The following is a 212,992-nucleotide window of genomic DNA, read 5'->3' on the forward strand; positions in this document are numbered from 1 at the left end:
TCCTCAACTGGATACCATACAAGCAATATCAACCATTGTAACTAGGACAATTATAGTTCCTGAGCTTCACCTCTAAAGGGCTTGTCAACCAGGTGGTGGTCTCGACTACAGCAAGGCCTTACTACAGGACAAGCCCAAATATTGACCTAGAGAAATAAAGCAAATAGCAATGGGCATCACTTCCTAAATTGGCAACATTGGAGCCCATGATTTCAACCCTTTCCAAATAAAGAATAGCACTGGTAATGTAAATGAAGTTAGAGATTTTCCAATTCCAAAATACAGATTGTATGTAAAGGAAGTGTTGGGTACACACAGACCCCTGCTCCCTTTTTCACAAGAGAAAAGTGGAACACCTCTATTCCCCATCGACCCCAGCCAACAAATGGGCCACAGTTTGACTTTCTCCATATACACATGGATCAAGATGAATATACAGGAGTATCCCAAGCAAGACACAACTCATTGCCTGTCCCTTACTGTCCTTGTGCAGCCTTCTGCTGTTCATGATCCTTTGTGTTCGAGTGAGGCACAACAGCTCATTTGTCCTCTCCCAGCTCCTGGGTCTCCTGCATAATTGGCCAATTGTACTTCGCACATGTGAGTTCCATTACTCGTGGAAGGTGCAGGAGGTGGTAAAATCTTGTGAGATTTTGCAGGAAGAGCTGTAATTTTGTGGAGGTTTAGAGCAAGAAGATGAGACCATGCAAAACTTCATAAAAGTTCTGTATAAACTGCATATGTGTGACTGCCTTTGCATGGTTTTGGTCCCTCACTATTCAAGGACCTACAGCTTTTCCACTTTGGGCAACTATTTAATCCCTGGCACAAAAACCCTGAATTGTGATCTGGAGTTCTGGAGGGGATGAGAGGTAAGATTATAGAATGCGTCCCCCTTTCTACAGTAATCTCCAGAACAATGAATCCTATACAGTTAGCTTTACTTCTTGTAAATACTACAGGAAAGACCATGAGGAGAGTAAAACTAAACCCACGTCATTTGGACAACAAACATGGTTAGTTAAACACTCACATACCCTATTGATGTCATGCTTCTTCATGGGGTCTCATCCTGGTCCCTAAAAACCAGGATGGGCTTGACCATATTCCAGGAAGCACTTAGGCTAATTTTCCTGCCGGGATCTTAAGATAAAAATACCTCGAAACACCAAGTTATCCCTTTTTTCGGTGTGTTCTGGTATGATTAAAGTGATACTCCTGGGTGTCTATGGAGTAATGGTCCTACACCCTATGTGTAAAGGTCGACTTGTTTCAGCCCTAAGTCAAAGTGGCCATAGAGTCCAGGGCTTTCATCAGGTCTTGGAAAAAACACCCCAGAATATTATTATAATTTTAGTCAAACCTAACTCAATTGGTCAGGCCAGCACAATATCACTGTAGGAAGTTGGCTCTGTATGTGCTATTTCAAAGTAAGGAATAGCATGCACAGAGTCCAAGGGTTCCCCTTAGAGGTAAAATAGTGGTAAAAATAGATAATACTAATGCTCTATTTTGTGGTAGTGTGGTCGAGCAGTAGGCTTATCCAAGGAGTAGTGTTAAGCATTTGTTGTACATACACATAGACAATAAATGAGGTACACACACTCAGAGACAAATCCAGCCAATAGGTTTTTATATAGAAAAATATCTTTTCTTAGTTTATTTTAAGAACCACAGGTTCAAATTCTACATGTAATATCTCATTCGAAAGGTATTGCAGGTAAGTACTTTAGGAACTTCAAATCATCAAAATTGCATGTATACTTTTCAAGTTATTCACAAATAGCTGTTTTAAAAGTGGACACTTAGTGCAATTTTCACAGTTCCTAGGGGAGGTAAGTATTTGTTAGGTTAACCAGGTAAGTAAGACACTTACAGGGCTTAGTTCTTGGTCCAAGGTAGCCCACCGTTGGGGGTTCAGAGCAACCCCAAAGTCACCACACCAGCAGCTCGGGGCCGGTCAGGTGCAGAGTTCAAAGTGGTGCCCAAAACACATAGGCTAGAATGGAGAGAAGGGGGTGCCCCGGTTCCGGTCTGCTTGCAGGTAAGTACCTGCGTCTTCGGAGGGCAGACCAGGGGGGTTTTGTAGGGCACCGGGGGGGACACAAGCCCACACAGAAATTTCACCCTCAGCAGCGCGGGGGCGGCCGGGTGCAGTGTAGAAACAAGCGTCGGGTTTGTAATGGAAGTAAATGGGAGATCTAGGGATCTCTTCAGCGCTGCAGGCAGGCAAGGGGGGGGGTTCCTCGGGGAAACCTCCACTTGGGCAAGGGAGAGGGACTCCTGGGGGTCACTTCTCCAGTGAAAGTCCGGTCCTTCAGGTCCTGGGGGCTGCGGGTGCAGGGTCTCTCCCAGGCGTCGGGACTTTGGATTCAAAGAGTCGCGGTCAGGGGAAGCCTCGGGATTCCCTCTGCAGGCGGCGCTGTGGGGGCTCAGGGGGGACAGGTTTTGGTACTCACAGTATCAGAGTAGTCCTGGGGTCCCTCCTGAGGTGTTGGATCTCCACCAGCCGAGTCGGGGTCGCCGGGTGCAGTGTTGCAAGTCTCACGCTTCTTGCGGGGAGCTTGCAGGGTTCTTTAAAGCTGCTGGAAACAAAGTTGCAGCTTTTCTTGGAGCAGGTCCGCTGTCCTCGGGAGTTTCTTGTCTTTTCGAAGCAGGGGCAGTCCTCAGAGGATGTCGAGGTCGCTGGTCCCTTTGGAAGGCGTCGCTGGAGCAGGATCTTTGGAAGGCAGGAGACAGGCCGGTGAGTTTCTGGAGCCAAGGCAGTTGTCGTCTTCTGGTCTTCCGCTGCAGGGGTTTTCAGCTAGGCAGTCCTTCTTCTTGTAGTTGCAGGAATCTAATTTTCTAGGGTTCAGGGTAGCCCTTAAATACTAAATTTAAGGGCGTGTTTAGGTCTGGGGGGTTAGTAGCCAATGGCTACTAGCCCTGAGGGTGGGTACACCCTCTTTGTGCCTCCTCCCAAGGGGAGGGGGTCACAATCCTAACCCTATTGGGGGAATCCTCCATCTGCAAGATGGAGGATTTCTAAAAGTTAGAGTCACTTCAGCTCAGGACACCTTAGGGGCTGTCCTGACTGGTCAGTGACTCCTTGTTTTTCTCATTATTTTCTCCGGCCTTGCCGCCAAAAAGTGGGGCCTGGCCGGAGGGGGCGGGCAACTCCACTAGCTGGAGTGTCCTGCTGGGTTGGCACAAAGGAGGTGAGCCTTTGAGGCTCACCGCCAGGTGTGACAATTCCTGCCTGGGGGAGGTGTTAGCATCTCCACCCAGTGCAGGCTTTGTTACTGGCCTCAGAGTGACAAAGGCACTCTCCCCATGGGGCCAGCAACATGTCTCGGTTTGTGGCCGGCTGCTAAAACTAGTCAGCCTACACAGATAGTCGGTTAAGTTTCAGGGGGCACCTCTAAGGTGCCCTCTGGGGTGTATTTTACAATAAAATGTACACTGGCATCAGTGTGCATTTATTGTGCTGAGAAGTTTGATACCAAACTTCCCAGTTTTCAGTGTAGCCATTATGGTGCTGTGGAGTTCGTGTTTGACAGACTCCCAGACCATATACTCTTATGGCTACCCTGCACTTACAATGTCTAAGGTTTTGTTTAGACACTGTAGGGGTACCCTGCTCAGGCACTGGTACCCTCACCTATGGTATAGTGCACCCTGCCTTAGGGCTGTAAGGCCTGCTAGAGGGGTGTCTTACCTATACTGCATAGGCAGTGAGAGGCTGGCATGGCACCCTGAGGGGAGTGCCATGTCGACTTACTCGTTTTGTCCTCACTAGCACACACAAGCTGGCAAGCAGTGTGTCTGTGCTGAGTGAGAGGTCTCCAGGGTGGCATAAGACATGCTGCAGCCCTTAGAGACCTTCCTTGGCATCAGGGCCCTTGGTACTAGAAGTACCAGTTACAAGGGACTTATCTGGATGCCAGGGTCTGCCAATTGTGGATACAAAAGTACAGGTTAGGGAAAGAACACTGGTGCTGGGGCCTGGTTAGCAGGCCTCAGCACACTTTCAATTGTAAACATAGCATCAGCAAAGGCAAAAAGTCAGGGGGCAACCATGCCAAGGAGGCATTTCCTTACAATCACGCAACATAAAACTGGAATGCGAAAGGACAAAAGTGTCCTTTTCCTGGTCATGTTCCCTTCTTGGGTCCTGTAAGAAAAAATACAATAACTACACATAGTTTGCCTATGTTTGTGTAGTTGCATGCTTCACATGCATTGGTGCCGTACACTTTTAACACCATCCCATCAAATCGGTGTGCCAAACAGCACCTCGTAGGAAAACAAGCGTTGTAGTGGTTGTTGTGCATAAGACTCAAAATTAAGTATTTTTCATGACATAGAGGTATAAGCGCACAAATCACATGCTTAGAGTACATAGAGACGCAACACTTGTGGTAAACTGTAAATCGTGAAGAGGTTTTACCTACCCTCCGGGGTACAGCCAGATAAACGAAGCATCGGGGAGGGAGAGCGATAAATAAGCAGAATCATTAGAGTGAGTAATTTCCCTTTTAGAAGAGTTATACACTCATGTTGGCTGGAGTCATTTTATCAAGGGTAACATTTCTCCATCCACACCTACTTGGTCTGCTTTTGACTACTTCATAGAGCCCCCAATACCACCTTATAAGATTGTATTCTTGTTCCTTCAGCAGCTTGCAGCACAGTTCTAAAGCCCGTGAGGCCTTAGGTAAGCACCAAGAGACTCACAGGATGTTAGGCCAAAGCCACCAGCAGGGTCACAGTCTAGGTATAGTTGCTACTGGTCAGCTTGGTGATTGCGCAAAAGGACTTTTGTAGCTTATTGTATCCCTGTGGCTTGAACAGGAGGGCAGCCTCATGACACTAGGAGTCTGCTTCTTTGTCCTGGGTACAAGAGGGAGCAGGTCCAGTATTTTAAGGCTCCTCTTAGGTCACAGACCGCAAGCGCAGACCTCTTCTGTTCTTATTCCAGTCCAGCAGTGTTCAGAAGTGGGTGCCTGGAGATACCACATTTATGATAATCTAAAGGGTGTGAAGCTCCTCTCTAGAGAAGTCGAAAAAAATGCATGAGGTCGGTGCAGGACTGAGACATCAGATTGGGGGATCTGATTGCTCAGGAGCAATTGCCCTCACACACCCGAATGGGTGTCATGCTTCATCATAGGGCATCTCCTTGTTAGGCTGGTGCTGCAATGCTTCAGGTGCCCCTCAAGGGAGCTGTTTGCCAGATGTTCTTTGATTTAGATGCTGTATGTGAATTATGAGTGGCAGTGGTCTAAGTGTGAATCAGTGTAGATTGTTGTAGCTTGGCCTGGAAATGTACAAGGGACTGGTTAGTCCTGATTATCAATACAACCACAAGCTTTTCAGAAGCTTTGATAATCAGGATCAATATAGCAGGAAACGTTTCGAAAACAGGGATTTTGATTTCCACATACAAGTCCAAACTAGCAGAGATCAATAACGACATTACAGAAAACAAAGACTACTCGATGAAACAAACATTGCAAAACTTCAAAAAGACATTAAGAAGACTAAGATGAAAGTATTTCCTAATGTAGGACAAATGCCTTCTTCAGCAGTAATTCGAGTAATGGCAACTGGGGTAGTAATAACAGTAAACAGGGTCCACCTCCTCCACTATTTGGGTATAACACTTATCAGGGACTGCCACCAATGTGGCCTTAGCTCTAGCCCATGATCCCCCCCTAGGGCCCACATCAGGAATTCCCACAACCCTTTAACCCCACTTTTTAGGCAGAAGTTGGGGTAGAGGCAGAGGAAAAAAGAGAGGCCAAAAAAACGAGTGCAATGGCAGGAAATGCCATCACGCATGCAAACAAGGAGCCAAACCAAGAAAAACTAACAGTCCAGTCTATCATTGTTTTCAAAGGGTAATAAGGGGACTGACCTAATAAAATTTGTCTTGGTACCCTTTAGTTAATCTTAATTCACACTACACCATTCTAACACTGATTTACACTTAAAAACACTACCACTTGTACTTCACATACAGCATCTAAATCAAAAGATCTCTGCAGAGAGTCATTGGCCACTCTAAACTCTTGCTGTGTGTGTGTGTAGGGTATACAATTGTAATCCAAGTCTCCTCCTACATTGAACACTAAAATTTAGTTCGAAGAAGCTCCCTTACCCACAATAAACCCAAAGACGGATGTCTGGTAGAACAAAAGCAGGGTTCCTCAGCAACTGGACAGTGGAAACACCAGAAATGTCATGGCACCCTGTTCTCTCCCTTTCAAGCTTTACATTTGGCTCAGCAGATCTGTCAAGCAGAATTTGATACCATGCTGTCAAAAGGAAGTTCACAGCCTCACCCTTTCATATTCTGATGAGCTGATAGGAGTCATCTCTGTCCATTCAGGTCTGCCTGTTTGCTCCTGGGAGGGAGTTTACACCTATTTAATGGGTATTTACGGGGTGGGGCTGGCAGAGGATTAAGCTTAGTTTTCTGGCTGTTCAGATAATGGGTAACTGTCTAAAAGATACTTTTCTTTAATATTCATTAACAGCCTGACTTCACCACTGAATTGAACTTTTAATGACTATTAAAATAGTGGTTTAGTTATTTTTTAAGCTAGTCCTGGCGTTGAGATACAGTATTATGATTTTGAACTGTGATTTTCTACAGAGGATAGCTTGGCCTGCCACTTTGAAAAGCAGCTTTTGGGAGCTAGCCACTGTAAGGACATGTTAAAATAACATTTCTACATGCTCTACTTTTAAATACCAGAAACAATATCTTGTGGTCTGTTTTGGTGTGTCACATGGGTTACTTTAGACTGGTTGATTTGCAGTTTATCTGCCATGATTACTATGCCACTGTAGTGGACAGCACAATAGGTGCTGCAGTAAACTAGTGGCATTCATCTTCTAGGCCCTAGTTACACTCTGTACCATATACTATGGACTTATAGATAAGTTAAATATACAAAATAGGAGTATGCTAATTCTGCCATGCTTAAAAGAGAGCACAGGTGTTTTACTACAAATTAGAAGTGGTAAAATGCAGAGTACTAAAGCCAACAAAAAGATAGGGTCCAGCAGAAGGCGAAAAATCCTGGGTGGCATGCAGAAAAGCAGAATTTCGTACAATTTCAATTTTTTTTTCTTCCTGTGAAAGGTATAGCCCAGGGGTTGCCAGCCTCTTTTATATGAATGACTTATCATCGAGCTATCAATATCCTTGGTTTTTCAGTAGTTGTCAGACCAGATAAGATTACAACCAGTGATGAATTACAAATAGTGGTCACTCCTGCACACCGTGCATTACCATCAGTATTGTCATAAACAAATCCTCAAAACAAAGGCTTGTCTTTTTCTAGAAAAAAGCACTTTTCTGGCAGCAAAATGAAAATTTTTTAATACATGCATACTAGTTATTCAGATATCAGGTTGTCATTTTAATTGATTATTCACATATGCAACTACCTCACCTATAGATATATTTGTGCAATACAGCCACATGACAGGGATAGTCTTACATTAGGGATATCCACATTTTACAACCGATTACCACTGTTATGCTACCAATACCATTATGCCAAGGCTGCACACCATAACGCTGACAATAGTTCAAGAACTGACATTATTATACGAGTGAAGGCCACCATCCTTGTGTGAGAGTGTCATGATTAGCAACAATGCCCACCATTATGACAGACCGCCATTCCTTACAGCAGGAGTGGCAATGATTAGGTCAAGGGTGCTAACAAAATTCCAATAGTAGCAGTACTGGACACCATAAAGCCAGATGTCAGAATATGACGAGTATGGACATAATTTAGCCAGGAGCAGCCACCATTATGCCACAGAGAAGACAGCGTTAATTACTTATGTAAGGGATGCAAATAGAAGGGTCACCATTATGCAGTATCACTGATAGCCAACTGGCTGCCAACTTTATGTTATGAATTACCATTATTTTGCCAGAGTTAAAGATTGTGTATCCTACGGTCACCTAATGCCAACGTTGGTGGTTGAAGCTGGAAGTTTCGAACATGGAGCACACGGTCTGCTAGAAGGGGTCCTCCCACTAGTCTCAAACACACACATGCAAGCCTATGGGAATCAAAAACCAACAAACAAACACACACACACACCACGCCGTCTCCATAGTGCATTCCAAGGTTTTATTTCTAACAGCTAGGTCATCCAGCTTTTGTTTTTAGGGAAGTACATGCCACTTGAATCTCATTTTAATTTTCTTTTTTTGGAGATCTCAAATGTACTCCACAATTAAAATGTGACGCTACATTTGGTCAATCGCTTTGTTCCCCCCAGGGGTCAAATAACCTGACGGTTTCTTGCATGGCTTCTCCACTTCTCAGATGGACCTAGTAAACCCCTTCATAATGTTGAGGTTTACCGAACCTTAGTGGTCTTCTTGAGAAAGATTGTTGGTCATGTATAAGGCCAGGCCCTCAGGCCTAGTAGCAGTTGACATTTCAAAAGTCACGTTTTCTTCTACTCCTTGATTTGTTCGATCTTCTCAGACTTCATAGGCAAGAGTTCTTTATTTAGAACTCTATTCATTAGTGAACATTTAATACATTTCCTATCTCCTCCTACAAGTTCCAGGGGAAGCACCGCAGGGTGCTTCAGAGCACCCTGTGGTGCTCTGAAGCAAACAACTGAAGCTGCTGAGGAAGTTGAAATATTCAATACATCATTAGTTGAGATAGGACCATCCATCTCTCTGCTCACTCGGTCTTTTGAATCTAAAGTGGAGGTAACTTTTTTCAGTGCTACTACCAAATGCGTGCCCTGTTACTCTTTTAACTTCTCCTTGACATTCCTGTGCTTCCTATTTAGAAAGTAGCAAGCAGTCTCCTCCGATAGTTCTGGTTTTTTGCCACAGAACTGCTCTTTTTATTTCAAACCTCTCTTCTAATTTTTGGAAAGCTCTGTAGGAAGCACCCTTATCGCTTTAAAAACCTTAGTACGGAGCAGGTGCCTACATGACACAACCCCAAGAGAAGCTATATTTGTCTGTTGAGTTATCCTCAACAAAGATAGTGCTACTTTTTATCTTTGAAAATGGAGGAAATGCCCGCTTACTGTTTTTCCATCAAAAGGGGATGCTACAGGACCATTGAACTGTCTTACCACTTCAAGAGAGTACCTCATATCTATTCAACTACTTCCCCATGCTATTTTTCCCAGTTTCCAGGTCAAACATCAGCTAACTGGCTGGAGACAATGGACCTTTTTCATTTAGATGCATGTGAAGCCCTTACCGCCAGCATGTGCTTTCTCTAACAGCCTTGACCTCTACATTCTGTCAAAAAGAGATACTGAACTGCTTCCTCACTACACTGCAGAGATATTGTAGCTATTCACCAGCTGCACAGAAGGCATGTGAAATGAAAGCCTCTGCAAACTCCCATTAGAGGAAAACTATTTAAATCTATGGAAAACAGCAATCACAGGTACAGATCTGGGAGGCCAGAAACAAAAATTGGTGTTAGGACAAAATATCAATTAAAAAAATCTTGAATTCGAAAAATGTTGAGTTTTGTAAATCGTGGCACAGAAGTATTGTGTACAATAATATCTTTAACAGAAATATCGGTGTTTTAAGGTAAGAAATATCATTTATTAAGTTTCTTTATGTGTTTAAATGATATTTTAGTTGTCTTTGTTCTATGTTGTTTGTGTAATTGTTAATGTTTTAAAAATAGTTTGTAATTTTAAGTTATTTATATTTTTTGTTTAATTGAAAAATAGTATTTTATAGTGTTACGGTTTTGAGGTTTGTAGAGGTACAAGGTGGAAAGTTAATTATTTATAATTTATATATTTGTAAATTAATATTATTTTATTAAGTATATAAATTGTGTAAATCACATTTTTCTAATTTATATTTTAGATGAAGGTTGTTGGTGTATCAGGTGGGAAGTTAATAAAATAATAAATTATGAATTATGAATAAATGATTAGTTAATTGTCAATTATGTACATTGTGTGTTTGATATTTTCTTAATTTATATTGTATTTGTGGGTTTTTGGATTTGTAGGGGCATATGTGGTAAGTTAAGTAATGAATAAATTATTTATAAATTGTTAATTTTGTAAATTGTTTAAATATATATATTTTTTAACTTAGATATATTTAACCTCCGACTATAGTTTGGGGATTTAAGGAAATAATTATTGAATAACATTTTTTTCTTACATTAATTAAACAATGTATAATTATTTAAATTTTCTAATTGTTTTTAATGCATATATTTAATTTGATGTTAATAGTTTTATAATTTTATGAAATATTTATATGATTAAAATAAGGTAGGTGTATGAAGTGAAGTACATTCCCTACTGTTGCACAGACTGGAGTGGGAATAGATAAGTTTACCTCTTCTGAGACCAATGTTTTCCCTACTGTTCCACAGACTGAAGTGGGAATAGTTCATTTTACCCCTTCTGAGTCCAACGATTTCCCTCCTGTTGCTGAGACTGGAGTGGGACTAGTAAATGTTGACCCCCCCGGAGCCAGCACTTTCCCTACTGTTGCACTGACTGAAGCGGGAGTAGTAAATGTTACTTCTCCTGAGTTCAACACTTTTGGAAATGGTGCTTTTTGCAGGGTTATCCCAAGGTTTTTTCCTCTGACCTCCTGTTTTTTACCTTGTTCTGCATTTCGTTTTTGCTATCTTTAGGACTCTAGGCACTTTATCACTGCTGACCAGTGCTAAAGTGCAAGGGCTCCCTGTCTAAATTGTATCGGTGATTGGTTTATCCTTGATTGGCCTATTTGATTTACAAGTATGTCCCTAGTATAGTGTAGCATGTGTTCCCAGGGTCGGTCATTGCAACACCACAAAGTCGATGCCTTGCGTCTTGACCTGCTAGATTCATCAACCCCAACAGATTGTAAGGTACCGATCCCGCATTACCTTCCCTGCAACCACAGGGCACCAATGCCTCATCTCCCATGCCCAGCAGTAAGGAACCAATGCCTCACCTCCCTGGTAGCACTTAGGAACCAACGCAGCACTGGCTCCAGCGATGCCTCACCTCCACGACTCTGTGCAACTTCTTTGTTTCCTTGTTTTCCAAGGTACTGTGCCTGGGGACAGTGCAGCTCCGTTAACGTGCCCACACTCCTTCACAAGTGGCGTTGGACTGTTGGGAACGACTCTGTCAAGACGTCGTGATAGTCCTGGTTTGAACTATTATGTTTCTAAGCGCTATACTAAGATTTAATCTTTCAAAATTAGTATCTTTACTTGTGTATGTTGGATTTTTGTCGTTTTTGTCTTGCTCAGGTAAATATTGGCTATTTTTCTAAACTGGTGTGGAGTACTTTTGTGATGTTTTCACTGGTTTACTGTGTGTGTGTGTGTGTGTGTATAACCACTTTACACATTGCCTCTGAGATAAGCCTGACTGCTTGAGCCAAGCTACCAAGGGGGTGAGCAGGGATTATCTTAGCTGTGTGACTCCCTACCCTTACTAGAATGAGGGTCCCTACTTGGACAGGATGCAATCAGTGCCAACTAGAGACCCCATTTCTAACAAACACTTTTCCTACTGTTGCACAGACTGCAGTGGGAATAGTAAATCTTACCCCTCTCGAGTCCAATGCTTCCCCTACTGTTGCACTGCCTGGAGTGAGAATCGTAAATGTTACTGATCCTGAGCCTAATGCTTTCCCTATTCTTGTACCAACTGGAGGGGGAATAGTACATTTTATCCCTCCTGAGTCCAATGCTTTCCTTAGTGGTGCACCGACTGGAGTGGGAACAATACATTTTGCCACTCCTGAGTCCAACGCTTTCCTTACTGTTGCACAGACTGGAGTGGGAATAGTAGATTTTACCCCTTGAGAGTCCAACGCTTTCCCGACAGTTGCAGTGGAGTGGGAATGTTATATGTATTATTACTAGAAATTTATAGTTTTGTTTGTATTGTTTAAAGTTATATTATTACTGTTTCTAATATGTAATATATTTTATAAGTCGTTTTTTAATATTGTTTACTTTTTTATGTGTAATTTAACTAGTATGTTTAAAAAAAATAATTCCTGTGTGTGGTGGTTTTTTGTGTGTGTGTATGCATATATATATCCAAATATATATGTTTGTGTAAATAAACACAGATATACATATGTGTTTTAACAACTCTATATTTACATATATTTTTTGTTTAAATATATTTAATATAGTTAAAATGTAAAATTTATTTAACTCATGTTAATATTTTTATTATTGTTAAATATTAAAAAAAACAATATTTTTGTCTATATTTTTCGATATTAGTATAAAACATTTAAAAAAAATATTTCTGTATTTACTCAGGAAGAGTCTACGAGCCCCTCACCTGGTTATCAGTGTTAAAGAAAAGATATATTTTAGCTGTGGCTGTTTTGGTGTAGTCTGTGGGTGACGGTGGCTCAAACATTGGAACAAGATGGAACCTGCATCACTTCAAGAAGGCATAAAGTTGCACAGTTTGAGTAAAGTTTTGATAGACACCTGGAACAATTATCAGATTAACTCTCCACACGTTGGGGGGGGTTATTCCTACTTCATTGACTACCTGATGAAACATCTGTCAATAAGGATTTCATAAAAACAGCTTCAAGTAAAAAGCAGCCGTGAACTGTGGTGTGTTAAAGCAGGTGGAAGATCCTGCAAAAGATAATTGTGCTAGGTCTATAAAGATAAGGTACAAAGCTGCAGCTCAAGGCAATTTACAGTCTTGGCATGTCCACTTCAGTGAGATATAATACTCGTGAATGTTCACACAATCCAGCTTCTACCAATGGAAAGATATCTTGATATATACAGCAAGCACATTACCATTGCAGACAAATGTGTGCCCACAAGAAAAGCAGTATATGTCAATGCAAAAGACTTGAGTAAATTATACAGGAGTGCAAAACCATCTCAAATGCTGGCATTTGCACTTCATTGGATGTAGATGAAACATCCAGTTGTCAACACAGCACCAGTTGCTGTTACATTCTAATGCTTGGCTCATAGTCTCAGAAGTCTAAATACATTTGCAGTCTGCCTTTTTGGTGGGGGCTGTTTGGACAATAGGTAGAAGAGGTTATAAAGAAGATAAAGATAAAGACTGCTTGACCGATGGGGACACTACCTCAGTCCCGTCCTTATATTTGGAGGCTACATGGGAAACCTACTGCATCATATAAAAACCACAATGCAAGGGCACCACACCTTTAGAGACAAATATAATAACAGTGTCAATAGGCCTCAAAATACCGCAGAAGTAATTTTCCGGATAACACTTGTTTTCAAACGTGGATTTTAAGAAGTTTGTCTTCCACTAGTCAGTAACTCTGCTACCCTTCTCCCAGGGTCAGAGGTGGGTATTATGGACAATCACAGAAGATGACTGCTTCTAATTCAGCCAGCATCTATGGTGTTAGAGAAATAGGGTCTCTAGTTGGCAGTCAGATTGAACCCTGTTCAAGTAGGAACCCTCACTGTAGTCAGAATAAGGGAGATCCCAGCTCAGATAACCCCTGTTCACCCCCCTTGGTAGCTTGGCACGAGTAGCAATGTGTAAAGCATTTACACACAACACAAAGTATTACAGAGAAAACACGAAAAAAGGACACCACCCCAGTTTTAGAAAAATAGCAAATATTTATCTGTGTAAAACAAGACCAAAATGATAAAAATCCAACTTACAGTGCTAAAGATATGGATTTTGTAGGATTTAACCTAAAAATACAGTTCCTTCAAGTCGATAGCTCCACCTGGAGCTATCATGGTGTCATGATCAACAAAACCAACAGTTCAGGCCGGCTGCGTCGTCGCTGGCCAGCTACGGTGTTGGGAAGACCTGCAAACAGTAACTTGGATTTGCAGGGCGTTGTGATCCTCACGGTGATCTCTGGAGAGTGGCGTTGCTGGTGTCTGTTCCAGAGTCGGTGCGGGGGTCGTCGGGCCCTTGAAGTCACACGCGTTGCGGATCGGACTCCAGGCTGATGAAGTCAGGAGCACTGGCGTGGATGGCGTCGGGGCTGCGGTGCGAAGTGGGATGATGAGTCATGTGGTGCCCACAGGTCACAGTGCAGGCAGCGGCTCGGTGACGGCATCCAGCGGCGCTGGTGAGACCAGGGCTGTGTTGTGAAGTGGCAGTGCGATTCTGTGCGGCATCAGCAGTGGTTTTTCTTCTTCTACATCCCAGAACACACAGTTCCCAGTGCTGCAGATCGACGAAACTGAAGTCTTTGGTGTCCCTGAGACTTCCAACAGGACGCAAGCTCTACTCAAGCCCTTGGAGAACTTTCTCAAACAGGATACACAGCAAAGTTCACCCTTTGCTCTCTTTTAAGGTTGAAGCAGCAACTGCAGGACAATCCAGAAAAGTAACACAGCAAAGGGACAGTATTCCTCCTTCAATTCTTCAGCTCTTCTCCTTGGCAGAAGTTCCTCTTGATTCCAGAAAGATTCTAAAAGTCTGGGGTTTTGGGTCCAATACTTATACCCCTTTCTGCCTTTGAAGTGGTCAGACTTCAAAGCAAAGTCTCAAGTGTTTGCAAGACCCTTCTTTGTCCAGGCCAGGCCCCAGACACACAAGCAGAGAGTTGGAGACTGCATTGTGTGAGGACAGGCACAGTCCTTTCAGGTTTAAGTGACACTCCTCCCTCCCCTCTAGCTCAGATGGCTCATCAGGATATGCAGGTTACACCCCAGCCCCCTTTGTGTCACTGTCTAGAGCATGGGTACTCACAAACTTTTTCTCGGGGGCCAAAATTGCAGTATGGTTTGCGGCCGAGGGCCGCACTGAAATGACAGCGGGGGGCGGGGCTTAGAGGGGGCGGGGCTTAGAGGGGGAACAACCACCCCACCCCCTTTTTCAAAACAATGCCCCTACCCCAGTAACACACACAGCGCGCACACATACAGCGCCATCTGCTCTCACCCCTACCCCAGTAACACACACAGCGCGCACACATACAGCGCCATCTGCTCTCACCCTTACCCCAGTAACACACACAGTGCCATCTGCACACAGCGCCATCTGCTCCCACCCCTACCCCAGTAACACACACTGCGCCATCTGCACACAGCGCAATCTGCTCCCACCCCTACCCCAGTAACACACACAGCGCCATCTGCACACAGCGCCATCTGCTCTCACCCCTACCCCAGTAACACACACTGCACCATCTGCACACAGCACCATCTGCTCCCACCCCTACCCCAGTAACACACACAGCGCCATCTGCTCTCACCCCTACCCCAGTAACACACACTGCGCCATCTGCACACAGCGCCATCTGCTCCCACCCCTACCCCAGTAACACACACTGCGCCATCTGCACACAGCGCCATCTGCTCTCACCCCTACCCCAGTAACACACACTGCGCCATCTGCACACAGCGCCATCTGCTCCCACCCCTACCCCAGTAACACACACAGCGCCATCTGCTCCCACCCCTACCCCAGTAACACACACAGCGCCATCTGCTCTCACCCCTACCCCAGTAACACACACAGCGCCATCTGCTCTCACCCCTACCCCAGTAACACACACTGCGCCATCTGCACACAGCGCCATCTGCTCTCACCCCACCCCAGTAACACACACAGCGCACACACACAGCGCCATCTGCTCTCACCCCTACCCCAGTAACACACAGCGCGCGCACACACAGCGCCATCTGCTCTCACCCCTACCCCAGTAACACACACACACAGCGCACACACACAGCGCAATCTGCTCTCACGCCTACCCCAGTAACACACACACACAGCGCACACACACAGCGCAATCTGCTCTCACGCCTACCCCAGTAACACACACTACATTAAAAACAAATAAATAAATAACCAAAGAGCCTTACCTGACAAAACACTGTAAAGATGCCACAAATGTGGAACAGCAGGCAGGCAGGCGGGCAGCAGACGTGGAGCCGGTGACAGGAAGCAGACGACCAAAGCCCCATAAAAGTTAGCTGCAAGCGCTGACTTTTATGGGGCTTTGGCTTCCAGGATCGTCAGGGCAACGCCATAAACAATGGCCGCCGTATGTAAACATAGAGGAGGGCCGCGGGAGCATGCTCCCGCGGCCCTCTTCTATGTTTACATACTGCTGCCATTATGATGTGGCGTTTGGTGTGCGTCTCGCGGGCCGCCAAGCTAGGTCCGTGGGGCCGCTGGCGGCCCGCGGGCCATACTTTGAGTACCGTTGGTCTAGAGAGAGGTGCAAACAGCCCAACTATCAAACTGACCCAGACAGGGAATCCACAAACAGGAAGAGTCACAGAATGGTTTAAGCAAAACAATGCCTACTTTCTAAAAGTGACATTTTCAAACACACAATTTAAAAAACAACTTCACTAAAAGATGTATTTTTTAAATTGTGAGTGCAGAGATCCTAAACTCCAAATTTCTATCTGCTCTCAAAGGGAATCTGCACTTTTATAATATTTAAAGGCAGCCCCTATGTTATCCAATGGGAGAGATGAGCCTTGCAACAGTGAAAGCTGAGTTTAGCAGTATTTCACTGTTAGGACATTTAAAACACACCAGTAAATGTCCCACCTTTAATATACACTGCACCCTGCCCATGTGGCTACATAGGGCCTAACCTAGGGGTGCTTTACATGTAGAAAAAGGGAAGATCTGGGTCTGGCAGGTGGGTAAACTTGCCAGGTCGAATTGGCAGTTTAAAACTGCACACACTGACACTGCAGAGGCAGGTTTGAGTCATGTTTACAGGGCTACCAATGTGGGTGGCACAACCAGTGCTGCAGGCCCAATAGTAGCATTTGATTTACAGGCCCTGGGCACTTCTAGTGCACCTTACTAGGTACTTACCAGTAAATCAAATATGCCAATCATGGATAACCCAATCAACAGTACAATTTCTATGGGGAGCACTTGCATTTTAGCACTGATTAGCAGTGTTAAAGTGCGCAGAGAATAAACCAGCAAAAACAGAGTCCAGTACGTCATAAAAACAGGAGGTCAGGTGGCAAAAAGACAGGGGAGACGCGCCAAAAAGCTGCCAGGTCTAACACATGTCCTCTCCAGCTGAGAGTAGGGGGAACTACCCAACCCCTGGGGAGTCGTCCTCAATAAGGCGGAAGGACCTGGACAGACATCAGCGTTGGCGTGTTCTGTCCCAGGACGGTTTTTCACCATAAAGTTCATTCCTGTAGGGAAGTGGACCACCTCAACAGTTTTGGGTTCTCACCCCTCATCTCCATTAACCATCTGAGGTGCCTGTGGCTGGTCTGAACCCAGAAGTGAGACCAAAACAAGTAGGATCTTAACTTCTTCAGCTCACGGACCACAGCAAAAGCTTCCCTTTCAAATGCACTTCACCTCTGTTCCCAGGGGAGTGGTCTCCTGCTAAGAAAGACTACAGACTTGTCTAGGTCCTCTTTATTCAGCTGTGAAAGTACTGCTCCCACACCATGCTCTGAACATCTGTTTGTACCACAGAATCCTTGGAGAAGTCTGGTGCCAGCAGCACGGGCACCGTGCACGTGATCTCCTTCAGGGTGTCAAACACAGTCTGGCACTTCTCAGTCCAGATGACCTGTCTAGGCTGCTTCTTAGAAGTCAGCTCTGTCAAGGGGGCAACAATGGTGCCATACCCTTTGGCAAATCTCCTGTAGTACCCGGTGAGGTCAAAGAAGGCTTTCACCTCTGTCAATGTCTTGGGGGGGGGGGTACCCAAGCCCGAATGGCATCCATTTTGGGTTGTTTGGGTGCCACCCAGCTGCTCCCTTCCTGGTGTCCCAAGTACACCACTGACTCCTGCCCTATGTGGCACTTACTGGCCTTGATAGTGAGGCCTGCAGCTTGCAGCGTCTTGGACACTTCCCTGAGGTGGTGCAAGTGGTCCTCCCAACTGGACCTGAACACAGCAATTTGGTCAAGGTAGGCAGCACTGAAGTTTTCAAGCCCAGCCAGGGCCTGATTACCCAACCTCTGGAAGGTGGCAGGGGCATTCTTCAACCCAAAGGGCATGACCTGAACTGGAAGTGCCCGTCTGGTGTTGAGAACACTGACCTCTCCTTGGCCCCTCGGTTAAGGCAATCTGCCAGTAGCCAGACATTAAATCAAACGTGCTGAGGAACTTGGCTGCCCCAAACCAATCTATGAGCTTATCCGCTCTGGGTATTGGGTGGGCATCTATTTTGGTGACGGCATTGAGCCCTCGGTAGTCCACACAGAACAGAAGTTCTGGTGTGGCACCAGATGCAGCAAACCTGGGTACCAAAACCACTGGGCTGGACTAAGGGCTGCTGGAGTGCTCAATGATCCCAAAGCCAACATCTTGGAGACCTCATCCTTGATGCTGGCCTTAACTCTGTCAGCCAACCTGTAAACCTTGTTTTTCACAGGCAGGCTGTCCCCAGTGTCCACATCATGCATGCATAGATCAGTGACACCTGGAGTGAGTGAGAACAGAGTGGCAAAGTGTCCCAGTATCTGGTGACACTCACTCTCCTGTTCTAGAGTCAGGGAAGGGGAGAGGACTACGCCTTCTACTGACCCATCCTGCTCCTTGGTAAACAGGAGGTCAGGCAGAAGTTCACTCTCCTCTTCCGCTTCATCATCTGTAGCCAGAAGCACGGTCAACTCAGACCTCTCAAAGTGGGATTTGAGGTGGTTCACATGTAGAACCCTCGAGGGATTGCTTGGAGTCTGCAAGTTCACCAAGTAAGTGACGTCCCTCTTGCACTCCTTCACCTTAAATGGCCCTGACCACCTGTCCTGTTGAGCCCAAGGCTCTACTGGGGCCATGACCCACACTTTCTGGCCAGGCTGAAACTCAACCAGAGTGGTATTCTGGTCATACCAGCGTTTCATGTCCTCCTGGCTGGCTCTAGGTTATCTTGTGTGAGCTTCCTGAAGCGTACTGGTTTATGAAGGCCAGCATTTATCTAAATACATCCTGGGGTGGCTTCCTAGGTTCTCGCTCCAAGCCTTCTTTCACCAGACTCAGAGGTACTCTGACCAGGTGTCCATACAACAGCTCAAAGAGGCTAAAGCCAACCCCTTTCTGTGGTACTTCTCGGTAGGCGAAGAGAAGGCATGGTAAGAGGACATCCCACTTGCGCCTCATGGAGTCTGACAGACCCCCAATCATGCCTTTCAGGGTTCGGTTGAATCTCTCAACCAACCCGTTACTTTGGGGGTGGTAAGGACTGGTGAATTTTTAGTTCACTCCACATTCCTTCCACATGGCCTTTATGTACATGGACATAAAGTTGGTACCCTGGTCGGATACCTCCTCCTTGGGGAAACCCACTCGGGTAAAGATCCCTATCAGTGCCCGGGCCACAACGGGGGCCGTCACTGTCCCTAGAGGGATAGCTTCAGGGTACCGGGTGGCATGGTCCCCAAGACCAGGATGAACCAGTTGCAGAGGGCTGTCTTGGGGTCCAGAGACCCCACTGTGTCAATGCACACCCACTCTAAAGAGGTGCTCACGACAGGAAATGGTTGGAGGGGAGCCTAATATTTCCCTCCACTTTTGCCACTTGCTTGACAAGTCTGACAGGATCTGCAGAACGCATCAGAATGTTTTCTCATTTGGGACCAATAGATGTGGGTGACAAGCCTGTCAAAGTTCTTGCCCTGCTCCAGATATCCTGCCAGAGGCACATCATGGACCAAACCCAGTAGGAAGGCTCTGAAGTGCTGGGGTACCCCCAGCACACAGGCTTCCCCAGGCTCAGCAGCCTTAGGCTCACCATACAGGAAAACATTCTCCCAGTAAATCAGGTGATTCTTGGGCTTAGCACCAGCTGCCTGGTCCTCGGCCTGCTGCCTAAGACCCACAAGAGTAGGGCACACCTTCTACTCTGCGCAGAACTCCTCCCTGGTGGGACCCCCTTCTTGCTGCCAATGGGTCAGCTCAGGTAGTTTTCACAGTTCAGCAACTTGTTCCCCTGTAGGTGCCAGGGCGTCCCCCTCGAGGTCAGTCTCCTCTCAGACTGTGGGAACATCTGGGGCGGGTTTCCCATGCCTCTTGCCCTTTCTCTTGGCAGTCACCTGGGCCACTGTTTCAGGCTCCAGGTCTGTCTGATCACTCTGGCTGCCATGGACCGAGGGGTCACGCACGCCCACTCTGGCAACCCCAACGTCCCCAAGTACGACCTGAGCTCCACCTCCTTCCAGGCGGAAGTCTCCAGGTCGTTGTCTCGCAGACAGCCAACTGGTATGGTGGGACTCACAGCTACCCTCAAGGAACCTGAAGACCCCCCTCCCCACCCCGACTCAAAGGGGCTCCGAGTTGCCCACTGCAACTACTTGGTAGAATACACCAGTGACTATGTGGTCTTTAGACACCAGGTGACACCGGACCGTGGCCACCCTGGCTCCAGTATCTCTTGGAGCCTCTACCCTCTGCCCATTGATGGTCACCCACTACCTGTATTTCTTGGTGTTATCAGGCATTCGGTTCTCTGGACCATCTCACCATCCCCTAGTCAGACAAGGGTCATCTCTGTGGGATCCCCACACCCACCTGGGACCAGCTTCTCCCCAAGTGCTATACTGGCCAACCCCTTTGTCTGCCCACCGCTGGGTGGCGGTGTCCACTCTGAACATTTGGGATCCCCATCCATGTGACCCTTCTGGTCACAAGCAAAGGACTTACAGTGCCCTGCCGCTGCAGGCTTTCCTGAAGAGGCCTATGGTTTCTTATCTCCTTGGGGGTGGGAATTCTCACCCTGGTTACTAGATTGGGGCCGTACTCTGCTGCTGGTAACCCTGCCCACCTTTGGCAGGATCTCCCCCATATACCTTTTTGTGGATTCTGGTACTCACCAAGTGATCCGCCTCCATAGCAAGCTTCCTGGGGTCATTCAGCTTACTATCAGTCAAGTGCTGGCGCAGCTCTGCAAAACACAGACTAGAGAAGTGCTCCCACACAATTAAGTTGTACAGCCCCTGAAAATCTGGCACATTACTGCCCTTCACCCAACCATCCAGTGCTCTTGTTTTGCTTCATTAATGACTGAGCTGAAACACTTATGCACTGACAATCTCTGGAATGCGCTTTTTAGTCTAAAGAAGATATTTATTAATTCACTTCGCAAGGTTCGTAAAGGAGATTACCATGCTGAAAGTACACATTTAAAAATGGTCACAGCAATGAAATGAAAACATGTACAAATGATTCTCCACTGCAATATACACAGTAAATATATGTATCTATATTACAATGCAAAGCAAATAATGAATTAAAAAATGCATCACCATTAGGCAAGGGCAAATCTACTTCATCGCCCTCCTAATCAGCATCAGATCGCCAGATCCCAGAATCGATCGTGGAGAGAAATCAATTATGCTCACAGGAAGGATGACACACCTCAGCCTCTTGAGCATGTCCGAGATCTGAGTCACTCCCAGGTCTATCTGGTCTCGGCCTCTAACACTTTGAACAAACAAAAGAGGAGAATTCTAGAAACTCCTTCCCACTGTATAAATTTATTATTCACAAAATGCTGGTTACTTTAGGTCAGCTTTGAAAAGAACACGTCAGGAATTGGCCATAATCCAGAGGTGCCCTCTATCAAAACAAAACCGTTTCCTGCTGTCCTAGTACATTCTTATCAGCCTAAGCCCTTGGTGAGAAAGAACACACAAACATGCAGAATAAAAACATGAGAACAATGTATAACATGGAAAAAAGCTTGCAGCTTTTAACATGGCAGTGGCTAATGCTAAAATAAAGTCAATAGGAAAAATTAGGTTGGCGGTCACTATTGTGACGTTGTGCTGCTAGGGTAATTGCAACGTGGAGTCAGTGGTCAAAAAACAAATATCATTACAGCTCTGCAAAAATAATCTACACATTCTAACCAGGTCTGGGAATCCCTTACCCAAAGCTAGCAAAGTGTCCCTCCCCTCCTCTGTGAAGTGCTTCCACAATCTTGCCCCTCAGTTCTTCTCAGAGACCCTCATTCATATGGATGGATGCCTCATATCCCTGGAACCACTTATGTATGTTGTCTCTCTTCTTGTGCTCTCTCCCTACGTTTTCAGGGATGTGAACAATTCTGTCTGACTGCACTGAGGTATTGCTGCCACCATCCTGGCTGGATCTGCTCCTCACATCCAGCTCTTTTACTTTGAGCTCATGGTCTAAAAGCCTCTTCCTCTCTTCCATGGCTCGCTGCTCCCTTTGAGCCTCCATTTTTTAATTTCTCCAACTCAATCTGGTGCCTCCTGGTTTCTCTCCTGCCCTTCAGCTCCTCTGGAGTCAGGCCTTTTGATCCACCACTCCTGCTTGGCCCGGAGGGTACCCCTTCTCTAGCAGCCCCTGCACCCCCAGGACATCTTCCCTTGGATTCGGCTCCACGGTCTCCCCAGTTGGATCCTCAGAGATGTAACTTATGATGCTCTTGACTGAGACGTGATGTAGTATGAAGTTCAACTTGAACTCAAGACCAAAAATAGATCAAAGAAAAATCCAAAAACAAAAACCTGTATGTGCTACGTGGTGGTCTGCTATATGCTAGTAGTGTACACAAATCACTGCAGGTCAAGTGCATATGCAAGTCCTATCCTCACCGCTCACCATATAATAGAAATGGGGTCGCTAGTTGGCAGGCGGTTTGCACCCTGTCCAAGTAGGGAGCCTCACTCTAGTGAGGATAAGGGAGATACCCAGCTCAGTTAACCCCCTGCTAATCCCCTTGGTAGCTTGGCACAAGCAGTCAGGCATATCTCAGAAGGAATGTGTAAAGCATTTGCACATAACACACAGTAACACAGTGAAAACACTACTAAAAAGGATACCACACCAGTTTTAGAAGAATAGCTAAAACTTTTCCGTGTAAAACAACACCAAAATGAGAAATATCCAACATGCAGTGATAAAGATATACATTTTGCAAGAATTAACTTAAAAATACAGTTCCCTGAAGTTGATAGCGCCGTCTGGGGCTACCACGGCATCATGAACAACAAATCCAACAGTTCAAGCCGGCCGCAGCATCGTTGGGCCAGCTACGTTGTCGGGAACACCCGCAAACAGTATCTTGGAAATGTAGGGCATTGTGATCCTTGCGATGAGATCCAAAGTGCGGCATTGCGGGTGTCCGTTCCGGAAGGCGTGGATGGCGTCGGGGCTGTGGTACGAAGCAGGATGATACAACATACGGTGCCCACAGGTCACAGTGCAGCTCGATGACAGCATCTTGTGGCGTCGGTGAGACTAGGGCTGTGTTGTGAAGCAGGCCAGTGCGACGTGCGGTGTCTCAGGGTCATGGTGCAGGCAGCGTCGTTGCAGAAGTGCTGTCGTCGGTAGGCCCAAGGCGGCGCTGTGGGGTGGGCTTCGGGCTGCGCCCACGTGTTGCGGTGCAAACAGGGGCATCTATTGACGACACTGGAGTCGGTGGCGCTGGCATCAGTGGGCCGGGGCTGTGGTGCGGGAGCAGATGGTGTGTCGTGTACCTCCTCAGGCCACAGTACAGGCAGCAGCGTTGGAGTCAGCGTGGAGCGGCGTCATCGGGGATGCCAAGGCTGCGGTGTAAGCAAGGTGATGTGGAGTGAGGGGCCCACAGGTCACGGTGCAAGCAGTGGCTCTGTGACGGCACCAGGCGGCGGTGAGACCAGAGTTGTGGTGTGATGTGGGGCACGCTCCGTGTGGCGTCATCAGGTCATGGTGCAGTTGCCCGCATCGCAGTGGTTTCTCTTCTGTTGCAGCACAAAACACAGTTTCCAGTGCTGTAGGCAGATGAAATTGAAGTCTTTGATATCCCTGAGACTTCCAACAGGAGACAAGCTCTACTCCAAGCTCTTGGAGAAACTTCACAAGCAGGATACACAGCAAAGTCCAGTCTTTGCCTTGCTTAAGACAGAAGCACAACTGCAGGCCAACCAAGCAAAGCACACACATCAAAGGGGCAGTTCTCCTCCTCCAGCTCTTCAGCTCTTCTCCTTGGCAGAGGTTCCTCTTGATCCAGAAGTGTTCTAAGAGTCTGGAGTTGTGGGCCCACTACTTATTCCCCTTTCTGCCTTTGAAGTTGGCAAACTTCAAAGGAAAGTCTCTTTTGTTCACAAGATCCTGCCTCTCCCAGGCCGGGCTCCAAACTCGCATCAGGGGGTTGGAGACTGCATTGTGTGAGGGCCATGGACAGCCCTTTCAGGTGTAAGTGACCACTCCTCCCTTCACTCTAGCCCAGGTGGCCCATCAGGATATGCAGCCTACACTCCGGCTCCCTTTGTGTCACTGCCTAGAGGGAATTCACAAGAGCCCAACTGTCAGTCTGACCCTGACGTGGAATACACAAGCAGGCAGAGGAACAGAATGGTTAAGCAAGAAAATGTCCACTTTCTAAAAGTGGCGTTTTCAAACTGATAATCTAAAAAACAACTTTAACAAAAGATGTATTTATAAATTGTGAGTTTAGAGACCCCAAACTCCAAATCTCTATCTGCTCCCAATGGGAAACTACACTTAAAATATATTTAAAGGCACTCCCCATATTAACCTATGAGAGAGATAGGCCTTGCAACAGTGAAAAACGAATTTGGAAGTATTTCACTGCTAGGACATGAAAAACTCATCCGTACATGTCCTACCTTCAACATATACCGCACCCTGCCCATGGGGCTACCTAGGGCCTACATTAGGGGTGCCTTACATGTAGTAAAAGGGAAGGTGTCTGGCAAGTGGCTACACTTGCAAGGTCGAATTGGCAGTGCAAGACTGCACACACAGACACTGCAGTGGCAGGTTTGAGACATGTTTACAGGGCTACTCGTGTGAGTGGCACAATCAGAGCTGGAGGCCCACTAGTAGTAGTTGATTTAAAGGCCTTGGGCACACATATTGCACTTTACTAGAGACTTGCTGGTAAATCAAATATGTCAATCATGGATAATCCAATTATCAATACAATTTGCATAGTGAGCACTTGCACTTCAGCACTGGTCAGCAGTGGTAAAGTGCTCAGAGACAATAAACCAGCGAAACAGAGTCCAACATACCATCAAAACAGGAGGTCAGAAAGCAAAAAGACAAGGAAAACATGCCAAAAGATGCCAGGTCTAACACCCTACTATGCACAGCCTTACCCAGTACATAGGTCTTCATGAATAGGCCAGTTGCTTAACAGACCCAGACTCCATTATGTGGAGATGCTATTAATATGCTCATCTTTCATGCTGTAGATATCTCTTCTCAGTGTCCAGTCCCTCACCCTGGTTAGCTTCAGTACCTGGACAAGCCCATACCACGCTCAGTCTTTGCTCTGTACAGAGGTCTTCACAGATTTGCCAGCCCGTTTCCGCAACTAAGCCCCATTACATGGGCAAGAAACTGCTACACACAGCCTTTGCCCTGTAAAGAACTATTCACAGGGTTGCTATTTCCTCACCACACACAAGGCTGATTTCAAAGGCAAGCTCCTACTATGCACTACCTTTGCTTTGTACATAGCTCTTTGTGGAGGGGCCAGTTTCTCACCAATTTGAAGAGTCAATTCTTTCTTCTGTAAAGCCACTCAAGACCTGGCTGTTTGATTGAGCAGATCACCTTGAAGCAGTTAGCAACTCCAGCGACTTGAGACCCTTATGGGTGAATTGTCATGATTCACAAATTGATTGATTGATCGATCGATCCTTTAAGGATATTTCCTCTCAGTACATGTATTGTAGAATGTAGTACATGTGCAAAGAGGGAACACAAAGAGAACATAGGTGGTCATTACAACCTCGGCGGTCTTTTAAGAAGACCGCCGTGCGGAAGACCGCCAGTAGTGGCGGTTTGCCGCTCGGCGTATTATGACTGTTGGCTGCCCACCGTCGTTTTTCCGACGGAGAGCCGCCAACAGCCATACTTGCGGGCGGCGGGGAAGTGGAGGTTGCTCCACCTCCACGCCAACAGAACACCGCCCAGCTAATCATGTCCTGTGATTCTGCGCGGCGGTGTTCTGTTGGCGGTGTGGTGTCGGCGGAGCTGCCCCCATGGCTCCCGTCCCCTCCCAGCGGATCGACGGAACAGGTAAATTGATCGTCAGTTAGGGGAGAGGGGTGGTGGGGTGTTGTGTGTTGTGTGGGTGCATGGGGGTGTGCGTCTGTGTATGTAGGAGGGGTGTGAGTGCGTGTATGTTTGCAGGGGTGTTGCATGTTTTGGGAATGAGTGTGTGTATGTCTGCAGGTATGTCTGTGTGGATGTGAGCGTGAATGTGGGTGTACGTGTCTGACTGTGTGTATGGATGCTGGCATGTATGTGGGTGTGTGTGCATGTATGTGTGCTGGTGGTGCCTGCGTGCGTGTCGGGTGTGTATGTGTAAGGTAATGTTGGGGGTCGGGGTGGGGAGGGGGGCCCTGCCACCTTTGGGGGGTGGCAGGGGGTGGTGGGGGGTGTAGGGGAGGGAGTCGGGTGGGGGTGGGGGGTGGTGAAGACCCCTATCAGTGCCAGGGAAGGAATTCCCTGGCACTGATAGTGCTTACCGCCATGGATTTCATGGCGGTTCCTACCGCTGGAAATCCACAGCGGTAAGCCGAGTCAAAATACCAGCGGCGGTATTGTCACGGCCGCCGGGCTGGAGACCCAGGTCTCCAGCCCAGCGGTCGTCTCCGCCCTGGCGGGCGGAACGGAGAAGCGGCGGATGACCACGGCGGTAACCGCCATGGTCATAATACTCAAAAAAAGACCGCCAGCCTGTTGGCGGTCTTACCGCCACTTTAACACCGTCCGCCAGGGTTGTAATGACCCCCATAATCTCTTTGTTGTGCCAGCCGCCAAAAAGGTGAAGGACTTTGGTAGAAATCTATGTCTACAAATGACTGTAGATATGAGCCATAGGTGGATGCATGGCAATCTCCGTACAGAACTCAAGGGAACACCCCCTAGAAGGAAAGTAATGCAAGGGAGTGCATGCCTCCATTCCACTACATTGAATTACTATTTATTATAAAGCAACAGAAAAAATGATTATGGTTACTTTATAAGTAAAAATACAAATGTTGTATCAGGTCTGTATTGAAAAACTAATGCAGACCTAATTGAAAATATTTATAAATTGAAGACAAATCTAAGTTTTTTGGTTATATTTCCACTTATTACAAAAGACTTCCTTTTTATTATTAAGAATAGCGTGCCTCAGACTATTATGATATACCAACATGAAGACATAAGAATTACAAATATTTGTTTAATTTTTAAACCAGTAAATGTGGTTCTGAAAAGAATATTAGTTTTTTACATTTTCTAACAACTTAAAATTTTTGTTTTGTACTTGTCTTTTTTTATTCGGCTTAGGAGTCAAAAAAAGAAAAAAACAGAAACAATACATAAAAACTTGAAATAAGAGCAAAAGGAAATGCTTATTTTTGGTGCGCATCTGCTCCTTCATAAATTTATCATGACTAGAGGTTCTCTGCTATCCACCATAAACATCCTTGGACCACCTCCAACAGAAGGTTGTCATGTTTACATATGCAGGTCACCGTGCCCTTTACAAACTCTTGTGGAAGTGGAGGCCTCAGCATCATTCTGCTCTTGTTCCTCACAAGCCAGGAGAAATTGATGCATATATCTCATGTGCCTTCACATCCACATGGCACCATACCTATATATTTTTTCACTGCCCCTGGAAAATGTTTGGTTGCAATTGTTTCAGATGACAAACCTACCTGGAGGATAAAGCCTTCATTCCCTCGCTAATTTTAGTTGTAAAGAATATTGTTTTTCAATTTTATTTTTACTGTGCTTTAGTTCATATAATAATTGTATGTGTTACTATGGTTTGTATAATTATTTAAATATAGTTTCAATTATAAGTGATTTAGAATGTGTATGTAATTGCTAATAATTTAAAGTGTTGTAAGGGATTGTAGCGATAAGGTAGGAAGTTAAGTAATTCTCGACTATTTATTAATTTTTTATTTAATTAATGGGAAGTTAAGTAATAAAAAATTAATAATTGAGCTATAATTACATATTTAATTGATTAATATATAAAGTGGGTCATAATTATATATTTGCATACATTTTAGGTGTGGGGAGCTGGGTTTCCAGGGTTGTAGGGTGGGAAGTTAATCAGATAATAACTAAAAACTATTATTAATTAATTTTAAATTACGAAAATTGTTCTAGTCATTTATTTTAGTTAAATGTTAGGTGTGGGTTGCTAGGTACATAGGGATATAGGGTCGCAAGTTAATTTTCTTTTTTTTTAATATATCTTTTATTGCTTTTAACAAAGGATTATGTTGCATTACAAATATAGATACTGGATTAGTCCCAACTGAATATTCTAACCCCCCTCCCCCTCTCGCATTTAGTCCGTCATCTGTTATTCTTATTGCAACTTTCCATTGCTGCCAGGAGATTAGTCGGTGTTTGTTAGTGTATCTTATGACATAGCAGTTGTTGTTTGTACGGAGCCAGATTCTGAGTCAGAGGTATTGTCCTCTGAAGTAGAGGCATCCATTGTCTTAAGATTGACAAGCAGTGCATCCCAGTGTTTGGCGTTGTCTTTAGGTCTTTGACCCTGTAGTGCTTCCTTCAGAAGTGCTGTGCTTTCGATTTCGGCCCATTTCACTAGAGCATTGTACCATCTGTCCACTATGGGACCTCCCGGGTCTTTCCAGTGGGAAGTTATTTCTCTTTTTGCAAGTAGTAGCGCCAGATCTATGAATCTATTGGATATTTTTTGTGCTGAAGGTCGAGGGAAATCTCCTAGTATTGTTGCTATAGGGGTGGGCGAGATTGTTCTTTCTGTGCTGGAGGTGATTTTTCTGAGCACTTCAGTCGAGTACAAGTTAATTTTCGGGCAGTTCCAAAGCATGTGCAGAAAGTCTGCTGATAGTTCTTCGCATCTTGGGCATTTAGAATTATTTGTATTGTAAAGCTTGGTTAATAATTGTGGGGTCAAGTAAGGTCTATGGTAAATATATAAATTTATCAATTTGAACCTTGCGTTCATGGATACGGAGTAAACTTGGGAGGTGATTCTGGTCTATTGGGTGTCCTCGAGGTTCGTGTCTAGGTCGGACTGCTACTTGGATCTAAGTTTATTCAGTGGTAGGCAGGTGGCACTTTGTAGAGATTTATATATTCTCGATATTACCCCTCTCTGGCCTCCCATTGTGCAGAGGAGGTGGCAGCCTTCATGTGTGTCTGGTTCATTTTATTTTGCGCCCCATAGCTTTTGAACAGTGTTGACTAAGGTAGTGTGAGTGAGGAACAAGCCCGACGGGAGATTGAACCGCTCATGTAGTTCCCTGTAATCATAGAGTTTACCATTGTTGAACAGATCTCCCAGTTTCGTGATGTTATATTTTATCATTCTGCTAGTATGAGCTGCGATGTGGCCCCTTGGGATAAGGTTTAGAGCTATTAGGGGGATCTCGGGTGAGTAGGGGGGTTCTAGTGCGCGTGCGTTTTAAGAATTGGTCCCAGCAATGTCTAGGCGTTTCCCATTCTAGTGGGAGCTGTTGTGTTGGTTTTTTCGGGTTCAGTAAAGTATTTAAAATGTTTTCTAGAGGACAGTCGCAAGTTAATTAATATTTAAGTAACCATTATTTGTAATTGAAAATTAATTATTCAATTGTTTTTTAATTTAAAAAATTGGTTAATATTTTGTTATATATATATATTTATATTTATATGTTAAATAAGGTGTATATGTAGAGTTTTATATTTGTTTTCAATTAAACCTGTGATTCCAATATGTAATGCGAATGAGGTGAAGTAGTTTACCTTGTTTTGCTTAGACTAAAGTGGGAATAATAAATGTAACCACCTGGAAGTCCAACACTTTCCCTATTGTTTATTAGACTGGAGTGGGAATAGTAAATGTAACCCCTCTGAAGTCCAACTCTTTCCCTACTGTTGCACAGGCTGGAGTCATAATAGTAAATGTAACCTCTCCAAAGTCCAACACTTTTCCCTGCTGTTGCACAGACCGGCATGGGAATAGTAAATCTTACCTCTCTGAAGTCCAATAATTTCCCTGTTTTTGCACAGACTGGAGTGGAAATAGTAAATCTTACCCCTCCGAAATTAATTGCTTTCTCTACTTTTGCGCTGTTTGGGGTGGGAATGTTATAATTAACCACTCCAAAGTTTTACACTTTCTTTGCTGCTGCGTAATCTGGAGTGTATATATTATTCCCAGTTTCCGCTACTTTAGAATTGTTATATATATATATATATATATTTATTTTAAACTCGTGCCCTCGCCATGCACATGTTTCTCATCAGTAATTTTACTGCAAATGTTCCAGTGATATTATCACTGATGTCAAAGAAGATGCCGAGTGATGTAATAGCTCAAGTAATTAGCAGAGCATGGCGAGGGGGTGAGTTATAGTTAACTTAGGCATGAGTTATAGTTACTTAAAAAAAACTCTAACTATAACAGCTGAATTTACATGGTTTTGTGCGTGTAAAATATGAACCTTACTATAATGTCCCTGTAACCTTTTTTTTTTTTTGTGTGAACTTCTAAGGTTTTTAAAAAAAATTCCATTTCCTAACTATAACATCCCTGTAACCTTTGTTTTCTTTTTGTTTTTTCTTAACCTTAGGTAAGATGCCCATTGCAATGCATGGTAGGGGGAGGGTTGGATGCAGTATCTGGCTCTCCTTATCTATCTTCAGTAGAAAATCCTTTCAGTTTTCCACTTCGATTCCATCAAGATGGCATTCAGATCTGGCACACTTATGGCATGAATTCAGAATGTTAGCACTCAAGAGTTGCTCATGAGAACACAGTAAGCTGCTGATCACTAGGGAGTGAACTGGCAGTCTGCTGCTGGTGTTGAAAGTGCATGTTGCAGTCCGCATATCAGAATGTTTTAATGAAAGAGAAGAGAAATATATTTGATAACTCACTTTTCACAAACATTTGCTAACTTTCTTTGTACAGCACAAACCATAGCTTCTATGACGAAAAGAACCCTCTCATTTTGTTAATTTCTAAAGTAAATATTTTAGGGTTTACCAGTTTAATTCAATCAAGATGGCTTCAGGTGTGCCACACTTATGTCATAAGTAAGACTGTTGGCACTCTAGTTGTTCTTTAGAACACTCCAGGGGGCTGCAGTAGACCGCAAGGGAATCAACTACCAACCTCCTCCTAGTGGAGGAACAACTGGAAAATATTTTAGATCTCACTTAAAATATGTCCTAATTTTTCTTTCTACTGCACTAATAATAATTTCCATGACAAAATGAACCACCTCCTTTTGTTCCTTTCTAAATTAAATATTTGAAGTTTTACCCATTTGGTTCAATAAAGATGGGTTCAATTGTGCCACACTTTTGTCATAAGTAAGACTGTCAGCTCTCTAGTTGTTCTTTAGAACACTCTGGAAGGTTGCAGTAGAACACAGGGTAATCAACTGACAGGCTTGTGTTTGGAGTACATGTTTTACTGAAAATGTTGGTCTTCCTTCTCATAGGGCTGAGAAAGATAGTGTTAATTTACAGAAAATATTCTCTCATTTTAGCTTTTGGAGCACCTTCCATAACCATTATGGGAAAATCCTGAGAAAACAGTTTACTCTTAAACGTGATTCATGAAATTGCAGCAGAGGAAATCACCCTAGAACCCCCATAGTTCCTAAAATTTGTATGGTGCCATCAACAAATTGTTTCTGTTGTAACTAAAATTTGTTATCACCCTTATTACTTTCTCCTTTTTTGTGCCCCTCAAAACCTGCCATTCACAACAATGCATTTCAGTGGGGGTGCTATCATGTATTTTGTGCCGAAGGTGGCCGCCATCACTTTTCCGATTAAAGTGCCAACAGCCAATCAGATTTCATCATGAGATCTGTGTTTATGCTCCACCCAGATTAACAAATTTATTTTTCCTTTAAGTTCTCAAACTGCTGAATGCATTTAAACCAAGTAACAAAAGTACTGTTTCTGGACCAAGAGCTACCCTCCTGACAACTTTCGTGAAAGCAGTTTGGGCTGTAGCCGTGTAAAAAAATCTCTATGGAAATTAAAACAGGAACTACGCTTTTTTGACCCACCCCTTTTTTCTTGGTCCCAGCATGACAGATCGTCCTGAAACTTTCCATGTGCAACAGGATTCTTGGACATACTTTTTCTGGGAAATTTTGTTAAGATTTGTCAAATGATGCCAAAGACAAGTCAAAAAACACTTTTTAATGGAAACTAGGTCCTAATTATAACTACCTATTGCCAGCAGGTTAAATATATATATATAAAATAACTTCAATCTTTCCGGACTGAGATCTAGCTTTCACCTAAATTTGGTGTTATTTCATCTAGCGGTTTGGGCTGTAGTCATGTCTAAAATTCTTATGGGACTTTCCATGAGGAAAACACGTTTTTAGCCCTCTCCCTTTTCTTGGCCCCCACTTGACGTATCTCCCCGAAACTTTCCAAACAGCAGCTGAAACGACTGACAAACTAGTTTGACAATTTCAGAAACATTTGTCAAGCTGCGCCAAAGTTCTGTGCAAAATAAAAAACACTTTTCCTATGGAAACTAGGTCCTAACTATACCTATTGGTGACCAGCAGTCGATAATATTTAAACGCACATATATGTAGATGTATGTGTGTTTACATAAGTATATATTTATATGTAGTATTAGATATTAGTGTGATTTATTTAATTAACATTATCATAATGGTGTGTATTAAAACATTTAAAATTTACAACTTATATTATATGTTTCTTAAACATATATAGTAAGAAGCTATATTTTTGTATATCTTTAATGATACTGATGTGAAACAATATTTTGGTAAACAATATTTTTGACAAAATATTTGTGTTACACAATATTATTTATTCCAATATTGTGTCAATGATCCGAATTACCACAGCAGGGATTCTTTTGATTCCTGGCAGGAGTTCTCCTCTTCTTCCTCTTTTTGGAACTCCTCCTTCCTCTCATCCCTATATCATGTTGAACCACAGAATTAAAAAAGAGCAAGCACAGCAGTAGGCCAACACAGGATGTAGCCACATGAATGTGCATAACTAAAATGAAGTTGAAAGGATGGGAACTTCCTATAAATGAAGCAAGACATTGATTTCAACCAATCGGATATCGTTCACATATGTGACATCACTCCTACAGGACTCTCCCAAGCCTCCTGTGGGAGCGTGAAAGTTAAAATGAAGAGATATCTACACAATAAGAGACACTCCTTAACTGACCTAGCTAGAAAACCACAAGGCTCAAACCATTCTTTCTAAATACAACGTTTCCTAAATGTAAGCCCTCTCATTAGACTCCGTGCCAGACAGGAAGTCAGAGTTCCCTCAGTGGCCTTACATTGGCTGAGATACTCCAGCAAGTATCCGGTGAGCGCATGGAAAAAATGATAAAAGTAAATAGACTAATATATACAAATGTATTATTAGTTTTAAAGGCTAGTCTTGAAAATGTATTTCAAAATCTAAAAGCAACATTATTAGTAAAGATTACTTTGCTAATTTAATTTATTATATTGTGTTTTATATTACAAAATAAAGTTAGAAAATCACTAAAATAGACAAAGGTAAGGTCATAGTTAGGAATACAAAACAGATTTTAACTTGTATTTAAAAAAAAAAAAAAACAGACTTTCACTGGAAAAAGCAAAGGTTAAAGTGACGTTATATTTAGATGTGGCAATATTATCAACATTTACCCAAAAAAACGTCCTGTAGAAATTCACTGAATAAAAACAAAGGTTAAAGTGATTGTTAGAAATTGAGTTTCTGTTTGGCAGAGGTATGCACCATGTCCAAGCAGGAACCACAATCCTAGTCGGGGTAAGTCAGATGCACACTATAAATTAACCTGTGCTCACCCTCTGGTAGCTTGAAACAGAGCAGTCAGGTTTAACTTGGGAGGAAACATGTAAAGTATTCGCGCAACACTTTAAACAGTAAAACAGTGATCCCACCACAGAAAAAGATACCACACCTGGTTAAAAATAGAGCCGAATTTAATGAACAAAACAAGACCAAAACGAAAAAAATAATCCAATATGTAGAAGTCAACATATGAATTTTTAAAGACTAAAATGCAGTATAGTGCTTAAAAGCATAACGCGGCAACTGGGTCTATCTAGTCTCTGTAGACTGGGACAAAGTCCAAACTTCAGGCCGCCTGCGCTGGGGCACAGGCCCCATGCAGGACCCACACAGAACCCACTGAGCAACAGTACCTAATCCTTGTTGCAGCATAAGATGCATCCATGATCCCCATACAGTTGCGGTGTCACACAGGATTTCTCCATGCAACTGCAGCGCTGGTTCCAAGTGTGATGTGCCAGTGAGTTTCTCCACGCAGTGGCAGCGATGTGTTAGTTACAAAGCAGTGGTTCCTGATGCGGTACGGTGGTTCCGAGTGCTATGTGACGGTCTGGTCCCTGCAATAGTGGTGATGCGTCGATCCTTATCTCTCAGTATTGGTGCACCAGCATCAGTGTGCAGGTTCTGCAAGATGCAGCACTTTATGCTCACTTTAAAGGGCCCTAGATGGGGTTAGCACCACTTGGCACAGCAAGAATTGTGGCAAGCAAAGTCCAGGTGCTGTATGTACATGGAAAAAACATCTTTGATGTGCATGAAACTTTCGAACAGGAGGCAAGCCTGCCAGCCCTTGGAGTCACTTTGGTTCTGGGGATGTACAGATGCAGGTCCAGTCCTTTTCACTCCCAGGCAAGGACGGCAGCAGGCAGCAGGGCAGACACAGCAGAGCAGCAAAGTCTGGCAGAGTCTAGCAGAGTGGCAGTCTTTTCTGCAGCACAGCAATCCTTCCTGGCAGAATGTCCTCCTGTCCCGATGTGTACTGATTTGGTGGAGTCAGAAGTCCAGTTCTTATACCTAGTGGTGCCTTTGAAGTGGGGGAGACTTCAAAAAGAGGCATTTGAACTGCACAGAGTCCCTGCTCTGGCTCCAGCTACATTACAGGGGGATTTGCAGCCCTTTGTGTGGGACCAGTACACAACCTATCCAGGAGTAAGTGCCAGCTTCTCCCTCCCATCCTGCCGAGGGTGGGCCATTTGGATGCTGATGGTCCATCAGTCACCTAATGCGCCCTTTTTGTGTGGCTTTCTGGAGGGAATGCACAAGATTCAAGATGCTTATTCAGTGATAGGCAGAAGGCACTAGATAATTTAAGGCAAGAAAATGCCAACCTTCTAATAGTGGCTTTTTCAGAATTACAATTTAAAATCAGACTTCACCATCAGTTGTAGTTTTAAACTGTGATTCCTGAGGCATTAAGCTTGGGGGTCTCATCTCTTCCCAATTTTAAATTACACGTATAACCTGCAATAAGGCAATCCCAATGTTAACCTATTGTAGAGATAGGCCTTGTAGTATTGAAAGACTAGATTAAGGGTTTTTCACTACCTGAACATGTAAAACTTAAAAGTACATGCCCAACTTATTAAATACACTGCACCCTGCCCTTGGGGCTGTCCAGGACCTACCTTAGGGGTAACATATGTATTAAAAGGAAGGTTTGGTACTTCCAGGAGGGTTAACTTGTCAGGGCGATATGGCAGTTTAAAACTGCACACACAGGTCCTGCAGTGGCAAGTCTTAAGTCGTGTTTAAAGGGCTGCTGAAGTGGGTGGCACAATCAGAGCTACAGGCCCACCAGTAGCATTTAATTTACAGGACCTGGGCACAGATAGTGCACTTTACTAGAGACTTATAAGTAAATTAATTATCCCAATTGTGGTTAAGCCAAAGTTATTATGTTTTAAGCAAGAAGCACCTGCACCCTAGCACTGGTTGGTAGTGGTAAAGTGATCAGAGTCCTAAAGCCAACAAAAACGAGGTCAGCAAAACAGGAGGTCAGAGAGCAAATGTTAGGGGAAATCATGCCAAGTATGCCAGGTCTAACAGTGATGTTATATTTGGGTGAACATGTCAGTCACAATGTGATATTTGAAACCCAAAAACTGAAAATCCCCAGCTATAGTATACTAAGCTAACTATAACTTGCACCCCTACCACAAACTCCAGAGGCGCTACCAACCCTCCTGGTTTTGAAGGGCATCAACAGGCTTACAGATTGCGGGGCTAAATATATTTCGTCCTCCTAGTTCCTCTTGTAAATTTGGTCTACTGTGAGAATATCTTTGCCAGCTTCAGTGTCAAAGATTTTGGCTTATCCACTTTATGCTGTTCGGCACTACCCTGTTTCCCTATTGTTCATTTCTGATTTCTAATGATGAATAAACACCTCAATCTATTTGCGTTGGGTAGGTTGTGAGGCTTTATCTATGTTGCTGGGAGATCGTTGAATCACTATTGGGTTGGATGTCCTTTCTCTTATCTTTTTAGATGGCAGGATTTGTCCTTTGCAATCTTTAGATGTGGTCTTTAGTCTGCTTTATTGTTCGCCTTGTCCTGGAATTCTATTGCTAAGTTTTCACAGCACTGTGGACTTGGATCCTGAAAGTATGTTTTTTACCCTTGAACATCTGCATATGTTTTCCAGGGCTGTGAGTGGTGTGTGCAGGTCTTAGTGTATGTCCTTTGATTCCACATTCCATGTTTTAATCTAATGGGACTTTGAGGTCAATCCTCTATGTTACGTAGCCACATGGGTCTTTGTACATGTTCTAGAAGTTAGTGTCTTCATTTTCATTTGTTCTTGTGTCATCTTTATTCATGGCAGCTGAAATTAGGTTGTCTTCCCTTGTACTCGTAATTGTGTTTGCCATTCTGAACATTTTTACTGCATGTCCGATTGAGGATGGTTACTTGGCACATGCTTTCCCTTTGGACTGCCTTACTTATCTTCTATTCTGAATGTGGATGCTTGAAATCTTCTCTCGTGTTTGTAAGAAATGAGACAAATTGGTGACACCATAACCTTTGCCATCTAGTAGTCTTCACTGGAGAAAGTATGGATGGAGAATGCCAGTTTTTACTGACATGATCAGGAGATGATGTGTCTGAGGTTGTTAGATCCATGCAGTGGGTTCTTCCGGTTTCATTTCTGAATTAAAGGTTTCTGGAGATTTAGGCTGTTTATTTGTCCTCTGAGACCTGACTATGATTCAACATATCATATCAGCATAGTCACAGCTCATGTTTAGCATTCTGAAGCTGTCAAATGATGTCATCAGTTATGTCATCAATGGTGTAATTTAAAATGTCATGAATGGTCTAATCTGTGAGGTTATACAAGGGTGCAAGTAATAGCTCAGTAAACTATAACTGGCGAATTTAATTGCTTTTTGTTTTTTAAACATTAGTTTATATCTCATTTTAGTGCCTACCCGCAACTTCACGATAACCTTTGTTTTTTACCAGTGATTTTCCTATTTTTCTTTAACATAGTGTAAGTTCTTATTATTATAACTAGCTATAACAAAACTTTAACATTTTTTTTTTATTTTCAGAGAAATTCTTTTTTTTTATATTTTTTATATTCAAACCTGAGCATACACTCAATCCGACTGGGCAACCTGCAGCCAATATTCCTGCATTGCACGGCCTTTGGCAGTGTGAAGTGGGGGTGAGAGTGTTGGCTGCAGGGCCTGGATATTAGCCAAACCCTACTGTGGTCATCAAACCCTCGCTACGCACAGCCTTTAACTTCCGGCAAGCCCTGCAACCAACCCTGCTGCAGCCATCCAACACCAGCTGTGCTTCAGCCTTGCACAGCAGAGGGCTGGTCGTGGTACCATGTAGTGGAAGTTTGTATAGCAGATCCTGCCCAAGTAACACGATTCCTCATGGGAGGGCTGTGCTGGGTCCCACTGGAGTACCAACCACACAAAGATTTTTTTTTTTTTTTTTTTATGGGGCCACTAATAAGTCACAGTGTCCCTGCCCAGCCTTTCATGCCCTTTTAAAAAAAAACATTTTGAGGACATGGGGATCGAATCTGTAATGGTGTCTGTAGCATTTTCTTCAGTGTTCCTGCCAATCAGAATCCCCGGTCTCAAGGGACTGGGTCCTGTAGTATCGAAATGGCCGACAGGAGAAAAATTCATCAAGGTATACCTAACCTTTTTACTCATTCATGTCCACCCTGATCACCTCTTTAAACGCAAATTTTTCGAAAACGGCTGAACAGAATTACACAAAACGACATAAAGCATAGTTTGTGAGTAAAGTTTTGATTTTCTGCCATATTTGGTGTAAATCTGTTCAGTTGTTTTTTCTGTATCATATAGCAATTTTCCCATGGGAATTAGCCACTCCCCCCCTTTCCCTTTCATTGCTTTTGCTCGATGGATCAGTTTAAAACTTTCCAAGAAGGGACCAAGGTGGATGTGTCTAGATGCTAGTGGCTAAGCTAAATTTTGGCAGGCTGGTTTCTTACCATTCAGTGAGCACAACCCCTGAACCCTGTGACCTCCAAGTGACATTTCTGACTCCCAAATACAATGTTTTCTTTAACCTGCTGTCAGTATTAGGCCTAAGCAGAAAATTTTATTTCAGAGAATGCAAATGTGGGAGGTACTGATGAGTGGCAGGGGTATTGTTACTGCAGTGACCAAACATCTGAAGATTAGAATCGAGTGACAAGCCAATAGAGGTGTGGTGGCTTGAGAAACATTGATGATGGATTAACACAAAGTCAAACTGTTTTAATTTCTTGCATTGCTTGGCTAAACAACATAACTTACATAGCTGCACCACGTGTCCTAGAAGTAGGGCAGAAAACTGGAAATCTCGCAAATAATAAAGAAGGAGGTGGTGTGGATGGTCAAAAAGAAGGCATTACCATATCCTACAGATTGAGATGTACATGATGCATTTAAATAAAAGAGAAAGCACACCTTTTTTCTAAAATTATTCTGTCCCTGCTCTATGTGATCTTCTGCATGGAAAGGTGCATTTCACGAAACATGCATCATAAATATGCAAAATTGATGGACAGTAACTACTCAAAGTTATCCTTGTGGCTCAGCTTTTGTGAACTTGGGATTGGAAGGGGCCCTTCCTTCTAATCAACAATGGTGTTGAAATACGTTGGTGTTACAATATTGATTTTGAAACACTGAATGGTTTCTAATTATGTTTTGAAGGAATCGCTATGAAGATTGCAATATTGGAGGTGCAATGATTTCTGCATTTCCTGTTTATTTGATTTATAACCAATCTTGTATTCAGCATATGAATTCTCCTTATTATTCAAATCTTGAATAACTTGAAAACCTAGGACAAGGACATGTCAAGGGAATTCTGAAAGAGTAAGAGGTGTTCCTGCTTATTCACAAATCATAGGATGTTTTTATTGCAAACTGTGTAGCAGTTCATACTGGGATATGTCTGTCACAGAAAGCAATTCTCCAATGACAACAGCACTATCAAACAACACTCAACTGTTTAAAAACCCAGGAACTGATTAACAAAGTTAACCTACTCTTTTGAGTAATTTACACTTTTGCGTAAATTTACTACTTTATGCCTATTCACAAACTCGGAGTTTGAATTTGTTTCAAAAGTGTAACTTACATGTCTCCACCAATTTGAATTTCCTGGGGCCTACTCACAATCATCAGAAGCTATTCACACAGATAATTTATACTTTTGAGTAATTTACATGTGTAATCAGGTTTACAGCATTGGTCACTGGTTTCTCACTATAAGCAACTCAGGACTACAGTATTGAGCATAAAATGTGCAAGACAAGCACTCTTTCTTTTAGCAGTAGTACATAACCTCTGTCCAACTCCAGTAGAGAGAAGAAGCAACATGTGGGGATTTTAAGTCCTTTCAGTAGTGCTTCTTAAAGCTCTTTTTCTGTTGATTACATACGGTCTGGTGACAGATGTGCTATTAATCCACACCTAAAATGTGTCTGCAATGTGAGGGCATAAGCTGATCATGCTGGTCATGCATTGATTTCAGCAGCAAGCACTTAACACACTGAGCTTTCTTAAAAAGCCATCTGAAATCATTAATTATTATTCAGATATTCACATTAGCAGGTAAGGCATACCTAAGTGCAGTATAAGTTGTTCTGTTCAATTACCATGTAGAAGATTTTTCTAAATGTGCAGTTTTGGTAACAAGTCATTTTTCAATACTAATGATTTCATGATGAATATAGCTGCACCCAATGAATTATTAATATTGCACTTGAAACGATATATTGATTAGACATTAGGAAGTGTGTTTATTAATGTAACGTAGTTAGGCTACATTTTGCAGACACATCATTTAATTAAAATGGATTCTGTTTTGTTGGTAATTTCATTGTGCTCCTGCAAATTACCCTTTACAATCAATGTCCCTTTGAATTCTTCTCTCACCACAGACTTCTCAAAGCACAGGACAGTGTGACATAACTGGTTATGCATGTGTTGTGTAGTGCATGTGTTGTGAAAAGTCTTTTCTGTGTGTACTGAAAGTATCACTTTTGCAAGGTCCTTCCGCTGGAGGTTCCAATGTATTCTATTAGCATGTACTGGTTTATGGGTCTTTGTTTGAAAATGTTTCATATCGTTCACCTCTGCAGGTGGAACGATGGGGTGCATTAGAATATTGTGGTTTGGCTCTCAATGCCACTGGTGCATCGTACCAAATTATTTGTATGCCTGGCTAGTCCTTCACAACTTTTGTACGTTGCACTCTATTATATATGATTTCGGACTGTTAATAGATGTCTTGTTTTTTACACAAACAAAAGATGTGCCCTGATGGTGGTAGGTGGGATGACAATCACATGAAATGCATTATTCCAAACAATCCAGCCACTCCTCTTACCCTACCGCCTTCAAGATGAGATGATTTTCTGAGTGGTGAAGCTTTATGTTTAATAAAGATGCTCCTAAAGATTATCTTTCTAGGCTAGCTACGTTGACTGAAATGCATTCTGTGATCGCTTATGGTGGCTTTAAACTGCTATGGGATCATTGTCCCTCTTCATTTTTCATATTGATCCCAAGTATGTAATTGCTTTAGAACTATTTACCACTTCCTGGTCTGTGAGATTGATTTTCTTTAATTGCTGCTGGGAACGCTTTGCATCATATTATGCAGAAAGATATATAGATTATATAAGACTGCATCCTTTTAATGCCAGATTTACTCATGTTTTCTATGGCTATCATCAGGGTCACACTGTGTGATGTGGGTAAAAGGAGCTCTGAGATTCAGAAAGTATCTGGGGATAACGATTAGAGAGTCGTCAAAATTGCCCTTGTTCATTTGGCTGAGTCTCTAAATAAAATAATGGATTATGATAGATTGGCAGCAATAATTGTGGTTGTTTGTGGGCGAGGAGATTAACACCCAGCGTCCTAACAGTCATACATGTTTTATGTGGCTTACAAGTGTTTTTCAATAATGTCTTGGGACAACTCAAATCATGAATGATGAATGCTTCAATAGAAAACACATATTTATTCAAAAGAATACATGCTTATGAATAACATTTATTTTGAAAAATACAAAACTGCGGAGCAGAAAAAAACAAGTCATTATTTACGTGAGTGTTTCTCTAGGTAGAGGGGTATACACTTGTTAGTTCAAGCAGCATATATTAATATGTTTATTGGCATAAGGCAAATATGTGATCTACTCTTGCAAGAAATGATTAGCATATCAGTTATCCATTTTCTGACTGCATAGTTTGTAGATGTTGGAGAACAACAAGAAGTGGAACAAACAACTTTAAACTACCTAATGAATTTGGATCTTGGATTTTACACAAATGTATTTTAGGTATATGTAATTTACTCCCCCTGCCACAGCATAGAAGCACAGGCTTCCGGTGTGCTTAAGTACTTAAGAATTATACCCCTCTGATCAACTCTATCAAACACTTTATACCGCCACATGTGAATCTTTCAGATCGTTTGCAAGAAAACGGGGTCAGCAATATTTACCATATGCATTCTGTCATGAAGATGGTCTCATTTATTAACAAAGAGGCCAAAAAAGCGCTTGTTCCGCATCTTGTTATTTTACAAAAGAAGAGCACAATCATTATATTATTAGTGGAGATTTGTCTTGATGCTGGCAATCATGGTGTGGGTTTGCTAGATGCTCCATTCTTCAGTGTCCGGGGGGATTGTTGTGGACCGGATGGCAAGCTCAGTGGCTGCTAGTAGTGAGGTAGCTTTATGAAGCAACACATATGGATTCAGAGAGAGAGAGAGACACACAGATCCTAGGCCCCCTTGTTCAGCCACCATCTGATCACTGTTTTCTCCACAGGAGTCTCTTAGAGTCTTTGGGTGCAACATCTTACATACAAAAAAATCTGTCAAACTTTCAGGAAGGTAGGCCACCCAAGCAAGGCAAGCCCAAGAGAGGGACTTGCCAAACATCAGGTATAAGAGGTTTGTAGAACTGCCACAAGTGCTATTCTGTCCCAGTATATTAATCCTATCAGGCAGGGCCTGTCTCTACAAACTGATTTTCATAAAAAGGAAGAAGGAACTGAAACGGAATGTTCACCTCTTCTGCTTTTTGCTTTTGACAGATGCCCCAGACTCATTGATAAGAAATGTGCAATAGCCAAGAGGTTCCCAGACTTGTATTTTACAGCGCTACCGAAGCCCATACAAATGGAAAATGTACCCACAACAAAGTGTGTCCCTGGTGTGTGTCCTCCTGCTTGCACAACAACAGGCTTTCAGCACCAAGAAATCACAAAATGTTCAGAAAAGTTTTTTTTCTGTTGCTCCTGGCTTGTGCATGTAACACACCAAGAATTCATGGCCTATAGAAAGAGAACAGCTGAAAGTAATAGGCAAGAGAGTGTTCAAGCTATTGAGCATCTTTTGAAAATATATCTAGATGCAGGAAGAATGATCTATAATACTAAGGTAATCACTCTAGAGCTTCAGAGAATTAATGCCCAAATTCAACAGAAAATTCCTAAATTGTAGGGTGCCAAAGTTAAGGACAGGGACCTCCTAATTAATAAGATCACCTGCTGGCATGGATATATTGGGGCTGCATCAATACTGTAAGAGACAATATAATACAAGAAAAGCACGTAAATGACCTCGGCCCTAACTGGGAGTCAGACATCAGACTCTCATTGCTACCAATTTAAATTATTACCCATGTTTGATTATGAATCTCAGATAGTAGATTATGCTCTACATAATCGTCAATTTAAGTAGGAAACTGGAAGGATGCTGATAGACCTAGCAGTTGAAAGCGTGCCCGTGTTGGCCCTGCTATGGAAGTCTAATATGATAAACGACCTGATGGTGGATTCCCAATATGGAAACCATCCTTTCACTTTGATAGAGTTGTTACTTGGCAAGATTGCTAAGCATGGCGGGGTAAATTTGTCTTTTAACAGTTCATTGGTAGAGCCACAGTTATGTGTATACAATAAATCTGGACCATCGAACCCTTGTATGAACAGGGTTTTACAGGCTTTCAGATTGCAGAGTTTGGCCTTCAGAAGAGCTTTACATATGGATTTGCGTGAATGCTCGATGTGAAAAATTGCTCTAGACTCACATGACATAGTCATTTTAATGCTGATAAAGCATCAAGGTGAAAACCTTCTCCTCTTCAATATCTGCAATATCTATACCAGCCACTTTGACACCACTGATCTGCTCCCCGCCTCGTTTGTAGTTAATCTTGGCAGGGAGATAGGAAACAGTAATTCTACTCTTCAGAGATGAGACCTTCAACTGTAATGAATTTCGGATGACCCTCCGATGGTTGCCAGAAGGTTAGAAAACAAGCTACCAGGTGTTACCCGCAAACTAATATATTCCAATCTTGCCTAGCCTATTTGTCATACTTTTGAAAGCTGAGAGGAAAACACTACTTTGACCATTTGCAGCTTTTACTTGGCATTAAAGTTTGAATAGGGGTTGAACCCAATCATGATTTCTTGGTCCGCTTTCGTAGACATCCCTTACAAACGGGGATGAAAATAATCCTTCTACCTTCTACATTTGAGCAAATGATAAAGCAATCAAAAGGGCTAATGTATATCTGAATAAGTATGCCCCAAGACTCTTTAAAGAACACAACATGTAAATTTGAAAGTATCTTGGGGTATCAGGCTCTGGACAATGACATTCTAGTATTAAACAGATAATTACCCCATGTTTGATGTGGTTATAAAAGCCTAACTCATGGAAGAAACTTCTGCCCACCAACTGGTCAATCACTGCTACGATCGAAAATGCAGAAAATATAAGGCAAATTTAGTGATGGTCTTTGAGACTATTTATTTCTCAGAGATCTTTGAACTAAGGGCCACTTATAAAGCCATAATTAAATTCAAGCAAACAATACTTGCATATTACAGATAAAATAATAGGCTTCAGTTTTTGTTGGGAATGGCCCTTTTTCAGGGTTATCCCCAGATTTTTTGTCTTCTACCTCCTATTTTTTTAGATCTGTTTTGCTGGTTTATTGTCTCTGCGCACTTTACCACTGCTAACCAGTGCTAAAGTGCAAGTGCTGCCTGTGTAAATTGTATTGGCGATTGTGCTTTAACCATGATTGGTATATTTGATTTACTAGTAAGTCCCTAGTAAACTGCACAATGTGTGCCCAGGGCCTGTAAATCAAATTCTACTACTGGGCCTGCAGCACTGATTGTGCCACTCACATGTGCAGCCTGTAAACAGTTCTCAGACCTGCCACTGCAGTGTCTTCGTGTGCAGTTTTAAACTGCCAATTCGACCTAGCAGGTGCACCCACATCCCAGGCCCCAACCATCCCTTTTACCACATGTAAGTCACCCCCTAAGGTAGACCTTAGGTAGCCCAATGGGCAGGGTGCAGTATATTTAAAAGGTAGGACACATACTGTTCAGGGGTGACTCCTCCGCTATGGCAGAGGAGCGTCACCCCCGTCCCCACCCCAGCAGGAGCTGCAATCCTTTAAAAATAAAATGACAATAAGCAATGTTGTTTATCGTTCTATTTTTAATGGGGGGCCATGAGGGTGACGAGCAGTGAGGGGGGTGCACAGAACACTTCCCTCAGTGTCTATCTGTTTGGCCGGCCGTATTGGGCCAGTCAAACACACATGCACACAAGGGCTCTCTCCAACCCGGCACTGTGTTGGGGAGTTGGAGAGAGCAAGCCCAGGCTCCCAGTCTGCATTGGACCACCACGCCAGGGCATTCCAGCCAATCATAACGCTGCTCTGAGCAGCATCATGTTTGGCCGCAGAGCAGGCTGTGCCTGCAGCGTGGCAGAGAGCAGAGGTGCGGCCATGTGGAGAAGGTACGTTTTAAAAAAATCTTTAAAAAAAATAAATATATAATTTATTTTTGTTCTCCCATGCCACGCCACCTTTCCCAGTCGGCAGCGACGACTGGTAGTGTTGTGTTTTACATGTCCTGGTAGTGAAATACTGCCAAATTTGTTTTTTCACTATTGCAATGCCTATCTCTCCTGTAGATTAACATAGGGACTGCCTTTAAATATAATTTAAGTGCAGTTTCCCATTGGGAGCAGATAGAAATGTGGAGTTTGGGGGTTTCTGAACTCACAATTTAAAAATGCGTATTTTGGTAGAGTTGATTTTTAGATCGTCTGTTTGAAAATGCCACTATTCGAAAGTGGCCATTATCTTGCTTAAACCATTCTCTGCCTCTGCCTGTTTGTGTATTCCACGTCAGAGTCAGACTGACAGTTGGGCTGTTGTGAATGCCCTATAGACAGTGACACAAAGGGAGCTGCGGTGTAGCCTGCATATCCTGATGAGTCTCCTGGGCTAGAGTGGGAAGGGAGGCACTGACACTTACACCTGAAAGGGCTGTGCCTGTCCTCACACAGTGCAGTCTCTGACCTCCTGGAGTATGTCTGAGGCCAGGCCTGGGCAAGGCAGGATGTTGTGAACAACAGAGACTTTCCTTTGAAGTTTGCCTACTTAAAGGCAGAAATTAGTATAAGTAGTGGACCCAAACCCCAGACTTTTAGAAACACTTTTGGATCAAGAGGAACCTCCAGTGCTGAGGTGCAAGTGCTCCCTATGCAAATTGTATTGGTAATTGGATTATCCGTGATTGGCATAGTTGATTTACCGGCAAGTCTCTAGTAAAGTGCAATATGTGTTCCCAAGGCCTGTAAATCAACTACTACTAGTGGGCCTCCAGCTCTGATTGTGCCACTCACACGAGTAGCCCTGTAAACATGTCTCAGACTTGCCACTGCAGTGTCTGTGTGTGCAGTCTTGCACTGCCAATTCAACCTTGCAAGTGTACCCACTTGCCAGACCCACACCTTCTCTTTTACTACATGTAAGGCACCCCTAATGTAGGCCCTAGGTAGCCCCATGGGCAGGGTGCAGTATATGGTGAAGGTAGGACATGTACAGATGAGATTTTCATGTCCTAGCAGTGAAATACTTCCCAATTCGGTTTTTACTGTTGCAAGGCCTATCTCTCATAGGTTAACATGGGGACTGCCATTAAATATATTTAAAGTGCAGTTTCCCATTGGGAGAAGATAGAGATTTGGAGTTTAGGGTCTCTAAACTCACAATTCAATAATACATCTTTTGTTAAAGTTGTTTTTAAGATTGTCAGTTTGAAAATGCCACTTTTAGAAAGTGGACATTTTCTTCCTTAGCCATTCTGTACCTCTGCCTGCTTGTGTATTCCACGTCAGGGTCAGACTGACAGTTGGGCTGTTGTGAATTCCCTCTAGGTAGTGGCACAAAGGGAGCCGGAGGCCATCTGGGCTAGAGTGGAGGTAGGAGTGGTCACTTACTCCTGAAAGGGCTGTGCATGCCCTCACACAATGCAGTCTCCAAAACCCTAGTGCGAGTCTGGAGCCAGGCCTGGGAAAGGCAGGATCTTGTGAACAAAAGAGACTTTCCTTTGAAGTTTGCCAACTTCAAAGGCAGAAAGGGGTATAAGTAGTGGACCCAACACTCCAGACTCTTGAAACACTTCTGGATCAAGAGGAACCTCTGCCAAGTTGAAGAGCTGGAGGAGGAGTACTACGCCTTTGCTGTGTGTTTTGCTGGGTTCGCCTGCAGTTACTGCTTCTGCCTTAAAGAGGACAAAGACTGGACTTTGCTGTGTATCCTGCTTGTGAAACCAAGGGCTTGAAGTAGCGCTTGCCTCCTGTGGGCCGTCTCAGGGTTATCAAAGACTTCAGGTTCATCTGCCTACAGCACTGGGAAATGTGTGTTTTGTTCTGCCACAGAAGAAAAACCACCACATGCCATTAATGACGCCACTACCTGCACCGTCACCTGACGACGCACAGAGTCGTGCCCCACTTTGCATGCCAACCTCGTTCTCATCAATGCCATTGCCTGACGTTGTCTCCCGGCAGCTGCTTGCACCGTGACCTTTGATCCCTCCACTCTGCATCGCCTTGCACACACCGCAGCCTTGACATCCCTGATGACGGCACTCCAGACTGACACCGACGCCTCTGCCTGCATCGTGGCCTGTGGACACCCCTCGTGAGGTACACAAAGCACCGTCCCACACCGCAGCCCCGTTCCACCAACGCAAGCGCCATCGACTCCAGCATTGTCAACTGACACCCTTGTCTGCACTGCGTCCCATGGGTGCCGCAAGGAGCCTGTCCCGGGTTGTACCGCCGCCTTGGGCCTACTGACGACAGCACTTCAGCAACGAATTACCAAGAGACCTGCACCATGACCTGGGGACACCGCACGTCGCACCAACCCACTTCACACCATAGCCCTGGTTTCACCAATGCTGCAGGACGCCGTCACCGAGCCACTGCTTGCATCATGACATGATGGCACCGCACACCACATCATCCCGTTTCGCACCGCAGCCCCGATCCCATGAATGCCAGCACTCCTGACTTTGTCATCAGCCTAAGTTCGATCTGCAACGTGTGTGCCTGACGACCCCTGCACTGACCTCCGGAACTGACACCAGCGATGCTGCACTTCGGATCTCATCACGAGGATCACGATGCCCTGCATTACCAAGGTACTGTTTGCGCATCTTCCCAACACCGTACCTGGCCCATGACGGTGTGGTTGGTCTGATTTGTTGTTCACGAGCCATGGTAGCCCCAGACAGAGTTATTGACTTCAAGGAACTGTATTTTTAAGTTACTTCTTGCAAAATTCATATCTTTATTACTGTATGTTGGAATTTTCTTGTTTTCGTCTCTTTTTAAACAGATAAATATTGGCTATTTTTCTAAAACTGGTGTGGTGTCCTTATGTAGTGTTTTCACTGTATTACTTTATGGTATGTGCAAATGCTTTACACGTTGCTTCTGCAATAAGCCTGACTGCTCGTGCCAAGCTACCAAGGGAGTGAGCAGGGGTTATCCGAGCAGGATCTCACCCTTATCCTGACTAGAGTGAGGGTCCCTACTTGGACAGGGTGCAACGACTGCCAACTAGGGACCCCATTTCTAACAGTATTCAATTATAGTACAAGACAAATCATCACTTCTAGGACATCCAATGATAATCTCCCTCACCGCTAACGGTTATGTCAGAATACAGATGGGCAAATGCATTTTCAATGTTCACAGATTTCCATATCTGATCTCAAGGCCGACTTAGATGTAGTACATAACTTGATATGCTCAATACACTAGTTGATGGGCCCCACATTCCTCATCATCTTTATTAACAATATGTTTGAGGCTCTCTTGTAAATTTGAGCTGATGTTGTGGTGGCCAGGAGTTTGCTTTGCTCATTTATGGAGCTGATGCTGTGGCAAAATTCAGGAAGTAAAACAGCCTAAACTAATTCTTGTAAAGTGTGAAGTATATTACAGCTGTGAGGGATTTTTCATTAATCTACACAATTGTGGCAATCAGTAGTAACTAGAGGCTGAGTACCACTTTAGGTTAGGTACTGTAAAATATCAACAGGTTTATTACTTTACTTATTAAATGATCAGCTTCCTGACTAGTGGAGTTTAGGTAAGCCAGGTGGCAAAGAGCGAGGGCATGCTGTTTTTTCTTCATCCACAGTTAGGCGCTATAGCAATATATTTGCTGGATATCGACTTATTACACCAGTAGAAGCCTAAAGTTATTTAAGTACTTTTGTTTTGAGAATAATAAATAGGACCTGACAGAAAGCCACTTTGTAGTACTGAGCTATACACTAACAGGCTAATGCACCAATACGCTGAAGTGTATTGCTAGTGCTTTTCATGCGGCGGAACTACGGGGCTATTGCAACTTGTCATACTTGAGGCTTGTTGAAAATGTTCTTCAGGTCACTTCTTAACCTCCTCCAGTGAAATGTGGGAAGAACCATGGTGAATGACATTGAGAAACGTGCAGCCTTAAAGCCATTATTGGTCTTGACCATGGTTCAGTCCAGAACACAAAGGTAATTACTATGAAACCCTTGAAAACTCCATCCTAGAGCTGGAACTACTAGAGCCACATTGAAGAAACAGATTAGAGTGATGCTTAGTAAACGTGAGCTTGAACACTTATAGTTGGTTTCAAAGATAATGAATATGATCCATGTATGTCTCGTTATGCCACAATAATGTGAGTAGGCATTATATGAGTTACTAGCTACAGGCAGCACTGGTCATTGGCCTATTTTGCTTCAAGTATATGTGAACTATATATGGACCCTGTCTTCAGTTAAGTTCTCTAATTCATCTACTGCCAATTTAAGGTCAATGTGATTTTTTTGTGGAAGTGTACAAAGATTTGGAAGGGGTATTGTGTGAGTGGGAAATATCGTCGTTCTTCAATATTGTAGCCAAAATATAGAGGAAAAATATTGACAGGTATTTATGTATAGATTTTCTATACATAACTCCACATATATGTATCTTGATGATATATACATATATCGTCAAGTATGACCCTTTGGAAGGTTGAGTCTGACGTTAGCCATTTATATTTATTTATTAATACAACAACTCTGTCTGTCCTATCTGTTGTATGTTTTGTTTTAGCACATAGAGGTGGTGGTGTATTCCATTGTTGTGGTTGTAAGGAAACAGGTTTTTTACCAGGTGACCTCAATTTGTCACCCCCATTATCACTACCAGGTACTGGTGTAATTGCTCAGAAATCCCTGAGCCCTGCTAAACAGGACTCACTGCATACTGTCTGACCATTAAACTGGTGCATGTTTAATTTGCTTGCCCCAATTGGCATAACCTAACTTACTTGTAAATCCTTAGTATATGATACCAGTGGTAGCCAGGGCCTGTAAGCTACAGTGTCCCCCTGGAACTGCAGCACTTGTTGTGCCACCCTGAGTAGGATAATAAAATGTAAAACATAGCTCCCGGTCTGCCACTTCAGACTAGAAGGACAGTTTTGAACTCATTTAAGGTAATGGCAAAGTTCAAAACTCCCTTTTTAATATACGTGTTGCTTCTAACGTACGCCTAATGATCCCTAAGGTAAGGTCCTGTATGTTAAAAAGTGGAACATCTACCTTTACATGTTCCAACAGTAAAATACCAAATGTTGTTTTTACTGTTGAAAGGCTAGTAGCTCCCTTGGCAAGTACTGAGTTACAGGCTGGCACAGCCCTGCTAATTTCTGAATGGGACTACTAAAGGTGGTATGGTATGGTATGGTATGGTATCATATGGTATCAAAAGAATTCATGCATTAAATCCGATGTAATGGTTAAAGCGGATTTAATGTCACTGGTGGGCAAAGTTCAACTTTATAAGTTGTAACTTTAATTGCTAAAGGTTTCCAGTGCCTGTTTACTTTTGTACTCTGGGTCTGTCCTACAGACAGCTTTCTGCCCACCTGGGAGACATGCTAATGACTACCAGGAAATAAAAGGCCTGCCACTGGAGGAGGTGTTACCTCTCCCAGGCAGGAAGTCACTTGGGTGTTAGCCCTAAAGGCGTGTGAGCCTTTGAATGGCAAATGGGAAACAATTGGGAGAGGGGCTGCTCTATTGTTTAGGTAGACAGGCTGGCAGTAGAAACAGGGAAGGGTAAGCCAGTTGTCAAACTGGTTTTCCATAGGTGTGTAGCCCCCTTGGAAGCCACACCTCTGGACTGTGTAAGGGAGCAAAGGATTCCTACAGGAGGAGTTCTGCCAGCTTGGGAGAGGGCAGATTGGTGCATCTTGGGATAGCCAGATTCCACACTTTCCAGGAAGTGGTCATCAGAAGGGAGGGAATCCGGTAGCCCATTGGCTAACAACCACATCCTACCCTGAGGGGATTTTCTGTACATAAATAGGGCACCCAAAACTGAGTTTCACGACTGTATTGGGAGAAGAACCAAAGATGGACTGCCCTGCTACACCATAGATTCAGCAAGAGAGGCTGCACCGGTGTAGACTGCACCTGCTGACCCTGGTGGCTAGTAAAGGACTGTGCTTGCTTTGTCCTGCTTGGGGAGACGTCGTGTGCAGAGTCCACCCGAAGCCAAGAGACTCCAAGGCTCAGTGAGCTGGCCTCCTGTTCACCGCACAGGAGCACAACAGCTGAGAAGCCTGCTAGGGCAAGTTGGTAGCCTAAAGTCTTCAACCTGCTTCAGTGCAGCACCAGGGACCAGGACCTGATAGGCAAAGCTGCACCTGACCCAGGAACGATTGGCCAGTGACCGCGATACTGGGTGATTGGGATTCTGCCAGCACTGAGAGGGCTTCGAGAGACGTCAACCCTGTGACCAGGACCGCCTCACCCCCTTTGTGGACCGAGGAGTAGTCACAGCAAGACCCCCATCGACAGCATTACATCCACAGCATCCTTTTAACATCTTCAGCATCCTTCATCCCTTGCATCAGGCCACTTCCATAGGAAAATCCTGCAATGGATAAAAGTGCTTGGAACTGATTCAAGAGTGCTTCACCTGTTGCAGTAAATGTTTATGAGGACCCAGCTGGTTCCCCTGACTGGCTCCCCATTGCAGTTGGTGACCTAAAGTGACTTCAAGTGACTGCATTACATTTAGCTCAAACTTTTTAGTGGAAAAGGTTCTCAGTGTCACATTAGTTGAATTTGCTAGTGTTTTTTCATGGTTGAGTTAAGCCTTGATTTAATACATCTTGTAAATTCTATATATCACCAGAATCCTCCAGTATCCTGCAAGCAGCGCTCCCCTTGGGATTATGACCTCGTTCTCCGCCAGCCTTTTCATGGCGGTAGCACTACTATGAAAAGGCTGGCAGAGAACATCTGCAGGGGGGCCACAGGGAGGCCCCTGCACTGCCCATGCGCTTGGCGTTCCTCTGCCCTTGTCCTGGGATTCCTCACTAGGGTCAGTAGCCATGACAGGTTGGGGTAACCAGAGTCACCTGCATATGGCGAGGGACAACTGTTAGACACACACTAACCTGGAGGGATATCCCCAGACCCACACAACCATTCCCACTGACTAGCTTCCAGGTGCTCACCTAATAGCCACACACAGTGCCTCTGGAGTTGACCCATCACATAAGGGATGCTGCTATTCTGCAGGATGTAGGCGTCATGCACTGAGCCAGGGAACATGGCATTCACATGGGAGATGTACTGGTCTGCCAAACATACCATCTGTACATTCATCGAATGATAACTCTTCCGGTTTCTGTACACCTGTTCACTCCTGTGGGGGGGGGTACCGAAGCCACATGTGTCCCATCAATGGCACCTATGATGTTGGGGATATGTCCCAGGGCATAGCAATCACCTTTCACTGTAGGCAAATTCTCCACCTGAGGGAAAACGATGTCGCTCCGCATGTGTTTCAGCAGGGCAGACAACGCTCTGGACAACACGCTGGAAAACATAGGCTGGGACATCCATGATGCTATGGCCACTGTTGTTTGAAATGACCCACTTGCAAGGAAATGGAGAACTGACAGCACCTGCACTTGAGGGGGGATTCCTGTGGGATGGCGGCTAGCTGACATCAGGTCTGGCTCCAACTGGGTACACAGTTCTTGGATTGTGGCACGGTCAAGCCCGTATGTGATTATCACATGTCTTTCCTCCATTGTCGACAGGTCCACCAACGGTCGTACACCGGAGGATGCCGCCATCTCCTCACATGTCCCAGCGGATGGTGCCTATGAAGGACAACAGCGAGCACAGAGTCAAACAAATCAGAGGTACGTTCCCACAGAACACCATTCATAATCTAAAAAGTGGGCTGTATGTGTGTTGAGTCTAGGCCTAGGTATGTGTGACGCAGTTGAAATTGTAGGCATGTGAGCCCCTGAAATGACGGCTGCCTGACCTGTAAAGTGGGACAATGGGATGTGAGGTAACTGCGCTGGCGTTGTACACCGTCGCGGTAGGTGGTCGAAGACCGCGGCGCAATGCTGCATTGGTTAACAATGGACCCTATGGGTCCCAGGAGCCAATGACGATGTACGCCGGCGGTGACGGTACGCACCGCCGCATGACGTGACCGCCATTTTCTATCTGTTCAATCACTCGATACCTGATCTTCGACAGGAGAGGACCTACACTGCAAGTGCTGCTGTGACCTCGGTCTGGAAGAGACAATGGCTCGAGTGTCTGGGGAAAGGGCCGCTGTCTTCACATCGGAGGAGTTGGAGAAACTCGTGGACGGGGTCCTCCCCCAGTGCACGCTACTCTACGGTCCTCCAGACAAACAGGTAAGTACACGGGGAGCATGCGGTATGGGATATGCCTGTACGGAGAGGGGTGGATGTAAGAAGGAAGGGGGGAGAGTGCGGCGTGCATGAAACGACGGTGAGTGTGCCACATGGCAAGGGTAGGGATGGGGGCCAATCACTTTGACGGTGCAGTTGGTAATAACTTTCTCTCCCCCCTGTACAAATCATGTAGGTCAGCGCCCACCAGAAAAAACATATTTGGCGTGCCATCGCCAAGGACGTCCGGACCCTGGGGGGTCTACCGCAGACGAAGCACCCACTGCCGGAAAAGATGGGAGGACATTCGCCGCTGGAGCAAGAAGACGTGCCCGTCGCACCATGACCCCCCTGATGTTCAGAATCCTGGCGGTGGCGTACTCGTAGTTGGATGGGCGCTTGAGGGCATCACAGCAGCCACAAGGGGGTGACTACAGTCGCATTCTGCTGATTTTGCACGCAGTGGAGGTGTCTGGGTGGGGGAGGTGGGCTGTGGGTTTCCCTAGGCCAGAGCGAGTTCCGTAGGCAAGGTCCGTCCGTAAGGCAGGCCATGTGGCACACCACTGCACTTCTGTAGAGTGTCAACTAAACTTAGTCATACCCCTGTGTCATCCATGTGTGCAGATGTCGTCCATAGCCTAGTAGGCCATTTCCCAGGAATTGAACAGTGGAGCCCAAGAGCGTGGCGTAGTGCAGGGGGCTTCTGTGTCTGTTGTGTCCGCCAACGGTAGCGGCAATGCATGCACTCTTTCTTCTGTCGTCGTCCCCTTTTTGTGGTCTCCCTGTTCTTGTGTGCATTAGCATCACCCGTCGGAGGAGCAGTGGCACCGGAGCACGAAGGGGCTGCATCCCACATGGCCATGGAGGGCCACACAACGGACTCGGACTTCACCAGTGGGACGGAGGGCAAGGGGAGTTCCACAGCGGGCACAGGAGCTGAGACCAGTGACACGGACTCTTCCTCTGATGGGAGCTCCCTTGTGGTGGTGGCAACATCTGTGCCCCCCCCATCTACAGGTACAGCCGCCACCCCCCCCTTCCAGCACCGCCCTCCCAGCAGCCCCTCAGCCTTCACCCCGTGCCCACTCACCCGGGAGGGTGGGCATCACCTTCACCCCAGAGACCTCAGGCCCTGCCCCAGTCACCCCTGCTGCCCTCAGTGAGGAGGCCATTGACCTCCTCAGGTCCCTCACTGTTGGGCAGTCTACCATTTTGAATGCCATCCAGGGTGTGAAAGGCAGTTGCAACAAACTTTTCAGACTCTGACCTCAGCACTGATGGCAGCCATTGTCCCTGTGTCTAGCCTCCCCCCTCCAACTTCCTCCACCCAGACCCAATCCCCTGTACCTCAGCCTATCCCAAGCACACCTACAGACCAGCATGCACACACGTCAACACACAAGAGAAGCTCAGGCAAACATAAGCACCACACATCCCACAATGCACTCACTCAAGCATCACACACGTGCAGACACAACAACATCCACTGCCTCCACTGTGTCCCCCTCCTCGTCGTCTCCCTCCTCCCTCCCTGTCTCGTCTACACTCACACCTGCTTGCACTACCTCTACAGCCACTACTACCATCACCAGCACACCCACCACCACACCCCGTTCACGTGCAGTCACCACCCCCACTACCATTCACACATCCCCTGTGTCCTCTCCCAGTGTGTCTGTGACGCCCCCTCCCAAGATACACAAACGCAGGCACACACCCGCCCAACAGCCATCCACCTCACGACAGCCTCCAGCACATGCACCTTCACCCAAAGTTAGCATACGAACACCTCCTACAACCACAACCTCTTCCTCCACTCCCAAACCCCCTCCCGCTACTCGTTCCAGTGTGTCCCAAAAACTTTTCCAGTCCAACCTTGACCTCTTTCCCACACCTCCCCCACCCCGTCCATCTCCTAGGTCCCGAACTAGCACCTCAGCCACAATATCTCGCAAAAGGAGCAACCTTTGACCCTGCTTGCAGGTAGGTCGCTCCCTGCTCCGCCTTCCGTGCCACCTTCTTGCCCGCTCCCCCTTTGCTTTTTTCCCCGCCGCTGCGTCCCCTGCGGCCCCTCCCACCACCCCCTCCTTTTTTCACTGTTTCCTCTTTTCCTTTTCCCGCCACTGCGTCCCCTCCCCCAGCCCTCGCATTGGAACGGCCCTACCGCCTTCCAGCTGCCACTCCCACCCTTCCCTCCTCTCATGGCAGCTGTGGCCTGTCTGCGCCCGTCCTGCACCTGGACCGCACCCAGTGCCAGAACCCCTGACCCTCTCAGACACACCTACTCCCCCCTCACCCTCCACTCTCTCAACCCAGGCCCCAGCCCCACATGCACCACATCTAGCCCTACACACACACATGGTCCCTTCACCTGCTACACCTGCCACTTCTCCTGCTCGTCATCCCTCACACCACACACCAACCATAGCGACCCTACTTTCAACAAACACAACACCCCCAACACAAGATTCACCCACCCTGCCCCCACCAACCAACCCCGCAGCACACCAGCCCACAACCAGAACACACCCCGCAACAACAACATCCGCTCCCTTCACAAACATGCCAATGAACTCTGGGACCTAATCACTTCACACTCACCTGACATCACCTTCCTCACGGAAACCTGGACCAACCCCTCCTCAGAACCCGACATAGCCATAGCCACCCCCAAGGGATACAAACTCCAACGCAAAGACTGCCTCAACAGGCCAGGCGGGGGCATCGCCATCCTACACAGAGACACCATCAAAGTCACCACCAGCTCCCAAGACACTATCGGCAACAATGAACACATGCACTTCCTCATCCACATCAACAACAACTCCACCCTCAGAGGTACACTAATCTACCGACCACCCGGACCACGCCCCGCTTTCTGCGACACCATCGCCTACAGCATCAGCCCATATGCCCTCACCTCCACAGACTACATCCTCCTCGGTGATTTCAACTTTCACTTAGAAAACCCACAAGACCACAACACTACCTCCCACATAGACAACCTCAACAGTCTCGGACTCAAACAACTGGTCACCACACCCACCCACTCAGCAGGGCACACGCTGGACGCAATCTTCACCTCAAGCCAACACATAGCCTACACCCACACCACCGAACTCCTCTGGACTGACCACGGCTGCGTCCACTTCTCCTTCACCAAACCCCCCACACACTACCATCAACACACCACACCCTACCGCATGTGGGACAAGATCCCCACAGAACTACTAAACTCCCAACTGGCCCATAACCCCCCCACACACCAACGACCCCAACGCAGGAGCACACAACCTCTCCAAGTGGATCACTACCTGCGCAGACACACTAGCACCCCTCAGAAAACACATCACCACCTACAACATCAAGAACGCCCCATGGTTCACCCCTGAACTCCAAGACTCCAAGCGCAAATGCCGCCAAGCTGAGAAAATATGGAGACTAGAACCCTCCTCAACCAACTTCTCCACCCTCAAAACCACCATTCGCACCCATCACCAACTCATACGCACCGCCAGAAGAGATCACTACAAGACACGCCTTGACAACAACTCCCAAAACAGCAAAGAACTCTTCACCATCATCAATGAACTTGCCAAACCCAAAGCCAGCAACATAGACCCCACACACACATAGACCCCACACACACATAGCCCCTATATGACGCCCTTTCCAACCACTTCCTCCACAAAATCCTGGACACCCACAACAGCTTCATATCACACACACCCACCACACATACCCCTCACTCACCCAACTTAACCCCCACTCAAGACCCCCCACCACACTATCCACATGGACCCCTACCACACACGAAGAAACCGAAATAAACATGAACTCCATCCACTCCAGTTCCCCCTCCGACCCCTGTCCACACCGCATCAACAACAAAGCTAGCCCTACCATCGCCCCCATACTCTACACCATAATCAACTCCTCTTTCGACTCCGCCACCTACCCAGACCCCTGGAAGCATGCGGAAATTACCGCTCTCCTAAAAAAAAAAAAAGCAGACCCAGAGATCCTCTCCAACTACCGCCCCATCTCCCTCCCTTTCCCCGCCAAGGTTGCAGAGAAATTAGTCAACACCCGCCTATCCCACTTCCTCGAAGCAACCAACACCCTTGACCCCTCACAATCTAGGTTCCGCAAGAACCACAGCACAGAAACCGCCCTCATCGCATGCACTGACGACATCAGGACCAAAGTCAACAAAGGCGAGACTGTCGCACTCATCCTCCTAGACCTCTCAGCAGCTTTTGACACCGTCTGCCACCACACACTCCGCACACGCCTCCACAACATAGGAATCCGCCACAAAGCCTTAGACTGGCTCACCTGCTCCTCACCGACCGAACCCAGATAAGTCCGCCTTCCGCCCTTCCACTCCAATACTACCAAGATCACCTGAGGAGTTTCCCAAGGGTCTTCCCTCAGCCCCACACTCTTCAACATCTACATGATCCCCCTAGCCAACATTCTCCGAGAACACGGAATCACCATCCTCTCCTATGCAGATGACACCCAACTCATCCTCTCCCTCACCCGCAACCCCACCACCGCCAAAACCAACCTACACGCTTCTCTCCTAGACACCGCCAACTGGATGACCACTAACGACCTCAAGCTCAACTCAAACAAAACCGAAATCATCATCTTCGGCCCCAACAAAACCACATGGGATGACTCCTGGTGGCCCACCGCCCATGGCCCCGCACCCACCCCTGCAAACCACGCACGCAACCTCGGAATCATCCTCAACCCCTCCCTCTCCATGACACAGCAAATCAATGCTCTAACCTTCTCCTGCTTCCACACACTCCGCACTCTAAAAAAAATCCTTCAAATGGATCCCCCCAGAAACCAGAAAGACAGTCACCCAAGCACCTCATCATCAGCAGACTGGACTACGGCAACGCCCTCTACGCCGGCACCACACTCAAACTCAAATGCAAACTCAAAAGAATCCAGAACACAGCTGCGCGCCTCGTCCTTGGCCTCCCCGCCACGAACGAATCTCACCACACCTCAAATCCCTTCACTGGCTCCCCATAGACAAGAGAATCACATTCAAGATCCTCATGAACGCACACAAATCCCTCCACAACACCGGCCCAACCTACCTCAATGAAAGAGTAAACTTCCACACGCAACCTCCAATCAGCCAACCTCGCCCTAGCCACAGTCCCCCGCATCCAGCACACCACCACAGGAGGCAGGTCTTTCTCCTACCTCGCCCACAAAACCTGGCACTCCCTCCCCACCGACCTTCGCAAAACCAAACACCTACTGGTCTTCAGAAAGAACCTCAAGACTTGGCTGTTCGACCAGTGATCCTCCCTGCCCCTGCCCCCAGTTCTCCTCCCCCCCAGCGCCTTGAGACCCTAACAAGTGAGTAGCGTGCTCTACAAATTTCTTTGATTGATTGATCTCCGGGACCAGTGGTGCCTGTAGTCACCGGAATCTGGAGTGCACCGGCCACCAGGGCAGCCAGTGTGGCACGGAGCCACAGCACACAGTCCCCTACCTGTGAAGCATCAGAAGTTGGCCAGTGCCCAGCGGGAGAGGGGGAAGAATCCAGCCACCAAAGCCGCTCCCAGGGGTACAGGTGGGAGTGTGGAGTCAGCTGCGCACCTTCCAAGGTGGGAAAGGGGCACAAGAAAGTCAGCAAGTCTAGGAAGAGCAGCACGGCGGAGAAGACCGCCATCAGCCCAGCTGCCCAGGAGGCCACCGCCAGCACCAGCCCAGCTGCCCAGGAGGCCACCGCCAGCACCAGCCCAGCTGGGCCATGAAGGACCGCCAGCAAAAGCCCCGCTGGGCCATGAAGGACTGCCAGCAAAAGCCCCACTGGGCCATGAAGGACCGCCAGCAGCAGAGTCACTGCAATGGAGACCGCCGCTCCAAGCACCACTGAACAGGGCACCGCCGTCTCAAGAACTGCTGAACAGGGCACCGCCGCCTCAAGAACCGCTGAACAGGGCCACGCCGCCTCAAGAACCGCTGAACAGGGCGCGCCGCCTCAAGAACCGCTGAACAGGGCGCCGCCGCCTCAAGAACCGCTGAACAGGGCACCGCCGCCTCAAGGACCGCTGGCCCATAAGCGCCAAGGGCACTGACGCTACTGAGTCTGTCACGGGCAGAATGAAGCACCCTGGGCACCATGCCCCCTCCAGAACCAGTGGAGATTGACATCCACTACCTCTGTCCTTAGCAGGATGAAGCACTCTGGGCACCATGCCCCCTCCAGAACCAGTGGAGACTGTTATCCACTTGAGAGACTGGGGCTTTGCACTCCCCAGGATGGAACAGTGGGCAACCCACCCACTGTATAGACTTGAGAGACTGTGGCTTTGCACTCCCCAGGATGGAACAGTGGGCAACCCACCCACTGTATAGACTTGAGAGACTGTGGCTTTGCACTCCCCAGGATTGAACAGTGGGCATGTGGCCCCCTCGTGGATTTGGCGTTGTGCACTCAAGCTGCTGAGGTGCTCCCCCTTTCCCTCCCCTGAGGTGCCTGTTTTGTTGCTCTCTGATGCCCCTGCAGTGTTCTCTTCGTCGTGGTCGGGGATCTTGTGTGGGCATCGCCCATACCGTGTGGGCCAAGTGTTCCACAAACTTAATTGGAGCACTACCTGGACTACTATGCTTGGTATATATTTTGTACATGGTGTATATATATATATTTTTTTTTTTTGCCTACTTTATTTTAATATATTACAATGGTTACACTCATTTTCTATTGTCTTTGCATTCTTCCGGGGGGGTTGGGGGGTGTAACTATAATGTATAAATATGTATTACTGTGTGTGTTGTAGTGGGTGAGGGTGGGGGTGGGGGTGTTGCGTGTGTGTCACTGTTTTTTCCCTCCCCTGTGTCGTAGGTGCAGTACTCACTGTGGTCTTCGCCGCCGGCGTTCGTGCTCCTGGTAGAGGAGCAGGGAGACTATCGCAGGGAGAATTTGGAGTTCCGGGTCCATGGTGTCCTCGTTCCTCGTGGGGTGTGTAGAGGTGAGCGTTTTCCCTTCGGAATCCTGTTTCCGCTGTGTTTTTATCCGTGGTGAATCCGCCATGGAAAAGGTGTCGGATTGGTGGGTTGTAATAGTGTGGGCGGTACATTGTCTCCCGCCTGTCTGCTGGCGGTGACCGCCGTGCTGTTTGTTTGTACCGCCGTGGCGGTCGGAGTGTTATAGTGGCTGTCTTTGTTGGCGGTTTCGCCACGGTCGTAATTACAAAATTTTACTGCTGGCCTGTTGGCGGTCTTACCGCTGCTTTAACACCGTCCGCCAGGGTTGTAATGACCACCATAGTGTCTTAAGGCAAATTTGTACAAGGCTCCCTGACTTGGTACTGAACGAGAGAAGGCAATGCGCCTTACCAACACAGAAAATGTCTCCATTTAGAGAAGGAAGGGCTAGTTGAGCGAAGGGATCAGCAGACACCTAATCCAGGTAAACAATACTTGCCTCTATATAATTAGGAACAACCAGCAACATACAGCATAAAATGAACAACTGAATTTATCTCCACCAAATAGAAGGAAATCAATGGCACAGCAGGCAGTGCACCTCTATACAATATTAACCAAAGATTTCTCAAAATACTTGGTTGTCTCCCCATCTGTGCACCCTCTTGTCCACCGTCTAGCGACATTGGTGATTACGTAGTTTGGGGCCCCTGTCAGAAAGATAAGTAGCATGAATTAAAATAGTAAATAATTTTACGGCCGTGGGGCCCACCGCGCCCCTTTCTTCCGGCCTCGCGACGTCCTCTCTGCTGTGGCGGGGCAGGAGCCCAGGATTGGGCTTCGGTTCTCGCCGCGCGTTGTGCGCGGCGCGGATACTAGTTATGGGTGCCCGCATGCCCCCCTCCCCCCCTCGGCCTTCCACTCAACTGGTGCCCACTACTTGGCCTTCTCCTTTTCCTCTTTCTTCTGGTAGCCATTTTTTCCTGTCTCTCCCAGCATACCTTTCTCTTTTCTTGTTCCCTGTATGCATCTGCTTCCCTTCTTACTATGGTGCTTTTCCGATCTGGTTCTATAACCCCTTCCCAATCCAGGATGGCTGTTTTTCATCTTCCTGTTTGTTACTTCCTGTCTAGGGATTATATAACGGGATTGAATTCTCTTCTCTTTGCGTTGCAACACTTCTCCTGTGGTGGTCACGCTCCAGCTGGTCTTCTATTCGGAATCCAGTTTTGCTCCTGTTTTTTCCTATGTTCTTCCTGAGTTTTTCGTGGCATCAAGGTTCTGATTTTCTTGTGTCCTCCTTTTCTTCAAGAAAGTTCCTCTCTGGAGGTTTTTTCCCTACAGGGTTTTTCCTGTAGGACTCCTGCTGGAGGGCACGGACTGTGGTGGCATATTACTGTTAGCAGCACTGTGGTTACCAGAAGGGGTCGCCCCTACCTCGGCCAGAGTCGGACTTGCAAGAACTGAGGCCGCACGCCATCTCCCTCTGGCCTGGGCGGTAAGCGAAAGACAAAACCTGATAGATGGCAATGCCCAAAACTCCGGTCTTTGTCCAGTATCATGGAGGACCCCTCGACAAGTACAGAACAAACAAATCAGTCATTGCTCCTGACTATCCAACAACAAGCCCAGGAACTACAACAGCAAGGAAACAAAAACGTGGCCTTACGCCAAGCATTAACTTCCAGGACCACTGATGTTCTAACCATTTCTGCATCTACACCCCATTTTTCTGGGGATTCTAACAAATTACGAGAATTCCTAGATGCCCTAACAGCTTGTTTTGCGTTTAGACCGTCACAATTCATGCAAGACAAGACCAAGGTCGGATACTTAATCAGTTCCCTGTACAGCCCGGCTTTAGTCTGGGTAATTCCTCTGGTAACCTCCAATGATTCCCAACTGTCTAATTTTCCTGCCTTCATCGCTACCTTTAAGCAAATGTTTGAGCGTCCTGGACATGAAACTTCTGCAGAAGAAGCCTTATGCGAAATCCAACAAGGGAGTCAGGACGTCTTACAATACATCTCACGGTTTAGGCAACTGGCATCGGAAACCTCTTGGGTAGAACTTACCCTTGTTACTCGTTATCAAAGAGGACTGCGGGAGGAAATCAAAGACGAATTAGTGCATTCTGCTAGAGTGGAGGATCTCAAGAGTTTGATGGGCTTAACTCTTGCCATAGAATATCGTCTTAACAAACACAGGATGGAAAAGAAAAAGAATCGTATACCATCACATTCAGTAACTGCACGTGCACCTCCTCATCGTTCAGAAGAGACTCGTCCTGAAACTAGAGGAATTACCGATGAGGAACCCATGCAAATTGATATGGCTTGCGAGCCTTTATTGACTAGTGAGCATGAGACTAGACAAAGGAAGGGACTATGTCTCTATTGTGGAGCTTCCGGTCATCTAATTCATGCTTGTCCCATTCGTCCGGCAAGGCACTTGGGAAACGCCAGCTCCTGTCCTCTGTGAGAAGGGAGAGGACGGGATATTCCAAGATACCTTCCATCTGTTACTCCAGAGAAGATATAACAGCTCTTTTTCTTTTACCTATCACCTTACAATTAGCAGATGGCCGAGAAGAAAAAGCTTTAGCCTTGTTGGATTGTGAACCCAGTGGTCTCTACTTAGATGAAACATGGGCTTTGGAAAGGAAGATTCCTCGGGTACCCAAGGACATACCAGAGCAAGTTCATACAGTGGATGGTTCTCTGTTAGCCTCTGGTCCTGTTACTAATACCACTCCTACCTTGTGCTTACAATTCGGGAAACATCAGGAATATGTTTCCTTTGATCTGATATCTTCACCTAATCACGTCATGATTCTAGGTATCCCATGGCTCACCAGTCACAATCCCTATATTAATTGGGAAACTAGAACCATTTCACTGTCCTCCCAATTTTGTCAACAACACTGTTATTTAGCAGGAACATATTGGTCCCCGAAGAAAATGTCAACTAGATTAAACTGATCCATCAACCTCCTTCAAGGAGTACCCGGTCATTATCTGGAATATGCTGCCATCTTTCAAAAACTTGATAAACCAGTAGTTCCGCCTCATAGAGAATATGATTGTGCCATTCCTTTAGAATCCAATGCTGTAGTCCCCTTTGGGAGAATGTATTCTCTTACTGAGCCTGAGAGGAAGATCCTCAAAGAATACCTATAAGAGAATTTACAGAGCAATCTTATTGCTCCTTCGTCTCCTCCTGCAGGAGCTCCACTCTTTTTCGTACCAAAAAAGGCAAAAGACTTGCGCCCTTACATAGACTTTTGCAGATTAAATAAGATTATTACTAAAGATCGCTACCCGATGCCCCTTATTAAAGATATTCTAGAAGCCATCAGAGGAGCTAAGAGGTTTACCAAATTAGATCTTTAGGGAGCCTAACATCTTTTAAGGATAAAAGAGGGTGATGAATGGAAGACTGCCTTCAGAACCGCTCTTGGCCATTTTGAATATCGGGTAATGCTCTTCAGGCTTACTAACGCTCCCTCTATATTTCAGAGATTCATGAACGCCATCTTTTCTGATCTTTTACACCAAAAAGTGGTTGTCTATTTAGATGATATTCTTATCTTCTCCACTCGCCCTGAGCAACACACTGAACATGTTCTCCAAGTCCTAGAGAGGCTTAGGCAACATCATCTATTCTGCAAACCAGAAAAATGTGAATTTGATCAGACTGAAGTGAGGTACTTGGGATACCATATCAACCAAGTAGGGATTGCTGTGGACTCGGACAAGGTTCAAGCCATTCTGGATTGGCCATCTCCTTCCTCCATCAAAGAAACTCAATGTTTTCTAGGACTGGCCAATTTTTACCATCAATTCATAGCTGGTTTTGCCCATGTTTTGCTTTCACTAATGACTGAGCTGACAAAAATCTCTAGAACGCACTTATTAGTTTAAAGAAGACATTTATTATTACTTCACCACAAGGTTCCTGAGAGAGGAGATTAGTAGGTTGGAGGCACACGTTTAAAAATAGTCACAGCAATGAAAGGAAAATATATATACGTGATTCTCAACTGCAATGTACACAGCAAATATATGTGATTATATTACAGCATAACTGCCAAGCAAAGAATAAAGTCAAAATTCAACACCGTAGGGCCTATCACTGCTCTTCATCTTTCTCATGCCACCAAGTTGATGACCCCTGTTCAACTGCGAGAAAGAGTTTTTTCCACCCTCACGGGAGGTCAGGCACTTGAGGTCCACTCCTGACTGAAGTCTCGGAAAATTCCCCCCTCACTGCTGCCCAGGGACCCCTTTTATAATATTCAAAACATGCTGGCTACTGTAGGTCAGAGTTGGGAGAAACAACGCCGAAAGTTGGCCACGTTTTCAAGGCTGTCTCTCCCATGGCCGAGTCCTTCCCTGCACTAAAGAAAAACACAAAATATGCGCTTCCTTATCATGCTATCGTGTTCGGTGAGAGAAAATACGAAAAACACAAGCTTAGTTTACCATGTGGAAAAACACAGCTCATCTGCAATGTCTCAACTGCAATGTTCTAACGCCATGATAAAGCCAATACGCAGCTAAACTGAATACAAAATGTAATGTCTAACGCCACATTAAAGCCAATAGGCAGCTAAACTAAATACACAATGTAATGTGCTACTGGTGAACATTGAACAACTAATATGGACTGTGGTGAAACACAAAGTCAGTGGTAAAACATACTTAATTTCATTACATCTCCACTCTCTGACCAATGACTTTTGTTTACTTTTCTCTTATTTCAAGAAAAAGAAAACAAAAACATTATAAGCAAATCAGGTTTGCATTGTATACAGCAACATAATGTAATGATAAAAGCAATCACTGTAAAGGAATGGAAGTGGATTAACGTACTGATCTCATAACCTTTCAAATCAGATACACCTACAATTAAAAGACTGAACTGATTGAATGGTGTCTCTAATGTAGTAAGTTGATGTAGAATTAGATGGAAACATCATGAGTTCTAATCATGAAATGGTACACGGTCCACCTGAAAGGTTTGCTGGAATGTACGTGAAAGTCAGGTTTCCTCACGAAAAACAGACAGCTAACTGGCAATGTTGCTTAATGAGACTGCCAGTAGTCATAAGATAATAACCAACCATGGGTTAGTTGCAGTGGAAGAAAGTTATCAAACAAGTTGACAGAACATCCATGGTACTCTATATTGATCCCATGTAGAACTTGAACCGGAGGCACCAGTTGCGCAAAATGGATCCATGAGTTTTGTACTTTAATCAATCAGGTTCAGGTTGTGGGTGCGGTCCCTCCCCCGACCCCACGCAAATGCCCGAAGCGAGACCACAAAGCACACTCATGGTCAGTGGCGATTCGTAGTAGGATCTTCAAAAGATAAAATTATGACTTTTCTTGCAAATAACATTTGTCATCTGAAATGTGCTCTCCTTTTTCCTTTCCTTGTTTTATAATCAGCAGGATGTTATTGGGGCCCTTTGCTATAATTCCTGCAGGTTCTGGAGGGCCATTTGGGGGTTCAACCCACACCTTAGCACTGAGGTTTTTATCTGCTGCACCACAGCTTCCCTTTTCTTGCACTGTCAGAAGGGCTGGGGCAGACTCCTTCCTTACCAAACCTCCATTCACTGCACTTATGACAAGTTGGGCAATTCTGTCTCCAATCTGTATGAATGAATCAGATTCTCTACTAGTTATCAGAATAACTTTGATTTCTCCCTGGTAATCTGCATCAATCACTCCCCCTAAAACCTGAATACATTTAAGGTCCAACACAGATCTGGAAGTAATCAATCCAAAATGCTCTAGGGGAATCTGTACTCCAAAAGAATAAGTGTCCACTACGATACAGGCGTATTGACACCCGCTACCAATCACTAGTGGTTCAATGTTATCAATTTGCCATATGTGTCCTGGTAACTTTCCTCTCCCCAATTGACCTTTGACTGTTTGTGGGACAGATCTTTGTTCAGTGTGCTGACAAATAGGACATTGCAAAATAACAGTTTTATCAAATCTAGGGGAATGTGCATCTCTAATCTCTGCCCACTTGTAAGTGTTTTTTTTCTCCCAGATGTCCCCATTTCTGGTGTGCCCACTTAGCCATCCCCACCAAGTCAGAATTCTGGGTTGACACTTCTGCCTTTGCACTTTTGTCTTTAACATCTGCAAGGGAATTGAACCAGCGTTCTAATGAGTCAATGGGACAATGAGCATCTATGACTTTACTCTGTTTTAACATTTCCCAAATTTCCTGCTACAACTCTGTGATCCTCACCTCCTTTGAATGAATTAACCAGTTATGTGCAAGCCATGTGGAAAGCCAAACAGCTAATCCATTGGCAGTGAACCAAGAATAAGTGTAAAAATGACACGTCTCAAGCGGCCCTTGCTTTAAAGTCTGACACATTGTACAACTCTGCACATTGGCTACTTTTTCCTTATCCTGTGGTAGACAACAACTTTTCAGTAACTGGATTGTGTGCCACCACCTTTAGGGGGGCCCGTATTCCACCTTTAGTATATGAATATCTGTGTGTTATGGGAGTCTTGAGAGGCCCAACAACACATTTTGCAGAGGGACCCCATCTCTCAAGGTGGATTATCAGGTGAGAAGAGATTTTCTCATACCTCTTGATATCCCTCAGTATTACTTACCAAACCCGCCTGGCCTCCTGCTTCTGATGGACACACAAGCCTGCGAATGTATTTTCCAATTCAGAGGGACTGGCAGGTGAAAAGAAAATAAACTGTCCTTTTCCTGTGCCCCTAGCCTGACAAGGAACTATATTGGTAGACGAAGGGTCACATTAAAAGTAACCCTGGATCGAATCTTTGTGCTGACAAGGATCTTGAGTTGGAGAAGAACAAAGGCCACTAACATGCATCCCTGGTCTGGGCTTTGCTGGCTCCTCTCCTTGTTTCGGTTTTCCATTTTACTCTTGATTACTCGGCAGAAGCACTTAAACCTGACGCTCTCACCGACTGATCTCACGATTGTGATTTTCTAGGAGTTGGCTGACATGTTATTTCCCTTCATTGTGGAGCCCGTAATTAGGTCATAAATAGGGTACATCTAAATTAGTTGGTGCGTGTCTCGGTTTTGATACGTTTTTCAGTTTCAAACGTCGCAGTAATCTGATTATGTCGCCTCTGTTTTTATTTACTTTCTGCTCGCCCGCTTGACATAGCTTTATTGTTTGCAGTGGATCTGGACACTGATTCTGTACACGCACCTTTTTGTTTGCTTCGAGGCACTGGAAAGTTAATTTCAGAGATGTCCAATATAGTGTTGCATTTCTCCACAAAGTCCTTCCCGCTGAGTGGGTTTAGCTTTTTAGATGAACGCTTTGAGTGCTAGATTTTTTTACCCATTTCTCCAGTATTAAACTTGAAAGTGAAAGTCCCAGATAGCAAATTGCTGTTGAATAGAAAGCCGTGATTGGCTAAAGCTATTACGAGACAAGAGGTCGGTGTCAAACGATTAGTGTTTGAGTAGGTCCTTCTTGGCTGCAGGTAGTGGAAGTTTAGGGGCATCTCGCATTAATCTGTATCTTTTTTTTAACATTATGTATTCTGTAACATGTAATGGAGGTTGCAAGAAATGATGACAACGCGTCGTTATCAGTCACAACTATGTAAAACAAGCTAAGCAGGAACACGTGGAAATACTCACAAATGTCCGACGAACAGCTTGGCTTTCCTTCTCAGCCTGGAACTACGCCTTCCCACGTTTGCCCAGACTTCTGCTTGTTTTAAGCACTGGTGTAATGTGGTCCGAGCTGGAATCGAGCCGATTTAATATGACCCCCTTTCCATCCAGACTATCATCAATAATGGTCTCAAAATGCAGTAAAAATTCAAATCAAGACATCCAGTTGGCTTGTTCGAAGTAGGACAATAATGCCATCAAATGTAGACGGACACTCCGCAAAACATGGCTAGTCTTCCCCAGTGCTTAATTTGTGTAAGGAAATGGCTCCTTGGCATGGTTACCCCCTGACTTTTTGCCTTTGCTGATGCTATGTTTTGAATTGAAAGTGTGCTGAGGCCTGCTAATCAGGCCCCAGCACCAGTGTTCTTTCCCTAACCTGTACTTTTGATTCCACAATTGGCACACCCTGGCATCCAGGTAAGTCCCTTGTAACTGGTACCCCTGGTACCAAGGGCCCTGATGCCAGGGAAGGTCTCTAAGGGCTGCAGCATTTCTTATGCCACCCTGGGGACCCCTCACTCAGCACAGACACACTGCTTGCCAGCTTGTGTGTGCTGGTGAGAACAAAACGAGTAAGTCGACATGGGACTCCCCTCAGGGTGCCATGCCAACCTCACACTGCCTATGCAGTATAGATAAGTCACCCCTCTAGTAGGCCTTACAGCCCTAAGGCAGGGTGCACTATACCATAGGTGAGGACACCAGTGCATGAGCACTGTGCCCCTACAGTGTCTAAACCAAACCTTAGACATTGTAAGTGCAGGGTAGCCATAAGAGTATATAGTCTGGGAGTCTGTCAAACACGGACTCCACAGCACCATAATGGCTACACTGAAAACTGGGAAGTTTGGTATCAAACTTCTCAGCACAATAAATGCACACTGATGCCAGTGTACATTTTATTGTAAAATACACCCCAGAGGGCACTTTAGAGGTGCCCCCTGAAACCTAATCCAACTACCCATGTAGGCTGACTGGTTCTAGCAGCCTGCCACACTCGAGACATGTTGCTGGCCACATGGGGAGAGTGCCTTTGTCACTCTGTGGCCTGTAACAAAGCCTGCACTGGGTGGAGATGCTATCACCTCCCCCAGGCAGGAGCTGTAACACCTGGCGGTGAGCCTCAAAGGCTTACCCCCTTTGTTCCAGTACCGCAGGGCACTCCAGCTAGTGGAGTTGCCCGCCCCCTCCGGCCACGGCCCCACTTTTGGCAGCAAGGCCGGGGGAGATAATGAGAATAACAAGGAGGAGTCATCGGCCAGTCAGGACAGCCCCTAAGGTGTCCTGAGCTGAGGTGACTCTAACTTTTAGAAATCCTCCATCTTGCAGATGGAGGATTCCCACAATAGGGATAGGATTGTGACCCCCTCCCCTTGGGAGGAGGCACAAAGAGGGTGTACCCACCCTCAGGGCTAGTAGCCATTGGCTACTAACCCCCCAGACCTAAACACGCCCTTAAATTTAGTATTTAAGGGCTCCCCTGAACCTAAGAATTTAGATTCCTGCAACTTACCGAAGACGAAGACTGCTGAGCTGAAAACCCCTGCAGAAGAAGAAAGAAGACACCAACTGCTTTGGCCCCAGTCCTACCGGCCTGTCTCCTGCCTTCTAAAGAACCCTGCTCCAGCGATGCTTTCTCCAGGACCAGCGACCTCTGAATCCTCAGAGGACTGCCCTGCTTCAAGAGGAACAAGAAACTCCAGAGGACAGCGGACCTGTTCCAAAAAGACTGCAACTTTGTTTCAGAGGAGCAGATTTAAAGACCCCTGCAATCCCCGCAAGAAGTGTGAGACTTGCAACACTGCACCCGGCGACCCCAACTCGACTGGTGGAGAAACAACGCTACAGGGAGGACCCTCCGGCGACTCCAAGACTGTGAGTAACCAAAGTTGTCCCCCCTGAGCCCCCACAGCGACGCCTGCAGAGGGAATCCCGAGGCTCCCCCTGACCGCGACTGCCTGACTCTAAAATCCCGACGGCTGGAAAAGACCCTGCACCCGCAGCCCCCAGCACCTGAAGGATCGGAACTTCAGTGCAGGAGTGACCCCCAGGAGGCCCTCTCCCTTGCCCAGGTGGTGGCTACCTCGAGGAGCCCCCCCCCCTTGCCTGCCTGCACCGCTGAAGAGACCCCTTGGTCTCCTATTGATTTGCATTGGAAACCCAACGCTTGTTTCTGCACTGCACCCGGCCGCCCCAGTGCCGCTGAGGGTGTACTTTTTGTGTGAGCTTGTGTCCCCCCCGGTGCCCTACAAAACCCCCCTGGTCTGCCCTCCGAAGACGCGGGTACTTACCTGCTGGCAGACTGGAACCGGGGCACGCCCTTCTCTCCATTGAAGCCTATGCGTTTTGGGCACCACTTTGAACTCTGCACCTGACCGGCCCTGAGCTGCTGGTGTGGTGACTTTGGGGTTGCTCTGAACCCCCAACGGTGGGCTACCTTGGACCCCAATCTTAACCCCGTAGGTGGTTTACTTACCTGCAAAACCTAACAATACTTTACCTCCCCCAGGAACTGTGAAAATTGCACTGTGTCCACTTTTAAAACAGCTATTTGTGTTTTATGTAAAAAGTATATATGCTACTGTAATTATTCCAAGTTCCTTAAGTACTTACCTGCAATACCTTTCAAATGAGATATTACATGTAGAATTTGAACCTGTGGTTCTTAAATTAAACTAAGAAAATATATTTTTCTATAACAAAACCTATTGGCTGGATTTGTCTCTGAGTGTGTGTTCCTCATTTATTGCCTGTGTGTATGTTCAACAAATGCTTAACACTACCCCTTTGATAAACCTACTGCTCGACCACACTACCACAAAATAGAGCATTAGTATTATCTCTTTTTGCCACTATCTTACCTCTAAGGGGAACCCTTGGACTCTGTGCATACTATTCCTTACTTTGAAATAGTGCATACAGAGCCAACTTCCTACATTGGTGGATCAGCGGTGGGGTACAAGACTTTGCATTTGCTGGACTACTCAGTCAATACCTGATCACACGACAAATTCCAAAAATTGTCATTAGAATTTGATTTTTGCAATTTGAACTATTTTTCTAAATTCTTAAAAGACCTGCTAGGGCCTTGTGTTAGATCCTGTTTAGCATTTCTTTTAGAGCTTAAAAGTTTGTGAAAGTTTGAATTAGAACCTAGAACTAGTTTTAGATTCTTAAAAAGTACTCCAACTTTTAGAAACATAATGTCTAGTACAGATGTGAATGTGGTGGAACTCGACACCACACCTTACCTCCATCTTAAGATGAGGGAGCTAAGGTCACTCTGTAAAATAAAGAAAATAACAATGGGCCCCAGACCTTCCAAACTACAGCTCCAGGAGCTGTTGGCAGAGTTTGAAAAGGCCAACCCCTCTGAGGATGGCAACATAGAGGATGAAGATAGTGACTTGGAGGAAAATTCCCCCCTACCAGTCCTATTTAGGGAGAACAGGGCCTCTCAAGCCCTGACTCCAAACATAATAGTCAGAGATGCTGCTTCCCTCACAGGAGGGACCAACATCTCTGAAATCACTGAGGATAACTCCAGTGAAGAGGACATCCAGTTAGCCAGGATGGCCAAAAGATTGGCTTTGGAAAAACAGATCCTAGCCATAGAAAGGGAAAGACAAGAGATGGGCCTAGGACCCATCAATGGTGGCAGCAACATAACTAGGGTCAGAGATTCTCCTGACATGTTGAAAATCCCTAAAGGGATTGTAACAAAATATGAAGATGGTGATGACATCACCAAATGGTTCACAGCTTTTGAGAGGGCTTGTGTAACCAGAAAAGTGAACAAATCTCACTGGGTGCTCTCCTTTGGGAAATGTTCACAGGGAAGTGTAGGGATAGACTCCTCACACTCTCTGGAAAAGATTCAGAATCTTATGACCTCATGAAGGGTACCCTGATTGAGGGCTTTAGATTCTCCACTTAGGAGTATAGGATTAGATTCAGGGGGGCTCAAAAATCCTCGAGCCAGACCTGGGTTGACTTTGTAGACTACTCAGTAAAAACACTAGATGGTTGGATTCAAGGCAGTGGTGTAAGTAATTATGATGGGCTGTACAATTTATTTGTGAAAGAACACCTATTAAGTAATTGTTTCAGTGATAAACTGCATCAGCATCTGGTAGACCTAGGACCAATTTCTCCCCAAGAATTGGGAAAGAAGGCGGACCATTGGGTCAAGACTAGGGTGTCTAAGACTTCCACAGGGGGTGACCAAAAGAAAGGGGTCACAAAACCTCCCCAGGGGAAGGGTGGTGAGACAGCCAAAAACAAAAATAGTAAAGAGTCTTCTACAGGCCCCCAAAAACCTGCACAGGAGGGTGGGACTAGAGCCTCTTCACAAACCAATTTTGGGTACAAGGGTAAAAACTTTGATCCCAAAAAGGCCTGGTGTCGTAGCTGTAATCAGCCAGGACACCAAACTGGAGACAAGGCCTGTCCCCAGAAAAATACCACTTCTAACTCCACTCCAGCTAAAACTGGAATGGCCAGTCTCCAAGTGGGATCAACAGTGTGCCCAGAGCAAATCAGGTGTCACACTGAAGCTACATTAGTCTCTGAGGGTGGGGTGGATTTAGCCACACTGGCTGCCTGGCCTCCTAACATGCAAAAATACAGGCAGCAGCTCTTAATTAATGGGACAAGTGTAGAAGGCCTGAGGGATACAGGTGCCAGTGTCACCATGGTGACAGAGAAACTGGTTTCCCCTGGTCAATACCTGGCTGGACAAACTTATCCAGTCATCAACGCTGACAATCAGACTAAATTACATCCCATGGCTATGGTAACTTTAGAGTGGGGAGGGGTCAATGGCCTGAAACAGGTGGTGGTCTCCTCAAATATCCCAGTAGACTGTTTGCTTGGAAATGACATGGAGTCCTCAGAATGGGCTGAGGTAGAACTAAAAACCCATGCAGCCATGCTGGGTATCCCTGAACTGGTGTGTGTCAAGACAAGGGCACAGTGCAAGGTTCAGGGTGAAAAAGTAGAGCTGGAGTCTGGAAAAAGGGCCCAGCCTACCAAGAGAAAAGGAAAGCCAGCTGGGAAACCAGCTGCAACACCAGCTGCAACACAACACCAAAAAGAGAACCTCTCTTCTCAGGAAGAAGTTATGCCCTCTGAGGGAACTGAGCCTATGGAGTTAGAATCTTATCAGGTTGAGCTCTTAGGCCCAGGGGGACCCTCAAGGGAGCAGTTGTGTAAGGGGCAAGAAACCTGTCCCTCTCTTGAAGGCCTTAGGCAGCAAGCTGCTGAAGAGTCCAATGGCAAGAAAACTGGAACACATAGGGGCTATTGGGAAGATGGGCTCCTGTACACTTAGGCACGAGATCCCAAACCTGGTGCCACTAGGAGAGTGGTAGTGCCTCAGGAGTTCAGAGAGTTCATTCTGACCTTAGCCCATGATATTCCCCTTGCTGGGCATTTGGGACAAACCAAGACGTGGGAGAGACTAGTCAACCACTTCTATTGGCCCAATATGTCCCAGAAAGTTAAGGAGTTTTGTGTCTCCTGTACCACCTGTCAAGCCAGTGGTAAGACAGGTGGACATCCAAAGGCCCCCCTCATTCCACTTCCAGTGGTGGGGGTCCCCTTTGAAAGAGTGGGTGTGGACATAGTGGGTCCACTTGAACCTCCCACAGCCTCAGGAAATATGTACATCCTAGTAGTAGTGGATCATGCTACTAGGTATCCTGAAGCTATTCCCCTTAGGTCGACTACTACCCCTGCAGTAGCCAAGGCCCTCATTGGGATCTTTACCAGAGTGGGCTTCCCTAAGGAGGTGGTGTCTGACAGAGGTACCAACTTCATGTCAGCATACCTGAAACATATGTGGAATGAGTGTGGAGTGACTTATAAATTCACTACACCCTATCATCCACAAACTAATGGCCTTGTTGAGAGATTCAACAAGACATTAAAGGGCATGATCATGGGGCTCCCAGAAAAACTCAAAAGGAGATGGGATGTCCTTCTGCCATGTCTGCTCTTCGCTTACAGAGAGGTGCCTCAGAAGGGAGTAGGATTCTCACCCTTTGAACTTCTGTTTGGCCACCCCGTAAGGGGACCACTAGCTCTTGTGAAAGAAGGCTGGGAGAGACCTCTTCATGAGCCTAAACAAGACATAGGGGGTTATTCTAACTTTGGAGGAGTGTTAATCCGTCCCAAAAGTGACTGTAAAGTGACGGATATACCACCAGCCGTATTACGACTTCCATAGGATATAATGGACTCGTAATACGGCTGGTGGTAAATCCGTCACTTTTCCGTCACTTTTGGGACGGATTAACACCTCCTCCAAAGTTAGAATAACCCCCATAGTGGACTATGTACTTGGCCTTCGCTCAAGGATGGCAGAGTACATGGAAAAGACAAGCAAAAACCTTGAGGCCAGCCAACAGCTCCAGAAGTTTTGGTATGACCAAAAGGCTGCACTGGTTGAATTTCAAGCAGGGCAGAAAGTCTGGGTTTTGGAGCCTGTGGCTCCCAGGGCACTTCAGGACAAATGGAGTGGCCCTTACCCAGTGCTAGAGAGGAAGAGTCAGGTCACCTACCTGGTGGACCTGGGCACAAGCAGGAGCCCCAATAGGGTGATCCATGTGAACCGCCTTAAGCTCTTCCATGACAGGGCTGATGAAAATCTGTTAATGGTAACAGATGAGGATCAGGAAGCTGAGAGTGAACCTCACCCTGATCTTCTGTCATCAAACCCTAATGATGGCTCAGTAGATGGAGTGATCTATTCAGAAACCCTCTCTGGCCAACAGCAATCTGACTGTAGGAAAGTCCTGCAGCAGTTTGCTGAGCTCTTTTCCCTAACCCCTGGTCAGACACACCTGTGTACCCATGATGTGGACACAGCAGACCGCATGCCTGTCAAAAACAAAATATTCAGACAGTCTGATCAAGTTAAGGAAAGCATCAAGGTGGAAGTCCACAAGATGCTGGAATTGGGAGTAATCGAGCACTCTGACAGCCCCTGGGCTAGCCCAGTGGTCTTAGTCCCCAAACCTCACACCAAAGATGGAAAGAGAGAGATGAGGTTTTGTGTGGACTACAGAGGACTTAATTCTGTCACCAAGACAGATGCCCATCCCATTCCTAGAGCTGATGAGCTGATAGACAAATTAGGTGCTGCCAAATTCTTAAGTACCTTTGACTTAACAGCAGGGTACTGGCAAATCAAAATGGCACCTGGAGCAAAACAAAAGACAGCATTCTCCACACCTGATGGGCATTATCAGTTCACTGTTATGCCCTTTGGTTTAAAGAATGCCCCTGCCACCTTCCAAAGGTTGGTGAATCGAGTCCTTGCTGGCTTGGAGTCCTTTAGTGCAGCTTATCTTGACGATATTGCTGTCTTTAGCTCCAACTGGCAGGATCACCTGGTCCACCTGAAGAAGGTTTTGAAGGCTCTGCAATCTGCAGGCCTCTCTATCAAGGCATCCAAATGCCAGATAGGGCAGGGAACTGTGGTTTACTTGGGACACCTTGTAGGTGGAGGCCAAGTTCAGCCACTCCAGCCCAAGATCCAGACTATTCTGGACTGGGCAGCTCCAAAAACCCAGACTCAAGTCAGGGCATTCCTTGGCTTGACTGGGTACTATAGGAGGTTTGTGAAGGGATATGGATCCATTGTGACAGCCCTCACAGAACTCACCTCCAAGAAAATGCCCAAGAAAGTAAACTGGACTGTAGAATGCCAACAGGCCTTTGACACCCTGAAACAAGCAATGTGCACAGCACCAGTTCTAAAAGCTCCAGATTACTCCAAGCAGTTCATTGTGCAGACTGATGCCTCTGAACATGGGATAGGGGCAGTTTTGTCCCAAACAAATGATGATGGCCTTGACCAGCCTGTTGCTTTCATTAGCAGGAGGTTACTCCCTAGGGAGCAGCGTTGGAGTGCCATTGAGAGGGAGGCCTTTGCTGTGGTTTGGTCCCTGAAGAAGCTGAGACCATACCTCTTTGGTACTCACTTCCTAGTTCAGACTGACCACAGACCTCTCAGATGGCTGATGAAAATGAAAGGTGAAAATCCAAAACTGTTGAGGTGGTCAATCTCCCTACAGGGAATGGACTTTATAGTGGAACACAGACCTGGGACTGCCCATGCCAATGCAGATGGCCTTTCCAGGTTCTTCCACTTAGAAAATGAAGACTCTCTTGGGAAAGGTTAGTCTCATCCTCTTTCGTTTGGGGGGGGGGGGTTGTGTAAGGAAATGCCTCCTTGGCATGGTTACCCCCTGACTTTTTGCCTTTGCTGATGCTATGTTTTGAATTGAAAGTGTGCTGAGGCCTGCTAACCAGGCCCCAGCACCAGTGTTCTTTCCCTAACCTGTACTTTTGATTCCACAATTGGCACACCCTGGCATCCAGGTAAGTCCCTTGTAACTGGTACCCCTGGTACCAAGGGCCCTGATGCCAGGGAAGGTCTCTAAGGGCTGCAGCATTTCTTATGCCACCCTGGGGACCCCTCACTCAGCACAGACACACTGCTTGCCAGCTTGTGTGTGCTGGTGAGAACAAAACGAGTAAGTCGACATGGCACTTCCCTCAGGGTGCCATGCCAACCTCACACTGCCTATGCAGTATAGATAAGTCACCCCTCTAGTAGGCCTTACAGCCCTAAGGCAGGGTGCACTATACCATAGGTGAGGGCACCAGTGCATGAGCACTGTGCCCCTACAGTGTCTAAACCAAACCTTAGACATTGTAAGTGCAGGGTAGCCATAAGAGTATATGGTCTGGGAGTCTGTCAAACACGGACTCCACAGCACCATAATGGCTACACTGAAAGCTGGGAAGTTTGGTATCAAACTTCTCAGCACAATAAATGCACACTGATGCCAGTGTACATTTTATTGTAAAATACACCCAGAGGGCACCTTAGAGGTGCCCCCTGAAACCTAATCCAACTACCCGTGTAGGCTGACTGGTTCTAGCAGCCTGCCACACTCGAGACATGTTGCTGGCCACATGGGGAGAGTGCCTTTGTCACTCTGTGGCCTGTAACAAAGCCTGCACTGGGTGGAGATGCTATCACCTCCCCCAGGCAGGAGCTGTAACACCTGGCGGTGAGCCTCAAAGGCTTACCCCCTTTGTTCCAGCACCGCAGGGCACTCCAGCTAGTGGAGTTGCCTGCCCCCTCCGGCCACGGCCCCACTTTTGGCGGCAAGGCCGGGGGAGATAATGAGAATAACAAGGATGAGTCACTGGCCAGTCAGGACAGCCCCTAAGGTGTCCTGAGCTGAGGTGACTCTAACTTTTAGAAATCCTCCATCTTGCAGATGGAGGATTCCCCCAATAGGGATAGGAATGTGACCCCCTCCCCTTGGGAGGAGGCACAAAGAGGGTGTACCCACCCTCAGGGCTAGTAGCCATTGGCTACTAACCCCCCAGACCTAAACACGCTCTTAAATTTAGTATTTAAGGGCTCCCCTGAACCTAAGAATTTAGATTCCTGCAACTTACCGAAGACGAAGACTGCTGAGCTGAAAACCCCTGCAGAAGAAGAAAGAAGACACCAACTGCTTTGGCCCCAGTCCTACCGGCCTGTCTCCTGCCTTCTAAAGAACCCTGCTCCAGCGACGCTTTCTCCAGGACCAGCGACCTCTGAATCCTCAGAGGACTGCCCTGCTTCAAGAGGAACAAGAAACTCCTGAGGACAGCGGACCTGTTCCAAAAAGACTGCAACTTTGTTTCAGAGGAGCAGATTTAAAGACCCCTGCAATCCCCGCAAGAAGCGTGAGACTTGCAACACTGCACCCGGCGACCCCAACTCGACTGGTGGAGAAACAACGCTACAGGGAGGACCCTCCGGTGACTCCAAGACTGTGAGTAACCAAAGTTGTCCCCCCTGAGCCCCCACAGTGACGCCTGCAGAGGGAATCTCGAGGCTCCCCCTGACCGCGACTGCCTGACTCTAAAATCCCGACGGCTGGAAAAGACCCTGCACCCGCAGCCCCCAGCACCTGAAGGATCGGAACTTCAGTGCAGGAGTGACCCCCAGGAGGCCCTCTCCCTTGCCCAGGTGGTGGCTACCCCGAGAAGCCCCCCCCTTGCCTGCCTGCACCGCTGAAGAGACCCCTTGGTCTCCCATTGATTTACATTGGAAACCCAACGCTTGTTTCTGCACTGCACCCGGCTGCCCCAGTGCCGCTGAGGGTGTACTTTTTGTGTGAGCTTGTGTCCCCCCCGGTGCCCTACAAAACCCCCCTGGTCTGCCCTCCGAAGACGCGGGCACTTACCTGCTGGCAGACTGGAACCGGGGCACCCCCTTCTCTCCATTGAAGCCTATGCGTTTTGGGCACCACTTTGAACTCTGCACCTGACCGGCCCTGAGCTGCTGGTGTGGTGACTTTGGGGTTGCTCTGAACCGCCAACGGTGGGCTACCTTGGACCCCAATCTTAACCCCATAGGTGGTTTACTTACCTGCAAAACCTAACAATACTTTACCTCCCCCAGGAACTGTGAAAATTGCACTGTGTCCACTTTTAAAACAGCTATTTTTGTTTTATGTAAAAAGTATATATGGTACTGTAATTATTCAAAGTTCCTAAAGTACTTACCTGCAATACCTTTCAAATGAGATATTACATGTAGAATTTCAACCTGTGGTTCTTAAAATAAACTAAGAAAATATATTTTTCTATAACAAAACCTATTGGCTGGATTTGTCTCTGAGTGTGTGTTCCTCATTTATTGCCTGTGTGTATGTACAACAAATGCTTAACACTACTCCTTTGATAAGCCTACTGCTCGACACACTACCACAAAATAGAGCATTAGTATTATCTCTTTTTGCCACTATCTTACCTCTAAGGGGAACCCTTGGACTCTGTGCATACTATTCCTTACTTTGAAATAGTGCATACAGAGCCAACTTCCTACAATTTCTAAATAGAAAGGTGCCGGTGCTCAGAGCTCTCTTCTGAAACATGCGGCTGCTGCAGTTAAATGTGTGAGCACGGAATACAGAGGCAGCGTAATCCTGAAGCCATCTCGGCCTCGTTAATCCATTTAAAGCCACTCCCAGCGCTTGAGCTCACTATTGCAGCTTTCTGCTTTCTCCCTTTGTGACGCTTTTTCTTTTTTCCCCTTCCTCCGTCTTTCCCTTATGTGTCTTTTGCTCTCAGCAAATGCTTGAGGCAGAAAACTAAGCCCCGGCCCTAAAAAATAAGTGCCGGTGCTCAGCATCGGAAACAAGCACAAATTAAGCACTGGCCTTCCCCCTTTCTTTGTGGGAGCTATGAAAGCGGCACCGAACAAGTCCTGAACATACCTGGTGGAACAGTTCACTGTGCCCAGCAGCGAGCGAAGAAAGAAGGCCTTTGCATTGGAAGGTGCCAAGAAGCGGGCCCTCGCATTCTCTAAATCAGGCTGCATGTCCTCGTGGGAGAGTATGTTTATTTAAACTTTCAGTCCAAGCTGGAAAAAAAAAAATCACATTTCTTCTCAGTGAGTGTAGTGTAGACATTCACCGCTCCCGCCTCAGGTACTTAATTCAAATGATTATAAAGCTTGGTGTACCACAGGCTGTCTTCAGATAAGCCACAGCTTTATGTACCAGGTGGGAGAGGTGGGGTTTGTGTTAAGTATATTTTTTTTTAGAGGAATTTGGGCTTCGAAAAGTGTCTGTGGAGGCATGAATGCCTCATTTCGTAATGAGAGCAAGAGGAAAATGGAGGAAAGGGTAATGGATATTTCACAAGGGTGTTATCGTGCTCTCATTTGGTTTTCCCAAATACCGAAATGTCAACACTGTAGCTTAGAAAATAGTTGGGAATGCAAAATATAGTTTTCCATATTATTTCCTGAAAAACCTTACATGCAGATGAGACCAGAAAGATGAGACGTTTGAATCTGTACCAACCTATTGGGTGGTAAATGTTGTAATATAACTTTGTTACTACTCTAGTTGTAATAGATGAAAGCCTTTTCAATGTTGAGTTTGGAGAAGAACTTCATGGCATTCAGTTGGTCCTGGAAGTGGGGGTTGAGATGTCATTCTCCTTGGACTGCACGCTACTGCATGTCCTTGCAGATTCAGGTTTGATCTCCCCGCTGCTTTTTGTGCACTCTGACATTCTGGAGAACCCGTTGGATAGGCCCCACTGCTGGTTCAAAATGTCCCATGGCAGGCGGCTGCTGACCTCCTTGTTCACCTGCTGCTAAATATTCGAGGAAATGCCCCAGCAACGCTGAGCTATGGGCCTCACAGTCATCTATGTGCAGTTTAATCTGCCTGTCCTTGGGCTTGCTTATAATTTAATAAATCACTGGAAATATTTTCACAGCACCACAGTTTGATGATGCGTCAACTCTCTATGTGAGGTGGTAAAGCACCTGTAGCAGACCCAATTTACAGCAGATGAGAAGCTCCGTGAGCACCCAGTGTTGGCAGCTTATGCAGTGACATGATTATCAAATTTACCACAATGTCAATCATGAAAGAGTGCAGTAGGAAAATATTCCTTGCAAGTAAAGATTGTATGTGAGCCACAAACAGATATCTTCATATGTGGGAACATGTGTGCCACCATGTAGCATGGCAAATTCTACACCAGTCATGACATTAATGGTAGCTCCCTTGTTGTCCTGGAAAGTTATGTTTAAACCTTTTGCTGGAATATCCATAACCAACTCTATTATATTGTCATCCTCGTTCAAATTACTGATTCAGTCCTCTTCGATGATTAAGACTCACTTCAGGAGCCATCCACCATTGGGATCACTCATGAAGTGTCTCGGCTTCACACTGTGTTTCTATTTGTTTGGTTCACATTGCGATAAACCAGGGGGGCCTGGATCCTTTATTTCTGATGGTCACCTGGGACTTACACATTTTTCACAAACTGCACTCCAATCTAAAATCACTGCCCTCCAATCTACAATCACTGCCCCATTCACCCAGAGCTATACAGGTATTGAATCTGATATCCACACTAAGGGCATCCCCTTTGAGGTGCCTTCCTGGTGGAACAGGACTTCTGAGTGTGGCAAACGTTGTGCATTGTTACACCTGGAGTGATCCATAGACTCAGCCTGAAGATCTGCGGTGTATAGAACACAAGCCATTAAAGACATGATTTTTTAGAATCTGTATGAACTTCTTCATAAATGAAGATGTCTCAAATCTAGCTATAATTTCTCACTTCAGCACCTCTTCGTAACTTTAGTTTAACACTCAGTGCTTTATACTAGCCTTTAAGCGCATGATGAACAAGGGTGTTTTTATGGTTTATTTAAGCTATGTTTAGACACTATAGTCTTTTGCCCAACTCTTGGTATGGTTTCCTCTCTTTTACTTCCTAGGACACTTCTGGTGTTTTTTTCTTTGTGCCTCCCTCTTTAGTGGAATAGCATGCATGCTGACCCCATAAAACAAATAGCAGGCAAAGTATCAGTAGGGAAATAGAGTAACAAAGTTGGGGGGAACTTCTCCTGTAATCTCCTGGTGCTCTGTAATTCTCAGACTTGCACTCGTGCATTTCCCGGTGCTGTGGATAATCTTGTGGTCACTCTCGTGCAAATCAAAAACACCAATCACGAGCTGGTCTACTACTTATGTGTTCCCTCCCACCACTTCCTTATAGTATTTGCCCCAGACCACGGGACTTGCCTGTGGCTGTGACACTCCTGGATTGCAGCAGTTGGTGCCGCAGCTTTCACCTGTTCCCCTCGATGGCTCGGCTCATTTGCGATGTCTTAGTGCCCCCACTAGCTCCTTGGTGTCTCTTGTGCTCCTTGCTGCCTTGTCTTCTCTGTCTTCTTTGCGACACCAGGCCTCCGCTACTGTCGTCAGTCCTCTACTCCTTTTAGTCCTCCCGAGGGCTGTTACAGCTCCCGGCACTTCCTCGTGAATCTCCCCCTCACTGGCTGATACGTCTCATTGGTTTTCTGACATGATGATGTCAGCAGGTGCCACTAGATTTCAATTGTTTTCTCTTTCACACTCTAATCCCTATTGGAGGGAGTGGAATTACCAGACTACAGATCTACTTCACTTAAGTTTCACGCAAAGCACCAAACTGCCAAGGGGAACAACATAAAACGGATAATTCGTATGCATTTGTAAAGCAACAACATAATGACAAAATCTATGACCAGTCACAGCCCCAGAATTCCAATTCACAGGAACTAAGTGTGTCTTGATGATGAGCAAAATCCGGTTTGAGGCAGCCACATGTCCCCAATAAACCTAGAGACAGATGCCTGGAAGAAAAAAACTCAGGATTTTCAGCAACCACTGAGTATATACACAAGGAGTGTTTTGGAATCCTGTTTCCCTTCCTTTGAAATGCACTCCAAGTGCTATGTGAATACCCCAGGAGACCTGTCAAGGACGCTTTGACACTCCAGCAGGATTTGACCCTGCAATGTAAAAAAAAAAAGAGTCCCATTGTGATTAGAGTCCACCTGTCTGGGTGACAATGGAAAAGGGGCAACCTGGGAGTTTGCTACATCTGCTTGTGTCAGGGTAGGCCTCAGAAATTAATAAAGTTCCTGGGCCAGGCCCATGGGCCATCCTGTCAATTGCACAACACCAACTCACCACACCAAAGGCCTTTGTCTTATTTCCAGAAGCAAGTTTACACTTCCTCATTGCGGCTATTCAAGTGCTTATTACTGTCATCCAGAAATTGGAAAGCACAATTTTTATTAGCATCCAGGAACCTCAGGCAGGGAAAGGGTAACTTTCTAAAAGTTACTTTCCCTTAATATTTAGTAAAAATCCGACTTCACCATTGAAGTTCATTGAATTAGATTTTTAAGAACTATAAAAAGTTACTTAATTATTTTTGTAGCTAGTCCCATTCCTGAGTATTAATATTTAATATTGCATCCCAGTGTTATCCTACAGAACAGCAAGCCTTGCAACAGTGAAAATAGCTTTTGGGGGCCTTTTCACTGTAAAGACGTGTAACATTAAACATTTACATGTCCTATTTTTAAATACCAAGATACTGCTATGGCGCAGTAAGGTCTACATATTGGTGACTTATTAATACTTAAAAGGAAGGTTTAGGCTTGTAAAAAAGAGTTAATTTTAACAGGTCAAATTTGCAGTTTTAAAACTGCACAGCCAGGCTACAGAGAGTAGGACTGAAGCCATGTTTACACTGTCACCCCAGTGATTGGGACACTGCTTGTGTTAGTCTACATTTAACTTACAGGCCTTAGGTACACTTTTGAATTATATGCTAAGGATTTATAGATATTAAATATACCAATCAGGGGTATGACAATTTTAGGGCTATTCATTTTTGTATAGGCATCTTGGTGCCGAGCCAAGGAATATTTCATTAGCTCTTTCACTGTTCCATATGAAACCATCTCAGGCACAGACTCATACCAGTCAGGCTGGTAACTGCAAGCATTTTAAGATATTACTGCACTTTGTCCTGTACAAATTCCCTCAAGTAATATCTGGTATAATTTTTATGGAGAAAATACCACCCATTCCAATGTTTTCATTTCCGGATAGTGGGGAAACGAGGGGGGTGGGACAACATGAGGTAGTAGCACATTATTTATGCTCTGAGAGGCATAATTGGTTATAGAGGGTAGCCCACAGTATTAGTATTTACCTGGTGCAGCATTAACAAGCAATTTGCAATAAGGATCAGATATAAAAAAAAAATTTAAATGTTGTAAAATGCACCATTCAGCACCAGGACCTATTTAAATAGAAAATGTACTTCTAAGACAATGCTCAATACCTGCTTAGATTAGGGCGTTGGTGCTTTAAGAGGGATAAAAAGGTGGGGGAGAGAGGTCCCTAAAAGGATGTTTCCATAAAGCGAACCCAGGAATCTTTGCAAGACATGTGGCCTATATAAATAATGGTGTGGCTCAAACATTTAAACTATAATTTTGTTCTTCTCAGTGGGCCACCTGGCCTGTATTTGGTTGCCTCTCTGTGAGTTTGCTATTATTTCACTCAGGCGTCACACAGCAACCAACACATATATCTAAAACAAACCAGTGCTACTGGCTTTGCCAGTGCTTGCCTGCTGCACACAGTAGATGGGTAACAACAATGATTTTGTTGTGAATAATTAGAATTGAAAATGTTTCAATTTGGAAAATTTGAGATTGTGAAATAACCATTACTAAGAGATGTATAATAGATATTGAAGTGTACCAATCACTTCTCTCCTCTCCTCCCCTACTTCACACCACTTTCTTCTGCAGTCTCTACTTCTGTTAGAGACTCCCACCGTTTTTCTCTCAATATCTCTGTGAAATCCTCCACCCAGGAGAAGAAGTGGCCTAACGGCCAGAGCTGCAGACATTGGAAGTGGTTTGATTCCCAGCGTCACTCAACATCCTGTGATTCTGGGCTCAAGATCCTGTGATTTTAGGCAAATCACTTTATCTTTCCATACCTAAAAAAAATCGGATCATGTGTAATGTAATCTGGTGCTCATGTAAAGTGCTTTAATGCCCTTGGGTCATGTTTTTGCTATAAAACAATCTGCATCTCTTACATTTCCCCATACCTGGCACATATGTGGCTATTGCTATGTGGATGCTGCAGGTTTGATTGTGCATGTAGATGTGCACATCTTCATGACCTGCTGACAGGCACTGTGAGAAACTCACACTGCCTCCATCCTCAACTTCAAACCTCTCAGTGGTGCACTATCATAGGCACTCACAAAAAACGCCTTCACTGGGGGGACCTCTGGGACTCAGGCCTGGCGGCATTAAACCAACTTTGAAAGGGATCGCTATCGGGCTCTGTATTAATGTTTTAACTTTATTGACAAAAACACCAAACGTTTTCTCAAAAATTATCGTAAAAACCCTTAAAGTATTCCATGTGAGCAATACAATCCCAATTTACATTCCACGTATTACTTCATATTCCAATCTCTAAGCGCATTTGCTTTTCCCAAATGTTCTGTTTCTGTATTTATGTAATGCAAAATATGTCTCTAGTATGACTGGCTAAAGGTATTACAGGATATGAAGTTGATTGTCAAATGATTAGTGTTAAAGTAGGTATTTGTTGCTTGCAGCTGGTTGAAGGTTAGGGGTATCTCAAAGTAATCTGCATCTTCTTTAAGATCATGTATTCTGTAACATATAATGCAGGTTTCCAGTGATGATGACAATGCTTTTTAAAAATGTTGTGTTTCTGTAATTATGTATTTCAAAATATGACTCTAGTATAGTTCATACTTGGACTCCAGGTGATGGGTGAATTCCGATTGTTTGTGTGTGTGTGTGATTGCGCACGCTAGAGCGCTCCGAAGCTCAGGCAGATATCAGTGCGAGTTTCTCACGTTGCCTGTCCATGGGTTCTAGAGGTGTGCAGACTACGTGCACATCCAGTTCGGCCTCTCTTTACTTTGGGCAAGGGACTGAAAAGCAGATGAAATAGTTCAAAAACATGTAGAATGAAAAAAGGTGCAAGTGTCTAAGAGAGAGACTGCAGAAGAAAGTAGCGTGAAGAGGAGAAATGGAGGATCCGAGACACTGCGAAGGTCACTGTCTTTTTTGTGAGTTGTGTGACATCTCTCGATGTAGTAATGGAAAGGCATGCAGATACTCGACAGGTGGTGCGCTGTGTGAAGCACAAGATTTTATTACAATACCAGTGGCTCATATTATGCATTCTCCTTTCTTGTTGTTTAGTTTACACAACAATTAAACGCACTACAATACCCACAATGCTGCAGACTAGTGACACAAAAACATAAGCAATCAAACCCTGTATAAACAGCACCAGTCCCCACACGGCTTCCTCATTTCTTATTGCTGACATATGTTCTCCGTGTGGTGCTGAGAAGCTTTGTTTGAGAAAATAGCCTGATAGCTTTAATTAGGCTTGCTTATTGTTCATTTGAGCGCAGAGGGAATGTTTTTTCCTTGTGAAAGGCTTGTTTGATGGAGGTTACTTTGTAGTGAACTGGCGATGTGCGTTGGGCGTTTTTGTTCATTTAAACTCTGTAGCTATTTAGTAGTTGGCAGGAGGCGTGTTTGACGTCTTCACGGTCCCATTGACAATTTTCACTTGAGCACGAGGGATACGAAGTATCTGTTTGTTTGATGCAGTGTGGGTCCAAGATCGTTCTAGGGACTGAATGAGGCTCAGGTTTCTTCATGGTTGTAGCCTATTAGTTCAAATGTTTACCAAATGTGCATTAATATTTGTATTTTGTATAAGTGCATGTATGATATATATATATATAGTTTTCCCAGAGAGTACATATGGCAAAGACTGTGCAGAGAATATTGAGGAGGAAATATTTAAAAGGACCCCATGACTTTTTAGATAACTAGGTTTCCAGCTCGATCACAAAGGTGGTATCCTCCTCGTTCAGAAATGAGGCCTATAATATACCATAGGTAGTTCTTGAAACATGCCTGTGGGGACAACAAATTTCAAAAGGTAAATAGATACTTGGGAGCACAAGATGGTCATGACCAGGACAGTGGTGGTGGTTCAATTCCATGAGGTGATTTGGACCCTGTGTCCAGTTGGTATGACCCTTTCATGGGCTCTGATAGTGGTAACTGAAAAAGAAAAGAAAAAAAAGCATGATAATGTAAATGATCTGTGCCTGGATGATTTATTATACGATAATAGGCGTTATAATAATGATAATTTGCCTAGTACAAGTGAAAACACAAAGTTTGATAAACCTCTGGAGTTTATTTTGTATTCAAAATGTAATCCAATGTTTCACCACACTTCATAATATCCAAATTCTGTTGAGAGTTCCCTCCATCATTTGTCGACGGCTACATAAAATTCAGAAATAAGATCCAGGTGGGTAGGCCTTCTCGAACCGAGGTGAAGGCAGAATGCCCTAGACCTATAGTTAATAATAAGATGGTATTAACACCAACAGTTGATACAAAAATGGTTGATTTCTTAATCAAAGAGAGTAAAAATCCTAGGAAAGGGTTGGATGAGATCTGGGTTTCTTGCCAGGATGAACTAATGGGTGTTATATGGCTTTTGGCTATGAAACTATGTTCTGCAGAACAGAATTGTTTTTCGAGGGAGGCCCTAGACCTGGAGAGCGTATCTAGATGGGCTCAGAAAGCTATCTGTTTCCTGTGGAAAGCTAATGCTGGTTTATAATATGAGAGGCAAAATGGTTTGCCATTGAGAATTGACTCGAAGTTGGGGGGACTGGCTGGTTCTGAGGATTCATGTAATTCACAAGGGTCCCTTTTTGGAGATGAACTAATATGAGAGATGGTATGATATGGTCAAGCTTTTGCTTCCTTAGGCAAAACCTACTCTTTTTTAACAAAACTTTTTTAGACAGTTGTCCCCAGGGTCAGCGGATTCAGGGGTCATTTCACTGGCCAAACATTCCCCTTCAAACCCTAGTTCAACAGGCAGTTCTAATTCACCAGACCCATGTTCTTTCCATACAGGAGAAGGGGCGAGCGATTTGGCTTTGGATACTCTGGCTGACAAACAAGGGGGCAGTGGAGCACAAGGTAAAAGTCAGCTCTCTCCCTCTTGCAAACGTTGGGGGCAAATTAGCTCTTTTTTGCGCAGGAATGGGAATGTATTTCCAGAGATCCGTGGTTCTCAGATGGTGAAGGGCTCCCAGAGAGACTTTTAACATAACTTCTTTCCACAACAGGCAGCCAGTTCCAATGAGGTCCTCTCAAGAAAGGGTACATTTGATATCTGCAGAAGCCAAGAACCTTCTTAAGAATATGCAAAAAGAGTTCTGCTCTAGGCACTCCAAGGGTTTCCCAGAAATATTTTTCTGGTTAAAAAAAACAACGTTCAGGCTAGTGATAAACTTGAGAGATCTTAATCAGTTTAAGCTTTACTGCCATTTCAAAATGGAAATGGTAATTTGTTTTTTTAAGTGACTACCTACTTACAGGGATTGGATGCTGCACTCTGATCTAAAACATGCATATTTATCAGCGCCTATCTTTCATAAGCAAAGGATATATCTTCAGTTCATTTGACAAGGACAATTGTACATGTTCACGTCCCTTCCAGTACTTTGATGTTTCACCAAGCTACTGAAGCTGGTGTCATTGCTGCTCGGATTTCCAGGTCTGAGAATGATAGTGTATTTGGTTGATATGATTTTCTTCAATCAGGAATAAGGGCTTCTGTAACATCAGGTTCAGGGTTCGGTGGACCTCTTTCAAAGTCTGGGTTTATAATAATTCCAATACAGAAAAGTTGGATCTAGTTCCATCAAAAAGTATGTTTTTGTGGGTTTCTGGAGGATTCAGGAAAAGGGGATGTTGATGCTTCCAAAAGCAGAGTTGAAAGTAATCAGAAGGGAGCTAAGGGGAGTGCTGGCTCAAACTCATATTTCCTTGAGACATTTAGCAAGATTGGAAGGCTTGCTGTCTTCATCCAACCACACAAAATCCAGAGAGCCCCTTTATTACAGGTCACTTTAGAGACTAAAGAGAAGGCCTCTCCAGAGACATCTGATTTATTTGTAGATGGTTCTACTGGATACAGAGGTATGAGCAAACTTAGCTTGGTGGCTACCTCATGTAGATGTTTGGCCAGAGTGAGGAATTTTCCCTATGTACCCAAATCATGTTTTAGAATCAAATGCATACTCTTAGGGAATGCAAGTTGAAGTAAAATGCGAGAGGTAAACATGGATTGCATGACTGGCCGGGAACACCATAAAGGTTTTAAAGTCATTGTTAAGATTTGATGGCGTGTTGATAAGATGGTGTTTACACCGTACAAACTTGGCGCACATTGTAAACCTCTGCTAGCTTACTTAGATGGACCTTTTTGTCAAACTGAGGCTTAACTTAAAACATTACCAGTAATAACATTTCAATGACAGTGAAACATATTTTGCTCACAGTAATAACAGAGAGCAGTACATTTGCAAGCCATAAAGGTTTAACACATTAGTGAAGTTGCAATTTCAATCAAACCCTCCTAGTCATAAATCGATAATCACCTGAATATAGCCTATGTGAGTAATCCAGGCAAGTCAAAAGGCAAATATGAAGACAAGTTATTTAGAGCCAGAACAGGCAAAATATGAAGGTTTTGTTCCTCTAAAAGAAAGCCCCCTAATGCTAAGCTAAGTTTGTTGGCAAAGTCAGGGAATTCATAAGCAGCAGGTGTCAGCAAATACGGTATCACAAACAGTACCAAATGGAGGCTCTGATCAAGACACGGAGAAATGTGCTTGCCTGAGAAACTATCTCTATGAGAAAAGTTAAAAGGAGCATGGGTTCTTGAGAGAGGGGAAATGGAAGAATGGCATCTGAAGAGGGGCACAATTAAGAATACCATCTATGGCCTAAGACGCACAATTAAGCCTTGAGGTTTCATGTTAAAGAAACAATTGCACGAGCTCTCACAGAGTAAAAAACAACCAAATCTAAAATGTTCATCAGAGTTTGGTGTCAGCCTCCTTCATACGAATCTGGTAACAAACAGCTTCTATCCCATCACTTCTTCGTGGATATCAGACAAAGGGGGGAATTTTTTTCCTCTGACTCCAGTTTTACACAGGTGCAAACAGCTAACGTCCAGCTTATTAAGTTACAAAAAAAATGTTCATGTAAAATTCTATCAATAATATTTCAAACTAATGAGATCACTGCGGTTCTTGGTGTCTGAAACGAGAAAATGATTAAGCACAGCAAGCAACAATACATTTCATGAAAATGGAGTCAGTCAGCGGATGCCCTTAATGGCTCCAGCCCACATTAGTATTATGTGAAATGTGCCATACATGTCAACATTGCAGAAGAGGAAAGTGGCAGATTTTAAAAAACAATAATCAGGAGAATGTTGTTCCTCCATTGGCTTTAATCGAAACAGAGGCAATTTCAGGTGATGGACTTCTAAAAAAAAAAAAAAAAAAAAAGCCATTTTTCACTTAAAAAATTGTGAGTCTCCCATCTGAATAATTGGGCCTACTGGCCAGGCCTAATTCTAGCTGGGGGACCAGGTGGTCCAAGCCCTACCCAATTATAACCTTTGGCCCGCCCAGTCACGGCAGAAGAGGCCATGGAGACAGCACCTGTTAAATGCTTCATCCATGTCGATGGCTGAACCTTATAAAAAAAAATTCACTTTAATTATCAGGGTCAAGAAGGAACGTCTATAACACAATTAAAATGCATTTTATTTTATAACTGCTGTTTGAAATATGTACTCGTAAGTGGAAAATACTGGCTGTAGGTGATTTTCCCTATTGTTGTACTGGCTCAGACATTAATTTATTGATCATGTCAGTAACACAAACAGCCAGTTTGCAAGCCTAGCTCATGGCTGAGGCAATCTATAGTTGGGTGGTATGAGGTGGGGGACTGGTGGTTTGGGTGGGAGGGGTTATCCAGTCAAAGGTGCAGTAGCACCAGGGCCCATGGTTGTGAGCAGCCTTCTGCACCTCACTTATGGCTGTTTCTGTGTGGGAGTTCTGAGAGTGTTTATGTACTTTAGTCTGTGTATGCAGCACCCAGTAATATACTGTAGGATGATGCATGTGTTATACTGTTGAGACAGCAGTAGGGCATGCCTCATTTGATGAGCAGCCATGACGAAACCATAAATGTCTGCCCATTTCCTGAAAATTAGGGCCTGATTTAGAGTTCAGCGGATGGGTTGCTTCATCACAAACGTGACTGATATCCTGCCTGCTGTATTACATGTGCCATTCTGTATATCACACTTGTAATACGGTGGATGGAATACTGGACACGTTTGTGAAGGACTACCCGGTCAGTCGAACTCTAAATCAGGCCCTTAATGTAAAGTTACAGTGGCTATTAGAGTATGTGTGTTTGTCTGTTCTCTTCCAGCTGCATTCGTAAAGTAAATAACTGTTATCTCAAGCAAAATATTGTGCTGGGCTGGATTTATTCCCACTAATAGGGCAGGGTGACAAAACGGAGCATTTCATATTCAGATATCTTGTTCTAGTACATTCCTAGGTTATAGTCGAGGCCACTGAAATTATGAAATTTTGCGGCTTTGGTGTTTTCCACATTATTATGGATTTGTCACATTCGTCATATAATTCATCATCTACTGCATAATCTACAGATTTGTATAAAATTGTTTCTAGCTCAAATGGATCAAAAATTACAAAAAATGCTGCAGCACATGTAGCTGTGCAGTTGAAGGCCCATCGCAAAGCTCGACTGGTTAGCTTTCTGTTGCTTATTGCCATTCCTGGGTGTTAAACTTGCACTAGTGAGGTGTAACTTATGCCAGGACAGTACTAACAACAGTACAAAATGAAAAAAATAATACTATCACAAAATGTGCCATATTACCATGTATAATTTGTCTTTTCTTGTCTCATAACTTAGTCAACTTTGCTGCATAATTTTGTCTGCACTTGGCACATAATTTCAGTGGCCCTGTTTATATTGATCTTACTGTTTGTCTAATCACATATACTCATAATGGGACTGATAAAAAAAAATCAATTCAATAAAGGGATACCACGGGTAATGCAACCTGGCATGATATACACACAGTGTCATTAATGCTAATTATCCAAATTTACCTCAGAACTAAATAATTAATTCCACTGGTATATTTCATTATATATATTATTTTCAGATAAATGGATAGTTGCTGCATGCAACATAGCATATACTTTATACAGCTATATCAAAACCAAATATATACAATTTTATGACAAAATTTAATCTATTCTAGCTGGTCATATTTCCTAAATAGTATTTGTTTACTTTTTTACATTTCACTGCACAGGACTAGGTTTGATAGACTTGTTGTTACAGTGAGAAGTTACAAAGCTGATGATCCTTGCAAAGAAGCTGCAGTGTGTGTGGGTCACTCAACCCTCAGGACCCAAAGCTGCATCACATACACATTCAGAAAATGCATGCTGTTTGCTTGTCTCAAATGGGTTAGGGTATAATTTTATCAAAATAAATGCAAACCAAACTGGTGTTGAATGAACACAAAACACATCACATACAAGTTCCTATGAGATGTGTAAACACCAAATTTATGCCCAACCTTATATATGCTCAAGCGAATGTCACACATGAAAACACCCACAACAGAATGTCCACACCCAAACACATTTTTTCAAACTGCACATGTAGATCCCACATACAAGAAATACGCAAGCAGAAACTTTCACCATGTACAAACAGGGTCTATAAAATGCAAAAATCAGTGCTTCTTTTGCCTTAGCTGAATCTGCCTACAATATATATATCAAAATGACAGATGAATGATTGATGTTCCACCTGTCTGTAACTGAACACCAACAAGACTAAAGCTGAGATCTTTGAGGAAAGCTCCTCTCCATGAGACTCTATCTGATGGCGACAAAGCTAGGACCTATACTCACCCCCACCATCCACGTCAAGAAACTTGGGATAGTTACCGATTACAAACTTGACAGCACAGTCCAAGTCAACACCATCTTTGACTCATGCTTCCACACCTTGAAGATGCTAAGGAATGTTTTCAAATGGCTCTCAGGCAGCACCCAGTTAAATCATCACCAATACTCTTGTCACCAGCAAACTAGCCTACAAAAACACCCTCTATGCCAGGAACAATAAGCATCTCATCAGTGTGGATATGTCAAGGTTTGGGTGTGGCAACAGGAACTTCCTTATGCTTGCACTACTATTAAAATCTGCTATGTATCCAGGTACTTGTGTTGAAGCCTGGCCTGCAGGACATTTTCAAGTTTGAGACCGATGATTATAGATATCAGCTCTTACTCTCAAATAGCTCCCTACATTCTCTGTATACCTGTTAGGAAGAAGATATTATTTAAATCTAGTGCTTCTAGGTTACATCCAGAATTGACAAAAATTGGGCCTGCCTTGGCCCATCCAGATAAATATTCCTGGGACTGAGCCTGCTACTGGCATGTATGATATCCCATCATCACAGATCTAAATATAAAATCTTGTGTGTAGATATCTAAGTAATGCAGGGCCAGCTCTAGGTGCCACCGCATTGGGTGCTGACTTCACATGGGGGTGTTGTTTGCAGATATATTAAGATTTCAAAAGCACCTGCTGCTGGCTTTATTGCCTCCAGCAGTTTTCAAACAACATTAAAAATGTTAATATAACTCCAGTGATTAATTTCCTTCCTGGAGAGAGATCAGAGTTTTGTCTAGTGGAAGTATTGACTCATCATAAGATAGCACTAGTACAGAGGGTTATTATGCCTGCTGCAAACAGCGTCTACCATGTAGATCACAAGGTGCATATATTATGAATAGGTCAGTGGGTACAGCTTTTGTCAGAGAAATTACTTTGTGGCTTGCAGTTTATAAGTTTAAATCCTAATGTAAAACAGTGAACAATTAACTGTCATCAAAGATCTGCATGCAAACTGCAAGGTATAGATTAGAGCATTGTGATTTTTCTCCAGTCTTTCATTACCTAGTGTTGCAAAACGGGTTCATTTGATAAGAAATCAATTCTTATTATTAAAGAGAAACCCCTCCCATGGTGTTACATTTTAAATATTGAGTTTGTGCTTCTCCAGAACAAGCAACCTTAAACAATGCTGCATACCTGTATGAATGACATGTGAGCCCTACACCTGTATTATGTAACGTCAGTCTGCGGCTCCTCCATTGGAGTGGAGGAGCGTTGCCCCACTTAAATGCCCTCCAAAGCCCCAGAGATGAAAAATAAAAGGGTAATTTATTACCTTTTTAATTTTCATCCTCCCTTCCTGAACCAAGTCTCAGGGTATGGCCTGCTGAGTGGCAGCAGGGAGAAGTGGTGGGCAGAGGGCTGCCTGTGGACTGTTTAAAGTGTGCAAGTCCCATTGGCTGGTTGACTTGTGACAGCCAACCTAACATGCACACTTTAAACCTCTCAACCTACCTGTCTTAAAACAGTTGCGCTGAGAGCAAGTGCAGGCCATCAGTGCGCTGAGAGGCCGCGCTCTCCAATCAGGAGCTGCTTTCATGCTGGTTACAGCATGCAAGCAGCACCAGGATTGGTCAAGGGAGTTGCTTTGGCTTGCACTTAAATTTCATCAGAAGAGGTCTGGCGCGAGGACTACGTGTCTGGATTCAGTAAGTGTTTTAATTTGTTTTTAGATTTTATTTGTGCATGCGCATCCACCCCTGCCAGCTACCACTGTGTAACACTACCTATAAACTCATTTACACATGTATGATGTTAAGAAGAAAACATTACGACATTCATGTGAATTACAAGCTTTTATTCGCAACGTTAAAACGACCCCGATAACAGGACATCCAAAGCTCGTCTTTCTCTTAACTGTCTTTCTCCTCAACCTCCCTTCGAACTCCCGTTGCCTAGCGATGCTCGAGCCCAGTGTAAACACGCACTGTGCGCGAGCATCGCAACACATCTTCCCCCTAACAAACAGAAAATACAACAAGGAAAAAATAAAAAAAACAATTCCAAAAACAACAAACAATTTTACCCTCACAGAATAATAAATTCACATTCGTAGCATTACGCAAAACAGACATAATCCTGAAATTTGCTTGGTGTCCTTACTAAACGACCACACCTGCTTGTTTTCCTTGCAGGCACACCAAAATGATTGTTAACAGTAGGTACATTAGGCTGTACATTTGAGTTACAATCAGGATCATAGGAAGGCGTATACTTCCAATCATCTAACCAGTCAAATTTGCATACCTTGCGTTCTGGGCTGATAACTTTTCCTTCCTTCCCAACCTACCCAGAATTAACATTCCTACACATGGACAATGATGACATGTGCCAACCTTACCATCACTTAATAATGCAGAATTACAAAAAATTCTATCTACTTTAAGGGGGTCTGAAAATCGATTATTACCTTTTTTTATGAAACCTGGTTTCTTAACTCTCACCACATCACCAACTTTTATGACTTGTTCTTTACATTTGTGTTTTGCGTCATAGTACATTTTACTTTGCACTTGGGAACTTTTAATGTTGTGTTTAACTTGTTTAAGTGTCCAATCAGCCTTTTTATCCCCAGAACTCCAACCCACATTATCTTTCCCTGTGGGAATTCTCCCTCTCATCAACACAAATGGAGAATACCCAGTAGAAACACAAGGTGTCGTCCTGTATGACCATAAATTCCGCATTAATTCACATGTCCAATCCAAATTGTTGTAATTTGCCATTTGGATGACGCCCTTGATCACCCGATTGAATCTCTCCACAGCGCTGTTCCCTGCCGGATGATATAAAGCCGTAGTATTATGTACAATACCTTTCCCCTGTACAAAATCTTTGAAAATGCGAGACATAAATTGAGGTCCATTGTCACTTACTATACACTTAGGTAAACCCTCTTTCAGAAACACCTTGTCCAGGAAGTGTACAACTGAATCCACATCAGCCCTATTAACAATCTCAACCTCTGGCCATTTTGAAAAATGATCAACCAAAACTAATAAATATTTTTGTTTATCATCGTACATTATTGGCCCTTCAATATCTATGCCTATCCTTTCCCACGGTCCATCTGGACACGGAATAGGATGGAGAGGTGGTCTTAATGTTACCTGAGTCTTGTCAGACGAATTACATGCATAGCAATCTCTAACTTTCCTTTCAATGTCTGAGTCCAAACCTGGCCACCAATAAGTACACTTAATTTTGTATTTGATTTTACCAATGCCAAGATGACCTTCGTGACATATATCGATAATCCTATTTCTTATAGATGTGGGGGGAATAACCCTGCCATTCCTAAAAATTAGACCACCTTCCAGAGAAAGTTCATGTCTCAGTTCCCAAAACACATGCATACTATGATCTAACAAATGTTTCTTAGGCCATCCATTCTTGATATATCTGCTAACAACACCAAAGATGTCATCTTGAGCTTGAGCTTGCTCCCAGTCCTCTTTGGTAATACCTGGACAATCAGCTAACACATTGGCTACTGTAAAATGTTCAATATCAGTATCCTCATCACTCACAACAGGTAAAGGCATTCTGCTTAAAAAATCTGCCACCACATTTTTGACTCCTGGAACATATTGTACACGGTAATTGAAATCTAAAAGTCTAACAGACAAACGAGCTATACGCGGTGATGCTGAAATTAACCCTTTAGTTTTCAACACTTTAGTGAGCGGTTTGTGGTCACATCTTAAAAACACATGAAAACCCCAAATGAACTGTCTGAAATGTTCCAAACCCCAAACACATGCAAGTGTCTCACGCTCGATCACAGAATTCCTTTCCTCAGTCGGTGTAATCGAACGCGAGGCAAAAGCTATGGTCCATTCAACTCCCTTTTCATCGATCTGGGATAACGTTGCACCTATGCCTTTAGAACTGGCATCCGTTGTGACAACATTTTGCAACATGGGGTCAAAACCATGAAGTGGTGGGGCATTAGCCACATCATTCTTTATTACCTCACATGCTTCATCACATGCCTCACTCCAAACAAACTTAACATTAGTTTTAAGAAGTTGATGCAGAATATATGTTTTTTCTGAGAAATTGTGTGCGAATTTGGCATAAAATTCGGCCAATCCTAAGAAAGCTCGCAAATCATCTTTAGATTGAGGTCTTGGGGCATTTTTGACAGCATTAACTAATTCCAATTTGGGTTTAATACCAGCATCTGAAATTTCATGACCTAAATAATTAATTTTGTTAAATGCAAATCTGCATTTATCAATTTCTGCTGTCAAACCATGTGTGCTCAGTCTATGCAAAACATTATCTAGATTACAATCATGTTCATTTCTGTTCTTCCCCATTATCAAAATGTCGTCCTGAAAAATCAGTACATCCTTTATGTCCGATAATACCTTGTGCATTAACCTCTGAAACATAGCTGCTGCAGAAGCCAACCCAAAAGGTACTCTTTTAAATCTGTAACAACCAAAAGGTATCACAAAAGTTGTTAAACTTCTACTATCTGCATGTAAAGGCACCTGATGGTAAGCAGCTTTAAGATCAATATTATAAAACCATCTAATACCTTTAGTGCGAGTTAACATTTCGTTTATTTTTGGCAAAGGAAATTGATCAATTAAAATACTCTCGTTAAGATCTCTGAGATCCACACAAAGTCTCAATTTGCCTTTTTTTTTCAACTACAACTAAAGGTGCGACCCATTCTGCGGATTCCACGGGTTCAATAATGCCGTCTGACTGAAGTTTTTTAAGTTATTCTTCTACTTGGTCCCTCACAGAAACAGGTATGTAGGTATGTTTCTGACTTTGTGAATACAAGGTGTGGCATTAGCTTTCATTTGTATTTTATGTTGGAAACCCTTTAGTTTTCCAATTTGTCCAGAAAAGACATTGGGGAATTTTCTTTGCAATACTTCCTGAGAACTCTTCCGTATGTTGTACAATAGACGCCGGTGTACTACTACTGGGGTTCAAAATAATACCCAGCTTTCCTTGGTCCTTCCAACCCAGTACGGACGGCCCCGAAACCGCTACATATACCTTGCAGTACGCTTGTTTGCGTTTAAATTCAATTAGCAAATTTCTGTAACCCACAATTCTAATAGGTTCACCTGTGAATGTTTTTGGAGAAATATCAGTTTTTTCAAAACAATTACCTAAGAATGGTTCAAAATATTGTTGCCAAATCTCCTCATTAAGAATAGGGTAGGGAGAACCAGAATCCGCAACAACCGAAATATTAATGCCAGCAATCGTGACATGGCATAAGGGTCTACTAATGTTGTTTTTGACATTCTGTACCTTATCATCAACATTCAGAATGCATAAATTTGAATCAGAATCCTCCGATGACCCGCTGTCACATTCTCTCACACACTTAACACTCGCGTCACCCCCACCAAATTTTCTTCTGCGACACACTTTAGCAAAATGTCCCAAAACACCACAGTTTGAGCACTTCTGATTCTGAGCCGGACATTTCCTATCATTTGCCAGATGAAATTTGCTGCCACATCTGAAACAATATCTTTTGTCTTTTTGGAATGAATTCTCTTTCTCCCATTGATACGAATGGACTCTCTTAGACCATAATTCATTGTTTTTCCTGACTATGGCAATAGTAGCATTGTCTTCTAACTTCGAAAATGATTTTTCCTCACTGCGCAGAACAGCCTTTGCGCATCTTCCAGTGAGTTCAGCGCTTTTAACCATGTCAATAACTTCTCATAACGGTGCTTCCCCTCTAGACAAAAGTTTCTCTTGGATATGTGGATTGGCAGTGTGCATTATAATTTGGTCTCTAATTAGTTTGTCATGAAGATTACCAAACTTGCACGACAATGCCAAATTCTTGAGTGCAGCAACGTAATCATCACCAGATTCCTCAAATTGTTGCTTCCTATGATAAAATTGAAATCCTGCCTCCAGCTGTGAAGAAATGTGCTTGCTGGACGTGTGGGTTCTTCGTCGGGGTCGCCTACACTCGTCGCCAATTTTGTTAAGAAGAAAACATTACGACATTCATGTGAATTACAAGCTTTTATTCGCAACGTTAAAACGACCCCGATAACAGGACATCCGAAGCTCGTCTTTCTCTTAACTGTCTTTCTCCACAACCTCCCTTCGAACTCCTGTTGCCTAGCGATGCTCGAGCCCAGTGTAAACACGCACTGTGCACGAGCATCACAACATATGATCATTGTCTCTGTGTAATGTGTGTGTGAGATGTAAAGTGCTCTGACAACTTACACTGGTATGAGTGACCCTATAAAAATAAGTAAATTAATCTAAGTGAGGTTATTGAGACTTGAGGGGCACTCTATTAAAGGGTGGTAGTGGGGAAATCTGTGGTGATCATTGGGGAGTGCCAACAAACTTGTCGCCCCAGACACCACCAGCACTAAAGCCGACCCGGAAATAACATGTTAAACTATAGCGTGTTATTTGAAGGCAAAACGTGACATTACGCCACCAGAAGTTGATCAATGTTTTTGTTAGCAAAGTTAAGGACAATGAGTACAGAAACCGAGAGTTTTAATCATTGTCGGAACTGAGACCGTAAGACTAACCACTTTAATTAAGGACGCCCACTGCACGTTTTCCAGGGCCAGTTCAGCTTCCCGGTCTAGTCCTACTACATTCTCGGCGTGACCGGTCACTGAGAATTTGAGACTAAGCGTGGGATGTAATTGTATCTAACAGTCCCATGCAGTCGACGCCAAAAGAGGCGTGTCAGTTATATAGATGGGCGTGTGACATCAATGCGCGGCGTCTTACGTCACACGGCCCTTCCTGTCATTTACATCTCAGGCTGGGTGACAGTTGCTTCCGTGTTCGGCTGCGTGCGCGAGCCACAGGTGTTCTCGACAGCAACAAGTGTCGATCCTCCGCCTCCAGCTATGGCTACTGATGAACTGGCTTCCAAGCTGAACCGGCGGCTGAAGGTGGAAGAAGGCGGCGGAGAGCCTCCGGGACTCGGGAATGGCGGAGCCCCAGAGCCGGAGCGGCAGAACGGGGAGTCCGCGCCAAGCGCTGGACCGGAGCTTAGCGCCAAGTTGCAGCGACGGAACGACCTGAACGAGGGGCTAGGCGAGCAGCAGCAGCCGAGCTTGCGGGTCTTCAACCCATACACCGAGTTCAAGGAGTTTAGCAGGAAGCAGATCAAGAGCATGGAGAGCATGTTCAAACAGTGAGTCACTTTGCCAGTCTACACCGCGCTGCGTACAAACAGCACTCCAGACTGCAGCCCGGCTGGTCCACAACGACCTCATACCAGTGAAAGCTGCTGCACTCTACCTCTGTGCGCAGCCCGCGCATGTCCAGCCCCTGCATATTTCCAACGCGTGCAGTATGTCGCCTACAGACCTGCAGCGCTTGCATAGAACACTCCAGGCTGTAGGGCACATGACCCAGAACCACCATAAATTGAATGGACCTTCTGCACGCTCCCTTTGCGCAATCCACACATCTCCCACTCTCTACAGACCACCAAAGTGTTCATCCACTCAGACCTACGTTCATGCAGAACATGTAAGCATCTTTCCTTGCTGCACCCTCGACACCAGCCTCTGCAGAACAAACCCGAGGAATGCGCGTTGGCACAGTGACTCACAGCACTGCAACGCTGTACACCCTCGGCAGATCAAGATAACGCTGAGGTTCGACAAAACATGAATACTTATACGGCTCTCTGTCCACGCATTCAAGGTCTACAGGTCAAGAGCACGTCTAAACATTGCATTAATCATACACCCCGTTACACACTGCTCTCTACCTTTCACACCGGCCCTTGCATATAAAGGGGGAGAGGAACACACTCGCACTGAGGCACTGCACCGCCCAACCCCCGAAGATCGGGAAATGTTTTGAAATAGTGAGTCAGATCCTGTCGCATACGGCTTACCAGGGCATCGATACAATCTTTTCTTGTAGATTTAATGAGCCCAGCGTTTCAAGCCTAACCCCTACTATATTTCTGTGCATGGGTTTGGGGTGGCCTAGCTGACTGCCACACGCCAAGCGAATCATGCCACCAGCAACTCATTAAACCGCCCAAAGGCACGTCTCAGCCAGTGCATGTGTTTTCTGGGGCACCTACTACACTTGGTGAGCGTGGACAGCCACCAAAAACGTGAGAATCCGTAAAGGCATTTCCACTCACTATGTACCTTAATGATACAGAATTGCCCTGTTACTTCTCCAATATTCTTTGGTGGTGGGAGAGCCCACTTCCGTGGCTGGAGCGTAACGGGCTATTGCATTCCCTGCGACACAAGGTGGGGGATAGGACAAGCCCTTCCAGGGGTAATGAATATCTCTGAGATATGGAAGATCCCATTTTGATATACACCTCTGTTCCCTGGTATATAATCAAGCAAGTCCGGGAAGGATCTTGGTGGTCAAAGGGTAGCGCTGGTACATCTTAAATCTTGGCCCAGCTGGTGGGAGGCTGCTTCACCCCCATCCTTGCCTGCTACACCTAAAAACACACTTGGGGAGATGAACAATGACTCGTGTTACACCTCGATAGATGCCATTGTAAGGGGTAAGCCCTGTCCTGTTAGTCACCCAAGTGGTAGCATGCAAGGTGTGAATCCAGATGTAGAAGGGGAAGTGCCCTTTCTATTTCCTGAATTTGCACGCCATCCCATCTTCCTGTTTCATCTAATCTTAGAGCTGTAGCTCTACTGCACCTCCATAAATTCTGAGTGCTGGTACAGCAATCTAAGCAATGCTTCATCCATTATCCTACTATGCATCAGTGCTATTTTAAGCCTTCTCTCACCACCTAAATACTTCCGTTCCCTGCTATAGCGAAGTCAGCATGTGGTGGAATACTCTGCCACATTTTGAACAGAACTATCCCTAGGTACCCGCAGTGTAGTACCATCTCTGCCACCAATGTGCCTTAAGAAGAGAAGCCACACTTCCAATATGCTGAAACATCCTTTAGTGTGCAGGCAGTGGCCTTTGTCACCAGTACATGTCAGTTCCCCCTCCATTAGATCTGTGTTCATTTAGGAAGGCGTGGAGCTTAGCTCCTGTCACACCTGTAGGGTTGAAAGGTCCTTGTCTGCAGGTCCTGTGGTTGTTGTACAATGTCTTTGATTAGCCTCTAGAATATCATCCTCGCCTTAGGACACAAGCCTGCAGTCCCCTAATACACATACAGCCCTCCCCAAACATCCCCTTGGAGGGGCCCTGACAATACTATACTGGAATAACCGTGGGGTGGGGTGGGGTGTGGTGTGGTGAAATCCACTTTTGCTTCCTGTCTATAGGAGGGCTTTTCTGCCTCAACAAATTGTGAGGGTGGAACCACCATTCATTTTTTGCACATTTTACACTTGCATGTCCAGTCACCTGTTGCCTGGGCATTTACAGACTAGGGCCCTCCTCTATACTCATTGAGGTCAGTGTCATGCCCAGCAGTGGTAGGGTTCAAGTAATACTCACCCTTGCTAAATTGGCATAGATAACCAGTTTCTATACTTGTGATCTTTAAAAGGAGGATCCAGTCACAGTTCACATGCTTACAAATGCAATCCCAGCTAGACTAGTTCACCATTAAACTTGAGTGAGGCACAGCAGCTGTTTGTGCACATTGACATGAACAATGCTTGGAACCAGTTGGTTTCAATGTGACAAGCAGGATTCCACTGGCAAAAGGGCCTGTATCCCGCCCTGCCACTGTGTGTGTGGAGTGGCAAGCTCCAATCTCATGTTTACATGTGGGGAAGATGATGTATGTTGGCCTTCACCAACCTATTTGGTACTTGGCCAGCTACTTCACTTAACAGCAATTCTCACAGTCATGCCCTACTGTAATTCAGTTGTTTTGAATGGCTTCAAGTGCACACCTTCATAATAATTCACAGTATGAGCTAAGCTCTTTGGTTTTAGCTGCTGAGTTGTACTTTGTTTACTGAAATATGTGGCTAGGAGACCGCTCCTGTCTTGGTTCTGAATTGTGAAATGAATGCCATCCAAGTGGAGCAGTAGTTTGTTTCTCTTGGACCTTAGTCAGATCTCCTCTATTCTTATTTTGCCTGAAGGCTGCTGCCAAAGACAGTCACGCCACACATATGTGGAGATGGACAGCACCACTGTCTTGCTCACTATCTAGAGCAGATTGGTCTGGTATGAATTTTAGTTAGTTTTCAGGCCTTCACACCTTATAGTATCTGTGTCTATCTTGAGAGTGTGGTCATTAATACAACATGGCTTCATGTTTTCCAACCAATGGATCATTCAACACAATCAGAAAGTTTCCTTGTGTTTCATGAGAGATATCGACATGCTAGAACCCATCACCTGGTGTCTCATGGAACTTGAGGTTAGATGTTGTCTAAGGCTGTTAAAACTGGTTTTGAGAATAATCAGACATAAAGGTAGGTCAGTTAGGCTTGAATACAACACAGGTGTGGAATTCCTGTAGCCTGACTCCCAGGACATGTAGTGTGGGGTCAAGGGCAGCGTGTTTTCACATTTATTTTGTCCTTGGGACAGGTAGACCCACCACCCTTCAACACAAACACCTTGGCTGCTAGATTACAGTACCACATTATGAAGCGATGAAGGGCATTGCAGTTCAGGCAATATTTGTGTCCATATGTTAAGGCTGTTCAAACTTGTATTTATGGTTCATTAATGGAAAAACTTTATTTGGGTGAGCACTGTAAGGAAAAGTTGGAAGCTTGGACTGCAATGCTGACAGTGGTCGGTCTCAGTATAAAAATGTGTACACACGTTTGCAAACTTTAACAATATTGGCTACGTATAATGCTCGCAGAATGCTCTCTGAAATGATATAAATATTTGCAGAAGCTTGAAAGTAAGATTAATGAGCCTTTGCTTTCCAATTAAATGTTCACAAAAATACAGCTAGACAAAACGTTTTGCTAAGCCTCTGTGAAATTTAAGGTACCATTTCTTTGAAGCATCATCCACTAAAATGTGTTGATGCATGCCAGTATTTAAAAAAAATATATGCATAATGAAAAATCAGTGGAACCTGCTTCAATAAGATTAGGGGAAACATGAAATTAAGCAGTCATTGGCACAAAATAAGTGTGACATTGGTGGTCAGCCTTTTGGTTTTGTCAATGGGTGTCTAGTTTTGACATGACTTGTAAAACGTTATGGTTGTGGGAGCTGTCAGGCCCTCACCATTATAACAAACATTGGCAAAAAGCAATAATATATTTTTTGTCTCAGAAAGCGCACATTGCCACATTTAATCTCTGACACGAAACAAAACTACTTTGTGTGCCGATATGCAAGTGCAGAATGCTGTCACAAACAAAGAAGTTGGCCTATAGACTGAGAAAGACAGAATGGTAATAAAAACAAAAAGTCTTAGTTAACTCAATACCTAATTAGGGGCCCAAACCTTTAAGTACACTCATTATATTTGCCCCTGCATTAGTGCAGATTCAAAGCTTTTATTGATTCACAGTAACTTACAAAAGTAGGCCATTAAATCGTACTACTAGAAAATATTTGTGAACTGCATTTTAGCACAAGCAAATATGCAGGTGTAGATTTGCTCATGCAGAAAGCTGTTGAGCGTTTACAAGTTCTCTTTCCCTCCAACCACTTTTTTCCCAACCATGGAAAAAGTTGTACTTCTGCCCTTGTCAGTAGTACATTTCCAACCATTCTCAGTATGGGAAAAGATTTGAGGAAAGCTGCTGAAAACCCCTAAAATAATGGAAATTAGTAGGTTTGCACAGACTCCAAAGCACATTTTAACCCAGGAACTATTGATTAACGCTATCTCCAGGCCCAGTATTTAGATCTGTGGAAAGATGACAAAATGTGGGAATAGCTAGAATTCAATCCCTACTATAGTAGGGTTTGAATTCTAGCGTTGTCAGAGTTGCTGCCTTAATTTATCGCCGCTTCTTATGGCAAAAAAGGGAAAAAATGTGTTTTTTTTTTTTTTTTTTTAACAGGCCAAGTAGTTTTGTAAAGCAACCTGTTTGATGGACAAGTAGATATATTATTAAATTCCACAACCCTGGCAACAATTATTTTTGAGTAACTGAAGGAAAAAAATGCTCCCTGCAAGCGCATTTAATGTAACCACCAGCATGCTCAGTTCTATATTACACCTTATAAAACCCTGATGAGAATATGTAGTTGCCTAATGATTTCCCTGATTTTTAGAATCTGCATTTATCAACTTCGCCTTGAGTTATTGAACCTGTCAAGTTTTTTCCTAATATCTGGAAACTCTTGAGGGGGGAGGTCCCTGGAAATATTTTTTGTTTATAAGTTAGTTAATCCTCTTAGGTGTTTCAGGCCTAACACTGAAATGCTCCGTTTTGCACTTTTGATTTGGTCCTCTCATTTAACTTTTGTCAGAGCAGATCGGTCAGTACTCTTCAAGTACTTTAGTGCTTTCCATCTTGTTAGGGATGAATTGCTTGCATTTAACCATCACCTTGCTGGGTTAATGGCTTACTAATTTCTCAAAAGAAAGACATGGAAAATAAAAAGATGAGGATAACAATTCGAAAAAAAAAAACACTAAATAATGTGAAAAAGCAGGAATAAAGTAGAAACGGTTTGGCCTGTGTGGCTAGGAAAGTCATGGAAAAGGGCAGGCTTAATGGGTACAACAGTCTTTTTGTCGTCCGCTCCTTAAACCCACCCCCCCCTTCCCCAAACCTCCGGCCAGTTTAGAGGTCTCCATTTCATTGAGCAAATGGAACACCTGGTGTTTGATTGATGGAAAGATTTGTCGTGCATTTTAAAAGGCACAATTGGAATTTCTAGCATGTACATGTGATTACAGGTTAATGGGAGTAAACGCTCGAATTCCTGGAGCTCTTGCCTGCACATGATCTTACCTTCTGCTGTGCAGGTTGCGTCCTGAAAACAAACCTTTTGGTTGCCAGTGACATTCCAGTATTCGACGTTTTCTTGTGAAAACGATCAAATGTCATAGAACCGGTGCGTTTTGCACAAAACGTTGTCCCACTCGCACGCCGAATTTGGCATCGGCCCTCTGGGACTCCAGTGTATCGGAAATATTCCTGGGCCTTAGGCTGAATGGGAGGGCTTAGGTGGGTGCTGACATTTGGGTCCCCTGCGCAGCAGGAGCCTGTGTTAGGGCCCGTCTGTGCAACCGTAAAGAAATGGCGAACACTTCATTTTCAGGTCGCGCATTTTAAGCCTACCATGGAACTGGGCAACTGGAAATTATCTTTCAGTTAAGTAAACGGCGTTTCACGGTTCATGTGCCAACACAGTCGGTCTGTCACCTGGATGGAGGAAATTGGCAATAACTACAGCCTGCATCAAAAGCCACTTCTTCATATGATGATGAAACAAGACTAAAATGCCCATTATGTAGCAGCACTACTAAAATGTCCGTATATGGTTATTTTTTTCTTATCCGATGTAAAGAAGCATTCATCTGTTATCTGTGTTTTGTAAGTTAGGCGTATACATTAAGGGAACAGCTAATCTGGTCATATTCAGGTTTCGACAGTTTTTAAGTGCATCTTCACTACATTTGTATGTAGTGCATACGTTTTGATCCTCCTCTTTCTGCATCAAAATTTAATGATGACAATAAAGAGCTATCCATTCATTCTAGAGCCGTAAACAGAATGGTATCTATATAAAAGTTATGTCTTCTGTTTATTAATAAATAAATAAAAACTCTTAATTTAAAAAAAAAATCTTGCATCTTGTGTGAAAACCAGCACACCAAAGTGGTTTGAGCAAAACCGTTGATTTCAGGCCGAGTTGCATTCCAATAATCCATAGTCTCAATGCGGTTTTAGAAATTATTTTGCCCCCAGACTCTTGCTATGAAATAATCTATGTTGTGTGTCCACTTTTGTTGCTGGTGGTTGTTCATTAACTTTTCAGTAGTGAGTAATCAGCTGCCAGGCTAGATTCATTGAGTAATAATGCAGTTTGTTTGCTTTGTGATAATTCGTGATCTTCAGGGATGGCAGAAATAAAGTAAATTGGGTATAACTGGTACAGTCTGTATATTATGGAGTTTTGAATAGCGCTAAGTATTTTGCCTTTCTGGAACATCAGAGCACTTGCAGGATGGAGGTACAACTTGATTTTTCATCCGAGGACTTCATCGTACAGTTGAGTAGGGTGCACAACCTAGTCCAGTTTCCTTCACGACAACCATTGTTCCCATTTAGTCTCAGTCGAGGGCAATCCTGAAGAGTTCAGTGTGTAGAAACTTTTCTGTACTGTGCAGCTGGATTCGTGTCAAGAGCGTTCCAGAGTCTTGGATCTTGTCCACTCAGAATTTGTTTTTCTAGAAAGAGGTTCTTGGTGTACTTTAACATTCTCAGTGTATTATAAAATCCATCCAACCAACATATTTGCTCTGCTTCTAACCTGTAAGGAAACAAACGTCTGTTAACAGGTTTCTGACTTACAAGTTGATCTGAAAACTGTTGCACTTATTACCTTGCATTGGTTACGCATGGTGCTTTGCAGATGTATCCATTCTATGGCTTAAGTGTTTCATAAGTATAGTTAGTAAACGTTTAGAGTATGCTGGATCATTCAGAACACACCTTTTCGATTGAGACAATAAGACAGCTGCAGTGTGACCAGACTGCTGTGTGGTCAAGAGGAGGTGATTTTATGTTTTGTAGACTTGTTCCTGTCTACTTCGGTTTCCTTATTTCCAGCCTGTTTGTTAAACGAGAAAACTAGCATTCCTCACACCAAGCACTGTAATGCCTCTTGATGTTATTTAAGGTGCCCTTTGCAGACCGGACAGGAATTTCTGGGGCACGTTCAAACAAGCAAATGTTAGAATACCAGCTGGCACTCCTCATCCCATGACATGGTAATGAGCGCATGTAAGCTGTACCCATGCCTGAATATATACGGTGTAGAAAGCATATCCAAACAGTCGCATACTTTTCCATATACTGTCTAAGCCTAGACATGTCCAAGGTGAGCAGTGGTTGAACTTTCTATGCAAGTGAATTACTTTATTTTGGATTGCAGCAGAATTGCAGAATACATTTTCATATATCTCGTTACCATGCAATGTTAAACATACTGTTAAAACTCATTAACTCACATAGCAGTCTATAACGCCCATCCTAGCTAACCAATGCTTAGGCTCTGTAATTGCAAAACAAAAGAAACACAAGTGGATTATAAAATCAACCAGAGGGGGAAGACCTAATGAAATGGTTCTTGCATCTAGGTGAACACAAGTTAAAACCTTGCACCAGAAACGAGCACTGTGCAGAAATGGTAAAGCAAGTTGAGTAAAGATCTTGAATGCTGTATCTTTATATTGTATTGCAGCATTTATGTAACACATACTACCCCTGTGTGGGGCATTGAAACGCTTGCCTATATGGGGAGCATGCTACACTGCTAAGGGTGTGTGGTTGTAAGGATATCGTCTTTGCTTTGATCCTTCCTGGAAAGAGTTTCAACGTTTTACATAATGACCACCAAGGTGTGATTATCGTGCTATGGGACACAGAACAAAGCAGTGTGATGGATGATGACTTGTGAAACAGAAACACAGTTTTATGGCTTTCATTGAGCTAGCAGCTTTGAACAATTCTGCACGACCTTTTATCCTCTTCAAAAATGTTTAACTAGATCCCTCATCCTTTCTCTTAAAGGATGAATTAGCAAGGTGCTTCTTCACCATTCTCCATAAAAAGGAGACTGTTGCTGAGAATCGATTGGTGGTTTGCTTGTTTGTAGAATCAGTGTGTATTCATGTGTACAGACTTGGTGAATGAATGAGTGGAGACCTTTGTATGAGAGCTGACTTATAAACGGATAAATATGTTCACAATGTCAGAAATTAGCCTTTAATTGGACTGCATGTTTTGGGTCATGATTTGTGCTATTATGTACAATTTGAAGTCCAACATTACACCACACATTTATGTTAAATACTAAGGTGGTCATTTTGACATTGGAAGTCTTTTACACAGACCGCCAATGTCACGCCCACCAAATGACCGCCAGTGTTGGTGGTCTTCCGACCACCATATTATGGCTGCCGGCTGCTCTCCGCCACTATTAGGCAGGGAAGCAGCCAGCAGCCATACTGGCAGTCGGTAGTCTAGTGGAGGTTGCCTCATCGCCACGTCACCACAACACCGCCCGCCGAATTACTTCACTGTAAATGGCGTGGCGGTGTTGTGGTGACGGGGCGCTGGTGGCGGAGCAAGCGCCATGGACCCCGTTCCCTCCGGGCGACCACCAGGTAAGGTGATCGACCGACAAGTGTGTGTGTGTGGGGGGGAGGGGTGCTCAGTCTTGTGTGCCTGTATTGTGGTGTGTTTGTGTGAATGGAGGGGGGCAGGGGTGTTGTATGTGGGGGGGGTGTCATGGCCTTGTGTGTGTGAATGAGTGTGCGTGTATGTGTGATGTGTGCCTGCATGGATGTATGGGGTTCTTTGGGGGGGGGTAGGAATGGGGATCAGGGGTAGGGGGGTGTCACTGCTTGGGAGGGCTACTGATGGGGTGGGGGGAGGGTCCTACATGGAGGGGGGTTGGGGAGTCCTGCAGTGGCAACAGGAATGATTATTCTTGTCACCAGTATCATTACTGCCAGGGATTCCGTGGCGGGGCAGCCACCACGGAATCCCTGGCGGTAAGAATGCTCAAAATACCACGGGCGGTGATAGGTGGGCCGTCAGGTCGAAGTGTGTCAACCTTCGTCAGGCGGTCCTACCTCCCCTGGTGGTACAGGTGGTGAACTGGCTGCAATGCAGCCAGTTCACTTCCATTGTCATAATTTGGCGGTCCTACACCGCCACACTGTCAGCGGTCTGGCCGCCACCGCCGGCGTGGTGGAGCAGGTCCGCCAGAGTCATATTGGCTCCCTAAGTATAATTAAAGATCTGTACTGTAACGGTAAGACTGCTTTGAAGGAAAACATCTGTAAAGCACATTGAAACAGTGCCACGAGAATAGCTTAATGTATGGACAAAGGGAAGTTTATGCACTAACAGTTGTGTCACTGCCGGTCAGACTATGTAGGCTTCAGGACATTAATATTGACCACAGCCTGCCAAAAAGAGAAGTGTAGAGCTTGCTGTTATTAGCGTTGAATTTCCACACTTTCTTTTATTTTTTTTTATTTTTTTGGGAGGAGAGTATTGGAACAGATTAAAAAGACTGCCAACCCCGCCCCTCCCTCTAAATGTGGGTTTAACACCAGTGAAATACTCTCAGCTAGAGCCCCGTAGCTTCTATCTCCATGCTTTCACCCCCTGTTCAGTTTCTCTCCTTGTTTAGTTTCTCTCCCTGAGTACTTCGGAAGAAATGTCACTACTTTGCAAACTGTCAAATGCCATTGTCCCCTTGGTGTGGCTCCTGTATAGGTTCAGGAGAAATGCATGGATTTGTACAGAACTTCCCTTAAGAGTGCACAGATAACTCTGTTTTTCTTTTTTGTATTTATTTATTTTTAAACACACACACTGTCTTACCCAGGCCCAGTATTTGATTTGCCTATAACCTTTGTCCCCATTGATGGATTTGCAACAAATTTAGCAGTCTCATGGCACATTCATCTAAGGTTCTGTATGACAGTTTTTGTTTGGATCTATGTAGAGGGAGGGGGAAAGTTAAGTATGGTGACGATGTTTGGATTCACAGGAAAGTTTGCTCTGCTATGTAACGGATTTACACTGTTACACCAAACTTGGTATTATAGCTTACTTTTGTTCATTTGGTGTAAATTTATTCATTCGTTTTTTTAAATAATAAGTCTTAAAGTTAATGAAGGATTTAAATGGTTAACAATTTGTATCTTTGCTGTTTAAATTTGGAGCCTGTCAACTCGATTCTGGAGTTTTTGACAGATATGATTGACAGGAGAAGGGCTCGGATTTATTTTATTTTTTTATTTTTTTCTCGCCCATTTTGAAATTGGCAAAAATTAAAGTCCCACACCCAGAGAAAAAAGTAAAAACTGCTGTGCAGTTATCAAATCAGAAAGCAAGTGCTGAATTCAACTGCCATTTTGGGAATGATTCACACAAGAATATGACTTTGGTGCTATTTGAAAAAGAATCCAGATGCAAGGAGACATACCATAACGAGTGGGTGACCCAAGGGCACAGGTGGTAGGGATTTGGAGGCATACAAAGGCTGAATGCAGCGACTTGGATGCAGTGGATTAGTGTGAAGTATGGGTTGGCTGATGTTGGGGGTTTTGGCCAGGTTCTGTGTCCCATCTCCTGCTGTTCAGCATAGATTGACCACCCACAGTTGGTTGGCAATAAGGCCTTGCGGCAGTCCAGGATCTGCAACTAACACTTCACTCATGTGCAGCAGGGGCTTGGAAATAAGGGACATCATAAATAAAAGTGAAATTCAGTAAAAAAAAAAAAAAAAAAAATAGAGTTCTGGTTCAGATGCTCAAAACCACAGATTTTTGGTCATCATTCTTAAAGCACCAATTTACCACTGGTACGGAAACAAACAAACAAAAGCTATCAAAAGAATAACATGATTGGCAGAGCAAGTCTACAGTGTGTGTTAGCGCTGGTAGCCATAACTGGCAAATGTACTTTTTTTTTTTTTTTTTGCCATTTATGCCAGAACCATATCTTTGTTTTTATCTGTGGTTTTGTTTTTTTAGTATGTAGGTAACGAGATACCCCCCCTGCTGTACATTATAAGGATATTGCAAGTCATCCAGGAGTTCTGTGGCCCTGTAGAAGAATAAAGTCATACTTGCATGGGAAGCCCTCTCTTTGAGACCTGTACTAGTATGCAGGCCTGTTGAAGCCTGCAGTGCCACATTTGGCAAGATCAGTCGACCCCGCATGATCTTTTGTGCTGTCAGCCTGGAATGATGAAGAGTGCAATGATGACGAGAGTGGCTCTAGACATGACCTCACTGAGAGGACCACAGACCCATGAGGTCCAGGAGTGCCCAGAGCCTGTTCAAAGTGCTTTGAGAAGTGGCATAGCACAGATACCATCAACATGAATGCAAGTAAGGGAACTGGGTCCCCAGCCCCTGGTGTTGTAGTAAAGTAAAAAACATATTTTGGGGTGATATGAGACCTTAACACTCCCAGACCAGGTGCTGCTGCATCAGTGATGGCTACACCCCTGGCTCCAAGGGAAGGAGCAGAATAGTTAGCTGAAGTTTGTGGGAAAATCCGAGAACCTGAGGACATTTTGTCACTCGATAGACATAGTCTTCATCTCAAACATGAACTTTTTGAACCCTGCCTGCAACATATTAAGTAGAATCATCACAGGTGATATTGGGTGTAATAATAATAATCTGGTGGTTGTGAGAAGGTGTTTTTTTTTGTAAGCATTGTGAAGTATTCCCAATGGTTATGCTTAGATGTTGTACTGTTTAATGGTTGCTCACTGTGGGAGGTTTGGAGTGGTAAGAATTGATTAGAGTATACCAGTTTTGGTCTTTACTTAAACAAATATCATCTGCAGGTTGCATTACATGATTACATGCTGGTGGAAACTGGTGTGCTGCTATTGATGATTGTTGTTTTTTTGTGCTTATTAGTAGGTTAATTTTGACTTTGAGGAAACGTTTAAACAGAAAGTATCATATATTTGTATTATCATTTTAGGGTAATTTCTCAAGGTTTTGGCAGCTGTCCCTTTAGGGTTTTGGACCATGCTGTTCAAAGTATGCTCATGGCATTGCAGTGTACCATTTTGTGCATGATGATGCTTTATTTTATTAATACATATAGAATACTAATTGGTTGCTATCAACACTGTTCTTTTGGAATAAAGTGACATTGTTTATTTAAGGTAACTATAAAGGGCTTTCAATATTTGTGAGCTCAGACAGAGGTTGAGCAGTCTGTTTGTGGGATGTAAAAGCTTGTATATCTGTGTGTGTGTGTGTATGTGTATATATATATATGTGTGTGTATATGTATATATATATATATATATAGTACAAGTGGGACTACTTTGTCATGGATGCTGAAGATGATTAGATTGATATTTAACCAATGAAACCTCTCAATGATGATCAACATGCTTGAGGACAGGTTTTGAATCCAGTCTGATCCTTCAAATGAATATTGATTTCCCTTGTGATGAAAATAGATAACCTCAATCAGTCTTTGTAGGTTGATTAGAAAGATGTTCGAAGTGCTTTCCACCTGCAGTTGATGTTGACTAGGGTGTTTTATATGGGTCTGTCTCTTCACATGCACATATATGCGTGTGTATGTATGTGTGTGTGTATAGATATATATATATATATACATATCTACGTACACACTAAAAAAAAAAAAGGTAATTGTAATGTTATAGTTAGATAAATTTGTCAGTGATAAGATTAATGTTTTGAACTAAAAAAAAAAAAAAAAAAAACACAGAAATTCACCAATTATAGTTAGCAGAGCTAACTATAACTTGCACCCCGCCATACTGCTGATGATCTCATATTACATCGCTCATGACGTTTTATGATCTCGTTTGTGACATTAGTGAGGACAGCTCAAATGTCATCAGTGATGGCATCACTGATGTAAAAATGTATGTGAATTGTGCTCTAGCAGAAGTTGTATACGTTTTTTGCCTGTTTGTATATATCCACATTTGTGACTGAGCAGTCTGTATTTGTTACTCGTTTTTAGGTCTAACCTAGGCAGGATGCATGCACTGTCTCTCGACATGTTGTGATCTACTTCTGTGGACTTTCACCACGGCCATCACACACTCATCACTTTCATTCGTTCCTTGGCCTGACATTCCAAATTCCTTTGGATTCCTAGGTAAATGCTTTGCATTTGTCCCACCTTGAGGCTGTTTTGTTACTGCCTTGGAGACTGGCCCTGTTACATGGATTATTGCACGATGGACCCGATACATTAGTGTGGGGGCACTACTTTTTTCTTTTTACTCGCCAATTTGCACTCATGGTGGTATGTTGTTTCTTTCTTGTTTTCAAGCATCTTGGTATTTCTTTGTGATGTCTGCGGGGTTTTATTTATTTTTTTTAAATAATTTTTTTCCAGTTTTATATAGCACAAACTCGACACAAAGATTTTAGAGCGCTTTACATGAGCACCAGTTACATTACACAAAGACACATTAATTTTTGGTAGCAAGGGGAGATTAAGTAGTTAGCACAGGATGTTGAGCCGGCTCCAAGACTCTAACTATGAGCCCCAGCTCCAAAGTCTGCAGCTCTAGCTGTTACACCACATCCTCTCCCCTAGTGTTCTTTGTCTGGTGCATATTGGGGGTGGGGACAGTCTGGGAAGTTCTCTTGGTCATTTCTCGGTGAGGCCAGTGGTTCCTTCTGCTTTTCACCACTCAGCCATAGATGGGAAGTGGTGAGTTTGTCAAAAGTGACCACAGAGCACGACCTGTGGGCGGGGGGAAACTTGAGTCACGTACAAAGATATTAGATGCATGCATTGTGCACGTATAAGTGCATTGCACTCTTGTGTAGAGAGACAACCGGGTTCTGCCCAAACGAAATGTAATGTAATAGAAACCTGTGCCTTCGCTACCTTAATGCAACAGGTATTTTTCCTTTCCGCTGTGCGTCCCAGAACTTTCCGACTCTTGTGTTGGGATTTTTTTTTTTTTTTTTTCTCTCTTTTTTTTTCTCTCTCTCTCTTTCTTTTCTCTCTCTCTCTCTCCCTCTACAGTTGAGACCCTCGTAAATTCATCTCTGACAAAGGCCTCCCCGATTTCCCTGAGCACTAGTCCACCTACCCCTGCTGTAGTTGGTAAAGCAAAGGGGCAGGTGAAGAAAGGGACGAGGGAGCTGGAGGGTGAAGGGGGTGACTCCACGCACAGCCAAAATATCATAATAAATCTTGTATGGCGCTCCTCTCCTGCGAAATAAATTGTCGCAGTGATCCCTACGTTTGTGGCTCATATCTAATGCCAGTGCCACATTTACCCTCCTTGGAAAGCCCAGGAATCTCCCTAACACCACATTGGATAGGCCATCTTTATATGGGTTGACTTCATAATATTAGTACTGTTGAAGCTCTATGTAGGGCTAGCCTCAATTACATCAGTGCAGTGTGTGCCCTGGCAGAAACAGATTTCCAACCGTCCACGTCTGTTTGCAAAAACCACAGGGTGCTTAGAAACGGTCTGAATGCTGTGCAGCACACTCTATAATGTATTGGGTGTTGATATTGTCATTGGAAGTTCATTGTCTGCTTTTCATAAGAAATGATGGGTCACAGTGTACTGTCCCTTTCCATAAGGTACTAATAGAAAGTGCGCATGCACTATCCCTCCCTGACAAAGAATAGCTAGAAGTGTCGATATGCTTGAAGCAGATGATCAAATAACATTTTGTAATTCTTACTGTTATGTGCAGCTTAACACCACATCTTCCACTGCAAACCTGTTTTCTAAATGTTGTGCCCAGTTCTGTTAAATTCGCCTTCAGTTTTTTTTTTTTTTAAGAACCAGCAAACTCGATAAATGCTTGTCATTTTATATTTGACTTTAGCTTTTTGTTACTACTTTTGGTTAAATCTGTGCAATTTTGAAATGTTATAACCTGCTCTTGCTTGTGGTGGCCACTGTGACCCGAATAATCATAGTTCTCTGTTCTGCACTAACGTATGCCTTAGTTTCCGCCAGAATCTAATACTCGAGACATTGATTTATCTCTGAAGTAAATAATCGCACATCTTCGTAAGAATGTATTGAACACTTTAGGGAGTCTGATGTAAATGGGAGCCTTTGACGCATAAATTGGGATTAGAAAATGATCACCGCATCTGGCAGCTCATTCCATACCGCGTCTTACCTGGCTGCCTATCGCCAAGTTCTGGAGTCAGCTAAATTAAATATTTAGGTTGATGAGATAGAAAAGTGGGAAGTGTTTGGTTCCTTTGTAGAGCTTCTACATTCTAACTTCCTCATTCATCTAACCGTTGGCTCCCTTCCCCTTTTGCTGCAGGCATTTGCATTTCACTTGAGTCTGTTCACTCTTCGTCTTTGTGCCAAATCTAAAGATCTTTGCAACCTTGTTGGAACATTTAGTCGTAAGTGCTTAACCCATTACAATGTGCACGAAATTTGAACTTTCTTAACATTCTAGTGCTTTCAAAACGCGTGTGCCAATACAAGGAGGAACATCTTACACTAATGAGTTCACTCCGGTAGATCTCTGAATTGACATTTATTACAAATTACAAAGCATATTCATCGACTTTCGTTTCCAGCGTATAAAAAGACATTGGCAAGACTGGGGGCAAGCTTCATGTGTATAACTTTTTCTCTCGCTCCTAATAGCAGCAAGCATGTAATTTTATTTTAAAACAAAGATTATATTTTCCTCAACTTCAAAGAAGAAGTTAACAAACACAACTACAAATCACATTAGATAGGCAACAATGTTGTCCCAGTTTACCTCATAAAATCCTAAATTTCAGGATTGTGGGTGAATTTGTTGTTACATAGACTTTGTTAGGTGTGTTTCCTTTTGAATTTCTGGGGGACTGGTACCTTAGAAAAGTGGATTGTAAAGGGGGGAAGGAGGGGAACACTGTTCTATTCTAGTCTGGTATTGCCAAGGGCCTTACAAGGTACAACAGAGGCTGGGTGTGCACCTACTAGCTTGGACATCTTTGATTTGTTGACCAACAACCCTCCCTTTGAGTATTTAATAATTCCGCAACCTTCATACTGCCCCTTTGGTTTCCTTTTTTTCCATTTTGGACTTAAAAAATGACCTTTTGATCATAAGGGTTTAACTGTGGGCAGGGATGTAGCTTGGTCAGTACGATTGGTGGTTGTGATCTTCAGATTTTTGTCACAATCAGACCAGCATATAATGTATAAATACATTATATCATAAGCATGGTGTGTGGGAGGGGCCTAAGGGGCAGTAGAAGGAGAGGAATGCGGATTGGTAAAGTTACTAAGAGAGGGAAAACGCAATATTTTGTCAAATTCCCAATACATTTGACAACTCTAAAAACTGAGAGGAAGAGGGTGCATTTTTGTCTGAATGAATGTAAAAATTCCTGGTGAAATCTGGCAGACATCTCCGAATACTCCGACTGAAAGCATATGTACCCAACTATTTATAAGAAAATTCATTGATGAAGGGGGTGTACCACCTCAGACCCCTCCTTGAAGCTATGCCTCTGACTGTGCGGCTTCTTGTTCCATAATACTAGAGTGCACACACTTATATCTCTGCCTCTTAGTTTAAAGTTGTGCATAACACTTTGATACATGCAGGAGTCGTTTTCTCTGCTCGAGGTTTGCATAGTCTGAGCAAAAATTTAGGACCTATAAAATGGTATCTCATCACTTATAATTAAACTGTTATGGCCCCCAAACCTTGTCAATTTGTTACTGGCACTCTATCCTTTTTGTATCATCCTCACTAAAGCCATGCAAAGCAGTCTGTTACTACCTACCACACAGCAAGTCTTGATGCCATGGCACTGCCCCACATGTAAGCAATGTCTCACTTTGGAGTTCTGACCCCTAGTGAAAATATTAAACTGAGTCTCTGCAGGTGCACCTACTATGACCATCTTAGCCAGCAGGGCACTAGAATCTCTAATTTGGTTTACATTTCGCCCTAGTTTATTTCAGAAGATCCCAATTTAGAATATGTCTGAATATTGTGGTGAAAGGTATCCTGTTTTGTCCTATACCTGAGATTGGCACAATTGAGTTAAAGGTGCATAATAAGTAGCTTCATCCAGTATACAGCATCTTGGTTTTAGTGAGGTGGACGCTGCATTAAATAGCTATTTCTCTTGAATGCAGAAGCACCCCCTCCAACTTCTTACAGAGTATGCACATCATGCAGTAATTTTGTTTTCCCTTCATCAAGTGCAATTTGGTGTGTTATGGAGAAGTACCTCCTATGTCATGGATGTACCCCAATCTTTCTTTAGTCCCTGGTCAGAAATCTAGTTTACCGTCTCCTATGTAGCATTTGTTAGTTTCATTTCCCATTGCAAGACTGTCAGTCCTGATGGAGGGTTGTGTTAACAGGACAAACATTCAGTCTTTGTTCACTACTAACTGTGAAAGTAATAGACCAGTCCAACTTTGCTTCCTTTTTACTTGAAGGCTCTTTCAGAGGTGAGCTCTTTACGTCTCAACTACTCAGCCATCTTGGATGTGGAGTCCTCTCCAGGGTTCCCATCACTAATTGAAAGGGCCAGAGCAGCGATTCTTAAACATTTTGGCTTCTGTGGATACCTACTCAATCATTACTGAAATCCAGAGTCACTCACAGTATCATTACCTGAAACCTGGGCTTCCCACTGAGTCATTCCTGGAGGCTAGGGACCTTGGCCTAAGCATTTTCAACAGTTTGAATCTCAAAACAATACACAAAATACAGAAGCTAATATGCATCAAACAAAAACAATTGCTATTTTATTTTTATATTTATGAATTATAATATTTTAAGGGGTAGGCTGGAGCTTTTCTAAATTCAGTTGAGGTCACCCATCCTCCGTACTTTATTCTGTTTGCTGTACTCGCTGCTTCTACAAATAAATTTAAGGATACCAACATAATTTTTTACCTCCAGTTACAAATTCCTTCACAGAACATTAAAAAATCAATTTTGCTTCTTTATATATACTTTATTAATTTGTTAATATTTAATTTTCTAAAGAGTAGAGGAACCCCTGAGTAGGAGTTATGGTCCCCATGGGCCAGCAAACCACAAGATAAGAACCGTTAGGATAGCAGAAATCCTCTTCTTGCCTTTGGAAAGTGAGTACACTCATCCTAAGGAGATCCCTTCAAAAAAGGTGAAATTGCTTCCTGATTTAATTTATTACACCAGTTGATTCTGTAGCTGCCCCTCTGGGGAAACATATATATTAGAAAGGTTCTTGCTATAACCCAGCTTCTTCCACCTCTCTGGGTCGTTGCAGGTCACGGCCACCAGCAGCCATTATTGTAAAACTGAAAGTATACCTTTCCTCTTAGGCATAAAAAAAGACCGCGCTCCAAAGTTCTTTGATGCAAATTAAATTTAATGGCGACGCATTTCGCTCTTCTTCACAGCCCATAAACACCACAGTGCTCCACTCTTTAAACTTTAAAGAGACCTAATCCACCCACCAATAAACATAGTAAAAATACTTTGAAACATGCCTCAATTCGATCATACCACTTAATAGCAAAAAAAGAGAATGCAAAAGAAAAAAAGAGAGAAAAAAGGGGGGATGGGGGATTTACAAGAAATAAAAATATGTAATCAGTATATAATGTGATTTTAGCGAAAAATAACCATTCTTCAGCATAAATGCAATATTAAGTCTCCAATGTTGCCTACTGATCACATAATATCATTTTCTTATTTCAATAATTTCTACCCATTCCTTTTTTGCAATAATTCGATTTTATAATAAGCTAATTAAAACCTCTCTTCACTTTTCAGAATTCACTTTACATTTTAATTTCTTAAATTTACATTCTACATATCTGACCAAGTGGCCATAATAATATAAAGCTTCAAATCATAAACATTTCAAATACCATTATCAAGGGATAAATCAGCAATTTTTCTCTCTGTGGAGAACATATGTCCTTAAAACATATTACTTATGACTTTTAAAAGCCAAGAAATGTAACATTCATTTTTGTAAAATCATGTGGGCTTAAAATTCAGCCCACATGTACAAAAAGTTCCTCATCCATATTGAATCCCATCAGAGTCTTAATATGAAGACGGAAAATATATTCTGATTCCATTACGCATAGCCTTCTTTCCCTGTCTCCACCTGTAGCGGAACACAGCCCCCTATTAAAGCCTAAAAATGAAAGCATGTTAGGATTTGACGAGTGCATTTCTTTCCAGTGCCTTGCTACTGGATAATTCTGATCACAGTTCTTTATTGCCCTCAAATGTATAAGTATTCGCTTCTATAAAGGAAAAATTGTACTGCCCACATATATTAGACCACCTTGGCAGGTAAGGACATAAATGCAAAAGTCACTATTGCATGTAATACATTTATAAATTTTCTTACTTTGTCCATTTGGTAACAAAAAAGTCTTCACGTTCTTACTACCTCTACATTCCTTTCATCTTCCATACTTAAAGAAACCTTTCAGTTCTGATAATCAACCTTCCTGTTTGGTGTTCATACTCAAATTACTCTGGACCAGCATGTCTCTCAAGGACCTTGATTTACGGTAGGTGATCAGAGGGTATGGTGTAACCTTCTTTCCAATAACAGGATTAATTCTTATCAGATGCCAATGTTTAGTGGTCATTGTCTTAATCTTTTTTGACTCTGAATTATAGGTGGTGATCAGTCTTACTGCCACTTCATCTTTTTTAGGTTTGGGCTTCTGAGTAAAGAGATCTTGTCTGCCCGAGACCTAACTCTCTTTTTGGCCGCCCTTAATACATGACGGGGATAACCTCTAGCTCTGAATTTATCTATCATAGTTTTCTCTTCCTGCATGTATGCTTCCACGGTATTACAGTTACGTTGGCTCTAAGGAGTTCTGCATGGGGGATACTCCATTTGAGATTGGTGGGATGATGACTGTTCGCATGTAGTAAACTATTACCAGCTGTTTGCGCAAAAGGGAAATACATACTTTATCTCCCTCTATCTTCACATGTACATCCAAAAAGGTAATTTCCGTGCTATGTATCTGGTGCGTAAACGCCAGATTCAATTTGTTGCATGAAATATGTTCCTAACAACCCTGCAAAAGACTTATAGGGCCATCCCATATTACAAAAGGATCATCAATTCACCTGGTCCATATTATTATATGCCTAATCCATCTGATATTCCCTTACGTCCAAATATGTTGCTCCTCCCACCATCCCAAGAAGATACCTGCAAAATGTGGATCACAACAACTCCCCATCGCTGTACCGGTGACTTGTCAATACCACTCATCATTAAACAAAATGTAGTTATTCGGTATGCAGAATTTCAATATATCCAAAAGTATAATTGTGTGATCAAATAAGTAGATGGCCTTATCTCGAGAAAAGAAACGACAGGTCCCAATCCCCAATGCATGATCTATACATGTATATAATGCTACCACATTCATGATAGCCATCAGATATGTAGATTGCCATGGTACCTCTTCAAGTTTGGTGATGAAGTCAGCACTATCTCTGCAATATGAGGGTAGATTTAAAACATATGGCAGCAAATACATATCTAAATAGATAGAAGTAGGTTCTAAAAGTCTGCCATTTGCTGAAATGATAGATCTGCCTGGAGGATTATCTTTGTTTTTATGAATTTTAGGGAGCATATAAAAGCAAGGTCCCGCAGGTTTTTGAGCATACAAAAATGTAAACTCTTCAGAACTCGAAAGACCTTTTACTCTCCATTCAGTTAAGAGATTATGATATTGCACAATAGATTGCTTATTATCATAATATCCTGACATCTCATAGTCATTTACCCTCATCAGTTGTCTATTTGCCTCCTGTATATATTTCTGAACATCCCACAGAACCACACTGTCCCCTTTATCAGAAGGCTTGATTACAATATTAGAGTCCGGTGTCAATGATTTCAAAGCTGACTTTTGAGGTTCATCCAAATTTTCTTCAAAATGGTTCTTACACTCTTTCCATATCTTCATAAGATCACCCACTACAACCTCATGAAAAGTGTCAATATTATCGTGAGGTGTATTGGGGCTATACTTTGATTTAGGTTTAAAAGAGTTTGAAACCGTTCTATCCAATTCAAAATCCATAGTCACTAGAAAATCTCTCTCTGTGTCGTCATCCAACGCCCGTCCTTCCAAATCACTCAAAGCCATGAGTCCCTCAGTATTACTGAGGCATAAACTGTCAAATGTATGGCTCACTATATAGGGGATTAGATCAAACCTTCATCCTTTTGCCCTTTTGTTGGGAGAAAATCTTCATCAATTTGAGTTTACGAATAAACAAAAACAAGTCTATACCTGTTCTGCGAAAAATCTATATTGGCCACAGGGCAGGAAGACAAGCCTAATTCCAACAGGGCTTGTTCACCTTCATTTAGCTCATCTAAGAACACATTTATAACACTTAAACCATCCTTACCCATAATTTTTTCTTACTCTGCCATTTGGCCCTCCCTTGCAGCATATCTGTTTTGTCTCCCTTTTTCTCCTCTCCTGGTTTTTCCCCCTCTTACATTGCTTGTGCCTCCTCCTGGTCTGATTTTCTTTCGTGGACCCCGGCTGTGCTGTACAAAATGGTACTCCTCCAACGTTGTAAAAGGAGGTTCCTCCCGCCTGATGGTATGTCTCTGCTCTTCCAAATCCGAAAAACTCTCCTACCCTGAGTGAAATCTGGAGACATTTCCTAAGCAGTCACAGACCCCCTGAGGAGGCTTTGTGGACCTCCAGGGGTCTCCGGACCACAGGTTGGGAACCACCGGCCTAGGTGATTTCACCCTGTGCAGAAGCATTCTGCTGGGATTTCATGACTCAAGTTTGAGAGAAAGCTGTTTTCCCATCGTGATTAGGGAAGGTCCTCCAGAAGCTAAAATGAGAACATATTTTCTGTAAATTTATGGTATCTTTATCAGCCATATGAGAATGAAGTCTGACATTCTCAATAAAAGGCACTTCCAGCAAGAGCAGCCTGTCAGTTGATTCTCTTGTGTTCTACTGCAGCCTCCCATAGTGTTCCACAGGACATCCAGAGCGCTAACTGTCTTACTTACGACAAAAGTGTGGCACACCTGAAGCCATCTTGATTGAACCAAACTGGTAAAACCCAAAACATTTAATTTTTAACCAAACAAAATTAGGGGGTTTGTTGTGTAATAGGAATTATGGTTAGCGCTGTAGAAAGAAAAATTAGGACATGTTTTAAGTGAGTTCTAAAATATCTTCCTGTTGTACTTAGGCTGCTCCTGTTTATCAGTGGATTTCCTTGTGTTCTACTGCAGCCTTCACGGTGTGCTAAAGAACTAGAGCACTAATAGTCTTATTTATGACAAAAGTGTGTCACATTTGAAGCCATCTTGATTGAATCAAACTGGTAAAACATTATATTTAGAAAGCAACAAAATGAGGGGCCACGTTTTGTCATAGAAATTATAGTTAGGGCTCAAGAAAGAAAAATTAGGACCCATTTCAAGTGAGTTCTCAAATGCCTTCCTCTTGTTTTTCATTAAAACATTCTGACATGTAGACTGAAACATGCACATTCGCAATGTGGTGACTGGAAAAGTTATGACCCTCTGTGCGTCTGCCCTATGTATTGTATGTGCATATGTGTGTGTGTGTGTGTATGTATGTATGTATGTGTATATGTTTCTGTGCTTGGCATGTTCGTGGATCATTGCATGGCTCCTGGTTTTTTTGGGTTGTTATACTAGATATCTATGAATTCCTGCTCTCATCTTATCACACTTATCTACTCATCACTCTTATGTCATGTCTCTATCAAACTATCCTCAATTCTCACTCTGACTCATCCCAAATCCCTTCTACCACTTTAATCTCCTAAATATCTCTGCCTAAGCTCCTCCCTCCACATCTAACTCACCAAACCTCACTCTACCTCTGTGACCTCCCACACAACCCTACTAAATTCTCCTGCATTCATCTCACCCTGCTACTGTGCTCTCCCTAACCCTTCCACATACTCTTCCCCCTCCACCCCCTTTACTCATCCCAAGCCTTTGGGTTGAGTAAATGAAGGATATACTCCCAATTAACACTTCTGGATTTATTTCCTCCTCCACCCCTCAATTACTCCAGTCTAACTAACAAACTCTCATATCCGCGGCTCAAATTAACTCATAATAATACTAAAACTGTACTCATTATTTAACAATACTAATCCATCACTAATTCTTGTTAGGTTCTGGAGTAGCGTGCTACTCATCGAAAAGCGCTTCAACGCCTCGTCAGGGGTAGTAAGCGCTATATAAATACGATTACAATACAATTTATGCCAAACGTGGCACATCTGACCGCCATCTTGATGGAATCAATGTGAGAAACTAAAAGAATACTGCAGTAAAGAGATTAGAGAGCTTCATAACAAAGGATTCTCCCAAGATGACCACCAGAGGAATAAGAGCCTAAATGTAGCACAAATATCACCCAAATGTAGCCAGAGTATAACCCACAGACAGAAGTGTGCAAAACACTTGATGGTTTTTTTTCTTTTCAGTTTTATGTAGCGCAGACTTGACCTGAAGGTATTGGAGTGCTTTACATGGGCATCAGATACATTACACAAGAACAAATTCCTTTTGGGCTTTAGGCATGGGAAGATTAAGTGATTTGCCCGGAATCACAGGATGTCACTGCTGACGGTGAAAGTTGAACCTGGTTGCCTAGTTGCAAAGTCTGCAGTTTGGCCATAACACCACATGCTCTCCCTTACGTGCAACATATAAACAAGAATCAACTGGATAAAAAAGCATTAAAAAAAACAAATAATTTAAAAGTGCTTTGTTGCTATTTGGGAACTCAGAGTATCTTCTCATTTTAGTTTTTTAGAACACTACCCATTATTTATATGGGAATAAGTCACTCTAATTTTTATATTTAGGAAATGCTTTTGGTATTGCAGTTTTGATTACATCTAGATAACGTCAGGCCTGCCACACTTTTGTAATAAATATGGAGTGTTAGTAATCTAGTTGTTCATTAGAATACTGTGGGGAGGCAGAGGTCAGGGGCATGGGCTTGGATAATTGAGGGCAGAGAGGAGGGGGCAGAGGCAATAAATTGACCACGCTGAGCAGGTGGGAGGGGCAATGGCAGAGCACAGGATCATGGATGGCAGGGGCAAAAAACCAACCATGCAGCATAGGCAAGAGAGGCTGTGGCAATATACCATACCGCTGAGAGTAGCAGCAAGAGGGAGTACACCCATGCATGCCAACAGACCCGGTTCAGGCTGGAGACTCCCAATTTGATTTTAAGTCCAAAAGGGTTTAATTTTATCTGTCTCATGCCCAAAATTTCCCCTTTTTCAGTGTAATTATCTTCCTCTTACCAAGTTCAAAATGTTGGCATGTATGGTACAGTGGATCACAGAGGGCAGGAGGAATGGGATAGGAACATGGACTTGGATTAATAACCGAGGCAGGAGGGCGATGGGCAGAGGCACCAAACTGACCTTGCAGGGCAGGAGTCGAGGGTTGCAGCAGCACAATACAGCACACAGGGCAAGCGGGACGGCAGTGCAGCACAACAGGTCTTGGAAAGCAATAGGAAGGGACAAGGGCCATGCACATGGACATCGCAGAGAGGAAAGATGCTAGGGCAGTAAACTGACAATACCGGACAGACCGGAACGATAGTTGCAGCATAACAGACCATAAAGGGCAGGAGGGAGTAGGCAGGAGCACGACAACAGACCAGACAAAGCAGGAGGGAGGGGATGGGGCCTGTGCATGAAAAACGGGGCACATGGGGCAAGGAGGCAGGGCAGGAGCAGTAAGGTGACATGGAGGGTAGGTGCAAGGGGCTCTGGCAGCATAGAAGGCCATGCATGGTGAGCGGGAGGGGTAGTGGCAGCATAACGGGCATGGGGGTCAAGAGGGAGCAAGCAGAGGCATGAACATAGGATCATGGAGTACAGAAGGGAGGGGGTGGGGCTGGACACAGACAAGCGAGGGCAGAGGAAGGGGATTCATGGCGGTCCACTCGGGCAGGAGCCGTTACAGTACAACAGAGCATGGAGTGCAGAAGGGAGTGGCAGTAAAATGGACCATGAATGACCTGAGGGAGGGAATGGAGGCATGGAACTTGGACAAGCAGGGAGGAGGTGGCAGGACAGGTAGCAGCCATCTGACCATGCTAGGCAGGTAGGTGGATCAGTGTCAGCTCAACAGAACACTCAGAGTAGATAGAAGGGGCAGTGACAGGCCCATGGAACATGGTGGGCAAAGAGGAGGGAGCAGGGGCTTGCACACTGACATTGGATGGCAAGGTAAGGAGGATATGAGCAGCAAGCTAGGCACAGAGAGTAAGCAAGAGGTTAATGATGGGGAATAGAATTTGGCAGGAGAAGTGGGCAGGGTCATCAAGCTAAATGGAGGGCAGTGGCAGCACATCAGACCGGGCAGGTGGGAGAAGGCTGGTGCATGGACTCTGACAACAGAGGGTAGGGAGGAGGTCGATGGGGCAGCAAGCTAAATGTTCAGGGCAGGCAGAAAGGGCAGTAGCAGAACAATGGCCACAAAGGGCTGTAACGGAGCAGGGGCATGAGCTTGGACAATAGATAGCAAAGAAAAGCGGGGGCAGGAGCAGCAAGCTTGAGTGATCATAGCACTATGCCAGGCAAGGCCCTGTGTCCACCTGCCCCCCCCTTCATTGCGATGGGCATCTTACTTAATGTTAAAAAAAAAAAGACTTGAAATTCACTGAAAAAAAAAAAAAAAAAAAAGGTTACAGGGAAGTTGTAGTTAGGAAACAAAATATAACTTAGAAATTCACTGAAAAACCAAAGATTACAAGGACGTTATAGTTGTGTTCAGATTTAACACACCCAAAACCATAGATTTTCAGCTGTTATAGTTAGGTTTTTCAAGTAACTCGTGCCCTAATGGAACTGTAACTTGTGCCTTCACCATACACTGCTAAGTACCTCACATATTATGTCACTCATGACATCTTCTTTGATTTCATAGTTAATAACACTGTAACATTTTCAGTAAAATAATTGATGTTAAAACTGTGCATGGCGGGGGGAGTTATAGCTACCTTAGGGCACGAGGTATAGCCATTTGAAATTACTCTACTACAGCTGAGTTTTTATAGTTTTGTGTGTGTAAAATCTGAACCCCGCTATAACCTCATTGTAACCCTTGTTTTTTTTAGTGAATCTCTAAGTTTTCTTTTAAATTCTGTTTCGTAACTAGAACCTGTAATATGTGTATAAGTGTGTGTGTGTGTGTGTGTGTGTGTGTGTGTGTGTGTGTGTAAGTAAAATGAAGGATCACAAGAAACCCAAGACAAAAATCTGGATCCCAAAGAATACAATGAGTCGCAAAGAAATGAAACTCCAAGAAAGAAGTGACCCAAGTATTTGGGCTTCCACCTTTCTCAGGTAGTACAAGATTGTTTGCTCAGTGGCTGCCATGCTGGATTTTCAAAAAGCGTCAATGCAGAGATCTCTTGAGATATGCTAGAATCATGTGGTATTGTCAGTCCATCTGGGTGAAATAATGTTAAATGGTACATCATCAGTATCCAGTAAAAAAAAGTATATAGGCCAAACATTGAATAACCTCCGGACACTATTCGGGAATCGCAATTAACCAATAATTATGAAACTTGACCAGCTAGTAGCCAATTACTATTTTAACCTTGTTGACCATTTATCAGATTTGAAAATTTACCCTGTGCAACATGTCTTAAAGGAAGAACTACAGAGAAAGCATCTGTACGTACCATTTGAAATCGTTGTACCCAGATGAACTGAACATCACTACCAATACCAACTGATTACTGCATATCTCAAGAGATTCGGGACTGCATTGAATCCACATTCCAAATGGAATCTTCATTCAGGATGCTTTTTGAAAATCCAGCAGTAAAGCCACAGAGCAAACATTCCTGTACTACCTGAGGAAGGGGGAAGCTGACATAGTGGAAATATATAAAATCTATTGATGAGTAGGAGTATTGGGTGGTAAGGGTGCTTTTGTTGCTTAGGGGTATCGGGTGGTAAGGGTTTATGCATAAGTTAGGGTATTCAGTGGTATGGGTGTTTTTTAGGGTATACGGGTGGTTAAGGCTAATGGGTGGTAAGGGTGTTTTTAGGGTTGAGTAGGGGGTATAAGGTGATAATGGTTTTATTTTTTATTTTTTTATTGATTTGGACTGGGTAGGGGTGTGTAGTGGTAAAGGTAATAAAAGAAATGTGAGGTTTGGGAAGGTTTCCTGAATTTGAAAGCTTGTAATGTGTTTCACTTAACCCCTTCGCTGCCAGGCCTTTTCCCGCTCCTGTGCCAGGCCTTTTTTTGCCTATTTGGGGCAGTTCGCGCTTAGGCCCTCATAACTTTTTGTCCACATAAGCTAACCAAGCCAAATTTGTGTCCTTTTTTTCCAACATCCTAGGGATTCTAGAGGTACCCAGACTTTGTGGGTTCCCCTGAAGGAGGCCAAGAAATTAGGCAAAATACAGTGAGAATTTAGTTTTTTTCAAAAAAATTGGAAAAAGTGGCTGCAGAAGAAGGCTTGTGGTTTTTCCCCTGAAAATGGCATCAACAAAGGGTTTGCGGTGCTAAACCCACCAGCTTTCAGGAACAGGCAGACTTGAATCAGAAAACCCAATTTTTCAACACAAATTCAGCATTTTACTGGGACATACCCCATTTTTACACTTTTTTGTGCTTTTAGCCTCCTTCCAGTCAGTGACAGAAATGGGCATGAAACCAATGCTGGATCCCAGAAACCTAAACCTTTCTGAAAAGTAGACAAAATTCTGAATTCAGCAAGGGGTCATTTGTGTAGATCCTACAAGGGTTTCCTACAGAAAATAACAACTAAAAAAGAAAAATATTGAAATTGAGGTGAAAAAAACATCAATTTTTCTCTACGTTTTACTCTGTAACTTTTTCCTGCAATGTCAGATGTTCGAAAGCAATATACCGTTACGTCTGCTGGACTCCTCTGGTTGCGGGGATATATAAGGCTTGTAGGTTCATCAAGAACCCTAGGTACCCAGAGCCAATAAATGAGCTGCACCCTGCAGTGCGTTTTCATTTTATACCGGGTATACAGCAATTCATTTGCTGAAATATAAAAAGTAAAAAATAGCTATCAAGAAAACCTTTGTATTTCCAAAAAGGGCACAAGATAAGGTTTTCAGGAGCAGTGGTTATTTGCACATCTCTGAATTCCGGGGTGACCATACTAGCATGTGAATTAAAGGGCATTTCTCAAATAGATGTTTTTTTTACACACTCTCCTATATTTGGAAGGAAAAAATGTAGAGAAAGACGAGGGGCAATAACACTTATTTTGCTAATCTATGTTCCCCCAAGTCTCCTGATAAAAATGATACTTCACTTGTGTGGGTAGGCCTAGCGCCCGCGACAGGAAACGCCCCAAAACGCAACGTGGACACATCCCATTTTTTTTAAAGAAAACAGAGGTGTTTTTTGCAAAGTGCCTACCTGTAGATTTTGGCCTCTAGCTCAGCCGGCACCTAGGGAAACCAACCAAACCTGTGCATTTTTTAAAACTAGAGACCTAGGGGAATCTAAGATGGGGTGACTTGTGGGGCTCTGACCAGGTTCTGTTACCCAGAATCCTTTGCAAACCTCAAAATTTGGCTAAAAAAAACACATTTTCCTCACATTCTGGTAACAGAAAGTTCTGGAATCTGAAAGGAGCCACAAATTTCCTTCCACCCAGCATTCCCCCAAGTCTCCCGATAAAAATGATACCTCACTTGTGTGGGTGGGCCAGGTGCCTGCAACAGATTAAGGCCCAAAACTTGTAGAGATAGAGGGGATAGCACAGCGAGTTTATAAGGACATATTCTTTTATACATCTTTAGACTGACTCTGCTTTGGGGACCCCCACATAAGTGAGGTGTCATTTTACTTGGGAGACTGAGGGGAAAACTGGGGAGTAGGAATTTTGTGCTGGAGCGGTGATCCTACAAAGAAAAGTCAGGAAAATATGCTTTTTTAAGCAAATTTTGAGGTTTACAGAGGAGTCTGGGTAAGAAAATGTTGGGGGAGCCACGCAAGCCACACCTCCCTGCACTCCTTGGGGTGTCTAGTTTTGAAAAATGTCTGGGTTTTGGTGGTTTCCCTAGATGAAGGCCGCACCCAGGACCAAAAACATAGGTGCCCCCTCTTCCCCCAAACACAGGTAGTTTTGTAATATCATTTTGATGTGTCCACATACGTCCGTGATGTGCCAAAATTGTGAAAAGAAACGCACTTAGGTTATGTGAAAAAGACCCCTCACCCACCAACCAAGTTGGTGGTATGCTTCATCATCGGGGTCCCACCCGAGGCACCTAGCGTGTCACAGGTGTGCTGCGACGCCTGATTACAGCGGAGCAGGTTTTGTCATTTTTACCACACATACTGGTTGGATTTGGCACGAGGGTGAATGATGGTTCAGTGGATCAAATTTTATTAGCAAGAGATTTCACAAAAATGAAATGCACTGTTAATAACTGAAAGGCAAAAAACTGAACCAGTGACTCACAGCTCGTGAGCTGCAAAGCAGCGACAAGGCACCAATCGCTTTACAGTCCATTCACACACCTTTCGTACATGACACGCACAAGACCATTCACACCGCCAGCCACGGGCCCAGCACATCACAACACTCACATCGACAGACCGCGCCACTCAAGGGCTCATCACTTACATACGCCCACATGCCTGATACAAGAATCACACCAGCTGATGGGAGTGTGGACTGGCGTTTGGCTGGACCCGCCTTCCAAGCCCCACCCCACGCGCACCGCCTTCCAAGCCCCACCCCACGCACACCGCCAGCCAAGCGCCACCCCACGCACACCGCCATCACTTTTTGTTTTTGTTTATAAACAACAAAGAAACCACTAACTAATTATAAAATAAGCACAAAACTACAAACACAAAAGCTCTAACTAAATACATGACAGAGATGCCAACCGTGAAACATATGGAAATATAAAACAGACCACTTACGCTCACAGTATTTCCCAGAAGTTTTTCTTTGAGTGGTAACTTCTATAACTGCTGGGCACACACAGCCCAGGCTTTGAAGGGCATTCGGGGCAGTACATCCGGCTCTCCCTCTGGATTAATCTCCGGGCACATACTCTACATTTCTTTGTGGGCAAGTCTTTTTTGGGAGTGGGAGGAATGTGATCTGGAAAGTGCTGATCTTTCAATCTAGCCACATCCTCCACCACTTCTACTCTAGGAACTCTTGCCGGTTCCACCACAATAAGGCTTTCTATCACTGACTCATGAAATTTAACAAATGTCATCCTTGACTCAGGTGAACAATCCTTGTATACAATAAAGGCATTAAAAGTTGCCAAATGAAATAAATGTAGGGCTAACTTTTTATACCACACGTAAGACTTACGAAGAGCAGTGTAAGGTTCCAACCTTCTATCAACACCACCCATGTGCCTATTGTAGTCCAAAATGCACGCAGGTTTGCGCACTTCCGCAACCTGACCCCAAACAGTCACAGGGGAAGTACTCTCATCATGGATGGTAGAGAGCATGTACACATCCCTCCTGTCTGAAAATTTCAGAGCTAGCATCTCATTATTCCGCAAGGCACTGCACTGTCCCCTCTCAAGTGTTTTACAGACAAGCTCCCTTGGATAGCCTTTCCGGTTAGAACGGATTGTGCCACAAGCAACAGTGTCCACTCTAAACCACTCCTTGAACAACTGCACTCCAGTGTAGAAATTATTTACGTACAAGTGGTGACCTTTGTTAAACAGCCATCTAGCAAGTTCCCACACACTTTTTTCACTAACTCCAAAAGTGGCCGGACAACCAGGAGAGTCAATACTGGAATCCCTACCAGTGTAGACCCGGAAATTATACAAATATCCTGTACTGCTTTCTGACAGCAGATACAATTTAATCCCATATCGTGCCCTCTTACTAGGAATGTACTGCTTAAAAACTAAACGCCCCTTGAAAAAGACCAAAGACTCGTCCACACTTATCTCTTTGCCTGGAACATAGACTTCTGAAAACCGATCTACAAAATGATCAAGGACAGGCCTAATCTTAAAAAGACGGTCACAATCAGGGTGATCTTGTGGCAAGGCTAAAGCATTGGCTACAAAATGCAGCATACGAAGAAGAAGCAAATACCGATTACGTGTCATAGTTGCAGGAAATATAGCCGTTGCCATCAAGGGACTAGTAGACCAATAAGAAGCCAGTGACGGCTTCCTGATCAACCCCATCCAAAAAGACAAACCTAAAAACTTTTTCATCTCTTCCAGATATGTGGGAACCCACTAAGTAGCTCTAGACTGAGGCTTAAGTCTGGCAGCGTTGTCCCGCAAATATTGCTCTGCATACACATTTGTCTGCTCCACAATCTCTTCCACAAATACATCGTCCATAAACAAGTGAAAGAAATGGACAGGCAAAAAGTTTTCCGTATTAACTCTACACCATGGGAGACCAGTAAATGCAGGTAACTGTGGCTGCTGCATGTTTGGGGCAATCCAGGTGTCAGGTCTTCTAATGGGAAACCCTTCAGCCCCAGGCTGCTGCACTCTTGGCACATCAATGTCCTCCGCACAGGCCCTTCATCCGCACTGAGAGTAGCTTCCTCATCAGAACAATACTCTCGGACAGAAAACTCACTTCCAGAATCTCCCGCTTCCTCCTCTGCCTCAGATGCAGAGTCAGTCTCGTAATCATGGTCTGAAGACGACTCAAAAGAGCATGCGAACAACCTGCTGAGTGGTCACTCTGCGGCTAGCCATGATCCTCACTAACAACAAATGGATTGCCAACAACAACTAGCACTAAAATAAGTAATAAACAAAGTGTAGCTTTATCACAAAGAGTTATGTACTAAAAAAAACTATACCACTCACTTGCCTGAAAAAGCTACTCACCAAGCAACTACTCTGCACAGACACAGCAATCACCAATGATATCTCACTAAAAAGAAAAAAGAAAATTAGACATATGACAACACAAATATCATTGTGCTCAAATCTAAGGACAATTTCAAACACACAATACTGCATTTAGTACACCACCTACAAACATGCCATTTATGCATGTCAACAATACTCCTTTAGAGTAAATTGCTTTCATTTACCTAAAACATGCAACTATGCAAACCGCAGGACAACTACTGCCAAAACCGCAAGGATCCACAGCAAAGGAAGCAAAAGCGTTGAACTAGAAGAAAAAGAAGAAATAAATTGTTATAATCACAAATACAAATACTTCGCCAGTTGACAAACACCCCACCACCAAGAACTTAGAAGTTGTCCCTGGTACCTAAGTGGATCCTGCCCCCCTTGGGGGCAGATGGGCGTAAACAAATTGGCCTCTCTGCCCCCTTTAGGGGGCGACCCTTTCCAAAGGAGGCACCCCCAGCACAAAACAAAAAAAAAGGAAAAAAAAATTCCCTGGCGTATTGGTGGTTTCTGCCCTCCTTGGGGGAAGATGGGCCTACACAAATAGGCCCATCTGCCCCCAAAGGGGGCAGAGATGGCCAATATGAACTTTCCCCACTTGGGGGGGGGGGGGCGACCGTTGCCCAAGGGGTGCCCCCAAACACACACTACACACCACACAATCCCTGGCGCCTAGTGTGCTTCCACCCCCCAGGGGCCAGATCGTCCAAAAAAATGGCTGGTCTGTCATGGGGGGGGGGGGGGGGTCGAAACAGGGAAAAAAAAATAGCCCCCCAGGGGAGTGACCCTTGCCCAAGGGGTTGCCCCCAAAATAAACAATAAAAACAAAATCCCTGGTGTCTAGTGGACCCCCCCCCTTGGGGGCAAATCGGCGTTCTGCCCCCAGGGCGGGGCGAAATACTAAAAAAAAAATAGCCCCCCAGGGGGGCGACCCTTGCCCAAGGGGTCACCCCCAAAATAAACAGACCTCAAAAAATCCCTGGTGGCTAGTGGAGATTCCTGCTCCACGATCGCGGGCAGGGAGCAGGAATCTAGTGAAAACAGGCACAGGGGGGAAGGAAAAACCCTTTCCTTTCCCCCGTGTCTGTTTCCCCTCCCCAAAACCCCAAATAAGGAAAGGACTCCCCGTTTTCGGTCCTTTCACCTCGACGTGCTGGAAAAGCAAATGGCTTCCAGCGCGTCCCGGCAACACTTGATGACGTCGGCGCGCTGATGTCATCAGATTGCCGGGGGGGGGGGTGTCTGGGGTGGAAGGGGAAAGTCTTCCCCTTCCATCCCCGCCTTGGTGGGTGGGAGGGGGGTGCACAGGGGTTGCGCGCTAGCGCTCCCCCAAGTTCCTGTGACTTGAACTGTAGCCTATATATATATATATATATATATATATATATATATATATATATATACACACACACACTTAACTTGTGTTATAAAGGCATATGTGGTAAAGATATATGTGTGGTAAAATATTGTGTTGTAAAGGCGATGCATGGTAGAGGCATTGAATGTTAATGGATGCATGGTAAAGGCATGCGTTGTAAATGTGTGGTTCCATCATATATCCTTAGCTTGGATGTCTTGCAAAACTGAGCCTATTAGATCAGTTTTATTAAATAATGCAAGAAGGTGCTCGACCGTTAACTTAGGGCCTGATTGCCATCTTAGCAGGTGGGATACTCCCTTACAGATGTTAAGGATATCCTGTCCGCTGTATTACAAGTTCCATAGGATATAATAGAACTTGTAATACAGCGGATGGACGGAATATCTCATCCACCAGGATCATAATCGGGCTGTTAGTTGTTTCTTTCTGTAGATAACCCTTTGGGGCTTGTTGTCTTACCCAGTTGCACGAAGCGTGATGTGTCTCTGATCTCCTCCTTCAGTGGCACATCCAGAGACTCCCACTCTGCCTGTGACCGAGTGGGAATCGGGAGCTTTCGGACAGGGTGCACTTCCTCTTCCATAGAGCTGTTGGGTGGGGGAATGGCATGAAGCTTGTAATAGTTGGGGTGAAAATGACTGCATCAGTAAGCACGGCGCCGTACTCCTCTATCTCTGGTATTGTCCTGGTGGCTACCTCACAGTTGCTTAGCCTCTAAAGGAGTTTGTCTGATTTGTCACTTAGTTCACGTGCACCTCTGTGGCGCTAGTCATGCCACCTGTGCCTCTTGTATGGCTGTTTTCAAGCTCATGAGTTGCAGCTTCAAGTAGCTGGAGCTGCAGATCCTACTCTTTTTTTTTTTTTTCCTCTATCAACTTTCGTAGTTTTCCTGTCTCTGGCTTGCCCCTAAAAAATGCCTTTGCCCCCTCCATGCGGGACTGACTTGTATTTCCCCCACAGGACCTCCCACTTGAGACTGAGCCTATATTCAGCTCAAAGTACTTTTTAAATCATGTAGGAATGTCACAAAGTCTGTCAACCGTCCACCATTCGTTGATGCGCTTTGTCTTGCACACTGTTACAGCGCGTCCCAAGGACAACTTCAATGCACAGTGTTCTGATATCCCACACAGAAGGATCTGAATGTTGGTACCTATTGCAGGTCGAGCACTGGAATAAGAGTAGTCAATAAGGGAGAGATAGAGAGAGGCTGATGTGCCCCGAAATAAGTGTAGGCCTTATCTAGCGGATGCTATTTTCAAATCAAAGGAATTGGATCAGTTAGAGAATATTGGACCTCTGGTTGTCTGAGGAGTGCTGATGTGATAAGTATCTATGGTGTGGTCCATAGTGGTGTTGAAGTCCCCACCGATTAGTCATGCCTAATGGTGCACCTGACAGCTAATCATTTAGTTTGTGCAGAGTTTTATGTGTGATATGAGGTGGGGGGGCCTATACAATAAGGACATAGGACGTCCATCCAAAAGATCAGCAACTGATATGAATCAGCCTAGTCTGCGTGCACAAGACATTCAAAGGAATGTTTATATGTAGGATAGCACCTCTCCTGAAGCACCTTACACACTGTATGTACAGTTGGTTAAACCTGAGCCTCCCTTAGGAAATTACATTTGGTGCTAAGGAGGTGAGTCTCCTGAATTGTGAAGTTTGTGTTGCCTGATAAATTGGAGCACAACCACTCTTGACCTTCACATTAAGGCTGTAGACACTCGGGAGGCAAGTTTTGAAGACCTGTTTTCCAACCACTTCCTTACTAGGAACCAAACCGCCACAAATCCTGAGTTAGAGTCCCCCGCCTCCTGGTGATACGGCTGCATCTTAGTGTCTGCCTGCATGGATGGCACATGCCTAAATTCCCTCCACCCCACCACAGAAGACTAGGAAACTTAAATTTGAGTCTTTTGTGTGGTAACTGTGCTCAGCTTCCAGCCTTCAGAACACCTTTTTCGAGCAGTTGTTTCTCTGGCCTTTGGGTAGGTGTTGTTACCGCATATATGGTTTTGTGAAGGACCAATAGCTTGTTTGCCTCTAGCATTGTTAATTTTGTCTCTCCAAGGATCTCATCCATGATGCAGCTGTTGCATCTTATGAGTCTGGTCTATCTTGTATATCCTGGGAGCTTCCGCTCTCCTCAACCCAGTGCCACACGGTCTCTGTGATGTAACCATTAGATGGACCACTCAAAGGTTTCTACAGTTATGACACTTATGCGTGTTGCCACAGAAAGGAAACTCATTTCCGTGCAGAGCCTGGTTGAATTTACTCTATGCCACTTGGGCCCAGCGTGGATCCCTGGAGGTTGCCATTGTCTTTTCAGGCCATTTACTCATTAACTCTAACCACTGGGGAATGTAGTCCTCCATGCCAATGCTCACCCGACCACGCACTCGCTCATCAGGGCCCCTGGGGTCTCAGCAGGTGCCCTTGCCATCACCTGCGTGTGCCAACAGGCATTTTGCTTCTCCCGCAGTCTTATCTCTACCGGTTTCAAATCTTCATGGAAGCATGTCTCTCTACCATATCCATTTGGCTCTACTAAGTTCTCTCAGTCCTGGGCTGTGTGAGATTCCAAGTGACAGCTTCTCGCTTTCACTCCCCATTGCTGGCATTCGGCAAGGCCCACCCAGGAGGGCCACCGTGCTGAAGTCCAACTGTCAGTGCCCCAAGGTTTCTCTGAGCCTCAGCTCCTGTGGATTGAGCCTGTCATGGGCTTAGTGCTTGTAATGCAGGTCCCTGCTCCCCTTCTTTTAAAGCTGCACGTCCTGCCAAATGATCTGCTGCAGCCAACGGGCCTGCCATCAAGACATCACCTGGGGTCCAGAACAGGCCCAGGTCTCAGCGTGGCTGCTTCCCAACTCTCCAAAGCAGGAAAAAGCACAGTCCGGACACCACAACTTGACAGCAGCAGGCATTTAGACGATTATGTTTAGTGAGTCGCTCTACAATGAGACTGATAAAAGGAGCTTCACATTGGGTTCTGGGTAATGTTGCAACCCATATTGGCGCCCTGGCCACGACCACTGCACTCCCCCAGTACACATTTTAATCAATTACTTACCCAAGGCTTCAAAACACTTTCACGCGAGTTGCTGCAATGTAAACTTAAAAGATTGAGGTGAATGGGCCATCTACTATACTATAGTCAATGAATAAATGTTGGTATTTCTATTTTTAGTGAACATTCTTACTACAAGGATTAGAAGTGATGGTACAAGCATGTGAATATATGAAGGAGATCATGATCTCTTATTTTGTCATTTTTTTCTTCTTTCCTGCAAAAATGTCTGTCTGAATTTTGTTAGTATCAGGGGCCAGTTTCCTCACCCTTCCTTTATGTCCCTTTCCTTGAACATTGGCAACTCTTGACTTCCACACTTTAACTGCATGATGGTTCTGCTTGCTACTCCAATTCTGGCAAGTACAGCTTGCCCCTGGATTATTTTCATGGCCTGCTGCAATTTGTATATCTGATCACTTTAGGCTGGTGAGCCTCTTTCATATTTATAGTTACTTGTGCTTTTTGGAGATACACTTAACATAGTTGGCTTTAGTTTAGATAATTGAGCAATCACTTATGTTATGTGGGAGCCAGAATTGAATTTCTTTTTTTTTTTTTTTACACCCATTAGGTACGATGCTGGTAAAGATGGCTTTATTGATCTGATGGAACTCAAATTAATGATGGAAAAACTTGGAGCACCACAAACTCACCTTGGACTGAAAAACATGATCAAAGAAGTAGATGAAGATTTTGACAGTAAACTTTCTTTTAGGGAGGTAAGTTATTGTTTTTACGTTGTAACTCGTAAAATTTGTACCATTGCTCGTTGTGTTATTTATTTTCTGTGTTTGCTTTCTTTGAATTGAGCTTCCTTCATTGACTGTCAGCTGTGGTATTTATGTAAAATTGTATCCTACCTTACATTAGGTTACATTTCTTTTGTAAGTACTGTTTGGTGTTTGCATATAATGAATACACCAAGTTCACAAATTGCTTATTTGTGATACATTTTCTAGTCATTACTACATTTAGTTTTAAAGGTGTCCTTTCTGTGTTTTGGGTAATAATGACACGCAAAATATCATTTTACTTTTCTTTTGATTAGTCATTTTTTTAATAACTTAAAGAGAAAAGTTTCAGATCCTCCTCAGAACCGGCTGCAGATTTTCCACGTAGTAGGCCACTCCAAGCCGGAAAGTGCCGGTCTCCAAATTCGTAGTTTTCAAACTAGTAGGGAACATCCAACGGGAAACTGGGAAGCACTTTTCATGTCATGAATGCCACTCTTATATGACTTAATACCACTAAAAAACGTCTCCAAACAAACCTTAACACCTACGTATTGGTGCCTTAGTATCCCTTTCTGGGATCTTGTGAAATCTTCTGTGTCATACTGTTGGTAACAGTGAAACTCCAATTAACAATAGCTGTGCAGATGTACGGCCCGCAGTACATTTCCATCCTTCCTACAGTTTAAGATTCACGATATTAATATGTTTCTCATTAAGATAAATGTTTTTCAGTGTATTAATCGTTCTTAATATATTTTTATTTTCAACCTTATACTTCCTGATTCTGGATATGTCCATTTTACTGGGGTGATTAGGATACACTATCATAGCTTCACCTGTAGCCACATGTTGTCCTTTCGTAGCCACATGTTGTCTTTTCATAGCCAACCAGTATGGAGAATCCCTTGTGGGGAATTGTAACAGGGCATCCTACACAAGTGCTTTTCTAATAGATCCCTTCCTCTATTTTGTATTCTGATGGTTTTTTCTTTCAGCTTTACCAAATGTATGTTTGTTTTCAGCGTGGCAAAGCAGGGAACTCGGTACACCTTCAAAATGTGGCAATTTCTTGTTTAGCCATTAATAACACCAGGTCAATAACTTACATTCCACCCTGGCCATTTCAGGATTCGCCATAATTCCCAAAGCATACGTTTAAGAAGTACACAATCCTTTCTTTCCCATTTGGTCAAACTGTTAACTTTGCCAGTGCTTTCTGGAGGTGTTGCACAGCATCAGTAAAAAGAAAAAATGTTTTTTGCTGATCCTGTGCAGCAGTAAGTTAAATAAAGAAAGTGTAATGATGCAATGTGTGCGTTCCTACAGATGGGTGTAGGTGGCATGTTTTTTTAAATTTGTTTTAAATACTGATACAGGGAATTTGTAATTTATTTTATCAGTGTGTTCAGTTAGTTAAAACCATTACTCAATCGGTACATGGCTAAAAGAAATAAAATCATAAAATACAGTACAAGGATCGATTTACAAGTTAAAATATTCATCTGAATTGCAGAGAATTATAGAGTTGCTTGCTGACTACTCGTGCGCACTTGTCCTGCTTGTTCAGTCTCTTGGAGTTGACGCCCTAGTTTGTTCAAGAATTTTAACAGCCTGCAGCTGAGCTGCACATCGTCCCCTTTGAATCCAGCCAGAATCGCCGGTCTGCATCTGCGCAGCCATGTTTGAAGCCAAACTGGTCGTAGAAGCTTTTTTCGGTCCATCATAGTGCTTTTGCAGTGACATATCTGGTGGACCAGTGTTTACGGAGCCAGCTCACAGAGTGGACAGGTGCCCGTGATCTTACCTTGCTCCACCAGAGGAGATGGGCATATGATGGAAGGCAGCCCATTCGGTATTTTGTAAAAGCTGCTTTAGTCTGTGGGTTGACTGCTGCCCCCAGGTAGGACTGTGGGACAGGAGTATCGTATGATGACAGGATGAGCCAAGCGTGGCTTCATTTTGATAAGTCTTCTTTGTCCAGTCGCTGCGAGAGAGACTTGACTCTTGCTTTTGTCACACGCTTGATGAGCTAGAGTGAGCTAGGTTGAGGCAGTTGGTCTACCAGGTCCAATGCTGTCAGAGAGCTCTCGAGATAAAGATGAAAAGGAGAGTTGGAGTCCACAGCCATTTCGGCCCAGATAAGGAAACTTAAAGAGCCTTCTGTTGCTACCTTCAGTTTGTAGCATAGGTTAATAAATGCCCCTTTCCTTGCTAGAGGCTGCCTGACCAGGCCAAATTCTAGTCGTACCTGGGCCGGAGAAACACGATTTGGTAAGATGAACAACCTCTTAAAAAGCGTGGCGATCATTTTGTCCAGGTGCTCTTCACCTTAGCCCCTCAAAGCTTCGCTGCCATATGTGACTGTTGGAATTAATTTGGCTAGGATGACCTTTAATAGCTGCAGGTAGGTTGAAGAGCCAGTTGCTTTTTTAACATGTTTGAATGGAAATGTGAGCGTGGCGGCTTTCCGGCTTAGGCATTCCAGGTGAGGCTTTAAGGAGCCAGTGCAGCAAAGAAGAACCCCTAGGTATTTATATTCGTGCACTGTTTCAATTTTGTTGTTGCCCAAGTACCACTGGTGCCATGGCTGCGCGGTCATCCTAAAGGGCATGATAATTTTTTTTTTTGCCCAGGTTAATCAGAAGAGCGTTTCCTTCTGAAAATTTAGCTATTGCATTGAATAGCCTTTGCAGACCTATTCTGGTATGGCTAAAAAGAAATAAGATCATCGGCGTACATCAAGCATGCTATAGCAGTTTGCCCCAACCTTGGTGGGTACGAGTTCACCCAGTCCAGTCCCACCCCGAAATCGGCCAAAAAAAGATTGAAAAGAAGAGGTGCAAGCACACATCCTTGCCACGGTCCCCGGGAGGTAGGAATTGTCCTGGAGAAGTGCGTCCCATCACCCAATTTAACCCTCACCCAAGTATCTGTGTGGAGAAGGGCTATTGCTTTAAACAGGTGGGCCGGAATACTCCATTTTGCAAGCTTGGACCATAATTTACCTCTGTTTACTCACTCAAATGCTGTTTTACAGTCTACGAAGGAAAGTAAGGGAGACTTCTTGGTGCGCTCACATTGGTCGAATAGTAGTGCTACAGCCATAAGATTGGCAGTCATGCCTACCCCTTTAGAGAACCCGGTTTGGTTGAACGGAATCAAGTTATCGGCAGCAGCCCAGCAGTAGTTTGCTGGGTCGTTAGTCACGCCTCCTTTGAAGATAGGGGTGATGATTGAGACTCTCCATGCTTGCAGAATGGTGTTAGTGACGAGTATGCAGTTGTAAAGTGCTGAGCGAAGTTTTGCCCAAAAGTCTGGGTCCTGGTGCTCAGGGATACCATTGGGTCCTGGTGCTCCCTCCCTATGACACTTAATGATTCTCTTCCTTATTGTTTCTGAGAGAGTATGAAAGCAGCTATGTGGATGGTTTGTAAGCCGGTGGGACTGTGAGCTTGAGTTTGTGTTTTTTCCTGGGGCTGGGAGCCCTCAGTCAGGAAATCAAAATGGCAGGAGAGATATTGATACCAAGTGGACTCCGATGTTAATTGTGGAGCGGGTATGTGTTGCAGAACTTAGGCTGCTTATATGCTTCCAGAACTGCGCATGCCTGTTTGTCTTTGATGCCTGCAGGAGTTTCCCTGCCTTGCCCCTTTGGTGTGCCCACAGGTGACCTCTATAGGCAGATCTGAATGTGGAGACCAGTGCTCTCAAGGTCTCATTTCTGGGTCTTTCTGAAGGAGGCGAAGGGCGGTGTTTAAATTCCATTTAAGTGTCTTTGTGTGCTTTCCGGATGGAAATTTTTGAGGATTGTTCCTTGTGACTGCTGTTGACAGGATGGCAGAAATTCCACTACAAACTCATCCCAGTCTGCTTGTGCTGTATGCTTGGGGCCTGTGAAGTCCAGTTTAAGGGACCACGTTTGCTTAGCCCTTTCTGTCAGGGAAGGTGTGGTCTCTGAAATGCACTTAATTCGCCTCCCGTTAGTTGTATACATTGCTTGCTGCAACGCATCTATAGGATTGTGGTCTTCAATTGGGTGAGTGTAGTGCAGCTCTTGCGTTAAGTGATTGCTCTACCCCTCTGCTACTACCTTGAATTACGAGATTCGGCCGAGCAAAGACCGCAATAGAATCGTGAAGTCTATTAGCTTTCTCGCTTTCTGATGGATACAACTACCTGCGGATTCCACACCTAATGAATTCACCCCAGGCATAGCATTCGACGGAAACTTCTCTCTAGCTCTGCACGTCGGTGAGGACGTCCCAATTGCCCGACTCCATGCGGCTCCGTCTGATGTCATCGTGGCAATAAGAGGCCCTCGCCGGCATGCTGACGTCAGTTCCCTTTTTTCTGTGCCTTCGATAACGGTTACTTTTCTGGCTACCTGTATCGTTCGCTCTTCGAAAGGGATACTTTGTGTTTTTCTCAATGTCGCTCCAAAGAGATCTGGTTTTAAGCACTGCAGGGAGTGTGGAGGTTGGATGTCGGTGACTGATCCTCACAACGACTGCCTTTGGTGCCTCAGTTCGGATCACGATGTCCAGGAATGCAGCTCCTGTCAGAAGATGAATCTGAAGGCGTTGAAGGAGCGTGAGGCTAAGCTATTTTTAGATAAGTCAAAGAAGGAGAGGAAGCGGCACCATGGCTCGTCTTCAGGGAAGTCATCTCACAAGAAGTGGCGTCACCGTGACTCTCGGCGTCGGTCGGAGTCGAGGTCTCCGTCGACTCGGCGCCGCAAGTCGTGGGAAGTGAGTCCGACGGTGTCCCCATAGCCAGTGACACCGCAGACGTCCCCGGTGCCGTCAGTCTTCGAGGTCGTGGAGCCTCAGTCATCTGGCTTCTCCGGCACATACAGGCGCGTAAGAGTCCAGCCCGGCTCTGGCTCCTCAAGGTTATCCTTCGTTCCCGGCTCCGGGAACGGATCCGGCGGCATTTCTCAATGCCATGTTTGCCATATTCCAAAATATGGCTCCGGGAGGTGGTGCGCCGGCTGGCCCCAATAGTCCCCTGGCATTCAATCTCCGTGTTCTGGCTCCATACAGGCTGTCGCCGTTTATGCTTTTCTGTCCGGCTGGAGACTCTAGTGAAGCACCTCTGTCGGCGGCGCAGCCGTCTACGTCGAGGGAGAGACCTTCTACGCTGTTGTCAGAGGAGATGGAACCTAGAGGCCGGATGGCGTCGTCGGATGCAGGAGCTTTGTCCGTGGCGCTGGTGGATCCATCTGCGGCATCGGGTGGATCTGGAGATCCTGTTGTGATGCCTTCTGGGCGCCATTCACCGAGGTCGTTGCACTCCATGTCGACGCCGGGACTGGAAGCCAACTTGAGGTCTCAGCGAAAGGCCCTCAGGTTGCTGGAGGAAAGGGAATATTGGCAACAATTCCTTGACGAAGGAGAGATCACTGATCCCCAGAGTGAGTTCCCAGGACTGGATACTGCAAGTGGACTTGACACTTCTCCAGAACGGGATCTGGCCTCCCCTGGAGAATATATGGAGGAGGCAGCCACTTTCCATTCAGTGATTAGAAAGTCTGCAACTTTTTTGGAACTTCCCTTACCTACAACTCAGGTTAAGACCAACCTGTTGACGGAAGTTTTGCACCCTGCTACAGCCATGGCAGATCCTCTTTTGCCAGTTAATGAGGCTCTTATGGAACCAATCGAAGAGGTGTAGAAGAAGCCTGTCACCTCTTTGGCTGTTGTTAGATCAGTGGCCAGGCGTTATAGGTCTGCGCCGGGGTACCCGTCAAAACACCCTTCGCCAGAGAGCCTGGTAGTGCAGGCATCCTGTTCTTTGAGGTCGGCCCCTGGTTCGTTTCCGGGAGTCCCATCAGACCGGGAATCCAAGCGAATGGAAAAATCGGCCAAGAAGGTGTTTTCGTCGTGTAGCATGGCGTGGAAATCTGCCAATGCTACTTGTATTCTTGGCAGATCTGTACATGCTGTAATGGATGTGGCAAAGACTGTTCTTCCGGACTTGCATAGCCTTCTTTCGGATGCTCAGGCGGCTGCTACGCAAGTTATTCAGTCAGGGCTGGATACCACGGACTCTGTTGCAAGAGCCATGGGGACTTCAGTTGCCACCAGGCGTCATGCGTGGTTGCGCACTTCTGGTTTTTCTTCTGACGTCCAGGCCACACTATTGTATTTGCCTTTTGATGGGGCAAATCTATTTGGATCTAAAGCGGACTCTGTGCTAGAGCGCTTTAAAGAATGTAGGGCAACTGCTAGGTCACTGGGTCTGCAGGCTGCTTCCACCTCATTTCGGTCATTCAGGCGGCTGCGAGTTTTTGGAAGAGGGACTTCCTTTCGTGGGAGGTCAGGGGGAGGCTTTCCCTTTTTCTTCCCATGTGGGAATCCATAACATCAGATTCTTGGGTCATCAGTGTGGTAAGAAAAGGTTATGCTCTTCCCTTTCGGGAGATTCCTCCTCCTTTTCCTCCCCGTCCTTCCTTTTCTTCAGAAGATCATCTTCTGTTGCTAGAACAGGAGGTTCTCTCCCTATTGTTGAAGGGCGCAGTAGAGTTGGCTCCGGAGAGGGGTCAGGGTTGCTATTCCAGGTACTTTCTGATTCCCAAAAAGGATGGTCATCTAAGACCTATTTTGGACTTGAGGGTTTTGAATTTAGTCCTCAAACAGGAGAAATTCAAAATGCTGACCCTAGCACAGGTGCTTTTGGCATTAAACAAGGATTGGATGGTCAGTCGGTCGACTTGGAGGATGCTTATTTTCACATTCCCATTCCCATTCTCAAGTCACACAGGAAGTATCTCCGGTTTGTGGTAGGATCGCAGCACTAAGAGTTTGCGGTCCTTCCTTCTGGTCTTACTTCCGCACCTTGGGTCTTCACGAAGGTGATGGCGGTGGTTGCAGCACACCTCAGGAGGAACGGGGTAGCAGCATTCCCTTACCTGGAAGATTGGTTGATCAAAGCAGAGTCTCCAGGCCTTGTGTTACATCATCTGCAGCTGACAACCCAGTTGTTGTTCAGTCTGGGTTTTTCAATAAATGTGCCCAATTCTCACCTAGAGCCCTCTCAATGCCTCCTGTTTATAGGGGCAGTACTGGACACAACATTGAATTGGGCCTTTCCTCAGCCACAGCGGATACAGGACATTCAGGCGTTGATTCCAATGTTTCAAGAAGGAGCGGTAGTTTCAGTCCTCAAGGTCCTTCGTCTGCTCGGCCTGTTCGATTCTTGCATTCTGTTGGTCACTCATGCACGCTGGCACATGAGGGCTCTTCAGTGGTGCCTCCGCAGGCAGTGGTTTCAACACAGAGGAGATCTCGGGGAGTCAATAAAGATCTCCAGAGACACTGCGGCGGATCTCCGATGGTGGGCTGCGGACGGCAACCTTTCTCAAGGAAAGCCATTTTCGCTGCAAACTCCGGTGACAACGGTGATAACTGATGCCTCCACCTTAGGGTGGGGAGCTCATCTGGAGGATCTGGAGATCAAGGGTCGTTGGTCTCCAGTAGAGCAGAGGTTTCATATCAATCTGCTGGAACTTCGGGTAACTCGTTTGGCCCTCAAGGCCTTCCTCCCTTCCCTTAGTGGTCAGTCGGTTCAGATCCTTACGGACAACACAACCGCAATATGGTATATCAACAAGCGGGGGGTGTAGGGTCGTACCTTCTTTGCAGAGGGGCTCTACGACTCTGGTCCTGGGCTCAGGACCATCGGCTTTGCGTAATAGCAAACCATCTGGCCGGGGTTCAAAACGTGCAGGCGGACAGACTCGGTCGCTTCTTCTCGGACGACCACGAGTGGCGTCTGCATCCGGATCTGATTCTTCACATCTTTCGGATGTGGGGTTTTCCCCAGCTAGACCTGTTTGCCACTCGGGAGAGCGCGCACTGTCCGTCGTTCTGTAGCCTTCAGTATCCGATGCAAGGAGCGTTGAGGGACACGTTTAGATGTCCTGGTGCGACTAGTTGCTTTACGCATTTCCCCTCCATACCCTTGATTCCTCGGGTTTTGAGGAAGATTTGCCAAGACTGGGCCCTAGTCATTCTAATAGCTCCGGATTGGCCACAAAGGGAATGGTATGCAGACCTACTCCTACTCTCTCTCTGCCCTCCGCTCCGTCTCCCTCTCAGGGCTAACCTCCTTGTGCAGTCGCAGGGGCAGGTTCTATACCCCCACCTCCAGAGCCTGCACTTTCATGCCTGGAGATTGAGTGGGGCAATCTGAGTGCTTTTTCTCTCCCACCAGAGGTGGTGGGCGATCTTTTATCGGCCAGGCGACACTCCACCAAATCGATTTATGCTAGTAGGTGGGCTAAATTCATTCGTTGGTGTGGAGAGCAGCAAATTAATCCCTTAAGTGCCCATCTTTCAGATATTTTGTTATTCGCTTTGTCGTTGGTACAGCGTGGTTGTGCTGTGGCCACTGTTAAAGGCTATCTTTTGGCCTTCTTATGTCTTCCAGATCAACCCTCTTTATTCAAATCTCATTTGGTTTTAAGATTTTTGAAGAGACTTACAAATAGGTTTCCTCTCACTCCTTTTATCATGCCGCAGTGGGACTTGAATCTGGTGTTGACTTTTTTGATGTGCTCTCCCTTTGAGCCTCTTCATTCTTGTCCCTTGAGGGATTTGTTTTTCAAAACTGTATTCCTGACAGCCATTACGTCGGCGAGACGTATTAGTGAACTACAGGCCCTTTCTGTTCACCCGCCATTTACGACTTTTCATAAGGACAAGGTGGTTTTGAGGACCAGGTCGGCTTACCTCCCCAAGGTAGTGTCTCCGTTTCACTTGGGACAATCCATAACTCTCTCATCGTTCTACCCTCCCCCGCTCCCATCTAAGGAGGAGGAAAGACTCCATCGTCTAGACCCTACGAGAGCTCTCAGCTTTTATGTCGCCAGGACAAGAGCGTTCCGGTTAGATGAACAACTCTTTATCGGATACGTGGGAAGAGGAAGGGGAAGGCCGTCCACAAGGGAACGCTCTCCAGGTGGGTCGTTCTTTGTATTAAAATATGTTACTCATTGGCGAACAAGGATCCTTCTGAGGGGATCAGAGCCCATTACATCAGGGCCAAGTCGACCTCATCGGCTCTGGCCAGAGGTGTTCCGGTGGCGGACATCAGTAAGGCCGCGACTTGGTCTTCCCTCCACATCTTTTTGTAAAGCATTATTGTCTGGATTCGGAGGTGCGGAGGGATGGCTATTTTGCGCGGTCTGTGCTGCAGGAGATCCTGGTGTGACCAGACGGACACCCTCCTCAGAGGTGGTACTTCTTTGGGAACCTATTCATTAGGTGAGTAATCCACAGGTAGTTGTATCCATCAGAAGAACAAGTTACTTACCTTCGGTAACGCTTTTTCTGGTGGATACATCAGCTACCTGTGGATTCCTCACGGTCTCTCCCGCTTACCCGTTGTCGGTCTGGTCATACCAGGATCGCCTTGGGTGTGCACTACAGTGCCTTATTTTCTGTGTTTCTAGATATGTTCATAGTTGCAATTCAGGTTATTTCCAAGTTTTCAAACTCTATAAAGTTTTATTATTTATGATCATGAAGTGTTAGTTTGTCGATTGTTTTCTATATGGTTCAAAGGCACGTTAAAAATGGCGTAAACTGATGTCAGCACGCCGGTGAGGGCCTCTTATTGCCACGATGACGTCAGACAGAGCCGCGTGGAGTCGGGCAATTGTGATGTCCTCGCCGATGTGCAGAGCAAGAGAGAAGTTTCAGTCGAATGCTACGCATGGGGAGAATTCATTAGGTGAGGAATCCACAGGTAGCTATGGTTACAAAAAATGTGAACGAAGGGAGTTGATCCATGCTGCAGCAGCTGTTGGTGGATCGAAGACCCATTGGTCCGAGATCTTTTATTAATTGTTTCCCTAACCTGTCCTGTTTGTAAATTCCAGATGGGGCTTTGGTCCAGAATCTGCTAAAAAGTGTTCTGCACGGTGATCGCTTCTTCAGAGAGCTCCATTCCCAGTAGATTCATATTGAAGTTGCCGCTTAGGATCAGGTTGGGGTAAGGAACATTGTTAAGTAGTTCTTCAGTGTTCTCTTTCAGCAGCTGTGCAGCCTCCAGTTTGCAAGTTTTCTCCGGAGCGATGTAGATGTTCATTAGGGCTAGGCAGAGGATGATTTTTGCACATGGTTGAGAGCATGTAGTGGTGCCCCCTCGTTGCTGTGCTGATATATGTAATGAGGCTGCCACTCAGGAGCCCAAAGCGGGTCCTCCTCGTTGCCGGGACATAACTCACGAATCCTGGGATTGTAGGTGGAGATTCTGTCCAGGTCTCCTGCAGCATTATTATTTGGAATGATGTTAGGTAGTTAAGTAGGCTCCGTCCTCCAGTTTGTCCAGCAGCCTGATAATGTTCCAGGAGCATATTGCAAGATTGCCAGGATTTATCCTGGTTGCCGGTGTTTGGCATGTTCTTTCATTGTCCTCGCCCTAAGCTCAGGGTGCTGGGTAGCCAGCTCCAGTCGCTAGGGAAGGTGGAGGCTCTGAAGCAGGACGAGGATGTGGAGTTTGGCTGTGCTCCGCGGGAGGAAGAGTATCTTGTTATGAGAGTTCCTCACAGTCTTGTTAAAGGTGAGGGGCTGTGGTTGAGGCCTCCTGTCACCCTGTCGAGTCAATAGAAGGTGCGGGTAAGCAGGGTGTGGTACTGGGGTTATGTGTATCCCCCAGCTCCTGAAGGACCCGCCAACTCCAAGAACTTACTCTGCTACCTCAGCTGAGGTCCAGGTCACGTTGGTTACATTGTTCGTCTGGGGTGCAGAGGGTGGTATAAATTCCACTGAGACCATATACGCTGAGGTTAGATTTACGGTCTCAGAAAGCTGTCCTAGCAGCCATAAGATTTCCCTCGATTCAGCAGGTCAAACGTGCCTCTCGATTTGTATTCTGGATACATCAGAGTTGCTGTAGAGCTTGGTCCACAGTTGCGCAGGGTCAGTAGAGGAGTCCCAAGGGCGACTTGTGGCAGGGACATCGTGCTGCAAGACCTTTTTTGAGGTCTGGTGGCCTCATGAGTTAATGGCCCTGTTGTTGTGTAAGTGCTCCCCTGCTCCGTCCACCTGAGCTTTTCATGATTTGCCGGGTTCTGGGACAGTTCGAGCTGGCGGGATCTTTTGTCGAAGTTTGTGACAGTAATGGGCACATTTGATGAAACATGGCTATCGGTACCAGGAGAGGCAGTCCAGGAAGTGATGTTGTCCTGAGTTCTCCATCAGAGGCGCCTGCGCGAGATTGGTCTAGTAAGGAAGTGGAGCTAGGATGGGTCGCCGGTCTGGAAGGGCTAGGTGACCGGTCCTTAATTCTGCTTGGGGAATATGTGTTTGAGTCTGATGCCCTTGGGGAGAGCAAGTCAGTATTTTGGGGGCCTGCTGTCTGATTACTGAAGGAGGCAATTGTCGTCTTCTCAAGGTCTTTTAGCCTATGCTTCCTTGCTTTCCGTTGGCACATCTTCGGGGCGTGTGTGGCAAATCATTTTTGGGTGGAGTGCATCTTGGCCTCGCTGCTCTCTTGGTCTTGCTGCTTTCTTACTGTGCTAACAGGTAGCAGGATGGCTGGGTTGGCTGCAGGTGATGACTGATGGATGGCAGGTGGGGGCGGTAGAAACTTTGTTTCCTGCAGTCTTTCGGTGTGTATCCTGAGAGGGACCTGGAATGGCAAAGACAGGCAGTTGGAGGGGCGATTGAAGAGGATGGACTATGATCAGGACTCACCGGTGTCCCACAAGCCTCGCCCGGGCCTAGCTGGGCTGCTTCCGTGAGAATCCAGTGGCGCCCATAGCAGCAGCCTACTTTGGCTGCTGCGCTCGTGAGCCTCCTTCTTGGCACGGAGTGGGCAGTTGTCTCCAGGATTCTTCGGCAGGCAAGATTCGCTAAGTGAGGAGTGACAGGAAGCGAGGGGGGGAGACCAAAGGGTGTCAGTGGGAGCTGGTGAAAGGACTGATGCAAACAGTGGGAGGTGGCAGGTAGCATGAAGTGGCTGGTGCTGGCAGTGAGGGGCAAGGTGGTGAGGCCAGGAGGTGGTGGGAGAAGTCAGAGGGCAGGGAAGTGGCGGGGACAGGCAGGCAGCTGAACAGTCTGTGCTCAACATCTGTGCTACACCCTGCCTACTACAGCCCTACCATCGCTCTCTGCCTCAACTACCACTCTCAACCCTCAACTTGCGACCCCTGTGATCCTGCTGGTCTGTTGCCTCAGCCTAGCAGCCTCCCTGTGGTCCTCGCAGCCCTGGCCCCCATACCATTCCACACCGCTGTGTTCTCTCCCCTGCTTCCCACGCTCTGCACCGCTCACTTCGGGGGGCCTCAGGACAGTCGGGAGCAGTCCTCTGCCCCCACCTTCCTCTCTTCTCTCCTCTGACCAGTCACAGCAGCTCATGGCGACTGCGGCTCGCGCTTTGCAGCTCTCTCCCGACTTCGGTGCGATTGCTCACGTCTTCCAGGAACTGATTCAAGATCGATGCCTCTTGAGTCTGTAAATAAAAAAATATTTACACAAAAGCTTTTAAAAGCAAAGCAAGTTGGCAGCAAATTGTAGCTGCTGAGTTTTTATTATTATAATTTTTTTTAAACAAGGAACTGGGAGAGCAAAAAAAGAGCTGGTATATGAGAAAGCAATGGGTGGGGTCGACAGTGTGAAGGGTGATTGAATAAAAAGCAAAGGAGGTAGAAAGCAAGTGGTGGGAAAAGAGGGCAATCATGGACCTGCTGCTTTCATGGCAGCAGTTCATGTCTTCTCCCACAAAGTATTTGAAATTAGTGGCACAGGTTTTGCATTACCTTGGTTTTATTGTGTGTTCCAGGGCGGAATGAGTAGTTTGCACGCTGTGCCCTTCACAAATCCGCAGGCACTACGGTAATAAGAGGGTGCAGGGAGCTATGTCATAATCTACACATACAGCACTGGGCTGCAGCAGTATTTACAGCTGCAATCTCAGTAAACCTCTTACGTTATCAGGGGAACCGACAGGCGTAAAGGACGGGACCTACCTGGGACATCTTTTCCTAAGACATCAGTAGGGTTGCTCTGTTCACCCAAGACAGTCAATCATTTCTTCTTTCAATGAATTGTGATTAGGTTAGGGAGTCTAATTTAATCCTTGCCGTGTTGCAAAGTTAAAATTGGACTCCACTCCTTACATCTGTACACGTTCATGCTGTGGCTCCACTGTTATAGGGTTACCAGCTAACTGCTGCACTCTCTTATCACGTCATGCATACCCAAATGCTTTCGTAAGGTTTTGCCAGGGCACTCTGAGCTGCTTCTCATCCTTGTTAGTCTTCAGCATATGGTCCATGTCCTTGGTATTTCGGGGTTCAAGGGTAGTCACTCTCTGTAACCTCTGTAATGTTGTTTGAGCGTTCCACAAGACCTCCTCCATTTCTGATTAGTCCTTTCGATGCCCTGGTTTAGATGGGCTCAGGATTCGGCTAGATCTGGTCACTGGCAGAGAGCAGCTGAGAATGTCTTAGTCAATACGCTCTTGGCTATGCCTTTTCCACATCCTCAATTTAACAGTTTGGCCCTTCTGGATCCCCTACAATTTTGTCTCCGACCACAAATGATGAGACTTACTGATAGAAGAGTGCTGACCAACATCTAAATGGTGAGTGGTTTCAGCTGCATTGTCTGGATACTTGTCTTCAGGAATGTGGGTGTCTCTTTTTAAAACATTTTTTTAGATCCTTATCTTCGATGTATTATGGTCTCTTTCAGAGAGGTGGTTGCATGTCAGTTCCTCCTCCCCCACCCCCCACCAACTTTAAGGCAAACTGGTGGAGATTCGACATGCCATTACTACTAAGGTGTGAGAGAGTTCAGGATTTGTAAAATGTTACCTAAAGAGACAACAAACATCATTCATCCAAAGTAAAGACATTTTACCCTGATTTACCATATTTATAAGTATATTCACTGAAATAACCAGGATTAATATAAAGTTATTGTTTGCTTTTGTTGTAGAACTTAACTTGCTTTTCAGACATTCACTGGATTAGAACACAGCTGACAGGCAACTGTATTTACAAAACACCTAACAACCACTGACATTTGCCAGTTATTGTAATGTAACTAAACATAAGTACCTGCCATTCACTGTTTGACATTGTATATGACATCCATGACATGTTAACTGACCTCATTGATGACATTTTAAGACAATGACATCAGACGATGCAGCCAAAGGAACTTGTACCCTGAACTTGGCTCTACGCAGCAGGAGTTAACTGCAGTAAGAGGCACTGTGCCCAACCCTCTGAACAACCAACCCACAATGCGCACAGCCTTTGCTGTGCTAATACGAGATAGGCTGCAAAGCTTGCAGCCATCCCCTCGAAGGTGGCTAACCTCTGCTGTGCATGACCTTAAGCTGTGCACAATGGGGACTGGCTGCAGGGCTTGGTCCAAAGCAGAGCCCAGGACCAACCTTCTATGAATTAATAATTAAAGAAGCTGTTACCTGCATAGTGAAAGCTGGACTTTACCAGAGGCGGCATAACTTGGTTGCCTCACTTGAACAAGTAGGGAAACGTACACCAGGACTGTGGTTAGGATGTTATGCTGCTGGAAAATGAAGCTGATACAGTGCCTGGAGTCTAGCGAACCTACTTTAATTTATCTAGGGCTAGATGTACGAAGATTGTTAAAAGCATATTATTATTATATATTTTTTGGGGGGTGAATCACTCTTTGGTAATCGCTATTACTAATGTACAAAAGTAATATCTGGCTCACTAGTGATTCGTAGTGAGTCGCAAATAGACCTGCCTCATGAATTTTAATGCATTAGGATGCTATTTGTGACCCACGAGGATTCGCTGCCATCCCAGGGATGATTGTCTGCTAGGGTCAACTGACCACCATGTCTGTGTTTGCTTTTAAATAAAGCAATCCTTTGTTTAAATGCAGCCCATTTTCCTTAAAGGAAAACTGGATGTGTTTAAAAATAAAAATTATTTATTCCACCATTCTCAAAGGGGACTCCTTCCTATTAGCGAATGGGTTACTACCATCTTTGAGTTGGTGGTAAAGTGTGCATTTTTTGCAATCACATTTCGGTTGAAAAACATTTGTACATACCAGTGGGAATCGGTATTCAGAAGGGACGCCTCAAAAAAACACTCCTTCCAAATTCTGATTCACAAACACAAATTACAAAGGCATTTTAGTGTTCACAAACTGCCCGATTCTGGGAATCTAGCCGTTTGCAAACACAAAAATGTTATGTATATCTATCCCCATATTTCCAAGTCCATCTGTTTGCTTGCAACAGCGAAAATCATCATTTTATAATGTACTGCCAAGATCAGAGACCCAAGGGTCATGCCCAACCTATTACGGACACCAAGTGATCCTTCGGAAGTACTGCAAGAGGAAAAAAACAGAGGCAAACTGCTGTGCAACTTTTGGAATCTCCTGGATCTGTGTGTAGCCCCAAAGTGTGCCTCCTTGCCATACCACTACCAAACATTCAAGTTATTGTGTGCTATACTTGTGCTAACTTTAAACTTTTGAAGGTTTTGGAGCACAAAGATAATTTTCTTGAAAGTCAAAGCCTAAAACGAGATACTTGTCAATTCAGTGAGTTTGCAAGAGATTCTTGCTTCTGGGGTGCTAGCACCACGGCAATACTTGTAATATGGATTGCTTTGTTAAAGTGAATCCCCTAACCCCTGCAGAACTGCTCAGAATCTTGTATTTTCTGGTAGTCCACACTGTTTAGTGGTAAGTCAAGCATTAGTCTTTTGATTCTGCTGACAGCCATAGTCTAGAAAGCACAGTATTCAAATTGCAGTACCTTTCTGAAATGCATGTACCATTATGGAAGTTAGTATCCGCTCTCTAAATAGTATAGTTTGAACAATGTAACCAAATGATGTTAAGCAGAAGGATCCTAGCCAGTAAAGGAAGTAGAACGTATGAACTATGATGGCACTTTCCTAATACACTTTTTTTTTTTTTTTTGGTGTGTGTTTACCTTTTGTTATTTGAAGTGTTGTACATTGGGTAAAATATATGTTTTAACCCTAAAGTCCTGCTGTGATGGTGTTTATCTCTGAAGTGATAATTTAAAACCCGACTAAGCAGCAAAAGTAAACCAGCATTTACAATGCAATGAGTCTCGCGTTTTGCCAAGTTAGAGCTATTAGCATTGTAAACTCCTAACTGGCCTTTTCTTGCCACATTCTTTGGAGAGAAAAAATGAGGGTGATCGCGCTGTGTAAAAACCAGCGCGATCGCGCTGCAAAATAAAGAGCAAAAGGTAGTCCAGAAACCATACGGAAAACATGGAGCCTCATGTTTTCAGTAGTTGGTCGGTGCGCTTGATAAGAACTAAACACCGGAAAAGCCATGAAGTATGCATGCTTTTCACTAACGAAAGCAAGCAGATTTTAAAAGGCATGCCCACGAACCAATGAAAGTGGCTGACGTAATATGGGCGTGGCTAGAAGCCCAAAGAGAGATTACAGCAGGATCGGAGTGCTTTGCGCTCAACCCTAAAAAGGAGGTTCTGCTCACACACCTTGGGTCATTGCTGATCTGTCTGGAAACTAATAGTTGTTTATTGTAAGTTACAGGCTTGCTTGCAGGAGCTTCAACTGAAATAAAACAATAATGTTATAAAATGAGGGATGGAAGTTATGACAACATTTCAACTGTTTAACCAGACCTATAATGGATGGTGAAATAGAATGGTATTTGCAGGGTGTGTTTCTTGATATATGTGGACGTGTAACATTTCTTTGAAGGGTGATAACGGTATTCACTGGTACTGCTTCCCTTAAAGACTATGGGAGGCTTTTCACCTGGTTCAAGGGTAAATATGAGTTAAAGGAAATTAACACCATCCAAATAAAAGTGAGTTGAGGCATATGTGTGAAGGTGTTCTGATTCTCAATGTATCTACTAACATATTAAGTTTAGCCATAAGTTTGAACTAGTTAGTGTAGGTTAGGATCATCCTCTTCAAGATGATCCAACAGATAATGTAGTCCATTCTGTTCTGCAACAAAAGACAATGATAATTTTTCTTCTGTGTACAACCAGACATGATTAAAGCGGCCTTGCTGAAGGTGAGTTCAGTTGTAAGGAAAGAGTAATAATACACATAGTTGGAATTACTTGATAGGCAGGTGCTATTCCTTACTGATATTTGGCTTTTACCAGACTGTAATTGTTTAGTTGAGAACTTCGGCCTTGAACATTTTAAAATATTGTGACATGACTACCAACTAAGTGTGAGGAGGACTGGCATGTATGTATCTCTAACTCTCTGTACCAAACCCTGTAACCATTGTAATGGCGCTAAAACACTGCTGTTACAGAGTGGGAATTTGAGCCAGACAAAATGTGGCTGCTGTCTTTTCTATCGCCCTCAGGGGCATTGATTTGACCTGTATTCAACGGTTGGTGTAAACTAGTCCTAGGTGGAAACAGATTGAATACACAGTTAATGGTCCTATATGGTTTCAACATTTGGCGAATAACCTGAATGAACACTCCTTGCAGAATGTGCTAAAAACCTACATTGGTTAACAGCTCACTAGGTTGTGACTGCACCTCACCATCCGCTTGGATACATACTAGCTAGCCTTTGTTTTCCTACATTGAAATTGTTACCTATTGCAAAGCCCTTGAGATAGACTGGTCAGACAAAAAATGTGTATTGTTTGCTGTGACTTGGACCAGACTGTCTTGTAACAACAAAGTGTAAAGGAGGGCCACTTTGTCTTGCAACTATTCAACAACTACCCCTACTAAATTCAAGGATAATATTGAAGCAAGCATTGCACAAAATAGTGGTATGGAAATTTAAGTTGACTTAAATTACAAATTCAATCAGGTTTTAGTTTCCATTCTGGATAATATTTCCCTGAACAAACCAAAAGTAATAAAAGGAAGGTTTCTACACTATACAACATATTTGTGTGAACAAAAAAAAGAGGGGGGCAGAATGAGACAATAGGAAAGGACCTGGCAGAATACCAGTGCACACAGCAGTAAAGTTGCCTGTACTAAGTAGCTGAAAAAATACATTCACACGGTTCATTTAGCAAAAACAAATTCTACTTGTAAATAAAAAAATCATGGGAATGCACCCAGGGAAATTATAGAACAATAGAATTTTTGGTAAATCTTATATCTTATGGTTATTTGTAATGCAGTGATTCCATCAAGATCTGGTAGATCAGCTGTCTGATTGCTATCATGAAAAAGTGAATTGGTAAGATCAGAAAAGAGTTCTTTCTTATAACCTGTAAACTAAAGGAAGAATCACTCTGTATTACTAATGTAAAATTTACTAATGGTGATCTTTTATTTTAATCCGACTGTACATGTCTTATGATGACCCTCGAGTAAGGTAACTTGTTCATCCGTGGACATATGCCCAATAAAATGTATTAACCCCTTAGCTGCTGCCCACCCCTTAACAGGGGGCTAAGCTCTTTTTTTGGATATTTGAGGTAGTTCACACTTAAGGCTCCATAACTTTTTTTTTTCCACCTGAGGTATCCACTTCAAATTTGTGTCCTTTTATTTTCCAAAATCCTGGGGATTCTAAAGGTATCCAGGGTTTGTGGAATACCTGGGGGGGGGGGGGCGAGTTTGGGGAACCGAGCAAATAGGTAAAATATACTAATAGTTTTTTTTTTTTTTTTTTTTTTTTTTTTTAAATCGGCAAAAGTGTTCTAGATAAGTGTCTGTTTTGTTTCCTAAAAATGGCATCCACAAACGGTTTGCTGTACTAAAGTCACCCTGTTCCCAGCTTTCAGGAACATGCAGAGCTGAATAATAAAAAAAACTAAAACTAAAAGTATATATATTTTGTACCATAGTTTGTGACATTTTCATCTGTAACTTTTTGCCAAGTTGGCAGACCCTTCTGGTTGCAGGGATAGATAGGGTCTGTAGGTTCTCCAAGGAGAGCCAACCACTGAGCAGCACCATACAATGTTTTTTCATTGAGTACCAAGTCTAGACCAATTCATAAAGTGAAACAGGCAAAGTGATAAATGAGTATCAAGGAAACCTATGTATTTCTGAAATGGGCACAAGATATGAAGTTTAGGAGAAGTGGTTATGTGCACATTTCAAAATTTGTGGGTACCAGTACAAGTGTATGGTTTAGAGGGTATTTTTCAAAATGTGATCTTGCTTATACAGTGGCTTAAATTTGAAAGGCACTAATGAAGTGAAATCCAATTGGTAATAACAAATGTCCTACTATTCTATGCTCTTTCAAGTCTTCCAATACAATGAAAATTGTGGCACACTTGTGTGAGTAGAACTAGTGACTGTGACAGGAAATGCCCCAAAACGCAACATGGATGCATTGCATTTTTCCACTGAAAACTGACCTTTTTCTTTCCAGTGTGGGGAGCTATAGATTTTGGACCCTAGCTCATCCGGCACCTAGGGAAACCTACGGAGTCTGTACATTGTTCAAAACTAAACACATAGGGTTATCCTGGGTGGGCTGACTTGCATGGGTCTCTCCAGGTTTTTTGGACACAGAATATCTTGTAAAACTCAACCCTTGACAAAAAAAAAAAAATCCTTACATTTCTGTGATGGAAAGTTCTGGAATCTGCGGGGAGTCACCAACGTCCATCCACCGTGCATTTCTCCAAGTAAATCAATCAGGGTTTATAAAGCGCAGCTACTCACCCGTTAGGATCTCAAGGCGCTGGGGGGATTGAGGGGGTGTAACATGTACCGGAGGTGGATTACAAAAGCCATGTCTTCAGTTCCTTCGTGGAGCTGGGGAGGGAGGTGGTTTGTCTGATGTGGCTATGTAGGGCGTTCCAGGTGGTGGCGGCGGCAAGGAAGGAGGGTCCTCCTGTTATGGTGTTCTTGATGCGCAGTACTTCTGCGAGAGAGAACTGGGCTGATCGTAGGGTCCTGTGGAGTATGTGGAAGTTGAGTCACTGGTTAAGTTAGGCAGGTTGGGTGTTGTGGAGGGCTTTGTGTGCGTAGGTGAAGATTTTGAAAGTGATTCTTTTCTCCATGGGGAGTCAGCGTAGTGTGTGTGAGTGTTAGATGTGGCAGTGTCGGGGTAAATCGAGGATCAACCTGGCGGCGGTGTTCTGGATTTTTTTTGCAATTTTTCTGTTGATTCCGGTATAGAGTGCATTTCCATAGTCCAGTCTGCTGGTGATGAGGCCGTGTGTGACGGTCTTTCTATGTTCAAGGGGGATCCATTTGAAAGTCTTGCGTAGGAGGTGGAGGGTGCAGAAGCAGGTGGAGGTTGATTTCTTGATTGTGGGCTTGGCTGGTGGGGGTGGGTGGGTGGTCCCCAGGAGTCGCTTTTATGCGTTGGGTTGAAGGCCCAGGATGAGTACCTCGGTCTTGTTTGTGTTAAGTTGAAGGCAGCTATCTCTCATCCAGTTGGCGTCTGATTTCATGCCCTCATGCCCTCGTGGAAGTTTTGTCTGGCCTTGTCTGGTTCGTGTGAGAGGAAGAGAATGAGTTGGGTGTCGGTACAGGAGATGATGTTTATTCAGTAGCTTCTGATGATGGTGGCTTGTGGGGCCATGTAAACGTTGAACAGCGGGGGGCTGAGGGAGGATCCTTGGAACTCTGCAGGTGGTGGGTGGGGGTTCTGCGAGGAAATATTAGATCCAGTCTAGGTCCTTGTCTCTGATGCCGGCTTCGTGGAGTCTTCTTATCGGGGTGTGATGGGAGACTGTGTCTAATGCTGCCGAGAGGTCAAGTAGGATGAGTGCCGCTGCCTCTCCCTTGTCCAGTAGGGCGCAGATGTTGTCTGTTGCGGACAGGAGAGCCATTTCGGTGCTGTGGTTTGACCTGAATCCGGATTGGGAGATTTTGAGGATGTTGTGGCTTTCCAAAAAATATGGTGAGTTGGCTGATGACTGCTTTTTCTATGACTTTCACTGGAAATGGAAGTAGGGAGATGGGCCTGAAATTTTTTAGGTTGGTGGGAGTCAGCTGAGGGTTCCTTGAGGAGGGGTTGATCTCAGTGTGTTTCCAGTCATTGGGGAAGGTGGCAGCAGCTAGTGAGCAGTTGATGGTGAGGAGGAGCTTGGGGGTGATGGTGTCTGTAGCTCTGTTGGAGACGTGATGGGGGCGTGGGTCCACAGGGCCCCCGGAGTGTATGGACTTCATAGTTTTCAATGGATCTTCGGTGGAGAGGGGTGTCCAGGTGGAGACTGTGGGTTTGTTGGCGTCGGTGGTTGGACGTGGGGATGGGGTTCTGCACGTGGGTTGTCCTTGTTGAAACTCATGTAGATGGTCTTGATTTTGTGGTGGAAGTAGGTGTTGAGGCTGTCGCATAGGTCCTGTGATGGTGGGATGTCTGTTGTCTCGCTGTTGGGTTGGGCGAACTCCTTGATGATGTTGAAGAGTTCCTTGCTGTTGTGTGCTTGTGAGAAGATCCTGTCTTGGATAGCCTTCTTTCTGGTTTCTCTAATGAGTTGGTGGTGGCTTTCAAGTTGCTGTGGGCTTCTGGGAATTTAGTGTTTCTCCAGATTTTCTCAAGGCGGCGACAGGTGCATCTTGATTCCCGTAATTCGGAGGTGAACCAGCTGACTCTCTTTGCTTGGGTGCTGTTCTTTTTGAGCAGTCGGTGATCCACTTGTGAAAGGTCCAAGCTGCGTTGTTTGGGTCATCGTTGCATGCGATGGTGGGTGCGCCGGTGGTGAGCTGATCGGTTATTCTTGTCCAGTTTCTATGCCATGGCTGGAGTTGGGGTCTGGTGATGGTAGGTGAGTTGAAGGTGAAGTGGATGCATCAGTGATCTGTCCATGGGAGTTCTGTGGTGTGGCTGAAAGTAGCTGAAGTTCCTGTAGTGAAGATGGGATCGAGGTTGTGTCCTGCCGAGTGTGTTGGCTCTGTCTCGATCTGTCAGAGTCCTATGTTGTGGAGGTTGTCTAGGAGGGATGTGGTGTTGGGGTATGGTGGTTTCTCAGGGTGGAAGTTGAGGTCTCCCAGCAGGGTGTAGTTGGTGGCTGCGATGGCTTGTGCGGAGATGCAGTCCGTGATGGAGTTTGCAAAAGGTGTGCGGTTTCCGGGAGGGCGGTATTTGATGTTTCCCCTGATGGTGGATGTCGGGCTGGTGTGTAGCTTGAAGTGGAGGTGTGTTCCATGAGTTTAGTGGCTTCTTTGGAGTCTTCGGAGTGTGTGTTCAGGCGGAGGTTGGACCAGTGGATGATGTCGATTACTTTCTCCCTCCCAGGGCAGCTGGGGCGATCCTTCCGGCGATCTTGTATCCCTGGCAATGTCTGGGCCCGAGGTGTTGTTGGTCCAGGTCTCGGAGAGGAATGCGACGTCCAGGGTGATGCGTGTTAATGGAGGAAGCGGATGTTGAGGAGGATGCACTTCAGGGGTTTTGGATTTGGTGAGTTTTTGCAGGTGGCTTGTGCTGGCTCCCGGGTCTTGGTGGTGGTGCAGGTTTGACGGCAGCGGAGGCCGCTGAAGGGACCCTGTGTGATGCCTGGAGCTACTTGCTTGCAGTTGTTGTTGCAACCTGGGTTGAGTGCGCGGAGTTTATCTGCTGTGTAGAGGCGGCGGATGGCAGGGCCAGGGATCCTGGCGCTGGTCACGTTTGGTTTGCAGACGGGTGCACCTTTGGTGCGCCAGCTGCGCGCGGCCGCTATTAAGTAGGGAGGGGGGAGGAGAGGACAGCTGGGAGGCGGGAGCGGGAAACGGCACAAAAAAGGGGGGCTGGGGCAGCAGTGGCTGGGTAGAGTGCGAGAGAGAGAGAGAGGAGAGTGGTAGGGCAGCGGCGGAGTAGTGAGAGCGGGGGGGACAGAGCTGAGTGAGGGGAGAAGGAGAGAGTGAAACGCAGAAAGTGAAATACACAAAGGAACAAAAAAGGAACCGAACAAGGAAGGAAAAGCACACTAAGAGTGAACAGAGGCAAAAGAGAAAAAAAGGCAGAGGGCAGCACAGTAGACACCAGGGATGAGGCGCACATCCCAATAAAAATGATACCTCCCTTGTGTGGGTAGTCCTAGTGCCTGTGACACAAACGGATCAAACCAAGGTCAATAGAAGTCCCCTGGCGAGGCCTCATGTTGACCTTGATTTAAGTCATTCCTGTAGCAGGTGCTAGGTCCAGACTCTTAGTATTAGTAATAGCCATCTTACTGCCACAGATATAAATCTGGTAATAATTTTATAAAGTTAATCCACCACTTACACAAGTTGGTTTTAGCATCTCTAGAAATGATGGCTTCAAAGCGTAAATACTTATTAAAATATAAGAATACTGATTGAGTCTATTAACTAAGAAATCAGCTGTGTTCAGATGTCAAGTTAGGCTTAGAAATGGTTTCATCTGTAGTGAACAATCTCTGTATGGTTATGGATCAAGGCAGTGTTGCTAGAGCAATATTGTTAGATTTATGCACTGTACTTAACACTGTCGTACATGACAATCTCTACAGCATGTTAATCAGCTATAGTATTACTGGTCAGGCACCTGCATAGATAGACATCTGAATGTACTCTAGCTGTCTAACAGGGCCCTTTAAATCTGCGCAAGAAAAAAACATATTCTGTGCTATTCCTCAAAGTTTGGCAATATCACCCCTACTGTTTAAACAGTATGTTCGTCCTCATATAGCTGCTACACCAACGTAACATAAATATGTGTTTGCAGATGACACATGGATGTTTCTTAACCCCTACGGTGCCTTGGATGAGGTGATCTCGTCCAAGGCACCGGTTTCCGGGTGCCTTGGACGAGATCATCTTGTCCTGCACCCGGGGAGCGCTAGCGCTCCCTCCCCCCCCCATGTGCCCCCCAGTCGTGGATGCAAGGGGAATCCCTTCCCCTTCCACCCCCCCTGTGACGTCAGCGTGCATCGCGCGCTGATTCACAGAGGCCTCCTCCTTCTTGCTGGAAGCTCAGCTTTGCATTTCTCTTCCGAATACGTGGAGGAGGCCGAGAGAGGCTTCAAAAGGAAGGAAATGTATTTCCTTCCCTTTGAAGTCTCTCAGCGTTTCAAAAGCCGGATTGCAAAGCAATCCGGCTTTTGAAACGCCCACTAGACACCAGGGATTTTATTTTGATATGGAAATTGGCATAAGGGAGCGACCCCTTGGGCAAGGGTCGCTCCCGGGGGGGGGGGGGGGGGGGGGGGGGCGGGGCATTTGTTTTGGAAGGCCTTTTCTGCCCCCAGGTGGGGCAGAAACCTCTAGGCACCAGGGGTAATTTTTTTCTTTTTTTTCTTTTAGAGGTGGGCAGCGACCCATTAGGCAAGGGTCCCTCCCCTAGGGGGCAACTTACATTTAGGCCATTTCTGCCCCACTTGGGGGCAGATTGGCCTATTTTTATGAGGCCAATCTGCCCCTAAGGGGGACAGAAACCACTAGACACCAGGGATTTTTTTTTTTTTTTTTTCTTCCTGAATTTCACACAAGGGGAGCGACCCCTTAGGCAAGGGTCATTCCCCTGGGGGGCAAATTTATTTTAGGCCATTTCTGCCCCCAAGTGGGGCAGAAACCACTAGGCAACGGTTTTTGTTGTTGTTGTTGTTGTTTTAAAGATGGTGAGCGACCCCTTAGGCAAGGGTCGCTCCCCTGGAGGGGCAAATTCTATTTAGGCCATTTCTGCCACCTTTGGGGGCAGATCGGCCGATTAGGTCATCAGTGGTTTCTGCCCAAAGGGGGCAGAAACCACTAGGCACTAGGGATTTTTTTTTGTTTGCGCCAATGTCACGCATGGGGAGAGACCCCGTAGGCAAGGATTGCTCCCTGTGAAAAAATGTGATGTGTCCACGTTGTGTTTTGGGCCATTTCCTTTCGTGGGCACTAGGCCTACCCACACAAGTGAGGTATCATTTTTATCAGGAGACGTGGGAACGCTGGGTGGAACGAAATTTGTGGGTCCTCTCAGATTCCAGAACTTTGTCACCGAAATGTGAGGAAAACTTTTTTTTTTTTTAAGCCAGATTTTGAGGTTTGCAAAGGATTCTGGGTAACAGAACCTGGTCAGAGCCCCACAAGTCACCCAATCTTGGATTCCCCTAGGTCTCTAGTTTTCAAAAATACACAGGTTTGGTAGGTTTCCCCAGGTGCCGGCTGAGCTAGAGGCCAAAATCTACAGGTAGGCACTTTGCAAAAAACACCTCTGTTTTCTGTCAAAAAATGGGATGTGTCCACGTTGTGTTTTGGGGAATTTCCTGTCGCAGGCGCTAAGCCTACCCACACAAGTAAGGTATCATTTTTATCGGGAGACATGGGGGAACATAGAATAGCAAAAAAAGTGTTATTGCCCCTTGTCTTTCTCTACATTTTTTCCTTCCAAATATAAGAGCGAGTGTAAAAAAGACATCTATTTGAGAAATGCCCTGTAATTCACATGCTAGTATGGGCACCCTGAAATTCAGAGATGTGCAAATAACCACTGTTCCTCAACACCTTGTCTTGTGCCCATTTTGGAAATACAAAGGTTTTCTTAATAGCTATTTTTTACTCTTTATATTTCAGCAAATGAATTGCTGTATACCCGGTATAGAATGAAAAAACACTGCAGGGTGCAGCTCATTTATTGGCTCTGGGTACCTAGGGTTCTTGATGAACATACAAGCCCTGTATATCCCTGCAACCAGAAGAGTCCAGCAGACGTAACGGTATAGTGCTTTAAAAAATCTGACATTGCAGGAAAAAGTTAGAGTAAAACGTAGAGAAAAATTGCTATTTTTTTCACCTCAATTTCAAATTATTATTTTTTTCAGTTGTTATTTTCTGTAGGAAACCCTTGTAGGATCTACACAAATTACCCCTTGCTGAATTCAGAATTGTCTACTTTTCAGAAATGTTTAGGTGTCTGGGATCCAGCATTGGTTTCGCGCCCATTTCTGTCACTGACTGGAAGGAAGCTGAAAGCACCAAAAATCGTAAAAATGGGATATGTCCCAGTAAAATGCCACAATTGTGTTGAAAAATTGGGTTTTCTGATTTCAAGTCTGACTGTTCCTGAAAGTTGGGACGCTGGTGATTTTAGAACCGCAAACCCTTTGTTGATTCCATTTTCAGGGGAAAAACCACAAGCCTTCTTCTGCAGCCCCTTTTCCCCTTTTTTTAATTTTATTTTTTTTTTGTACGAAATTTTCACTGTATTTTGGCTAATTTCTTGGCCTCCTTCAGGGGAACCCACAAAGTCTGGGTACCTCTAGAATCCCTAGGATGTTGGAAAAAAAGGACGCAAATTTGGCTTGGCTAGCTTATGTGGACAAAAAGTTATGAGGGCCTAAGCGCGAATTGCCCCAAATAGCCAAAAAAAGGTCTGTCAGCGAAGGGGTTAATCTTCAAGATATAGAGACCAATACAGCCTATTAGAAACCACACACGTTTGAAGCTCAACTCCTCCAAACCAGAGGTTGGAGTCATCTAGAAGCATCCCTTTGCTTGTTAAAATAGGTTTTGGCATCCTTACACAAGCAAACCTTCCAACTCCAACTCAGTCTGTGAGCAGTCTTGGAATCTTGCTTGAATCTTAACCTCACATTTGATCATCTGCTCCCTGCATTGTTTTAGTCATCATATTTTTTGTATTTAGTTCTGCCAAATTTTTTGTTATTGTCAATCAATATCTTTGTTCAATTGCACATTTACTTTGAGGATGAAGTATATTTAGACCTTCACTCCAGTAGCATCAGCCATCGCCGGATAATCGAAAACGCTGCTGGTAGGATGTAGCTTAATTTGAACAAATGGGGGCACATGTTCTGCATCTTAAAGAGCTCACTGACTTCCTGTGGACAAGAAATCTGTAAAACACTTCAGTGCAGTTTAAGATCTTGGAATGTTCTTTTATTTCAGGTGCCCAAGTATAAACATGAGAAGGGGTTGCAAAGCCTTTCGTGATCAAGACGCTTTAATTTGAAACAAGGTGCCCTTCAATCGTTATGCGAGCCTGGAGCATCTGAAATTAAGGCAACAACTAAAGACTTAGCTTTTCTTATCTTATTCTTCCTTGTTCTCGTGTTTCTGCTCTCATTGGCCATATGGATCGTATAGTGCTAATAGTCTCATTTTTTGAGCGTACAAAAGTGCTTTATAATTACACCTAAATAATTAGTTTACCCATGTATCACTCTTAAATAGAATGCTCTATCTTCTTGATAAAGCCCTAGCGCAAATGGATAAGTCCTGGTTGATTACAGTAGTCCCAGAAGAGGAGTGCTTTGCTATATGGCATGTAAAGCAACGGTTGAATAGAACCCTGTGTGAGACTACTTTTACAGTCTTTCTGTCAAAGCCTTTCTTCCTTATAATATTCCTGGGTGTAAAATTGAGCATTTTTGGTATCAAGTGTAAAATGTGGCATATCTTTTATGTACTCATGTAAATAAGTATTATTGGGTCTTCCCTGCTGTTCTTCTCCATAATTCGTGAAAGGGAGTTTTAAAGTGCTTTGTTTTTGTTTAAATATCTCTCGGAAACGCCTAATCTCACCATACCGGATGCTCCTGGCTTTCTTACTTTGCTTACAGTAGAGCATAACAGCCATCAAAGGAACCTAGATAAAGTGTGAGAATAAATATTGAACTTGGGATGCAGGATCCAATCAGGAATCGGAGTCTTCCTTCAGTCCATATAAGGAATCCCCTGTGCAGTTGTTCCTGTTTCTTTACTGCTGGACTAGAGAAAGGTCTACAAGTTAACTCTTTCATGCATCGCCTCAAGGAGTATTTTTACAAAAATGTCTTACTTAGATTTTGAGTACTTTAGTATTTTTCGCGTTAACAGTGCTCTCACTTAATCATTGCATCTATTAGCTGTTCCCTTTTTTAATCCTGCAATTACTCGAAGCTTTGTTTGCTATCCTTTCTTGGCCAAGGTAGCTGTGTGTTTTCGTTCGTGCTCGGGTGCAGCCACCTCAGTTTGGGCCGTTATCCAATCTAGCAAGGTCTTCAAAATGGGTTTGGATTGGCGCTAAAAGGTCGGGATTTTTGTTTGTTTGTTTGTTTGTTTTTCGAACAATTGTATCCATCTCACTGTTTGTATAAGCAAATGCTGAACAGCTTAATCACTGTAAAGCTTAAAGTAGAAGAGGGAGGGTGGCAAGGAAGGGTGTGTGCTTGTGTTGTATAACTTTTACATGTTTAGGTCCTTTTATTGTACAAAATGCAGCGGCAAGAACACCAATATTTCACGGTGTGTGGACCAAACAATGTAAAATATGTCACGGTTCCCAGTGAAATATGGATATCCTCATAATGATGGCCTCCAACCAGCTCTGTAGAACTTTAGCGTAGTCAGGGCTAGGCGGATTATGTAGCAAGGTTATCTAAATTATGCAGCAAATACTGTTGTATTTTTTCTCAAGTGCATGAAAATGATATTTTTTTGTAAAATCTGCAAATTGTGTCAAATGCTTAAGTCCTTAATTATGTGGTAAACACTACAGCCACAGAATTTCATAAATTCACGTTTCCTCCACTATTGGTTTTATTAATGATTTATTCATGAATAGTAAACGCAAACTAAGCATTCTAATTCCAATCTATGCCCATCGTAGCTGCACTTTGAAAAATACATCTTTTTGTAACTAAATTCCTGCAAATCACTCGTGCTATAAAAGTACACAACAGTGAAATGTATTATACGGTCATTCGTCTGTAGGTTTTGGTGACATTCACAAACCAAGCTTTCTTCTGCCATTTTTCTTTAAGGTGTTGCACATCAGTAGGCCCCTCATTGATCACTTTACACGTTGTGGATTAGGAAAGGGATACTTGATTTCCAATCACTGTTAGAAACTCTTGCTTTTTTAAACCTAGTGACCAGGGAGCAGTAATGTACATGGAAATCCTGTCAACTTGTAGGAGTAGATGAGAAGGAGGAATGGGCGGGGGAGTGAGGAAGAAGAGAGATGCAAAGACAAGAGACCAGGCACAAAGTTATATTAATATCGACTAGCATAGAAATCTGTAAGCGCCAAAACCTGCTTCTGTCCTACTCCGACCTATGGAGGTCAAATACATTTTTTCGTTCTAGTTTGTCTTCTGCCCCAGACCGCAAAGCTCAGGTCTTGAAAGACGTGGGTCAGCTTTCATTCGGGGAGTCCAACTGTGCAATTGGTGAGCCAGTCCTTCTGCTTGAGACTGTGTTGTCTTTTGTTATTAGATGTGGCACCCCCTGCTCAAACCTTTACCTCCATAGCCCCTTTCATTTCTGAAAAAAAACGATGCACCTCATCAGGTTTCTCCTATGGTCAGTGTTTGTCTGTTGGCAAAGGACCTAATATAAACTTTGTCTGCTTTGGTTCCAGCACTTACTCATAATTTGATGGCTCTGTGTCTCTACCCTGCTTTTGATTCAATAGCTTTCAGTCCCTCTTCGTGTGTGTTCCTCCTATGAGTTCTGCCTCTAGCATAGACAACCATAAGGCTATTTTTCTAACACTTAAGGTGCCCATAAATCTTTTTTCCAGTTCCAACACTTCCACTGCGTTCAAATTCCGGCTCCTGGAAGAACATTGACTCCAGGGAACTAAATATTATCCTTCTGAGCTCCAGCCTCACACTAGGAAGTCAGATTAACATAGCTTCTGCCATTTTGCAAATTGGATAGATTTCATAGTCACATTATTACCTCCGTACAAAATGGTGACAAGTCATAGTAAATAACCCTCCGCCCCCTGGAATTCCCAGGAGGTAAAATACCTCAAACAGAAATGTAGATATCAAGAACGTAGGTGAAGGAAGGAGTATTGCTCTGAAGAAAAAAATAAATATAAACTTCTCCTTGATGAGTAGAAGACTTTAAAAATCTCTGTAAAATCTAAATATTTTACTGATTAAAATCTGTTCTGCTAAAGATTTCGCTAGGGGGATCCTTAAAACTGTAAAATCCCTATCCAACTCAAGTAATGACAGAGCTTTTAGCCCTGACCAATGCTTTTGTAATAAACTCAAACTCCAGTTCTTTCAAGCTAAGGTGAATCAGATTTTTCAGGACTTTACCTCGAATCATAGTGCTCCCACCGCTGATGATCACACTCCTATAAGTACTCCTGTAGGAGCTCTGGAAGTCAACACAGGTAGTAGACAAAATATTTTTTCAATATTTCTCTCCTCTTTCTGTGGAGAAAGTAGGCAAGCGTATTGACTCCACAAAATTGGGAGCACCTTCTATTCCCTGTCTTCCCACATTCTACATGGGGCTTCTGATAGTGTCAGTGTATCTCATTGAAATGTTGAACAGTGTTGTGATAAAAGGACTGTTTCCGGCAGCATGGGAAAAAAGCCTCCGTATTTCCACTGAAAAAGAAATCTTCTCTCAACCCTCTGGGTGTCAGGTTACCGGCCCATCTCATGTCTCCCTTTGCTGGCCAACATATTGGAAAAGGCAATGAATGAGAAAAAATCTTCGCCATTTTGGATTTAGTCATCTCCTGCATTCCCCACAATAGGGGTTCAGATCTAACCGCTGCACAAAGTTGGCTTTAGTGGTAGTCTCTGAAGAAATAAGAATGATGGTTGACAATGGAGGGAAAGCAGTGTTAATTCTTCTCGATCTATCTGCCTCTTTTGCTACAGTGAACCATTCACTTCTCATTAGCTGGCTTGAGCTCATTGGCTTCAAAGGTGTAGCACATCCCTTTCTAAGTTCCTTCCTGCATGATAAAGTGCAAGTGGTTGCTCTCTGGGTCTTTGTTTCTGATCCTTTTTCTCTCCTGTGTGGGGTGCCCCAAGGTTCCTCACGTAGCCCGACTCTCTAACATTTATGTCACCGCCCTGACCATCCTAATCCATAGCTGTGGCTTTTTAGTTATTTCCTACGCGGATGACACACAAATGAGGGTGGAGGTATTAACATCATCTAAGGCCAAGAAAGTGGCAAAACTGAGGTATTCGTTTTTGGGAGTGATGCCACTTTCTGAAACACTACTTGGTGGCTGTTTAATCTTGGTTAGCTCTCCAGTGCAAAAAGCTAGGAGCCTGGGAGTTATGTTTGATTGGAAATTAGTTTTTTTCTGATCAAATCAATCAAATTACATCCCCTTGCTTTTTCCTATTCAGAACCCTAAAAAAGATTTTTCCTTTGTACTTATAGAAGACGGTTGTTGTGGCAGTGGTCATTGCAAAAATGTCCTATTGTAATGCCCTGCATTTGGGCACTCTGCAACATCCGCTGAAAAAACTTCAGTCGCTTCAAAATGCAGCTGCCAGGTTGCTCATAAAGATTCCTAAATTTACATCAGCCTTTCAGTCCATCTGGAGTCTACACTGGCTGCCAGTCCATGAGAGGATCAGTTTTAAAGCACTTTGGCTGGTGCACAAAGCCCTTCATCTGAGAGGCCTGAACTGCTTTCAAAAGTTCTTTGTCTGGCATACACCTGGCTGTACACTTGAATCTAGCGTGGCTAAATTTGTGGCCGTCCCTAGGATCAACAAAGCGAGACGGGGGCGACAGGAGTTTCTCTTTTTGTGCCTCCAAACTTAAGAATTCCCTGCCACTAAATTTGAGATCGCAGTCCAACCTACTTCATTTTAGAAAGATGCTAAAAACCTGGTTCTTCTTACTGGCTTTCAATTAATGTCTTGCCTTTCTTAGCTCTTCCGGGAATGGCAGCGTCAAGATGCCCTTGAGCATTTGCACGCTTTATAAACTCGATACTTACTATATGAAACGGGGTCCCTAGTGGTCTAGTGTAGGTGAGTAACTGGGAGCAAGAGAATGTCTTTGAGGTGTGTGAAGATGTGAGTGGGGATTTTAGCGTGAGTCTGGCAGCTGTGTTTTTGATGACTGAGTCTTTTGGTGAGGTGTGTGAAGATACCAACGTAGGCATTTCCATAGTCCATTTTGCTGGAAACCAAAACCAAAGTGACTGTTCAATGGGTATTGAGTGGGAGCCATCTAAAGACTTTTCTTAGGAGATTTAGGCGGAGGAAGCAGAAGGAGATGATTGTTTGGATCTGTCAGGGCTTTAAGAGTTTGTTGCCTACCAATACCCGAGGTTCCAGGCTTGGTTCAGTGGGTTGGGTGTTGGCCCCCAGCCATCAGGTTCATGTCCCTGGCAAGATGTCCTTCCAACAGAGAACCGGCTCCTTGTTGGAGGTGAGCTTTAGACACTTGGTCTTAACGCAGATCGTGACTTTATACAGGTAAGTGGTAAATTTCGTCTGGCTGTTGTGGTAGTCGTTAAAGAGGGAGAGAATGAGCTGGGTGTTATCTGGGTGTGAGATAATCTTGATCCTGTGAGCGCAGGTTATGTTGACAAGCGGTGCCATATAGACCTTGACCAGTGTGAAGAACTCTGGGAGACTATACACAGACTTGGTGTGTCTGATGAAGAAAGAACTGATCCATTAGAGGGTGGGTCCTCAAATGCTGGTTTCATGGATTTGTTGGATGAGGGTGTGATGGGAGATGATGTCTAAAGTGGTTGGGATGTTGAAGAGGATGAGGGCTGCTGCATCTCCTTTGTCCATAATCAAACCGATTTAGTGGGTGGTGGCGATGAGGGCAGTTTTAGTGCTGTGATTAGTTCTGGATCTAGACTGAGAGGGGTCCTGGAGCTGATTGTGGTTAAGGTGGTCAACCACTAAAGGAATAGTATAGTGGCTTGTTTCCAGGTGTCCGGGATGTTAGCTGTTGTGAGGAAGACATTGAGTATCTGGGCAGGAGCAATGCAAATTGGGTTGAGTCTTTTTTGATAAGTGAGAGCATGAGTTTGAAGGTGCTCCTGAGTGGATGGAGTACATGATGGTGGCATGAGGTAATGGTGGGCCAGAAGGTCATCATAATTTATATGGTGTTTGTGGGCTAGAAAGCAGTAAGTGTGGATAGGCCTGGTTGAGGGCAAAGTTGTTGTAAATAGTGCTGATTTTGTTCCCAAAGTAGCAGGAGAGGTGAAGTCTTTTACTTGGGTTGAAAACAAAAATTAATGGCGTTGTTGGAACTGCTCTCAATATATTTGATCATTTGAGGGTTTTGTCAATCCGACGTGCTGGCGGTAGAAGCGGAGGACGTATCTATTGGAAGTTCAGTAATTTTCAACAGGGTGTGTCTCTACCAGTGTTCTAGTTGCTTGCAGTAGCGTTTGGAGAGACCCATTTCTACTTTGTCCCAGCTGCCTTAAGGTCTGGGCATGGGATTGATAATGTCCTAATTCGGGGATCAACATAGCGGGTGATCCAGGTGGTGAAGTTGGTGATGGACCAAGGAGAGTTTTTAGGCTTGGTATCTTAGGACTATCTTTCTTTTGGGAGTTGTGGGCGTGATGTGTGGGTGGTAGCATCCTGTTCCAGTTGCATCATGTGGTTTCGGAGAGTGCGGTTTCCCGCTAGTCAGAGAAGAGTAAGCTGAATCGGACTAGTAGTGGTCTTGGTGTAATTGTGTAAGCCATGCAAATGAAAAGAACACCAAAAAATAAAGGAAGCAATCAAACCGCTTGAATTGGCCAATCCGTTCCTCACCTTAAAACAAAACACTAGCGTACTGTAAGATGTATAAAAATAAGTAGACCTAATTTGATGACTTAAGCATTGTTACCAGAGGCACATCAACCAGGGTGACTATGTTTAAGCCCCAGCAGGGATGGATGAAGACACACCCAAAGGCATGAAAAGCGCCCTAATTTCACTTGAAACTAGTGATGGTGATTATTTTGGATTGAAGAATCACTATTCTTTGTGTGCAGACTGACGGAGAAACAACTACCACCAATGGCTAAGATATGCAATGCTGTATTCCCTTTCTGATAAACAGTCATTGTACCAAACAAAGAAACCTGATTAAAAGGTGTTTTCAAGAAAGCAACAAAAACACCATATATTAGCTAACAAAAGTCAACCAATCCATATATTTAGTCAGTATGAGAGCTCGAGAGAAATTGAGATTGAGTTTGGCTGAGACGAGAGAAAGCAGTTTAGAATGATAGTGATTGAGATTGCACATATCTAGGATGGCAGTAAAATACATACATAGTATGTGGTGCAGTGGGGCTCTACCTTTCTTTGGTTCTCTATGCCACTGCACCTGCAACGGAAATGCTTTGTGGGGCACCTCGGGGCTGTGGTTAACTAAATGTGCTTGTATGACTACACTTATTGGCATGAGGCAGGGATCACAGACTAAGTCTTCCATTGAATTGAATCTGTATTTAACAAATATGTCATATCTGTCAAATGTGGACATTGCTACGACATCTTTTGGGAACTGTGGGTTTCGTTTTGGTGTTTTGGAACTACTTGCATTGTAACGTATATAGGTGGTTTTGAAGGATACATAGTACTTTCTGTTAATGACAGAATTGCCCAACCGCCCAATGTGTGTATTCATATTTCAGTTGTATTTGGGTGGCAATGCAGAATCATATCCTGGGCAACAGTGTGTAAAACATGCACCCCCGCCAAATAGTCTTAACCTTGGTGGGAAAAAATTGTCATGTATCTTATTTATTTGGAGATATACTTGGGGCAATAGCAACATGAGATTAACGTGAGATCCTTGGCAGACTTTAAATTGAGTGCAATTAATTTGAGTAATGGGGCTGTTTGAGAGAAAAAAATGATGTTTTTTTTCCCATCCACAGTTTCTCTTAATTTTCCGAAAGTCAGCAGCTGGAGAACTCCAGGAAGATAGCGGACTTCATGCTCTAGCAAGACTGTCTGAAATTGATGTATCATCTGAGGGTGTGAAAGGGGCAAAAACATTTTTTGAGGCCAAAGTAAGTACATGGAGTTATGTGAGTATTTTGAACCTGTGCAGGTGATGTGTTAGTACTTTTGTTTGCCTTGCTAAGAGTGATAATGTGAAAGAGCAAACACAGAAATGGTACATGTTACAAACCACGGGCATTTCTGTATAGAGGTGTAATCATGGATTTCAGATGTGATTATGGAATTGTGAGTATGTAAATAGCAAATAGTACAGATCAAATAAGCTAAAGAAAAGAAAAATTGCAAGCATGCCTCCCATCGTTTGTGTATTTGATGTAATGCATTAAGGTTGGCGGGTATCCATAGATGTGAGTTCCCTGATCAGTGTGCAACTGGACCAAGCCGGATCCAACCAATGATTCCCCCCTCCCCCTTCCAGCCAGGGCGAAACCAGTCTGCTTGTGTTGTGTTCCAATTTAGGGTGGGCCTGGCTTGGCAGTTCAGGCTGGACAGTTCTTCTTGGAGCATGACCAGAGCTAATTTGCATACGGCTGGGTCTGATCTGAGGTGGCATGGTGGACAAAAGAAAGATGGATTGGAAAACTACACTGAGCGATTACCAATTGTAAAACAACATGCACACATTTCTCCAATCACATTTGTGTGTCTGTTTCAAAGCAACCAAGTCAGAAATGTTTGAATTAACCGTGGCGTTGAGCCAACAGAGGTTGGGAAAAGGTAAAAAAAAAAAAAAAAAAAAAACAGAATAAATTGAAAATGTAATGTTTGTCAGTTTTGTTTTTCTTTTTGCAAAAAGGGCCACATGCCAGGTGGCTAACTTCTCTGTTCATTACATTCGGATTACAATGAATTAAGGACATTGTGTCACCAGATGTTTACTTGCCGAAGCCAGTGATAGTTACAATTGGTGGCTCAAGCTTTGTTAAAATAGCATTAAAGGTAAAAATGAAATGGCCATACTAATCTAAAAGGAACATCATAATGTGACGTCCTAACTAGTTTTCTTAATAGCAGGTCCTAAATTGGCTCTTATGGCTCAAATTAAATGGTATTTCTATAAATGTTATTACCTACTGTCTGAATTGTGTTTATTATAGATATGTATGTTTAATATGCTGTTGTTATTTTTAAGAACCACTGATTTTTAAACCTAGACTTGATTGACAGACTTACTGTTTGATGGTTTTGTGGTTCGATACATCCAAAAATTAAATAAAGTGGCAGGTTTGTGGCTGTTATGCTGTCTTTCATTTAAATATGATGCTACACAGCAGGGATTTTTTTCTGTCTTTAATACTGTCAAATCAGTACCCAACAAAATAAAACAAGTCTGTTATTGATCCACAGGTCAATTTTTTTTTTTCTTTTTTCAAGCACATATACAGGGTAGAATCTGTATGGCTTGAGGATTCTGCCCACAATTTAATCCATAACTTTGCTGTCTGTTGAGGAATGTCCTTCACACTCTGGAGCACTTGCCTTCCGCAAATTAGTAGCTGTGCTTGATCATAAGTTGATCTCTTCAACTCCATCATGTTAAGGGATGCAATATATTTGACTTTTTGCTAGGGCAATAAATATCACCTTTGTAATTTTTTTTGTTTTGTTCCAGTGATGAACCATTTTGTACAACAATTTTTGAATCGGTGGCTTCTTCTTGTAATTTTCTGAAAAACAGACTCCACAACAGTAGTTCTGATTATGATACAAAAATCACTCCTGACTCATTCGGTGAAGGATCAATGGCTGGTCTTTGGGATGCTGAGTTTTCAGTGGAATGAGCTGAACTGCTTGCCTTTTATTATCTGTCTTAGTGAAAGGATGTGATACTTGTGCACCACCCTGCTCCAGGATGGGTCACTCACAATCGTTCACTTTGGCACAGCAGGGAGTTAGCTAGTGTGGGAAAGTATTACAGGCATTTGCAGTCTACATGGTGGACCTCTAACAACAGCATTGACATGGGAAGCTGGTAGATTGCATCTACTAGTTACTACAAGGCCTTCTGCATAGCAAAAAGGTATTTCTGGCTGCAGTGAATTTTCACTGAGATATTTAGGCTAAAGTCATCATTTTAAGTGTTTTTGTCATTTTTCACTCACAAGGTGAGCTCAAAGAGGATTCAAGGCCTACTTTTAGATCACTGATTTCTTCCCTTCCTATATGAAATACAAGAAATCTGTCAGTCCCTTCCGGTAAGCATAAGATCGTACCATGAAGCTGTTGGTACTATTCCGGAGTTCACTCTTCAGAAAGCTTCTATCAGTGACTGGATATAACGTATATTGTCTCTGTTACCTACCAGTAAGTTATTGGAAAGCCTGCTGACTTTAGTGAAAACACTCACTCAAACCATATCTGCAGACTTGTCAATTAGACTTTAACTTCTGGTATTTTCCTACCAGTTTTACAAATGCCATTATGGGATGTGATGGGTGGAATGCTTGAATTAATCTCAGCCTCTGATGATCACTCTGGCCGCATCCCAATCCATTGTTTTTTTTCCCAGCATGCCACCTCAATTTGGAACCAGCGCTATGCAAATCAGTTGTGAACCTGCTTCACATGGAAATAGTCCAGCCCGAACTGCTAGGCCAGGTATTCTCTGAACCGGAGCACAATAAGCTGGTATTTCTTGGCTCCAGAGGCACAGTGAGCTGGGGACCCACACCTAGGCATACCTGGCACACTTAGGGCAGCAGATGCACAAGCACGGTGATGGATGGAATGCTTAAATTAATATCAGACAGACACTGCCGATTGCTCGCGCGACATCTCAATCCATCCTCCTTTTTTTTTTTTTTTTTTTTTTTGCCCACCATGCCACCTCAGTGTAGACCCAGCCATATGCAAATCATTTCTGACCCTGCTGTTCATGGGACAGTCCAGCCTGAACTGCCAGCCCACATCCTTCCTGAACCGAAACACAAGCAACCTAGGACTGGTTTCACCCTACGGTTGAATGGGATGCGGCCCAAGTGATCACCAGTGCCTGAAATTAAGTCAAGCATTCCATCCATCACCTTGTTGTTTTTGTAGTTGCTGGCTTAAGTGTACCAGGTATGCCCAGACATGGGCCCCGGGCATGCCCAGACATGGGACCCAGGCTCACTGTGCCACTAGAACCAAGCTATACCAGGCTGAAGAGTCCTAACTAGGGGAAAACCAGTTCTAGCTAGGTACATATTATAACATCTCATTAAGTAAGATTACACCTGACCTCCAACAGTCAGCTTTTTTGTCACAATGAATACAAAAACATATCTGTGTCAATTGTAGGTGAAGTAGCTAATTTTAAGTTCAAAGTCTTCATCTTGCTATATTTTTGTATTTTTCATGACCTGCTATAATTTTTGCCTCCTTCTATACTTCTGCACTACTTTGGTAAAAAGCTTTATGTGTGTGTTTTCATCACTTGAATACAGTCTTTGATCCTGAGCTTCCCAACCACTGTTACATGGTGAGACTCATTTGCTCAAAGGTCTTTTTCATTAGAGAGGGACAAGGCATGGAGAGTCATGTAACTTCCTCAATGGTAGCTTCCTAGGTTGGGTGCTCTCAGAGCAATCCCCCTGGTATTGATCCCTCTTTCTAGCGGTCTCTAAATCTCAATGGTCAGCACTGGGAGCTCCTATTTATTTAACACCCTTCTCTCTACAACCAGTATTTTGATTTGTTCAAGAGATTTTGAATACTTAGTTGAGAAATCCAGAATGAAAGCTGATACTGGGGCTACGAGCAGTAACATCAACTTTTGTGGTGGGGTTTTGAAATGCACAAGCATATATACAAATGTATTGCAGGAAAAAAATAGGTCAGTAAAGCTTTGTTTCTGCTGACGGCTCAGTTAGGATTTCTGATGCCGTGAGCGACTGCTGCCATTTGTTGGTATTTATGTTGTCCACTTTCATGATAGTTGCAATGGCTGTAAGTAACTCACCAGTCCTGAAAATGTAACAATTCTCTTTCAGAGTATGGATGAACATTTAGGAGTCCTCATTTCTTTGATTTTGTCTTGCCAGCAATATTAGCATCATTAACTCCCTCAGTTTCTAGGTTAAGGTCTACTACAGTTTACTCTCCAGTGCTCCATCTGAGTTGGTAAGGTTCCTGGATTCCACCAAGTTTGTGGTGTCTGAATTGGGGGACATTTAATTTGTTTTTCGGCTTATCAGACCACTTTCAGAGAGGAGAAGAGCTGGAGTTGAACCAGGGACCCAAAATCCAGCAAACCCTCATACAGGAAACGTCAGTGATATCTTTTACTCCTTGTTTTAGGGCTTTGATGAGGCAATTGCCCTTTTGGCACTGAGGTTTCTAGTTATCCCTCTGCAAGTTATTACTTAACCAGCCTCCACTCTCCTACCTCTGTGCCTTAGCCAGAATCGTCAACAGGGCCTATGTGAACTATAATCTGCGTTGTTAAAGAGCTGTTGTTGCTCCTGATGCACTTGGGTCCTACATCTAGGTGTCTGCTACCAGTAACTGGAAACTAACATTTTCAAGCATCCAAATGTTGGCCACAAGGTCAGAGTATAGTTCGTATAATTTTGCAGAATCAGGTACAGTGGCAGTAAACAGAACATGTGTGACGCTCAAAGAGAATGAAATTCAGGATGCAGGTAGCCTACTGATTGACCATTGGGGACCAATGAATGGATGGTAGACTAAGGCAAGCGCAGAAAATGAGGAGGAAACCATTGGGCCACATCTGCAGACCACAATTCCGGAGTTTCCCATAAAGTCAGTTTGAATCCCATATGTAACCAGGCCAGCTAAATCAAGGTAGATTATATGGCTTGGTGTTAAGAGATTGTTTACAGGCACGGTTTCAAGGCAGCTAAGGAGGCACCAATCCTGAAAAACTGCTGGCAAGTGCCAACCCTTACATTTTCACACACTCACTCACGGTCCACAGGGAAGTTCTGATGTTGGAAGGGTCTTGGTGTAAGGTTGTGCCTGAGTCCGTGATGGCAGTGAACAACAGACATCGGGACTTAAAGTAGTGCTAGTGTGGTTCAAATAATACTTATCAGCTACCTCACTGCCACACCAGTCTGCTACAATGACACAAACTGTAAGAAAGGGAGAGCAAGCTACACAATGGTCCAGGGCACATAAGCAGATTCTGTCAGCATGAACACAACTGTGTTTTATCTTTTTATAATAAAGTGATGTGGTCCATCAGACGTAAGATCTACTGCAGTCTGCAGAACGTCAAATAAGAAAAAAATCAAACGTCCCTAAAGAATATCAAAGAGCAGGCTTGTCTCATGTAAAGATGTTAGTAGTCCATCTAGCACACAAGTGATTCTTGCAATCTCTTCAGCTACATCCCATAGAGAAGGAATTAACCATGATAAAGGATTCTCAACAAACTATGAGAAACCAGATTAATTATCCTCTCCAATGAAGCACAGACAGTCTGGCACTGGCTTCTGAAAAAATCTCACCACAACAAGCAGAGCTGACTATGACTTGCGCCCCCGCCATGCACTGCTTATTACCTCACAATTTATAGAAAAACAATGTGAGGCACCCAGCAATTTTACAGTCAAGGTATATGTCAACACAATTTGATAATAATATAGAAAACTTTTCAGTCGAAGTTTGAAATAATTCTATAAGGTATAGTCCAATCAAAGTCATTTATTGAATCATATCTTCCAGCAGCTTGAATCACAACAATTCATCCAGTGGGAATCATAACACATTCAAAGCCGACACGTGTTTCGTCATGGGAAAATTTCCCCAAACTACTTCTTCAGGGCTGGAAATTATAAGCAAATTATTTGAGTTAGAAACCAAAATGCTCAAATACAATAATTGGGTGTTCTACAAAAAAACCAAATCCAAACAAGAGACCAAGACACCCAAAGAAAGTGAGAGAAAAGAGAAAATAATATATTTAAAATAAAAATAAAAATAAAATAAAAAATTAAATAGAAAGAGAGTAAACCAGAATTTATACCTGACCATCAAACATAAAGAAACCTTAAATCCTACACCTGCTAAAACAATTGTGCTCGTGCCCAGTAACCACAAACCATTTGTGGAAAAACCCTATAACAGACTACTTTGAAGAGGAGGAACATTTACGCCCAAAAGAACAATAGTTCCACATAAGAATTCTAAAGTAACAAAACACTGTGCACAGTAATCAGTGAACAAATCGTGCTGCCAACGTATATAGATTCACAAAGCTCATAGAAATACATTATTGTTAACCGAAATATAGTGTAAACGGATAATCTTGTCCGTATACAATCATTGTCAATACTACTCAACAATCAAAGCCAAATACGTCCAAATCTAGTTAAGATATAAAAGAATATATGAATATAATGAAATAATGCTATAAATAAATCTTACAAGTAAACAGCAAGCCAACAATCTAATAAGTGCCCACTGAAATGACATCATCTATAATACCTTGAAACTCCAAGATGAATCACTAAAGAATTTAATATCAGAGAAAGTGCCTACATCGTATCGGAAAGGTAGGACTTTGAAAGAGGCATTATGGATTATGTGTAATGAGGTTGAGGGCCGTAGAATTGGGTCTCAATTCCGACAGAGAATTGGAATACTTTTTGGGAGATTGAAATATGAATTCTATTTGTATACAATAATCGAGTTTCTGTAATAGGTTCAAGTCATATCATGTACAATCAATATGGTTCTGCTTGCATGACTTGCTGTTATCACTATTTTGACTTGAACACTTCTTGGATTACTGGAGTTAACAACCAAAATTCTCAAAAATAGATTCATTCACATATGATAGTGGGGTTTGAAATGTGATTATAACCTCATTGTGTCAAATTTTAGGTATATTATTTTGACATATGGTATTCTGGGTCTTCATATTTTCATTTACTTTTTCATTCTGTACATTTCTTGCTTTCAGATACATTCACATTGGTTTCTTTTTTCTTTTGAGGTTCCCCCCCATATTGGAGGGGATTTGAGAAGGTGCTCACAAAATTTGAATATGACCCATTGGGAGTTAGGTTTCGTTTTATTGTTACTTTTTTGTGAAATACAAAAGCTCTGGGAGAGCGTTTAAGTTTCCACTTTAAATTCAATTGTTAAATCTGAACTAGGTTAAAACTTTAAATTGATGTACTGGGTTTTGGTTATCAATAAGGTACAGTGGTTACTTGAAATTGGGGATCTGTAGTTTGAGAGATATGGATTTGTGCACTGGTAATTTTCGGCAACGAGTTGGACCGATTTTATTTATTTATTACAAGTTTCACAGGACCTTTGGTCCCATTTCTATGTTGTTGAAAAGGTGTCCGTCGTCGTTGTTTCCGGCACTTGCAGCGTTCTTATTGACTTCCGGGGTCTTACGAGTGCGGTCAGCGTACTCTCGGCTATGGCGTTCTAACATGAGAACACCGCGATTCGTACTATTGAGGGTAAGTTGCTGTTTGTGACAGGCTTTTACACAGCGGAATTCTTCCGCTTGGTGAGGATAAGGACTAGCTAATTTGGTTATTGGGTAGTTTGGACTACAATGAATGGGGTTAATATTAACATCAAGTATTTATTCCTCTTCTACAGTTATCGGGCAGAGACGGGCAATTGATTGATACATGAGCATGAATCACTGTTTCCATTACCGGGCTTTGATTTCAAGGTATTATAGATGATGTCATTTCAGTGGGCACTTATTAGATTGTTGGCTTGCTGTTTACTTGTAAGATTTGTTTATAGCATTATTTCATTATATTCATATATTCTTTTATATCTTAACTAGATTTGGACGTATTTGGCTTTGATTGTTGAGTAGTATTGACAACGATTGTATACGGACAAGATCATCCGTTTACACTATATTTCGGTTAATAATAAGGTATTTCTATGAGCTTTGTGAATCTATATACGTTGACAGCGCGATTTGTTCACTGATTACTGTGCACGGTGTTTTGTTACTTTAGAATTCTTATGTGGCACTATTGTTCTTTTGGGCGTAAATGTTCCTCCTCTTCAAAGTAGTCTGTTATAGGGTTTTTCCACAAATGGTTTGTGGTTACTAGGCACAAGCACATTTGTTTTAGCAGGTGTAGGATTTAAGGTTTCTATATGTTTGATGGTCAGGTATAAAGTCTGGTTTGCTCTCTTTCTATTTAATTTGTTTTAATGTTTTTTTTAAATATATTATTTCCTCTTTCCTCTCACTTTCTTTGGGTGTCTTGGGCGCTTGTTTGGATTTGTTTTTTTTTGTAAAACACCCAATTATTGTATTTGAGCATTTTGGTTTCTAACTCAAATAATTTGCATATAATTTCCAGCCCTGAAGAAGTCGTTTGGGGAAATTTTCCCATGACGAAACACGTGTTGGCTTGGAATGTGTTATGATTTCCAATGGATAAATTGTTGGGATTCAAGCTGCTGGAAGATATGATTCAATAAACTACTTTGATTGGACTATACCTTATAGAACTATTTCAAACTTCGACTGAAAAGTTTCCTATATTATTATCAAATTGTGTTAACATATACCTTGACTGTAAAATTGCTGGGTGCCTCACATTGTTTTTATATAATTTGTTGGGTTTCTTTGTGAAAACCTTTAAGGGATGTTTTTTTTTTTTCTTCCCTTGTGAGGGCACCTTATAAGTTAATTAATTTTGGCTGACTTTTGTCCTGAGCGCCTTTGTCTCCCCTTATCATTACACCCCATTAGTGAATTTACCTCACATATTACATTACTCATGGCATGTTCTGTGACACCATTTATAACCTCATTGATGGCATCATTCATGCTTCTTTCGTACACTTTACCCTATAAATAGGTATAGAATCAGAAAGATGAAAGTAAGTGCAAAATAGTGCAGAATAATATGAAGCAGCATTACTATCATACATACATACATACATACATACAACCAACCCCCATAGATAAGACAAGCTTGTTATGTGCAACATTGACCCTATACCATACGCTTCATGGGTAGCCGAGTTCATGTTGACAATAAGCAGATGATAGATGAAAGGGTAACCTGTCCTGCACACAGTGTTCAATCTGTGTAGGGAAGACCAAGTTCTCTTCCAGGGGACCGTCATCAATAGTCCTAAGCAATGATACTTTTTACTATCATTGAACAGTTTTTAGTGTCTAGTGTACAATAGACTGACTGAAAAATATATGTTTGATGGCATGTGTGGCTGTAGATACACATGCTTTGCATACGTGCTCCATCTGATAGAGACTTCTAGCTGCAGCTTCCTTACCTTAGAATTCCCTGGCATCAGCTTCGAATCCAGAGTTTTTTTCTGAGCAGTACCTGCGCGCCGTCGGGCGGCTTTATTCGGATCCACGTGCGTCGACCAGCTCCGCGTGCGTCGTCATTGGAGCCGTCTATGACGTCCCGGTTGTCTATATAGATGCCGTCTTGGCGCGCGTATTTCAGTTATTTTCCTTCCGCGCCGGTTAAGCTTAGTTCTGGAAAGAGCTACCCTGCTTCAACGGGTTGTCAATGCTTTTTTTTTTTTTTTACTTTTTGAAGTCCTGTCTTCGAGAAAGACAGGATTCAAGCCGTATGGTGCGTGTCATCGCACCATGTCGGTGACGGATCCGCACCGTGTTTGTCTTTGGTGCCTGGAGAAGAACCACGATTCCACCTCGTGCTCAGACTGTCGGGCCATGGGGCCGAAGGCCTTGAGGGAGAGATCCCTTAAGCTTCTTTCGGCCCAACATTCGTCTTCGGTCGGCGTGACTCCGCGGAGGTCACAGTCCCGCAGCAGGAGGAGGTCGCAGCACCGCTCCCGGAGCCCCAAGTCCTCTTCCTTGCATTCGAGGTCATCCGAAGGTAAGAGGCACAAGAAGAAGTCCAAGCGGACTTTGTCTTTGCCATGCGCGTCGGCCGACGAGGCATCTAGGAAACATCGACGTTCCGAGCGCGGTTCTGCAGAGCCGTTGCCAGGGTCGACTCTGCGTCTTCCCCCCCCCCCCCCTTTTCGGGGACCGGATCGACCCCCTCTCACATAAGAGTTTTACGAGGCCATGCGTCTCGTTTTTTAGCAGGCTGCACCCTCAGGTGGGTCTTCGGGGTCAGCAGGGGCCCCTTCGGATTCGACACCAGCGCCTTCGGCATCAGCACTGTTGGGGACCCCAGGATCCGATACTGGATCCAGACCGGCGCCGGTCTCACAGTCGACCTCCTTCGGCGCCGGGTCCGATGTTGACGATTCCGCCACCAGCGCCCACCCCCATCCTTATTCCGGATGATCCGGAGCCAATTCAGCCCAGATCATTGTCTGAGCATTATTTAGATCAGCCAGACGCAGGAGAGGAATGGGAGGGGGTCTGAGGACCCTTTAGAATTTGGATTACAACAGGACTGATATGAGGATCTAGGGGAGGCGAGTGGACTGGACACGTCTCCAGATACTGGTATGCTCTCTCCTCCTAATGTGGCTACGGAGGAGGGTGCTTCTTTTGCTATGGTGGGGCGTAGGGCAGCTGAGGTCTTGGACCTAGATTTGCCTACGGTGCCAGTCAGGACGAATATCCTGACAGAAGTGCTTCAGCCGGGGGTGACAACATCAGAGCCGATGTTGCCCTTCAATGAGGCTCTTACTGGGTACGTGGTCCAAACCCAGCACAAGGGCTCCTGTGAATAGGACGGTCGGCCACCGCCATAGGCCCGCTCCAAGTGACCCTAGTTTCCTGACACAACACCCCACTCCTTAAAGCTTGGTTGTCCAAGCCTCTACTTCCCCGTGGTGCCTTCCCTTCCGCTCCAGCGGATAGGGAATCTGTAAGGGATTGCCTCCTTGGCATCGTTACCCCCTGACTTTTTGCCTTTGCTGATGCCAAGTTATGATTTGAAAGTGTGCTGAGGCCTGCTAACCAAGCCCCAGCACCAGTGTTCTTTCCCTAAACTGTACCTTTGTCTCCACAATTGGCACACCCTGGCATCCAGGTAAGTCCCTTGTAACTGGTACCCCTGGTACCAAGGGCCCTGATGCCAGGAAAGGTCTCTAAGGGCTGCAGCATGTCTTATGCCACCCTGGGGACCCCTCACTCAGGACATGCACACTGCTTGCCAGCTTGTGTGTGCTGTTGGGGAGAAAATGACTAAGTCGACATGGCACTCCCCTCAGAGTGCCATGCCAACCTCACACTGCCTATGGCATAGATAAGTCACCCCTCAGGCAGGCCTTACAGCCCTAAGGCAGGGTGCACTATACTATAGGTGAGGGCATCGGTGCATGAGCACTATGCCCCTACAATGTCAAAGCAAAACCTTAGACATTATAAGTGCAGGGTAGCCATACGAGTATATGGTCTGGGAGTCTGTCATACACGAACTCCACATCACCATAATGGCTACACTGAAAACTGGGAAGTTTGGTATCAAACGTCTCAGCACAATAAATGAACACTGATGCCAGTGTACATTTTATTGTAAAATACACCCAGAGGGCATCTTAGAGATGCTCCCTGAAAACATACCCGACTTCCAGTGTGGGCTGACTAGTTTTGCCAGCCTGCCATACACCAGACATGTTGGTGGCCATATGGGTAGAGTGCCTTTGTCACTCTGTGACCAGTAACAAAGCCTGTACTGGGTGGAGGTGCTTCACACCTCCCCCTGCAGGAACTGTAACACCTGGCGGTGAGCCTCAAAGGCTCACCCCCTTTGTTACAGCGCCACAGGGCATCCCAGCTAGTGGAGATGCCCGCCCCCTCCGGCCACTGCCCCACTTTTGGCGGCGAGGCCGGAGGAGATAATGAGAAAAACAAGAAGGAGTCACTGGCCAGTCAGGACAACCCCTAAGGTGTCCTGAGCTGAGGTGACTCTGACTTTTAGAAATCCTCCATCTTGCAGATGGAGGATTCCCCCAATAGGATTAGGGATGTGCCCCCCGCCCCTCAGGGAGGAGGCACAAAGAGGGTGTAGCCACGCTCAGGGCTAGTAGCCATTGGCTACTAACCCCCCAGACCTAAACACACACCTAAATTGAGTATTTAGGGGCCCCCAGAACCTAGGAAGATAGATTCATGCAACCTGAAGACAAAGAAGGACTGCTGACCTGAAGCCCTGCAGAGAAGACGGAGACACCAACTGCTTCGGCCCCAGCCCTACCGGCCTGTCTCCCCACTTCGAGAAAAACTGCAACAGCGACGCGTCCCCCAGGGTCCATCGACCTTTGAAGCCTCCGAGGTCTACCCTGCATCTAAAAGGACCACGAACTCCTGAGGACAGTGGCCCTGTTCCAAAGAACCTGCAACTTTGCAACAAAGAAGCAACTTTTAAAGACCACACGTTTCCCGCCAGAAGCGTGAGACTTGCAACTCTGCACCCAACGCCCCCGGCTCGAGTTGTGGAGAACCAACACTTCAGGGAGGACTCCCCGGCGACTCCGAGACTGTGAGTAACTAAAGTTGTCCCCCCTGAGCCCCTACAGCGACACCTGCAGAGGGAATCCCGAGGCTCCCCCTGACCGAGACTGTCTGACTCCCAGATCCCGACGCCTGGAAAAGACCCTGCACCCGCAGCCCCCAGGACCTGAAGGATCGGAACTCCAGTGCAGGAGTGACCCCCAGGAGGCCCTCTCCCTTGCCCAGGTGGTAGCTACCCCGAGGAGCCCCCCCCTCCCCTTGCCTGCCTGCATCGCTGAAGAGACCCCTGGGTCTCCCATTAAATCCTATTGCAAACCCGACGCCTGTTTGCACTCTGCACCCGGCCACCCCTGTGCCGCTGAGGGTGTACTTTCTGTGCCTACTTCTGACCCATTTGCCTGTGTGTGTACAACAAATGCTTAACACTACCCTCTGATAAGCCTACTGCTCGACCACACTACCACAAAATAGAGCATTAGAATTATCTCTTTTTGCCACTATCTTACCTCTAAGGGGAACCCTTGGACTCTGTGCATGCTATTTCTTATGTTGAAATAGCACATACAGAGCCAACTTCCTACAGAATCCAAGTGGCTGGATCAGCTTGGGAAGATGTTTTCTTCCTCCAGCCTGGCATTGAGGTCCGTAAACACCTCTTTCCTATTGGGCCATTATTCCCATACTTTATGGGATACAGTGGCACAGGTGCTGCCCCGGGTCCCGGAGGGTGTACGGGACACTCTCACCCAGACTGACAAGGATGGGAGAGATGCAGCAAAGTTTACGATCCGGTGTGGTTTGGACACGACTGACTCGCTGGGCAGAGCGATTTCATCGTCAGTGGCCCTACGTTGCCACGCCTGGCTACGTTCTACTGGTTTCTCAGGGGATGTCCAGTCCAGCTTGATGGACAGGCACTTTGATGGCTCTTGCCTTTTTGGCGAAAAGGCAGACTCCGCGCTTGAGAGGTTCAAGGATTCTCGAGCCACGGCCAGATCCTTGGGCCTTTCAGCGCCAGCACGACAGCAGTGTCTTTCGCCCCTTTCAAAGCTTCAGAAGGGACGTGGTACCACAACAGCCACAGTTTAGCCACCGTCCTCAGGCTTCACAGCATCCCGGAAGAGGACGTGGTTGTGGTATCATCAGACCCAGAGGGTCTGGCCAGAGTTCGGCCGCAGCACGGCCCCCCCCTCCACTGCGCCCAAGCCCTCCTAGTATGGTTCTGCGGGATCACGTCCGTCCAGTTGGAGGGAGGATTCATTTTAATCTCCCTCACTGGCTTTCCATCACCACAGACTAGTGGGTCCTGAAGATCATACGGAAGGGCTACTCCCTTCCCTTCCAGTCTTTCCCTCCTTCTGTCCCTCCGACAAAAGAATGGCTGATGGAGGACCATCTGGCTTTGCTCCACAAGGAAGTTACGGCTCTCTTGACCAAGGGAGCCATAGAAAGAGTCCCGATATCAGAAGTAGGCAGTGGTTGTTATTCCCTCTACTTTCTGATTCCTAAAAAGAACAAAGCCCTTTGCCCTATCTTGGATATAAGGGACGTCAATCTCTTCCTCAAGAAGGAGAAATTTAAGATGCTCACTCTTGCTCAGGTGTTGTCTGCCCTAGACCAAGGAGACCGGATGGTAGCGTTGGATTTGCTGGATGTGTATTTCCACATTCCTATCCTGCCAGCCCACAGGCGTTACCTGCGGTTTAAGGTGGGCCACGAGAACTTTCAGTTTACCGTGCTTCCTTTCGGTCTCACCAGTGCCCCTCGGGTGTTCACAAAGGTGATGGCGGTAGTGGCAGATCATCTGCGCAGGTCAGGGCTTTCAGTCTTCCCCTACCTGGACGCTTGGCTGTTGAAGGCTTCTATGCCCCAGGCTCTCGTCACCCACCTCCAGATGACGGCGTACCTCCTGCATTCGCTGGGGTTCATTATAAATGTGCCGAAGTCACACCTGACTCCCTCTCAGAAGCTCACTTTCATCGGCGCCTTCTGGACACAGTGCAGTATCGGGATTATCCTCCCGAACAGCGTGTCCAGAATATTCAGGTTATGATACCTATGTTTCGGCCTCTATCCTGGATTTCGGTGAGACCGACTCTGAGGCTGTTGGGACTTATGGCTTCCTGCATTCTATTGGTCAAGCATGCCAGATGGCGCATGTGGGCTCTGCAGTGGGGACCTAAAGTTCCAATGGGCACAGCATCAGGGAAATCTTACAGAAATGGTTCAGATCTCGGAGGGGACTTCAAAAGATCTGCAGTGGTGGTTAGTGAACTGCGATTGGGTCAAAGGCATACTCCTCTCCCTTCCCCAACCAGATCTAACAGTAGTGACAGATGTGTCACTTCTGGGATGGGGCGGCCATCTGGGGGAGGTGGAGATCAGAGGTCACTGGTCTCCGGCGGAATCCAGGCTCCACATCAACTTGCTGGTGCTTCGGGCGATCCGGCTTGCATTAAAAGCATTTCTTCCTGTTGTGAAAGGGAAGGTGGTGCAGGTGTTCACGGACAACACTACCGCAATGTGGTACTGCAACAAGCAGGGCGGTGTGGGGTTGTGGACCCTTTGTCAAGAGGCTTTACGTCTTTGGACATGGCTGGAACAGTAAGGGCATGACCCTGGTGGTTCTACACCTGGCAGGTTCTCTGAACACCAGGGCAGATGAGCTCAGCCGAAAATGATTAGAGGATCACAAATGGTGTCTCCATCCGGAGGTGGCGCAAGGACTCTTTCAGCAATGGGGAGAGCCTTGGTTAGATCTGTTTGCCTCCGTAGAGAACACACAATGTCAGCAGTTTTGCGCGTTGGAGTTTCCAAGGGGGCTATCGCTAGGCGACGCTTTTCGTCGCGAGGAGAGTTCAGGCCTCCTGTACGCCTTTCCGCCTATACCACTTCTGCCCAGAGTTCTCAAGAAAATCAAGAACGACCGGGCCCAAGTAATCCTAGTGGCTCCGGATTGGGCACATAGAGTTTGGTATCCAGAGCTTCTCAAAAAGAGCATTGGTCCTCCAATCGGGCTGCCTCTTCGAGAGGATCTTCTGTTGCAGCAGCAGGGGAAGGTTCTCCACCTGAACCTGTCAACTCTGCGCCTTCATGCGTGGAGATTGAGCGTCGTCAGTTGATGGTTTATGACCTCCCTCCCGAGGTCTGTGATGTCATTCTGGCAGCCAGGCGTCCCTCTACTAAGTCGATCTACGCCTGCCGTTGGAAACGCTTTGTTTCATATTGTACAGAGGTCTATTGATCCTCTTTCTTCTTCTCTGTCTAACATCCTTTTGTTTATATTGTCTCTTGCCCAGCAGGGTTCCTCCTTGGTGACACTGAAGGGCTATCTTGCAGCCTTATCGGCTTTTCTTCAGTTGCCCGATCAACCATCTCTGTTTAAATCACCTATAGTACAGAGGTTTTTGAAAGGGCTTGTGCATCTGTTCCCGCCTGTGCCTTTCGTCATGCCCCAGTGGGATCTTAATTTGGTTCTTACCTTCCTTATGTGTGCTTCCTTTGAGCCCTTGCATAACTGTCCTCTCCGGCTGCTCACTATTAAAACAGCCTTTTTGGTGGCAATTACATCTGCCAGGAGAGTGAGTGAGCTGCAGGCTTTCTTCAAAGCCACCTTATCTCATGAAATATCCTGACAAGGTAGTGTTAAGAACTTGTGCCTCTTTCCTCCCCAAGGTGGTGACCCCTTTCCATCTGGGTCAAAATATCACCCTGCCCACCTTCTTTGCACCTCCGCATCCCTCTAAGGAAGAGGAGCGTCTCCATCGGCTGGACCCAAAATGAGCGTTATCGTTCTACCTTGACCGCACTAAAGAGTTCCGGGTGGACGACCAACTCTTTGTGGGGTACGTTGGTGCAAAGAAGGGTCGGGCGGTGCAGAAACGATCCATTTCGCGATGGGTCGTTTTCTGTATAAAGATCTGCTACGCTTTGGCAAGAAGCAGCCTCCCGAGGGCTTGAGAGCTCGTTCTAGTAGGGGAAAGCTGCTACCCCTGCGTTAGCACGTGGCGTACCGGTGGTGGACATCTGTCAGTCTGCAACGTGGGCTTCTTCGCACACGTTTGCAAAACACTACTGCCTCGATAGCCAGGTAAGAAGAGAGGGGCATTTTGCCCAGTCTATTTTGCAGGTCATCCTAGTGTAAAAATCTCCTTCAGTCCCACCGCCAGGGGTTATAGCTTGGGTATCTATTCTAAGGTAAGGAAGCTGCAGCTAGAAGTCTCTATCAGATGAACAAGTTACTTACCTTCGGTAACAAGGTATCTGGTAGAGACTCTATCCAGCTGCAGATTCCTTACACCCACCCAAGCCTCCCCGCTCTGTGGATATATTTTATACAGAGATATATATATATATATATATATATATATATAATATGATTTTGCCATTTTTGCCTTTCTTAAATGCATGAAATAATTTTTTACTTTAAACAGTCAAAGCGGTAAAATCCATAATTGTTGGTTCTTCCATGACTCTGCGCTTCTGGCATGGGAAGTTGTGGAAAAGAACAGACGTACACGTGCCGAGATGGCGTCTATATAGACAAGCGTAACATCATAGACGCACTGAAGACGCACGCGGAGCTGGTCGACTCACGCGGATTAGAACGACACCGCCCGACGGCGCGCGCGCAGGGTACTGCTCAGAAAAAACTCTGGATTCGAAGCGGACGCCAAGGAATTCTATGGTAAGGAATCTGCAGCTAGATAGAGTCTCTACCAGATACCTCGTTACCGAAGGTAAGTAACTTGTTCATCTAGTGTTGGGTCCGGAGTGTTGCAAGTTGTTTTTGTTAGAAGAATCTTTTTGAGTCATGAGATTGAGTGACTCCTCTCGGTGATAGTCCACGTGGGCATTGAGTCCCTTGTTAGATTGTTTCCTCTCTGCCATCAGGTTTGGACATATATTCCTCTGTCTGGTATTCCTCAGCTCGGTCTTGTGTTTGGATCACATTTTCCCTACCGCACGTGACCTGAATTTCTATGTCAGGGGTCAGTTAGCTGCCCTTCGGGGTGCCAGTGCCCGCCTCGGGCCTAATACTCCACGTGGTGTTGAGAAATGCAGGGCTGATGTAAGGCACCCTATTTTGGTTTTACCCTCAATGCCATTCAAAATTCCCAAACACCAATCAGCACCTGATGTGTAACTTGTGTTTGTCCCTGACAGAAGAAACATGAGACTCCTGTCTGTCTTTTCGATCCAAAAAGACCCTCTGAGACCAAAGAGCACGTTGTTTGGAGATGGCGTCGAAGACACCAGATGACACACCTGATATCTTCGGGGAAGAGCAGGACCAGGAGGAGATAGCATACACAGAGGCTTTCTCTGTACAAGATTTGGAGTCGATGTTCAATCGAAGATCGACAGCCAGCCTCTCACCTTGGTGCAACCTGTGAGTACATCAGCCCTGGCCTCCTACACAAAGATTCTCAAGAAGCTGAAACAGGTCGTCGGCCCACCACGGCCTTCGGGCCATGGTCGGATCTGAAAATTATTCGGATGCCTCACCTTCTGGCTCTGCATCAAAAATAGCTAAGACTGAAACTTCTTCGGCATCGACCTCTGGCTCGACACCATCTCATGCAACCCCAGGATCAAGTCAAACCTTCAACGCGAGTGCTTTGGCTCTGAGCAAGAAGCCATATACATCCGTGGCAGAGCCGACAGCTTTGAGTCATTACTCAAAGAGTTGACATGAAACAGAAGGCGGCCCCTACAGACACTATAGATATAGATATATCTATATCTATATATAATAATATGGTCATAAATCTCTCCTGACTCTATTGTTGTCAGCACGGCACAGAAACGTGCTAATCGTCAATCAATAGGAGATGCACCTGTCCGTGACAAAGAAAGTTTTAAAAAAAAAACTAGATGCTGCAAGAAAACAAGTAGCTGCACAAGCAGCCAATCATTGGCATATTACCAATTCAAAGACACTCATAGCATGCTATGATAGGGCTCACTGGGATGAAATGGAAGACCTCCTTCACTTGCTCCCAGAGGAGCATCGCAAAAGGGGACAATAAATAGTTGCTGATGGCCAAACTATTTCAAATAATGCCATTACATTTTCCACTGATGCAGCTGATAGTGTGGCACATGGTATTAATTACAGCATCATTATTAGAAGGCATGCTTGGCTCAGCTGTTCCGTTTTTAAACCTGAAATCCTACATGCAGTCTAAATATGCCTTTTGACAAAGAATATCTGTTTGACCAGGAGGTGGAAACAGAAAAGGCTTTTGGGTGCCTACTCACTACATCTCATAGGGGTAAATTGTGTCACCACAATTCTGGAGAGGTTTTAAACCCTCATCTAATGAACACTCCACCTCAAAAGCTAAACAAGGCACCCATTTCTACCATAGAGGTTCCTTTAGAGGTGCAAGCAATAAAGGCACAGGTAAGGGGTCTACCTCCAGAGGATCCACCTCAAATACACACCAGTGTATACTTCCACACCTTCCCCCTACCGAAGAGGTCCGAGCCTGTGGAAGATTAATGCAGTTTTACCAGCAATGGTCTGATATCACCACAGACCAGTGGGTTCTATTGATTATCCAACATGGTTGCCGCCTAGAACTCCTATCTACACCTCCACATATCTCCCCTCATGCTCACAGGCTTTCACAAGACCTTCCTGCTCTTCTAAAAGAAGAGGTACAATCCCTTCTTCTCAAAGGGGTTATAGATCCAGTTCCCCTCTTACAACAACGACCAGGAGTATACTCCCTATACATCCTTATACCAAAGAAGGATGGGTCAGTAAACCCAACTCTAGATCTCCAGCCACTCTGTCTATAGATTCTCTCAGAGCATTTCCATATGGTCCCTCTGCAAGATGTCATTCTCCCAATACAACAAGGCAACGCCACGACAGGTCTAGATCTTAAGGACGCATACTTTCACATTCCCATTCACCCAGCACACCACAAATATCTAAGATTTGTCATTACAGGGAAACATTATCAATTCAACGTTTTCTCATTCGGGGTGAGAACTGCTCCCAGGGTCTTCACAAAGTGTCTTGCAGTGGTTACGGCATTTCTCAGAAGACAGCACATACATGTATTCCCCTACTTGAATGGTTGGCTCATCAAAACTAGTACCATGCAGCATGAGTCGTACTTAAACCACAGTAGGCCTTCTCTACACTATAGGGTTCACAATAGACTTTCTCAAATCTCACCTCCATCCTCTACAAATGTACCCCTATTTGGGAGCAGTCCTCAATAAGCAGTCTGCTTTGGCATATCCAAACTCCTCACATCAACTATTTGGAGTTACAGGCAGTATTTCTAGCACTCAAAGCTTTTCTACCTCAACTCTCTCACAAAGTGGTTCATGACAGCCATGTGTTATCTGAAGAAATTGGGGGTGGGGAGGTGAGGGGACACTGTCTCCTTAGCTGACTCTACTTGCTCAGATAATTTGGAAATGGGCAATTCCCCACCACACTAATTTACTGGCAGAGTGTCTCCCAGAGATGGACAATCAATTTGCAGACTTCCTCAGCAGGATGCAGCAACAAGTCCACGAATGGTAACTTTACCACCAAGTACTTCATCAGTGCTTTAAAAGGTGGGGACACCAGAAATGGATCCCTTCACCACTGCAGAAAAATCAAAATGCCAAAACTTTTGGGCCAGATAACCACACCCTCAGTCCAAAGGCAATGCTGTATGGATGAATTGGTCAGGGATATTTGCTTACGCTTTTCCACGTCTCACTCATTCTGTCCTCATAAAATGAGACAAACATTACTCACCATGATCCTTGTAGCTCCCACATGGGCACGACAACCTTAGTTCACAACCCTGCTGGATCTCATGAGAAACTCCCCAACAGGCCAGACCTTCTCACTCATTTACGGTCAAATCGGACATCCAGATCCCAAGACACTCAATCTTGTGATATGGCTCCGGAGGTCATAGAATTCGGTTACTTGAATCTCCCCTTTGAATGTATGGGAATTCTTAAGGAGGCAAGTAAACTTACAACTAGACAGTGTTATGCTGCAAAATGGAAGCATTTTGTTTGCTATTGTCAACCTAAACACATTGACCCATTCAAAGACTCAGTTTAGGACATTGTTTTTACTTGTTACATTTACAAAAAGCAAACTTGGCATACTCGTCTATTAGACTTCATTTGGCAGCGATAGCTGCCTACCTTCAGAACAGACAACATACCTCTTTATTCAGGATTCCTGTTATTAAAGCCTTCATGGAAGGTCTCAAGAGTCATCCCGCCCAGGACTCCCCTAATTCCAACATGGAATCTAAATGTTTTTTTCACTAGACTCCTGGGTCATGAAGCCTATGCATTCTTGTTCTTTGCAGTTCCTTTCATGAAAGGTAGCCTTTTTGATAGCTATCACTTCTTTAAGGCATGTAAGTGAAATACAGGTTCTAACTTTAGAAGAGCCATTTTTTCAATTATATAAAGAAAAAATAGTTCTTATGACAAATCCTAAATTCCTTCCAGAAGTGATTTCACCATTTCTTATTAATCAGTCAAATGAGTTATCTGTTTTTTTTTCCCACACCCAGACTCCGTTGCAGAGAGAGCTCTTCACACACTTGACGTTAAGAGAGCTGTTATGTATTATATTGACATAACTAAGCGTTTTAGGAAATCCAAATAGCTTTTTGTAGCGGTCTCCATGCCTCACAAAGGCAATCCCATTTACAAAATAAAATAAAAACGGTATAGCCAGATGGATAGTCAATTGTATTCAAACTTGTTATCTTAAAGCTAATAGACAGTCGCCTATTACTCCTAGGGCACATTCCACTAGAAACAGTGCCTCTAAGGCTTATTTAGGTAACATTCCAATAGCTGACATTTGCAAAGCTGCTGGTTGGTCTACACCACGTGCATTTACTAGACACTATTGTGTAGATGTTTTAGCACAGCAACAATCTAATAATGGTCAAGCTGTGCTTAGGACACTGTTTCAAGCCACTCCAACTCCTACAGGCTAGCCACTGCTTTATTGAAGGGGACTGCTTTACACTGTGCAAAGCATATGTATCTACAACAACAGATGCCAATGAACAGAAAATGTTACTTACCTAGTAGACATCTGTTCATGGTCATATGTAGATTCACATGCGCCCTCCCTCCTCCCCAGAAGCCTGTGGTCGTTGTAGTGGCATTCTTATGTAAATATTGTATATATGTAAATACATTGCATGGGCATCTTTCTCTTACTCTCGATAAATACTCATTACCTCACCCACCTGTGGGAAAACAGTATAACAAAGGACTCTATGCCCATGCGCACCATCACCGAGAGGAGGAGTCACTATCTCGTGACTAAAAGATTCTTCGAACAAAAACAACTTGCAACACTCCGGACCCAACACTAGATGGCGGACTTATGCAAAGCATGTGAACCACTACATGCCACGAATATTTGTCTACTGGGTAAGTAACATTTTCCTTTTTATGGCAAATTATGCCTTCACTGTTTGTGAAGCATCCTTGTGGTGAAAAGAAGGCACGGAGTGACTCACCGTCAGTCTGTATTATTTGTTTGCCTAATTCTCATCTTCGAGAGACATATCATCACCGCTAGAAGCTGTCAAGAGGAACTCTGAAGGACAGAGATCGTCAGGCTGCAAGGCTTGCAAGACGGAGGAAAGACAAGATGTTCAAGCTTCTTTGAGAAGTCTCAGTCCTCCTTCAAGGAGCCCTCCTCTCAAAGTAAAGATGCACACAGAGGACGATTGCATGGAAAAAAAGCCATTCCCCATCTAGTCAACAGGTAGGGGGTTGAAATCAGGGACAATTCCTGTGTGTTCACTGTCAAAGTTTACATTGAGAGTGACCGCCGGCATACAAGTCCATGCTGTCGAACCAGCTGTCAAACAGTTTTGTCATCAAGGCTCTCACCAACAGTTCCATTGAAGTACCCGATGATGTCATCGAGGTCGACATTGAGGCATTCGCAGACGTCCACTAGACACTGGATGTCAAGGCACACGGCAGTGCCAAAAGAAACTACATCTAGGGATCTATGGCAGTCATTGATGTTGAAGCATTCATTGAAAGGATGTTTTTTGAGGTCACACAGTTTGATGTTGCGGCAGCTAGACAAGTCAAGATCGATGTCCAACATACCACCTAAATGGCTATCGACGTCAAGAAGCCGTTCTTGCTCATCAGACGTTCAGATTTTGTAAGCGGAGTACAGAAAGCCAATGTCTCTCAACTTCAGTGGGGCCTCCTCCTGACCCATCTGTGAATTTATCACCACATTGACTGGATAGTGTGTGCAAGTAGTGTAATCCTTCCCTTGAGAGTCCCGAATCAGAGCCTTCACAAATTTACTATCTATCCAGCGGCACCAAAATACACTCCTCATGCATTCTCTCCAGATTCGCTTCCACCCTTACGAAGAGATGTACAGTTTCACTGCAGTCTCCATGATGGTCCAAGACCCTGCTGAGGCCTAGATCAACGTCCAGAACTCAGCAGAGGCGTAAATCAAGGCCCAGAACTGTGCACAGATGTACATCAAGATTCAGTCGCCAAGAACCAGGTCTACTTCCAGGTCGCAATAATCTAATCAATCCAGATCATGCAGAGGAGAAATACAGCACCCACCTGGTGTACCATGTCATGTTCCTCTGTGAGGTATTACTCTAACACACTTATGGGCATGCCTCCTGCATGGATTTCTCTGTTGGACAACTTAATTACATTTAATGGTGTATTAGTTAGATGCTCAGCAAAATTTAACACTTCCTTACCAACACCTACTACATCTTCCTCAGTTATATATGAGACTGCACATCACAGAACAGCATCTAGACCACTCCTTCCTCTGGGTCTGACTTGTAAGAACCATTGAGGCAACTGTATTCGACAACGGCTTCCTTACGAAATTCGCCATCAGGGATCCTGAAAAAGTACAAGGCACCTAGTACCCATTATTTCAAAGGTGTGATCCACTACCAGACTTGGTTGTTGTGACTGCAGCTCAAAAGAATAACTCTGCTGCTGCTTTGTCATCCGTGCCTCTGGACAAAAATAGCAAGCAGGTGGAAGCTATAGGTAGAAAGATGTGCTTCACATCCTTCTCTTTTATGAGGTGGCCAGCGCCGCTGCCTTGCTAAGAAGGTATGACAGGTCACTCTGTGACTCTTTCCAGGTTCACCGAGAAACTTCTAAAGGCGGACAGTCAGGACTTTCAAGAGATCCTCCATGAGGGCGGCTTAGTCTCCAATAAGGCTATTAGTGTAGCCGCAGATGCTTCAGACCTGGCCGCACATGGATATTCCCATGGCATCTGTGCCAGAAGGTCATTCTGGCTTCACTTCCGAGGACTGTAACCTGAGGCACAGCACAGGATTCTCAACCTCACTGGCAATTTATTTGGCTCCCATGCGAATGACGAAATGGCCAAAACGAAGACCGAGCTGGATACGCAGAAGGCTGTAGATTTTGAGAAACAGAAAATTTGGAAGACGATACAGGTCTTTTGATAAGTGATCTTAGCAGATAGTTCATACTCCTTACTAGTTTACGCACCAGCAGTATCAGGCCCGATCGCATTATCATCCCCGCACAGTAGATCAAGGGAAAGGAGCTCCTCCACAACCAGCATCCTCTTCAAAAACAGCAGCCAAAGAGTGAGCCATTATTTACCCCTTCTCTGTTACCTGCTTCGGTAGGGGAAGGTATCATCAGGTACCTAGACGAGTGACGATCCATCACAAGCGACACATGGGTCTTGGATATTGTTCAGAAATGTTTCTCACTTTGATTCAAGTCTCCTCCTCCCGCAGTCCCTCCCGCACCTACAGAAACTTTTGTCATCAGCAAACACTCCTGCAACATGAGATCGCCAGTCTCATACAAAAGTAGGCCAATGAGACGTTCCATACTTAAAAAAGGGGACGGGGCAATTACCCCTGCTATTTTCTAGTAAGGAAAAAATCCCAATCCCAGAATTCAAACCTACTATGCACTTAATAACACTGAACAGATTCAGTCACAAATCAAAGTTTAGGATACTTGCCCTTCAACAGATTTATCCCCACATCCATCAGGGTGACTTGATGTGGTTCATCGATATACAGGAGGCTTACTTATATATTCCAATCACCAAAGCCCACCGGAAGTACCCGCACTTCCAAGTAGCATCCAAACACTGCCAGTACAAAGTACTACAGTTCAGCCTGAAATCAGCATCTCTCACATTCTCAAAATGTATTGCCATAACTGCAGCATACCTAAGGTGGAGAAGGATATTTGTCTACCTTTACCTAGACGACTGGCTCATAGAAAGCCACTCCTCGTCTCAGGCGGAAAGACCTCATAACTGCATCGAGAACCTACAAACACCTAGGTTTCAGCATCAATTTCAGAAAATCAGTACATACTCCATGCCAAAAAATAAATTACTTGGGCGCACTCTGGACACAAAGGCCACAAGAATATATCCTTCAGAGGAGAGGTTATCCTCAATCAGTCTGAAGTGTTGCACTCTCCTTCATACTTATCACCCGTCAGTCAGACATGTGGCGTCTTTTTTTGGGCTCGATGGCCTCTTGCATTTTCATCATCCCACAGGCCAGGTTGCACATGATACCTCTGCATCAAACGCTAAAGGATCAGTGGACTCAGTTCTCAGACCACTAAGAAGACCAACTGACCCTCTCACAAGATGTGCTGTAGTCGCTTCCATGGTGGTCTCGTTGTTACAATTGACTGATGGGAGTTCCTTTTCACCAGGACCCCCCCAGACAGACGCTAATCACCGATGCCTCCCTCCAGGGGTGTTGGGCCCCTACAAACCCAAGGACTGTGGTCAGACAAGGAACAGCAGTATCGCATAAAAATGCTGGAGCTGAGGATGGTCTTTCTAGCCCTCAAGTCTTTTTATCCATCCTTAGGGATATGCTCTCTCCTGGTCCAAACAAACAACACGACCATGATGAATAACTTAAATCAGACGATGATCAAAGGGGAATGCCCTTTTGATAGACTTGTCAAGGAAATTTCTTTACATGTTTTCCCAGATTCTGCTGCTACCTATAGTCATCAACAAGTTGTACAGATCCTGGACCAGAATAATCTTCATAGCATCAGAATGGTCTTGCCAGTGGTGATTCCTAGATCTTCTTTACTTGTCAAAGACCACACAAGAAGTTGCCATGCAGACCGGCTCTCCTGTACACACTTGGAAGACAGATGTTCCATTCCAGCCTGCCCTCACTAAGCTTGACAGCATGGCTCCTGAATTCCTCCAGTATGGACTTTTAGGCCTCACAGTATTTTATGGACATCCACAAGGAGTCCAAAAGACCTTCTACCAGAAAATGTTATGTCTTCAAGTTTAAGAGGTTTTATTTGTGGTGAACCCAAAATAATCACCATCCAACTTTGGGCCAAGAGAATGTAATCTTACCTTCTCTTACATTTAGCAAAGTCTGGTCTGCAGTCTCCCTCCATAAAGATGAATTTAGCAGCCATTACTGTTTTCAGAATATCTCCCATATAAATGTCTTTCTTTCAAATGCTTGTGGTCAGAGTTTTTTTTTTAGAATGGCTAAAGGAGGTATTACCTCCTGTAAAATCTTCACCACAGTGGGAGTTTAATGTTGTTCTCTCAAAGCTCCTGAGTCCTCCCTTCGAACCCATACAAAAAGCCTCTTTACAGCACCTCATGTGGAAAGTGGCTTTTCTAGTTAATACTTCAACGTGTAGAGTGAGTGAAATTCAATCTCTGTGTGCTAAAGAGCCTTCTACAGTGTTCCATGCTAATATAGTGGTCAAGAGAACACATCCTAGTTTACTTCCCAAGGTAGTTTCTGATTTTCAGATAAATCAAGCTATTTCTTCACCAACATTTTTTCCTAACCTCCCTCCACTCCAGCGGAAATGGCTTTAAATTCCTTAGATATCAAGTTCTAATGTTTTACCTAATTAGTAAAAGCTATCAGGCAATCTTACCATACATATGTGAACTATAGCCCAATGATAACAAGCATATCTTCTTCCAAGCAGACCATCTCTAGGTGGACAGTATCTTGTTTAGTGCTTTCCTACCAGTTAGCCAACAAACACTTACCTGCCCGGCCTAAGGCCCTTTCTACCTGGGTAAGTTGACAACAGCTGCCCTACAGAGTACTCATTTCTGAGATATGTAAAGCTGGAACATGGAACTCAGTACACACTTTTACCAGACATTAGTGTCTTGGTTCAGACAGATACTCAGGTAGGGCAGGCCTCTTTAAGGACTTTTTTGATAAAATTACTGCTGTTTGCTCAGTGTTCTAGATTTGTCTGTAGGTGTGTGGGAAGAGCATGCTATTCTATTTAGTGCCTATTACTACTGATAAGGATCCCTTGGAAAGGAAGGATAAATTGCTTACATGTAATCCTAGTTCTCTTCCAGGGGAATCCTTATCAAAGTAATAAGCAACTCTCCTGCCTCCCCGGACAAATCTTTCATGCAGCAATGTATACTTCCTTTTGGTTATGTTTCTTCATGACACTGTAAAAAAGACCTGACATATGGGGCATGATGGATACAGAAGGTTCTCTGAGGTCTTAAACTCCTATGTCGTAAACAATGCCCTCCTATGTACAGTCTTTACCTGTATCAAACCTCTGATAGTCAATGAACCTACATTGAGAAAGAAATGAATATGAGTAGAAATGTGGGTACTGTTAACACTATTCTCTCTCTAGGGAGAGTTTACTCTGTATCACACTGTTTGCAAGACAGTACAACTCTCATGAGAAATATCCCACAAGGTATTAAAAAGTATCTACTGAGAACCGTGTACAATCTATGCAAAATCTGTCCGAAGTGTGAATATTCACTTTAAATAACCAAGGTCTGAAGTGCTAAAAATCATACTACGTGCAGACTTTATACTCTTGTGAAAACTTTACAGAAAGCCTGTTGTCTGAAGCAATACAAGCACATATACATAGGTCAGTACTTGGAGCACACAGTCTTCTATGTTATGTAGATATTGTCATGCTGAGACGAGTCTGTCTAATAATTCAAGCCTGCTTTTAGTACTTAATGTTTTATATACAATCTTTGCCTTGTTGGAAACTTTTTATGTGGAGTCAAAAACATGCAGAGCACACGCCGTCAACTTTCACCTACACAGTCTTCAAATCAAATATTTATAACCTGTTCAGTACCTCTACACACCTAAAATGTATTAGGAACACATGCATTTTGTGAACACTTACACTCATTAGCTGAACACAGGCTGTACAAAATTAGGTAGAAACGTAATATGGTAGTTACCTGCCATTATGTAAACTATTACAAAAAACTAGCACACTCATTGGATGATGTCATCAGTGATGTCATAAATGATGTCATAGAACATTTTGATAAGTGATAAAATGTGAAGGCGCATGCAGTGCATGGCGGGGAGGCAATAACTGGTAAATTTTCTTTTTTTTAAAGTTCAAAATATTATTGTTACTGACTTACTCTCTTAAATATAATGTTGCTTTACCCTTTGGTTCGTCAGTGAAATACAGGTAATATTTAATTTTACAATATTTCAGTCCTTGTTATTTTGATCACTGTACTTTCCCACCCATTGCTCACGTATTATGCTTGTGTAGTTAGTTGCCTAGCATCATGACCCAGCCTCAGTTGTGTCTGCATAAAGGGATTATCCTTCATTAAACTAGTTTACTGATGCATGTTGGTTGAGCCAATCAGCTTTTCTCCTTCACTTAATCATGTACGTTCTTTGCAGCTTCAATAGCCTTTTAGACATGATAATGAATGATGTGACTTCTGGCCGACCTAAAAGCAATTAGTTGGTAATAAATACATGTTTACTGATGAAGCAGGTTTTACAATGACACTCGTGAAATCATTTTAGTCTTGCACTTGCTACATTTCCTGTAATATTATGCATCTTCTCCAAATAAGTATGCCTTTGCATAAACAAATGTATCTGCTTTTTCTTAGGTTCTGTTTATGCCTTAGAAGATTAGTTTAATCACGAGCTGCTCACTTTACTGGTGTAAAGGATAAGGCTTCCTTTCAGTAGTAAGGAGAAGGGTACGCCAATTCAATACTGTTAAGATGACTTGAAGCAAAAGTCTGAAAGATAAGCATATTTCCAAGAAGAGCACATTTCATAAGGTGCACTTATTTATGTTGTAGAATCGCCATTCCTTACACTCCTTTAGTTAAACTGGCCTCAATTCTGTGCCCCCAACCACCTTCTCAAATCATTAGCAGCTTAGAAAGCTATTAAAAAGTAAAAATGTCACTGAATTTTGTAGATGGACAGTACTGCTATGATCGTATTGTACCAACATTGCTTCTTCTGTTGAAATGTTTCATAGATGTTACTTCCTCAGAAAATCAAATGTTCTAGGAGTAGGACATGTCTGTAACTGGATGTTTTAGTAGAATCTAGGAACTGCAACCCTACAGTCCTAATGCACAGAGGCAATAGTTTGTGTTGATGTCACTTCACTGGCTCCTTAACATTCTAATGACACTGTATTAGCAGATCTGATACCCGTAGGTCCTGTACTCAAACCCTACTCTGCTCATGTGGTGTGATAAGTTGCGTATGCAGAATATCATGCATGCATCTCCTCCACTTCAAACTTGTTTCCTCTGCTTCTTCAGCTCAGAATAGGCTTTCTGAGATTCAGGAAAGCCTTGAAAATGCATTTGCTTCAACTGGCTGTAAGGCAGAATTGCAGCTGATTATCCCCTGAAGCATTGAACTTCTACCAGATCGTTAGGATTCTGGGCATTTAAGGATCCGAGCGACAGACGTTTTGATGCCATCCTGATTCCTTCCCAATCCAGGTAGAGAACTTTGGCTGGCTTGTCTGTATATGCAAACCATAAACACACAAATAAAATAAAGAAAGAATATTGGCTTGGTATTACTGTCTGGAATTGTAGACACTGGATAGAAACCTGATGTAGGCGACTAGCAAACTCTCAAAAACCCATTACATTGCATTTTCCTTTCTATTAAAATCACATGATTGTGTTGCAGCATTCTTGGCCTATTGCTTGCTTACTTTGGGTTTTTATTTGTTCTAGGTGCAAGCTATCAACGAATCCAGTCGTTTTGAAGAAGAGATCAAAGCTGAACAGGAGGAAAAGAAAAAGCAAGCAGAAGAGAAAAAACAAAGGAAAGCAGCATTTAAGGAGCTCCAGTCTGCATTCAAGCCATGATTTTAGTCCTTTCACAATAATAAATTAAAATTAAATAAAAAACAGTTCATAATGGCAAACTGTTAAATGGACCAACTCTGACACATACACTTTTGCCGCCCTTGCAGAACAATACATTTCTCATATTATATATTTTTATTATGCAGCCCCCAAGTATTGAGTATCAAAGTTTTTTTTTTTAACTTCCTCGCAAAAGGCATCTGCTAAAATAGTAGTTGTTGTTTATCACCTATTTGTGGTGATTAAAAGCATGCTGTGGGAGAAGTTATGAAGGTGTTTTTCTGTGTATGTCATATTTTAGTCATGCATGTGGAAATGTAAAAAGTGAGTAAAAGGAATGGTTACATTGACACACTTATTCAGCGCTTTGCCAAGGCCTTAAGCATTGTTGCAACATGGGATCAAATTTCACAAAGCATTCACATGATATATACACACACACACACACACACACACTCACACACTCTCTCTCTCTCTCTCTCTCTCTCTCTCTCTCTCTCTCTCTCTCTCTCTCTCTCTCTCTCACTCAAAAGCATATTTTCCAACTTGTAAATTTGTTCTCAGTTTCTCACTTGCTTCTTTATTTTATGAAGGCACGATTGAGGGATTAGTAATACACTAGCATCCTTGTGAGTATGGGCCCCAGTTGTCCATGTAATGGTGAAGCTATTGCCAAAAAGACATGGAATTGAAGGAGAGGACAGGTGGGCTGACGGCATTTCTCAATCATTGGATTTTCGTAGATATTCATGAACATCGGAGCATTTCTACCAACGTGTTAGATCCCAAAACATGCATCCTGGAGGCAACATTTGTTTTATTTTTTTAAATGGCTATTTTTAATTAACATTTTAAAATTGGAAAACATACTTGGCTAAAGAAAACCTTTAATTGCAGACAAAAATGGAAAAAGAAGGAAATTATACATAAACCCATTATTTTCCATACACTACCCTTTTAATGTGTTGAGGATTTGCACTGTTTGGTTGTAGAGCATTGCCAGTTAATGCTGTTAATTTTTCCACTTTATGGAGGTAGGATCCCTTCTCACAGGAGTGTGTTATTTAGGAGTGTATTGCTCACAAAATCTTTTTTGAATCTGATATTTAACTTTGTTCACTGTTGTTTTTAAGACATCAAATCTTTTCACTATTTTCTCTTTCCAACTGTCTTTTCTTTTTAGTTGCTGTTAAAATATCTTGAAAGATGATCACATAGTTGGTATGGTGTCTTCCACTTAGAAATTGAGGAGGCAGAGTGAGTATGCCAGATTGTTAATCTAGGTCTTTTTGAAAAGAGGATATAACTTTCTACATTCAGGCCTCAGCAAAAGGGCTAGAAAGTGTTATGACTCCATGCCATGGCTTATTGGGATCCTTTGTCACTCCATGTAGCCCTTCAGAGAAAGTGTTGTTGCCCCTGTTCCCACTTATAATTGCCTTTTTTTGTAACAGGAAATATTTCCTACATAACCATAATTTGTTTTGGAGATCTCTTTTAAACATTAACTTGTTATCTGTGAAAATGTGCTGCAGAATACTACACCTAAAGAGATTGATTCTAATGTTAACAAATTGAAAAAAGAAACCAAAACTGGAGCATTGTGGTTGCAAGTGTGTGACCTCTGCTGAAAAGTGTTATAATATTTCTTTGGTGGAAAATTTATTTTCAAAACCCACTTTACTCCACTGGTATATGTTAAAATTGTATTCTTTCAAGATTTCCATTCATTTAAGAACAACAGCCAGGCCATACAGCATATTGCTGTTTTGATTTCTGAATGATATGTGACACAAACTGCAGCTTATTAGATCCTAGGATTTGTTTTTCTGAAATACATTCACAGTGCTACATGGCTGACACATTGTGTAAGGATATTTTTATGAAGTTATACTTTATATATTGGAAATGAAATAGCTTAAATGTATAAAGAAATACATAGTAAATACAATGTATGCTATGTGCACATATCTAATCTTTAAAAATGAACTACAATGATGCTCTTGTAGTGAGGCAAAGATAGTATATGCTAAAAACTACAAACCATTGGATACTCTAGCCATGTAATCCATGGGATTGCAGTCATTGGATGCAAATTATACTATGAATGGCTTGGTTTATCTTCGTATTAGACAGTTAATGTATTCCAGCATCTGTTCAAGAAGCAAATCAAATGTAATCAGAACAGAGTTGATATCCAAAACATACAAGATGCCAAATGGAAAGATTTACAAAAAATTTAATATTTTTATGCAAGGTATTTTAAAATTGTGTGGTCTGCAGATGTTAAGAAAGTAATAACCCTATCATAAAACAACATTTCTAATAAAACAAAAGATGATTTTTGCTATAAGGTTCATTTAGTGATTAGATGTTTTAATCACCTTTATTGAGAATGCTGATAGCCACCACCTATATTCCCAGAGGAGGTGTTGATTTTGAATATTTTTTGTTTCTGGTTTAATACAATTTATACGATGTAATGCATAATCTATTATCTATAAATCATAATTTATTGTAAATTGTCATTTGAAAAATGTGTACATGTTAAGGCTAAAACATATTACTTATATTTTTACATAAGCAAAAGATCAACATACATAATTTTCATATTTTATAAATAAAAATAGTCCTTTGGTGAATATGTTAATAAAGGACTAGTGATACAAAGAATGTGCATATCAGTGGTTTAACTATTAGATCTGCTATGAATTTAGTGATGGAGCCATATTGCATAGATTTATTTTTTAAGGTACTTCAAAATGCTGCTAACTAGATGTGGCCAATAATTGGTCAGATATGACTGTGGTACGGCCATTGTCTTAGGTACAGTTTCTGTCATGAATGCTTCCCAAGTATTCTCTTGTCCAAAGAGTAATCTAGGGATGAGACTCTGGTACTTGTTTTAACATCCAGTATACTCTTGCTCTAATGGAAATATGTTTAGATGGACCAAAGTACAAGCATCAACCTTATCATGATCTCTGGGCTAGTCTAAATCTAGTGTAACAAAGGGCAAACAATACACACAAAGTGTTGGTGTTCAAGGCTACTCCTTTATATGTGTAGTAGAAAATAAAAGCATTGGTGCTTTTGTAGGGGTCTGCTGAAGAATAGCTTTTCAAAACCTTGTTTAACATATATTAATATAAAAGCGGAAATGTTTATTGGGTTTGTGTGTTTGATTTATAATTGTTTGTCTTCCTCTTGTTAAAGCAAAGCTAATGTTCATATCCTTTCATGAGACAAATTATATTTTGAATATCTATTTTTACATCTTTTTAAGTCCTATTGTTTGTTCTATATTCATTGATGAGCCTTCTGTTATTAATTACTACTGATAATAGTTAGGATCTCAAAAATTAGTGATCTAACTATTGAGATTATGGTAAAAGTGCTAGTCATGTTGAAACGTGTCAAAAATAGAACATACTGCTTAATGTAGATTCAATCCGTCACCACTTAATCTCCATACCAAGTGTTTCAGGGTCGGGAGGGCAGCACCAAATTCAACCTCCAAATGTCTTAACTATTGAATAAATTGTGCCCCAAAAAAGGTCTCTTAAAAGCGGAGTCTAGTGCAAATAATCTGTAATTGCAGCTCTGCAACAGCCACTTCGAACTTGAAAGGAGGGCAAGTCTTTCAGCATTTTGGCTATTTCAGCTACTCCATGTCGAGCAGCTAGATGACTTAATCTATGCTGCAGGTGTATTTTTGGCTTCTCTAACTCTGAATTGATTTTAAATCCCAGTGACTCCATAAATCCTATTGTAAGAAGGCATCCATATGTTTAGCTGACCCAGTTCCACTGCTCCTCCTCTTCTGTCAAAGTAAGTACTCTGATTGTGGCCAAATTCAGCCAAATTAAATTTGTTGTTGAAGACCTACGTTAAAAGAGTTAAATCATTTGACACTGTCGCATAAGCCAAATGTCTATCAGTGTGAACAGGGGGCTATGGTATAGTTTTGTGTTAATTCAAGATTTATGACCATTAATGTGGAATAATCTCCTGCCTCGTAATAGGAAAAGTAAGATATTATTAACTTTGTTTGCTTTTATGCCAAATTCTTTGTGACGACAAACTACACAAGTGTTACTGAAGAACAAGAGATGTTAAATTGAATTCTGTGAGCTTGTACCTACTATCTTATACCGAAGATGTTCCTAGATAAATGCAAACTAGCACATCTACGCATTTTTTATTCACATGCAGCATTTCTTGCTTAAGCTTTGTCTACTGTCTAGTTAGTAAATATTTGGGAGCATCCGTTATGGCAAATGGGATTCTATGTTATGGCAGTTTGAGCGTGGAATAAGAGTAGCTCAGTTCAAAGCCCCTGCACAATGAATGCACAGTGTAGAATTATAAACCATTGGGTGCTCGTGGGACATTCCTCAGTGACTGTAATTCACAGAAAGGTTTTAACTTGAGGCTGAAACAAGTCACACCCGAATTGCCGAAACGTATTACAAAATCTGTGCTGCTTCATGTGCACATCATACTCTTTTATGAGGAAGAATAAATATATATATTTTTTAACTTAAATCTTATTGGTGCTGGGACATTGGTGAGCTGATATCTACGTTTCGTTTTACATTTTTTTGTTAATCAGTACTTCGAGACTAGCATATGAATGCATGGGGGAATTGCTTCGTTTAAAGCTTCTAATTCAGCAGAATTGTTTTTCTAATAAAAGTTGCTTTATATATTCTTATGTGTGTTCCTTATTTTGCATTATTGCGTGTTGAGCATTGACTACAGAACTGCTGGTGCATGTTTTCCTAGTCAGTCTCTCTGGCTTGTGGCAGCATTACAATAAGGTTGATGATTAGACGAAGCTTCCTCTATTGTTTTTGAAGAGTGAAATGTTGCATTAGTGCGTAATCGAATCTAATATCTGAAGCGTTTTGGAGATTTTCTCTAACGTGTGGTGTTGTGTGAGAATTGGCGTTGTGACTTTTTTTGACTGACAGTGTTTCCACTGTATGTTTATAACTGCGCAACATTTGAAATTTGTTATTTTGGCGTATGTGGAAAAGAACTCCAGCTTCACAGAAATCCCCCAAGTCCGGCATTGTGTGAAGAAACGTAAACGCAGTAAAATGGGTGTTTTTTATAGAGATTTTTAATTTAATGAACCAGCTTCCCACTGTATGAGTATAAGGTACCCCTTATCTGTAACCCCGCCCATCAGTGATTTATTTTACACCCAGTAGAACTTTTCTTTTTCAAAAGTCATTTTTTTTTCTTATACGCATAAATGTAAAAGCCTTGGTATGAAAAATGCTGCTGGCCAAAAAAACAGCAGGACTGGCTGAAGGTGTGGCATAATGTGGCCTCTCTGTTTTGCATCACTATGTGCATCCCTTTTACATCACCCTTTGCTCCCTAAATGCACAAAGTCCTGTGCTCCTGCAGTCTTATCCGCTGTTACGCCTATGTCCCAGCTCGCTCAAGAGAGCCATCACACAACCCTCCTAAGGCTTATCACTGGTGCACCTCGCCCTGTTCGCCACTGCTGCCTGTGCCCCGTGCTGCAGATCATTCTCTACGCCACGGTTGCAAGTTACCATGCACCTGTGCTGCACGTGACTTGATGCATGCTTGTTTCTTAGCCTGTGTGCATGGGTGTCTGTATGTTGGTTGGGCGCTGTAGGTGTTTTGATGTCTGTGTATTTGTACCTATATGTTGTGCTGTTCTGAGTGCGTGCTCTATGCATAAGCCAAAGGTATTTGCTTTGTCTTTTGGTGCATTTATGGAGAATGGTACAGTCTGCATCATGCTTCATTGTTCAGCATCAATTAGCACTGGTGGCAGTTTTTTTCTTGTTGCTTTCATGCATTTTTTTTTTGTTTAAAGGTGTGCGTTGTCTCCTCGTTTTTCTTAGCTACAATGACCTTGGCTGTAAGTCATCGTTAGTTTGTGGGCTTTAGCTCACGGACTCTCACAGTTTCTGCATCATCAGGACTTGAAAAATATTCAAACGTTGCCAAAGCAGCTGGGTCTTACCTCTTTTGTGTACTCGATTTGAGAGTAATGCCAATGATCCACGAGGCAGACGCCATATTTTTCTTTATGCAGTTCGATAATATAGCAGCCTGACCGTAGTCAGTTTGGATGTGACTGATTGAAATGGCTTAAAACGTAGTGTGAGCATCTGTGGCGACAACACTGTGTATTTAAAAAAAAAAAAAAAAAAAGAGCAATCCAGGGTTAATAACCTTACTTTATCTTATTTTGTGATATAATGACCACTTCTGCTAGATTTTGGATAGTTGTAGTACAACCAGGATTCTCAGAGCCCCCCATCGCTAGTGTTGCCAGATGACTTCACATCACCAGGACACAAGTATTCCAGCTGTGCACTGTCCTGGCTATATTGAGCTTAATTGGTTCAACTGAGCTGACACGGCACTACAGCTACCAAAATGCATTTTTTTAAATGACAACCAGGATATGATAAGACAGTTCCCAGTGGCATGGAATTGCCTGGTTACTTTCTTCAATATGTTCATAGGCTTGAGTATGGACACTTCTGATGGCTACTTTTACCTGCAGCCTCCTCACTTTTTGAATATCCCAGGTGTCATTTTGGATCCAGTAACTTTCTAATAGGTCTCCCACACCAGTATGGGGTGCCAGCTCCATCAGGAGACCGAATAAGGTACCCTGTGACATCACTGGAGTCCTAGTGTCGTCAGGTTATGTATGGAGACTATTACTACCCCTCCTTGATTTCCACTCTTACCCTCCTTTACAGTCACATTGTGCACCTGTATCACAGTGTGGTTAGGCAGTGTCTTTCTTTGTTGCAGTGCTGTCTTATTTAGCTTAGTGTAGTGCATCCGATCGAGTTTTTATGGGAATCAGAAGTTTGCTTAGCCTTCCAACTTGCAGGCCTGTGCCTGTCACCTAATGACGTTTAGCCTATGTAGCATGCTCCGTTTTAGCACATTTATTTATTTCTTCCAAGATGGCTACTATATTTATAGTTAGGAAGGTGTTTTGATTTCACGTTATCAGTGCCACTCTGTGAAGGTGTCAAAGACAAGTGAAATACGTAGGTATTCACATCATGCCCCTTTCCCACTTGTGTGACAGGAACATAACGTAGTTTTGGAGGGAATTGTTTATATAATTGCTGCCCCAGGCATGCCTTCTTATCTATTGTGTCAGAACATACCTGCGTCATGGGTCCTACAAGATCTGTACAAATACATCTCACGCAGACAAGGTTATCAGAGGGATTCCTACCAGATTGTATCAACACTATCTATGCTACATGTCGCCTTGATGCAAACCCAGCCTATCTGTCCCCACGGAGTCTGATTTAGAGACCTCATTCCAAGGTAACGAAGGGTTGGTGGGGGGCTCTTCTCATGGACATGGCACTGGCAGATTAGGTTTATCACACCTACCTCGCTTTAGGTTCGAGAGTAGGTTCATCATGCTAGGTTATTAGGGCCTATTTTATATCTTACGCTATTCTAAGATGGTGGGGGTCTTAGTATTCATGACTCATCTTTTCCATTCTGCTTCTTGCATTGTTCATCATCCTAATCATTGCAGCTCATGCATTTTACAGTAGATTGCAGTCTTGTTAATAAAACCTATTGAAAACGTTACTGCATCTTCTTCATTGCCTCTGTGTGACTAAGACTTATTGCTCATGTGAGGAAAGAGTAATCTCCCTTTTAACCATGACTCCCATGAGATGTTGCACTCTAGAGTCCATATGTAAAGGCTGCCAGAAATCACCTTTTACTGTTTGTGTTTTTGGTGAGGTACTGCTTGTGAGCCGGGAGGGTTGGGCCGACAGATGCGACTTGTTGTAGGACTGGCCTAGTTTCCTACAAACAAAAGTGCTGTCATCCCTAAACCAGCAGTCTTGTCTAGAGCAAGAGTCCCACTACGACATTAGTGTCCAGAGGATAGTCCCATTATAGATCGAGCTCTTCCCTGACTCTGGCCTGTTGCTCATTCTCCTGCCCTCCCTGCCTCTGGCCCACCATGGCCCATCCATCCTCTATTTTATCAAATTTCTTGGGTCATATTCTACCCTTGTATACCATTTTGTCCCTGGCATAGTATACATTTATCTCCTGCTCCCAGTTATTTGGTTTTGGGATAATGCTTTTGCCTTGTTTGAGTGTAACTTCTCTTTTTGCCACCATACGTCACAAATTGAATAGTAGCTTCTTATCAGATGGCATCCGACTCTCTCAATGTGCCCGGCAGGACTAAGGGTGCTTGTGCCTCTCCATGTATTTCTGTGGTGTCCTCTAACCTTTGAGTTACTCCCTCCCAGAACGTCTTGAGGTCTTGAACACTCCCATAACGTGTGGAGGAAGGTACCCTTCTGCAGGCACATCTCATAATTGTTCCTCCTTATTTTATGCAGCAGTTCTTTAGCATAATTCACTCTGCAATGTTTTTAATTGGATCAGGAAATACTGGCTTCTATGGCCACCTCTCTCAGGAATTGAAGTGCGTCTCTTCAGTCATCCTTATCCAGCTTTCCTAGTTCAGTTTGCCAGTGTACCCTTAACGATTGAAATTCAGTTTGGGTGTTTGTCATCAGTATTCTATATGTGAGGGAGTTTGCTTTGATGGTCATAGGCCCATTTAACAGTCTATTTTTGATAGGGGAGTGTTCCTTAGTCTCCTCTCCTGGTGGGATTGTTGCTTGTAGCACAGTTGGAGATGTCTAAATATTAGTGAGGACGCCATGTCATATTCTGACCGGTAGGTGGTTAAAGTGCATGATGATGTTTGCGTTTAAGACCTCATCCAGTTTAGTGGCCTAGGATGTCCCACTGTTTGAACCAGTGCTTAATTTGTAAATAGAAAGTGCAGGTGCCCAAAGCCCTTCTCTTAAACAAGCGGCGCCGCAATTAAATGTGCGAACATGGAATACTGAGGCAGTCTAATCCTGAAGCCATCTCCGGCCTCTTTAATCCATTTACAGACACTCCCTGCCCCTTCAGCTCACTCTTGCAGCTTTCTGCTTTACCATTTGTGATGCTTTTTTGTTTTTCTATTCCTTCGTCTTCGTCAGTAAATGCTTGAGGCAGAAAAGTAAGTGCTGGTGCTCTGCACTGGAAACAACAAGCACTGGTTTGAACCCAAATAGTCTTGTCACCGGGCCCAGTTTCATACTCAGCCACAGGGGGTCTTTGGTGTTAACATATTGTCCCATTTCATTTCTCTGTTTAGGATCAAATCTGTTTATTGTTTTATAAAAATATAAACATACAAAACACCACTCATCGCAGGACAGGAATGAAATATATCAGCACAGTAGCAATATCGTATCTTCATACAAAGGTCTCTCTCTCATGAGTCCCAAAACTATGTTCAACGGGACCCCTCAGAGAATCTTTTCCTTGCTGAGCCATGTGCCCACTGGCGATGTCCAATAGTCATCCAGAGTGTCAGTCCCGCAGATGAGAACCACATAAACATATAAAAAGTAACATTTCAACAATGCTTCCCTCCAAGAGACCGTGTCATCCTTCTACCCTTCCCATCCTTAACCCCTACATCATCCAAGCGCACTCCCCCTCTAGCAACCCCCCCCCGCAGCACTCCAGCAAATGATTCAAATCAGCCTCAAAACTCTCAGGTAGGTCGGGCATGTCAGCTCAGTAAATTCTGCAGAAAGAAGCCGAATAAACGGCTTCCACAATGCACCCAGATCTTCTACCCGTTGCTAGGAGGCTAATGTAAGTTTCTCCATTGCAAGAATAAACCAGAGCTTCTGGAGCCATGAGACACGAGTCGGGACCCTATCTGTACCCCAGAGAGCTAGAATCAGTTGCAACGCTGCATTGAGTGCTAGGGCTATCTGCCTCCCTTTTAGAGATCTTAAAGGAAAAGTAAGAGGATTGGGCAGCCCCAGTAGGACGTACAATGGGAATCTCAGGATCTTAACCTGAAACGCTGCATCTATATCATCTATAATGTTTTCCCAGTAACAATGTAACTTGGGGCAGTGCCAAAGCAAATGTAGCAGTGTGCCTGTAGCTCCACACCCTCTCCAGCAAAGATCTATCTTATCATCATCCCATGTGTGCAACCGCAGTGGAGTGTAGTACCAGTAAGAGGCGACTTTATATGATGTCTCTGTCCCTGCAGCACTATATGCTGTATGATGTATTCTATAGAATATGCTGTCCCAATCCTCATCCGAGAGTTCTCTCTCCAGCTCCCTCTCCCATCTCAGCTGACCCTTTGACTTAGGCAGGTGGCCTACTCCTTGCAGAAGGCGATAGAGCTCCGTGACAATTCTCCTATCATCCTTCTTTAGGAACAGCCATTTCTCAAATGGCGTGAGAGGCCTATACATCAAAACTCTGTTCACCGGCAAGAGAGCCCAGTGCTGGACCTGATAATACATCAGCCTATCCGCCTCCACTTAGCCACAGGCCTCTCTCATCTGGTCAAAGGATAAAACCCCATACGGGCAGCGTTGTCCCAGTAATCGGGGACGCATAAAGACCTCGAGCCCTATGCCTACGCCAGAGCCAAGGCTCCTTCCAGATATGAGAGCCCGCCACGGCCTGATCCATAAAACACCAGTGTTTCTCCGTGAGTGGGCGACTCCACTCTACAAGAAAGCGCAGCTGTGCTGCCTGAAAATATCTCAGAAGACACGGGATCGCTAGTGCCCTACTGCTCTTGGGGCGGTATAAAACCTGCTGCGGTAGACGCGCCGGTCGACCCTCCCATATAAATCGCAGGACCGCAGATTGTAGGGTGGCAATCGTCCAGGGGGGGTGGGGTCAATGGGAGCACCTGAAAAATATATACTATTCGCAGCAAAACTGTCATCTGGACCGCAGCTACCCTACCCAGCCAAGACCGCTTATGTTTCCCCCATAACTCCAGATCCCGCTGTATGTCGCGTGCCACCTTCTTGTAATTCAGGCTCACCGTTTTTGCTGCAGACGTCGCTAATTCAACCCCCAGATAGGAAAGGCGCGAGGACGACCAAATAAAGGAATATCGAGCTCTCAAATCTTCCTCGTGGTCTGTGCTCAAAAAAAGACTAAGGACCTGAGACTTCTACATATTCACTTTAAATCCCGAAACCTGGCTAAACTCAGCTAATCACTCCATAAACGCAGGCAAGGAGGTAGTAGGTTCCGCAAGTGTAAGGATCACATCGTCTGCGTATAGGGTAATAAGATGGTGGTCTCCGACAAATTTCACACCAGAAACCAAGGGGCTCTCTCTCAAGCGCTGCGCAAGGGGCTCCATATATAGCGCAAACAAGAGGGGAGAAAGTGGGCATCCCTGTCTAGTCCCATGCCCAACCGGAAACGACGCAGAGAGCACACCATTGACTCGAACCGCCGCTCTAGGGGAGCGATAAGCACATTGGATCCAAGATCTAAAGCCTGGGCCCAGACCGAAGTGCTTCAAGACGCGGAAGAGGTATGGCCAATGAACCCTATCAAACGCCTTTTCAGAGTAGATAGAGAGAAAAAGCGCCTCTCTACGCGATCTATCGATTTTTATCTAGCAGATGCAAAAGCCGCTTCGTATTATCGCCGCATTGTCGATTTGGAATGAAACCTGACTTATCGGGATCAATAAAACCCAGC

The 212,992-nt window shown here is 44.2% G+C and overlaps 1 protein-coding gene across 1 annotated transcript; it reads left to right on the forward strand.

Moving 5' to 3' along the window:
- The first annotated feature begins 99,219 nt into the window (after positions 1–99,219).
- On the forward strand, positions 99,220–206,096 carry EFHD2 (EF-hand domain family member D2). The gene is made up of 4 exons (XM_069240776.1): positions 99,220–99,642; positions 137,050–137,197; positions 171,716–171,850; positions 201,245–206,096. Exons 1-4 carry the CDS (start codon positions 99,353–99,355, stop codon positions 201,377–201,379), a joined length of 708 nt encoding a protein of 235 aa, XP_069096877.1. The 5' UTR covers positions 99,220–99,352; the 3' UTR covers positions 201,380–206,096.
- Positions 206,097–212,992: the final 6,896 nt, after the last annotated feature.

The sequence above is a fragment of the Pleurodeles waltl genome, chromosome 6, assembly GCF_031143425.1.
Source record: "Pleurodeles waltl isolate 20211129_DDA chromosome 6, aPleWal1.hap1.20221129, whole genome shotgun sequence".
NCBI classification, from domain to species: Eukaryota; Metazoa; Chordata; class Amphibia; order Caudata; family Salamandridae; genus Pleurodeles; species Pleurodeles waltl.

Excerpts from the sequence above, each read along its gene's own strand:
- EFHD2 (XM_069240776.1), top strand. The coding sequence starts at position 99,353 with ATGGCTACTGATGAACTGGCTTCCAAGCTGAACCGGCGGCTGAAGGTG. Across the intron at positions 137,198-171,715 it reads GTAAACTTTCTTTTAGGGAG|TTTCTCTTAATTTTCCGAAA; the intron begins GTAAGTTATTGT and ends TCCCATCCACAG. Across the intron at positions 171,851-201,244 it reads AAACATTTTTTGAGGCCAAA|GTGCAAGCTATCAACGAATC; the intron begins GTAAGTACATGG and ends TATTTGTTCTAG.